The sequence below is a fragment of the Tenrec ecaudatus genome, chromosome 5 (genome assembly GCF_050624435.1).
Source record: "Tenrec ecaudatus isolate mTenEca1 chromosome 5, mTenEca1.hap1, whole genome shotgun sequence".
In the NCBI taxonomy this organism is placed as follows: domain Eukaryota; kingdom Metazoa; phylum Chordata; class Mammalia; order Afrosoricida; family Tenrecidae; genus Tenrec; species Tenrec ecaudatus.
In genome coordinates, this window is record NC_134534.1 from 87,903,931 (window position 1) to 88,192,288 (window position 288,358).

Here is a 288,358-nt window from a genome sequence, read left to right on the forward strand (position 1 = left end):
GATATCATGAAAGTTCCAACCAAGAAAAGCCCTTTAGCAGATGGTTTCAAAAGGGAATTCTACCATGTATTCAGGGAAGAGTTGTCACCAATTCTACCCAGAATATTGCAGATCATGGAAAGGGACAGCAAACTCTCAAACTTATTCTATGAAGTCAGCATAATCCTGATTCCAAACAAGGGAAAGATCTCACAAAGATAGAAAACTAAAACCCAATAGCCTTCATGAACATATGAGGGGTCCCCCCAATCCCACCAAAAAAACCACAAACAAACAGAACTGCACTGGACGGAGGGGAGCTTTCTTAGTATGCATTTTTACCACCAGGCAAGCATCAGCAACTCGCTCTGAGTTAGTGCACCTAATGGCATACCTGGGAAGGTTCTCTCTAGCCACAGTGAATTTTTTCGTGAAAGCAGGTTGCCTCAAACCTCATTTTTTTGGGTGATGGCAGATTTAAGAGAACAGCATGCCACTGTGAAATTTTGTTTCCTGCTTGAGAAAAATGATGAAGAAACTGTTGTGAGGTTGAACACAACTTTCAGGGATAGTGCTATGGGAAAAACAAAAGTATATGAGTGGTTTTCTCCTTTCAAAAGAGGTGAAATGTTGACTGATGACAATCCTTGCTCTGGACGTCTCTCAGCTTCCCAAACTGGATGAAAGTGTTGACTCTTAGTACATTTGGAGCTTATTCCAAAGGTCAGACTGTTAATAAAGCTTTGTATTTTGAGGTTCTGAAAAGATTGCAGGACAATATGTGACCAAAAAAGGGCTGGTTTTGTGGTAGACGGGGAACTGGTTTTGCCACCACAACACACCTGCTCGCACAGCCATTTCAGTGAGCCAGTTTTGAGGCAAAAACAGCATGTCTCTCTTGCCCCATGCACCTGACTCACCTAACCTCACTCCACACTACTTCTTTTGCTTTGTGAATGAAAGGGGCCATGTAAGGACAGGGATTTGATGACGTAAGAGGGCTGAAGGAAACCCGAGGGAGCTGCTGCCAGCCATGGAAACAGATGAGCTTGACAAATGTTTCCAAGAATGGCACCGCATATCTGACACAAGTGTAATGGAAAGTAATTTGAAGGTGACAAGGTTATTTTGTAAAAAAAAAAAAAAATTTAATACATAGCTTTGAAAAAGAATCCCATTTGGGGGGTGGTTATCCCCTCGTAGATGCAAAATTTCTCAACAAAATCCTGGCCAACAATATATCAAAGATATCTATACCTAAATATCTGTATCTATGTTCAGAAACTAGATGATGCTTGGCTATGAGAAATGATAGCATCTGAAGTCCTAACAGCTTGTTTTCACACAAGCAGCTAACTAATCAAGGCTTTAACTAAGTCAATATGCTGAACGCCAACCTGTGTGAACCAAGGACTGCACGCAATAAAGTCCAGATCCAAAGGAGAGAATGGTGTCAGAGTTCAAGTGGAAAAAACCTGGATTTCAGAAGGCAATGGGTAACATTGGCAGTGACTCCTCTCTGACCATAGTCAGGGGATGAGAATAGTCTTATCATCAAACAGAGAGCACTGTAAAGTCAATTATGGAAGATGTAGATAGTTAAAAATGTAATATCTCATCATTTGATAGCCCTCTTGGCCTAATTTTAAAGTTGTTTCCGTTAAAAATAAATAAAAGTGAAAAGGAAATACACACGGATTAAGCTTCCTGTGAATCGCTTTTGACCGCAAACCAGGGATGTGAAGAGCCTTGCTATCGTGCAATGCATTGGAAAACAGACTGTTTCCGATACAGATAGTTTAAGATTTAACACCTCTTGACCTCAATTTAAATTTTAAATAAAAATTTAAGTTTTTAAATTAAAAAATTTTTAAATCATAAATACGGGCTTCTTAAATTGGCTCTCCAGCCTGATTAGGTTTAACAGCTCTGATTATGCTGTCTCTGCCCCTAAGGGCGTGGATCAGTGGCCACTCTTACTAGAGCGGGTGTGTTCATGCATGGTGTGAAGCAGGACAGCTAATACCCACAGTCTCACTACCAACAGATGAAGTGCTGGTGAGAGGAGAGGCTCTGGGTGACTGTGGTCTGATATATTCCAGCAGTTTTGTCAGAATGAGAAGTATAGGGAAGCTGGCTGGCTGGTCCTCCTTACAACAGAAAATGTGATCAAGGAGAGGGATAATCTCAGACAGTCAGAAGCATGTTTCAAGTGCCGAATAACAGACCTAAAAGCTTCTGCATGTGCTACAAAGGAGAGTCTTCTCTCCCCTAGTAATCGAGCTGACATTGCTGGAAACCAAATCCAGAGTCTCATCAGACGAGTAGCTGAATTACAGTGTCAGCTGAATTGCAGATCTAGAACAGTGTCTGACATTAAAGTAAGGGCATTAATAAGAAAGAATTGGGACATGGGATGGGAACATATGATGATCCAACAGAGGAGGATATTGAGCCCCTAGAAATGATTGAGCCAACCCAGTCAATAGATCCGCCCTTCCCAGCTGAGGGGATTAATCCACTATTGGTAAAACAACCCACACCTGAGCAGATTAACCAAAGGGTTCAAGCTGAAATGCCTGGTGGGGCAGCATCGGCAGCATTGCCTGGGGGAGATGCCTTAGAAGACATTGCTTAGAGCACCCATGAAACACCCTCAGCACCCATTATTTCCTATAGAGAATGCTGTCGAAACAATTTGAAATTTTTTTTCTAGTTTATAGTATTTTCTTCTTTCCTTTGAGATTTTTCTGATTTTGTTGTTGTTGTTGTGTGTGTGTGTGTGTATGTGTATCTGTCTTTGTTTCTATAGATAAAATCCAGGACAGGAAAATATATAGAAACAGTAACTGGATTAATGGTTTCTTGGAGTTATGGTAGAGGGGTTTGGGGAGAAAAGAGGAGTATAACAATAAATACAACAAAGAAGAAAATGTTCTAAAATTAATTGTGGTGATGATCGTACCACTCATCGTAATATGATTGAATTATTGAATTGTATGATATGTTAATTATGAGCTAATAAAACTTAAAATTTTTATGCTGAAGCTTGAGTAAGAAAATGGTAAAATTATTGATGCCTTATGAAAATCATATAAAGATAATGTCCCTCGCATAAATCAGTAATTTATAAGTGGATAACTTATTTTAATGAAGGAATTGATGCAGTACATGAAGCTTCTATGAAAGATCACCCACATCAATGTGCATGGAAAAATAATGTTCATATCCTAATTGAAGAGGACAATGATCAACAGCAGAAATCATAGCTAACACCACAGATATCTCATTGGCTCAGCTTACAGGTACAATTGAAAATTAAACTTGAGGAAAAGTTATGTTTGACCGTTGCCCAAACTATTTGGCCAGTTCAGTTGCAAGCAAAACCAGAGCTTAACTTTGAATTTTTAAATAAGTGGGATCAAAGTTTTGAAGCATTCTTCAAAGAATTTTAACAGGAGATGAATCACGGCTCTACTAGTACAATCCTGAAAACTAAGTACAATCAAAAAATAAAAGCAAGAGGTGAAAGTGGTTCAGTTAAAACAAAAGTAGACTGGTCAACAGTAAAGGTAATGGTATATATGTGGGGGTACCCCCCCCAAAAGAGGATTCTTTTCAAAGCTATGTATTTAAATTATTTTACAAAACCACCTTCACTTTCAAAGTACTCTCCATTACACTTAATACATTTGTAAAATCTATGATTCCATTCATGGAAACGTTTTTTCAAACTCACCTCTTTGGATGGCTGACAGCACATCCCTCATTTTTTTCTTCATCTCTTCTATGTCATCAAATCACTGTCCTTTCATGTCCCTCTTCATTAATGAAACAAAAAGAAGTTGCACGGATCGAGTTCAGATGAAACAGATGTATGGGGCAAAAGAGGTATACTGGGTTTCTCCTGTTCTTTTTTCCCCAAGACTGGCCCACTGAAATGACTACATGAGCAGGTGCATTGTCTTGGTGGCAAAACCAGTCCTCCATCTGCCATTAATCAGGCCTTTTTGTCACACACTGTCCTACAATCTTTTCAGAACCTCTAAGTAGAAAGCTCAGTCTGACCTGGTGGAACAAACTCCAAACACACCGTCCCCCTCACATTAAAAAACAAACAAACAAACAAACAAACAAAAACAACGAATGAGCATCGAATTGATATTTGATATCCCTTGACGAGCTCTTTTTTGGTGAGGTGACAATGGCATCTTCCACTGGATTGATTGATGTTTGCTTTCACCGTCATAGAATAGCACTATGTCTCCTCACCAGTAATGACCTTGGGGGGGGCGGGGAGTCTGTGTCACTTCAGTTGTTCTTTCAAAACCTGGCATCTTTCCAGTCGAAACTCTTTTTACTAAATAGTAGGAACCCAAGGAAGAAATTTCAGTGACCCTCTCATTTCTCAATCTTCCTTTAAAAGGCTGAAAAGAGCTCCCAGATAGTCCAAATAACTTCCCCGTCTCTTCAATGGTCTGTCATCTGTCTTGAAGCACAATGCCTTAATGTTTTTGACATTTTCGTCCATTTGGGAAGTTGATGGATATCCAGAGTGAAGTTTGTCATCAATGACATTTCACATTTTTGGAAACCAGAAAACCACTTGAGATTTTCCCATAGCGCTGTCCTTATAAGCTGTGTTCAACATCACAATAGTTTCTGTGGCATTTTTCCCAAGCAGGAAACAAAATTTCATAGCTTGACTCTGTTCTCTTAAATCAGCCATCACAAAAAGCAAGGATCAAGTGAAACTGCTTTTATGAAAAAAATTCACTGTGACCAGAGAGAACCTTCCCAGGCAACGCCACTGGTGCACAAACTCAGAGTGAGTTGCTGGATGCTCGCCGAGCGGGGAAAATGCACACTACTGAAGTTCTGCCTAGCGGAGCTATTTCCATGTTGGGGGGTGGGTGGGTACACACACACATACAACTTTAGTAGTATTATATAAATATATTATATAAAATATATTTATTTATACTCAAGGCATTTTGCTTGTTGACTGTCAAAAAATCATTTATATCAGCTTATGAAGAGACTGTTTTGAGAGAGTTATCCAAAGTTTTAGCAGAAAAATACTGGGAAAGATTCACCAAAGAGTGCTTCTTCAACACAATACTCTTGCTCATGGTACTCATCAAACAAGGACAATTCTGCAAGTTACTTTTAAAAATTTTATATTTTTATGGACATCTTACTCATTCTAATATATCCATCCACATACAATTCTGTTGCTCAATCCAATCTAGGTGGGGCTTTACAATCATCACTGCTATCAACTACCCTCTCCTTGCCTCCCTCTGCCCCTCACTTTCCACATCCTCAGGGAACCACTATTCCTGTCACTGTCCTGAGAGGTCAGCTATCTTGACTATCAGATTTTGATGAGTAATCATGAGACAACCACCTTACAGTTCTGATTCACCTCCCTCTAACTTCTGTGTCCTAATCTTAAAACAAACAAACAAACAAAAAGCCCTATAATGGGTACCCTATTTTTCTTCAATTAATAATCTAAAAAAGATTGTTTTGATATAGTTAAATCTTCAGAGCCCTCACTTCCCTAGAAGGATGAACTAAATGGCTAGTATTTTCACTTTACAGGTGTCTTGACTTTAATGGAACTTACACTGAGAAATAATTTTCCCCCGGACTATAGAAATGATCCCTGAAAGTATAGTCTTAAGAAATAATTTTCCTTGTACTATTGTGTACCAAAGCCAAGTTAAGTACTATAATTACTTTATCTCATTCATCTTCACAACCACCCTCTGAGAAGATGCTATTATGGCCTTTATTTAAGTATTGGAAAAGAGCCTCAGGGCTATCAGAAGCTTTTTCAAGGTCAAAGAATGATTAGTAGTGGAGGTCTCCTGGGAGTCCAAGTCATCCCCATGGGGCTGTAGTGTCTCTTACTCACGGCAGTCCTGGTACTGGGTGTGTTCTCACTGAGACAGGGATGTGGAGGAATTTCCCTTCTTCACTTTATTTTCCATTGTGTGAAATTTTTACATTAATGTGAATTATATTTATAGAAAAGGGAACAAAGAGTAAACAGAGAGAGGAATTATAGATGGTTTTTATGCCTGATTTCAATGGATAGATGAAGAGATTTCAAAATTTTATGCCTGATTTCAATGGATAGATGAACAACAGAAACATGGATGAAGGAAGACAGCAACTGGTGTGAGATATAAAAATAATAGTAATTTAAGACGTAACAAGGGTTACTGAGGTCTGATAGAAGAGGGGATGGGGGAGAGGAGTAGATATCAAGGACTCAAATAGAAAATAAATGTTTAGAAAATGATGATGGCAACATATGTACAAATATGCTTGATAAAATTGATAGATGGATTATTATAAGAGCTGTAAGAAACACTAATAAAATTATCTTTAAAAAGTTGAGAGGAAAAAGGAGATTGGAAAGAGGTGGGAAGTATATGCATGACTGAAAAGAAATAACAAAAATATCTTAGGAAAAAATTTTCAATCAGTCACAAGAGCATAAATTAGCTAACCCCTAGGAAGGGTACCTCAATATGTAGTAAAAACTTAAAGAATGCATATCAGTTTTCCCTAGAAATCTTACTCCCAGGAGATGAGGAGACTAAGATAGAAGAGAATTTAATAAATTTTGCCCTTTAATATTCTGGAATGTAGTTTAGGAAATAGAGTCCATGGATGGAGTTAAATCTAACGGGGTTTAAATTCTTGCTTTGAACATTACTGGTTATGACCTTGGACAAGTTACTCAATCCCCTGAGTCACTTTCATTTTCTCTAAACTAGAAATAGAAATACACACTCCACAGAATTTTTGTATTAAATAAGATAAAATATAAAATTAGTCCCACCAGCAAATGAACGGATAAATAAAATGACATATATTCATACTTAAACCCAGACCGAGCTCACTGTCATTGAGTGATGCGGACTCAAAGTGACACCCTGTGGGTTTCTGAGACTGTAACTATTTAGGGGAACAGAAAGCCCTGTCTTTCTCCCAAGGAGCGGCTGGTGGTTTTGAACTGCCTATCATTTGGATAGCAGCCCAACACATAACCACTAAGCCACCAGGGCTCCAAACTAAGAAATACTCGCAGTCATAATGAGAAACGAAGTTCTGATAAACCTTGCAAATATCAGTGAAATAAATTACACAAAGAAAGACAAATATTATATTATACTTATATGAAACATATAAAATAAGTAAATGTTAGAGACTAAAGTTTACCAGGTGTTTGGAGAAAAGTAAGAGGAATAAGTTAAGGGTTAAATATTTCTGTTTGAGGTGTTGAAAAATTATGGAAATAGGTAGTAATTGTAGTTACACAACATGATAAATTTAATTCATGCCACTGAATTGTGCAGCTAAAAGTGATTACATTTTTTTTGTTTTATATGTTTTCCTACAACAAAATTTATTAAAAATCATTACCTTCTTTCTCATTACACACTAATATATATCACATAGAACAAATGTGTAAAATGGGGTCAGAACTCCAGAAGGAATCAGTTAGTCAATAATTCCTGTACTTAATAAATTATTATTTTAAAACATTAAACTTTTGAGATTGTAACATTTTTCAGAAGTCAATCTATTCTATGACACTTTGATACTTTCTCAATCTTAATTAGCACTGAGCTAATGAACTGTTTTACAAACTACGCTGAGTCACATTTTTCTTACAATTCCCCTTATCCCTGGTGTGTTGTAAGGGTGATTAAGTACCTAATTTCTTTTTAGTGAATGTACATATGACACATTTATCACTAGTTCAAGTTTAATGCTTTTAGTCCAGATACAAAAGTCAATGAAATTAATTTGGATTTAGGAGACTATTGTACTGAGAGAAAGTCTGTATTATAGCTAATTATAAGTCAATGTGGGTTTCAGCATTATTTCCTATGGAAATATTTCAGGTGCACAAATGTACTAATTTCAGTAATTAATAATGTTATTACCCTTATTTATAACTTTTTTCACATTATAGTATTTTCATTGATTGAAACCACTAAATACAATTATATTTAAAACACAGACATCATTAGAGAAAGCTGTTCCCATACTAAAATTAGAATTAACATTCATAACTGTAAAAATTAAATGAATTTTGGGAGCTGGAGGCACAGGGAATCCAGGGTGGATGATACCTTGAGGACGAGGGGTGTGAGGAGCGATATATATATATATATATATACCATAGTGAATGAAGGGGGAAGTGCAGAGTGGAGACCCAAGGCCCATTTGTCAGCCACTGGAGATCCCCTCATAGAGGGGTTTAGGAGAGAAGATGGGTTAGTCAGGGTGCGATGTAGTACCGATGAAGAACACAGCTTTCCCCAAGATCCTGGATGCTTCCTATCCCCAACTACCATGATCCGAATTCTACCTTGCAGGACTGGATAGGGCAGAGGTTGTACACTGGTGCATATGGGGGCTGGAGGCACAGGGAATCCAGGGTGGACAATACCTTCAGGACCAGGGGTGTGTGGGGCGATGCTGGGAGAGTGGAGGGTGAGTGGGTTGGAAAGGGGGAACTGATTACAAGGATCCACATGTGACTTCCTCCTCCCTGGGAGATGGATGGCAGAGAAAGGGGGAAGGGAGACTCCAGATAGGCCAAGATATGACAAAATAACAATCTATAAATAATCAAGGGCGCATAAGGGAAGGGGGAGTGGGGAGGGAGGGGGAAAAAAAAGAGGACCTGATGCAAAGGGCTTAAGTGGAGAGCAAATGCTCTGAAAATGATTAGGGCAAAGAATGTACGGATGTGCTTTATACAATTGATGTATGTATACATATGAATTGTGATAAGAGTTGTATGAGCCCCTAATAAAATGTAAAAAAGAAAATGATTAGGGCAAAGAATGTACAGATGTGCTTTATACAATTGATGTATACATATGTATGGATAGTGATAAGAGTTGTATGAGCCCCTAATAAAATGTAAAAAAGAAAATGATTAGGGCAAAGAATGTACAGATGTGCTTTATACAATTGATGTATACATATGTATGGATAGTGATAAGAGTTGTATGAGCCCCTAATAAAATGTTTTTTAAAAATTAAATGAATTTCTATGCGACATAAAAGGTAAAAGAATGCTTATATACTGCAAACAAAAACAATGCATAAAACTTGGAATACTTGATACTTGAAGTATAATAAATTACATTGATGAAAAATATTATGTACAGAAATCCATACAAATATTACTATTGAAATGGAATTCCAATTTAATTAACATTTTACAGCTAGAAGAAATGATATGATGTTTTGTCTTGCTTTTCCACTATGTAGAAATACAGAGAAAAGTTTGTTTACTTTTATTTTTTTATTCTGTTTTACTACTTGAGGAACTACTGGCAATGCATGAGAGTTTCAGCTCATCAGCAAACCTACTAATACTTGTTTGATTTTTCCCCATTTTTACTGCTACCCTAGTGGATTTGAAGTTATAAAATTTTGATTTTCATTTTTCAAATGACTATTTTTATCATCAAAACAACTTTTAGAGAGACTCTTTAATCAAAATTGAAAATACAGAAAAAAATGAAGTATGCCTCTATGCACTAACAAGAAAATATCTTACAACTTATTGGTTATAGGAAAAATTATTACATATGGTTTATTTTTGTTGATATTTAGAAAAAATTGTACTTCTAACACTAATGAGATACATGTGTCTACATTTCTCTTACATAGTTTCCCTTACTTCAATAGTGGCTTCTTTTCTTAGTAATGGGGTCAAGGTTGAATCCTTTCTACACCACCATCCCATATTGTTCTTTTCTTATTGCCAGTTCATTCCATTCTGACACATGGTATTTCAGGGGCTGCTATGTATCATGAGGATTACAATTATCACAAGAGATGATAAAAATATTAACAAAAATGTAGACTAGAGGATGTTAATAATATTTTCATAATTTCCATTTCCTTTTTTTAACATTTTATTAGGGGCTCATACAACTCTTATCACAATCCATACATATACATACATCAATTGTGTAAAGCACATCTGTACATTCTTTGCCCTAATCATTTTGAAAGCATTCGCTCTCCACTTAAGCCCTTTGCATCAGGTCCTCTTTTCCCCTCCTTCCCTGCTCCCCCCTCCCTCATAAGCCCTTGATAATTTATAAATCATTATTTTGTCATATCTTGCCCTGTCAGACGTCTACCTTCACCCCCTTTTCTGTTGCCCATCCCCCAGGGAGGAGGTCACTTGTAGATCCTTGTAATCGGTTCCCTCTTTCCAAACCCCTCTCCTTCTACCCTCCAAGTATTGCCACTCACATCCTTGGTCCTGAAGGTATCATCCACCATGGATTCCCTGTCCCTCCAGCTCTTATCTGCACCAGTGTACATCCTCTGCTCTATCCAGACGTGCAAGGTAGAATTCGGATCATGATAGTTGGGGGGATGGGGGGGGAGGGAGGAAACATTTAGGAACTGGAGGAAAGCTGTATTCTTCATTGGTGCTACATCGCACTGACTGACTCATCTCCTCCCCTAGACCCAACCTTACATGAATGATGTGGATGGAGCAAAGCTTTCAAAACCTTCATTTTTTTATGGGGCACAACTCAAAACGAGATGGAACAGCTGCAAAAGCCATGAATAATAAGAAAGAGACTATATGGAGTATGAATCTAGGAAAATTAGAAGTTGTCAAAATGAAATCAAATGAAGTGCACACCAACATCAATATCCTAGACATTCATGAGCTGAAATGAACTGGTCTTGGCCATTTTTAATTGAACAGTCAGACAGTTAACTATACCACAAATGACAAATTGAAGAGGAATGACATCCCCTTTATCATCAAAGAAAATCATCTCAAGTAAGACATGAAAAAAATATATAAATTATCAAGGGTTCATGAGGGAGGAAGGGTGGGAAAGGGAGGGAAAAGTGAGGAGCTGATACCAAGGGCTGAAGTAGAAAGAAAATGTTTTGAAAATGATGATGGCAACAAATGTACAAATTTGCTTGACACAATGGATGGATGGATAGATGGATGGATGGATTCTGATAAGAGGTATATGAGCCCCCAATAATGTGATTTAAAAAAATTCATCTTGAAGTAGAATGTTGTCTGTGATACAATATCCATTTGTCTACAAGAAAGTCCACCTAATATAACTGTTATTCAAAATTATGCACCAACCACTAAAGCCAATGATTAAGAACTTGAAGAATTCTACAAAAAAATTTTTTTCACAAAAATGTCTCACAGGCAGTGGAACTGACCCCCACTGGCAGAAGGGAAGCTCACAGGGCTCGCCTGGGAATGTGGCTCTTCTTCTCGTGCGAATCCAACAGCTGCCACCAGTGGCAGAAAGGAGCTCATTGAGAAGAGCTCTGCAAATTTTTTCTGCCTAAAACTGATCAAATATTCACTCAAGATGCATTAATAATGAATTATTATTGAAATGCAAAAGTTTGAAACAATGAGGAAAAAATTAGGAAGGAAAAAGATTGGAAAATAGCCTAGGTGATAGAAATGAAGTTGGTGATGGCATGATAGAATTTTCCAAGAATACCAACTTCTAGATGAAAGAGTCCCCAATACAAATATTTTTTAAAAGAATACCAACTTCTGCATTTCAAGTACCCTTTTTCTCAACATAAAAAATGACTATGCACATGGACCTCAGTGAATGGATTGCACCGGAATCAAACTGACTACATTTGTAGAATGAGACAATGGAGAAGCTCACTATCATGAACTGGAACAAGGCCTGGGGCTGACTTTGGGACAGCTTATCAACTTCTCATGTGTAAATTTAGGTTGAGGCTGAAAATATTAAAACAAGTTCATGGGAGTTAAAATACACGGAGTATATCCCACCTAAATGTAGAAATCCCTTCAATAACCAATTTGATGCAGTGAACCCAAGTCCCTATGGGCTTTGGGAGGACATCAAGAGTACGACAAACAAAATGTCATTAAAAATGCAGGAAAGAGAGAAAAGACGAAAGTGGATGTCAGAATAATGTCAGAATACACTCTGAAACTTGCTCTTGAATGTGGAGTAGCTAAAATGAAAGAAAGAAATGATGAAATAAACGTGCTGACAGACAAACTCAAAAGGGAGCTCAAGTAGTCAGAGTAAAGCATTATAATTAAATGTGTAAAGATCTAGGGTTATGAAACAAAATTGAGGAAATGAGTCAAGCTTTTAGTTTAAATAGTGAAGGATTCCATGGGCAAAACATTGACTCAAGAAGCATCAGAAGAAGTTGAAGGAAAAAGCAGTCATTCTACTAAAAAGAATTGGTCAACCTTCAACTATTTCTAAAGGCTGCATATAATAAAGAACAAATGGTACTAAAGGAGGAAATCCAAGCTACAAAAATGATCAGTGAAAAACAGGATTCCAAGAAAAAACTGCCAGAATAACAACTGAAATGTTTCAGCACGTTAATGAGCCCCTGGAAGCACTCACTCATGTATGCCAAGACATTTGGAAGAGAGCTCTCAGGACAACCAAATTGTGTCCACTCTGAAGATGACCCAACAGAATGTGGAAATTATCTCACAATATCATTAATATCATAGACAAATACCATTTTGCTAATGATAATTCATAACTGGTTATAGCAATGTATTCATAGGGAGCTGCCAACAATTCAGGTTAGAGGACAACATGACAGGAAGGATATCATTGCTGATTTCAGATAGAATTTGGCTGAAAGCAAATACCAGAAAAATGGTTATTTATGTTTTAACTATGCATAGGCATTCGGCTCTGTGGATCCTAATAAACTAAGGATAACATTGTAGGGAATGAGAATTTCAGAATCCTCAATTGTGCTCATGTGGAGCCTGTATACAAACCAAAAGGCGGTCATTAGAACAGAACAAGGGGTACTGCATGCTTTAAAATCAAGAAAGGTGTGTGTCACTTTATCCTTTCATAATACTACTCAATGGGCTGAACAAGTAATCTGAGAACTGGATTCAAGATGGCATCAGGATTAGAGGAAGGCTCCATGCACTGCAGATACATTAAGTAATATACTGTACCGTCAATTAAGTAACACTACCTTTGGCTCTTCTGGCTCTGGCTAGTGAATTAAGTAATTCATTATCCTTGGCTGTGGATAGGGAATTAAGTAATTGATTGCCCTTGGCTTTTCTAGCTCTGGATCCTCTAGCCGCTGTCTCTTTCATACAGGATGCATTGATTCCACCCCCTCCCAACCACCTCCTCTATCATTTTAACTGTAAGTATTCCCAAGGCCTGTAAAAACTTGTAAGTAAGCCACTCCATGTCTTCAACTTGCCGAGGTTTAGATATCATATTTCTAAATTGCCTATCTTTTTCAACCAGCACTCTGCAGAAACTAGTATATTCTTTGATCTGAAGATCCTTTTGTCCCTGTTGGAACTTTGTATATCTGAAGTCATAAGCACAGTCCAGAACTCTAATGTGGGTTTTGCCACCCCATTGGGTTTCTAATGAGAAATCTCAATAGCAGGAAAGAGGTTCTCACTTCCATCAAGAAAGAAGAGTGGGGAGTGGAAGATGTCTTCCAGACCTGAGATACCTGAGCTGAACCAGGAAGCAGAAAGTTATGACAAGAGAGAAGTGGCCAAAAAAGCAGTGACTCACCCCCTCCCCCATCCTGCATTCATTGTTTGTTCCCCAAATCCTCTCACCCTCTCCATCTCCCCGACCCCACATCTCTGAGAAACCACTGCATTATATCTGAACTGATTGTGAGTATGTATATACAGCTCATTTTAAAAGAGATTTAACTGTGGAAGTGTAGGGTATGTGAGTGAATATCATATCAAGAAAACCACAAACACACACACAAAAACAACCAATGGTTCCCATAGGTGAAGGGAAAAGAGTTGTTATGTAGGGGGCATGGAGTTGATCTCAATGGTGATAGAATGATTTGAAAAAGGATATCAAAAATGGTTGTACAACACACGAGTGTAATCAATGACACTGAATTATACAAGTAGAAGTTGTGGAATTGGACAATGTTCTGTTTTGTATATTTTTGCCAAAATTAGAAAAAAAAAATTAAATGAATAACAATGACTACAAGGAAGAAGAAAATGTTCTAGAATTGAATGTGGTGGAAATTGTACAACCCTTTTGATATGATTGAGTGATTGAATTGTGTGACATGTGGATGAAGTGCTAAAAATATAAAATATAAAAATAGTCCAAAATATTGATGGCAACATACGTACAAATATGCTTGATACAATTGATGTATGGATTGTTGTAAGAGCTGTAAAAGCCTCCCAAAATGATATTTTAATAAAATAAAAAAAAGCTGTGGCAGGAGAGGCAGCAACATTAAGAGCATGAGAGAAAACAATGGATTTCCCAGGTCAAAAAGCACAAAGGCTGAGTGCTTCTGGCTAAGAGGTTTACTTATCAAACACTGTACTTCAAAGGCAGTTAACTGAACACTTTCAGACTGAGGCTTATTGGCATTATTGGCAGAGTTACGAAAACATGTGGAAAACTTGCCGTAGTAGGGCAAGGCCAAGGGAACATGTGGCTTAGAGATGGAGGACCAGAAATAGAGTATGGCCATGGCTCAGAAGAGAAGTCCCTGACCAAAGAACTACCTCTATCTTCAATATGCCTGAGTTCAAATCTGTGAACCTCCCTAATAAGCCCTATAATCTTGGTGGGGAGATCCTAGGTATTGGTAAGCAGAAATGGACTGAAATTGGTTGTTTTCAAGCAAACATTTTTGTCCGGTTTGTAGTTGCATTTGAAGCAATTGAAAATACCATGGGTGGTGTCAGCTACACCTTAGTTCTCAACGCGACATCTTTGTTCTTTAATGCTTTAAGTAGGACTTATACAGCATATTTTCTTACTGCAATGTTATTTGATTTCTTGACTAGTGTTTCCATGAGCATTGATTGTGGATCCAAGTATAATGAAATTCTTGCCTTCAATATTTTCTCCATTAATATGATGATAATTATTAATCTAGTTGTGAGTGTTTTTGTTTTTTTTACATTGAGTTCTAATCTAATTCAGGCTTGAATTGTGGTATTGGTGAAAAATATCGAACAAATTGACCTTGGAAGAAGTAAAGTCAGTATGTTCCTTTGAACCAACGATTGTGAGCCTTAGCCTCATATACTTTAGATAAGTCACCTGGAGGGACAAGTCCTTGAAGAAGTATAAAATAAAGGATCAGCAAAGAAGAGGGAGATCCTCGTCTTAGGCGGCAATTGGGTCTAGCATAGCAACAACTGCAAAGAGCAAAGAGTGTTTGTTCTGTTGTACATGAAGTCACGCATTTATCAGTAGAAATAGACTCAGTTCCACCTATCAAAACTGACTCAGTTCCACCTAACAGGAAGAACATATCATAGGTTGACATGAGAGTCCTCTACTCTCTCTCTCTCTCTCTCTCTCTCTCTCTCTCTCTCTCTCTCTCTCTCTCTCTCTTGCTCTCTCTTGCTCTCGCTCTCTCACTCTCTGGCTGTTTCAGCTATTTATGGGTTCTTGCAATTTCATGGAAATTCTAAGATTGGCTTTTACATTTCTGCAGAGAAGACTTTGTATTTTTAATGATTATATTGAATCTATAGATTGCTGTGGGAAACATCTCTTAACAATAGTAAGTTGTCTTCCGATCCATGATTACAGAACGTCTTTCAATTTATTTAAGTTTTCTTTAAAAATTTCCCCCAGTAATTATTTATAACTTCCAGTTAACAAATGTTTCAGTCCCCTAGTTAAATTAGATTCTATTATTATTTTAGATGCCATGGTAAATGTAATGTCCACATATACATTCTTTCTTTTATTTCCTTTAGAGAATAAACTTTGCTGACATGCAGAAACATCTGTTTATGTGTTAACTTTGTATCCTATCACTTGACTGAATTCTTTTATTAGGGCTACTCCAGTTCTTTTGGATTCCTTGGGGTTTTCTCAATAGACTATCATGCCATCAGAGAAAAAAGACAGTGTTACTTTTCCCTCCCTGGTTTGGATACCTTTTAGTTCTTTTGTTGCCTAGTTGTTCTCACTAGGACTTCTACTACAATCTTGAATAGAAATGATGAGCGAGGACATCCATGTCTTCTTCTTCCTGATATTAAAGCTCTCAAATTACTCCATTGTGTAAGAGAGCTGTGGAATTTTTCACCGATTCTGTTTATCAAATTGAAGAATTCCCTTTTTATTACTAGCTTGTTTGTGACCATATTTTTCATAAAAATACATAAATAAAATAATTGCAGTTATAGTAAACACATAGGCAGTCTAATCCTATTTCAATCACAGAGGAAATAAGCCAATGTTTTAATAGTAAGGACAGTCTGGCATAAATAGGCTAACTTTCAATAAAATATATAGGCAAAAGCTCCTTTTGTAAGATTTGTATAAATATTATAAGAGGGTCAAATTAACTGGACCTAAAGCTTGGTTTCATTGCTTGTTGATTTTCACATGTCAGACAAAATTCAATGTCTGAAGAAGAATCACTAAGTATCAATTAATCCCACAAACCTGAACATGCCCTAATTAACTAGGGAACTTTCTAGTACTTCAATGCATTACATATAAAACTGTGGTTCTTCTTAAGTAGTGATTTAAAAAGTCAATGATTACTGACAGGAATAATAGTATATTTTTACCAAAGCCTACCAGAGAAGTCAGGTAAAAGAAAAAAGAATCTGCCACTTTAAGTCCAGAAACTATGTTAATTTAGCAAAACATAACCAAAAGGAACTGGAATGACCTCAAACATTTTAAAAGAATTCTGAGATGAAAAAAAATTCTGTCTTTTCAGTTTCAAAAGCTTATATGAAACATTCATGCATTAAATTCAAAGATTGTCAATTCATTCAATTTTAATAAAAATTTGAATTACTTGCCTTAGGGTATCATTAAATATTGAACAAATGCACACATTCCCACAAGTCTGATTTCTCAGTACAATCTTTTTGTAGAAGTATGAATAGATATGTACTATTCATTTTAAGATAAAAGGATTAAAATGAAAGAATGAAGTCAGAATTGGAGGTACCTTAGAAAGAATTTTTGGACCATTCTTTAGAATTCTAGGGGAAAATAACCCTTTCTATATAATCTCAGTCACCAAAACAAGAGCACAAATCCCTTTCCTTTTTATGAAACCTAAATTATGAATTCATTTAAACTTCAAAAATATGCATTATTTTTTATCATGTAAGAAATAGAAATGATCTGATATCCAGTAATATTTTCATGAGCTAAGTTTCAGACTTTGGTTCAAATGGCATGTACATTTACATGTCTGTGTGAGAAAGAAAGCAATACTATTTGGAGAGAGGCAGCTCTAGTCTCAGATCAGATACGCAGCATAAGTTTTAGGCAAAATCTATCTTCCTAAAAAGTATGATTTATAACTATTGACATGTGAAGAATACATATATACTAAGACTGTATCAGTAACAGTTGCCATGGAGTTGATGCTGAGACACGGAGAGCCCATATTGCTAGAGTACAACTATCTCTACAAGGTTTTCAATGGCTGAGTTTTCAGAAGTCGATAACTATGCCATCAAACATTGCATAGCACGGGAAGACCCGAGAACCGTAATGCTGAATGAAATTTAGTCAATCACAAAAGACCAATTCTTGTATGCGCCCACTACTACAAGGAACAACACCAAGACATAGGCCTGCTTCTCTTTCAGAACACATAAACTTCTGATCCAGCCTCCCAAACAAAGGATGAGAGAGCCTACCTAGTACCTATGGATCCATATATGCACATCTTCAGAACCACCTCAAAGGAAGAGACCTCATCTCAGCTGGGTCACTCATTCAAGTAGGGCCAAAAGGGGGAGCAGAGCACCCACTTGATGCCATGTAACACTGAAACAAGGTCAAGACAAATCAACAGACACTGGCATAGGAATGAGAAAGGAACCACAGTGGAGAGTCAGGTCAAGATCAAGGGAGGGGAGCATCCAGATTTCAGTGGAGGCATTTACCTTTCTGTTGGTGAGTAAAACGGGAAGAGCACACCTTGAAGGGATACTCAACAATATTTATATAGACCCCCAAAGAGAGATTAAGCCCAGTACTATGTTCCTGATTAGATACTTTTGAATTAGTTTCTACTGAACCCTTGGCAACCCATACCATGTGCTATGTACTAGAGTGACCTTAGACTCTGTCCTTCCAGAGTACATGGCAATCCTCACAGGCCAGACCAGAAGGATTCCATGTGGAAACCCCACTGAATGAACTGGGCTTAACCTCAAAATTACCTGTACCCCTTGGACTTAAGACCAAAATGCCCTGGTGTGAGCGAAACAAAATTATGGCCATCCCAAGGCTGTGAACTTGGTTAGCATCCCTGGCTTTGCAAGTATCAGGTGGAAGGTACTTCAGAGCCACCACATCTTTACTGTTTTAGTGCCTTCCTTGCTGTACAATACATGTATTAACCTGACAGGCAAGGTTCTGCCCTTGTCAATGAAGGTTACTGGAAAATTTCCCATGGCACCAATCCCAATGGTTGATGTAAAGAGAGCTCAATCATGAAAGAATTCAATCAACACAAATCAACAATTCATGGATTGTGGTTTGGAGCTGAGCTATACCAGCATAGCTTCCTCTGCTCAACAGCATGTTAAAGGATATGCCACTGGATAAATAAGTAATACTTGTTGCGAGCTTAGAAAAAAGAAGACCTCAACAATGTCCAATTAGAATGATTGAAGTCAATTTTTAATATCAGGCTATCCTGGGGTTCAGGGGAAATATTCAAAGGGAATCTTTATCCAGACTGCAGCCCCCTTTTCCCTGGACAATTTCTTTTATATTATTCAGGGAGGGTAGAATACAGAAAGCAGAAGAAAAGGCAAATTAAAATACATACTGTATATACTCGTGTATGAGCCAAGTTTTTCAGAACAAAAAAAATTTGCTGAAAACTGGGGTTCGGCTTATACACGGGTCAGTGGTACCCCACCCCGTCCCATCCCAGCCCGAGGTAACAGGACGAGTGCCCGTATCTCACGGGTGATTGCCGTTTCTCCACTGTTCATTCAAATCCCCGCTGACACTGCAGGGCTTTGAATGTTTGTTTACTCACATCTAACCAACCAGAGCCGTCCTATGACGTGCATCTTTGAATAAGCCTTTTAAAGACCATGTGCGAAGGATGTGGTATGAATGGATGTCATCTGGTCAAGCCTGACTAACAAAAGGAGGAAATCTCATGAAGCCTGACATAGAGTTAATAGCAAAGTGGGTTCGAGATGCTTGGGAAGACATTCCAGAAGACATGGTGCGACGTGCCTTCCAGAAATGTAGTATTAGTAATGCTATGGATGGCAGTGAAGACTGCGCTTTGTATGAAAATGACAGCAGTGATGGTGATGACGGCGATCTCTGTGAGGACAGTGTCTATGATGACCTCACACCAGCTGAAGCTCTGCATTGGGATACAGATGACGATGAGGAATCCAGTTTTAAAGAATTTTAACTCTGGACATTTTAGCTTGGTTGCTGATTGAGCTCAGGGAATAGTACTCTTAAGGTATCATTGTTGATACATACCTTATTGTTTTGTTGAACCTCTTTTCCACTTACTGTGCTGGTTTACTAATGTTAAATGACTTCTTGTCCTTTTATTTTTATTTTTTATTAAAAATAAATATTTAAATATATTCCCCCACTGATGTCTCAATTTTTAGTAATTTTATTTTCATTTGTTTTGATTATTGAAATTCACCAATAGCTTCTGCATTTTTCATCCTAGGTTTATACTCAAGTCAATCAGTTTTTCTGGTTTCCCAGGTAATAATTAGGTACCTTGATATATATTCGGGTCGGTTTATATTCGAGTATATACGCTAGGTTAAATTGTACTACCTTATTATTTGATCTCCATTTGGGCCTATATTAAAGTTGTTCCACTTTTTAAATATTTTCTGTTTTATTTTATTTCTTTTAAATTATAAAAATTAGTTTTATTTCAATTTTCCTCAATTAAAAATCTTAAATCAACTTTCAGTATGGCATTCTGAATTCCATGGACACTCTCCTCAATGAAATAATGATAAATTATGAAATTACAAAGAGCAAACCATTTAACCTTTATGAACAGCATCTTAATGACATATAGTCAACAGAAAAAATATATTCCAGGTAATCTACTACATTTCAGAAGTAACAAGAGTCCATGGTATTTGAGGTATGGCTTACACTCACCAACCCCTCAAGGTAGTATGACGGTAGCGCTAAGTGATGGAGAAGAGGTTTCGTCTTCCCCCAAGATCTCAGTGTAATGTGATAATTTGTCCCTGGGAGTGGCTGCTACTGCACTTTCATCCGTGTGACTAAATTGTAGAATTTCTATTACTCCGAGTCAGTGTAGCTGAGAGGTTTGTGACTCTTTCTTCACCGTAGGTACTGAGCTCTCGTAATCTTGTAGGGAAGAGGTTCCATGCCAGGAGAAGCAACTTGAAAAGAAAACTTGCTAGAACCCACTTTCAAAGCAAGGTTGTGACGTGAAGAGGCAGGCTGCTGTACCTGTCTCCAGCTTAAGATCCATGGAACAGAAGGAGAGGCATAGTGTAACAGTGTAACAATAGCGAACTCTCCTTTCTCCCTGAGGGGGCAGATTTTGAAACACAGAAATGAGCATGGGGAATTTCAAAGTGAACCAAACATAAAAGGAACAAGCAAATTTATTACCATGGAGTCAATTCTGATTCACAGCAAGCCTGCAGGACAGACTAGAACTGTCCCCATGGGTTTGCAATACTAGAACTCTTTCTTCAAATAAAAGAGAGTTGTTGGCATATAAGTTTTAGATCATGGAATCTAATAGTTGAATCATATTAAGAAGATTTGTATAAATCAATTTAGCACCAAGATCAATTTTAGAACTGTGTTAGTCTAGGTAGACTAGAGAAACAAATTCACAGACACTCATATGCATATAAGGAAGAGCTTTATGTTCAAGAGCAGCTGAATATTGAGAAACATTCCAGCCTAGTCCAGATCAAGTCCATTGGTCTGACATCAGATACTAATCTACAAAGTCCTCTTCAGACTCATGAAATGCATACAATGACACCAAATGCAGGAAGAACACAGGCCAGTGAGTGGAGGTCTTGCGGATCCAGTGGCAGTGGACGCATCTCAGTGCAGGCAGGGTGTCTCCACGTGGACCCTCTGGTTCCAGAGCTCTAGCGTAGCTCCATATGTCTTGCCATAGTGAGCCTGTGTCTTGCCTACAGCAAGCTAATTGTCTCCTTAGTGCCTCCAAATGAGGTCCTCGAGCTGCAACCTGATTGACAGGCTAAACTCCACCCCTTTACTCTTAATCCTCTCAAATCGACAACTTAGATATAAGATTATATAGCTACTACAAGAACATTTTCTTTTTTCTTGTACTCATTGTTATTATCTCCCTGTTTCTCCCCAACTTCCTATGACATATCCCCAAGAAACCATTAATACAACTACTATCTCTAAAGATTGACCTATCCTGGATTTCATATACCATAAAACAGGGGTCCTCCTGTGTGATCGAGTGGTCCCAAAGGAATCAGTTACCAGGCATCAAAGAACAAAAAATCATATCATTGACTGCACACCTCCATGATAGGATCGCTGAAGACAAATGGGTGCATAAGCAAATGTGGTGAAGAAAGCTGATGGTGCCCGGCTATCAAAAGAGATAGTGTCTGGGGTCTTAAAGGCTTGAAGGTGAACAAGCGGCCATCTAGCTCAGAAGCAAATAAGCCCACATGGAAGAAGCACACCGGCCAGTGCGATCACGAGGTGCCCAAGGGACCAGATTTAAGGCATCATGCAAAAAAAAAAGATATAAGTGTGTGTATGTATGTGTATATATGTGTATATGTATATATGTATGTGTATATATGTATATATATATCATATTAAATAAAGGGAGAAGTGCAGAGTGGAGACCCAAGGCCCAAGTGTCGGCCAATGGAGATCCCCTCATAGAGGGGTTTAGGAGAGGAGATGGGTTAATTAGGGTGTGAGGTAGTATCGATGAAGAACACAGCTTTCCCCCAGATCCTGGATGCTTCCTCCCCCCAACTACCATGATCAGAATTCTACCTTGCAGGGCTGGATAGGACAGAGGCTGTACACTGGTACATATGATGGTTGGAGGTACAGGGAATCCAGGGTGGATGATACCTTCAGGACCAAGGGTGTGAGGGACGATGCTGGGAGAGTGGAGGGTGAGTGGGTTGGAAAGGGGGAACTGATTACAAGGATCCACATGTGACCTCTTCCCTGGGAGAGGGACAGCAGAGAAGGGGGGAAGGGAGACCCCGGGTAGGGCAAGATATGACAAAATAACGAAGTATAAATTACCAAGGGCATATGAGGGAGGGGGGAAAGGGGAGGGAGGGGGGGAAAAAAAAGAGGACCTGATGCAAGGGGCTTAAGTGGAGAGCAAATGCCTTGAGAATGATTGGGGCAGGGAATGTATGGATGTGCTTTATACAATTGATGTATGTATATGTATGGATTGTGGTAAGAGTTGTTTGAGTACCTAATAAAATGTAAAAGAAGAAGAGAAAAAAAATGATTAGGGCAAAGACTGTACAGATGTGCTTTATACAATTGATGTATGTATATGTATGAACTGTGAAAAGAATTGTATCAGCCCCAATAAAATGTTTAAAAAAAAAAAAGAAAATGATTAGGGCAAAGAATGTACAGATGTGCTTTATACAATTGATGTATGTATATGTATGGACTGTGATAAGAGTTGTATTAGCCCCTAATAAAATGTTTTTTAAAAAGGAAAAAAAATAAAATAAATAAAGGGGGAAGTGCAGAGTGGAGACCCAAGGCCCAAGTGCTGGCCAATGGAGATCCCCTCATAGAGGTGTTTAGGAGAGGAGATGGGTTAATTAGGGTGTGAGGTAGTATCGAAGAAGAACACAGCTTTCCCCCAGATCCTGGATGCTTCCTCCCCCCAACTACCATGATCAGAATTCTACCTTGCAGGGCTGGATAGGACAGAGGCTGTACACTGGTACATATGAGGGTTGGAGGTACAGGGAATCCAGGGTGGATGATACCTTCAGGACCAAGGGTGTGAGGGACGATGCTGGGAGAGTGGAGGGTGAGTGGGTTGGAAAGGGGGAACTGATTACAAGGATCCACATGTGACCTCTTCCCTGGGAGAGGGACAGCAGAGAAGGGGGGAAGGGAGACCCCGGGTAGGGCAAGATATGACAAAATAACGAGGTATAAATTACCAAGGGCATATGAGGGAGGGGGGAAAGGGGAGGGGGGGGGAAAGAGGACCTGATGCAAGGGGCTTAAGTGGAGAGCAAATGCCTTGAGAATGATTGGGGCAGGGAATGTATGGATGTGCTTTATACAATTGATGTATGTATATGTATGGATTGTGGTAAGAGTTGTTTGAGTCCCTAATAAAATGTAAAAGAAGAAAAGAGAAAAAAAATGATTAGGGCAAAGACTGTACAGATGTGCTTTATACAATTGATGTATGTATATGTATGAACTGTGAAAAGAATTGTATCAGCCCCAATAAAATGTTAAAAAAAAAGAAAATGATTAGGGCAAAGAATGTACAGATGTGCTTTATTCAATTGATGTATGTATATGTATGGACTGTGATAAGAGTTGTATTAGCCCCTAATAAAATGTTTTTAAAAAAGGAAAAAAAAATAAATAAAGGGGGAAGTGCAGAGTGGAGACCCAAGGCCCAAGTGCCGGCCAATGGAGATCCCCTCATAGAGGGGTTTAGGAGAGGAGATGGGTTAATTAGGGTGTGAGGTAGTATCGATGAAGAACACAGCTTTCCCCCAGATCCTGGATGCTTCCTCCCCCCAACTACCATGATCCGAATTCTACCTTGCAGGGCTGCATAGGACAGAGGCTGTACACTGGTACATATGAGGGTTGGAGGTACAGGGAATCCAGGGTGGATGATACCTTCAGGACCAAGGGTGTGAGGGACGATGCTGGGAGAGTGGAGGGTGAGTGGGTTGGAAAGGGGGAACTGATTACAAGGATCCACATGTGACCTCTTCCCTGGGAGAGGGACAGCAGAGAAGGGGGGAAGGGAGACCCCGGGTAGGGCAAGATATGACAAAATAACGAGGTATAAATTACCAAGGGCATATGAGGGAGGGGGGAAAGGGGGGGGGGGGGAAAGAGGACCTGATGCAAGGGGCTTAAGTGGAGAGCAAATGCCTTGAGAATGATTGGGGCAGGGAATGTATGGATGTGCTTTATACAATTGATGTATGTATATGTATGGATTGTGGTAAGAGTTGTTTGAGTCCCTAATAAAATGTAAAAGAAGAAAAGAGAAAAAAAATGATTAGGGCAAAGACTGTACAGATGTGCTTTATACAATTGATGTATGTATATGTATGAACTGTGAAAAGAATTGTATCAGCCCCAATAAAATGTTAAAAAAAAAAAGAAAATGATTAGGGCAAAGAATGTACAGATGTGCTTTATTCAATTGATGTATGTATATGTATGGACTGTGATAAGAGTTGTATTAGCCCCTAATAAAATGTTTTTAAAAAAGGAAAAAAAAATAAATAAAGGGGGAAGTGCAGAGTGGAGACCCAAGGCCCAAGTGCCGGCCAATGGAGATCCCCTCATAGAGGGGTTTAGGAGAGGAGATGGGTTAATTAGGGTGTGAGGTAGTATCGATGAAGAACACAGCTTTCCCCCAGATCCTGGATGCTTCCTCCCCCCAACTACCATGATCCGAATTCTACCTTGCAGGGCTGGATAGGACAGAGGCTGTACACTGGTACATATGAGGGTTGGAGGTACAGGGAATCCAGGGTGGATGATACCTTCAGGACCAAGGGTGTGAGGGACGATGCTGGGAGAGTGGAGGGTGAGTGGGTTGGAAAGGGGGAACTGATTACAAGGATTCACATGTGACCTCTTCCCTGGGAGAGGGACAGCAGAGAAGGGGGGAAGGGAGACTCCGGATAGGGCAAGATATGACAAAATAACAATGTATAAATTACCAAGGGCACATGAGGGAGGGGGGAATGGGGAGGGAGGGGGGGAGGAAGAGGACCTGATGCAAGGGGCTTAAGTGGAGAGCAAATGCCTTGAGAATGATTGGGGCAGGGAATGTATGGATGTGCTTTATACAATTGATGTATGTATATGTATGGATTGTGGTAAGAGTTGTTTGAGTCCCTAATAAAATGTAAAAGAAGAAAAGAGAAAAAAATGATTAGGGCAAAGACTGTACAGACGTGCTTTATACAATTGATGTATGTATATGTATGAACTGTGAAAAGAATTGTATCAGCCCCAATAAATTGTTAAAATAAAAAAAAAAACAGGGGTCCTCAAAATATGACCCACGGGCCACATGGGGCCCACCAATGATATTTATCGGGCCCGCCGGTGTTTTTGCCCCCATTTATTTATTCACTTCAAAATAAGATGTGCAGTGTGCTAGAATTTGTTCATAGTTTTTTTAAAACTATAGTCCTCTCCAATGGGTCTGAGGGACAGTAAACTGGACCCCTGTTAAAAAAGTTTGAAGGCCCCTGCTATAAAACATACAAAAAGAGCAAAGTAAAACAGAGAAAAGCCTCGAGCGATAAGAAAACAAAATATATTAAAAATTAGAACAAGTTTAAATGGATCAAAGGGGAGATCACATGATAAAGTTTTAAATTGTAACCTAACTGCATCTGCAAAAATCCCCTTTCAATGCAATCTGTATGATAGCAACGCTGTTCATATCCCTGGTTTATGGTCACAAGGGATTCACCAGAGACTTTATCCATTGGTATTTCCTTGTTCATCCTTTTTTTCATACTGAGAGAACTTTAAAATGAGTCAATAGAGAGATGAAATGATAAGATCTTACATTTCAACCTAGCCACAGCGGCCATAGTCGAAAATGTTCTCGTGCTCACTCTTGAGGCTGTTCACGTCCCTTGACTGTGGTCACAGGGGACTCCTGGCAGACTTTATCCGTGCGTAGACCCTTCAAATGGAGTTTGGGTTTAGAGTGCAATGCATATAGAAGGAATAAAGAGGACCGAAGAAGAATCGACGCCTTTCAATGGTGGTGCTGCAGAAGAGTGTGGAAAGTACCATGGACAGCTGAAAGGACGGGTCCTTTAAGAAGCATTGGAAGAGGGAAGGCCAGAGTGCTGCTGATCGTCAAGGATGGCAAGTCTGGCATTCCCTGGACATATGGTCAAGAGAGACCAGTCCCTGAAGAAGGACATCATATTTGCTAAAGTGGATGGAAAGCAAAAAAGAGGAAGGCCTTTAAGCAGATGGATTGACACAGTGGCTGCACCAATGGGCTCAAGTATAGGCGTCATTGGGAGGATGGCCCTGAAGCAGGCACTGTTTCGTTTTCTTGTGCATTGGGTCCGGATGGGTCAGAGCCTACTGATGGGCTATCACGACAACAAGAACAACTGTGATACATTGCCTTCTGTGTACTCTGTTCTTTTGAGGTACACAGCATCCTTCATAGGCCACATCAGGACTTGATGTGGAAAACCCACTAAGTGAACTGGGGTTATCTCTGCTTTCTTTTCAATTGAAGTTTTACTATCTGTTTTCTACTCGTTGTTGGTTTATTTTTTGCTTGTTTGTTTGCTTCCTGTTTGTGTCTTGTATGATATGAGCTTATGGAATCCAGAAGAGGTAAACCTATAGAGACAGTAACCGGATTAAAAACTACCAAAGAGCCCGGGTAGCATAGTGGTTATGTTTGAATTGTAAACTGCAAGGTTAAGCATTCAAAACCACCAGCTTCTCCTCAGGAGAAAGACAAGGGTTTTATTCTCATCAAATAGCTATAGTCTTGGAACTTCACAGGGCAACTTCTATCTTGTCCTAAAGAGTTGCTGTAAATTAGCATAAACTTGATGGAAATAGGTTGATTTTGTTTTTTTTGAGGGGCAATGGGAAGCTAACAACAATGATTGTAAGAAGAAAATTCTCTGAAATTGATTTAGGTGATGATTGCACAACCCACTTAATAAGACTGAATGATTAAACTGTAAGTTCTGTGGAGCAAATGCCAATAAACTATTTTTTATTATAGAAGGAATACACAGAGTCACTATACCAAAAATAATTGCGCAACAATTACCCCACTTCAGAAAGTAGCACATGATCAAAAACCAATGGTATTAAAAGAGGTCCTTTTACTGAAGTTGTACTGAAGACATTCACTAAACAAAACAATAAAAAGAAAAAAATCACAAGACTTCAGAAATTGAAAAAATACCAATAGAAATATTTCAACAAACAGAGGCAATGGTGGAAGTACTCATTTGTAGATGCTAAGAAATGGGGAAGAAATCAACCTGACCAAGCAAGTAGAAATGACCTGTTTTTATACCTAGTCCAAAGATAGATTATCCAATTGAATGCAGAAATTATAAAACCATATATTTATATCACATGCAAGTAAAATTTTGCTGAAATAATTTTAAATGGTTGCAACATTACTTTGACAGGTAGCTGTCCGAAATTCAAGTTGGATTGAGAAGAGGACATGGGATGAGGGACACTTGCTCATCTCAGATAGACCTTGGCTCAAAGCAAAGGAACCAAGAGAGATGTTTACTTGTGGTTTAGTAAATATTCCACCATGTAGATCATAACAAAACATAAATAACATTGAGGAAAAACTAGAATTCCAGAACACTGAATTGTGCTCGTGAAGAATCTATCTGTATGTAGAACAAGAGACAGCATTCAAACCGAGCAAGGGGATACTGAGCGGTTTTAAATCAGTAAGAATGTGCATCCAGGATATTCTTTCACCATACTTGTTTAATCTATATACTGAGCAGCTGGATTATATGAAGAACGCATCAAAATTGGAGGAAGGCTCATTTTCAGTCTGGGAAACGCTTCCCGAAAGCCAAGAAGACATGAAACACGGATGAAGACCAAACAAACGAAGCTGAAAAGAAAAACTATGATAAATGGGGAAAAGACTGGAGATTTAGGATGGTGAAGAACCAGGCAGTGTTAATTTCTGTCACTATGAGTTGGAAATTACTAAGAGGGAAAAAACACAGAAAATTATCTGTGTCACCTACAGAAGAACATGTATTGTTCTTATGCTGGGTGGAAATGTTCTGTGTGTGTTCACATATTTTATTTTACCTCAGTTGTCAGTGTTTTTAGTGATTTTCTCTTTAGATATTCTGCAGTAGTTGAACGTGGTGTATTAGTCCCCCAGGGTTACTGTGGTGCTATCTATTTCTCCTTTCATATTAGTAATTGTTTCATGTACTTTGGAGCATTCTGGCTAGATGTGTATATATTGATGTTAGGTGTATTCTTATGTCTTCTTTCTGGATTGACTTTTTTACTACTATGTAATGACTTTATTTATCTTTTAGAGTATATTTTCATGTAAATTTGCGTGTAGTATATTTTCATGTAAATTTGTGATAGGGGTAAGACCACTCCTACTCTTTTTTTAAAAAACTGATTTCAAGGAATAGTCTTCTCCAGTCTTTTATTTATAGACTTTGTATTTTTATAGTTAAATGTATTTCTTATAAACAGCAAAATGAAGGACCATGGATTTTTTTTTTGTTTCCTATGTGTATTTCTTTTTAAATTCATTTTGCCACTCTTTGCTATTTGAATGGAGCACGTAGGTGATTTATATTTAAGATTATTACTTAACATAAAATACCCATTTCTCTTGTTTTTTATATCGTGTTTCGTTTCTTATTTTTGGTTTGTTTTGTTTGGCTGCTGTCCCGTTAGAAGCCTTTTTCCATTCTTCTTCTCTTAGGAGGACTTTTTTCCTTGGCGAGTTCCTAGTGGTTGCCACACATACTAATGAGCCCTGGAAGTGCTGCATGCACAAGGTTGGCCACTCAAACCCACTGGCCACTCTGCAGGAGAAAGAGGAAACTGTACATTTCCATAAAGATTTACACGCATAGTCTCAAAAAAAAAAACCAACCCATGCGCGGTCAGAATCAACCCATGGCAATGGCACCACTTACATTACATCAGACAACTGATGAGTATAACAATGTTTAACATAAATCCAATATCAAATCTATTCCTGATATGGTCCTACCTCCCACAGTTGTATGTTCCCATTAATTACCTACTTGGTAGGTGTATGGTTGGTAAATTTACTTTGTACTCATTTCTTGGTAAGTTTACTTTATACATATTTCCTACAAACTGGATGCTGTATTGCTTGCAGAGATTAACTATTGAGTTGATTCTCTTAAACTACCATACGTTTGGTCCTACTGATTGCCAATGTTGCTGGGTTTGTTTATTTTTTTTTTGAGATCGTTCTCTATTCTCCTTTCAGGATCTTTATCTAATGTCTTAAATCTGGAAGAATTATGTTTTCTCATTTGCAAGTGTAATTTTAATTTTCTTTTTTTTGCTTTCCTAATTATTGTGCCCTATTCACCTTTAAAAACTCATTTTAAAAACGCATCTCATTTCATTTTAAAAACTCATCTCACCTCTGTATACATAGAACCCACTGTACAGAAGCGGCTCAATACTGATTTAAAGCATGCTTGGGTTTTCTTAATTGTTAGACTGTATTAATAACTAAACATTTCTTCTCATTTATACAGGGGTGACTATTTGGCTTTCATCATCTCCAAAAATAAAAGAAGGGAAGGTGCCTTATACTGGCTAACCTCGAAGCTAATTATTTCAACGAGCCTGAGAAGTATGACCTGAACTCCAAGGAGCTTTTACTCTACCTGAAGACATTCAGAACACACGGGTGACAATGGGTTCAAACTAAAAGAAACAGGGTCCAATTTGTAAGGAGCTCACTATCATATCAAATAGATGCTCACGTCATGGCTAGATTTTCATGATCACCAAAAGGATCACACTGGCATGATAGCTTTGCCTGATTGCATGCCCGTTTTCTGTATTTCCTGGCACATACCCGGACGGCGCAGACGCACTCTCATCCCTTTGACTACTGAAAGGCAGCTCTGATGACTCTGTCACTAAGGGGCTGGGTGGGTCGAAAGTTGTCTCCCAAAATCCCATCACAGCCTTCCACAAGCTCTGCTCCCTTCACATGTGTCCTCAGCCTTCGAAATTCTTCTATCTGATATCAAAAACAGAACAAAGCAGATCAGTCACTTACTGGGTATTAACAAAGCTGGAGTTAGATAAATAATTTGAAGCGTTCATGAAAAAAATCAAATTGCATACTTGAAACAGAGAATGACATATGAATTCTCTTAGCTCTAAGACATTACATAAAACTTCTAAAAGGGGAATGAAGGCAACAGAAGCATAGTGATTGAGATCTCTGGAAACACAGAAAGCAACTGCTGTTATTACTAGGTTAATGAACCATATCTTGCAAGAAAGGTTTATATCTGTCTGTAACATGATCCACACTTTACATGCATAACTTTATTCAATGAATTCGGATGTTTCTCTATTTTCACTTTAATTAGCTATTGGGTTTGCTATATGACAGTTTCATCCATGACTTTCTTGGCTGGGCGTATAACCTTTTGAAGATCACAGGTCCAAAGAATACCACTGATTTCCCAAATACTTATCTAAATCATCCATGTAAATTTCTAAGTTGGTCTCCCTTTCTCAGGTGCTCTGTCTGGGCCCCATGGCTCACCTGTTGCCTACTCTAAGGTACCTGAAGGACACCTGTCACTCTGCAGCTCTTCTGAGTCACTTATCCTAAGCCCATAACCTTCCAGACATGACTTCCAGACATGAAAAGAACTCCAGCAATAAGGAAGTTCACATATTTATTAATTTACTACAGGGCTCGTGCTCTGTTATTTCATTCCAATGCTACACTGCCATATTAAACAGACCTTCTTCATTCCTTACCCAGAAGAAACTTAAACTTAGTGAAAGTAAGAGGATTTCCAAATTACATAGTCGCAAATATCTGATAATTCAAAGCCCACCTGCATCTCTCCCAACTCACAGCTACTTCTTCATAAATTCTAGTCAAATCAATATTATTTATATGTGTTTGTGACTCAGAATGTTGAGCAAATGTCATCTGAACAATGTGGTTCTACCATGTTCTCACCACACTCTTTTTATTTTTTCCAACGGTTTTATTGAGATATAACTCATATATCATACACTTCAATAGTTCAGTCACATATAAAGAGTTGTATATACATTGCCACAATCAGTTTTCATGTACCCTCCTCCCTCCTCTATTCATTATTTGCTCCCCAATACCCCTCAACCTCCTCCCACCCTCCATATCCCTATAGGCTACTACATCAATTAATGTCTCTATACTTCTGTTCCTTCTAGCCTTCATAAACTGAGAAACATACCAACAACAACAACGATGAAAAAACAATGGGTGTGTCAGTATACGCAAGAAAGAAAAGAGAAAAAAAACACTGGCACTATTAAAATAGCCCAGAGAGAAAACCTCTGTTGAGAAACAAGCAAGAAATATTTAAACCTAGAACAAAGCCAGAATGGGTCGAGGGAGGACAAATTATCAGGTAGCATATTACACTATAGCTCACCTACCTAATCAAGTTTGCAATAATCTCTGTCTGACACTGAGGCTGCTTGAGTAACCTGACGAGCCTTCATCCATACAGGTAGCCTTCAGATGAATTGCAGGCTTGTCCTCTTTTCTTTATGATCTTCATTAGGTAATTTATATAGAGAAGCCAGGTCACTGTTGAATCTGAACCCTTGTCTTCATTGGCCCTTGTTAGAGTTTCAGAAGGAATACAGGTAGTTGCTATTGTGCTTCCTTTGAAAGATTTCTATAGGTTTAGATCACATGAGAACCCCTAAAACTATTTGTGGAATGTGTTTAATCCTAAAGGCTCTAAAAGCAGCCCGATTTGTGAGAAAACGCGATGCCTTTTCTAAAGGAAGGATGCGGTGCTTAAGGTTGTGAACTCTATCAGGAGACCAGGATTGTGATCCCAAGTCTGCTACCGTGGCCAAATTGACTTCACCTCCTCAAACCCCAATTTTCACATCAGGATAATAGATACGATAACAATCTTCACAAGGATTGTGTGGGAATAAATACAGATATTTAATGAAAAACACTCAGCATAATACCCAGCACATAGGAAATGTACAATAAATAGTGGTACTCATGTAAATAATATAGAACATGATGTCGTACAAAGTCAAACAAAAATGTTAGTATCTGAGATAAAAATGCCATTATGTTTTTCTATGCAAAAATAACTGAAAGGCATAGGAGATAACATGCAATCATTTCTCCTGGCTCACATTTGTTGTGGAATCATATGTAATATTGGCAGAACTGTTCATGAGCAATATGGCTAGAAACTACTGGCTAGGTGCTGTGTAAGAAATACCCAGTATTTTGATGAATTTGGAGTTATTTTTAATGCAAGGTAAAATCTATATTTACATATTCTGAACAGAGGATAAATTACTAAGGCCCAACCTGGCATCTTTGTGAAAACAGCTTCTTCCGGAAGAGATGAGCCAGAGGACAGCTAATCACTAAGTTCTAAGAGCAACCTATTTCACAAGAAATGTTTTTCTCTGACTATAGCAATACTTTAAAGACTTCATATGTCAACAGACTGAGGGAACAGCAAGTCTTTCTGAAATGCTGATTTTTCTGAAACTACCTCTCAAAATGCTTTCATAACTTTAAGTGGTTTCAAGTGCACATGAAAAGCCCAATTCTAGCAACTGAGATCAATATTTTCAGCATGAGAGCTTCCAGCAAACTCCAGAGGTCAGGACAGTATGAGACCATCAGTGTCACACACGTCTGCACCCAAGTTGCATGGCCTTGTAATTCCGCTCTATCCACAGTAGCCTTTAAACATCTTAAAAGGGAAAACAGAGATGCAACACCTCCAGTGAGACATTCTCTGCTGCGAGGAGCGAAACTGAACAGCAGCTAATCCTCTGAACATTAGCACTCCAATTTTCATACGACATTTATTTTGATCTTCAATGATTCACAATTCTAAGTCTACTAAACATTCAGCTTGAAGACTGGTTTTCGAAGGAGTATCTTCAGAGAGCTAATTGTCAGGGTATATTATTTGGTATTAAGTGATGAATTAGTGTAACTCAAGTACTATGTGCAGTCACGTCAAAAGAGGAACATAATTCATAAAGTCAGTGCTTCCACAGGTTTATCTTCAAACAGTGACAATAAGTGAGTTAGAATAATACAATTCCTGGTGGTACGGGTGAAATAAAATAGAATCAAAAGAAGATTATACTTTAACAATCTATTTATATGCGTGTGCTTTTCTGTACCACGTGGACTTTTCATGTACTACTACAGTTTTGTTTTCCTTTCTTTGTTCATTTTCTTCTACCCCATCATCTAACTTTCCAGTTATTATAGATAGAATTACTTTTTCTCAAAGTAGATGTGTTGAAGTCTTAACACCTCAAACCTATGAACATGACCTCATACGAAAACAAGGTCTTTGAAGATGTTAGTTGAGTAATGGGAAGGGTGCCAAAATAAAGCAGGTCCTAATCCAATCAAATAGAAGAGGAGACGGGGAGACGGAAGCCAAAGAAAGACAAAGCCTGCGACCCCAACGGCGCTTCTACGAGACAGGAAATGCAAAGGGTTGTTGGTCATTTCCAGAATCTCGGAGAGAAGCACATATGTTCCCTCTGAGCCCTCAGAAGTAGTCAACTAGCCTCTGGCCTCCAGCAGACAACACCTTTCTGCTCTTTTCGGCTACCCACTTGATGGTGCTCTTATAACAACTATGGGAAATGAAAGCCATGTCCAAATTATTGCTCCCTCTTTCTAACTGATCTTTCATCCAGGCCCTGGAAGACGTCCTCGTGCTTGGTAAACCACAGTAGCTGGGGCAATGAGAAAGAGGAAGACCTTCTAAAGATAAACTGGCACAGGGGCTGCATCCAGGGGACCAAACACAAGAACAACCCGTGAGGAGGCCACAGGACGAAGCAATGCTTCATTCTGTGGCACAAAAGTCGCTCGGAGCGGGAACTGACTAGATGATGCCTAATGACAACAACATTTACAAATCTACAATTCTCCCATCAAAAAACAATTTCATCAGTTCTAAGTAGCCTTCCACATTTTATGAATCTCTGAAATTGAGATGCGTTTTGTAATTTATAATGTCAAATTTGATCCTAGAATCTCATTTCCAAACCTAACACTCCAGCTGATTTTTCTTTCTTCTTCTTTTTTAACTTGAGCTTTCTAATATTTAGGATACTGTGTTACTTAAAGTTGTTTAATGGCTATAGTTCCCAAAAAAGTGAGAAAATTACACTAGTTTCAGTTGCACAGGAGAAATAGAACAGAATAGCATTGTGGAAGAATCGCACATTGGATACATCTTATACTCTCCAGGTCTTGTCTGGTGTTAATTATTATAAAAGAAGTTATTACCACACTGTCCAGCTGATGTGATTATTTCATCCATTTAACCTACTTCTTCGACATGAAGCCAATGTACATGTCCAGCTTTCTAGTCAGGTATGTCCACAGAGCTGAATTCCAGCCAGGAGAAAGGAGGCTTAACCGATAGTCACCCTTTCTAAGACTGGTTCTTGAAAAACTACTGTGACCTTCCACGGGCCTCCACTCTCTGCTGGCTGCATGTCCACAGTCACAGAATCCCAGAACGTGATGGTGCTGACGATTGCCGAGCTTCATGCAAACTGGTTCCATGAACAGACAGCACATAGAGCAGCCGGCACCACTTACCAGAAAAAAACATATGCTAGAGTTTATGTAAGAAAGAAATTCAACTATAACTCACTTATTTTGAGGATCACTTACTAGTGTAGCTATCATCTTTTGCTGTGAAATCCCAAATGTAGATAACATTATTCAAAACCTACTCAACAGCTCCTAACAATAACACATTCTTAAATTTAGAAATTTAGATTCAAATTTCTAAATTCTCCTTCATCAAATTAACTCCTAATATGTCCCAGGAGCTATTCCATGGGCTGCCTAGATGGGGTTGGAGTCTCTATGTTTCTGGAGCACCTTACTTACTACAATGCATCATACTTGTCTGTATACTTATCTTCTTCCCCATCTCCTAAAAGAAAAATTCAAGATTGTGTTGTTATTAATCTCTGTATCTTCTCTGCCTAGTTGGCACTCAGGAATAACTCCTTATAAACACAAATGACTAAATAAATGAAGGAATGAAGACTCTTCACGTTTAAAATATAAAAGCCCAAAGACAGAATCAACATTAATGAATGTCTTAAATTTAATCCTAGAAACACAGAATTAAACACAAACTTATAAGTTGAAAGACAGAATTTTAAAATTACAAAACAAACAAAAGGAGGTTTTACTGAGCAGTTAGTCAACTTGTTGCTTCAGGAAATTATAGGCAATATAAAAGAAGTTTATAAAGAGCTCCTGAAGAACACTTAGCCTATTTCAGAGCACTGTCCAGCCCTCCGAGACTGATCATAGAGGGAAATAGACCAGTCCTCGTGCTGCTCTCACGGTGCTTCAAGGTCACCCAGGGGTGTCAGAGCACAGCAACATGCACACTTTCCAATGGCTAATATTTTGGAAGGAGATCACCACGCCTTTCTTCAAAGGTGTCTCTTGGCGGACTCAAACCACCAACGTTTCAGCGAGCTGCTGAGCATATCAACCATTTCTCTTAGGTGGCTCTTTACAAGACAAGAGACATTAGAACAGCTCTTTGAAGTAATACCAAAATCACGGTTTAAACAAATACTTAAGTAGTGTCATGTTTTATGAGCTCGTGTCCCAGTGATTATGTATCCCAGTGCCTGGCCCTTCTTGAAGCAGAGCATGTGTATGTGAAGCTGGATGTGGGAGACAGGTGGCCAAAGAGAACAGTCCAGAATTTTCTAGGGCATCAGGTCCAGATTCCTCATTGCTCTGCAAACAGCTCTTCCCTAGGCACACTGTGTAAGATCGAATACAAAGTTTGTGAATGACTGCAAAAATAACCAGCATTCTCACTTCACTTTTAAGAACTTTCTCCCCTCCATGCCTGAGGAAAGCCACATAAGGATTTGGCTCAAAGTTTAGCTATTTAGGTGGTCTTTATTTACTCTGTATAAACTAAATCTAAAAATACAGATGAAAACAATATGTGGTTTTGTTCATCCCTGACTTTCAAATTGCGTTCACTGACTCAACACATTTGACCTTCATTTGGAAAGAAGTGAGGCATCTAAAGGGAATTAAAACATTTTTTAAAAAGATAGTTCTCTTTTATAGAAACAATTGGCAACCTTTAAGTCGGAACTTCATTCCGAAAGATTTGGAGCACACTCACCTGTAGCTGGGAGATCGTTAAGGGGTATCGGAATAATACCCAGGTCACGCCTTCGCTGCAGGGTGGGATAGTGAGAGAGCCTTCATACACCCAATAATCTCGAAGCAAAGGGTCTGCATAACGAGGGGCATGTCATCAAAAGGCAAGTTAATTAATAATAACCTTGCAGACGCCAATAACAATTCTCAAAACTAAGAACTGCCCACGTGGTCCTACTCAGACTAATTTAATTTTTAAGCTAGCACCTCACTTGTGTCTTCTTACACTAATCAGAGTGTAGGCACAATTAATGAATGAAAAGCAGGATGACTTCTATTTGCATTCACAGTGATTTCTGTCAATGTTCTAAACATGGCAGAATAAAGGTAAGAATGAATAGATACATCAAGTTTAGTTATATTAGCTAAAGTATATCCAGAGTATTTTTACCCTTATTAGAGAAGTACCTGGCGGATTCATACCAAATCCATTGCTTTAAGAGTTGATTAGATTCTGTTTCCTGTTATTTATTAAATACCACACACCAGATAATTTACTAATAATTTTATATTAATTCATTTAATTCTTGCAGCAAACCAATGAGACACGTATTATTGGCATCATTTTTCACACAGGGAAACAGATCACAGAGAGGTTATGTGTCTTGACCAAACCAGTTCAAGTAATAATTGGCTGAAGCAGAATTCAACTCTAAATAGATTTCCAGGCCTATGTTTTCAATCACTATGTTCTAGCTACCTTGGTTCTTCATGAGCAAAACAGTAAAATAATATAAAACCATACTTCTACAAAATAAGATTCCTGAATTCAGTTTGCTCTATATTATGTGAATTCATAGTTAAGTATAATATTCAAAATATGGCAAAACTTGGGTTTTCTGTAGAACAATTTAAATGTAGAAGGTAGAAGATATAATGAATCCACCTATTGTCCTGTTTGAAACACTAAGAAACAACACATCATTTAGACAGTTGAAATTTTATTTTAAAAACACTGTAACTCACGTTATATTTTGATTAGTTTATGTAGAATTCTTATCTGAACAGAAATATATCGACCACAATAAATTCCAAGTAAAAATACCACTGCAAAGTGTAACCTTATAAAATTATATTAAAGTGTTTTATTTCAGGGAGGAAATTGATAAGGACTTCATTGATCAATCAAACTATGTCATAGTTGTCTTAATTTCCTGGTGATTTACACAGAGAGCAAGTTTTTACAAATGATAAATTAGGAGAGTTATTCATGGATTAGGGGCATTGGTAGCAAAGTGTTTGTTATTTCAGAAGCTTTGTTCCATATTTAGAACAACCTAAAACTGTTACTCACTAATAATAATTTTAACTATAAAGAAATTTTGTTAGCAAATAATATATGCCTGTACATAGTCTAAGAAAACAATGTGGTCATGTGCACAGATGAAGCTTATTCCATGACACCGACCGAATGCTCACCTGGTAATAAGGTGTTAGGGTTAAAGCACGGTATTATTTTGGTTTTCCCCTGAAAAAACAAAGAAAAAATTCCCTGTTATAAAATATATAAATTATTATCGTAAAAATTTTATTAGGAGTAAAAGCCGATGGAATGTTTTCTGGGTGGCATCAATCTATCTGCATAGATGTCTGGAGTGTCTCTTTGGAGGTACACTTCCAATAAGATTTTTCTATGGATTTTATTTTCCTACTAATGAAGATCTATTACCCTTATAAATTATTGATAGGAAACTGACAAATGGTGTCCACCTGTACCATGACAGTTACTTTCTCTGTCCCACCATATCCATACTTGAGACATGGGCCTCAGTATAAAAAGCTCAAACCCTGGCTCAGGGAATTATTTTGAAATGATTTTCCGGTCCTGCTTGGATCTCAGCTCCTAACCTCCTTAGCATTATAAGCTGCTTCTCAAATTCTTACTTTGCCCCAGGTGGATTTAGCTCTAGAATCTGTTCTGCTTTCCTCATCCAGGGAGCAGCATTTAATATTTGGAAGAAAATATTCAATCCCCATCAACATTTATTTAAAATGTTGATTTAAATTAGAAGAAAAATGTATCGCCTTCCAGAAATTGACACTCAAGGTTACTATTTTGAATAGTGTCACTTAGATTGCTCATGCCTTTAAAGCAGACAGAGCGACCATGTTAGGAAAACGTCTCCTATAGAAACTACTTTAATGATGCTGACACTATCAGAGACATTTTCCCATATCTCTTCCTTACCTCCAGGTTCTATTTTTGCACATTGACAAAAGCTTACTTTTCCCATAAAAACTGAAGTCCTACCAGCTGAAGAAATACAGATTTCCTTATCTTGTTCCTATTGGACTAATTAATGTTGGTCAAGATGTGCCCTTGCCCCTTTTTCATCAGCTTCTTTTGATTAGCGGGGGTTTTCCTAAGTTGCTGTGTATGATATGAACCCAAGAGATCCTCAGTGAAGGTGCTTGTCTGCCTGACTCAAGACATCCTGGGTTTGTATCTTTGTCGAGAAAATCAGACTCCAATCTCCATAATAAACTCAAAAAGAGTTTGGGGTCCTTGAATTCACTCCTATACTGTATTTTCAGTGACCACAAATTATTAATTCTCCCAAACCCACTCAAATTTAATGACAGTGTGAGATTAAGGGAACTTTTTTGGGCTGATCTGGGTTTCCGGGGATGCTGTGCTCTATCACTATAGGGTCGTTGTGATGGCAATCTTTTTTTCTGGGTTGTTATCGTATGGCTTCTTTGCATGACACCTATAGTCAGGTATCCCTTTACCGTGAGGATACTTTCTGTGAAGGGATGCACTACGTGATTTGAAAGTTGCATGGACATGCCTAAATCATGAGCAATAACATTCACTGATTTAACACCGTTACGTTTGGGTTGACTTCCAAATAAACCCTTCTCCTTCGCCTCTTACTGCTGCTACCTCTAGCATGGGCTCTGCCGTGTTTGGGAGACACGATGGACCCCAGCATAGCATTGCAAAAGAAAGTTAAATCAGACGTAATGCTACGAAGCTCACGAGACGCACAATACATGAGATTATAGGCTGCTGCCTATGAGTCAGAGCAAACTTTTTACATGTAAAAACAGAAAGTTCACTTTAAAATATCAATGGAAGGTACAGTATAACACATAAGCAAAAACTAGACACAATAAAATCATAGGCATGATAAGATAGGTGGATAAATATATATACCTATGGATATAGAAGGGCTTTAAAAATTCCCTGAAAATATAGCAGCAAATGTCTACAATTTTTTGAAGTTCCTTCATATACCATACTATTATATGCCTGACAGTGTAACTGCTTTTAAATAATGTTCTTCTAAAAACTTACTTTATACTGAATATCCTGGAGAATTTCAGTCACAGCCTTCAGGCCTGCATGTTCTTTTCCTATCTGAAATGAAACACAGACCACAACCACAAAATTTTCAAATTCTTTCACTCCGTTATAAACCAGGCAAATTTTCACCTGAAACTCCTTCATGGAAAACAAATAAATGACCTCTTTATTAAAAACAACATTTACATACACTAAAGATAGTAAAGGTCAAAATATAAATTAGTACATCAAATATTAAATATCAAACATCTCAGAATCCATTCTAAATTCATGTTGCTATTCCCCATTTGTAATCATGTATAAATCTATCATATGAAACTGTCAATAATAAATCTTTGTAATTAAATGTGCTCATTGCATGCCCTAACTTTTCCATCTATACTTATGAAATTTAAAGGTAAGTGCTACAAAGATTTTCTCATTATTGAAATATTTTTACTCAGAAAAGAGTATGTTGACAGCAACAAACTCAGGGCAGTGTGTGTGTGTGTGTGTGCGTGTGTGTGTCTGTGTGAATGTATGCCTTTTTAAACTTTTATTGTAAATTGGGTGAAAGGTGACAGATAAAATCATAAAATCAATAACTAATATCTATTTTGTGTCATGTCATTAATGTTTAAGGCCTCTACAGTGAAACATATCTTATCCCATTTCCTTTTGCGGTTGTCCATTTCCATTTCTAATCCTTTCAAATTTTATCCTTAAGTAAATACTGCCTTTTTGATACAAATGGTTGATGATTCTAGGGCTATCCACTTTCTTAGTGCTAATGTTCCCCTTACAGACACACATATGATACGGCTAAAAATTGAGCCGGGGGTAAGTCTAGTTCCAGATGAAGGGCTGTGAAGTGTCCGTGGTTCCACTCAGTCTCTAGGTGAGTAGTAAGCCTAGTTTTTTCATGTACTTGAGTTTCACCTCATATTTTTCTTCCACTCTATTTAGGGACTTTCATGACAAATGACAGTGCTAGCTGGACATCATCTAATTCTTCTGATCTCAGAGTTGAGGAGGCTGATATTTATATGGCCCTACTAATCCATAAACTAATTGTTTCAATATATCTTTGATATTCTTTATTCTTATTTTGGTGAGACAGGAGGAGACCAATGGATGCACCTTCAATGGTGACTTGCAAGCTTTCAGGAGTCCAGATGCTAAACAGTGAAGTAAGGTGTCGAACATTGCATTTATCAACTGGGCTATGTCAATTGACCTTAGAGAACAGCTTCCTTAAGAACTAGTGCACGTCATCCTCTAATGGTGCTTCTACCTTTAGATAAATAAGAAGAGGATGTCCTTTTACTCAATATCCATCAGTCAGTTTGTCATACTAAGTGGTTGCATGACATTTCATGATCAACCTATTTCAAACACCAACAGGATCACACATGGTAAAAAATATTTCAGAGGAGCTTCCAGACTACGACAGGCAATATTGAAAAATTATCCATGAAAATATTGTGAACAACATCAAAATATTGTTTGATACAGTACCAGAAGATGAGCCTCTAAAGTTAGAAGGCCCTCAACATATAATGGCATCCACGCAGCAGAGGAGTTGCCACCACAAAACAAAAACAACCTCAATGAGGTGGATGGAGCAAACGTTTCAGGATGCTAATTTGGTGATGTGGAATGTGTCAAAATGAATAGAAACAGCAGAAACATCTATTAACATCAAAGCATGGAATGTATGATGTAGGAATCAAGAAAAATGGGAAGTCAGCAAAAATGAAATGGAAGGCATAACTATAAATACTGTAGGCATTAGTTAGCTGTAACGGATTGGTACTGACCACTTTGAATGAGATAAACATATATGGTCTACTATTCAGGAATAACAAATTGAAGAGCAATGGAATCTCATTCATCATTAAAGAAATCAGTTCAAACTATGTCCTGAAGTACAATGTTTCCAATGAAGAATAATATTCATACTCTTTAAAAGAAATCCAGTTATTACAATTATTATTGCAATTTACATTAATATCAAAGGGAAAAAATTGAAGATTTTTACCAACTTCTGTAGTCTGAAATTGATCACACATGCCATCAAGATGCACTGATAATTATTGACAATTGGAAGGCAAAAGAAGGAAACAAAATTAGTGATTGGAAAATATGGCTTTGATGATAGCCTAACAGAGATCACATAATTGTGGAAGAATTATAACTTATTCATTTCAAATGGCTTTTTCAACAACATATATGGCATTTATGATCCTGGATATCATCAATGAATTACAGAAATATCAAATGGACTACATCTGTGGAAAGAGATGATGGAGAAGCTCAATATCATCTGTCAGAAATAGACAACGGGCCCACTGCAGAACAAGCAATTGCTTATATGCAAGTTCAAGTAGAAGCTAAAGAAAATCTCAAGAATACATTTACTACACTGAACATTGATGAGCAAACATTGATGACCCAAAGTTATAAAATTACATCAAAGACATATTTGAAGAACCAATAGGTCATTAAAAAGACAAGAAAGAATGAAAACTAAAATTTCATAAAGGACTCTGAAACTTGCTCTTGAATGTATGAGGGGGTATGCAAAACAAACAAATAAATAAATGGGGAAAAACTCCACTGGACAGAGCTTCTGCAGTGGACATTTTCCCCCTAGGCAAGCACCCAGCAACTCGCTCTGAGTTAGTGCACTCAGTGGCATTGCCTCGGAAGGTTCTCTCTGGTCACAGTGAATTTTTTCATAAAAGCAGTTTTGCTCAAACATTGTTTTTGGTGATGGCAGATTTAAGAGAACAGCTGCAGCTTTGAAATATTGTTTACTCCTCAGGAAAATTGCCACGTAAACTGTTGATGTTGAACACAGCTTACAAGGTGTTATAGGTAGGTTCATTGTTCCAACCTGGCTAATAGGAATATGTGGGATTAACAAGGTCACAGTTTGATTGGAGAGCAATGAAATAAATGACTCGGCAAGCCCCACCCCTCTCTCTCTTGCTCTCTGGTGATCAGAGCAACATGAAGCTGCTTTAGCTAGTTCTCTGCCTCAACTTGTGAATTACACTGCCCGTGGGACAGCCAACCCATGGATTGTGTCACTAGAGCTTGAGGTTCCTTCAAGACCTGCTTCACCACAGGTGTATACACTGCTTGAGCTTGAGGCTATCAAATCCTGTCAGCTTCCATTGCTTGAGTTCAATATCCCAGTCAGGCCTACTTCGATAAGCTCCTTAACCGCTGACTATTGGAGACCTGCCATGCTGTTTGCTGCCTGTGGTCAGACTGTCTGCATTGTCCTATGGAAGGCTCAACTGTCTGCTTCCTTGACCTTGGACCCAGCAGCCCTCATGAGTTGGACTTCCAGTATATTAACTGTGCCACAGAAGGGAGTTGAACTGAGCCCTTTGTACTGCTGTATGGACGAATTAGCTGTTCTATTCCTCTGTACTTATATCTATATCTATGTATCTATCTATATCTACATAAATCGTGTCGGGTTTTGTTTCTCTAGGGAATCCTGCCTAACACATAAGGATAGCACTGTGGGAAAAACTCGAGTGTAGGAGTGGTTTTCTCATTTCATAAAAGGTGAAATGTCAACTGATGAAAAACCTCATTCTGAACATCCATCAACTTCCCAATTGGATGAAAATGTTAACTTGTAGTGGATTTCGTTCCACCAGGCCAGACTGCTAATCGAGTTTTCTACATAGAGGTTCTGAAAAGATAGTGTAACAGTGTGCAATAAAAAAGGCCTGATTTGTGGCAGAAGAATCGTTTTGCGCCATGACAATACACGTGCTCATGCAGCCATGTCAGTGCGCTCAGGTTTGGGCAACAAACGGCATTCCTCTCTTGCCCCAGACACCTTACTCGCCTGAACTCATTCCGTGCAACTTCTTTTTGTTTCCACAAATGAAGAAGGACATGAAAGGACCGCAACTTGATGACATAGAAAAGGTGAAGAAAGAAAACGAGGGAGGTGCTGGGAGGTGCTGGCAGACATCCAAACAGATGAGTTTGAAAAACGTTTCCAAGAATGAAATCACAGATTAGACAAATGTATTCAGTGTAATGGAGAGTACTTTGAAGTTGAGACGGTTTTTTTGTAAAATAAATAGATAAATACATAGCTTTGAGAGGAAAAACTTTTGGGGGGGAGGGTACCCCCTCACATAACAGCTAATGCAAAAGGAAGAAATAAAATCAAAGACCACATGGAGGGTTTCAAAGAGTGACTATATAACACAAATGAAAGTATTATAACAAAATATGCAAATGATTTTAGTTAGTAAAACAAAAGGGAAGAACACCCTCAGCATTTCCCAAATTAAAACATAATTTTAAAATAGTTGCAGTTGTACATCAACAGAGAACTGCCAGAAACTCAAGTTGGATTCAAAAGAGTACATGAAATGTGGAATCAGAGTATCATTGCTGATATCAGATGGGTTTGGGCTAAAAGCAAAGAATACTAGAAAGATGTTTACTGGTCTTTCATTGGCTATAAAGATATTTGACCAAGTGGATCATAGGAACTACAGAGAACACTGCGAAGAATGGCGGTTCCAGAGCACGTCCCTGTATCCAAGAGCCCTGAGAGCACGGTGGGTTACATGCTGCACAGCTCACCACAAGACCAGCAGTTGGAAATCACTAGCCACTCTGTGGAAGACAGATGAGGCCTTTTACTTCCATAAAGGGAGTAGTTCTGCTCTGCCCTATAGAATCGATCTAGGGTCACTATGAGTCAGATTCAACTCAATTGCAGTAGATTTGATTTTTCATTTTAATGGCAAATGAAAAACCCAGAAATAGACCAAGGTAGTTATTCAAATGAAACAATGGCGTATTGAATGGCTTAAAATCAGGAAGGATGTGTATCAAGGTTGTATTTTTTTTTCACTCTGCTTATTCAACATGTACACTGAGCACATAATTTGATCGCAGCATCAGGTTTGGAGGAAAACTCATTGACAACCTGTGATATATAGAAGACACACGACCTTGCTTGCTGAAAGTTGAGGAGACTTGAAGCACTTACTGATGAAGACTAAAGAATGCAGCCTCCAATGTAAATTATACCTCAACATCAAGGAAACAGAAATCTTTATAACTGAAGCAATAAGCAACACCATGATAAACAAGAAAAAGTTGTAGTCAAGGATTTCATTTTACATGGATGGCCAAAAATGTCATGTAAGCAGTATTCAGAATGTTAGAGAACATATTGCATTGGGCAAATATATTGCAAAAGATCTCTTTAAAGTGATAAATAGTAAAAAATGTAAAAATATATTAAAAATTATTTTGAAGTAACTTTGAAAAAAAAGTTACTCTGAGAACTAAGGTGCATCTGGCTCAAGTCAAGGTACTTTCAACTGCCTCGTGTGCATGTGAAAGCTGAACGATGAATACGTAGGAGCTAACAATTCATTAATTTGAATTATAGTGAGGTAAAAATATTTATTATATCACAGATTGCCAGAAAAATGAACAAATTTTTCAGCGAAGAACTGTTCACAAAAGTAAGAAGATGGAAGCAACATCAAGGTCCATCAGTGGAAGAATAGATCAACTAACTTTGATGCATACACGCAATGGAATATCACACATCCCTAAAAAATGATGAAAATGTAAAGTACCTCCCCACATGGACTTGGGGAACTTTACACTGAATGAAATTTAGTCAATAAAAAATCATAAATGCTAAAGAAGATGACTTTTAGAAAAGACAAATCAAGATAAAGGTTTTCATACCCAAAGAAATAAGACTGTGATGGTTACCAGGGGAGGGAGAGAATATAGCGGAAGGTAAAGTGCCTGAGAGACATGCGAACATTTGGGTGAAGTGAAAGATAATATTCTATATTCTACAAGAGAAAGATTAGAAGAAATAATGGGTAAGGAAACAGGGCAAGTTATTTGCATGTTAGATAAGTAGTTTAAGTTATTGAATGCAAAACTGAAGATCTGAAATGCAAACCCTCACTGAGTTCACAATAAAAAGTGTTGTTGGTCCCCCCCCCTAATTTTCTGGGGATTTTAAAATGACCACAACATCATTGCCTCACTCCAACCCCGACTCCCAACCCCTACGCCCCCCCACCCCCCACCAAAGAATGAACAATCTGCCTTTGATGACGTATATCCCGAATGCTCCTTTTGAAGTCAGGAAGGCAACGCTTCATCTTGTGTATTTTACATGTTATCAGGATAAATTAATCCATGTAGAAGAACATCAGGTTTGGGAAAGTAGAGGCTCAGTCAGAAAAATCATCCTTCATGAGAGAAATTGATACCATGGCTACAATAATTGACTTTAAACAGAGGTGAATCTGAGGATGGTGCAGGACTTAATGTCTTGTTCTGTTGTACATAGGGGTCTAAGTGTATAGTGGTTATGCTTTGAGCTGCCAACCACAAGATCCCACCAGTAAGAACCTACCAGCCACTCCACAGAGAATGATGAGGCTCTAAAAACCAATTCAATAGCCCCTAGAAACAATAATGGGCTCCTGTATTAAAGCTACTACATGTTCTTAGCACATCAACATTTCCAAAGAAATTTGAGAATTAAAAACAAAGAAGCAGATGGGCAGCTGTCCTGGGCTTCAGGAACCTAGCTCCATCCTCATCTGTGATCCTCCTAATCTGTGGCTCCCGGGAAGAAGGGCGGTGAGAAGAAGGGCCGTTCGGCTATCAACAAAGTCATGACCAAGAGTACACCATCAACATTCACAAGCGCATCCATGGCGTGGGCTTCAAGAAGCGTGCCCCTCGGGCGCTCAAGGAGATGTTGAAAGTTTTCCATGAAAGAGATGGGAACACAGTATGTATGAATCGACACCAGGCTCAATAAAGCTGTCTGGGCCAGAGGATTCGGGTACGTCCCACTCTGTATCCGTGTGCGGTTCTAAATCAGCCCCCACACAAAATAATAATAAAAGAAAGACAGAAGCACTCAGTTTGAATTTTAAAAGTTGTAAATACAATCTGATATCCATATTTCAAACAACAGACAATGCTTCTGGGATCGGGGAAGAGAGTATTAGCAAAAATAGCATAACCCCCCATCATCAATCCTTGTTATCATTAACTTTTTCTCCCACACAAAACTGTTTGGAGAATGCCCTTGATAGATAGTCAATTACTTAATAGGATCTCTCTAGTAATAATCCCTTTTGTGATGTATTATAAATCATAGTCTCTGTGCCTATGGTTATAATCCCATTTTGAAGAGAGTTTTCTGTTACAGGATTAAGGTGGGATGGATTCTGAGCCTCTACCTTAGAAGAAATGTGATGACATTTTCATATTCTCTATCTCCCTCAATGTTAACCATGTAAAAAATATGCTACGCAGAAAGATATCAAAGAAAAAGATAAGAATATACACAATATAAAATAGGCTAGCCAATTCAAAATAATTTTAAGACTTTAACTATTTTCCAAATGTTTGTCATTCCTGAGATAAGCTCTCTAGAGAAAATAAATTATCTACAGTGAAAAAAAATTTTAAACAACAAAAAAGAATACACCATAGACAAATAATCTGTTGAGTTCTAAAGCTTTAAGCTGAGACCATCACAGGATCTCCATTGATTTCTCTTAGTTTTGTTGGTTTAACCAACCGGTATCTAAAATTAGGACCTTCACTTTAACTTAATGCATCACCTGTGATAGCATAACCTCTTTGATAAAATGAAGGCAGAGTTGAATGCCAGACAGCCATATAATGGATGGATCAGGAGAAAGGTCGTTCTCATTGAATCATCCAGATTCTGATTTGACTTTGCCACTCTTTAGCCTACAGTAAGTTTATTTAAGCTCTGTGCCCTTCAGCTTCCTCGTCTACATATTGAAGGTGATGAAAGTGGTCATCTGTCAGAGTTGGTGAGAGGTTTGAAGCACTTAGAACAAGGTCTGGTGCATCTTAGCTCATTGTTGTCATCAATTATTATTCTTTAGGTCTCTAGGAAGCATCAATGGCTTGGAATGAACTACTGGTCTGAAAGTTGGCAGCTCAAACCTTCCCAGCAGCACAGAGGAAGAAAGGCCAAGTGCCTCATAACTTGATTCTGCAAATATTATCCTATGGAAATATTCTACATTATAACTCATGGGGATTTTTTTCTTTTGAAGATGTATTCCCCTATAATTCCTGGTGGAAAGCTGACAAACAGTATGTATTTGTCCTATATGAGTCTTGATTAACTCCATGGCAATTGGTTTGGTTTGGGGGATATTTTATTCTTAATCTTAGTGGCCTAGAGCATGAAATAAAATATTTACATAGAATGATCAATTGATATGGAGCTGACTCAAACCATGGAGACTCCATAGTGTTGGATTCCACCGGGAATTGGTCCCATAGGGTTTTCAATGGTTGATTTTCCATAAACACATCATCTGGCTTTTCTTCCAGAGTGCCTCAGGGTACCAAGTGTTGGGTTGACAACCAACCCTGTTAACTTTTTGCAGCAGCCGGGGACTCCATATACATAATATTATAGTTATTAGGTGACATCTAGTCTTATTTCTGCTCATCTTAACCCTATTTACAAAAGAAAGAAATACTGTGCAGCCCAGAGCCATCCTCAGACTAATTCCTGTGTTTGAGCTCATTATTGCAGTCTGTGTGGTCATCAACAATTGAGGGGCTTCCTCATAACTGAGGCATTATGCTTCTCAGTCTGTCTTTTTGTTGCCCAGTTTGCCACACTGCCATGGTTTAGGTCAGGTGCCCCTTAGTCCTCGAAGTGATATATTTGCTCCCAAACACTTTAATGAGGGATTTTGAAATGTGAGTACATTTATCTATCTTAATATGTCCTTTGGTTTCTTAGCTGCTACTTCCATTGGTGTTGATTGTAGGTCCAAGTAAAATGAAATCCTTGGCATCCCCCCCACCCCCTGCCTCATTTATCAGATTATTACCTATCAGTGTACTTTGGAGGACTTTTGTATTCTTTATATTATGGTGTAATTCACCCTGAAGGCTGTATTCTCTGATCTTCATTAAAAGTGCTTCGAGTCCTCTTCACTAAGGAAGCAAGGTGCGTGCCATCTGTATATCGTGGGTTATTAATGAGTCTTCCTCCAAATGTGATGCTGCATTCTTCTTCATATATTCCATCTTGAATCACTTGCTTAGTGTTTTTATATTGAATACGTGCGTAACTGCCTCTGTTTCTATGTTCAGTTTCTGCATGAGCACACTAAAGCACTCTGGGGTTCCAATTTTTAACAACATCCATAATTTGTATGATGTATAGTCAGTCAATGGAACATAGGCAAATAGTAAAGATCCACCTGATATCAAAAATGATAACTTAATTTTTATTCTGAAACCAGCTTGAATTTCTGGCAGCTCCCTGTCAATGTACTATTCTGTTTTCAATTATTTTAATAAATCTGGATTAAATTTTGAAACATTTACAGAGTGGTACATATTGTAATGAACTGGCTCTTCTATCAATAAAAAGGAATCCTGGTGATGTAGTGGGTTACACATGGGGCTGCTAACCATCAGCAGCCCAACCAAAATCGCCAACCACTCCATAGAGAATATTGAAACTTTCTGCTCGCGTAAAGAGTTACAATCTTAGAAACCCACAGAAGCAGCTCTACCCTATGCTGCAAGGTCACTGTGAATCAGAAAGAACTCAAGTGGTAGTGAGTTTTGTTTTTATTCTAGTTTAGATTTTAATTATTTTCTATCTATAAAGGTACACTGGTTTTATTTTTTGAGAGGAAAATTAATTCTCTATGTCTTGTAATAAAACTCAGAATGGTATTTCCTTTCCTTATTTGCCAAACTTTGTTGTGAAGAGTTTACAACCAACAAAAAAACAAATAAAAATTATAAATTGCACACCTCAGCCCCTACAGCCTGGAATTCTTTCAGAAAACAAGCAAGCTGCTGCCAAAACCATTGAATTATATAATTTGCAATCCTTGGCCACAGAAGTTTGTGTGCTTCTTCCATGTGGGCTTAGTTGACATCTTGCTTAGCTGGCTGCTGGCTTGGAAACAAGCTTTTAAGACCCCAGACTCTATTCTATCTGACAGCCAGGCACCATCTAATGTCTTCACTAGCCTGCTATAGCACTATATCTTCTGTGCTTCCTTCATGAGGGTGAGTACTGGTGTAATCCCAAAATCCATTCCTGGGTCGGTGTTTTTATCTGCCTCAGAATCCAAAGCTGAAGGAGGGAATAGCATCAAAGCTTAAATTGTGAGTCTGGTTTGCAGAAGTCTATGGATGTCAATGGGAGCCCAATATACATTTGCAAGATCTGCAGAAGAAATAAGCCTCCGGTGATTTCCCTCTAACCATAAAGGAGGGATGGGAATAAACTGGTTACTCAATGGAGAGTATTGGAAAGATAACTATAGTAGGTCAAAATGATAAACCTGACTTGACTTAAAATCCTGTCCCTTGCTCTCCCATCTGATACACTTTGGGCTAGATCTGGTTTTCAATATCTTCTGTGTGTGTGTGTGTGTATATTCTTATGAGAGTTTATCATTTATTTTTTGCTATCCTCACCCAAAATGTGGTAATTTATCCTCTGCTGTAATCAAGAATTATCCTGAAGTCCTCATCCTTGTAATAGCAAATATAATCTTGTTGAAAAAAGAGGGATTTCTTTTATTATTTTAATGAGGTAATATTGGCATAAGGTAGGTCCTAAACTTAATCACTTCTCAGTAATGGTTTATAAAAACAGCAAACTAGTATTTTGAGGGATTATAGTTGCCAGGTAACAAACACAGGACAATCTTTTCTGCACCTACTGGAGAGGTCCCACCAGAAGAGAAGATCTATATTCCCTGAGAGCCAGTAAAGCAACGTACAAGCTAAGTCCCCAGCCATAGACATCAGGATCAAATGGGATCCATACCAAATATGCAAGGATGGTTTAAAAATAGAAAAACAATCAATATAATTCATCACATAAACAAAATAAAGGAGCACCAAATGGTTATACCAATTGAGAGAGAAAAGTAATTTGATAAAAATTCAATACCCATTTCTTATAAAAAGAATCAACATCGATATAGAAATTTCTCAACATAAAAGACATATATGCAAAACTAATACCCTGCATCTCAATGAACAAAGAAAAATGGAAAATTCGTCTTTGAACAGTAACTAAATGAGGATGCCATTTCTCACAACTTTTACTCAGTATAGCTCTGGAATTTTTAGCTAGAGCCATAAGACATCAAAATAATTACAGGTATTCATATAGGCATAGAAAAACTAAAATCTCTATTTTCTGATGATATAATACTATATATAGAAAATCCCAAAGATTCAATTAAACAATTACTCGGATGAATTGAAAAAATTGGCAATGTAGCAGGCTAAAAGATCTACATACAGAAATCAGTTGGATAGTTTTATATAAAAGATGATAAACTCATAAAAGATATTATTAAAAGAATAATAATATTTATAAACTACACAAAAGTTAAAATATTTTGGAATAACTCTTACCAGAGAAATAAAAGGCTAACAAAGAAAACTACAAAATACTCTGAAGAAAATGAAAAGAATGTACACAAACAGAACAAATTGCCGTGGTCTTGGATGGCAGAACAAGTATTTTGAAAAATGTCAATATTACTAAAATTACAAATTCAATGCAATTCCGATCCAATTCCCAACACAATTTTTCAAAGAAATGGGCAAACAAATTACCAACTGTGGTAATTACATAAGCTGGTGTTAATTTGGGACTTGAGAGGATTAAGGGTGAAGGAGTGGAGCCTAATCTGTCAATCAGGTCATAAGCAATGAGGCCGCTGTGTGGGGATGTCCTTCTGAGAATCCTGGGAGCTCACTCCCTTGGAGACTCTCTACTGACAAGACACATGGCGATATGCCCTGGGAGCTGGAGAAGCCAAATGAACCTACCCTGATGCAACCAGAACTCCACAGCTGGAGAAGCCACGTAGAGAGCCCTGCCAGCACTGAGATGCTTACAACACCACTGAATCCAGAAGGCTTCCAACCCACTGGCCTGTGACCCTGCAGTCAGCATCACTGCATGTGTTTTGTAAGTCTGAAGAGGACTTTATAGATTGGTATCGGACCTATGGGCTAGTATCAGACTTATGGACTTGACTTGGACTGGGCTGGGATGTTTTCTCAATATTCAATTACTCTTGAATATAAACCTTTTTCTTATACATTTGTGAGTACCTGTGCATTTGTTTCTCTACTTTACCCAGACTAACACACCAACTTTATATGGAAAAGAAAGAAACCGAGGATAAATAAAACAATATTAAAAAATAAAATCAAAGTAGGAGGCCTTTCACTCCAAGGCATTAAAACCTACTAGTATAGCCACAGGAATCAAAACAGTATGTTAATGGTACAATGAAAGAGTTATCAATGGATTAGAATTGAAAACCTAGAAATACAACCAAGTAACAATAGAAACCTGATTTTTGATAAAGAACTAAAAAACATTAAGTGGGCAAGAGACAAATGGTGCTATAAAAAACTGGGTCTTCACCTGAAAAAGAATGAATTAAGACCCAGACTTCACACCATCTAGAAAAACAAACTCAAGATGGATCAAAGACGTAAATATAAATCACACGATTATGGACACCACCATTGTAAAAGCAGGGACAATCACAGGGACCCTAATACATGGCACAAACACATACTGAACATAAAGAAATAGGGCATAGGTATATACCCTAAGGAAATTGAGAATATAACACGAAAAGACATAAGCAAAAACATGAAAACAACCAAAATTCCCAACTTTAGAGAAAGGGATAATCAAGCTCTGGTACATTCATACTATGGAATTTTATATATCAATGAAAAACAATAACTCTCTTAAACACCACAAGACATGGACAAAACTAGAGAATATTATGCTTAACAACCTCATTCAATCTTACAAAGACAAATACTTAATATCACCATTGTTATAAGCAAAAATAAAGAAGAAAATGTGATTTATACACCGAAAGACAAGAGTTTGATGACTAAGAGGACACCAGGTGGGAAAAGGGAGATGGACAGATAGGAGATGAGGGAAAAGCAACAAACCCCCCAAACCTAAGCACATCAAAGTTGCTTAAGGTTGGTGAACATCAATGCTTGGTAATTGTTACTGACTCCCCTTCCCCAATGAGCAAGGACCCACGCTGCTTCTGTTTACTGCCCCTCTGCTCTGCAAGCTGATCATTCCCTGGCCCCTTTTCAACTCACCCTAGCAAACATTTTGTTTTTGTTGGCTTCTGGGGCTTCTGTAATTCTGTGTGAATTACAGACCACAAAGGCAGGGTGGTGCATTGACAACATAACAACTGCCCCAACAATTTTCCCCTTAAAAATAAAAAAAGTTTCCTTCTTTCCTATTCCCTCTCTCTTTGGTGCCTTCTCTCGGGGGGACCACCCTCCTCCACACAGCAGACAGAGGCACATACCAACCCCACCAAAGGACCCTCTATTCAAACTCATCCTCTTTTTCCTTTATTCATTTATTTATGTTTGATCTCTTTCCCTTTATTGTTGTCATCATCTTAGTCAATAATAATACAATGGTCCAGAGACTAATTACTAAAATCATATAGCTTTCCTACAGTTCCTAAATGCCCCCCCCCCCCCAACTACCATGATCTGAATTCTACTTTGCAAGTCTGGATAGAGCAGAGGATGTACACTGGTGCAGATAGGAGCTGGAGGCACAGGAATCCATGGCGGATGATACCTTCAGGACCAGGGGTGTGAGGGGCGATACTGGGACGGTAGAGGGTGAGTGGGTTGGAAAGTGGGAACCGATTACAAGGATCTACATGTGAACTCCTCCCTGGGGGGTGAACAACAGAAAAGGGGGTGAAGGGAGATGCCGGACAGGGCAAGATATGACAAATAATAATTTATAAATTATCAAGGGCGCATGAGGGAGGGGGTAGAGGGGAGGAAGGGGGAAAAAGAGGAATTGATGCAAAGGGCTTAAATGGAGAGCAAATGCTTTGAAAATGATGAGGGCAAAGAATGGACAGATGTTCTCTATACAATTGATGTATGTATGGATTGTGATAAGACTTGTATGAGTCCCTAATAAAATGTTTAAAAAAAAGAATTGGAGACATAAGAGCAAGAAAGACAAGAACTCAAAAATATAACAAAAAACCACCGAGTCATCTAATAGAAAACTGGGCAAAAGACGCGAACAAACAGTTCACCAAATATGACACTCAGATTTCTAACAAACATAAAGAAATGTTCACTATCATTAGCTATTCCAAGATGCAAATCAACAATATTGAGGTATCACCTTATATCCACAAAAGCCCAATTCAAGAAAAGAAGAAGCAGTAAATGCTAGAGAGAATGTGGAGAAACTGGAACATTGCTAGTGGGCTTCAAAACATAAACAGCTACTGGGAAGATTGCTATGTGGTTGCTAGGTACCTCTAGTCAGTTCAGACCCACAGTGCCCTCATGAATAACACAATGAAACACGCCCCTGTAATGGGAGGTCCTCACAATTGTTCCAATGCTTGAGTCCATTGTTGAAGCCACTGTGTCAATCCATCTCTTGAGGGTCTTCTTCTATTTTGGATGCCCCTCTACTCTATCAAGCCTGCTGTCCTTCTCCAGGGATTGAGCTTGCCTGCTAACAGGCCCACAATATGTAAGATGAAATCTGACCATCCTTGCTCTACTGAGCTCTCTGGCCATATTGCTTTCAAGACGGACTTGTTGCCTTTTGGCAGTCCATAGTATGTTCCATATGTTTTGCCAGCACCACAATTAAAACACATTAACCTTCTATAGCCTTCCTTATTCAAGGCCCAACTTTCACATGCATATGAAGTAACTGAAAATACCTTGCCTTGGATCAGATATACTTTCGTCCATAAAGGAATAGCCCAGCTTTGCTACACTCTAACGGGGCCTGTGCAGCAGACTGACCTCATGCAATGTGTGATGCAATCTCCTGACTGCTGCTTTCATGAGCATTGATTGCAGACCTCAGCAAGACAAAATCCTTCGCAACTTCCATCTTTTCTCCATTTATCATGATGTTACTTATTGGTTCCGTTGTGAAAACTTTGGTTTTCATTACATTGAGTTGTGATCATACTGAAGGCTGTAATCCATTATTTTTATCAGCAAGTGCTTCAGCCCCTCCTCACTTTGAGCCAGCAAGGTTGCGCCATCTGCATATTGAAGGCTGTTAATGAGCCTTCCTCCAATCCTGTTGCTGCCTTCTTCATGTAGTCTAGCTTCTCTGATGAGTTTCTCAGCATACAGATTGAAAGAGTATGGCGAAGGGTATACAACACTGACATACACCTTTCCTGATTTTGAACTATGCAATATGCCCTTGTTCTGTTCACTAACTGCCTCTTGATTTACATACATATTCCACATGAACACAATGAAGTGTTCTAAACTAGAATCACTAACCACTGAAAAGGAAGCACTGCATTTTTTCAGAAGTGCTGCTCTATGCTAATCAAACCAGCATTGTGAGAGAAGTAATCTATAAATTTGCTGACAGGGCCGCCTCAATCCTTAAATGAGTTTAAGAAACCTGGAACATGGGGTTCCAGGTGTGGAGGTGGGCCTGCTGATTACTTCCCCTCTGTAAACCAGTACTAGATACCTGCTTTCTTTTTGTTTGGTGGCCCTTATGTCTTTAATAGTTTGGTCAAGCATATATCATCCAGATTGCAGCAGTTCCAGGTATGCACGATGGCGATGAGTGGGTACAGTCCCACCCCACTTTGCATAGTGGACAAGGCAACTCGCAGGTTAAGAGCAAGCCAAGAGAGCAGTTGCTGAAAGAATAAGCTAATGGTGTCCCATTTAAGTTGGAAGTAGCCAGATCAACCATTGCCCAATATCTTGGAAGAATTCAGAGACCTGGTCTCTTCAAGGGAGGAATATTAGGAGACTTGCATTTCATCAGAGGCCCAAATGGCTCATCTCAACATTGTCTCACATGATATTGAGGAGGAGTACAGGCCTTAGATTAGGAGATCAATCACTGCGCAGGAATTGCTGCCCTTAGGACCAATCAGGATACAAGGATAAAGGTAGATGGAAAAGCAACATAAGGACTGAGATGAGCCAGTGAAGTCCCACCACCTGACCCTATAAGATGTGATACTTGATGACAAAATAACGAGGTATAAATTACCAAGGGCATATGAGGGAGGGGGGAAAAGGGAGGGAGGGAGGGAAAAAAAGAGGACCTGATGCAAGGGGCTTAAGTGGAGAGCAAATGCCTTGAGAATGATTGGGACAGGGAATGTATGGGTGTGCTTTATACAATTGATGTATGTATATGTATGGATTGTGGTAAGAGTTGTTGGAGTCCCTAATAAAATGTAAAAGAAGAAAAGAGAAAAAAATGATTAGGGCAAAGACTGTACAGATGTGCTTTATACAATTGATGTATGTATATGTATGAACTGTGAAAAGAATTGTATCAGCCCCAATAAATTGTTAAAAAAAAAAAAAGATGTGATACTTGATGTGATACCCTAGACTGGGGTCCTCCTCAGTTCTCAAAAGGACCTGATTTGCTATTGAAATTATTGTGCTTAATAAATCTTTGCTGCCTTAGTGTCTTATAAGCGTGGCTCCCTTTGGGGCAACTACCAACTTCTCAGGAGGAACTCGCTAGTTCCTCTGAGGAAGAGCACCTGGCTTTGGTGCATGACAGTATTTACAAAATAATGTTAATATCCATAAGACTATTGAAAGACCTACCACATATACACAAATTTAGCAAGGCCAAGTATATCAATAACTGGAAGATAAATTACTAAAGTCTGTGATGCTCACATATCTCTACAGTCATAGTTTACATAAGTAGTATCCTGGAATCAGAGCTGCAGTGTTGGACATCTAGCTTCTGGTTCCGACTCCTAAGTTAAATAGCTGTGTAACCTTAAGCACGTTTTATCTCTCTAACATTGGCTTCTCTTCCATTAAAAGAAGGGGAGGGAGGGTCTCAGGGAGGAGACGAGCCAGTGAGGGTGCAATGGAGCAATGATGAAACATACGACTTTTCGTCTAGTTCCTAAATGGTTCCTCCCAATTCTACCTTACAAGTCTGGCTAGGCCAGAGGATGGACACTGGTACAGATAGGAACTGGAAACATAGGCAATCCAGGGCAGATTATCCCTTCAGGACCAGTGGTGTGAGTGGTGATACTGGGAGGGTGGGTTGGAAAGGGGGAACTGATGACAAGGATCTACATGTGACCTCCTCCCTGGGGGATGGACAACAGAAGAGTGGGTGAGGGGAGACGTCGGACAGGTCAAGTATGACAAAATAATAATTTATAAATTATCAAGGGTTCATGAGGGAGAGGGGTGCAGGGAGGGATAGAAAAAAATGAGGAGCTGATGCCAGAGGCTTAGGTGGAGAGCAAATGTTTTGAGAATGATGAGGGCAATGGATGTACAAATGTGCTTTACACAATTGATGTATGTATGGATTGTGATAAGTTATATGAGCCCCTAATAAAATGATTTTTAAAAAGGGGGAGGAACCTGAAATTCACAGGGTCTCTTTTAGTTCTAAATCTTGTATGATATCAATATATTACAAAGTTTGAAAACCTGTATAAAATTTTATATGTGTAAGCATGTGGTCTATTTTCATTTGTTTTGCTTAATTTAAGCAGTCTCTTTTGGCCTCTGTAGTGTTTAAGTATATGTAATTTTATACTGACTAATAGCTAAAGCCTTTGCCAGTCTTATTCTATCAATCTTCTCTATAAGGCACTTAAAATTATGTAAGAGTAAAAAATGATTTAAAACTAGGAGCTAAAGTAAACTACTTTATGGTTATATTATTGGTGTTCCTTAAATTTTATGGTACACCAAGTAACAAAAACAGTTTCAGAAATTCTTTGTCATAAACAAAATGAACTCTAGCTTAATTTGTTCATACACCCTGTGAAAATATTCATGGTGGGGATATACAATCTCATCTAACTTCACAAGGAGTGGGAATCTGCAGCAGCTCCAGATTAATATCCACGAGGTGGAGGTCAAACATAACTCTATTTCCCAACCTTCTTACCTGCAGTACCCACCAGCAGTACCACCTAAGACACTCTTCACTTCTCTGTTGGGTTCAATAATTTGATCATATATTTTAATGTTACACAGAACAGAGACCATGCTCATGGGAGTTTATTAAGTAAATAGTAGGCTACAATTCAGGATCAGGAACTATTTAGAATATAGTTATTCAATTAGGGCAGTTTCTCAATCATCTTCACAGGAAGAGTCTCCCTCCCACCCCACCCCCCCACCTTGGACAATGGTTAAAAACTTTTTCAATTCCATCGATAAGTGCCACCTGGGTGCATCCCACTCTACCATCAAACCTTGGGCCAAAGGCACTCGTCCCACTGACAAGTGTCCAGAGGCAGCCCACTCGGCCAGGAAACCTCTTACTTGAAGTCTCTTAGCTTTCTTCTTCAAGCTATAGCTAATTTGCCCTGTGCTATCTCATGCCAGTCTCCTGGTTCACCGCTACCATGTTTCTACCACTACTTTCTACTACTTCTACCACATTAAGCATCATCTCCTGCATCTATGAAGTTCCCAGAACAAGGACTATAGGTCCAAAATATACACTCTATTCCCATCTCTTCTTGGAATTAATGATGTTTCTACTTCTCACCACTGAGATGTGCTTGTTAGGGTTCTATGCATCTTATTTGAATAGTCCCACTACTACAAACTATGTACCATATTTGCATTATTAAAAAGCTATCCAATACACTTGGTGGGCCACAGCACCTTATATGTATAGGCCCACCTATATTTTGCAGAAGTTGCAAGATCATGGTGAGAACAACCCTATGATTCTGTTACACTGCCCCTTGAGTAATACTTGGGTGAAATTTTATAATAGAAAAGTAACTATTTCTATGAATGTGTAACACTGCACTCTCATGCTCCACAAAGACTGGTTTTCTATTTTTAAATTGTTTTTGCTATCTACTTATGTGTTAAATGAATCCTTTAAGCAATAAAAAGAGAAAGGATAAATAAAGCTATTACTGGACAAGATCCATTTAGAGCTTTAAAGAATAAGGATGTCACCCTGAGGATTAAGGTGTACCTGGTCCAAGTCATAGTATTTTTCAATCATCTTGTGTGAGTGTGAAAGCTAAATCATGAATAATTAAGACCAAAATAGAAGTGATGCATTTGAATTGTGGTGTTGGTGAAGAATACTCAAAGCACCATGAACTGCCAGAATAATCAACAAATCTCTCTTAATGCTCCTTAGAATTGAGTGTGGTGAGACGGTCTCATTTACTTTGGATATAATATCAGGACAGACCAGTTCCATAGAAAAGGACATTATGCTTGGAATATGGTCAGTGAATTAAAAAAAAAGAGGTCATCAGTGAGATGAATTGATACAGTGGCTGTAACATGAGTTCAAACATGAGAGCAATTTTGGGGATAATGGAGGACCAAGCAGTATTTCACTCTGTTGCAGAGAGGGTCACTATGAGCTAGTCAACCTCAGGGCACTAACAACAAACTGTGCAACAACCATCATAGGGGATCATTTACCTGAACAAACAAAGCAATGATGGCAATTCCATGTGGTTTTCCCACAGCCTCGTCAATACTGCCAAACAAGGTAGAGTTCCAGTGGATTAGATGGAGCTGAAAGAAAATGATGATAATATATAAAAATATCATAACATATAAAAACAAGCATGGATCTCCCAATTTCACCATAACTATAATTGTGCAGATTCAATGCTGTATAGAAGAATCACAAAAATTAGTTGTCCAGTCAAGTCTGATTTATTTTGACCCCAATGTGTCAGAGTACAACCATTCTCCATAGGGGTTTCAGTGGTTGATATTTCAGACGTAGGTGATCAGGACATTCATTCAAGACACCTCTGGGTAGATTCAAACTCCAAACTCTCCATTATCGGCCAAATGTATTAACCATTTGTAGTACCCAGGGACTCCAGGAATATCAAGTAGACAACAAATACAACTAATATCTTAACATGTTCTCTGTAGAATTCCTCCTCTTCCTCCTCCTCCTTTTTTACGAAACCCAATTCTCACCTTAATTGCCAATAAAGCTGGTGTTAAGGAATGTGACTTATACCAGGGAACAAGTGGGCCTTCTGAGTTCCAATCAATCACAGGATATGCTGGTTCTTGGGCTGACTTTCTCAAGTTGGGGGAAGACCCTGTGGAGGCTCAGACTTGAATATGTGCTCTCTGTGCTCTCCAGTTCCTCTTCTTCTTTTTCCATTCACATAAAATCTGTTGTTCAATCCCATCAAGTGGAGTTATACAATCATCAATGCTCTCTGTTCCTCATTCCCCCGTTCCCACTCACCCCGTCTTCCTGTACCCGCAGAGAAGCATTCCTGTTTCTACAGCGTTATCTATCTTGACTTTCATGTGCAGAACGATCTTAAATATACAAATGACCATAGGCAAATCTAACATGATTGCATAATGAGGTAAACAGCATTAAAAGCAAAGGGAAGAAATATTAAAGAACTAGTGCATAATTATGTGGTTATCAGTGAGATACTGTACCCTGTACTTATCATCCTTTCCATGTGGCCCTTCTGAGAGGGGCTGTGAAATTACCTTGTAGGTAAGTTTTGGGTTTCTATTGCATCCATGACCCTTCACATTGAGTTGACTGCATGTTCTTGAACTTCTGATGCCACTTCCCATCAACACCTCACGATCACACAGACTGGTGTGCTTCTTCCATGTGGACTTGGTTGCTTCCCTGCTAGATGGTTGCTTGTTTAATTACAAGCCTTAAGACCCCAGACATTATATCTTTTGATAGCCAGGTACCACCAACTTTCTTCGACACATTTGCAAATATATCCATTTATTCTTCAGCAACCGTGTCAGTAAGAGTATCATTCAATGTCACATTATTAGAACAAAACATTCTTGTACTGAGGCAGGATTTAAGCAGAAGCCCAAATGCCAACCATTTCCTTGCTGCGTGTGTGTGTGTGTAGTTTTTTTCTCTCCTACCCCACAGTTATGTTTACCCATTATTCACATTTCAGTAATTCCTCTCAGTTATAATTCATTTGCTCGAATATATCAAGAAAAGCTACCCACTTCTCGCCATTCATTTTGAACATTTACTATTCTCTCATATCCATCATTATTGGCTCCCTGTGCGCCCCCACCTCCATCCCTCAGGAACCATAAGTCCAGTCACTATCTCCATACGGTTGCCTATCCTGGATTATGTGTATCGCTAAACATAAAAATATATACACACAGTCACAAGTCTAACAAGAGTAATGGCATTGAGCAGATAAATACCTTGGTTTAAAGAAAGAAAAGAACATGTTAAAAATGATCACTTTAGTTATATCTGAAAAGAATCAATACTTAATTAAATAATTAAAAGGAAGTCCAGCTTATATCCTAGTGATGAACATAACCAGGGTGACCTGAAGATTTCAGACTATTAATTAGTTTTCCTAAAATGTCATTTCTCCCTCTATCCAAATCCTGCTCCTCATACTTCAAGGGAACAAAACAACAGGTCAAAATATATTAAGTATCTGGGGTTACAGGCATCCCTCCAACCCTCCAGGCCAGCATCACCAGTCAAGAAAGGGCCCAGCTATCCCAGCACCCAGCATGGAAAGTCCCAGGAATCCCCACGATGCAATAAAGAAGGGCCTGGCTACCCCCAAGACCCAGTGGGAAGAACTTGGGTGTCCCAGCAAGGTGGCCCTGGTCATCATTAAGGCCCAGCAAAGAAAGCCTTGCCATCCTTCCCCACAGGGAGGAAGTTCTCAGGCATCTCCACCCTGCTGGCAATGAAAAAAGGTCCCAGGTTCTCTGTCCCCTAACAAGGAAAGCCCTAACCTTCACCACATCCCAGCAAGGAGGGCCCCAACCATCCCTGAGATGTTTCAAAGAGGGGCCCAGCCATGCCTGGCCCCCATCAAGGAAGATTCTGCCTGTCCACTGAAAGTCCCAGTGATCCCTTAGACCTAGCAAGGGAGGACCCTGCTGTGCCAAGTCTGGACAAGGAAGGCCTCAGGCGTCCCTACCTTCTGACAAAGAAGGAAGGCCCTGTATCTCCATGCCTCCTCATAAATGAAGGGCCCAGCAATCCTAGAAGGAAGAATCTGGGCATCATCACATCCCAGAAAGAAGGATTTGAACCAACCAGCCATCCCTGCAACCTGAAAAGAAGGCACTGGGCATTACAACTGCCTGGCAATGTACAAAAGCTCCAGGTGTCTACATCCCCCTGCAGAGAAGGCCCTGTTCACCCCAGCAACCCATCAAGAGTCAATTACCCCCATAATACCCAGCAGCCCACCCAAGATTAATAGTTATATCACAATGCCAATGAAATAGCAGTCAATTGCAGTACACACCGACATACACACACACACACGCACACGCACACACACACACACACACACATATATATATATATGAAAAGTAGCCATTAGCCACTGAACAAAATCCAGACTCAAAGGATTACTCTGAAGAAAAGGCCCAGGAGTTATCAGAAATATAATTCGAGAAAGGTATTTAAAGACAAACAACAGATAGATGAAAGAATTATAAAATTAAAAACTTTACACCAAATAGATTTCCATAAGATAAATAATAATATAAAAGAAATGGAAAAAGAACAAAATAATTCTGGTAGCTATATAATCTGGTATCAATTTGAGGATTCAGAAGGAAGGGGTAGAGTTTATGCAGGTTGCAGCTTAATGACCTGTTTTGGAGGTGTTAAGGAGCTAAATAGCTCACTGGAGGCCGGACACAGGCTCACTCCCTGGGAGACATTGCATCTGACAAAACACATGGAACTATGCTAGTGTCCTTAGCTGGAGGAGTAACCTGAAGACCCTTTCCAGTGCTGAGATGTTTACAATGGCACTGGATCCATAAGACTTTCCACCCACTGGCCTGTGATCTTCCTACATTCAGCATCATTGCATGTGTTTGGTGAGTCTGAAGAGGACTTTATAGATTGGTATCAGACATATGGGCTAATATCAGACTTGATGTGAACTGGGCTGGGATGTTTTCTTAATGTACAATTACTCTTTATATAAAGTTCTTTCTTATGAGTGTCTATGAGTTTGTTTCTCTAGTCTACCTGGACTAACACAGTAATATAATCAAAGAAAAAGAAAACTGAATTAATGAGCTAGAAAATAATTCTTTCTAATACAATCGGCAAGAAAAACTAGCAATTAACAAAAGTAAAGGTGCTCTGGTGGCACAGTGGCTAAGCATTGGGCTGCTAACAGAAAAAGAGTAAAGGATGGTGAACAAAGCCTACAAATTCTGTGGAATGCCATTAGAGGAACAACCTACATCTCACTGGGATCCTGGATCAAGAAGACAAAAAAATCTATAGATAAAACAGTTCAAAAATCATGAAGAGAACTTCCCCAACACTATAAAGGAGAAGAAAATAACTTTTCAAAAATCGGAGAGAACTGCAACAGAATATATCCTAATAGATACACATCATTGTATATCATAGTTAAATTCTCCAAAACCAAGGAAAAGGACTCTTGAAAGCAAGCTAGGAAAAAAAATATGCAAAAAGGACACCATAAGAATATGCTTGGACTTCTCAACAGAAACCAAGCGGACAAGAACACAATAAAGTAACTTATTCAAAAATCCTGAAAGGAAAACAAAACCTGGCAACCAAGAATCTTATATCCAGCAAAACATTCCCAAATATGAGTGGGAAATAAGGTTATTTACAGATCATGAAAAGTGAAAGAATTTGAAAAAATAAACAAATAAACAGCATTACCAAAAATACCAATGGGAGATCTTGGAAGAAAGAATAAACAACAGTGGACAAACCAGAAAGCAACGAACACCACCACTCAGAAATGAATACAATGACAACAGAACTCAAACCAGCACAGAAACAGAAGAAAAACAAATGAACCAACAATGACAAAGACAAAAACAAAAAACACAATCTAAAATGACAGCAACAAACCTGTGCATACCAATAATAACACTGAATATAAATGGATTAAATGCGCCAGTCAAGAGACAGATTGGCTGACTGAATTAGAAAACAAGACCCATCTATATGATGCCTTCAGGTGATACACTTTAAACACAAGGACAAAAATAGACTAAAAATCAAAGCATGCAGAAAAATTTAGCAAACTGACCGCTGTCAAAAGAAAACAAAAAAAAAAGGAGGGGTGGCAATCTCAATCTCTAATAAAATAGATTTCAAGACAGAAAACATCATGAGATTAAAAAGTATAATATCTGTTGATAAGAGGAAAAATAAAACAAGAAGGCATAACCATATTAAATATATATGTTCAAAATTAATGACTCACAAAATATATTACTCAAATTCTCACAGAGATAAAGAAAGGAGTTAGACAGTTAGGTAACAATAGCAGGAAACTTCAATTAACTTCTATCAGGGAAAGACATAATCAGGAAAGAAGCACAATAAAGAACAGAAGAAAAAACAATACAATCAACCAACTCGTTCTAGACATATACAGAACACGCCACCAAAAACAACCCAGTCTACATGTTCTCCAGCGCACGCAGATAAATATCTAGAACAGATAAGTCACGAATGATACCTTAGTAAATTTTAAAACAGTGAGATTCTGCAGTCAATTTGCTTAAACTGCAATGTTATAACACCAGAAATAAGAAATAGAAAGAGCAAAGGCATAAATAATTTTCATGACTGAACTGCATACTAAAAAGTGACTAGGTAATATAATCAGACAAGGAATGAAGTTTTAAAAATCTGTGAAGCAAATGAGAATAAGAACACCAATATCAAAACCTTTTTGACACACCAAAAGTAGTTATCTGAAGGCAATTTATAGCAATCAACACACACAAGGAAAAGGGGGGGGAAATCCAAAATCAATGGTTTAACACAGCGTCTTCAACAAGAACAAAAGCAGCAAAATAAACTTTCAATCAACAAGATAAGAAGTTTGTTCTTTGAAAGGATTAACAAAATTGAAAGACCACTGGAAAACATAATAAAAGAGAAAATATAAATATCTAGAATTAAAAATAACAAAGGTGCCTTTATAACAAATCCAAATGAAATTAAAAGTTTAATAACACACTACTGTGAAAAATTGTACTCCAAGGAGTTGAAGACCTAAATGAAATGGACAAATTTCTAGAAACACATCTTCTACCTAAATTAATGCAAACTGGCATAGCAAATGTCAACAGACATCACAAATGAAGAAATAAAGGTCATTAAAAAATTTCTTAACAAGAAAATCCAGGACCAGATACTTCACTGAGGAATTCTACCAAGTATACACAAAAGATAACCAATTCCATGGACTATTTCAGAATATAGAAAAGCACAACAAATTCATTTATGAAGGATGCATAACTCTGATACCCACACTAGGCAAAGAAAGCACAAGGATAGGAAACTATTGACCAATATCCTTCATGGACATAGGTGCAAAAATTCTGAAAAAAAATCTTGACCAACAGACTTCAACAATGTCAGTATTACAATATACCCTGAACACGCAGGATTCATGCCAGGTACAGAAGGATGAATTCATATCAGAAAAGCAATCAACGTAATCCACTACATAAACAAAACAAAATTTAAAAGCTGAACCATATGACTATATAAATCAACACACAACAGCTGTTCCTGATAAAAACACTCAACAAAATGGGGACAGAAGGGACTTTTATCAACACATTAAAGGTCATCTATGAAATAATCAATGACCAACCTCTCACTCAAAAACGAAAAACTGAAAGCATTTCCTTTGTGAATGGGAACCACAAAAGGATGCTCCCTATCACCACTCTTGCTCAGCATCGTGTTAGAAGGCTGTTAGATAGAGAAAACCCCAAAGGATCTACAAAAGATGGTTGGAAACAATCAAAAGATTTGGCAATGTGTCAAGAAATAAGATGAACAAGCTGACATCGGGTGAGTTCCTGCATTCTCATGAAGAGAGTTCAGAAAAAGCTATCTAGAAAATGATACCATCCACAATGACCACATCAAAGATTAATTGCTTTAGGAATAAACCAAACTAGAGAAATAAATTAAAAACCTGTACAAGGCAACCTACCAAACAGTGTTACAAAAAAATCAAAAGAGACCTACATCATGTGCATGTACAGAAAAATTTAGTATTGTGAAAATGTCAATGTTGACCAAAGCAATCCATAAATACAGGCAGTTCTGATCCAAATTACAACTTAAGTTTTAAAGCAATTTACCAAATTCATATGGAGGGGGGAAAGACCTAGGAAAATCAAAGACCTCTTTCAGAAATAGAACACACTAGCAGGTTCATACGATGGTCTTTTTGGGTGCCATCGCGTCACCTCGCACTCATAAGGACCTTATACACAACAGAAGGAAACAATGCCAATCCTGGGCCGTCCTCACAATGGTTTCTATACTTCAGCCCATTCTTGCAGCCAGTGTGTTAATATATCTCCTTTAAGCCTTTCTCTCCCTTGCCCTGCCTCCATTTTACCAAAAATGGCGCCTTTCTCCAGGTCTCGGTTCTCCTGTCAGAATGTCCACAGTACGTAAGACAAAGTCTCCTCATCCTTACCTCTAACCATCACTCTGTCTGTATTTCTTCTAAGACAGATCTGTTTGTCCTTTAGCAGACCATGGTACTTTAGAAATATTCTTCCCAGGAACATAATTCAAATGCATCTACAATTCTCCAGTCTTCCTTATTCAATGTCCAACTTTCACATGCATATGAGGTGACTGCAAATACCATGGCTTGGATCAGGTGACATTAGTCCTCCAAGGGACATCTTTGTTTTTAAATACTATAAAGAGGTCCTATACAGAAGATTGACCTAATGCAACTCAAATGTTGATCTCTTGATTGCTGCTTCCACAAGCATTGCTTGTGGATCCAAGCAAGGCAAAATCCTTGAAAATGTCAACCTTTTCTCCATTTATCATGATGTTATCTACTGATTCCGTTGGGAGGATTTCTTTACATCTTTTAGCTTTCTAATTCTAGATTGTTGCACATTTCATTATATTCGGCTTCTGTTCTCAAGCTGTCTTTGAAGTTTCTATTCAATTCTTTGACTTCATCAATTCTTCATCATCTGTTTTAGCTATTCTATGATTAAGAGCAAGTTTCAGAGTCTCTGCTGGCATCCACTTTGGTCTTTTCTTTCTTTTAAATTACCTTTTGCTTTCTTCATGAATGATGTTCTTGATGTCCTCTCACAGCTCATCAGATCTTATATCATTAATGTTCAATGAGTTAACTCTGTTATTGAGATGTCCTTGAAATTCTGGTGGGACAGATTCCAGGTTATATTTTGGCTCGAGTGAACTTGTTTTCATTTCCCTCAGCTTTAACCTTAATTTACATGCAAGCAAATCATGGTCTATTCCACAGCTAGACCCTGGTCTGATTTTAGCTTTTGATACTGAGCTGCTTGATCTTCTCTTCCAACAGATGTAGTCAACTTGGTTTGTGTATTCCATGTAGAGAAGGTCATGTATATAGTTTCCTTTTGTGTTGTTTTAAAAAGGTATTTTCTAAGAATAAGTTATTGGTTTTTCAAATTATATCATGAGATCTCCAAACTTTTCTATCACCAAGTCCATATTTTCCAACTACTGTCCCTTCCTCCTTGTTTCCAACTTTAGCATTCAATCACCAATAATTATTGATCCATCTTGATAGCAAATTTGATCAGTTTCCAACAGAAATTATTGGTAGAATTCTTCAATCTATTTATTCCTAGCTTTTCTGGTTGGTGCATAAATTTGAATAATAATGTATTGATTAGATCTTCTTAAAGGCAGATACATATTATTCTATCACAAATAGCATTGTGCTTCATGATTGAAATACTACTCAACCTCAAAACCTATTACAGAGCCGCCATCATCAAAAAAGCCTGATATTTGTTCATTGATAGGCATGCAGATCAATTGAACAAAACAGAAAACCCATAAATAAATGCATCCACCTACAAGCAACTGATCTTCAACAAACTTCCAGTAAACATTAAATAAGAAAGATACAGCTTCTTCAACAAGTGGTGGCTTAGTGGATGACTGGCTGTTTAAAAATAAGACACTTTTGTGCACCAAGACTTCATCAAAAGAGGAAAAAGAAAGTCCACTGATTGGAGAAAATCTTTAGCCATGACACAATGTAAAATGGACTAATCTCTAAAATCTATAGACTACTTCGAAACCTCAAGATGAAAAATGTTAAGTCAATAAAAGAGTGGACAAACTACATGAACAGATAGCTCAACAAAAATGGCATTCAAATGGCAAACAAATACATGAAAAATTATTATGGTCACTAACTCTCTGGAAGAATCAAATTAAAATAACAATGAGATATCACCTTACAATGACAATGACAACTCAATTATATATGTGTGTATATACATATATACACACACACACACAGAAAACAACAAATGCTGGAGAGGGTGGCCCTCATACACTGTGGTTGGCCTACGATCATGTACAGCCATGGTGGAAAGAGATATGCTGTTACCTAAAATAACTGGGAATAGAAAACTCGTGCAATATAGGAATGCCTCTGCTGAGTATATACCCTAAAGAAACAAAAGGCATAATGGGAACAGACATATGCACTGTTCATGGCAGCACTGCTCACAACAGCAAGAAGATGGTAACAGCCCGGAAGCCTATCAGAAGAACTATTTATAAAGAAATTTTTAGTATATACCCACAATGGAATGCTAAGCATCATTAAAAACATCAGTGAAACTATGAAACATCTTATGACATGGACTGACCTGAAGAACACTATGTTGAGTGATGTTTGTCACAGAAGGATCTTTACCATGGAACAAACACCAAGATAAAGAAGGCATCTGCTTGCCCGCCGTGCAAACATTTAATTTGATCTCCAAAAACGATGTGGTGCTGCGCCTATCTAATGTTTAGGATTCATTAGCACACCCTTATTTGTACATGTTGGAAAGACCGAACCTCATCTGGAGTCAGAAAGGATTTAACCTCATCTCAGAAAAAGCCAAACTTCATCTGGGGTCACTTTTTTTCGGTTTTCCTTTAGGGGAAAAGGGGACAAGAATAATTAGTTCCTGCAATATATCATTGTCTCATGGTCATCCCAAATAAAAATACACTCTCAGTTAAATGATCAGTGACTTTCAATGAAAATTCATGATCACAGTAGTGGGGAAGGAAGGGTCAGGGACCAGGAATGTCTGTCAAGAAGAACGTGATTGAACTTCTCTTGGTGGGTAAAACTAAGGAGGGGCAGCTTCCTCTTGAAAATATTTAACATTACTTGTATAGATTCTCAATGAGAGAACCCATCAGTTTTTTTATGTTTAATCATTCATTTTTTACCAAGTTTTGTTGCAGCCAACAGTGACCCTGAGTACATTCTACATATTACCTGGACTTTAGATTTTTGTCTTTTTCAGAATATAGCATTCTTCATAAACCACATCATAAATATTAGATTGATAAGGATCCATCGTTACCACTTAAAGACTCAGACATTATCTTAAACACACTCAGTGCAGATTAAAGAAGCTGAAATGCCTCTTTGGACTTAAAAGATGAAGCATCCTAGTGTGAAAAGAAGCAAAGAATTGTTATCTCAAGTCTGAGGAATGTGGTTTAAATCTCTTGCTTTTGAGGTTGTCCACTCATTGGCAACTTAGAACTATCATATACTTGCTATTTTCTTACTTTTCTTTTTTGGGGACATGCCTTACTTAGTCTTCCACACATGGTTTTGCCTTAGTGAGTGAGCTTCACTGAAATTTCTGTCTATGCTTAGCCCTCATTGCCTTCTTAAACAGTGTTCAGTTAGTTTAAAACCTGTATAAGTGAACATCCCAGATATCCCAGTCTACAAATCTTTCCTGTATATGTATATTTTCCTTTCCTTGAGAGTACTTTAAATTCTCTATCATTGACTAGATTAATGATAGTGTTATTAGAATTGTCAATTATCTCATCAACATTGTTTAAATTATTTCTCAAAAGCTGATAATGACACCATTAAAGTGGACAAGGGATATATGTAAACTTTAGATGTACAAATGAATTTTGAGTTCACACTTAATCATAAATCCTAACCAAAGAACAGTTAGTTATTAATACATGGCCCTGCTTAATACGTGTCTTCAAAATGATCACTGATGATATGGGTGATATAACAAAATGTGAAGAAATCAAATGATTCCAGCTATCAGTGAAACCAGAATCTGGTGAGGAGAGTCAAGATGGCTTCCAGGTAGAATCACCCACCCGGTGCTGTTATTGTTCGATCAGAAAATTACGAGGTAAAGAGGCCAATATTGGGAGACTGGGTGCTAAAAATAGATTCCGTGTACTAGGGCTGGTTCAGAACTTCCCCTGCAATTTTTGCCCCTGGAGCAATTAGAGAACTCACTAATGCTCTAAATTTACTGTGTCTTCCCATGGGCTCCACAGGTCCAGCATAATGGTGTGTGCCATCCCTTCCTACACCCAAATCTGAGATCTGCAAAGTGCAATAATTTCCCCAGGCTGCCTCTAAAGGTAGTCATGATCCCAGGCTTGCAGAGAGCCTCTAAAAACCAGCCACAAAATCTCACACTGGCATTTCCCTCTCTGCTATCCTGCATTCTCAGGTTTTGCATCCTCCCTCCTCAGGCAGGAACAGTGACTACATCGGCCATCCCCTATCCCCCTCTCCCCAGCTCCATGCCTGCCAGTGTGGGTAACAATAGTTAATTAGACATTAATTTGAAGTAATTGAAAAGATACCGAGGTACATTTTCTCATGAGATAATGTAGATTTCCTGAGCACAGCCTGCATAGTTGTGCAGGAGAGAGTTGAGAGTAACACAGGTGTGCAGTTGGGGGAAAATGCAGATTCTCGGTCCCAAACCCACTAGGCTAATCTGGTGTCCCTTCCCTAGGCAACCTATAAGCCCATTATAAAAATAAAACAAATTTATTTAAATGCTTGCAATTCCAGTTCCATTGTGTAACTTTGAATGTAGGCCACCAGACACCTGGTCCTGGTCCATTAGCATAATATTAACATAACAAGACAGGTAAAACTCTAATTCCCAGAATACAGCCTAGGATTTTCTAGGATTTTACCAACAAAAAAGGAAAAGCCAGGGGCTGAAAGTCATGGCCCAAGCCAAACAAAAAAAAAAAAACGGGTTCTACCAGTTTTAGGCTCAACAGTCTTCAAAAGACTGCAAATTGTGGCCAGACAGTCCAGACCAGGCCCATTCCTATTCTGCTAGCATGCCCCAAACCGGCCCAGTGGCATGCCTATAGTTGCTAGCATTAGCTCAACCTGTGAAGTCCCGCACAACTACCAGCCACTGAGTCACCATAGCACCTCACCTACAAAGCAGCCCGATCCACCACCATAGTAGGCACCAAGGAGTACCTGAAACAACTCTTACCAGTCAAACAGAGAAAGAGCTCAGGGAACCATGGTTTCCTGGGAACATGGTGTCCAGTTCTTTCAAAATAATACGCAGACAGCAACATATGTCAACACCTCAACAAGAAAAAAGAAAAGGCAACAGTGGCAGAAGTCCTAAATCTAACGACACTGATAGCAAAAACAGATCTGCAACAAAAAGAAACCTTCTGAATGCTGCTTGGAGTTAATACAGGATATGAGGGAAGCAACACAGAATAAGGACACAATAGAAGGGATGAAGTCCACCCACCAAAGGGAATTATAAGAACTAATGGATGAGTTAACATAAGCAAAATACAAGATAATGGACCTCACCAACAGACTGGAAGAGGCAGTCATACCAGTGATCTTAAGGACATTCAGGCAGACTTCAATATATGGGAAAAACAGTCAAATCAGATCATCAAAGAGATGGAAGAAAGCCTAAGAGCAATGACAGATGCATGAAGAGGAACAATATTCAAATAACTGGTTTTCCAGAAGACATAATGACAAAGTCAATAGCTAAATTAGTGAGAGAATTCCTGAAAACAAACTTCCCCACCTTCATGAATGAGAATCAGACATTCATACAGGAAGCAGGGAGGACACCAATTAGACTAAACCCCAGGAAGAACTCACCAAGGTACATAATAGTTAAATTACCCAACTTCAAGGAAAAAGAGAAAAATTTAAGAGCAGCTTGAGATAAACGGTGGTCACATACAATGGTTCTTAGTCAAGACTATTCTCACACCTATCAGCAGATACCATGAAGAGGAGAAAATGGAGCAATAGTTCCCAAAGCTGAAAGAAAAAATAAATCGCCAACCCAAGAATCGTCTACCTTGGAAATCCATCTATTAAGATAGACAGTGATGTAAGTGTATTCCCAGGCAAGGAAAAACTCAGAGTACACCATAATACACACAACACTGGGGAAAATCCTTGAAAAATCCCTGTAGACAGAAGCCTAACATCCACCAAGCACAAGCAGGAAACAGTCATATACAGCAACTCCAACCAGAAATCTACATGCCGAAAACAAGTACCAAGATAACACTGCCTCAGAGGGGAAAAAAAGGCAAGAATGAAGCTCCCCAAATTAACAGCACACTGATATGAAGAGAAACAGGAAAACACCCAACTCAAAAAGTACGAGTTGACAGCAATTAATCCACAGATGGCGGTAAAAAACAGCCTGAACTCATTCATAAAAAAACAAAATGTTAGCAGACTGGCTCAGAAAACATAACTAATCAATTGGTTGCCTGCAAGGCACACATCTTAAACTCACAGACAAAAATAGATTAAAAATAAAAGGCTATTGTAAAATATAACAGTCAAACTGGAGTTCCTAGGTAAAAGTGTAAAACAGCTTGAAAAGCCAATATCCAACATCATAGTCAACAGAGAAAGACAAAAAAAAAAAAAGTCCCACTGAAAAGGGGGACGAGACAAGGATGCCCCTGGACCCCACTTCCATTCAGCATCATATTGGAGTTCCTAGGTACAAATGTAAGACAGCAGAAGGATATTAAATGTATCCATCTGGGATCAGAGGAGGTAAAACTATTGCTATTTGCAGACAACATGATTCTATACGTTGAAAACCCCAAAAGCTCTACAACAGGAGTGCTGTCAGCTATAGAGGAATATGGAAGAGTGGCAGAATACAAGATCAACAAACAAAAGTCTATTGGTTTGCTATATACTTTGGACAAGACCATGGAAGAGAAGATTAAGAAGGCAGTACCCTGCACAATAGCCAAGAACAAACTGAAATATCTAGGGATATATCTAACCAAAAAGAACCAAAAGGAATATACAAGGAAAAGTACAGACCCTGTGGCAGTTACATAATCTATTGTCAACTTGAGTAAGGGGTGGAGTCTAACCTGTCAATCAGGCCATAGACAGTGAGGTGTCTGTGTGGGCATGGCCTTCTGAGGATTCTGGAAACTCCTGTCTTCTTCCTTAGAAGTGGGACACACACTCTATTTGCTTTGTCTTCCTGTTGACAAGCCAAATGGAGCTATGCTGATGGGAGTCAGAGCCCTGGTGCTGAAGGAGCCATGTGGAGAGTCACACCAGTGCTGAGATGCTTCCACTGCCACTGGATCCACAAAACTTCCAACCTACTAGCCTGTGATATCCCTGCATTCAGAATCACTGCATGTGCTGCATAAGTCTGAAGATGAAATTGTAGACTTGTATTGGATACATGTGCTAATATAGGACATGTACTTGAGCTGGGGTGCCTGGGATGTTTTCTTAATATAAAATTACTCTTTGATATAAAGCTCTTTCTTATACATATATGAGTTTCCCTGGATTTGTTTCACTATCTCAATTCAAATACCAACAACCTTCTACAAATACTTGGAAAAACTGACCACCAATTTCATATGGAGAGGGAAGAAGCCCAGAATTAGCAGAGAACTCCTCAAGAAGAAAAACAAAGTCAGAGGGCTTGCCTTACCTGACTTTAACAACCACTACACAGCCACAGTGATCAAAACAGCATGGTACTGGAATAATGACAGATACTCAGAACAATGAAAAATATCAGAAAACTCAGAAATAAAACCATCAGCAGATCGACAAGTGATCTTCAACAAGGACCCCAAAAGCATCAAGTGGGAACTGGATGCCCTCTTAAACCAGTTGTGCTGGCAACAATGGCTATCCACTTATAGAAAAATGTAACAAGACCCTTACCTCACCCCATGCACAAGAACAAACTCAAGGTGGATCACAGACCTTGAAGTAAAACCTCGAAGTCTCAGGATCATCAACGAAGGAATCGGGACAAACCTAAGAACCTTGGTGCATAGACTAACTGTAATAGAGAGGGGTACACACACAGGTAAAGCTGAAATAGACAAATGGGGTATACTAAGGATAAAACACCAGTGTGTGCCAAAAGACTTCATCAAGAAAGTACCAAATGAACCCACAGACTGGGAGAGGATTTTTAGCAATGACACTACAAACGAAGGGCTTCTTACTAAAATCTACAATACCCTCCTAGCCTACAAAAAGAAGAAAACAGTTAATCCTTTGAGGAAGTGGGCAAAAGACCTGAACAGAAATTTCACTAATAAGGAGAAGTGAATGGCCAATAAACATATGAAGAAATGCTCCCTATCTTTAGGCATCAAAGAAATGTAAATAAAAACAAGGAGATACCACCTAACACCCTTGAGCAGCAGTTCTCAACCTGTGGGTTGAGACCCCTTTAGGGGTCAAACAACCCTTTCACAGGGGTAGCCGATTCATTACAGGAGCAAAATTACGGTTATGAAGTAGCAAAGAAAATAATTTTACGGTGGGGGGGGCCACCACGACATCGGGAACTGACATTAGGAAGGCTGAGAACCACTGCCCTTGATGATAGCCCAAATCAGAAAATCAGAGAGCAACGCATTTTGGAGGGTAGTGGCGAGATAGGATTCTTCTCCACTGTTGGTGGTAGTGCATATATGTACAGCCACTGTGGAAAGCCACCTGGTGAAATTTGAAGGGAATGGAAATTTGAGTTACCTTACAACCCAACAATCCCTCTGCTGGGCAAATACTCAGAAGAGGTAAGCAATAGACCATGATCAGTAGTCTGTATGCCAATGTTTATTGTGGCACAATTCACTATCTCAGATAATTGGAAACTATCTAAATGTCCATCGACAGTCAAGAGGAGTAGAAAACTGGCACATACAAACAATGGAGTACTATGCATCATTAAAGAGCGCCGACGATCGAATGAAGCACATCCTCTCATGGGAATAGTTAGCAAAAAATATGCTAGGTAAAGTTAGCCAATCACAAAAAAACAAGTACAACTTGAGTCCACAGAGGTAAGTATGATCAGCACAGCAGGTACAGAAGAAAAGCCACTTATCTCACACTTTACCACTTGAGTAGAGGCAAACAGGCAGGGGCCACACAAAACCCAAGAAAGTACATGTCTTTCCAACACCAAGGAAGGGAAAAGGGGTGGGAGTGAGGGTCATGGAGAAAGGGGAAAAGAGGGAGATGATGGCATTGGGGAGCAGGGCACTAATCCACCCAAGGGGAGGGTATGGTTTATGTCTGCATAGAAATGGGAATGTGAGTGTAGACACCACCAAGGTTCACCAAACCTTGAGGGCAACGTAACCACATGGAGCAACTGATGGACAGAGAGGGCTACAGGGCTAGGCCCAATCAGAGCCAAACTGACCCCACCCCCTAGAAGTATGCACTACAGAGGACACCACTAAACCAGTAAACCTACAGGTTGGAGAGAGGGGCCAGCCTGCCAAGCCCATAAAGAAGCAAAGCAAGAAGGAAAATGAGAGAGCGAGGAACCCCTGCTAGCACAGCAAGCCCTGAGATGACAGCCCTGCACAGTGCAGCTAAGGCAGAGGGGATTGTAGGGTCGACAAGGTCCAGTGGGGAGATAGTCATAAAGGTCAGAGCACAGACTTGGAATTTTGTATAGCCTGTCATTTTTTTGCTTGTTTATTTTCAGCGTGGGGGGCTGCTAGTTTTCTTTTTATTCAATCTTTTTGTTTTCTTTTTGTTTTGTCTCCATTATTGTTGTTTTGCCTACATATGTAAGATAAGCATTGGAAGCAATCCCGAGGAGAAAGCAACAGGACTGGTAGTTCTAGAGGGACTTGTAGGGAGGAGCTGGCAGGGGAAGAGAGCAGTGAGCAAACAACGCCATAGACAGGGGAACAACTAAGGACTAAAATCAGTAACGAGGAGGAGGAAGAGGCCCTGGGGGTGCTGGAGCAACGGCAATCTAGCTGAGAGGAATTACTGAGAGGCAGAAGAAGGGCAAACATGATGGTGGGGCAAGAGGAAGGTAAAAGGAAACAGAGGAAAGATCTAGGAAGCTAGGCTATACATAGAGGTATAAACATAGGTGTGCACTTATGTAAATATAACAGTCCATAAAAATAGAGGTATTGGCCTATATACATATATTTATATGGCAACACACTGAGGACAAGGACGAACTTTGGGCCTGTGCTCATGTGCTCTCTCAGTGCAAGAACACTTTGCTCTTATAATCCGGCGTCCTGTGATGCTCACACTCCTGACATAATCATTGAAGACAAAATGGATGCATATGCAAATGTGATGAGGAAAGCTGGTGGTGCCCGGCTATCAAAAGATATAGCATCTGGGGTCTTAAAGGCTTGTAATTAAACAAAGAACTGATGAAAAATGATGAACTGATGCCAAGGGCTTTAATAGAAAATAAATGTTTAGAAAATAATGATGGCAGCATATGTACAAATATACTTGATACAATAATGTATGGAATGTTATTAGAGCTGTAAGACCCCCCAATAAAATGATATTTTTAATAGTGTAAGGTTTCTTAAGAGTATATATTTTAAAAAGCAGCCATTTAAGTGAGGTGTCAGCTAAATCCACATGGAAGCACACCAGCCTGTGTGATCAAATAATTATCAATAATATAATCCATGATCAGAAAGTAAAATTGTATTCGAAATTAAATTTTGAGTACCTGGTTTGCGTAAGGCTATGGATAACAGTGAAAATAAAATCCAGCTGCAGAGTTGCCACATAGATTAAGCCTCCAGTGAATTCCTTTGGACCATTGACTAAAGATAAGAAAAGTCTTGTCCTTAGACAGAGTATACTAGGAAATGAATTACTGCAGATATCATTGCCAACAAGTAAATTTGGACTCATAGAAACCCTGTAGCACAGGTAGAACTGGCCCTGTGAGTTTCTGAGACCACGCTTCTTTGCATGAATAGAAAACATCATTTTCTCCCGCGGAGCTGTCTGGTGGTTTCGAACTACTGAACTTGCAGTTAGCAGCCCAAAGTGTAACCACAACTCACCAGGGCTTAAAATTTAACATATTTCCATTTGTTTGCCCTTTTTTCCCATTTTAATTTGTTGTAGTTTCTATTCTACTTTCTCTTGGTTTGAGGTTTTTCTTTGTTTTATTTTGTTTTTGTTGTTTATTTGCTTGCTTTTAAATGATATTCTTTATATGAAATCTAGGATTATAGACAGTAACTGGATTAGTAGTCCCTTAGAGTTGTGGTAGATGAGGGTAGAACATAATGGGGTGCTAATAATAATAAAGGGTATGAATGAAGAAAATGTTCTAAAATTGATTGCAGTGCAGTGATGATTACATAAGTGTTTTTAATATAGTTAAATTAATATATCATGTGGTACATAAATTACATGTCAATAAAACTGTGTAACAAGTAATTGAAGGTAAATGTTGGAGAGTTACTTAAAATATATGACAAAGAGTCAAAAATAAATAAATAAAAATTGTCTCACTCAGTATTTTCAACAAGATGTTTATAAAACTAGTCTCAAAGCCTGGCAAATCACTTCAACTCTGCAAAAATCCAGAGACAGTATTCTATCCTACTAACCTAAAATATTAAAGTTGCACTTTTAAATAAAACTATGATAACATAAATGCTGATGTAAATCTCTAAAATGCCATTTCCTGCACCATGTCCCCTCTACCCCCACCTACTGTGAAGAAATGGCAGACAATGCTCCAAAGAATTCCCTCACTCCAAACCTCATCACACTTTGTAACTTCCCAAGTTTATCTGGAATATGCACACACTCCTAGTGCACTGATAAAATGCTTGCACAAAGCCAAATTCAATTCTCTGGTTAAAAATCAAATAACCACTTTGGTTCTTATAATCAGAGCTATAGGAAAACCTTCCTCCTGGAATATTTTCATTACTAGAGTTAATCGAGCTATAATTGCTACATGAAACATTGTCTAATTTAAAACTTAGTTCTAATAAAAAACACATCATCAAAATTCTATCACTGTGCCATTTTATCATACTAAAATGCTTAAGAAATTTATCATAAGGATTGACAAAAACATTTTCCTTTTTCTGTTGCTGAATTTGTCCAACTAAAATTCATGACTATAAAATAGATGCCGAGCTGGAGTGGGCAGCACTCTAACTGTACTAGAGAAAGACGCAAAGGAAAAGACAGGGTCGGGCTGTGAAAAATTATCATGGCCTGTAAATGCCCAGTGAATGCCACTGTCAAAACACTGCCTCTAAGAAAGCAACACTGTACAACCATTTGATTGTAAACACATAAGAAACACATCAATTTTAATCTTTCCTTCTCTTGCTTACACCAGCACGGGAGCTCTGATGCTCTGAATAAGAACTGATTGCTTTCATTCAATCAACAATGGCAGCATTGGCCCAAGGTTGGAATGTATTTTAGTTGAAAAATTACAAAGTTCAAGTTGACATTCATCTAATTTCATATAGCAACTTTATGCCACCCCTCTTTCCCTAAAACAAAACAAAACCAAAAGAGTACAGTATTTGTTGGTCATGTCTCACAATTCAGGGATAACATAATCATTTACACAGCTCTGTGAAAGCTGCCACATATTCTTTTGTGTGACTTTTAAAGGGTGAAGATCACACTCTTTTAAGCTCATTTATATGAGCTTCATAGAGTGACTTCCTTCCAAAGAGTAAGTGTGGAAGTAAGAGGGGGAAGAGAAACTTGACAGCGGGGCTGCCAAACCCTAACTCAGTCAAGTGATCCAAGTAAACATCAACAGTGATTGTCTTATTGATGTTATGTGATGAAAAAGGGACACTTTACCACCTCCCAATACCCGCTGACCCAAGTCTAATCATGAAAACACATGAGACAAACGTCCAGTAGGGTGCAATTTACCTGACCAATATGCCTGAGACCATCAAAATGATCCAAAACAAGGAAAGTCTGGCAAACAGGAATAGCCAAGGAAACAAGACAACCAAATGTAATCTTGGATGAGATCTTGAAACAGAAAAAAACATTAATCAAAAAACTAAACAAATCTGAATGAGCATCCTTGGCAGCGCTGTGGGTATGCTTTGAGCCAGGGGTCCTCAAAGTACGGCCTGTGGGCCACATGCGGCCCACTGAGGACATCTATCTGGCACACTGGGTGTCTTTGCCCCGTTTGGTTTTTTACTTCGAAATAAGATGTGTGCAGTGTGCATAAGAATTTTTTCATAGTTTTTTAAAAAAACTATAGCCCAGCCCTGCAACGGGTCCGAGGGACAGTGAACTGGCCTGGCCCCCTGTTTACAAAGTTTGAGGACCCCCTGCTTGAGTTGTGATCTGCAAGGTCATCAGTTCAAAACTACCAGCAGTTCCAAGGGAGAAAGACGGTGCTTTCTACTCTCATAAAGAGTTACAGTCCTGGAAACCCCTTGGGGAAGTTCTGCCCAGTCCAACAGGGTCACTGTGATACAGCAACGACTCAATGGCAGTGAGTTTGGAATGTATTTGTTTGATTTGGTTTGGATTTCCATACTTTACTCAGAATGAACTACAGATTTTCGTTAATAGTGAATCCTTATTTGTTCACTAATTTTAACAAATGTATCACACTAATAACATAATAGGGAAAAACTGGCTGCCCGGTACTATCTTCACTATTTTTCTGTAAATCTAAATTCCTTTGTTTGCCATGCAGTCTACTCTGAATCACAAAGGGAGGGTTCTGTGGCTGTAAATCTTTAGGGTGCAAACAGCCTCAGCTTTCTCCCTCCGAGCTCAGGTGGGTCAGAACTGCTGACCTTTAAGATCAGTAGCATAACGTGTAACTGACAGGGGCTCCTTAAAAAAAAGCCATTAAAAAATAAGTAAAATCAAGGGAAATGCTATCACTTCAGGCAATCGGAAGATCTTTGTGATTCCAGTGTAGCTGGCAAGGTAACGTAAAACTCACTAACACACTGTCACCGAGAGCCGGCCCATAGTGACCCTATAGAATAGGGTACAAATGTCCCTCTGAGTTTCTAATACTGCAACTGTTTATAGTCGTAGAAAGCCCCAACTTTCTCCTGAGGAACAGCTGCTGGGTTTGAACTGCCAACCTTGCAGATCGTTGTTCAACTCATAACTACTATGCAAGAGAGGCTCTGCCACACATGCATTTTACTTTCTGGTTCAAAAATGGTCACCCGAGAATTGGCGGTTGAGGGGCAGAACAGATCTTCCCTCAGAGTTGACAAGTGAACTAAGTTTTGAAACAAAGCTTTACCCTAATACTAATATATCCTCTTGTCTTGTAGAGGCTTTCTCTTATTATAAGATCAAACAAAATGCAATTTAAGCTCCCTTCTCCAAAATACTATAAGACGATTACAGCAAGTACCAGGCAAATTTCCCAAACACTGCGGAATCCCACCAACCTGTTAGTTGTAAGCTAATGGTGGTAACAGTACCCCTGCAGGTATGTTCACCCTGGCTTCAGCTCCCTCTTCCTCCAACCCTTTCCCACCCTCCCCTCTTCAACTCGATCCTTTCTCCCAGCTGAATGGGATTTTCTCAAACCACCAAAGTTTGACTTATTCACATAGATGTTCGTTACCCAGAGCCCCTTCGTTATGCCTATAATCCTGTCATGACTTGCATTGTAATACTCAGCTTCTGGGGGCAGGGATGTGTATGGTTATGTGTTAATCATTGCAATCAGTTCCTTCTTCCACCCCTCCTCTACCCACCTTCCCCCTACCCTCCTGATCTGGCTACTCCTATTCCTATTCCTGAATCCTGTGTGTGTCATGGGCTCTTATCTCTTATCTGTACCTACATACATGCTCTGTCTAGTCCTCAGTGAAAGACGGGATGAGGGTCATGATAGTTGGGGGTGAGGAAGCCTTAAGGAACCAGAGGCTAATTCTTTTTTTCAATCACTTTTCTATGCTTCACGAGTTACATATGTGTACATAAAATTCAAAAATCAATAAACCCATATTAAAGAAATGATTAAAATATTTGTTCTAATAGGAGTGGTTTAACAGAAATGTTTAGAGGCAATTTGGTTTTATCAAAAGTACATGATACTGAGGAAATGGCTTAGAAAATGATGAATGCTACTACTGTCACCAACCCAAGGTACTGAATTTATGAATGTATTTAGAAATCCAAGCAGATAATCATAATTCATTGAATCCAAACATGAGCTTCACAAGTTCATATTACAGATGTGTCTTAGAGTGTACACATTCTATAAAGGAGAGGGCAGAACAGAATGGTGGAAACCTTGATACTCTGCAGCTCCATTGAGAAATACTTAGGGGCAACATGCTCATATAAAAAGATGCCCAGACATCTGCCTTCGAGTCTCAAACTGTAAATTCTAAGAACTTCAAAAGGAGCTAGCTTCTGTGATCACCCAGCTTTCTGCAGTACAATGAAAACTGCATCTCACAAGTATGAATTACGCACTCCTTCCTCTGTCTCCTATGGTCCTATATTCTTACCACATTTGTCTTCATAAGCACTACTTATACAGACAACCAAGGCATGAAAACTAGGTGTTAGTTTTTAAAAACTAATAGCATAGAACAAGTGTGTGCATGCTTTTATACAATTTTGAAGTATTATAAAAACATTTCATAGTATAATATTATACTTCAAGTCACAGGATAGCACAAATCATTGTGCATCATTTTAGGGTATAAAAAGACTTCAAAGAGCAAATATAAATTAAGGAGAACACTTATTATGTCTTAAACAAGAAAAAGGTAAATATACATCATCTACATGAGGGAGGCAATTAATAGGAGGTACTAATGTCTTCAAAGGGTTTGCTGAGATACAGAGCTGCAAGAAGGAGTTAAAAAACAAAACAGCATTCATTGTCATTGAGTTGATGGTAACTCATGGTGACCTCTCGATGGATTTCCAAAACTGTAACTTGTCTTCAGGTTTAGAAAGCACTGTCTTTCTCCCTTGGAGTGGCTACTGGTTTTGAACTGCTGATCATGTGATCAAAGTCCAACATGGAACCCCTCTTCCACCAGGGCATGGGAGGGCAAAGGAAACAGTCACAATAGCATGACAGGCAGAAAATCAATGCACCATAGTTACAGGTGCAACTACAGAAGTGGAAACTGTTCGCGTCTGTTAGACAGAAGACAGGTCTTCAAGATTGGTCCAGGACCTTCTGACCAAGGCAGTGAGGGGATGACTAATGACTATGGGACTCCCAGCACTGTGCTCTCAAGAACACACCTTGGCAAGCACCTAAGAAGCTGGATTGGCTAGACAGGTGGAGGTAACCCACTTTCCAATGCACTAGGTCTGAGGGCAAAACTGTTCTTCCCTCTAGTTAAGGGTCAGACAGAATCCAGTGAAGGCTAAATCCACATTGGGGGTTCTGCAAATGAATTCCACTTTTCTGTGATTGATAGCCTTCTGCCATGAGCTTGTCCAGAATGTAAGCCAATAACAGAAACCCAGCGTGAGGTGTCTCGATAAAAAGTCCCGCCGATCGCCTTCTGAGAGACCACGCCACTGAAAACCCGAGGGAACATAGTTCCGCTCGGACACACACGGGATTACCAGGAGTTGGAACATACTGGTTTATTTTTTTTTGTTTGCTTGCTTTTGTCTAAGCTCAGGTAGTTTCATATTGCAGTCATTATACTCATTCAGGGTCCATCTGACTAATAAGGGAACCAGGTCAAACTCTGGTCTTTAGAAGCCTAGGGCTTCCTCAGCAGCATAGATCTTTCGGCTTGCTTCATTCCCTGTAGCCTCCAAGTCACTGCATCCTGCACTGCTTCTCCCTGGCACTGTGAAGCGGTTAGTAGTGGGGCTGTTTCTTGCAGTTTGAAGCCTACTTCAAACTACTGTGACCAACTGCAGTGTGGCGTTTCGTCCTGCAAAGGAGTGCTAAGTCCTGTTGCTGGCACCGGGTCTACCTTGCGGGGGGGTTCTAGCAAAACCATCTCAAGCAACAATTGTCACAGCAACAAAGATCACACACACACACACACACACACACACACACACACTGCAACAAATTGCTAAACAAAAGTTTTATTTTAGCATAGAGCAGATAAAGTTCAAAAGCACCTCCTCATGAGTACAGCAGTGGCTCTCCACCTTCCTTTTAAAAAATGTTTTTAATCATTTTATCAGGGGCTCATACAACTCTTATCACAATCCACACATACATCAATTGTATAAAGCGCATTGTACACTCATTGCCCTCATCATTCTCAAAACATTTGCTCTCCACTTAAGCCCCTGGCACCAGCTCCTCATTTTTCCCTCCCTCCCTGCTCCCCACTTCCTCAGGAACCCTTGATAATTTATAAGTTATCATTTTGTCATATCTTACACTGTCTGACGTCTCCCTTCACCCACCTTTCTGTTGTCCATCCCCCAGGGAAAAGCTTATATGTAGATCCTTGTAATAGGTTCCCCCTTTCCAACCCACCCTCCCTCCACCCTCCCAATATCGCCATTCACACTACTGGTCCTGAAGGGATCATCTGCCCTGAATTCCCTGTGTTTCCAGTTATCTATCTGTATCAGTGTATATCCTCTTGTCCAGCCATATTTGTAAGGTAGAATTGGGATCATGATAGGGGAGGAGGGGGGAGGAAGCATTTAGGAACTAGAGGAACGTTGTATTTTTCATCTTTGCTAAATCGCGCCCTGACTGACTCGTCTCCTCCCCAAGCCCCTCTGCAAGGGGATCTCCAGTAGCCTACAAATAGGCTTTGGGTCTCCACTCCGCACTCTCCCCCCACCCCACCCCATTCACTGCGGTAAGACTTTTTGTTCTGATGATGCCTGATACTTGATCCCTTCAACTCCTTGTGATAACACAGGCTGGTGTGTTCTTCCATGTGGGCTTTGTTGCTTCTGAGCTAGATGGCCACTTGTTTACCTTCAAGCCTTTAAGACCCCAGATGCTATATCTTTTGATAGCTGGGCACCATCAGCTTTCGTCACCACTTTTGCTTATTCACCCACTTTGTCTTCAGTGGTTGTGTCGGGAAGGTGAGCATCATAGAATACCAATTTAATAGAAGAAAGTATTCTTGCATTGAGGGAGTACTTGAGTGGAAGCCCAATGTCCTTCTGCTACCTGAATACTAAACCTATAAATATAGGCACATAGATCTATTTCCCCATCCTCATATATAAATATATTTGCATATGTACATATCTTTATCTAGACCTCTATAAATGCCCTTTGCCTCCCAGCTCTTTCCTCTATTTCCCTTGACTTTCCTCCTGTCCCACTATCATACTCAGTCCCCACCAGGGTTTCAGCAATTCTTCTTTGTTACATTACCCTTGATCATGCCCTATCAGGCCTCCCACACCCTCCTCACCACCAATTAGATCACTTGTTGTTCCCTTGTCCCTGGGTTTGTTAACACTACTTCCTTTCCCCCCACCTCCCCCTCTCCCATATCCCCCGGAACTGTCAGTCCCATTGTTTTCTCCTACAGATTGTTCATCCAGCCTATCTTTTTTAGACAGACCTGCGGAGATAATAGCATGCACAAAAACAAGACAGAGCAAAACCAAGCAACAATATACAACAACAACAAACCACTGACAAAGAACAAAACACAACACAACAAGAAAGAAAAAAAAGCTTGTAGTTAGTTCAAGGATCATTTGTTGGCTTTTAGGAGTGTTTTCCAGTCCAGTCTGTTGGGGCACCACGCCCTGGCCCTAAAGTCCACCTTGAGCATTCCCTGGGGACCTTGCCACTTCATTCCCTTGCTGTTCTGTTGCACCCCCTTAGTGTTTGCCTTGGTGTCTCCACCTTTCTAATGCCACAACTATTTAATACAGTTCCTCCTGTTGTGCTGACCCCCAACCACAAAATTATTTTCATTGCTACTTCATAACTTTCATTTTGCTACTGTTGTGAATCAGGCAACCCCCGTGAAAGGGTCTTTCGACCCCAAAAGGGGTCACGACCCACAGGTCGAGGACCACTGATCTAGGTAACCTTTCTTGTTTTCCAAGGCACAGTCAAAAGGATAGAGATCACAACTCTGCAGATGGTTACATTGTTGTTGTTGTTAGATGCCATCAAGTTGGCTCTAACCCATAGCGACACAAGCACTGTGCCATCTTCACAATTGTTCCTATGCCTGAGTCCATTGATGCAGCCACTGTGCCAGTCCATCTCAATGATGGCCTTCCTCTTTTGCACTGCCCTTCCAATTACCAAACATGACGACCTTCTCCAGAGAATGTTTTCTCTGACAATATGTCCAAAGTAGATAAGAGGAAGTCTTGCCGTTCTTGCCTCTAAGGAGTACTCTGGTCTTATTCCTTCCAATGTACATGTATTTGTCCTTTTACATTCCATGTTACTTTTAATAGTCTTCTGCTACCCACAATTCAAGTGAATCAATTCTTCTATGACATCCCTTATCCAATACCCAACTTTCACATGCACGTGATGCCCTGGAGGCTCCATCACTTGGGTCAGGTGCACCTTAGTCCTCCATGTAATATCCTTGCTCCTCAGCGCTCTACAGAAGATTCACCTAATGCAATACATCTTGTGATCTCCTGACTTCTGCTTCATGGGCATTGATTATAGATCCAAGTAAGACAAAAGTCTTAACTTCAAACTTTTCTCCATTTATCATGATGTTAGCCATGGACTGGATCCAGATGGGAGGATTTGGGGCTTTCTTACATTGAGTTATAATCTATACTGAAGGCTACAATCCTTGATCATCCTCAGCAAGAGCTTCAGTTCTTCCGCACTTTCAGCAAGCAAGGTGCAGCCGGTCGTGCTGCTGTCTAAGTAGTTGAGTTACTCCGTCCTTGGCGCTGCTGCATATTACTTTTCAGTTCATCTCGGCTACCGTGTTGTGTCAGGATGCTCAGCCAGCCTGATCTCAAGGTGAGGATGTTCCCAAGGCCTGATCTCAAGGTCTATCATTCCTTTAGCAGGAAGGAATCCCTGTTCAGTCACTGTCAAGTAGCAATTGAAAAACAACGGAAATTCAGAGAATGTGTCCAAAATGAAATAATTCCTTGAACATAAGTCCTTAAAGAGGAAAAGTTTGGGCTTTTACCCAAGTTGGGTAGGTAGAAGAAAGTGGGTTTTTTTTAAGAACAAAAAAAGCCTTTGTTTCCCCTCATTCCTTACCATTTTTCTGCCTTTCTTCCCCCACCACAAAGATTTATCACTCTGTCACACTCACTCTTTCCTATTTTTTTAAAAAAAGGTATTATTTAAACAATGATAAAACTTCTGTTTGTAGATGAAAGCTTTGACTGAGTTTTGCTCAAAAATTCAAATTTCCTGCAATTGATCATTATGTGATATTATTAGTACCTGTGAAATGTTCATCATGATATACTTAACTCACAACAATACATAAATGTGTCCAAAATCATGGTAGCTTAACAGAAAGCTATCTTTAAGACAAATGAGACATATTATTAGCAAAATTGTCATTGAAATAGAAAAGAAGGAATCCTAAAGAATGAAAAAGCAGTTACTTAAAGGAAAAAAAAGAAGAAACATTAAGATTCAAAAGCAGCCCTGAGCACGCACAGTTCTGTGAAGCATGTCTTCAAACGCTGAGTTGACATTCGCTTGCCAAGACCTTTGTCCCTGTAAGTGCAGTATTTCCAGACCTGATACCAACCCCCTTCAAAGGTCCCAAAACTTCAGATCTGACCCCTGGGAGTCCTTCCCCACTATATCTCTCACCTTGCCAAGACTTCTCCTGGTCCATTTATAGTCATTTGCATTTCAAAGCCTAAACAATCTCTTTTATACAGCTTTTACTACATTTCCTATGTTCAAAAATCTCCAATTTCATAACTTCCTATTCCCCTGCTTCATCACCCCATACAAAACTGCCATTTAGTAGATTCTGACTCACAGCGACACAATACAGTCAAGGTAGAACTGCCCTAGTGGGTTTACTGAGACTTTTTCTGTTTTCTAGTTGAATGATTTTTTTCCTGAATGAATTAATACAGATGGATGGTAATCCAGCATTTACCAATCCAAGCAGAATCATTTTGATCTCTCAAGTGCTATATACATATGAAGTTAAAACATTATTTCTGCTGACCATCACTACTGGAGATTCCATGTTATGATGAATGCCACAGACACAAACTGCGGTACCTTCAGTGGAAATTGTACTTCGCAGATGTACCCACGTCTTCAGAGTGGTTTGTTTGTCCTTATCTTGCTCTTTTTGACTTCAAAGTGCAAAGGATCCCTGCACAAATGGCGTGAACTATTGCGCACTGTTGGCAATACCTGGCACAGCCATCACAGGAGCATGTGTGTCTAGACGCCAAGAGCATGCAGTTCACTTGACCATTCTGGCAAACAACACAGTCCTGACTTTTCTCAGGTGGCTCCATTTCCCTCTGTTTGTACAACTTTCTTTTCCACAAACTTTGGTCTGCGCTTTTCTCTTCCAGAGCAGTACTGCTTGCAGGAGTGGAATTATTATTTGCCGACATGTAAACTTGCTTAGTAACATAAAATTGACCTTGAGCCAGGAGTAAATATTGATACAGTATCCTGCAGGGCAGTTTGTAAGTCTTATCAGGAATATAAATTACTGCCACCATTGCAATGAATATCATAAAAGTCTTGGTTATCTTCATCAGCTAAAGTCAAGGATGCTATCAGTGGTTATCAAGATAGGACTACAGTCCCAAAGGCTTCAATTTTGATATCACTTGGTAACTGGCAATATGGTTCTTCTTTTCTGACCTTCTGAGTAAAATGCTGTTCTTGGAAGGGACACTCACTCTGCGGAGCCTCTTCTAAAGCCTGGGGCGTGCTGATTCTGAAGTAAGAGACATGCTTTGGCAGTACTTTCTGGAACTTCTGAAAACTGCACCCCCATGAAGGTGTACAGGCTACCCTGGAGGCACTCTGTTGTCAAGGTGATGCCAGTTGTGATTGTAGTTGTGAGGGCGTTGTGATCTGTAAGCTGAAGGGGTTTTTGACTTGTCTCGTATGCTTTTTGAAAACTCTTGTGCTGAATAAGGTCTCTTCTAAATCTCTTTAAATTACTGGAACCTCCCAATCAAACCATCCAAATACAAGACCAGCAGTCACAATGAAACAGGTAAAGATCGCTGCAATACAAGAGCAGGGAGTACGCATAGAGCATCACTAGGAAGACAGCAGCCACCCTGCACACCGGTAACTCTCTATTGGAATAGAAATCTTCTTCCTCCTGAAGAGCAGCTGGTGGTTTTAAACTGCTGTCCTTGTAGTTAACATCCCAAAGTGTAACCACTAAGCCGCCAGGGCTCCACCAACCACATTTAGCCCCTTACTCCTCACAACAGCCAACCTTCCTTCGGGTTTGTTGGTCAACTCACTTGGAGTGCCTTTTCCCACCTCTCCTGTCTTCTTGGGCCAAGACAGGCGTTAGAGATAGACACATAAAAGATGACAGAGATAGAAATAAGGATAAGTACAGAGATAGATAATAATTTGAGTCAATAGATGTGATGTGGGGAAAACCACCAAACCTACTGCCATCAGGTATCCAATGTGTAGCAAGCAACTCCGCAGCCTGGAGTTGAACTGCTCCCTATGGTAGTCAAGACTAAATCTGCACAGGAGCAGACTGAGTTGTTGTTCTCCCGCATAATGGCTAGTAGGTCAGAAAGGCCCACCTTGGAGTCAGCAACCTGTGATGGTTAGTGATTATGTCAACTAGACTCCTGGGGAAGGCGAGGGGTGGAGGTCAACCTACCACTGGGTCCAAGCCTGAGGAAAGCTCTTTAGGCATGTGGCTTTCTGTACCCGAGGGAGAGCCCAAGCACAGTGGCACTCCCAGTTCCAGGTCTTGCATCTCATTTCCCCATCTCCTACTGCATCACCTGCAGATCCCAAGAGCCGCCAGTGGAGTACAGACAATGGGTTTATTTCATGGACTTCTGACTCATATTACCTCTGCATAGTGGTGGGATTAAGCAGATATGCACTGGTTCACTAAAACAGGCACCTAATTTTTTGTTGAGTTCAGCAAACTGCCTGTTAAAATGGCACTTGTCATCCCGGTTCTCGCTAGGTGGGTGGCTGCGCTGCTGTCCAATGTGGAAGTCACAAATTTATATTCCTTACTTTTTCAGCATTCTTTAGTGCAACTGTAGTAATATCCATTCCGTCCATAGGTATAAATTATTAGACAGAACTATGCTTATAATATTTATTTATTTCATAAAATGTGTTATACTTTTGATGAAAAACTACATTTTTATTCCCTTGGGTTTGTTATTTCAGTAAACAAAGATATAACATAGAGAGACTAAATGCCAAACAGCCAGAGGGTGACAAGCTGCCCTTCCTGTCCTCTTTGTGTTACGCCCCCAAAGACTCGCAGAAATTGAGTGAATTATGCAAAACCTGAAAGTGTTCAAAGAGCTACAAATATTGTCAGAGAAATTTCTGTACGTTCAGCAGAAGCAGAAGGGGTTTCCTTTACTCAGAGATGAGTGCAATATGTTCAGAGAAGAGAAGCCACCTGTCTCTAATATATCAAACACAATGACCATGGTCTAACTGGCCTACTTCTAAGGGAATGGGATCCCGCTCCTACAGAGAACAAATGGTTAAGCATAAATGACACAGCCAAGGAGGCTAGGGAAAAAGCAAAGAATATTGCAAGTGAAGATGATGCTAAAATTCAAGAAGCAATATGGAACTATCTTAAATAATACTTTTATTGTTTTGTCAGTTATTATTTATTCTTTTTCATTAATATTTTAAACTTTTATAACATAATCTAGCTTGTGTGCCTCTTATTGTTCTTATTTAAATATTAAGTTATGAAATAATAAACTACCTATTATCATTTTCTGCTTACATGGTCACTAGGGCAGGGGCGAGCCAGTTATTACATTATTTTAATGCCATCCCTGCCTCTGTGTCCAACAGCCTGTGCCCCACTGTCTGTACTTCATGACTCTGCTTCCTGATCATCAGCTTCCATGAATAAGGAGAAGCCTGATTTGAATTGGACTGAACTTAACCCATTCCTACAACTGGGTAAGTCGTTTTTATTGGAATGAATCTATCTACAAATACTGTATTTTCACGGTGGTGCTGGAGAAGAATAGTGGAAACACCATGGGCTGCTAGGAGGACAAACCAGTGTATGCTGGAAGAAGTCAGGCCAGAGAGCTCGTTGGAGGCAGGGATGGCAAGATTTTGTCTTACACATTTGGGACATATTGTCAGGAGAGACCAGTCCTTGGAGAAGGACATCATGTTGAATACAGTGGAAAGGCAGTGAAAGAGGAAGGCCTCAAAGAGGTGGCTTTACACAGTGGCTCCATCGATGGGCTCAGGCACAGGAACAACTGTGAGGATGGCGCAGGACCTCAGTGCAGTGCTTCGTCGTGTGGGGCATAGGGTCGCTACTGGCCAGAGCCAACTCAATGGCACCTAACAACAACAGCAACATAGACAAACACATACAAGTTTCACGGGTCTTGCTTCTCTACAGAACCCAACCTAACATATTTGGTACCAAGAGTGGTTCTAGAGGAAAAAATCATAAAGAGGGGTTTTCTAAATGGTCCTCTCCTCATATCTAATTAGCCCTAAAGACACTGAGAACCCCACCTCTGTAAGTAAGGAGAAGTCCGCCATTATGAGTACAGAACTCACTCAGTGCCATCAAGTCAATACTGACTCATAATGACTCTATAGGACAGCCTAGAAATACCTCTGAGATTCTGAGACTGTAACTATCCATAAGAGGGGTGTCTGCTCCTGAGGAGCAGGCGGTGGCTTCAAACTGCTGACCTTGCGGACTGCAGTTCAGAGCATAAACACTACACTACCAGGGCACTGTTAATCCATGGTTTGAAGTGGAAAAGTTAGTACCTAAAATAGCACTACAAATAGATGAAGTGTTGGTGAGTAGTGGGGCTATGGGTAATCAAGTGTTTGATATCTTTGCACAATCTTATCAGGATGAGAATTATAGGGAAGTAGCTCAAATGCTTTCTAGATGGCCTGTAATTGTCTATATTTTTCCATTAAAATTTAGCTTTTCCAGCAACAGAACTGATACTCCTGCAAACCAAACCCAGAGTGCTATCATACACATAGCTAAATGACAACCCTGGCTTAATTCTCAAACCAAAAGGTATCTGATATTAAAGTTAGAGCCGTGATTAGAAAGAAATGGGATGCTCCAACTGTGGATGGGCACATATGGGCTGAAAATCCAGAAGATGGATGTGAGAAATAAGCAATAATCCCCAACTGTTCCTTCTTCAACAATTAAGGGAAAAAAGGCCAAAAAGTTACTAAATTGCCAGAGTACAAGCTGATACCTGAGGTGAGGAATGGTAACAGGTGAACTGGATATCAAGGGAGGGCCGAGGAAGGGAATCTGTCCCAGAGGTGGGAACTTTAAGGAAGTGTGGGGGAGAGTTAAGGAATATATAATGCTCATGAGACCGGTGTTTGGCATGCTGGCCCATTTTGCATTGTGTCTTCTGAGGCGTGGGTGCTCAATGTTGTAAAATGGACTCTCTCTTGCTATTATTGGTAGAGATTGGATTTCTTGAGCATTCATTGTATACACTCTTGAGTACCCATCAGAATAAGGCATTCCACCCCAATTCTCCCTCTGGAGACCCATTTGGGAATGGTTCAATTCAGGGTGTATACCCACCTGCCAAGAGGAACTGAGACCATATTAGGTTGGCATCATTTCTCACCTTGGAAACAGTGTACCCTTAAATTCCATTGAGCATCTCTAGGTATCAGCACCAACCCTCCCATTTGAAGAGATTATTCAATTCTTGGTAAGATCAGTATTCCTCTCTCCCATGCTTTCTGATGTGGCACCTGGAGCTACTGCTAGAGCATTGTCAGAAACCTTACAAGATAGTGCTTCAGTTTCCCAAGGACTCCCTTCCCACCCATTATTGCCTCTAGAACTAAAACCAGCCTTAAGACACAGAGTCCTCAGGTGGTGAGCCAGGAAGAAGTGTGCTATATGCCTAAACGACTGCTAAAGCTTTCCAATACTTACACTTAGAAGTCTGGAGAATATGTGTGCGAATGGTTACTAAGGGAGTGGGATAATGATACAAGGAACATAAACTTGGAACAGCTTGAGTTTATAGATATAGGCCCACTAAATGTAGATTCTTCATTCAATATTTTAGTTTGAGAGGTTAGGGGATAATCTAATAGTTTATTTAGTAGGTTTGTTGAAGCACAGGTTTTGAGATGGCCTACACAAAGGCAAGTTGAAGTACCAGACCTGCCTTGGTATGTCATAGAATAAGGTATTTAAAGGCTCAGAGAAATGGGCATGTAAGAGTGGGTTTATCAGGATAGACCCACAGTCGAGCGCCCTGAGAACACACCTTTAAGTAAAACAGTAATAAACAAACTGATGATGGGAGCCCTGGGAACTCTGAAGACTGGTGATTATTGTGTTATGTCAGCCAGGCTTTCCAGTGAAAACTCCCCTAAGTGACATCAGACATTTGTCCCCAATAGGGCTGACTGGAGCCTGTGGGATCAGGGGCGAAGTAGCAGCACTCAATCCACAGAAGATAAAAAGTTGGACAACAGAGTCAAAGAGTGCTCAGAATACCCTAACTCCTATAGACCCAGGACATTGGCTAGTTGGGCAAGGTATCCCTGGGAATGAAAGAGAGGAGAAGTGTACTAAATATTTACTTGTCCTATTCAAGCAGAAAATTTCTAGAACAAATGATTAATAATCTAACCAGAAACACCAGAATAGAAATTTATGACCCCTCAGTGAATTCCCAGAAGTCAATTTACAGACCCACAACCCCTTGAATTAAGCCTAAGCTCCTACTCACAACCAAAGGTTTATACTCTGAGTCCTTCTCCTATTCTTCCCCAAACAGATCTGTGGCTTTTCACACCAGTGGCTATTCATTGGGGGAAAGGAAACAATCAGACTTTTGGGGGCTTATGGGCACGGCTCTGAAATGACATTAATTTCAGAAGCCCCAAAACATTTTGAAAGCCCATCAGTCAGAGACGGAGCACATGGAGGTCTCAAATTATGAATGGAGACCTAGTTCAAGTTCATTTCACAGTGAGTTCAGTAGATCCTTAGACCCATATAGTGGTAATTTTCCAATTCTAGAATTGGTTATTGGAATAGATATATTGATAAACTGGTAGAACCTCATATTGGATCCCTGAAATGTGAAACAGAGGCTACTATGGTAGGAAAAGCCAAGTGGAAGAGAGTAGAACTGCCTCTGACTAGGAAAGTAGCAACCTAAAAGCAATATAGCATTACTGGAGAAATTGCAGAAATTAGTGCACCTTCAAAGACTTAAAGGGTACAGGGGTGGTGATTCCCACCACAAGTCAATTAAACTCGCCTTGTGGTCTGCACAAAAATCAGATGGATCTTGAAGAATAACAGCAGATTATCATAAACTTAAGCAGGTGGTGACTCCAATTGCAGCTGCTGTTGCAGATGCGGGCGGTTTGCTTGAGCAAATTAATACCTCTCTTGGTACCTGGTACACAGCTATTGATCTGGCCAAACCCTTTTCTCACTTCTAGTTTCAAAGGATCACCACAAGCAGTTTTTCTTCAGCTGGCAAGGGAAACAAGACTCTCTAAGAACACGCCCCAGGATGGTGTCAATTCTCATAGTACTACGCCATAGCTAGTTTGCAGGCACCTTGATTGCTTTGCCTTCCACAGAAGGTCACATGAATCTATTACATTGATAGCTTTATACTGATTGAACCTAGAAAAGATGAAACAAAAATGACTTTAGGCCTTTTGGTAGAATGTGTGATTAGAGGGTGGAAAATTAACCCAACAAAAACGCAGACGCCTTCTACTTCAGTGAAATTTCTAGGGGTCAGTGGTATGGGAGGATGTGAAGCTATGCCTACTAAAGTGAAGAAAGGTTATTGCCACACACAAAAAAAAAAAAACTAAAAAAGAGACACAACACCTGGTGGGCCTTTTTGGATTTGGGAGGCAATACATCCCTCATTTGGGTGTGCTACTTTATCCTATAAATCAAGAGACTCAAAAGCTACCATCCCCGAGTGGGGCCCAGAACAAGTGAAGAAACCTCACCAGGTTGAGGTTAACATCCAAGCCACTGTCTCTTGGGCCATATGATCCAGCTGATCCAATGGCGCTTGGTGTGTCAGTAGCAGATGGAGATGCAGTTTGGGGTCTTTGGCAAGCCCCTAGTAGTGAACTGCAACATAAACCTGTAGAATAACTCCCCTCGTGAAAAAACACTTTGGCCTGTTACTGGGCCTTAGAGGAGACTGAATGCTTCACCATGGGCTACCCAGTCACCCTATGGCTTGAGCTGTCCGTCCTGACCTGAGTTTTATCCGGCCCACAGAGTGTCCAAGATGAATGTGCACAGCAGTACTCCATCTTAAGGAAGTCGCATGAAGAATTGGCACAAATGCTATGGTCTCCACACTTGTCACAGTACCACCTTTCTCCCAGTCTGCACATATGGCCTCATCGGGAGTTCTTTATGATCAATTGACTGAGGAACGGAACACTGGTTCTTGCTTTACTGATGGCCTGCATGATATACTGGTACCTCTAGAAACCAGGCAGTGGCAGGACTATAACCCTTTCTGGGATCCCCCTGAATGGCAGTGGTAAAGGAAAATCCTCCTGATGGACAGATTTTCAAGCAATACACCTGGTTGTTCAGTTTGCATGGCAGAAGAAATGGCTAAATGTGCAACTGTATGATGAAAAAATGGGCTGTGGCAAATGATTAGGGACTTAGAACAACCATCATTGAAAAACCAGTGACAAGGAGGTGGCAGAAGAGGTATGTGGATAGACCTCTCTGAAAGAGCCAGAAAACGCGAAGATCCTGGTTTACCATGTGAATGCTCACCAAAAATTTACCTCTGTTGAAGAGGACTTCACAATCAGCAACATGGACTTCCACTTGCCAGGGTGACTTGGTTACTGCCACTTCTGAGTGCCCCATATGCCAGAAGGAGAGACCAACACTGAGTCCAAGGTATGGGACCGTTCCTCAGGAGGGTCAATCAGCAACCTGGTGGCAGGTTAATCACAAAGGATCACTTCCTGCAAGGATGGGCAGCATTCTCGAGGAGGCTGTTCTAAACCAGTGTACAATATATAGTGCTGTGTCTCCAGTAGCCAGAATTAATGGGTCCAGGAAGCAGGAGGTGAAAATGTAAGTGGCACCCCTCACTATTACTCCTAATGCCACACTCAGCACAGTTTGCTTCTTGTCCCTGCAACCTCTGTTCATTGAGACTGGAGGTATCAGTTCCAAAGGGAGGAATACTCCCTCCTGGAGACACAGGAATGTTTCCTTGAACTGCAAGTTCAGAATATCTCTTGGCCATTGGGGACTTCTCATGCCTCTGGACCAACAGGTAAGGAAGGGTATGACTGTTTTAAGTGGGTGATTCATCTTGATTACCAAATTGAAGCTGGACTAGTATTGCATAATGGTAGTAAAGAAGAATATGTGTGGAGTCCAGGAGATTCCTTACATGGTCTCTTAGTACTAATACGTGTAGTGGTTAAAGTCAATAGTAAACCACAACTCCCTACTTCTGACATGACTACTATAGCCTAGACTCTTCAGGCTAAGAACCACAACCAGCAGAGGTACTGGCTGAGGAAAGAAGAAATATGGAATGGGTTGTAGAAGAAGGTAGTTCTAAATGGTCTAGTTGAAGCCATGTGACCAGCTGCAGAAACTAGAACTGTAATTGTTAAGAGTAATACCTATTTGGATGTATGCACCAAATATTTTTGCTTTGTTAATTTATAAGATGAAAATGAGGTTAGTTTTTTGTTGTATGTGTTAGTTGTAGCATGTTAAGTACAGATATGATTTTATTATTCTTTCTTTAGAGACCATGTATGGGTAAAGAGTTGACAAGTGGTCTTTCTTGCTTAGACTCTATGTCAGCTAGACACCCCGAGGTGAGGGTAGGGGTTATAGCCTGATGATACCTACTTGGAGATGTAGCTTTTTGTTATGTAATTTTTATGCGTAATTCATAACATACGAATAAGCAGAACTAAATTCTCTTTAGTCCTTCATCTACTGATGGAGCAGGATCCTGGGTCTAGTTGGTCTATCTCCTTTTGCATAGCCTGCTGATCCCAGGCCCCATCAATGGACTACTGACAGGGTTCATTCAGCCAACCTCAGATTCATTTATCTCTGCATCCAACTGGGAGTCACCTCTACCTCATCATCCTGTTCAGGTTCATCAGTTTCCACAGCTACATGAATAAGGAGAAGCCTGACTTGAATCAAGGTGGGCTTGCCTACTTCTAAAATTGTGTAAGTCATTTCTCAATATAATTTTTTTCTATATGCAAACACATACCAGCATCATTGGTTGTACTTCTCTAGAGAACCCAACATAACACAGTGAGGAAATGGACGTAGGGGTAAGTGAGAAAGTTGTGTGGATCAGGGAAGAGAGTGAATAAAAGTGAAACATCAACAAAGGGTCATCTCTATGAATCTAGGTTTCTAAAACTAATGGGATAATTAAGAGGTATTGTGGAAATATATTTCCTGATGGAAAGGAGAGAGAGAAAATGGCAATGTGTGGGACAGGAAAAAAGTATAAGCAAATAATCAGACAAGAAAAAGGAAATGTATGTGTGTGAATAAATGGAAGAAAAAGTAGAATTAAAGAATAAAAGAGAAAAATCAAAAAGAGAGGAATGGAAATGATAGAAGGGGGAGAATACAAAAGAAGAATGAAAAACACAAATAAAAGAAAAAGGGGAAAGTATAAAGAGGCATAGTAGAGGACAAAAACCGTGCACTGCATAATGTCCATTTGGAAAATATCAGACAACATACATGAGAGCGCTTCAAAAATGTCATGGAAAAATTGAATGGAAAGATAACATAAATTTTACATGATATTTTAAGCCCCTCATATAACCATGCTCTCAAATCACATAAAGCCGATTAGATTAAAAATCCAATCTAAATATGGTTCATAATAACAAAAGGCATTATTTTGCAAAATGCATCAAATATTATTATTGCTATATCATTAAGTTCAAGATGTTTTAGTGTATCTGGAAGTATTTCTTTAATCTTTGTATGCATAGAAAGTGTGACAGGTAGGTTTATTGTGCCAACATGGTCAATGAACACATGTGGGATTAATTAAGGGTGGAGAGATAATTGGCTCAGTGAGCCTCGCCTTCCTTGTCTCTTGCTCTTTGGTGATCTGACCAGTGTGCGGCTACCTTAACTTCTGCCTCAATGTGCAAGCTACACTACCTGTGGGACACCTAACCATGGACTGTGTCGCTGTAGTTTGAGGTTCCTTCAAGACCTGCTTCACCATGCCACTGGAGTATACATCGCTTGAGCTGGGGATTGTCAGACCCTGTCATCTGGCTGACTGTTGGTGACCTGCCTTGCTCTTTGCTGCCTGTGGCCAGATAGCCTGAATGCTCTACAGAGAACTACCCAGCAGCCCTCAATGTATTAGCTGTCTCATGGAAGCAAGTCGCACTGAGCCATTTGTACTGCTTTATAGATTAATTGTTTATGTCTCATGTTATTTATATATATGTGTGTGTGTGTATATATATATATATATATATAATCATTAGTAACCTGGTTTTGTTTCTCTAGAGAACCCTGTCTAACATAGAAAGTTACAATATATACTATATACCAAGGCAAATATGGCTAACTGACATTAGACTGTACCTAAAAAGGGGGCCCTGGTGGTATAGTGGCTATGTTACACTGCTAACTCTAAGATCAGCAATTGGAAACCACCTGCTGCTCTTCAGGAAAAAGATGGGGATTTCTACTCCCAAAAAGAGTTACAGACCTGTGAACCCACAGAGGATTGCTGAGTCAGCATGGGCTGGCTGGCAGTGAGTTTTGCTGTGAACTCTTTCAACTTACAGGAATTTGACCTAAAGACAGATTTAGGAATAAAATTCATTTGTAATATTCCAGGAACTGCTTGTTGTCATACGATGTTCACATGCTTAAATTTTATAATATCCTATTTTGTAGATCTTATCATGAACATCAAACAACACATGAATTCATTTCAGATCTTAATTTCGATTTTAAGATTCATAAGTAGAGAAGCGCATCTTAGCCACACTGTATCAATTTCAAAGTCTCCATTCTAAGAGCACTTAGAAAGGTCCCTGAAAATAGAAAAATAATAAAGAATTAATGATTTAATTATATTTATTATACTTAAAGCCTTAGTCAGGTTCTCTAAAGGAGCAAAACCAGCGAAGTGAATACACAGAGAGAGAGATTCCTCTTCAATTCATTTTGTGCTCTCTTGCACACGTGCTCACTAGCTATCTCTTTATGTGTGTGTGTATCTATGTATCTCTATGTGTATCTATATGACTCAATTAAAATTAAACTTTATACATATCAAATCATGCAAATATAACTATACATATAAATGTACACCATTTGATATATTTGAAGTTCCTATTTAAGTGTCTCATATATGTATATGTGTGTGTACATATATAATGCTTAAGTTTAATTAACTCATGTCCCAAGAAAAGGTCAAATGAAGACTATGCAGATTCATGATTGAAAAATGGTGAGCATTATCTATGTATACACATATATTGGTATATATATTCAATGTATATGTATATATTGAATGTAGGACACAACCCTAAGAAACTTCCTTTTCAACTAATTGGCTTTTCATATCAAATCACAAGGGGAGAATCATTACATAATATCTGCCAAATCACTGAGAATCATGACCTAACCAAGTTGAAGCACAATCATCAAAGCCACACTTTGTTGATTTGACAACTGTATACACCTCCCTATGCCATACCTAATTTATCCATTAAGACAATTATTAAGTCATACTTGCACCTACCATTATGCAACTAACATGAGTATAACAAAAGACGTACAGGTCTTAGTTATACCTTATAGCTGATGATAAATTATTTGATTACTATCAACTAGTCCTCATTTATTAACTAGCTGACTGTTGCATTTACAATAACAGTAAAAAAACATTTTCTAATTTTTACTTTAATGATATCAAGAATAGCACTGACTATGATTGTTAAGATTTGCTAGGCCATAATTCTCAGTGGTTTGGCAGTTATGTATGATTTAATTTGGCAGTTACGTAATGGTAAATTCAGCAGTTATGTAATAATGTAGTTATTCTGTTTTCTTATTTGATGTGGTGGGCCTCCATTTGGGCAAAACACCAATTTTTGTATGATGACCTGGTGTTTTGAACATAGCCATATCAATAAGTGAGGAGAGAACATATATGTATATATGTGTGTCTATCTATTGTAATATAATATATCATATATATTATACATTTATTATAATATATAATAAATTGAGTGAAAAAGTAACCACAAGTGAAATTCATGGCCATTTAGTCAATACCCAATCATGGTTTTAAAAAAAAAGTACTGCTATACATTTATAGAAACTTTTATTGAACAAATTATCAAAATATGAAACTACTGTTTTTGCTTAAGCTCCAGTTAGCTCTAGGTCTATATAATTTGAGGGTGATTGTATTTTTTCCTCTCTCTAATCCTTCCCCAAAGAATTTTTTTCTTTTCACTTTATACATCAAAGCAGCTGTTTGGGCATCCTGACAATGACTGCCATCACGTTCTTGTCATATAACTTTTTGAGTTAGGGGAATAAAAAGAGTCGGGAGTGGTGATCTTAGAGCCACAGAGTGGACAGGTAGGATGAAGTCCTTGGCGGGTAGCCATGGAAGAATGAGCAGGCACACTATTGAGGAAATTCCTCAGCACAAATTTTCTGGCCTTTTCTTCCCCAAGGCAGTTTCCATTATTCCTAAAACTTGTTCCCAATAAGCGCCCATGATCACCTCTTGTCACTGATGAAAAAGCGCCAAGATTACCCCCTGGAACCTCCAAATAACAGCCAACTTTCTGCCTTGAATTTAACTGACCCTGCAGAGTCTCTCTGGATCACATGGGTAAATTCAAGATTAGTCCCCAGTTACAAGTCATTCCCTAAAGTCAGCTTCATCAATGTCAATCTTATTTAAAATATCAGTTTTCTAAAGTCAAGGGGTTAACTTAAAATTAAAAATGCTGAACTATGTGAGATCCCAACTTCAGTAGCTAATGACATTAATTTTATGGTCTTCCATTAGTCCTAGACTTCAACCAGTTTCTTCATTCATTGATTTTGACAGTTTTCCCTCTCTTGGCTCATTTTTTTAGTTCTCCTCAACCTGCCTTAAAACACTTGATCCATGTAACTAACTCTTTATGTTAGGCATCATTACATAAACTTGTTGAAAACCTTCAGTAATATCGGCAGATGTCCCCTTGAGGTTTGTTAGTAATTTGTTATTAGTCTTACCTCAAAATCATTTTTGCAAAGGAAGAAAAAGTATGCATTTTTAAAGACACCCTAATGAAATTAATCACCACTGGTTTATCAGTTTGTTGTGCTACGGTGGCTTGTGTGTTGGTCTGATGATGTAAGCTATTTCAGTGGTATTTCAAATGCTATCAGGGTCACCCAGTGAGCAGGTTTCAGTGGAGCTTCCAGAATAAGAACAGACAACAAAGAAAGAATCAGCTGCCCACTTCAGAGGAAATAGCCACTGACAACCTTACGCAAAGTTTCAACACATTGGATAATACTGAAGACCTAATGAAGAGAAGCAGAACATTGTCAGAGATGGTACCTGAGGATGGGACCCTTGAGTCAGAGAGCACTTGAAATGTCACAGAAGAGGAGGTGACATGAACAAAGTAAAGCCTGTCTGAGTGTAGCCTTTGACATTTTCATTTGCTTAGGGAGAATGACTCAAAATAAGAAGAAGCAGCTGCAAAAATCTGCTAATAATCATAATGTAGAATGTGAAAAGTATGAATCTAGGAAAATTGGAAGGCCTAAAAAATGAAACGGAGCACATATAGATCTCTATCCTAGGCATTAGTGAGCTGAAATGGACTAATATTGGCCATTTTGAATCAGAAAAATCATATAATTTACTATGCCAGGAATGACATCATAAAGAAGATGGCACAATATTCATTGTCAGAAAGAACATTTCAAAACCTATTGATGTAAAAATGCTGTCTATGATAGAATTATACTTATGCATCTTCAAGTAAACCCAATCAATAAAATTATTATTCAAATTTATGCACCAACCACAAAATCTAGTGATGAATAAAAGAATCCTACCAGTGTTTTCAGTTGGAAATTAATCAATTTTGCCATCAAGATGAGTTGATAATTATTGGTAATTTGAATGCAAAGTTGGAAACAAAGAGGAAGGAATAGTAATTGGAAAATATGAACTTGGTGATAGAAACAAAGTGGAGATTAGATGATAGACTTATTCAAGACCAATGACTTGTTCATAGCAAATATCTTTTTTCTGATCACTATACACATGGACTTCTCCAAATCAAATACACAGAAATCAAATTGACTACATTTGTTGGAAGAAGAAGATGGTGGAGTTCATTATCCATGGCTAAATTCAGACCAAGGACTGACTGTGTAACAGACCATCAATTGCTCATATGTAAGTTCAGGTTAGAGCTGCAGAAAATGAAATCAAGTCCATGAGAGCAAAAATATCTTGAGTCTATCACACCTGTATTTAGAGCACATCTCAAGAAGAGATTTGATGCACTAATGACATTAAGTCATGATGAGCTGTGGTAGTACATCAAGACCATCATTCTTGAAGAAAGCAAATGGCCATTAAAAGAAATAAGAAAGAAAATATCAAAGTGGAGTTGCAGTAAGGAAAGGGAAAATGAGGCATGAATACCAGGGGCTCAAGTAGAAAGCAAATGTTTTGAGAATGTTGAGGGAGACAAATGTATGAAAGTGCTTGACACAATGGATGTATGTGTGGATTGTACTAAGAGTTGTATAAGCCCCCAATAAATGATTTAATAAAAAAGAAGAAGATGGAAAGAACACAGTCACTGTAACAAAAAGAACTAGTCGACATCCCACCATTTCAGTAGGTAGCATGTGAACAAGAACCAATGGCACTGAAGGAAGAAGTCCAAGCTGCACTGAGAGCATTAGCCAAAATCAAAGCCCCAGGAATTGATGGACTACCAATGGAAATATTTAACAAGCTGTTGAAGTGCTGGGAGGACTCACTTCTCTGCCAGGAAATTTGGAAGACAGTTATCCCCCTTAATGGAAGAGATTCATATTTGTAACCATTCCAAAGAAAGATGGCTCCGTGCCATCAATATCAATATCAAATGCAAGAAAAATATTGCTGAAAATTATCCAACAACAGTTTCAGCAGTACATTGATAGGTAGCTACTAGAGGTTCAAAGAGTGAAACATAGTGACAGATGGGCTGACTTCATAGCCCGTCGATGCAAAGAGAGTCTCAGGACAAGAGAATATGTCTAGGCTGCTGATGGAGAAGAGGTGCTGCTGTGGACCAATGACTGTACCCTTACTTTTTGCTGATCCTGACCTGTGCGAACCTATTAACTTCCTTAATAAACCCCCTAATTGTAATTATTAGCTATGAGTTATGTGTGGCCACCACAATGATTGAGCCCAGCATAGAAAGAGAGTGCCATGGAGGAATGGATGTTATCAGAAAAGACTAAGAAGGATGGAGTCTGGAGGCATGTCTGACTCCTTCCTCATGGTTACAGAGAAGCTAGAGGCGGTCTGATATGTCCATCTCAATTGTCTTTACCACACTGTTTTCTAATTAGTTCACTTACTCCATCCTTTGGTCTCTTGCATATATGAGTTTATCTCAGGCTCCAGATTTGTGTTAGGATAATCAGCCAGCCTAATTTCAAGGTTAGAATGTTTACGAGTCCTGGTCACAAGGTGTGTCATTCCCTTAGCAGGCAGAAGTCTCTGTTCAGTCCCTATTAAGTGCTAATTGAAAAGCAGTAGGATTCAGAAAATGTGTCCCAATTTAAAACTATCCCTTGAATGTGAGTCCTTAAAGAGGGAAAAGTTTTGGCTTTTCTCAAAGTGGGCATGTTAGAGTAGGAAAATGTCATTCTCTAGAACACGTTCTCTGCAGTTCTTAGCCAGAGAGAGTGATACAAACCTTCATTGCGGAGGTTCTGGGTCATTAGTAGCTGTATCAGAATTAGGTTGCTGTAGTTTTCCCTTGCCTTTAATCGTGGGGCAGAGAACATAGATACATCCTAAAATATCTCCTATATTCCAAACATACTCTTCTTTCCCTCTGTTACATAGAAATCAATCCAATTTACCATCAGAATCAGAAACAATTCCATCAGCCAAGACAGTAACTTCCTTTTCCACCTACTGATCAGAGACATGAACAGTTCAAAATCGATTGGTGGAACTCTTAATTTCAACTTTAAGAGAATCAGTATTGTGTCTCCAGGTAAGGGTATTCCAGCTTTAGAAACTAGCACTTCCAGACTCCCAACCACAGGCTGCAGAGATAAGTGTCAAAGACTTTGTGAGTAGGTCACTATAAATGTAAAATAATTCACTGACATTCTTCAAGATCCAAAAAAAAAAGAGTTGAATGTAAATGTGGTGGGAATCACCACCCCAGAATCCTTCAGATCCCTGATCCTGTGACTAATCTCTGCAACCCCATCAGGAAGGCAGGTTTGCTTTTGGATTACTATTTTCCTGGTAGGAGTAGTTCTAAAGCTTTCCACTTGGCTTTTCCTAGTACAATGTCCTTATTTCTACATGTCAAGGATCTAGTGTGGGAGTTCTTTCATCGCTAAATATATCTATTTCAATTAAGCTTTCTGGAACTAGGAAATCACTTCAGGGGGGTTGGGGAGCCAGGGGACCACTCTGAGAGAGACATGAGTGAAGATTTCATTAGTAACCTGACCCCTATACATTCCAGCTCTGATTGGTAGGCCACAGTGATGTTTTGATTCTCCTGAAATCAGTGTCAATTCAGAAGCAATCTTCAGTAATCACCCAAAATTCTGACTACTTCATTTCTCCCACTGAACAGTTATTCTTATAAACGGTCATAGTTCCCTTTAGGAAAGGCTATGAGAAAAATTAAGAGTATAATTTCTTGGTAATAAGCTGGGAACCTGGCCTCCCCTTCACTAAAGGGGTTGTGACTCTGTAAACTGGCTCAAAGCTGGGAATTGATGGAAGGTCATGATTCTATTCTATCAATTCAAGTCAGACTACTGTTAACTTGATTGACTATAATTCTTCTTCTATTACAGCTCAAGTAAATATTAATAAATATCTCATCAATTTTACTCCTAGAAACATGATTAAGCAGCCAATCCCTTAAGCCCATATGAACAGACGATTTCAAGAGCAGCTCTGACTCCAATGCTGATTACAGTAACTATGCCCGCATTGTCTTCATCAATTATTTACTACATTTTGGTCCCAACCACCACAGAGGTACAATCAGCCTCTTTACAGTTATGTGTCTGTATTCAATCAGGAGACCTCCCACCATCAAATCTTACATAAAATAACAATCACAGAAATCTTCAAGGATTCTGGGCTCCTTTCACAAATTAGTTCCTCACCTTTGTAGTGAAAAGCGTGGCCTCTTTGCTCCCCATGGGTTTGTGGATAAAACCTGATGAAGCCACTCTACCATGTCAATTTCCCAACGCCTCTAAATACCTTCTTCGACGGGACCAAAGCAATCCAGGGTTTAGTGTAGGCCCCCTTGTAATCTAGGATTCTGTGAAATACCCAGATAAACTACTGCAGGCTTTTCCAGCCTCTCAAGGTAGGTCACTGAAGGGAGGCTCGGCGCTTAGTGGGATCATATCAATGTACGCAGACTAATATACTTTATTCTTTGCACTAATACTCCACACCCTTAAAGACATGCCCACACATATTCTACACTTTTCCTGTTTGAATATATTCTTATTAGAAAAGTCATGTTCTTTTGGAATATAGCTCAACTCCTTCTGGATTACAGTTTGTGCTTGACCTCCCAGGACTCTCTAGGGCTTAAAAGTCTTCTTACAAGTCTAGGAAGCAATGGTTTGGTGGGTGGGTTCTAAAGATTTATAGGGTTTTCTGTCTCAAGAAATGTGGTAGTTCATAATTTCAGGTCAACTTGATATATAAAAGTGTTGTGTATATATAAAACTCCAGCCTGTCAATCAGGTCACAGCCTGATGGTACCTCCTTATGGGTGTGGTCTTCTCATAAGGGGGTCAACTGAGAACCTCTCCTGCTGGTGAGCCAAACTTGGACCTACTAGATCCCTGTGAAGCAGCCACCAGCATTGGATCCACATGACTTCACCAATTGCCCTGTAAGCGTCCTAATTCTGCATCATTGCTTGTGACTGCATGAGTCTAAAGAGGGACTTACAGACAAGTATCAGATTGATGGACTTGAGTTGGACTGGGCTGGGATAGTTTCATGATAAATATTTACTTCTTGATATAAAGCTCTTTCTTACACATATATGAGTATCACTGGATTTGTTTCTCTAGTCTACCCAGCCTAACACAGGCAATGCCCCAGATGTTATCTTTGAAAAGACTCCTTTGGATCACTTGAGTTAATCTCATCAGATGGGGTTGGAAAGGATAATGGATTAACTCAAGAAGGTAGTTTATTAGCTTAAAACCAAAACCAAACTCCCTGCCCTCAAGTTGATGCGGACTCCTAGGATCCTATAGGACAGGTGAAGGAGAAGTAATTTCCTTTGAAAGGAGTAAGAGGGCTGGTCCAATGGGAAAGAGTTGTTCCATTGAGGTTCATAATATCCACCAAATCACTGAGAATCATGATCCAGCAAAGTTGACATGTAACACTCGCCATCAAATTGGGGATTAAGAAAAAGGTTATTTTTAACATTGGCATTGAGAGAAGGAGTACAGGAATTGAGAAGAAGGGACAGGAAGAAGATCCGGAGAGAATCAAGAGAGCAAGAAATGGGTAGTGATACATTTGAATCATAAGATTGAAAGCATTCCAAAAACCTCCAAACTCACTGCCATTGAGTCAATTTGGACTCACAGTGACCCATTAGGACAGAGAACTGTCCATGGAGGCTTCCAAGGCTGCATGACTTTACTGGGGTAGGAAGTCAAGCCTTTCTCCCATGGAGAGCATTAGGGAACTGAACAACTGTTTAACAGAGAACTCAAAGGCAGTTCTTCATTGTATGTAGCACTCCATTCATCTGCAGTGAGATTTAGTGTGCATTACTTTTGGTTCTGCTGCGCTTCAAGATGCCTCAGTCAATATATTAGGAATCTATTATTCAGAGAAGATTGCTTATTTCAATTTAATTATATCTTCCCACATAGTTAAAAAAGTAACAAGGGTTTTTTAGAGTTTCAAAGCAAGTTCACCCATTATCATATTCATACATTAATAAAAATGGTATTGATAGTATTTTTAGGGTTCAAAATTCTCAGTTAAAAAGCCTGCAATTTTTAAAATGAAGATCTATTTTCAAAGAACGATTTCCTTTATGAAAGTGGATTTCCTTTTGTTTACTTTGATATTGCTGCCCCCTTCAGGAACAGGATATCTCAAAACTCTTCAGGTTCTGTTCCCTGAAAATGAAGCCTCCTTCAGGAAATTCCACTACAAAATATTGGGAAATTTATTGGAGCAATCAGGTAAGGAAAAACGGCATCATTTTAAATATTTTGTATTTAAGGTAACATCAGAAGCAATTAAATCCGACTCTTTGGCATTGGCTTCATGGTGTTCCAAGGAATATCCCATGTTCGTTTTTCACTCTGAAATTTTGTGTATTACCTTTGCCATTTAATGACTACAGTTTGCATTCTCTATACCACAATGAGAAAGACCCTCAGTGACACAGTGGCTACAGCAATGGGCTGAAGCACAGAGACAACGGTGTGAATGGCACAGGATCAGGCAGCTTCACTCTGTTATGTGTAAGATCACTGTGATTGGAACTGACTCGACAGCACCTACTACACGATACTTCATTTTGTTGCTGTTCTGTAAAATCAAGTAGGCAAAATAACGAGATTTCCAAAGGGCCTGAGTACTAATCACAGCATATGAGTCATCTACAAATTAGATTTGTTCACTATGTGCAGCACATCAGTGGATAATTGCTTATCACAACCTCCTGCCTTGAATCAGCACCAGACTGGATAAGAGTTCCAAAATAATGTAATAGTCACCAAAAATTTTATTGATCACCCATAATATCTCTCATTTTAATGTTCACTGCTTTCAAAGGAGGAAATATAATTAACTAAATTCCTTTTAAAAAGGAATCCAGGTGTGAAGAAATACAAATATAAAATATATAGTCCATAGCTGAAAAAGATAAATAAAAAACGTTAGTGAGTGTGTGCTAGAGGATACTGCAAACATTTGTGTTCACTGAAAAAGCACCAATGTTACACTTTCTGCTCTGTACGTGCTTTCAAGAGCTGAGCTACAAATAGTCCTCACTGTGTGCTCAAAGCACCTTTGTGAAGTCAGAGCCAATCATTCTTATCGCCATGCCCATTTTAACAAGAAAGCATGAGAGCCAGAGGATGAATGACTTGCCCAAGATCACAGTCAACCATTGGCAAAACCAGACCATGGACCTAGCTGTTGAACTGAGCCGCTTCCATGTCATCCCAAGGGCAGAGGGTGAAAACAGGTCAGGGGAGAATTCTCAGCGTGAGTGTTTGTACAAAGCATTGAAACTGACAAGTATTATATGAGAAGTTCTTGTACGTTGGAAAGGAAGGAAAACATCAGAAAGGTGGACAGTGTAGACAGGAAGCAATCCTGTCTGTGAAAGAGAGATGCTCATTTATCTTCAACTTGCTTATTTCTCATGATGCTGTCTGAACTCAACTACTTATTTTCTTAAAGTTAAAAGGTAACTATAATGCTCTTCATTACAGAAAGATCACTTTCATAGGGTCACAAGTTCAAATTTCTTTAGGGACTCGGTTAAAGAATTAGGTAAGGAGATTATAGATGAGAGGGAGAGCTGTAAGAAATAGAAGAATCAATAATCTACCTAAACTAGCTGCGATGGAGTCAACATCAACTCATGGTCACCCTATGGGTGTCATGGTCACCCTATGGGTGTCACAACTGTGTCATGAGGCGGTCAGTGGCTGATTTTTCAAAAACAAATCTCCAGGCCTTTCTTCAGAGGTGCCTCTGGGTGGACTCAACCCTTCATCCTTTCAGTAAAGAGGCAAACAATGAACCATCTGTGCTACCCAGAGAAGTATTTAAGTTCCAAAACACAGTATCAGCCAGCTCCATCCCTAAATCCAGTCTGAAAGGTCACTAATTTGCAAATTGGTTAATAATACCACATTCTGTTCGCCTGCCACAACAAAAGACTAAAATCATTTGAAGACAGACCTCTACCTCCTGTGCCCCTTTCTCTTATCAGATTGCCATGAAATCTGTCCTTCTTGCCCAGAAGCAGGAATTGGCTCCACTCTGATCCTTCCTTCTTCTGCCCAGTCAAGGGCTTTGGTCCATAGTGACTCCCTCTTCAATACCTTTGACCTAACCACTTCAAAAAAGCTTCTTCTTACCATGATTTCAATATGCTCAAAATGTTCTCATCTTAAAACAAACAAAACTGCTCTTGAACTTCCCATGCCTTTCTAGCTACTCTGTCTTCACAGCCATGTTTTTTTTTTTCAAAACGTGTGTACATTCCAATCACCACCTCCTCCCTTCCTGATCATTTTCTCTCCAATCCACTGAAATGCTCTCCCACTCTCATCAATGTAGAGCAACTGTTCAGATCAAGTTCTCCAAGGATCTTCCTGTTACTGAATACTACACTTCCTCCTGTCCTTTAATTGGCTGCTCTGCACAATCTGATCTTTCTGCCAGCCTATTCTTCTAGAATTGCTCCCTCCCAAGAATCCTGTGTGGCTTCTTGCCTTCTTTCCCTCAGCTACCCTTCATTTCCTCCTAACATCCTTCTCTCCATGTCCTATCCTCACATCACTTATAGTTCACATTTATTCACTCCCCGTATGTCCATAATTTCAAAATAAATATTTTAACCAAAATTTCTACCCTAAATCTAGATTATTTTATTAAATTGCCTATGAAAAAATCTCTGATTGGAAATTTGGAAGTTATTATTTCAGAGGAAATACTAAATCAGGAAAGGTAAGCATCGGGGTTGTATCCTTTCACCATGGTTGGTTCCATCTGAATGCTGAGCAAATCATCAGAGAATGTTGATTCTATGAAGAGGATGTCCTGAGGATTGGAGGAAGGCTTATTAACAACCTTCAGCATGCATAGGACACCAACTTTGCTTGCTGAAAGTGAGGAGGGATGGAAGCACTTGCTGATGGAAACCAAGGATTGCAGCATTCAATTTGGATTACAACTCAATGTAAGGAAGACCAAAATCCTCACAACTGGATCAATCTATGGGTAACATCATGATAAATGGAGAAAAAGTTGAAGTTGTCAAGAATTTTCCTTACTTGGATCCACAATCAATGCTAATGGAAGCAACAGTCAAGAGACCAAAAGATGTATTGCATTTCATAAACCTGCTGTACAAGACCTCTTTAGAGCATTAAAGAGCAAGGATGTTACTTTAAGGACTGAGGTACAACTGACCCAAGCCATGGTATCCTCCATTACATCATATGCAAGTGAAAGTTGGGAATTTAATAAGGATGACCTTAGAAGAATCGATGCATTTGAATTGTGGTGCTGGAAAGAATATTGAAAGGACCGTGGACTGCTGAAAGGACAAACTGATCTATATTGTAAGAAGCAAGGTCAGAGTGCTCTATAGAGAGAAGAATGGGAATGTTTCCTCTTACATACTTTGGACATAATGTCAGGAGAGACTAGTCCCTGGAGAAGGACATCATATTTGGTAAATGGGAGGGGTGGGGAAAAAGAGGAAGGCTTTCAAGGAGATGGATTGACACAGGTACTGCATCAATGGGCTAAGGAATAGGAAAATGGAGAAGATGGCACAGGACAGTGCAGTGTTTCGTTCTGTTGTAGATAGGGTTACTATGGGTTGGAGTCAACTTGATGCCATTTAACAACAACAATTTCACAAGTCCACTGCTTGCATGTCACTTTGTCATATTATAATGGTTTATGTGTTGCTGTAACACAGGAAGCTATGTCAATGGTATTTCATATGCCACCAGGATGATCCAACTGAATAGGTTTCAGTGGAACTTCCAAACTAAAAACAGACCATGAAGAAGGATTTACCTCCCAACATAGGAGGAAGAAGCCGCTGAAAACCTTATGTGTATCTTTGAAGCATAAAAGCCAAAAAAGAGGAATCGGAACATTTTGAGTGATACTGTCAGAGGATGGATGCCTCATATCTGAGAGCACTCGAAATGTGATTGACAAGGAGTTGATATCTTGAACAGGAATCAAAAAAGGTAACATGAGTTCAGTAAAATGTATTGGTGTAGAGCTTTCAGGATCTTCAGTTGCAGATGGGGCATGACTCAAGGTAAGGAGAAACACCTACAAACATCTAATGATTGGAACTTGGAAAGTGCACAGTCCTAATTTAGGAAAATTGGAAGTGGACAAAAATATAATGGAATGCTTGAAGATCAATCTCCCATGCATTAGTGAGTGAATTTGACTGGTATTGGCCATTTTAAAATAAAAATTCATATGATTTACTATTCTGAAAATAACACAATCAACAGAAATAACACAAGCAGGAGGAATGGCATGGCATTCATTGTCAGAAAGGATCTTGCTAAATCTATCATGAAGTATGTGGGAGTTACATACTCTGGAGTCAGTTGAGAAGGTTAGGAGTGAATGGGGTGGAGTCTGGGCTAGCAATCAAGATATAGCCAATGAGGTCTCTATGTGAGCATGACCTACTTCTGATAATTCTGGGAACTCCTGTATTTCCTCCTTGGAGGCAGGAGACACTTCTCTCTCTTTGCTCATGTCCTTGGAGACTCTCTACTGACAAGGCTGACTCCCTGCAAAACATCCCTGAGAAGCTACATGGACCTACCCTGAAGCAGCCCTGGGTTCTGGAGAAGCCACGTGGAGACCTCTTCCAGCACTGAGATGCTTATACCGCCACTGGATCCAAAGACTTTCTATCCACTGCCCTGTGATCATCCTGCATTCAACATCAATGCATGTGTTTCATGAGTCTGAGGAGGACTTTATAGATTAGTATTGGATATATGGGCTAAAATAGGGCTTAGGGGTTTGGACTGGACTGGATTGGGCTGGGATGCTTTCTTAATGTACAATTACCCTTTATATAAAACTCTCATATACACATAAGAGTTTCTATGGATTTATTTCTCTAGTCTACCCAGACTAACACAAAGCATAATGCTGTCTGTGGTCAGACTGTATCTACCACCTTTAAGGATATCCATTCAATACAACTGTGCTAGTCTGGGTAGACTAGAGAAACAAATCCGTTGACACACATATGTGTATAAGAAAGAGATTTATACACAAGAGCAGTTGGTCCAGATCAGGTCCATAAATCTGATATTAGCCCATATGGCCAATACCAATCTATAAAGTCCACTTCAGAATCACAGACATGCAATGACACCGATTGCAGGAAGATCACAGGCCAGGGGGTAGAAAGTCTTTGGATCCAGTGTCATTGGAAACATCTCAACGCTGGCAGGGCTCTCTGCATTAGGGTGGGTCCATGTGTCTTGTCATCTGCTATGCCTCCCAGAATGTGTGCAGAGGGTCTCCCACCTCCAAGGAGGAAGTACCAGATTTCCCAGAATTCTCAGAAGACCATGCCCACATAGAGGCCTCATTGGCTAGGATCTGATAGACAAGCTACACTCCACTCCCTGCACTCAATCCTCAAGTTGACAAATGATTATATATCTACCACAAAAACCACTATTAAAGTTTATGCATCAACCATAAAAACTAGTGATAATAAAATTGAAGAATTCTACCAGTGACTTCAATCAGAAATTGGATCAAAGATGCAATCAAAATGCATTGATATTTATTGGTGATTGAAATTCAAAAGTTGGAAACAAAGAGCAAGGAATAATATTTGGAAAATATGGACTTGTTAATAGAAATGAAGCTGGAGATCACATGACAGATGTTTGCAAGAATAACAACTTGTTCATAGCAAATATCATTTGCAACAAGACATAAGGCAACTATACCCATGGACTCCCCTAAATGTTATATACAGGAATCAAATTGACTCTATCTGTGGGAAGACACTATGGAGAAGCTCAATATTAGTAGCTAAAACCAGACCAAGGGCTGATTGTGGAACAAATCATCAATTACTCATATGTAAGTTCAGGATGAAGCTGAAGAAAATTATAACAAGTCCACAAGAGTCAAAATACGACTGTCAGTCTTCCCACTTGAATTTAAAGAATATCTCAAAACAGATTTGACACATGAAACACTAATGACAGAAGACCTGATAAACCATGGAAGGATATCAAGACCATCATTCATGAAGAAAACAAAAGGTCACTGGAAAGAAAGAAAAAATCCAAGAGGATGTGAACAAGAAGAGACTCTGAAACTTACTCTTAATCACAGAGTAGCTAAATCAAGTGGAAGAAAGAATGAAGTCAAAGAGCTAAATAGAACATTTTAAATGGTAGCTTGAGAACACAAAGCAAAATATTTAATGTAATGTGGTGCCTGGCTATCAAAAGAGATAGCATGTTGGGTCTTAAAGGCTTGAAGGTAAACAAGTGGCCATCTAGCTCAGAAGCAACAAAGTCCATATGGTGGAAGCACACCAGCCTGTGTGATCACGAGGTGTCGAAGGGATCAATTATCAGACATCAAAGAACAAAAAATCATATCATTGTGTGCTCACCTCCTTGATAGGATCGCTGAAGACAAATGGGTGCATAAGCAAATGTGGTGAAGAAAGCTGATGGTGCCCGGCTATCAAAAGATATAGCGTCTGGGGTCTTAATGGCTTGAAGGTAAACAAGAAGCCATCTAGCTCAGAAGCATCAAAGCCCACATAGAAGAAGTACACCAGCCTGTGCAATCACGAGATGTCAAAGGGATCAGGTATCAGGCATCATCAGAGCAAAAAATCATATCATAGTGAATGAGGTGGGGAGTACAGAGTGAGGACCCAGAGTCCATTTGTAGGCCCCTGGATATCCCTTCACAGAGGGGTCTCAGGGAAGAGACGAGCCAGTCAGGGTGCAATGTAGCAATGATGAAACATACAACTTTCCTCTAGTTCTAAATGCTTCCTCCTCCCCCACTATCATGATCCCAATTCTACCTTACAAATTTGGCTAGACCAGAGGATGTACACTGGTAAGATAGAAACTGGAAACACAGGGAATTCAGGGTGGATGATCCCTTCAGAACCAGTGGTGTGATTGGCGATACTGGGAGGGTAGAGGGAAGGTGGGTTGGAAAGGGGCAACCAATGACAAGGATCTACATGTGACCTCCTCCCTGGGGATCGGATAACAGAAGAGTGGGTGAGGGGAGACGTTGGACAGAGCAAGATATGACAAAATAATAATTTATAAATTATCGAGGGTTTGTGAGGGAATGGGAGCAGGGAGGGAGGGGCAAAAATGAGGAGCTGATGCCAGAGGCTTAGGTGGAGAGCAAATGTTTTGAGAATGATGAGGGCAATGAATATACAAATGTGCTTTACACAATTGATATATGTATGAATTGTGATAAGCGTTGTCTGAGCCCCTAATAAAATGACTAAAAAATGTGCCAGACGCCAGAATTAGAAAACCAAAAGGGAAGAGCACAGTCAGCATATCTTAAACTAAAACTCAAGGGAAAACACGGGCTTTGAGTTGCAATATTGAAAGATTCTACGGGCAAAATACTGAAATGATGCAGGAAACATAAAAAAAAAAGATGAAACGACTACATAGAGACCTTGTGCCAAATAGAACTAGTTGACATTCCACCATTTCAGTAGGTAGCCTATGAGCAAAAACCAATGATGCTGAAGAAAAAAGTTGAAAATGAACTGAATGCATTAGCCAAAATTGGTGTGATACCCATTGAAATATTTCAGTAAGCTGAAGAAGCACTGAAGTACTCACTTTTCTGTTCCAGAAAATTTGGAAGACTGTTACTTCACCAACTGACTAGAACAGATCCATATTTGTGCACATTCCAGAGAATGGTGAGCTAACAGACTTCTCAAACTATAGAACAATATCATTAATATTGCATATACTAAGTAAAATTTTGCTTAAGATCATACAACAATGGTTGCAACAGCACACTGGCAGGGAACTAGAATTTCAAGTGGGATTTAGTAGAGGATGTGAACAAGAGTTATCATTGCTGATGTCACATGGATTTTGGCTGAAAGCAGATATGCCAGAAAGATCTTTACTTTGTTTCATTGACTGTGCAAAGTCATTCGACTGTGTGAATCATAATAAACTATGAATAACCTTGAGATGAATTCCAGAACACTTCACTGTGATCATTCAGAATCTGTACGTGAATCAAGAGGCAGTTGTCCAAACAGAATAAGTGAATACTGCATGGTTTAAAATCAAGAAAGATGTGTGTCAGGGTTGTATCCTCTCACCCTTACTTGATCAATCTGAATACTGAGCAAAATCATCAAAGAAGGTGGATTATGTGAAGAAGAATGTGGCATGAGGATTTATTAACAACCTGCAACATGCTGATGGCAGAGCCTTGCTTGCTGAAAGTGAGGGGCAATTGAAACTATTGCTGCTGAAGATCAAGGATTGTAGCCTTCAGTGAGTACTACAATTCAATGTATAAAGAGGATGAAAATCCTCAAAACTGGACCAATAAGTAACATCATAATAAATGGAGAAAAGGTTGAAGTTGTCAAAGATTTTGTCGTGCTTGGATCCACAATCAATGCTCATGGAAGCAGTAGTCAAGAGAAAAAAAGTGTTTTATTGCATTGTGTTAATTTGCTGCACAAGACCTCGTTAGAGTGTGGAAGAGCAAGGATGTTACTTTGAGGACTAAGGATGCCTGATTCAAGTCATGGTATTCTCCACTGCATCACATGCATGTAAGAGTTGGATATTCAATAGAGGGGAGGAGATGGGTTAATTAGGGCGTGAGGTAGTATCGATGAAGAACACAGCTTTCCCCCAGATCCTGGATGCTTCCTCCCCCCAACTACCATGATCCGAATTCTACCTTGCAGGGCTGGATAGGACAGAGGCTGTACACTGGTGCATATGAGGGTTGGAGGTACAGGGAATCCAGGGTGGATGATACCTTCAGGACCAAGGGTGTGAGGGACGATGCTGGGAGAGTGGAGGGTGAGTGGGTTGGAAAGGGGGAACTGATTACAAGGATCCACATGTGACCTCTTCCCTGGGAGAGGGACAGCAGAGAAGGGGGGAAGGGAGACTCCGGATAGGGCAAGATATGACAAAATAACGATGTATAAATTACCAAGGGCACATGAGGGAGGGGGGAATGGGGAGGGAGGGGGAAAAAAAAGAGGACCTGATGCAAGGGGCTTAAGTGGAGCGCAAATGCCTTGAGAATGATTGGGGCAGGGAATGTATGAATGTGCTTTATACAATTGATATATGTATATGTATGGATTGTGGTAAGAGTTGTATGAGTCCCTAATAAAATGTAAAAGAAGAAAAGAGAAAAAAATGATTAGGGCAAAGACTGTACAGATGTGCTTTATACAATTGATGTATGTTTATGTATGAACTGTGAAAAGAATTGTATGAGCCCCAATAAATTGTTAAAATAAATTTTTTAAAAAAAAAGAAAGACTGTAGAAGGATCTATATATTTGAATTGTGGTGCTGGAGAAAAATATTGGAAGTATCATGGATTGCTAAAAGGACATACCTGAGTGCTCCTTACAGGCAAGTATGGCAAGACTTCATCTTACATACTTTGGACATATTGCCAGGAAAGACCAGTCCCTGGAGAAAGACATCATCTTTGGTAAAATGGAAGGGCAGCAAAACAGGAGTAGGTCTTCAACAAGATGAATTAATGCAGTGGCTGGATCAATGACTCAGATAGAGGAATAATTGTGGGGATGGAGCTGCCATGTAGTTCCTTTGTGCATGGGGTCAGTGTGGGTCAGAGCTGACTCAATAACAATATTCCACAAGTGACGTTCTTCTACCAGTGCTTAGATCTGCTTTTCTCATAAAGAATTGAACATTGTTTTTTTAAACATTTCTACCTTTAGAGTAGGAGGCAAAGTGCATACGGAGAAGCCTAAATACAGACATGTACATATGTAAATATATTTATGTTTATGGGGGCAATAGATTTATATGCATATATTTATAGGTTCAGTAGTAGGGTAGCAGATGGACATTGGGCCTCCTCATGCATAATCCCCCAATACAATAGCACCTCGCCCTGCTAAGCAGCCATTGCAGGATACCCATCTTCCCGACATGATCACTGAAGACAGCCGTGTGTATAAGCAAATGTGGTGAAGAAAGCTGATGGTGCCCGGCTATCAAAAAAAGATATAGCGTCTGGGGTCTTAAAGGCTTGAAGGCAAATAAGCGGCCATCTAGCTCAGAAGCAACAAAGCCCACAGAGAAGAAGCACACGGCCTAAGCGAACACAAGGTGTTGAATGGACCATGTAGCAGATACAAAGGAACAAAAACAATCATTGTGTGATCACCTTCCTCACATAATGGCTGAAGACGAAAGTGTGCATAAGCAAGTGTGGTGAAGAAGGCGGATGGTGCCCGGCTACTGAGAGATATAGCGTCTGGGGACTTAAAGGCTTGAAAGCAAACAAGCGGCCATCTAGCCCAGAAGCAACCGAGCCCACACGGAAGCAGCACACCAACATAGGTGACCACGAAGGACAGAGGAGACCAGGTCTCCAACATCAAAGGTGGGGTGGTGGTGAGAATCACATCACCGTGAAAGAGGGGGAGTGCATGATGAGGACCCAATGCCCACCTGTAGAGAGCTGAACACCCCTTCCAGAGGGGTAGTGAGGAGGAGATGGGCCACACAGGGTTCAGTGTAACAACAATGAAACTCAAAACCTTCCTCTAGTTCCTGAATGCTTCCTCCCCTCCCAATCATCATGACCCCAATCCTACCTTGCCTTGCGGACCTGGTTGTACAAGAGGATGTACAGCGGTGCAGTGGGGATCTGGAGGCACAGGGAATCTAGGACAGACGAACCCTTCAACACCAGCGGTGGGAGAGGCGACACCAGGAGGGAAGGGCATGTAGAAAGGGAGAACCGATCTCGGAGATCTATGTGTAACCTCCTCTCTGGGAGATTGTCAAGGGGGAGGCAGGTGAGGGGAGACGCCGGGGAGTATAAGATAAGATTTAATAATTATTTATAAACTATCAAGGGACCAGGGGTGGGATCAGGGAGGGAGGGGGATGGGGGAAAAAAAGGGAAACCGAGCTGATTCCAGGAACCCAAGTGGAAGGTGAATTATGAGAGTGACGAGTGCAGCGAATGTATAAGGGTGCTTTGCTCATTTGATGTATGCACAGATTGTGATAAGAGCCTTATGAGCCCCAATAAAAAGATTAAAAAAAAAACATTTCTACCTTTATAAAACCTCCCACTACCACCCATCTCAGTCACTGTACTGTGGTGGCTTGATGATGCTGGAAACTGTACCACTGGCATTGAAATACCTCCAGAGTAATCAATAGTGGGCAGCTTTCAGTACAGTGTCCACACTTCAGTGGTGCTTCCACACCAAGACAGTCTAGAAAGAAAGGTCTGGCCATCTATTTCTGAAAATTAGCCAATGAAGACTCTATGGATTACAACAGAATACTGTCTAATAGTATGCTGCATGATGGGCACCCTTAGTTGGAAGGCATTCAAAATATACATTCTAATGTATACCAATTGGCCACGTATCCCAATGATCGTAGTGCAAGAATGGGAAACATCTGATTCTGTTATACTTGGGGCTGCCGTGAGCTGATGATAAATAACCACAAAAAGCTTCAAGTCCATCCTCTCAGCTTATGTCCATAAATACCCTAGTTGCAGTGACCTTAACCTGTCAACAGAATCATTGCCCAAGTGCCCATGCTACGATGCGGCTTCTCAAATTTATGTTCCACCTCACAGTTAGCTATACAATGCAAATCTGATGACGTCGTTCCTGTGGGAAAGCCCTCCAAAGTTTCACATGCTTACCAAGCGCAACTTTTTTTAACACAATGCACTAAAGAATGTGTCTCTGTATAATGTTTGGAACTATAGCAAATCTTATTTATGTTTTAGTTATTCTGGTATATTGGTAATAAAATATGACAGTAGTGCATGCTTTCTAAAATAAGGATACAGATAAAGTAATTTTAAAGGGATTTAAAATTCAGTACTGGTTCATTTTTTGTGAAAAACCACTGTTTTCATAATATTTTTATATAACTAATACATAACCTAATAACAAATTTCAGTAATAGTATTTTTCAAATCCAAATAATTCCAAAATACTTACAATTAGAACAATAAAAACAAAATATTTACCATAAAAGAGTAAAAACTTATAATAAAATACATTAATCTGGAAATGTCCCAAACTGTTCGTTTTAATTTTCATTACACCTCAAGAGGCACTTTTCTGTTAATGTAACAGAGGCTTTCACCTTTTATAATTATCTTTAGAAAAATAAAGAACCTTCTTTACTAAAAGTAATTATTAAATTATTATAAAACTATAATTAAGTTAAAATTATTAAAAGTAAGAAAAGGCCCAAAGTATGGAGGGGAAAGAATGGTATTTAGTTGACTCTGGTACTACTTATGTAACCTTTGGCAAATTGTTCATCATCTCTTGACTTAGCTATTCATCTGAAAAAATAAATATAACAATATCTACCTCTAAGAAATATTTTAATGATTAAGTAAATTGTTTTTTAATTTCCATAGTCTATTCTGATTCATAGTGACCCTGTGGAAGAGAATTTGAAATTTCCCCATAGGGCTGCTAAGGTCTCCATGTTAGGAGCCTTCCACCTCTTTTTTCACTGAGAAAAACAGTTGAACCCCTAAACCAGAACACTGTAAGAGGTCCGTCCTGCCTGGAACATAAGTAGTCTTACTAAGGATTAAAGTTGGTCCCACAATTCCACGTGGATTTCAGCACAATCTATCTTAAATAACTTTCATGAAGGTAATTTAAGATGATAATGTTCAAGAGGATAATGTCCTATATCTTCAAAATATTTATGGGTTAAATAGGTAAGTACATGCTTACAGATAATATATAACCCAATTTGACTAAATATTGTTCCCATGAAATGGGTATATTTTCTTCAATATAAGTGAATGAAACAGATAGCTTCCTAAGTTTTAAAGATAAAAACCCATTATGACAACAAAAAAAACTACACCTTTTCTAAGTACTTAATTACAGTTACGGTAAGTTTTGTAATTTACTTCCAAAGTCATAACTTTCAAATTACTTTTAAATTCATACTTACTTTGAAAATAATTCAACTCTCTTGTTAGAGAGTTAGTCAACTACACTATAAACTACATCACTTTTTGTCCCACTTTAAGTGTACCAGGCCTCCCTGAGGAGATTCTGACTCTCCTGCCAATACATACAGTAGCAGTAGCACAGGAAACCAAACTACTGCATATACACGAGTACCAGCCGAGCCAGCTATCAGCCGAGGCACCTAATTTTTCCACAAAAAACTGAATAAAAAATGAGCTGGAAAAACTCGGCTTATATGCACAAAAGTGGGTTTTAACTTAGAAGTGACTTAAAAGATGCAGAACCCAAGTTTTGTTTTGTTTTCCTCACAGTTGTGACAAGAATCACTGTCCTTAATTGAGTTGGAACTGGAACGTGTACTAAATCAGCCCGGGTGAACATAAAGCCAACTAGGAACAGGAAAGGCATCGATGGGTGTGAACCAGAAAAGAACACAATTCAGAAAGGAAATTTTATCTGCATACCCTTCAATTTTGAACAATTTATACGGACACAGAGGAAAAACAGTTTATAAAGCAAGATGGTTACATTTTTTGCATAATATGATGTGACTAGCAATCACAGATAAAAGCACTTTAAATATTCAAAGGGAAGACTGATAAGAGAGCCATGATTAGGAACCAAGAACTCCACTTAGGCCAGATCTTGACGGCCATTGAGCCTGCCAGTCCAAAAATGGGTACAAGTTCCTACTTTTCAGTGCTTCTCATTTCCCTGTTTCCATATTAAAAATTATCTCACTACTACATGTCCTAGCATATAAACTACTGAATATCTAGCTGATCATCCAAACATTTTCCCAAAATGTATATAAATTCAAAAAATAGAAATAAACTATTTTCTGAAAATTCTTATCATGAATAGTATATTTATTTGCTTTAGACAGTTGAAATGTAGCGAGTTTATAGGACAGGGTGGAATTGGCCCTGGTGAATTTCTGATACTATAATTCTTTAAGGATTAGAAAGCCCTATCTTTCTCATAACATTTAGCCTGACCTCCTATACTCACATCAGAATTAAGAATTATAGCCAGTATCAAAATGGCCTGAAATCTGATTATGTTCCTGGCTCAGGATACCCGTAGTAAATTTGCAAAGCCATGGTTTATACATTATAGTAAAAATTAACATTTAAACTTTACCACATTTCAAACATATCATGGTGCTTTAGCCAATAAATATTTTAAATGCCTGATTAACTATGACTCAATTGCAAATAACTTCATGTAAAATTTATTTTCTTTTTTATGTGTTGTGTGAGTCCAGGCAGACTAGAAGAACAAATCCAGGGAGACTCAAATGTGTATAAGAAAGAGGTTTATATACAAGAGCAATTGAATATTGAGAAAACATTCCAGTCCAGATCAAGTCCATAAATCCGATATTAGCCCATATGTCTGATACCCATCTGTAAAGTCCTCTTCAGACTCATGAAACCCATGCAATGACACCGAATGCAGGAAGATCACAGGCCAGTGGGTACCGTCTTGTGGATCCAGTGGTGGTAGAAGCACCTCAGTATTGGCAGGGGTCTCCAAGTGGTTCCTCTAGTTCCCAGGACATGGGGTCTATCAGCGTAGTGCCATGTGTCTTGTCAGTAGAGCATTTCTCAGGGAGTGAGCAAAAAGATAGAGTGCCTCCCACCTCCAAAGAGGAAATACATGAATTCCCAGAATTCTAAGGGGAAATCCATGCCCATACAGAAGCCTCGTTGACTATAACCTAATTGATAGACTAGACTCCACCCCTTCACTCTTAATCCTTTCAAGTCCCACTGACAGCAGATTATTTAACTACCACATGTACTATGTTTTCTAAGCATTGCAAACTTTTGTGTTTTCTAAGCATTACAGAATTAATATAATTTTTAAAGTACCAAAGTATGCTCTACCTAGTGCACTTTTCTTCCCTATCAAGATGCCAAAACTACTGAATAAAACATACTCTGTACCACATGAAAGAAGCACACCAGCCCGTGTGATCATGAGGTCTCGATAGAATCAGGCATCAAAGAACAAAAAATCATATCATTGTGAATGAGGGGGAGTGCAGAGTGGAGACCCAAAGCCCATCTGTAGGCAACTGGACATCCCCTTACAGAAGGATCGTGGGGAGGAGAAGAGTCAATTATGGTGCAGTATAGCAATTATGAAACATACAACTTTCCTCTAGTTCTTTAATGCTTCCTCCCCTCCAATATCATGATCCCAATTCTACCTTTCAAATCTGGCTAGACCAGAGGATGTACACTGGTACAGATAATAGCTGGAAACACAGGGAATCCAGGACAGATAAAAACCCCTCAGGAACAATAATAAAAGTAAAGATACCAGGAGGGTAAGGGGAAGGTAGGGGAGAAAAGGGGAACCTATCACAATGATCTACATATAACCCCCTCCCTGGGGGATGGACAACAGAAAAGTGGGTGAAGGGAGACATCGGACAGTGTAAGACATGGAAAAATAATAATAATTTATAAACTATCAAAGGGTAAGGGAGGTAAGGTGGCAGGGAGGCTAGGGGTGGGAAGGGGAAAAGTGAAGAGCTGATACCAAGGGCTCAAATTGAAAGAAAATGTTTTGAGAATGATGATGGCAACAAATGAGCTTGACACACTAGATGCATGTATGAATTGTGGTAAGAGTTGTACGAGTCCCCAATAAAATTATTTATAAAAAAATAAGAGAACATATTCTTTAGTCAACAGCTACTTGATTATTTTCCCTGAAATTATTAATATCACTACCAATATTTTCCAGGATTTTCTTATTTGGCTCCTTAAATACAGCTTTGAAGCTCAACTTATGGAGAGAAAAAGGCCTTCAGATATCTGATTTTTATGTCCTTGTTTTGGCCCTTTCATTGTCAAAGCAAATTTTAAACAAATTAGGTGTTATGTTCCCTGACCTAATTAAAAGCTACACATCCAACTTTTAAGTCAAATTTTTCAAATTTTAAAATTATACTAATCCAAGAGCTATAAATTTTGATATATCTATGTATATGTCTGTATGTGCCTTAGAACCTTTTGAATTTTTTTATACTTAAGAGATTTTAATCAATTATTCACTAGCTTCAAGCCAAGTAAGGAAAATTGTTTTGCAAAAATAAAATCACTTCCCAAGGTGCTTGACAGAAACAAGCTATTCATTTATGCTTCATTGAAAACATTACTGAAATCTGTCCAGAGGGTTGATTTCCCAGGGAGCCACTATGGATTTCTTCAGAATGTTTTAGGATTGACTGTTCCTAGGGTTCTACTTGTATTTGGACTCTACTCTGCTTCTGTGTTGGGAGGTGGTTTGGTTTTTTGCATCTTACTACAAACAGTTGCCATCTCTTTCTCTCATGAAAATTCTACTACTGCTCATATAGTTTTAATATAACCCTGACTGCATCTAAAATGTTCTCCACGTGCATAAAATCTCAGCCAACTATCGCCTGGTGTCTTTCTGCTGTACCATACAGGCTACATGTAGGCAAGCTGACACTAGCATGAAAGAGGATACAGTATGCAAAGAGCCAATGTGTAGGTGAGACAGTTAAAGTTTATTATGCCAACCTGGCCGGTAAACATATATGGGGTTGATTGAAGGGCAGAGGGATAAATGGCTTGACGACCCTCGCCTTTCTAGTTCTTGGGTCTCTCGCTTTCTGATGGCCAGACCAGGGTGCAGCTGCCTTAGCCAGTTCCCTGCTTCAGCTGACAAGGCTCACTTCCTGCAAGACATCACCAAGGAGAAGACACATGGGCCTACCCTGATGCAGCCCTGGGTGCTGGAACAGCCATGTGGAGACCCCTGCCAGTGCTGAGATGCTTACACATTCACTGACTAGGCTTTCCTCCTGCAGTCGGCATCAGTGTGTGTGTTTTGTGAGATGGAGGACGGCTTTGTGAATTGATGTCGGACATATGGGCTAATGTTGGACTTGTGGGCTTGAGCAGCACTGGGTTGGGATGTTTTCTTGATGTGCACTTACCCTTTATATAAAACTCTCTCTTATAAATATGAGTTTCGGTGGATTTGTTTCTCTGATGTACCCAGACTAACACAGTAGGTATCATTCACTTGGGGAAACAACATGTCTTCTTGGCCCATGTCCTTTACATACTGAAGCAAAGTTATTTAAGGATAATACATTATCAAGCAACAATCCATTTGTTGTACAAGATAAAATTCACATTCTAAAATATTGCTAATCCTATAAGGAAACTCCTTTGGAATGGCATATGAAAATCTAGTTTTTCATACAGAAATAGCAGCAGAAATAAACCTTGCATTTAAGACTCCTATACTACCCTCAGGACCAATAATGAGAATAGAGATACCAGGAGGATAAGGGGAAGGTGGGGGGAGGAAGGAGGAATCGATCACAAGAATCGACATATGACCCTCTCCCAGGGGGGTGAACACAGAAAAGTGGGTGAAGGGAGACAGAGGATGATATAAGATATGAAAATAATAATATATAATTTATCAAGGGTTCATGGGAGGGTGGGGGAAGAAGGGAAAAATGAGGAGCTGCTGTCAAGGGCTCAAGTAGAAAGAAAATGCTTTGAAAATGATGATGGCAACATACATACAAATGTGCTTGACACATGGATGAGTGTATGGATTATGATAAGAACTGTGAGAGCCCCCCATAAAAGTATTTTTTAAGACTACTATGAAATCCTCCAATTTGGATGCTGAAAACACATAAATTGGAGTCATTCATAAAGGATCTATACTTTTCAGAGAATACCTAGCATAAAGTCTTTTGCAATAAATCATTGCGCTGGCTGTAACTTGCTGTCTTAATTTAAGATATTCGCCTAATGTTTGGGTGATACTTGTAATAAAAGGTCATTTCCAAAACTCTTCTGAGAGAAATTTTAAATCCTTTTGGAGCTCCTTCAAAAGGTCTTGTACCAACCCCACTGTCAATGCTAGGATCTCTGCCAAACATCCCTGCCACGGCAAACACCTGGTCATGATTTTAAAGCACCAGCCCAAGGAGCAACAATAAACGCAGCCTCCCTGGTCACCGAGTTATGCAATGAGAATCAGCTCCACTCTGCAAAAAAGGAGCACAGCCCCTGTTCTACTTGATGCCGGCCAGCAGCTCTGCTGTACAAACTCCTCCTGCCTCGTAGCTTATTTTTAATAAGGCTTTGTGATAAAGACAAAAATGAAGATTGTACTGTACAGAAAATGATAATCAATAGTCAATGACAACCTAAGGAGTTTATGAAATTTTTAAATGATACACAATATATTGTAAGAAATATTTGCTGAGCACTTACTTACTGTGGATTGCTTTCCTGAAACTAATAGGCTGGGCAATTTTGAACTTCCAGAAGAATTATCTTGTGGAGTAAAATGTCACTTTTCAAATAAGCATCTAATTCGTCTAACTAAATGTTCCATCTTAAAGCTAATACTGCTGATTGTCCCCCAGCGTCCATTACCCTACCCTCTCCTCTAGGTTAACAAAACTCAGAGTCCTGTCATTTCATTCAAGATTACCATTTTAGGAATGTTCCTGTATGGATTCCTGGCCAATGATACAGGAAAGGAATTCTGCTGGAATATAAAAAGGACTTGCAAAGAAATTTCCTATAAAGGAATTCATAAAACTAGCAAGAATGTGGATTGACAAAGCCACTTTGGTTATCTGCTTGGCCAAATCACTAGAAACTGAACTATGCCACCTTTTATCATGAGTATATGCTGATTCAGGGAGATCTCAGGTGTGTCCGGGTAGAACTGGGCTCCACCGGCTTTCAGTGGTTGTGGTCTTCCAAAAACATATCTCCAAACCTTTCCTCCAAGGCGCATCTGGGTGTATTTAACCCAATAACCTTCTGACTTAGGATATTAGTTATGTCATATTTGTACCATCTGACTTAAGATATTAGTTATGTCCTATTTACTAATCTGAATGCTGTTTTTATAACTATATCTACTTTGTGGAAATGCAATGAATTAAACACTTGTAATTTGGGCACTTTTCTGCATGTAGGCTATTTTTCAATCAAACCTTTACTTTAGAAAATACAGAAGACTACCAAAAGCACAATCAGTAAAGGAAAAACTGATCAAATTAAACTTCGCAAAAATGACAAACTCTTACACCTCAAATACCGTCAAGAGAGTGAAAAGAAAACATAGAATGTGAAAAAATATTTGTAAGTCATACATTTGGTTTTTAAAAACTTGCATAAAAATAAAGAATTCTTTAAACTCAATAGTATACCAAATAATCCAATTTTCAACATGGGAAAGTATTTGCATAAAAAGGTATATTAATGTTCATATGAATGGGCAATAAGGTCATGAAAGCATAACTAATCATCAGGAAAAAATGAATTTAAAACAGCACTGATAGGCCACTTTACACCCATCAAAACCACTATGAACAAAAAGACAGATACTAATAATTACTGTCGGTGTGTAGGTGGTGGGAAAATTTGAACCTTCATATCCTGCTCATGAGATTGTGAAATGGCATAGTCCCTTTGGAAAATAGATTGGTAACTGTTCAAAATGGAAAATATAGTTACCACACAGCCCAGCGATTTCACGCATAGGAATCCCTAAGAGGGAAACAAACATAGCAAAAAAACTGATTGAAATTCTTCATAGCAGGATGATTCAAGTATCCAGAAGTGTGTGTGTATGGTGGGAGAAGGGGTGGGGTGGGGGTGGGGGTTAAGCAAAATGTCCATCAACTGCTAAATGAATAAACAAAAGATGGAATATATCCACACAACGGAATACTCGGGCCATTAGAGGGAATAAAGTGCTGACGTTTCAATCACATTGTGACTGCTATAGCACAATTAAAACACTGGCCATTTGCCGCCACAGGCAAGGTTCACACGGGCCACAGCACATTTACAACTTCTGTTAAATTTATATTTGGAAGTGAGGATTCAGGAATATGGATATGACCATTAAAATGATCTAATTGGTTTTATTTAAACATTTATTTAATGTATTCACAAAACTAAAATTAGTCTTTTTTACCCAAAATTGCCAGCGCTTTCCTCTTACTAGTTTTCCAATATCTGGATTCAAAGAGGGAGAACAGACCATCTTCATTAAGGCAGATAGATGTCTCTCAGTTGATCTTGATCTGTATGCCGTTTTATTTAATATTGTGGATGAAAATAGTTGCTCTCACAATGGCTTCCCTCTAAAATGTTCACTAGCGCTGCCGCTAGGTGTGATTCATAACAGCACAACCCAGAGTGCTCTTTTTAACCTTTCCGCTGTCGGGATCTGTTTACATGATGTGACACTGAGAGTGGCAGACACGTCGCTTCCAAACGTCTCCAGAACTGAGTCAGAGCATTTCTACACGTCCACAGGCCCCCAGGAAAGGCACTGGGCCATGTGTATACTCATCTTCAGTAGTTAAAGGGTTAACAAGGGAATTGTGTGTACAAGTATTGCCTGAATCTCCCCTAAGCACTATCTTCTTCATAACAATTTTTTCTATTTTCATTTTATTCCAGAGTCTTATGGGCCACAAAAAAATTACCTCAGGAGCCACATGTGGCCCGTGGGCCGCCAGTTTGACACCCTGCTATAGCATATTTGAAGGAACTTTGAAAATGTTATGCTAAATGTAAGAAAAGCAGTCACTAAAGAACACATGATTTCATGTATATGAAATGTTTAGAAGAAGCATTCCATACAGATACAAAGTAGGTTAGTAATTGCCTAAGGATTGGTACGAGATGGGCAAAGAAATGATTGCTAATGGACACAGATATTATTTGGGGGAAATACTGTGTTTTAGAATTACATTGTGGTAAAGTTTGGACAACTCTAAATATACCAGGCTAAGAAAATAAGTCTTGCTGTTAAATTGCAGATCATTCATGGCACGGGCTTACCCCAAGCAAAACAAGCTCAAACTTGTCCCCATGGCCAGCAGATATCTGTAGAGCCGTTCTTTCCGTGACACGTTACCCAGTTCTCTTATTGCAGTTAGCCTAATGTACACCATGCTTTCTGTGTCCCCCACTGCAGTGCCTTTGGAATTTTTATAACTTACTTCATTGCTCACAAGAAAACATGTTTCCTGAAAGAGTCTCCAGATGATTCCCAGAATCATCCCAAGAAAACCCGGTTCCTGCTATCTGGTTAGGAGATAGAGACACTTCGGCTGGCTGAAGACTTGAAGAACCTATTGTTCTCTGCTTACTCGGGGTCAAGGATGCTTCCCGCAATTATCTTGAAACCTGGCTTCATGTAAAACAGGGGTGGGAACCTTTTGGATATTTATAAACCATTTGCAGGCCAAAGGGGTTAAACATTTCACTGACTCACCCTTCCTGTGATGGCTACGTGTTGGGTAGTGAATGAGGTCAGCAGTTTGAAGCTATCAGCTGCTCCTCAGCAGAGAGATGGGGTTTTCTCCTCCCATACACAGTTACAGCCTCAGAAAGCCCCAGTGCTGCCCCAGTCTAGAAGTTCACCGTGAGCCCGCATCAACTGGCTGGCAGTGAGGTTGGGTTGATGGCTGAAATTGCTTCTTTGTTTAGGCATGCGATGTTAGCTGGCACTGATGATATCACAGACCTTATAGCGCCCTCGGTCGGACGTTCCTCAGCTCGTGCTGTGAAATATGTGACTCTCCCTGAGTATGAATTTCAAAGGAAAATCAAACAGGATTCCATTAGAACAGCCAGTCATTTCTGTTGGATTCCCCACAGCTATCAGTTGCTAATAAAATTCTCTTTCTAACTCAGAAAACAGGAGTTGGCTGTTCCAGGGCACAGATACTTATTAGCAGCAACAAATAACACTTGTCTTAGTCTAATTAGAGTGTCTTCACACACAAAAAAAGGCCCAATCATAAGAATGTCTTCCCAGGGAATCTCCTTCACCTGAAAAATTCAAGGCAGAGAGGGAAGTTCAGATGGTTATGGAGAATACTTTTTGGGGATTCCAAAGGAGGAATCTTGATATATTTTCTCAGAGGATATAGAGTAATCATAGGGGCTTATTAAGAAGTTTTAAGAAAATTGAAACTGCAATGGAGAGAAAAGAACAAGGAAAGCGACACCCTTTTTATTTCCTCTCACATATATTGCAGCACAGCTCACAGTAGCAAGAAGCTAGAAACAGCCCGAATGCCCAGCAGTAGAACAATGGCTAAAGAAACTCATAAACACGGTAATGAAGCCACCAAATGCCTCGTGAGCTTTTCTTTCAAAGCCCGGCATGTTTCCACTTGGCACGCTTTTTTTCCAGTCAGTCAGAACCCAAGACACAAATCCACAGCTACCCTTCTCATTTTCAAACCTTCGTGAAAATCCGCTGCACCAAGCTCCAAGAGAGTCCAGGTAAGTTCCCCATCTCTTCAAGTCTGTCATCTGTCTTCGAGCACAAGTGGAAGAATTTTGTCGACATTTTCATCCATTCAGGATGTTGACAGATGTCCAGAAAGAGATTTGTCATCAATCAATATTTCAGCTTTTTTGAAACAAGAAAACCACTTGTATACTTGAGTTTTTTTCCATAGTGCTGTCCTTGTAAACTGTGTTCAACATCACAACAGGTTCTGCGGCATTTTTCCCAGCAGGAAATAAAATTTCACAGCTGCATGCTGTTCTCTTAAAACGGCCATCACAAAAAAAGAGGTTTGCGTGAAACTGCCCTTACAAAAAAATTCACTGTGACCAGAAAGAACCTTCCCAGGCGACACCACTGGGTACACTATCTCAGAGGGAGTTGCTCAATGTTCCCCTAGAGGGAAAAATGCATACTACAAAAGTTCCACTCAGCAGAGTTTTTCTCCAGTTTTGGAGGGTACCCTCTCTTGATCAACCCTTTACTTGTAAACATTAAAAACCACTTTGACAAGGAACGTCTCATCTCAGCAGGAGTCAGTTTCTCGTGTTGAGGGAAGAAAGAACGAGAGGATCACTCATTACTGCTCTGCAGCATTGTTCTACAGCCCCCCCCATATCAAGGAGAACTCTTAGAAGAGTGCAATTCAAGTGCATGGGGGACATGTCTGTCTTGGAGAAGTTCATTTCACTTCTGTTGGTGAGTAAAATAGGTGGAGTGTATGGGTGTGCTTTGTACAATTGATGTATGTATATGTATGGATTGTGGTAAGAGTTGTTGGAGTCCCTAATAAAATGTAAAAGAAGAAAAAAAAAAAAAAAAAAAGAAAATGATTAGGGCAAAATATGTACAGATGTGCTTTATACAATTGATGTATGTCTATGTATGGATTGTGATAAGTGTTGTATGAGCCCCTAATAAAATGTTTAAAAAAAAAAAATAGGTGGAGTAAGCTGATATTTGGGGAAAAAAACTTTAACTTATATAGTCCTCCAACTGTAGAGTTCAGCTGATATTAAGTTCCTAATTCAGCACTTTGGACCTACTTCAAAGGATGCATGCTATAGACAACTGGGACTTTAGGCTCTGTCCTTTTGAGGTGCACAATAGCCTTCCTAGGCCACCCTAGGAGGGTCCAATTTGGAAACCCCACTAAGCAAATTGGACTTTACCTTGAACATACCTGTAACCAATTACAGGAACTGAAATACTCCCATGGATTTAAGGCTGAAATGACCTAGTGTGGAAAGAAGCTGATGACTAGTCTCCAAGAGTTATGAATTTGGAAGTCATTGGTCTTTAGTTAGAATTTCTTGCTTTGAGGTTGCCTAGGAAACGGCAACACAAAATTACCATATATACGCTAGTTCCATAATCTGTTGGGTTTTTTTAATCACATGTCTTAGTACAGCAGGCATAGTTCTGCCTTTGTGATTGAGTATTATTGCACATTTTTGTCCAGTTACTTAAGTTTTTAATCTGTACATTGCAATAATTTAGGTAATTTAGTCTAAAATGTTATCCCATAAATATAAGTTGTATAAATCTTTAAGAATTATTCTATCAGGACAATGTGGCTGCTCATTTTTTGATGGTAGCAACAAGGATTTTGCTAGGAAACCTTACCCCATTCACCAGAAAGCCCTGATAATGCCCCTTCAGACATTTTTGTTTCTAAAACTCAAAGAGCTTCTAAAAGAAACATATTTGAGTCCTTTGGGAATGCCCGAATTGCCATTCTATTACAGTAAAAATTGAAATGCACAGAATTCTTCAGGAAAGGGAGAGAGAAATGAAAGTGCTGTCTTTGATGGAGGATGTCAAGAAACAAGTTTCACATTTTGATATTTTCATTTCATAAAGGTTTCTATGATTTTGTAGAAATACTTTTTTCGTCTCATAACACCAGTGACTTGCACATCATATTCAGTAAATTCTATGATATGTAAATTCTAGCACGATAAACCTGATGTTGCTGTTTTTAATAGAGAAACAGAGGAGAATAATGCCCTTCCTCTGATGCAACCTTTACCCATCGCTGCGCGTTGATTTGGTGCTCAGAGGTAAGATAGCCATCATGCGACGATTAGTAGCAAAATCAAAAGGAAAAGACTGCATATTAAAGTGACTTCATAGAAAAACAGAAGGAAGTTAGCCCGTGAGCACCTAACAGTAACGGCCCTACTGGGAACTTCTTATAATACGGGAAAAGTATTTTCTTATTGTTCATATTTCTTGAGTTTTCTATGACTTTGCTGAAATCAGCACATTCCCACAATAGAGATGTAGGATAACGAGCAAAAGCATTCTACTCGTTACTTAAATGAACTCTCTAATATGTAGACTTGGCATATAAGATTTAATAAATAAAAGAAAAATTTTATTCCAATCCATATTAGAATTTCAAATAGATAAAATGTATTAATATTGCTACAAATGAATTGAACCTTTTGCTCTTAGAATTTTTTACAAAAATGTTCTAAGTGGTATTTGGTATATTATCACTTTCTAATACTTGGGGGGGAAAATCAAGGATAGAAACAAGCTATCAGGGAATTTGAGAGTATAACTTCAATCCCGAACTTCTGCAGTCACATTATTAGTTCTTAAAAATCAAGGAGTATATTTTATTAAGCTAATGGACCAGTTTAATAAGTCCTAGGAATTGATTAATTATTGATGTGGTCAAGAACCACATGTACTCCTGCTATAGTTACAATCATAATATATGAAGTAAAGATATAAAACAGCTATTACCTCAGGTCAAAGTACCATACTGATAGGTTTACTCAGGAAGATAAATACTCCTGTGATACCAATAAGCTTTGGATACTGAATTAAAATTACAGATGTTATCCCATGACACTGAATTAAGAAAACATATGGTATCCTTTTATTAACCCATTTATCTAAAGCTAGAATTAAATTGAGAAATAAGGAAATACTATGAGCTGTGACAGTAAGTCCTGGTCTCTGAAATTTCTTCGTAGCTGCATGTCTGCTCTTACAGGCCTTTCCTGGGCAATTCCACTTGGCTAAATGGAAACTGTCAAAGTCAAATCATGTAACATTATACACGCTACAAATTGCCAGCAAAACCATCCACTTTCTGACATGCTAACTGACCTTCTCACAGTTCTACCACTCTGTCAGTTACCAATGCTCGGGTCGTAGAGAAATCACAGACTACTCGTTTCCTCTGATCCCGAACAACCTATCAAGGCTCTCAATACAATCTGGAGAAGTCCTCCACCCAAGCACTTCTTCGAACACTCCTCTCTTTTTTGTCAAGGCGGTCATCGTGATTCCAGTCATCTACATATCACATACCTCAAAGATGATTTCCTAAAGGATATCACCATCTCCTGATCAGGGAATCTGATTACATGTCACTAGGTCAAAAGATTCATAAGAAAGGTGATTTTCAAAAAAAAAAAGAAAGAAAGGTAATTTTCTGCAAACTTTAACTGGTGTTTTTTCAATACCGCAAAGAATACCTGGATCAGAGAAGATCCTCAATAAATATTTGGAAAATTAATACAAATTCATTCATAACTGTAGAATGTCCAACAGTGATGTCACACAGTTATTTGTGAAATATCACACGTCATATGTGACCAAAGACCAACTTTTCAATAAAAACCTAATGTTCAAAACCTTTCATTCGTTGTCCTCATTCTGTCACTCTAAATGTATCGGCAACTACTTACTTTCCAGATTCAAACTCCAGGTAAAAACCATGACTACAAAATAGCGATACAGTTAGACATTGCTTACTACCCATCATACCCATACATATGAAAGAGGATGCTATATGATTTTGACATTATGCAAGCACTAAATTAGTTCAGTCTCTAAATCGGTCTTTAAGTCAAATTTGTAAGTCAGAGCAGTTAGATACGCTTCATATCTAGTATCAATGTCTTGTTGTTGTCAGGGGCCATGAAGTCACGTCCAACTCAGAGTGACCCTAGGTAGAAACGGACAAAAACGCTGCCCTGTTTGTGTTATGTTTGAGTCCATTGTTGCAGCCACTTTATGTATCCATCTCATCAGAGGTCTCCCTCTTTCACTGACCTTCTACTTTTCCCAGCATAATTCCCTTTTCAAGAGATTGGTCTCCCCTGATAATATATTCAAAGTATGTAAGACAAAGTCTCATAATACTCGCGTCTAAGGCGCGTTGTGGTTATACTGTTTACAAGACAGACTTGCTTCTTCTTTTGACAGTCCATGGTACTTCCAATATTCTTGACCAGCACCACAATTCAAATGCATCAGTTCTCTTTGGGCCCTTATTCAATGTCCTACTTTCATATGCATATGAGAACATTGAAAATGCCATAACTTGGGTCAGGTATACCTTGGCCTTCAAAGAAGTACCTTTGCTCTTCAACATGATAAAAGAGTTCTGTGTAGTAGATTTACCCTAAGGCACACTTTTATTAATTTCCTGATCCCTGTACATTTTCAGGATGAACGCAATTGTTATGGAATTCCCATTCTTCTCAAGGCTACCTATAGTTTATCATGATCCACACAGTCAAATGCCTTTGCATAGTTAATAAAACACAAGTAAACCTCTTTCTGGTATTCTCTGCTTTCAACCAAGATACATCTGATGTCAACACTGATGTCCCTTGTTAACGCTCTCTTCTGAATCTGGCCTGAATTTCTGCTAGCTCTCTGTCAATGTGCTGCCGCAATCATTGTTGAACGGTCTTCAGCAAAATTTCACTTCCATGTGATATTAATGATATTGCTCCATAATTTGTGCATTTGGTTGGGTCATCTTTCTTTAAAATGGATACAAATATGGATTTTTCCAGTCAATTGGCCGGGTAGTTGTCTTCCAAATCACTCAATATAAATGAGTATTTCCAGTGCTTTATCAACTTGTGGAACGTATCAACTGGCATTCCATGAATTCCTCAGGGCTTAATCTTCACTAAGGCCTTCATCATAGCTTAGATGTCCTTCAGTCCCTGATCACAGGCTACCTCTTGCAAGGGTCGAATATTCACTAGTCATTTTTGCTAAAATTACTCTGTGAATTCTTTTCTTCTTTTTGGAGGTTTCCTGCATGGTTCAATATTTGCCCGTAGAATCTTTTAATATTGCTCCTTAAGGCTTGAAATTTTGCCTGAATTCTTTCAGCTTCAGATACACGGAGTGTATTCTTTCTTTTTTGTTTCTAACTCTTTCTAACTCTCGGTCTTTGAACATTTATAGTATTTTACAGTGTCTTTTCAAGCTGCCCTTTGAAATATTCTTTCAGTTCTTTTGCTTCATCATTTCTTCCATTTACCTTTGTTACCGTATGGTTAAGAGGAAGTTTCAGAGTCTCTTCTGATGTCTATATTGATCTTTCCTTCTTTCCTGTCTTTTTAATGATCTTTTGCTTTCTTCGTGTATGATCTTCTTGATGGCATCCCAAAGATGATCAGATTTTCTGTTATTCGTGTTCAAGGAGTTACATCTATTGTTGAGATGATCTCAAAATTCAGGTGGGAAATACTCAGTGTTGCATTCTACTTCTTGTTGACTACTTTTAACTTCCTTCACTTTGAGCTGAAGCTTACAAGAGTAAAAACAGACTGTATCACAACCAGTCTCTGGCCTCATTTTGGTTACTGATATTGAGCTTCCCCATGATCTCTTCACACAGATAGTCAGTTTGATTTGTGTGTATTCTACCTAGAAAAATCCAATGGGTAGTCAACATTTATGCTGTTGATAAAAGGTATTTGCAAGGATAAAATCATTGGTCTGACAAAATTTTACCATAGGATCTTCAGTTTCATTTTTATAAACAAAGCCACATTATCCAACTATTGTTCCTTCCATTTTGTTTCAACTTTCAGATTACAATTGCCAATACTTATCAATGCATCTTGATTGCATGTTTGATTAATTTCAGGCTAAAGAAGTTGGTAGACTTCTCCAATTTCTTCATCGCTAGCTTTAGTGGAAGGTGCATAAATTTGGATAACAATTTTATTAAGTAGATTTACTTATAACTTACACATAATAACCTATGACAGCATTGTACTTCAAGAAAGTTTTGAATTATTTTGATGACTAAAATGCCATTACCCTTGAATTTGTCATTCCCAGAAAATTATTTTCTGATTCAAAATGACCAATACCACAACAAGCCCACATGGAAGAAGCACTCCAGCCTGTACAATCATGAGGTATCAACAGGATCAGTTAACAGGCATCAGATAACACAAAACAAAACATATCATTGAGACCAAGGGGGGTCATAGTAGAGACCCAAAACTCATCTGTAGACAATAACAGGGCATCCCCTCACAGAAGGGTCACAAGGAAGGGATGAGTCAACCAGGGTGCAGTATGGGACTAATGAAACACACAATATTCCTCTGGTTCTCTGAGGCTTCCTCACTCCCCACTATCATGACCCCAGTCTTGTCTTTCAGATCTGGCTAGACCAGAGCACATACACTGGAATCCAGAACAGATAAAACACCTCAGGAACAGAAATGAGAGTCGCGATACCAGGAGGATAGGGGGAAGGTAGGAGGAAGAGGCGAGGAGAAGGAGGAACCATAAGCATGACTGACACATAACAATGGCCACCACCTGCAGGGGATGAACAACAGAAAGGTGAGTGAAGGAAGACAGCAGTCAGTATAAGCTATGAAAATAATAATAATTTATCATTTATCAAAGGGTCACAAGGGTCCATGGAGGGGTGAGGGAAAAACAAGGAGCTGACACCAAGGGCTCAAATAGAAAGTAAATGTTTAGAAAATGATGGCAACATATGTGCACATATGCTTGATACAATTGATGTGTGGGTTCTTTTTTAAATAATTAAATCATTTTATTGGGGGCTTGTACGACTCTTATCACAATCCACACGTACATCCATTGTTTCAAGCACTTTGGTCCATTTGTTTCCCTCATAATTCTCAAAACATTTGCTTTCTACTTAAACTCTTAGTATCAGCTCCTCATTTTTACCCCTCCCTTCCTGTTTCCCCCTCCCCCATGAACCCTTGATAATTTGTAAATTATTATTATTTTGTAATAACTTACACTGTCTGATGTCTCCCTTCACTGACTTCTCCCCTGTCCATCCCAAGGGAGGAGGTTGTATGTAGATCCTTGTACTCTGTTCCCCTTTTCTCCCTCGCCTTCCCTCCATCCTACCAGTATCGCCACTCTCACCACTGGCCCTGGGGGGTTCATCTGTCCTGGATTCCCTGTGTTCCCTGTTCCTATCTGTACCAGTGTACATCCTCCAGTCCAGCTGGATTTGTAAGGTAGAATTGATAGTGGGGAGGAGAAAGCATTCAAGAACTAGAGGAAAATGTTATGTTTATGTTTATGTTTCATCATTGCTACACTGCACCCTGACTGGCTCGTCTCCTCCCCGTGAACCTTCTGCAAGGGGATGGGTCCTGGGTTCCCACAGATGGGTCCTGGGTTCCCACTCTTCCCTCCCCCTCATTCACAATGATATTTTTTGGTCTTTGATGGCTGATACCTGATCCCTTCGATGCCTCTTGATATAACAGGCTGGTGTACTTCTTCCATGTGAGCTTTGTTGTTTCTCAGTTAGATGGCCATTTGTTTACCTTCAAGCCTCTAAAACCCCAGATGCTATATCTTTTGATAGTCGGGCACCATCAGCTTTCTTCGCCACATTTGCTTATGCACCCATTTGTCTTCATCAATCGTTGTTGGGACAGGCTGGTGTGCCTCTTCCATGTGGGTTCTGTTGTTTCTCAGGCCTTTAAGACCCCAGATGCTATATCTTCAGGCCTTTAAGACCCCAGATGCTATATCTTTTGATCTGTGTATTTTATAAGAGCTCTAAGATCCCCCAACAAAATGATCTTTAAAATAAAAAAGAGACCAATGCCAGCCCATTTCAGCTTACTAATGCCTAGGAATATCCATCTTAACATATTCTATTTCATTTTTCATAACTTGCTATTTTAGATTCATATTTTGTACATACCAAGTTCCAATTATAAATCAATGTTTTGCAGTGGTTTCTGCTCATTTTGAGTCATTCTCTATCAGCAAATGAAGTTCCTGTAAGCTTTACCCCATCCATGTTATTATGAAGGACACTACTTTGAGAGAGCAGCTCTTCCTCAGTCATGTCTTGAGTGTTTTCCATTCTGAGGGGCATTTCTTGGGACAATATATCTGACAATGGTCAGCTTCTATTCATAAGTTTTCCATTGGCTAATTACTCCAAAGTGGACAGCCTATGCCTTGTATATAGTCTGTTCTTAGTCTTAAAACTCCACTGAAACATTTTCACCATGGGTGTTCCTGCTGGTATTTGAAAAACAAGTGATGGAGTTTCCAGCATCACAGCAACACAGTCTAACTGAGAATGACCAAGTGACAGAACAGTAGTGGAATATTTGTCTTCATATATAGGCTATGTCATACTTCCTGTGTATAAAAATGCTATGGAAATGCTTCTAGAGATAGTTAAACATCTTTTACAAAATAACAAGCAAAAAAAAAAAACCTCACTGTCAGTGAGTCAATTCTGATTCATAGTGCCCCTAGAGGACAGAGTCAAGCTGCCCTATGTGGAAATCTGAGACAATATATCTTTATTGGAATAGAAAGCCTCACCTTTCTCCCATAGGGCAGTTGGTGGTTCAAACTACTAGTCTTTCCATTTTTAATCTAGCACATAGCACACTTCTCCACCAGGGATCCCTTTACCAAGTAAAATATTAATGATAATGTTTCAATGCATGTTGCAAATAGGCCATTTGTTTCAATCATTGTGGTTATTAGATGCCACTGAGTTGGTTCTGAGTCTTAGCAACCCTATTTACAATAGAACAAACACTACTCGGTCCTGTTCCAACTTTACAATTGTTTGTATAACTGACCCATCATTTCAGTCACTGTGTCAATCCAGTTTGTTGAAGGTCTGCCTCTTTTTTGCTGACATTGCCAAGCAATGATGTCATTCTCCAGGGACTGGTCTCTCCTGAAAACACATCCAAAGTACATGAGGCAAAGACTCACAATCCTTGTTTCTAAAGAGCATTCTGGCTATACTTCTTCCAAGACCGGTTTTTGGTTCTTTTGGAAGTCCATGATACTTTGAATATTCTTTGCCAGCACCATAATTTAATTACATCGATTCTTCTTTGGTCTTCCTTATTCAGTTCTCAAATATCACATGCATATAAGGTGATTGAAAATATCAAGACTTGGGTCTACCATAGCTTAATCTTCAAAGTAGCATTCTTGCTTTTCAACACTTTACAGAGGTCTGTGCAGTAGATATATCCAATGTAATACATCATTTATTTTGACAGCTACTTCTATGAACATTTATAATAGATCTAAGCAAGATGAAATCCTTGACAACTTCAATAATTTATTTACCACAATGTTATCAATTGGTCCATTTGTGAGGATTTTGGTTTTCTTAACATTACATTTTAATCTACACTGAAGGTTCTGCAGTCCTTGATATTCATTACCAAGTGCTTCAAGTTCTCCTCAATTTCAGCAAGATTGTGTCACCTGCTTGTCCCAGGTTGTTAATGAGCCTTCCTCCAATTCTGATACCCCATTCTTCTTCACATAATCCAAATTTTCTGGTTATCTGTCCAGCATACTGATTGAATTAGTCTTGGAAGATGACGCAACGATGACACGCACCTTTCCTGAGTGTGAAAAACACAGTATGCCCTTGTTCTGTTGGCACAATTGCTTCTGGATCTGTGTGCACATTCTGGATGAGCACAATGTCATGTTCTGGGATTCCCCACTCCTCTCAAGGATCTCCATAGTTCGTTATTGTCTACATAATCAAATCCCTTAGCATAGCCAATAAAACACAAGCAAACATATTTCTAGTCTGTTTTCAGCCAAGATCCATCTGACATCAGCAATGAGATTGCTCGTTCCACATCCTCTTCTGAATCCAGCCTCTGGCAGTTCCCCGTAAAAGTACTGCTGCAACTGTTGTTGGATGATCTTCAGCAAAATTTTGGCTTGCATGTGATGATATTAATAATGTTCTATAATTTGAGCATTCTATTGGGTCGCCTTTCTTTGGAGTGGATACAAATATGGATCTCTTCCAGGCAGCTGACCAAGTAGCTATCTTCCAAATTTCCTGGAACAGACAAGTGAATGTTCCCAGTGCTTCATCAGCTTGCTGAAACATTTCCAATGGTATTCCATCGATTCCTGGAGCCTTGTGTTTAGCTAATGCTTTCAGTGTGGCTTGGACTTCTTCCTTCAGTAACACTGGTTCCTGATCATATGCTACCTCCTGGAGTGGTGTAATGTCAACTAGGTTTCTTAGAGACAGTAGCTGTGTGTTCTCTTCATCTTCTTTGGGTGCATCTTACATCACTCAACATTTTGCCCACAGAATCTTGTAATATTGTAACTTGAAACTTGAACATTTTTTGAGTTCTTTCAGTTGAACATATACTGAATGTTTTCTTCCCATTTGTTTTTCTGATTCTAGGCTTTTGCACATTTCATTATATTTTACCATGTCTTCTCCAGTTTCCCTTTGAAATTTTCTATCCAGCTCTTTGACTTCATCATTTCTTCCACGTGCCTTGGCTATTCTACAAATTAAGAGCAATTTCAGAGTCTCTTCCAATATCCACTTTGTTCTTTTCTTTCTTCCTGCCTTTTAAATGATCTTTTTCTTCCTTCGAGTAAATTGTTCTTGTGTCACCCCACTGCTCATCAGGGCATTGGTTATCATTTTTTATTGTTTGAAATATGTTCTTGAGATGTTCTCAAAATTCAGGTGAGGTAGTCTCAAGGCCTTATTTTTGTTTGTATGGATGTGTTTTCATTTTCATCAACTTCAATCTGAACTTATATATGAGCACGTGATGCTCTGTTCCACAATCACTCCCTGGCCTGATTTTGATCACAATTATTTAAATTGTCCATCCTCTCTTCTAACAGATGCAGTCAATTTAATTTCTGTGTATTTCATCTGGACAAGTCCATGTATACAATTGCCTGCTGTGCTGTTAAAAAAAGTTCTTTGTGATGAAACCATAGATCTTGCAAAATTCTATATTGATATCTCAGGCTTTTGTTTCTATCACCAAGGCCATGTTTTCCAACTTCTCTTCCTTCCTCTTTGTTCCAACTTGTGCATCCCAATTGTCAACAATTTTCAATTCATTTGAGTGCATAAAGACATTGGTAGTATTCTTCAACATCTGTAGCACTAGCTTTGGTAACTAGTGAATAAATCTGAATAACAGTCGTATTGATTGGATTCCTTGAATGCAGATGATAGATACTACCTTATCACAAACTGCATTATACTTTAAGCTGTATGGTGAAATGCTCTTTTGAAAATTAATGCAAAGCCATTCTTGACTGTTTCATTCCAAGTATAGTAAATAATATGATTTATTTATTGAAAATGGCCAATCCCAGTCCATTTTAGCTCATTAATTTCTAGAATGTCTATTTTTATCTGTTTTACTTCATTTTCACAGGTTCATGCTTCATGTATTCCAAGTCCCAATTGTTCATTGATGTTTTCAGAAGTTCTTCTCATTAGGAGTCATGCCCATCAGCAAATGAAGGCCTCAGAGGCTTTCCTCCCACAGGCTTTGCCCCATCCACATCATGATGGTCGAGTCTGCTTTGAGACGGCAGCTGTCCCTCCGTCCTGTTTTGAGTGCCTTCCATCCTGAGGCTCATCTTCTGGCACTGTCTCTGACAATGCTGTTTCTTTTCATAAGCTTCTCAGTATTTAACAATATTTGAATTCTGCCCATAAGGTTTTCAGTAGTGAAAACCGTATTCCCTTTTCAGAGTCCATTCTTAGGCAGGAAGCTCTGTGGAAACCTGCTCACTTTGGGAGACCCCAGCAGCATCTGAAACACCAATGACATCGCTTCCAGCATCACAGCAACACAAATCCACCACAGTGAGAACACCCACTGACAAGCACTAGTAATAAACACTCTATGTACCATACCTGGAATATTTACTATAAAAGTCTTTATGGGAGTTGAGCCCATGGATGTATATACAATTGGACATTGTCTGGGGAAATGTTGTTACATGACTGAATTTATATACTACTCAACACAGTATGTGTGAGTTACCTTTGGTTTAAGATGACACGATGCACACAAAAACAAAACGTTAGCTAATTCTTTGTCATCTTCATGAGCATTAGTTTGTTTGAGTCCATCGTTGCCGCTATTGTGCAGTGTCTTCTGACTGCCCAGCTTTCGTTGTCAGTTTCTGTTTGTTGGACTGTGGTGATTGACATGCTACCATGGTATCAGAAGGTATGCCACTCATGGGTTAGTGTGTATATGTAATAAAATCTAATAAAATTATGAAGAGGCAAAAGAAACAGAATTTAATGGCTACCAAGGGGTGAAAGGGGAAGGGAAGCAATAGGCTAGAGGGTAAACAGCTGTTAACTTGGGTTAAGTGAAAAAGAGTATTCTACAAGAGGGCCAAGAGGGATCAAAGAGCATTCAAGGCAAGCTATTGGGAGGTCTGATACATAGTTTAAGCTGTTGTATATAAAACTGATTGTCTAAATGTAAACCCCCCCCAATTCACAATAAAAATGTTTTAAATAAATGAAGGCTAATCTTGGAGAGATTATTTGATAATGTTTTTAATGAAGAAAATCAGAGAAGAAAGGCATGAATTGCAAGCATATAGGTAAAGCAAATGTATAGGAATACGCTTGTTGATGGTTACAAGGGGCTGGGAGGAGAAGGAAACTGAAGTTATTGATTAATGGATATAGAGTTTCTTTGGGGGATGATAAAGTTTGGGGAAATAACTTTAGTGCGGGTTGCACAAACACATACACACAAAAGAATAAAGTGGAGCCTAAATTTACCTAACTTTTTGTCCTTGCAACTGAACTCAAACCATCTTCTGTGATTACACCAGTCCTCTTCCCCACAGACTGCATGGAGCTTGGAATCCATTCCTGTGCTGGCTCGAGTAATTTCCCTATCCTGGAATGGTCTCCTCAGTCTGGTTTATCCAGTAAATCCTGCTCTCAATATCAAACCCTGCTGTCAATGTCAAATATTCACTCCTCTCTACAATTTTCTCTTGAGCCCCACCCAATTACACAATTATGTGGTCAATATTCTTCTTTACATTTCATCCTTTAAAACTTTTTCATAAATAAACATTTTAAAAAGTAGATCTGTCAAAAACTTAAAAAGTAATTTAAAAAAGAAGATCCATCACCCTAATTAAATACCCTAAGTTACACAAGTAGTATACTCAACTGCTAACCAAAGGCTGACAGGTTGAACTCACTCGCTGTACTGTCGACAAAGCCCTGGTGCTCAGCTTGCATAAAGACTGCAGTCAAGAAACCCTTTGGACAGTTCTGCTCGGTGACACATGACACTGCCATAAGTCAGAACCACCTTGATGTCAGCAGGCTTAGTTTAGTTACATGCCCTTTTCAAGGCCTAAAACGGTCTCTCATTTACTGTCATAATCTCAGCACAAACCCGCATCAGCTACACAGCAGCTGCTTCATAAATACGGGCTGGCTTCATCGCCTTCACCATTTAACCTTTCAATTGTTTCACACGTTTCTGTCTTAAATCCAACTTTCCACATTGTAGGATTATTAAAAAACAAATGCTATCGGAGAATATGTCTGATTCTGTAATGATTGATGCATTTGTCAAAAACCACAGACTGTACAACACAAAGTAAACTCTTTAAACTATTGACTTTAATTAATAATAATGTATCAATAATGATTCAACAATACCATGGATTGCAAGATGCAATAATAGAAATAGTGAATGGAGGACAGAGAAGAGGGTATATGGGAATTGTACTTGTTCTGTCAGCCTAAAAGAGTTTTCAAAATTATATATATAAGACTATCTCCTTACACACACTCACACACACACACACACACACACTATCCTAACATTTTGTACTAGTCGCAAGGTCTGACTTTAAACACATGCACTTAATAAACCTTTGTCAACTGCATGACATGCCATTCCACCACCTTTCCTTCCTCACAGACTCAAGTTCAATAATGCTTTCTGAATATTTCCTCATCAGGAAAAGCGCTGCTATGAGAGGAAGAACTCCAAACAGAGCAGGGCCCTGGAGCTCAGCTGAGGAGAAGATAAGAGACCGTTTCTAATGGTCAGAACTTTGTTTTACTACCCGATCCAAACTACCGCCCATAGATGGAAGCCTTACGATAGTGAGGCTCCAATCAGTTAGAAAGCAGCGAAACAAAGCTAGTCAAGGATGGCAAATTAATTAGCAACCATGCCCCCTGATAAAAATCTGTTCATATTTGTTCTCCATAATAAGGTGCATAAGTGGTGTTTGTTTGATTTTTAATTACTGAAAAACATTTCTGGTGCTCTAAATCTGAGTTGGGAAGAAGATTAATTATTTAAGCCCTAGGTTAGGGTTACAATATTTGAAAATGAGTCTCCCATAAATAATCCCTAGTCATAACCATGACTCGAGCAATGTAAGGCCCAGGCTGGGGTGCTGGTTTGGGCAAAAAGTCATCAGAGTCAATTAAGGAGAGAGAGGGGGAGAAAACAACAACCTGTGTGCTACGCATGCTTCAAAATTGCTATGTACTCCAATGTGACTCTCTCAAGTACGATGGAGAAGCAGGCCAAAAGGGTTAAAGTGAACACGCCTCCCAAAATGGAAACAGGATTTCCTTTACTCATTCCCAGATGTTTGGTCTCTCGTGCGTGTCTAGTATTAGGGAATTTTAAAGAAGAATTGAGGGAGTCCTGAGGAGTTAGGTTTCTTAACAGGAAGAGCCTCTTCCGCGATGTCAGGTTCCATGAAGAGGTTAGACTCCACCCTGCTATTGACTCCTTGCTTCCCCTCATTAAAGCTATTCTTCAGTAATAACTGCATACCTGGGACACTGGCCCTGCCTCCTCTGGCTACCGCCTCTCCCACACGCAGCTGAGAACTCAGCAGGCCCGGCCGGCTGCCCGGCGTGAGCTGCACCTTCGCTCTTGCACTGCTGTTGCCCGCAAGTCAGCTTCTAGCTGCGGGAGAGCTGGGTTTTGCTCTTCATCTGATAGCTTTAGTAATGCCTTGTTTCCTAATTCAGAACTCCAGACAGAAACGCAAAGTCTCCTCAGAGAGCTCACCAATTTACAGCTCCCCAGGAATTGATATAAAAAGCCATATGCCCAGCACTGCCGCTGGTTCCAAGTCATGCTAATCCCGTGTATTATCGGGTTTTCTTCGCTATAATCTATACAGAAGTAGACCACAAATCCTTTCCCCACACTATCGCTGTGTGGACGTGAGTTGCCAACCTCTGGCTTTGTAGGTTTCCGTACATGGTCTACACCACCCAGAGACCTACCTCAGGAAATACAGTAAGTCTAAAACCAGATAAATTGGTTATGCTGAATAAACTATCTTCCCAGAGCACTGAGGAATTTGGCAAGCTGAGTTAGAGCATTTTATCTGCTTGTGGGTTTCCCAAGTGCAGACACTAATTGATGAAAAAGGTCTGCCTTCAGTTGTCAGATCTTAGAAGAAATATCCTTCTTCTATACTTAGAAAGACATGATGGTTCGGAGGTAGAATTCTCGTCCTCCACAATGAAGTACAAATTAAATTCCTGGTCATGCTCTTCGTGAACAGCCATTGCCCATCTGTCAGTGGAGGCTGGTGTGCTGCCATATTGCTTCGGCAGATCCTCAAGTGGTCGTGGGAATGGCACAGAATCAGGCATGTTTCATTCTTTGTGGATGGGTTTCCCATGATTTGAAGACACACTTAACAGCAGCTTACAAAAATCTGGGCCTAATTTTCATGTTCAGTTATTTAAAACTTAGATTTGCTTTTTTTTCATGTCAAAACTTAAAAAGAAAACAAAACTGTATTACTCTAAGTGGCGAAATATCCCTTCAATACACCTAACTGTTGTGAATGGTCATAATTCCTTTCGGGAAGAAGTATACTTAGAATGCTCCTTAGGAGAACGCCTCTTAGAAGCGACAGTGGTGAGACTTCATCTCATGTTCTTTCACCTATTATCAGGAGATACTACTGTCCCTGGAAAAGAACATCATGCTTGGTAATTAGAGGGTCTGTGAAAAAGAAGATGGCTTTCAATGAGATGGGCTGACAATGGGGCTGCAGCAATGAGTTCAAACATAACAATTATGAGATGGCACTGAACGGGGCAGTGTTTCATGTTGCCGTGCACAACGCTGCTATAACGTGGGATCAGCTCGATGACACCAACCAACAACAACTTATCTCCTGCGAGGAACCCCGGTGGAGCCGTGCATTAAGTATTGATCTGCTAAAGGCAAGATAAATATTTCATTAGCTGCTCCACAGGAGAAAGATGAGGTGTTCAGAAGGCTGAGATGTTTAGTGTCAGAAATACATAAAGTTCTACTGCTATGATCAATATGGTTGCTACGAGTCCAAACCATGGGATTTGGTTCTTTGGGGTCATATCACATATATACAGGCATGAAGTCCTTTAATTTGGCACAAAAGTAATCAATTATATCTTTGAAAAGCTCATCGATTAAAAATAAAAAGTACGAGGAGGCAAATAACATGCACTGTGTTCAGATCAACCCCTCGCCAACCCTGCCCAAATAAAAGCTCTAAGATTTGGCTATTAGACTTATCGATGGCCCTTAGTGCTCTTCTCGGGGTCTGTGAAACACTGGCTGGCCAGCTGGACAGGTCAATGGTATATAGGAATGGCCACTGATTCTATATTCATGTCAAAGTCTATTGTTTATTATCTGAAGGTATAGATTATCTAAGAAATGTTATTTTGTTGTAGAGTTAATATGGTAGAACCCAATTTAAAAGATGTTTGATTTGTAATGAATGCCAATCAATCTATTCATTAATAACTTTTCATATTTATTTGTCCAAACCAAAATCCACCGTTATTAAGATAACTTCGTCATGGCTCTATATAGTTTCCAATACTATATATTTTGCAGGAGCAGATAACTGCATATTTCTCACTCACAGTGATTGTTGGTTTTAGGTCTCCAATCCTGTGGTTAGCAGTCAAACACTGTAAGAACGACTGTTAATTTTTCTACAAATTTGCCTCCTATCAGAATTTTGACTTCACACAAATTCTTTCAAATTTTATTTTCCAGTTTTATACATATTCAAATATTAGCAATGAGTAATCTACTGAAATAAATTTTAAATACCCTGCAAAATTAAAGGCAGTTCACAATGCCTTATTCAGAGGTCAACTTAGCCCTCTACATTTCTTTTCCTGAGTGGGAAAAGCAGATTGAAACTTAATGTGGTGCAGCTAAAAGAACATTTCTGTTTGTTTGACTTCATAATTTATTTTCTATTCAGGAAACTGCAATGTTTCTTCACTAAATATATTTAAATGAATAGGAAAATAAACAGGCTAAATCAAAACAGGAACTATAATTTTATGGAGTGAAAAACAAGTGTTCATTAAAATTCAGGAAATTCATTTTTGTAAGATTTTTGTGTGTGGTTTTTCAACCAAGATGTGAAAACACTTCTACAGTTATTCTGCAGAGACTGTGCAACAAGCTTTTAATTCTCATCTCTATGTCCACGAGGTTCAGTGGGTTAGGAATGTGGCCGATTCCAGGATACCAAATGATAATTATTATATTTAGATGTTCCATCTTTGGGTCAAAATAGTCATACTAGCAAAGATGAAATCCAGAGATGAGGAACACTCAAAATGTGCTCTTTACTCTGAGCAAAGTGGGCATTTAAATAAAAGCGCATGATGATCCTTCTAGAACAATCAGTGGAAGATCACAGGAACGGAAAGCCTGTCCCTTGGACTTGGAGCACAACTTCAAAGCGAAGTGAACCAAGGTGTCCATGTTGCAAAGGCTGTGGGCACAGGCTGAACAAAGGGAGGAAAGAGCAAAGCTGCGCATAAGGCACTCAGTGTCTCTCTCAGTTGCCCATTACTGCCACCAGATGTTCCCTTTCTGGGAGCCACCACTGCTGCTACCCCGCTGCCACTACTGAGTGCCAGCCATGGCCATCGCTGCACCCACCACCCTAGACAGTACTACCACCACTACACACTCCCAGCCCTCCAGGCTGCCACTGCCACGGCAACAACAATGCACATTCCCACCACCACAGATGTGTGCCCACTCAGCAAGCCCTGAGCCCCATGCTTTGCAAAACCCTGAGCTTGAATTCCAGAGACGTGCACCCTGCACCCACACCAGAGCCTCGTCCTTCTTCTGCCTAAAACAGCTACCAGACATCTGAGCTAAGGAAGATTCCCAACCAAACACTGGTTTCTTTATCCCCTCCTATTGACCATAATTTTTCTTTTTCAATTTTAATATTCTTTTAAAATTTCTATTACCCTTTTAAAATATATTTTTATTTTTTACTAATTTTATTATCTTTTCCCTCTTTTCTCCTTATTCCTTTTCTCTTTTCCTTTGGGCCTCGCCTTCTTTCTCATATCGATTCATGGTCTCTACTAAGGAAGCCATAACTACCCAGTAGAGCTAACTACTCCCATATGACGCAGCCTAGGCAGCATAAAATATTAATGCATATGAAAACCAACAACAAGAGACACAAGCAAGTGAACAACATCCAAGTGCAAAGGAATTTCCCAAACAAGAAAGGATCTAGAATTAATAGGGAAAGAATTCACAAAAATGATATAGAGACACGTTCAACAATTGGAAAAAGTGAACTTATAAACCAGAATGCCAAAATGTCAAAAATAATATCCGAAAATAAAAACACTGAAAGAAGTAACTTATACTGTGACCCAAGGAATTTAGATAATAAGAACCAATATCAAAGAGGGAATTGTATTACAGCTTAAATTGTGAGCACCCAGTTTGCCCCCATAGACAATGGATGACAGTGAAAGCCCAAACCCATTTCAGGAGTACCCACAGGAAATAAGCCTCCACTGAATTCCTTCAGACCACTGACAAGGGTTGTGAGTAGCTCTGGACGCAGACAGAGTGCATCAGAGAGTGAATTTATGTTCAGCTAATAAGGTTAAATTTTAACACCTTACCATGTGTTTTCCCTTTGGACTCATTTTTAATTTGTTCTATTTTTATTATTTCTGTCTTCTTTTGAATTGAGGTTTTTCTATGTTTTATTTTTATAATATTTTTGGATCAGGTTATATTATTTTCTTTATTTGAAATACAAGATAAGTAAATATATAGAGGCAGTAACTAGATTAATAGCTTTAGGGTTATTCTAGAGGAAGTTGGTATGGGTATAGAAATGAAGAAAATTAAAAAATTAAATAAATAAAAAATGAAAAAGAAATGAAGAAAATGTTCTAAAATTGATTGTGGCCATGATTGCACATATCTTTTTAATATACTCAAATCATTGATTTATATATTTTAAAAAGTAGAAATCCAAAAGATGAATATAAAAATAACAGAATTAGATAACACTTTAAACGAGCGGGAAAAAAGAATCAAATAAATAGAAGGCCAAATGAATGAGGTTGAAGGCAAAATTCTAGACTACAGCCAACCCACAGAACAATCCACAAAAAGAGTAAAGAGCCTGAAAAAGGCCTACGAATTATGCGGGGCACTGTCTAGAGGAACAGGTTACATCTCATGTGAGCACAAAGAAAGGAGAGTGAAAAGATCTAGGATAAGCAAATAACTCCTTAGAAACAAGATAGGGAGCCTGGCATTACCTGACCTCACACCTTTCAAACAGTCTAATCAGTCACAGGAGTGAAAACAGTCTGTCAGTTGTGTCGTAATGTGATAGTTTGTCATAATGTGATAGCTGTGATGCTGCAACACTGAAGTGACAACAGGGTCACCCAGAGTGAAGAGGTTTCAGCAGAGGTTCCAAACTAAGAACAGACTATACAGAAAGAATAGGCTGTCCATTTCATAAGTCGCCACAGAAAACCCTATGAATCGCATTGAAACAATGTCAGATACTGGAAACTTCATGAAAAGCATATTGTCAGAGATAGTGCCAGAAAATGAGCCTCTGAGGTTGGAAGGCACTCAAAATATGATGAAGGACTGGCTGCCTGCCTTTTCAAAGGAGAATCGACTATAATGACATGCATGGGGTAATGTGGATGGAGTAAAGCCTGTGCGAGACCTTCATTTGCTGGATGGAGCATGACTCAAAATGAGAACAGCTGCATAAATCTACTAGTAATCGGAACTTGGAATGTACAAAGCAATAATCTAGGAAAATTGGAAGTAGTCAAGAATGAACTGCAAACATAAAAATCAACCGTCTAGGCAAAAGGCTGAAATGGATTGGTATTGGCCATTTTGAATCAGAAAATCAGGGTTTACTATACTTGGAATAAAACAATCTCGAGGAATGGGATAGCATTCATAGTTAAAAAAGGATATTTCAAAATTGGATCTTGAAGTACAATGTTGTCTGTGACATGATAATATCCATCTGCCTTCAGGGAAATTCAATCAATATAATTATTATTCAAATTTATTTACCAACCACAAAAGTTAATGATGAAGAAATTCAAAGAATTCTACCAACATCTTCCATCAGAAATAGATCCAACATGCAATGAAGATGCACTGGTTGGAAATAATGAGAAAGGAACTGTAGTTGGAAAATATGGTCTTGGTTAAAGAAACAGAGCTAGAGAGCAAATGATAGATTTTTTAAGATTAATGACTTGTCAGGGTGTGATGTAGCACCAATGAAGAATACAGCTTTCCTCCAGTTCCTAAATGCTTCCTCCCCCACCAGTACCATGATCCGAATTCTACCTTGCAAGTCTCAATAGAGCAGAGGATATACACTGGTGCAGATGGGAGCTAGAGGCACAGGGAATCCAGGGTTGATGATACCCTCAGGACCAGGGGTGTGAGGGGCGATACTGGGAGGGTAGCGGGTGAGTGGGTTGGAAAGAGGGAACCGATTACAAGGATCTACATGTGACCTCCTCCCTGGGGGATACACAACAGAAAAGGGGGTGAAGGGAGACACAGGATAGGGCAAGATATGACAAAATAATAATTTATAAATTATCAAGGGCTCATGAGGGAGGGGGGAGTGGGGAGGGAGGGAAAAAGAGAGGACTTGATGCAAAGGGCTTAAGTGGAGAGCAAATGCTTTGAAAATGATTAGGGCAAAGAATGTATAGATGTGCTTTAAATAATTGATGTATGTATGGATTGTGATAAGAGTTGTATGAGTCCCTAATAAAATGTTAAAAAAAATTAATGACTTGTCATAGCAAATACCTTGTTTTCAAAACACAGAACGTAATTATACAGGTTGACTTCTCCACATGGAAGAAACAGACATAAAACTGACTACATCTATGGGAAGAGACAATGGAGAAGCTCAGTATTAGCAGCTAAGACCAGCGACTGACTGTGGAACAGATCAATTGTTCATCTGTAAGTTCAGGTTGAAGCTGAAGAAAATTAAGACACATCTACATACAACCTAAATTTCAAGAAGACAAGCCTAAATTCTGAGCACCTGGTTAGCAGAAAGCTATGGAAGATCGAAAGCCTAAAATCCATTTGCAGAGTCCCACCATATTAAGCTTCCACTGGATGCCCGTAGGCCACTGACGAGGCATGTGAATAATCTTCCCTCTGAGGGCATTGGAAAGTGCATTACTGCAGCTATGGTTAGGTTGCAATTTAACATCAATTTGTTTTCCCTTTTTACCCATTTAAATTCTAGTTGCTATCATCTTCTACTTTCTTTTGCGTTAAGATTTTTCTGCATTTTATTTTATGGTCTCTGTGGGCTTTTTGTCACATGTCCCATGAGATCCAGGATATGGAGTCCACAGAGACCGGAACTAGATTAATCACTCCTTAAAAGTATGACGGGGACGGTCGGGGGTGGGAACGAGAAGCCAATAATAACAGACACAAAAATGAACCAACAGTTCTAAAATTGATTACAGTGATGATTGTACAACTCTTTTTATTATATTTAATCCCTTGAGTTATATGGCACATTAAATATATGCCAGTAAAACGTAAAAAATAAGATGACACACTCTGTTTCTCTAATGATAAATAAAAGCAACCTATCAATTTTAAAGAGCTAAACTAGACTTCTAATCACTGTTTTTCTCCAAGTAGATGTTTATGGTTCATCATCCATTTATAATTTATAGCATCTATAAAAGTGGCCTGCTAAACCGCAGAAATTTTACAAAACAATAATTCTAAAGGAAATTTATATTTGCAGGCTACCATTATGACAAATAACTTATGTAAGACCATGCATATTCCAGTCTCATTAAAGTACACGTGAAGCTCCATGGACCACCCAAGCTCACTTTTCATGAAGCACCAACTTCTTGTTTCAATATGCCGATAACTCAGGAGCTTTGCATCTCCATTTAAGCTAAGCAATTTTCAATAAATCACTGAGCAATTATATGAACAGTAAGAGTCTTACTACAGATTCTTTATTCTTACCTCCATGGGAAAGGCTTTGAAATTAACAGTGTGCTCAGAACCACGCTGGTTTTCTCTACCCCAATGAAATCTAACTTCGTATAGTTCAAATTCATGCCCTTGAGGCAACGGTCCTCCTGATAGAACTGGAAAAAGAAAATAAATTATACTTAAATACATTGAAAACATACTTAATAAGAACAGTAGTATAACATGGAGGGTAGTTTTGTCAGATTTTCTTGAGTTGCTCAAGATTAAATTTATACTGAAAACTGTATCATGACTGTGAGGTAAGTTTAAACTGGAGTAGGCTAAAATGTGCTTTGGTGGCATTTCTGGGTAAGCATTAGACTGCTAACTGCACGTCAGAAGTTCAAGCCCATCAGCAACTCCTTGGGAGAAAGACGAGGCTATTTTCTCCTGTAATGATTTACAGCCTCAGAAACCCTCTACCAGGTTGCTAGGGGGTCAGAAGGGTGAGAAAGGTGAGGCTTTCTACTCCTGGAAAAATGAATGGTTTTGAAAACCCACAGGGGCAATTCTACTCTTCCCTATAGGGTCTCTATGACAGTGAGTGCGGAGTCAGAATGAACTCAATAGTACTGGGTAGGAACTGGCTTAAGTTCTTCTACCAGCCATTCAGATGTATTATCAAAAACTGAAATATTTAGCAATGATATATGTATTTTAACAACTTGTATAATTATATATATAAACAAGAAAAATAAATGATATAGCTATATCAACCCTTCCTGAGACTTAAAGTTAGCCCTGCCCAGACGGCACCAATATATATAGGTTTCACACTGACCCATATTGGTTCTAGACCTATTAATAAATCAAATCATGATTACAGGTCATCCATTTGTCCTACTAACTTTTCCAGTTAGAAAACAGATGTGGGCGAATAGAATTCTATAAAGAGAACTACTATTAAAGAGAAAGAGAGCACCATTATTAAAACAATCTGATTTTTCAAGAAGAAAATCATACTTAAAATTCAGACAACTACTCACCAGCAAATACAGTGCAAATGAAATAGCACTGATATAAGTCATATGTTTTTTAAAGTTGCCTTTGAATCGATTCTGACTCAGAGCAACCCCAGATGTGTCAGAGTAGTATTATTCCATAGTGTCTTCTGAGGCTGATTTTTGGAAGCAGACTACCAGGTCACCAGACCTTTCTTCTGAGGTGCCACTAGATGGACTTGAACTACAATCTCACCCAGCAACTCCCATAGACTATCGACAGAATGCTGACAGAACCTAAAGTATCCCCACAAGTAACAGTTCCGTCTTCATTCTAACTTCTAAATATGACTCAGAACCTTATTTCGAACAAGACACCTCAAAGGAGATGGAAAACATTTCTATAAGTACTTGTCACGAAACAATAAAAATTTTTCTCTAGTTAAACACTAAAAACTAAAATTGGAGGCTAATACAAATATGATGAGTTTCATGACAAAAGTTATCTCAATACAGGGCACTCTTTTCTTGCAAACTCAATTCTAAGGGATCTCCTCTAAAATTGTGTAAATGGTGTAGGAACAACCAAATTCATCCTAAGCCTCATTCCCAATCGCACCCCAGACCCTAAAACTAGGAACTCTGACGTCGATTATCATCCACCTTTGGTTGTCATTGTAGAAGCAATAGCAGGACCCAAAGCATTCTCTTCAGGAAAAACATTGTTAGCCATTCTTTCTCTGAAAGCTGTGGTATAATTTGGTTGTATCTTCTAAAAACCTGTTCCAAGCATTGTTGAAAGCTACTTACATCAAGGTACCTATATTATATATAGCAGGATCGCACAAATTACAAGGAAGGGGAAGAGTGAAACAAAGACAAAGGCAGAAAATAGGCTGAGAAATGAGGCTATTCAAATATCCATGTCAGAAAGCCCTTGATAAAGGTGCCCCACACATTTAGTTCTGAGCTTTCTAATAGCTCGACCACACACCCAAAAAAAGCATCTGTAATAAAGATTTATTTTCATTTTCTAGTGGATCAGTCTTTCATAGAAAGGGAAGATGGTGAGATGCTTGGTCTTTAAGACAGTATCACTTCACTCACCCTCAAGGTGCTTTATCATACAGCAAATATAGGGCAGATCAGTGTCATCATTTCCATTGTCCAGGGAGACTAATGCAGTTGAGAAGGCTATGAATAGCCAGGCCCTGCCCTCTAGAGCTGGCATGGAGCCAGAAATGTAAATCTTCTGATTAGAAACCCAGCTTTCCGCATCTACGAGAATAAACTACAAAATAATGAATTCTTGAAGTCTGGATCTCTAGCCTACATTTCCCCCCTCCCGTTTCCCCCACACACACACACACACGGAGTATTATATCTCATCCTTTTTCCCAAGATAATTAAATAAAAGAAAGTATAAATAAATAGATCAAGTTGTTTACAGCTATTCTATGCTTCGTCCCAGGCTTGTTTTTTCTTACTCTTCCAAAAGAATCTAGTAGGTGGATTTAAGAATGTAAAAAAAAAAGAAGTTTTTATTTCACACAGATTACCACATTCTGAGTAACCTCACATCTCATCTTTCCCTAACTTGATACTGAGAAAAAACAAAGGAGACCTTGCATTTACCCCCTGTGTACCTCATCCATCTCTTAAGCCAGGAAGGAAGGAAGGAAGGAAGGTTTCTGGTGTGCCTGATGTCACACTTCAGTTTACATCTCAGGACTGCAGAACATACCCCGCCCAGACTGTCCACACAGAGATTCGGGTATGAGTTCTCCAGCACTCGACTTTTAAAAGAACGTGATAAAATGGTCCCAGAGACGGCACCGTGACCGCATCACTCAGGGAACAGCAAACGTAACACAATAAAATAAAGCACATGTGAAATGGGAAAAAAGTTGTCTCCAAAATTCTTTCATTTTGTACACCAAGAGCACATACACACCTATACCACATTGTGAACCACATAAAACAGCTTTCGATTTTTTTTTCTCCAGGAAACAGATGATACAGCTGGTCTTGACAGAGATATCATGGGAACAAAAAGAGATCTATGCTTTAAAAACATTATCTTTCCCCCTCACAGATGCTCAATACTTCATCAACAAAAGCGAAGCCAATGCCATCAAGCCGACTCCAGCCCACAGCAATTCTATATCGGGTTCTGAGACTATGACTCTGCAGGAAAAGGTAGACTTGTCTCCATTCCTCAGAGCAGCTGGTGGGGTTGAGGCACCAGCCTGGAAGCATGCAGTCCAGCATGCGCCCAAAGCACCCCGCGGGCTCCTTTGACCAGGAATACAATGAAAAACCAAGTCCATTGTCATTGAGTTGATTCCAACTCATAGTCCCTATAAGACAAAACAGAACAACCCCTTTTGGTTTCTGAGACTTTACATAATTTTAGGAGCAGAAAATTTCATCTTTTTCATAGGCAAAACTGGTAGCTGTGAACTGCTGAGTTAGCCGCTCACAGGATAACTGGCTCTGTTTTAACAGGAATAGTCATTTAAAAATTTGTGATAAAGCATATGCTTTAAATGCCCCTGAAAATTCAAACTGAACAGACTCACATTTGGATAGTAAGAATTGCAACTCAAAACCAAACCCACTTCCAGGGAGTCAATTCAGACTCACAGAAACAGAGCGTTTCCAAGACCATAAATCTTCATCATAGTATAAAACTTCATCTTACTCCCACGGGGCAGCTGATGGAGCTGAACCATGAACTTTGTGGTTAATAGCCCAGCCTCTAACCTACAGTACCGACAGTGTCCATCTATGTATTCTCTTTTCAGCAAACATGTTCAGCACCTATATTGTACCAAGCACAATATTCAGTGCTTATAATACACTAATTTTGACCAAACAAAAACCACTGGCCTCGGGAATCTTTCATACTATCAAGCTGACAGTGAGGCATTCTGCCCAAGGCTGATCCTCCGAGAAACAAGGACAATCACGAACATGGGCGCCCTTCACTTTCGCTGCAGACGAACAGTGCAAGGTCAAACCACATGACAATCAAGTGAGTGCACACGCTACTAAATTCCGTGTTGTTTTAGGAGCACGGGCAGAGTGTTTCTGGTAAACTGTGGCTGATTTAGCCATTTGGCAACATCCAATGGCTTTGGTCTGCTTTTGTTCTATACAGGTACATTAGGAAATTATTCCTACCAGAAATCAGTCCCACTAAAAGGAGAATCCTGGTTATACATTTATGAATATCAAATTCTGCACAATGAATTTTGTTCACTACGTGAAAGGTTTATTAATTGTGATGTCATGACATTCAATAAAATGACAATTAAACTCATACTGATGACAGGGTACTTTTCCTTGAAGAAACACAATTGTAAAATAAACTGAGTTCATTTTTTAATGTTATTTAAAGAGAAATTTATAGATTAAGTGTTCCCCTTTGGAAGTGCCTGCATAATTGTGGAACCTCAAAAACACTTGATGTACATATATCAGTGACAGAACTCACCCTTCCATGCAGGAAATCAAGATTCAAATCCAACCCCGCCAATAAACCAAACTCAGATTTGAGACTCTGGTGGAATCTTATGTGGTGCTATTGTACTATACAGGCTTCAGTAAGACTCCAAGACCGAGAGAGACTAGCACGAAAGGAATAGTGACCTATTTCCAAAAATTAGTCAGTAAAAGCTCTATGGATCACAGGAGTCAGATTCACAACTAATCATGGGAATGCTGCAGGTCTGGGAAGCATTCCTTTCCATTATATATTCGGCCACCATAAGTCCGAGTCAATTCTATTGCAGCTGACAACAAAAACTTATCTAACCTATCTACAATCCTTTATTTAGGATGAAATTTGTTGTTCAAAAGGCCAACTATTTGTATCCATTTGATTCTGAAATCTAGTAAACAAGTTTCAGATCTATTCCATGCCATGCCCACCAACTATAAAAGGTGAGAAGGATAGCCCTTCTACTGCCTTGCTGGGTTCCTGAAGAATCAAACCTAGTAGACCTCTAAGCAGAGGGCTTCAGGAGCAGGAAGGGGAGCGTACACATAGGAGAGCTCATAGAAAGAGTCAAGGCCAAGACTGAGGAATCAGAGCTCAGGGAAGAATTTCCAAAGTAGATGTTAGCTCTACTGTATCACAAAGAAAATTCTAAGAAAATGTTTGATAAAAATTCATTCTAGATACAGTCTCAGAAAAAGGTGGAGGTCATCAATAACCAAATGCATGTGCAGTGCATTGAATTAGCTAATATGGCTCTTCTAGCCATCATTTTTATAATGCCCACCAAATGAGTGGAACCAAGCAGACTTGATTTATTTTCTCTTATCCTGCTCAGTCTTGGCAAGAGAAGGTGAGAGAAGATGGTGACAGAATATATGATTTCATTGTGAATAACTTATTAGGATTACTTGAGATTGTAAAACTTGGACTCTCAGGAGGGAATTGGTCAATTTTGACATCCTGCTGTGTATAAAATTAGCTATCTTGGCAGTAGAAGCAGGGTCTAACTACCATCAAGTAGGAAATGGAGTATATATTTTGAATGCCAAAATCCCTGTGCACAGAACATCCTCAATCTAGAGACAAAAAGCTGTGACACCAGAGAAGTAGAGGTGTGGCATCAGCAGAACCAAGTGCCAGAGCAGGAGACAGAGCAGTGGGCTTCCTGATTCACGGAGTGAGTAAAGTTGAGTGCCTTCAGGCAGGAGTTTGCTTGTAGAGTGGGGTTCTTCCAGGCACTTGATTTGGGGAGCTGAGTTTGCTAATCCACAGAGCTAGAACTGACTGCCTTTGGACTGAGACTTATGGTGGACTGGCTTGCTACTTCCCTTTGGACATTTATCAGCAGATTTAAAAGAGCTCTGCAGCATTGCCTAAGCAAAGCAGAGGTCAACATGGCACTTAGCTGAGAGACTGAGGACCAAAGAATGGTTTGTCTTCTGGCACGGCTATGAAGAGGCTGTCCTGACTGCAAGAATTGTGTCCTGAATATTTCTGATCCTGAATTGTATACCCTCCAGTCATGAGTATAGTCTGTGAGTTTTGGGTGGCCATTGCAATGAGTTACCATACCCAGTAGAGACATAGAAAGTGCTGTAAGATGGATTATTCATATCAGAATTAGCAAGGGAGGGAGTAGGGTGGGGGCATGCCTGACCCCTGCCTCTTGGGAATCAGCATTGGACTGATGCTGATGGCGATTCTCCTCTTCCCTGCTTATGAAGTTAGAGGTCAGATAACAACACCTGTGACTTTCAGTGTTCAAAGCCTTTAAAGAGGGGAGCGATATAATCATGGAAGTCCTTTAAACAGTTAATACACTTGATTTCTAACCAAAGAATAAGATAATGGGTCACCATAATTAAAAATCTACTTAAAGGCAACTGGATTGTTGTTGTTGTTAGATGTCACCAAATCAATGCCAAGCCATAACAACCCTATGCACAACAGAACAAAACACCGCCTGGTCCTGAGTCATCTTCACAATTATTTCTATGCTTGAGCCCATGTTCACAGCCATGGTGTCAATCCAACTCCTTGAGGGCCTTCCTCTCTTTTACTGCCCCTCTGTTTTACCAAGCATGAGGTTCTCCTCCAGGGACTCAACTGTCCACACAACATGTCCAAAGTACGTACGACGTCTCAGCATCCTTGCCTCTAAGGAGCACTATGACCACACTTCTTCCAAGACATATTTGTCTGTCCTTTTAGCAGTCTATAGTAGTGTCAGTATTCTTTGCCAGCACTACAATTCAAACGTGTTAATTCTCTTAGGTCTTCTTTAGGTCTTCAGTGTCTAACTTTCACATGCATATGAGATGGCTTAAATAACCACAGTGGAATTTTAAAATGCTACTCCACTATCTGTATAAATGGTTGTGGTAGTTACATAATTTCATGTCAATTTTAAGATATGAAAGTGTAGCGGTGGAACCTAGCCCATCAAGCAGGTGCCTGATGGTTCCCCCTTGTGCGCTTAATTTTTTCAAAAGGAGGGTCCTGGGAACCTTCCCATCTCTCTCTGCCTTCACCTTCATGCCAGTGAGCAACTCTGAGACCTGCCAGAGCCCAGGAGACATCCACCACCACTGGGCCACACGGCTTTACACTCAACAGCCTGTGATCTTCCTGCATGCTGCATCATTGCATGTCTGAAAAGGGACTCACGAACTAGGATCAGAATTGCAGGCTTGAACTGTAATGGCCTGGGATGTTTTATTGATGCATAAATACTTCTTAATATAAAGTTTTATCTTACATATATTCAGTGTCTCTGGATCTGTTACTCTAGTCATGGCCTAACACAACGGTGTACTAGGCAAGGCTATGTCTGACCAGCTAGAAAACAGCTATCATAATCCAGACAACAGATGGAGAGGCAAAAAGATTGAACCTCCCAGAGATTGCAATCCTCATAGATAAAGACCAAGGTGAATGGGGTTCTGAAATAGCTCTTGATATTTCAGAGATCCAAAATAACCCAAATAAGTCCAAAGAGTTTATAAACTCTGATTAACTTTTAAGGAATCCCAAATGGATTTATAAGACATTCTGAATTTGTAAATTATTTCTTGCTTAATATTTGAATCATTAAAGAGAAAATTGTGAGCAATATCTAAAAATTATTTTCATTGAAGAGGAAACTATTCAACGGTCTCAATTCCTACACGAAAATAAAAACCCTTGAAGACTGGCTTGGAAAACATAATCCATCAATCTGTTGCTTGCGAGAGACACATTTTAAACTCATAGACAAAAATAAACTAAGAATAAAAGGCTGGCAGAAAATATACCAGGCAAACGGCGACTTTAAAAAAGCAGGAGTGGCGATCCTAATTTCAGACAAAATTTACCTCAAGGTTGAAACCATAAAAAGAGATAAAGAGTGGCACTACATCATGCTGAAAGGATCAGTTAACCAGGAGCTAGTGAACATAACAAATATATGTACACGTAATGAGAGACCCGTGAAATTTGTCAAACTATTCAAAACATGAAAAAAAGGTATCACAGATCCAACAATTAAATTAGGAGACTTTAACACACCACTTTCAGAGAAAGATAAATCATTGGAAATGAAGCTCAGCAAAGAGGTTACAGAGCTAAATACTACAATTATACAACTGGATCTTATAGACATATATAAAGCTTTCCATCCATACGCAAAAAAAAAATCACATTCTTTTCTAGCACACATGGCTCATTCTCGAAAATAGACCAAATGTTGGAACACAAGTCAAGCCTGATAAATTCAAGCACACACAGATTACTCAGACACCTTTCTCAGATCACCAAACCATAAAGCTGGAAATCAATAAAAGGATGATCAGAAAAACAAGGGCAAACACTTGGAGGATAAATAATGAACTCCTGCGACATGAGTGGGTGCTGGCACACATTAAAGAGGAGTTGAGAAAATTTCTAAAAGCTAATGAAAATGAAAACACAATGTACCAAAACTTATGGGATAGAGCAAAAGCAGTTATCAGAGGTAGCTTGAAAGCAATAAGTACATAGATGGAAAAGGAAGAGAGACTGTGGCCAATACACTCTCACAAAACCTCCAGCAACTAGAACAGAGTCAACAGAACAGCCCCGCCAATAGCAAAAGAAGAAAAATAGCAAAAACCAGGGCAGAAGGGAACCAGTGCAAAGACAAAAGAACGATGCAAAAGATTAATGCAACAAAAAGCTGGTTCTTTGAAAGGATCAACAAAATTGACAGACTGCTGGCAAACCTAACCAAAGAAAGGAAAGAGCAAACACCAATAGCCAGGATGAGGGATGAAACAGGAAGAATCACATCAGACCCCAATGAGATTAAAAGGATAATCAGAAAGTACTATGAAAGTCTGTACTCTAATGAATTGAACAGTGTGGAAGATATGGACAAATACTTGGAAAAACATTTCCTCCCCAGACTATCCCAGGTAGAGGTCAAGAACCTAAACAAACCAATAGCAAAAGAAGAAATAGATATGGTTATCAAGAAGCTACCAATAAAAAAGCTCCTGGAGCAGACGGCTTCACAGGAGAATTGTACAAAACATTCAGGGAAGAGCTGACATTGATCCTCCACAAAGTATTCCAGAATGTAGAAAAGGATGGCAAATTCATTTTACAAAACCAATAAAACTTTGACACCCAAACAGGACAAGGATCCCACAGGAAGAGAGAACTACAGTCAAATATTTCTAATGAACAATGAAACAAAAATCCTTAACAAGATATTGGCCAATAGAATACCAAAGTATATAAAACGTATCATCCACCATGATCAGGTAGGATTCTTCCCAGGGATGCAGGGATGGTTCAACTTCCAAAAATCCATCAATATTATACACCACTTTGATAATAAAAAGTATAAGAATCACATGATAATATCAATAGATGCAGAAAAAGCATCTGACAACATCCAGCCCCATTCCTAATTAAGGCACTCAAGAAGATAGGAGTGGAAGGTCAATTCCTCAAATTAATACAAGTTCTCTATGAAAAGCTGGCAGCGAATATCATAGTCAGTGGAGAAAATATGAAATCAATCCCACTAGAAAAGGGGACCAGACAAGGATGTCCCTTGCCCCCACTTCTATTTAATATTGTACTGGAGGTCCTAGTTAACAACATAAGTCAGGAGAAGGACATCAGAGGTATCCAACTGGGAGAGGAGGAGGTGAAACTATCGCTATTTGCAGACGACATCATTCTGTACAGTGAAAATCCCAAAAGTTCCACAACCAGAGTACTAACAGCGATAGAGTAATATGGAAGAGTAGTAGGACACAAGATTAACAAACAAAAGTCAATTGGTCTGCTATATACATCAGACAAGGTCAAGGAAGAGGAGATCACGAAGGCAGTACCCTTCACAATAGCCAGGAACAAATTGAAATATCTAGGAATTTATTTGACTAAAACTACAAAAGACCAAATGAGGAAAACTATAAGACCCTACTATAGGAAACCAAAAATGACCTCCACAGATGATAGACTATCCCATGCTCATGGATTGGAAGGCTCAATATAGTAAATTTAATGCTATCCAGATTTAAATACCAATAAGCTTCTTCAAAGAATTGAAAAACTGACCACCAATTTCATATGGAGAGGGAAGAAGCCCAGCAGAAAACCCCTCAAGAAGGACACAGTCTGAGGGCTCACTTTACCTGACTTTTACACCTACTACACAGCCACAGTGTTCGAAACAATATGGTACTGGCATAATGACAGATACACAGACCAATGGAAAAGAACAGAAATAAAACCATCAACATATGCATCTGATCTTTGAAAAGAGCCCCAAGTGGGAGATGGACGCCCTTTTTAACAAGTCGTGCTGGAAACAATGGCTGTCCACATGTAAAAACTGAAACAACATGTCTACCTCACCCCATGCACAAGGACAAACTCAAAGCGGATCACAGACCTAGACGTAAAACTCCAAAACATCAGAACCATTAGTATAGTAATTGGGACAAACCTAAGAACCATGGCCCAGGGAATACATAGACTAGTTGCGATAGGGAAGGCTACACACACAGGTGAACATAAAATTGACAAGTGGGATTTACTAAGAATAAAACACCTCTGTGCTTCAAAAGACTTCGACAAGAGGGTGACAAGGCAACCCACAGACTGGGAGAGAATTTTTAGCAATGACACATCAGACAAAGGGCTTATTACTAAAATCTACAATACTGAGAAAGTGGACAAAAGAACTGAAAAGAAGTTTCACTCAGGAGGAGACCCATATGGCCAATAAACATATGAGAAAATGTTCCTGATCACTAGCCATCAGAGAAATGCAAAGCAAAACAACCATGAGATATCATCTAACACCCCTGAGGTTATCCCAAATCAGAGAATCAGAGAGCAACAAATGCTGAAGGAGATGTGGTGAGGTAGGAACGCTCCTCCACTGCTGGTGGTCTTGTGGATATGTACAGCTTATTGAACGTGATATGGCGATATTTAAAGAAAATGGAAATTTAGCTACCTTATAATCCTGCTATCCCTCTACTGGGCATATACCTAGAAGAGGTAAGAAATAAAATATGACCAGTCACCTGCCCGCCAATATTTATTGCAGCTCAATACACAATTACAAAGAGTTGGAAACCACCAAAATTCCCATTGGTAAACAAGTGGATCAGTAAACTCTGGCACATACCCACAATGGAATACTATGCATCACTAAAAAGCACTGATGATCACATGAAACACGTCATTTCATTGGAAGCGTTGGAGGAAATCATGCAAAGTGAGATCAGCCAATCACAAAAGGAGAGATATGGCATGAGTCCCCTGAGGTAAGTGTAAATAGCACAGTAGGTATAGAAGAGAAGCACCTGTATCACAATATTCAGATAGAGGTACAGGGAGTCGGGAGGAAGTTAGACCAAACCCAAGGAGCTACGTGTAGTTCCAACACCATGAAGTGGAATGTGGGGAGAGGGGAGGGAGGACAGGAGTGGGGAGAAAATGGAGATGATGACTGGGGGGGCAGGGAAGCAGGGCACTAACCCACCCAGGGAAAGAGTACTGGTTTTCTCTCCACAGGATTGGCAGTGGGCATGTAGACCCTACCACGGTGCGCCAAGCCATGAAGGTCACGTGGCTGCGTAGAGGAATGCATAAAAAGAGATGGCTACAGGGCTGACCCCAAACAGAACCAATCTGACCCCATCCCTCAAAATACGGGTGACAGAGAACATCACTAAACCTAAGGTTGGGGAGTGGGGCCAGCATGCCATGCCCACACAGAAGCAGACCAGAGAGGAAGAAGAGAAAGAGACGGCTGGTCTTGGGCCCTACGCTGCACACCAGGTCTATAGGACGACATGCCTGTGGGGAGCGGTTGGGACACAGAGGGAACTGTAGGGCCAACAATAGTTCATGCATGTTATCCCCTTCTAGAACAGACTGCAGCAAAGGACAAATCTGGGGTCACACGGCGGGCAGGTAGTGCAGTGTGACGGGGCAAATCAAGAAGGGACCATAAAAGATCAGCAACTGAAGCAAAGCAAAGCTACAAAGCCCCTGAAGAGCCCCCAGATAGACTTCAGGTTCAGATAAGGAGAGCCCCCATAACCGGTGGAGAAACAGTCATGAAGGTCAGCGAACACACCTGGAAATACGTACTTTTCTCTCCTTTTTTATCTTCTCTTTCTTTTTTCTTTTCTCTCCTTTTCTTCTTTAAATATTGTTTCTTTTTGTTTAGTCTGTCATCATTGGTTTGCCTACTTATATAAGATACCGTGTATACTCATGCATAAGCTGAATTTTTCAGCACTTTTTTAAAAAACGTTTTATTAGGGGCTCATACAACTCTTATCACAATCCATACATACATCAATTGTGTAAAGCACATCTGTACATTCTTTGCCCTCATCATTTCCAAAGCATTTGCTCTCCACTTAAGCCCTTTGCATCAGGTCCTCTTTTTCTCCCCTCCCTCCCTCCTCCCTCATTAGCCCTTGATAACTTATCAATTATTATTTTGTCATATTTTGCCCTGTCCGACATCTCCCTTCACCCATTTTTCTGTTGTCCATCCCCCAGGGAGGAGGTCACATGTAGATCCTTGTAATCGGTTCCCTCTTTCTGACCCACTCTCCCTCTACCGACCCAATATCGCCACTCATACCCCTGGTCCTGAAGGTATCATCCACCCTGGATTCCCTGTGACTCCAGCTCCTATCTGCAGCAGTGTACATCCTCTGCTCTATCCAAACTTGCAAGGTAGAATTCGCATCATGATAGTGGGGGGTGGGGGAAAGGAAGCATTTAGGAACTAGAGGAAATCTGTATTCTTCATCGGTGCTACATCGCACCCTGACTGACTCATCTCCTCCTCTAGACCCCTCTGTGAGGGGATCTCCAGTGGCTGACAAATGGCCCTTGGGTCTCCATTCTGCACTTCCCCCTTCATTCACTATGGTAAGGTTTTTTGTTCTGATGATGCCTTATACCTGATTCCTTCAACACCTCATGATCGCACAGGCTGGTGTGCTTCTTCCATGTGGGCTTTGTTATCAGCACATTTTTTATGCAGTTTTTGTGGTAAAATTAGGTGCCTCAGCTGTTATTCTGGTCAGCTTATACTTGAGTATAAACGGTAGACATGGAAAGCAAGCCCAAGGAGAACACAGAGGCTACCAATGGTCCTGGGGCTACTTAGGAGGGGAAGGGCGGCAGGGGAAGGGTGCAGGGAGCAGGCAGCGCCATAGACAGGGGAATAACTATGGAATTAGAGTCAACAATGAGGAGATAGAGATCCTGAGGGTGTCAGAGCAACAGCAAACTGCTAAGAGGAAGTTCTAAGAGGAAGAAATAGGGGGCTGGAGGTGGGTAAAAGTGATGGTGGGGCAGGAAGAAGGTAAAACAAAACAGAGGAAGGGCCTAGGATGCAAAGCAACGGATAGAGGTATAAGCATAGGTGCGTACATATATAAATACATTAATCCACAAAAAGAGAGGTATTGGTCTATGTACATATATTTATTCGGCAATACACTGTAGTAGTGGCTGGACTTCGGGCCTTTGCTCATACCTTCCCTCAATACAAGAACACTTGGTTCTAACAAATCGGCATTCTGAGATGCTCACACTCCCGACACAATTGCTGAAGACAAACGGGTGCATAAGCAAATGTGGTGAAGAATGCAGATGGTGCCCATCTATTAAAAGATATAGCAAGAGAAAAAAAAGATACAGCATCTGGGGTCTTAAAGGCTTGAAGTTAAACAAGTGACCATTCAGCAGAGAGCAACAAGCCCACATGGAAGCACACCATCGGTGCAATCATGAGGATTCTTCAGGACTGGGTAATAGGCATGAAAAGACACATAACAAACAAACAAACAAAAACATATTGTGGAGAACAGGGGGGGGGGGAGGAACGGAGGGGGCAGAGACCAAAAGCCCATGTGTAGACAATGGAACATTCCCCCACAGAGGGGCCACAGGGGAAGGGATGAGTTAACCAGGGTACACTAAAGCTTCGATGAAACACACTATTATCCTTTGGTTCCTAGAGACTTCCTCATCCCCCACTATCAGGACCCCAGTACTGCTTCTCAATGCAAACTAGATCAGAATATGTACACAGGTATAGAAAAGAGACGGGCACTCAGCACACACAGAATCCAAGAACAGGAGTGGGAACAGCGATACCGTAAGGGTAGGGATAAAGGGGGTGGAGGGGAAGGGACAAAGGGGAAATCGACCACAATGATCGACACATAACCATACAGGCCTCTCCAGGGGGAAAGAACAACAGAAAACACGGAAGTGGGGAGGGAAGGGGGAAAGTGAGGAGCTGATACCAAGGGCTCAATGGAAAGTAAATGTCTGAAAATGAATGAAGGCAACAAATGTGCAAACATGCCTGATGCAATCAATGCATGGATTGTAACAAGAGATGTAAGAGTCCCCAATAAAAAAAATTTTAAGGAAAGACTATTATTTATTAACATGACAATCCAGAGTTTAATGTCTTCATAATCCTATTTAGTATTTGCTAATATAATCATATTTATTTACTGAATTACCTGAATAGTTGCTTTAACCATCTGCTTCCTTTTGCCATATACTTCCTTTTGCTACCTGCTACCTTCTGCCATGCACACCTACCTAACCTGGCTAACTCTTTTGATGTTATCGATATCTATAAGAGCTTGAATATATGTATGCTTTAATAAGAAATAAAGCAATAGGTTAGAAGCCTCTAATGCAGATGATTAAAGCAAATGTTCAGGTAAATCGGTAAATAACAAATTAATAATATTCTATTTTAAAATTAAGAGTGAAAATTATAAAAGACCCAGAGGTAAAACTTCTAATTAGGGTTTCTATAATAAGTTTCAGGAAGGACACAAATGGCCTAACCTGATTAGAAGTCTCTCCCATCTAGTGAACCATTAATAATGTCATCACCCTGGATGTTGCTTGTAGGTGATGGAATGACCTTTGACTGCACAAACCAAGGCTTTCTGACATTGGTCACTACTGCAGTCTCAAGTCACTCAGCCTAGAAATCTAAAATTTTATTTTTCTGCTTGAATCACTCTTGTCAAATTTTTACTTGTCTGTGTGAATTAAAAATACCCACTGCAGAGGGATTTGTTCTACAAAGAAATAGAATGATACACATAGAAGCAGTAATAAACTCTCTACCCTCTGGGAGATAAAAAGGCACACAGTCTTCACCCTACTGAGGTCCTCCCTGGAGTGATATGCTTGATTCTACATCCCTGTAGGAGGGACCCAGTCACTTGGCAAGAAGCCCCGAGAAAAGGAGGAGGGGGATAATGAAATGTAAAATGCGATCTGTACAAGGGCTCGAATCTGGCAGTCCCTCTCAACAATCCTCCCTCTCGTCTGTTCCACAGAACCAATCATTTAATTACCAAGGACTCCTTTTTGTGGTCTATAATGTAAACTACTGATCTACCTTCTCTAGTAGCTTGCCCTACATACTTCCCACCTCCTTTAATCCTCTTCTCCCTCGTGTGGAATACTATCTTTGCCTGTATCCATGTTAACATCTGTCTACCCTAGCCTATGGCTTCAGCTTCCCTCCTTTGTCCTCTCAGGCTTAGGAACCGCCTGTTTCCTTTGGTATGAAAAAGCTCCTTTTGTAACCGCAGTTTCATACACTGTTTGTTCTATTATGATTGGCTACTGTCACTCAGCATAACGTTCTCCAGGTCCAGCTTACGAGGGGGTAGACACAAAACAATGAAAAGAAAGAAAAGAGCTCTGCTGGGTGGAGCTTCTGTAGCACACAATTTCCCTTTAGGGGCGCACTGGGCAGCTGGCTCTGAATTATTGCCCCAGTGGTGTTGCCTGCACAGGTTCTCATTGGTCACAGTGAATTTTTTCATAAAAAGTTTCACTCGAACCTTGTTTTTTGGTGATGGCTGAGTTAAGAGAACAGCAGGCAGCTGTGAAATGTTGCTTCCTGCTCTGGAAAAGTGCCCCAGACACTGTTGTGATGTTCAACGCAGCTTTCAAGGACAGCGCTATGGGAAAAACTCAAGTGTATGCGTGGCTTTCTCATTTCAAAAAAGGTGAAACGTCAATTGATGACAAACCTCATTCTGGAGGTCCATCAACTTCCTGAATAGACAAAAAATGTTGACGTGTAGTATATTTGGGGTTCATTCCAGCAGGTAGACTGCTAATCAACGTTCTATGTGGAGGTTCTGAAAAGATTCTGTAACCGTGTGCAACAAAAAAGGGCTGGCTTGTGGCGGACAGGGGACGAGTTTTGCCACCACAATGATGCACACAGCCAGCTCAGTGCGCCAGCTTTGGGCAAAAAACACCAAGCCTCTCTTGCCCCACTCAGCCTACTCACCTGACCTTCCTCTGGATTACTTCTTTTTGTCTCCCCAAATGAAGAGGAACATGAAAAGACGGTGATTTGACAATATAGAAGAGGTGAAGGGAAAAACTAGGGAGGTGCTGACAGCTATCCAAACAGATGAGTTTGAAAAATGTTTCCAAGAATGGAAACGCAGATTTGACAAATGTGTTCAGTATAGTGGAGAGTACTCTGAAGGTGATAAGGTTGTTCTGTAAAAAAAAAAAAAAAAAAATCTAACTACAGAGCTTTGAAAAAGGTTTTTTGAGTCCCACTCATGTACCATGAGGTGTTTCATGGTTTCACCATTATTTTTCAGTAAAGCACAGTATATACCAAAGTTTTATGATCAATTTCTCTACTACTGGAAATAAGTTGTTTCCATCGTCTTACTACTGTGATGAACATGAGTGTGCATGTCTATGTTTGTGTTACGGCTCTTACGTCTTTAGAGTCTATCCCCATCAGGTTGACTGCTGGATCATATGAAATTTCTGTTTCCACTTGTTCGAGTTAGAACCCTCTCACTTTCCACAGAGGTGACATGCTTTTACAGTCTCACCAGCAGTCTCTTCACTGCCTCTCCAGAATTTGTTCTTTTCTTTCTTTATTTTTTTTAAATTTCTTTTTAAAATTTTGTTTTCTGTTTTTAATTTTGGGGTGTTTTTGGTTGCTGTTTTCTGGCTGTTCAGGTCCTTTGCCCAATTTTTAATCAGATTATTTGTTGTTATCCTGTTGAAGCATTGCAGTTCTCCATATACTTTAGAGATTAGTCCTGTGTCACAGATATCGCTGCCAAACTTTCTTCCTACATTGTGGGTTCGCTTTATACTCTTTTGATGAGGTCTTTTGATAAACATATGCATCTTATTTTTAGTAGGCCCCAGGGATCTCTATTGTCTTCTGGTTCCCTTCATTATGTTTGATATCAGGGCCCTCAAATGTATCCTAATTTTCTCATTGATATTTTATAGAACTGGGATTTTCATTTTGGTCTTTAATCCATCTTGAGTTTTTTGTTTGTTTGTTTGTCTGAATGAGCTATAGGTCCTGTTTCATTCTTCAACCGATATACAGTTTTGCCAACACTGTTTGTTGAAGAGACTACAACATTTCCACTTAATGTTTGTTGGCCCTTTGTTGAACATCAGTTGGTTGTGGGTAGCTGGATTTAGTTCTGGATTATCTGTTCTGCTCATTTGATCCATGTAGCTATCAATATTCCTAGGCCAGGCTGTTTTGACTGCAATAGGTTTTGCTGTCAGGAAGTGAGAGCACAGTACTTTGTCCTCTGTCCTAAGTAGTCCTTGGCCTATCCTAGACCGTTCCTCTCCATATAGTACTGGTACGTTTTTGTTTTGTTTTCTTTGGGAGGGGGGTGGTGAGGGGAGTCACTTATTTAATGAATGAAGTTGGGACCTGAATTGGGATTGCATTATATTTGTAGATTGCTCTGGGTAGTATTCATATTTTCACAATATGAAGTCTTATTATCCATTACCACAAAACTGTCCTCCATTTATGCAGGTCACTTTTGGTTTCTTGCAGTAGTATTTTGCAGTTTCCTTTGTACAAGTCTTGTTTCTTGTACAAGCCAACTTAGGGTTATTCCTAGCTATTGTGTCTTTGTGTGGCTAGTGTAAATGGTATTGTTTTCTTGGTTTCTTTTTCCAATCTGTTTTCATTCGCCTATAGCAATTTGATTTGGGGGTGGTTCTTTTTTTAATATGTTGACCTTGTGTCCTGCTATGTTGCCAATTTTTCCAACTGTGTCCAATTATTCTTTTGAGTCTTTGGGGTTTGCTATGTATACAACCATATCATCTGCAAATAGAGTTTTAGTTCATCTTTGCCAAATTAGATGCCCTTGGTTTCTTTTTGTTGTCTAATGACTCTGGCTAAGATTTCCAGGACAACAGTAAATACAGAGTTGTGATAAAGGATATCCTTTTATGGTTCCCATGCATCAGGGGAACGTTTCAGCTCTGCCCCCTTGGAAATGCTGGCGGATGGTTTTGCGAATAGCCTTTAATTCGTTGAGGAATTTCTCTTCTATATCTATCTTGCTGAGTATTTATGGGTGTTGGATTTTATCACATGAATTTTCTACATCAATTAATATGTAGCTCTGATCTTTTGTTTTGTAGCTTATATGGTTGATTATATATATTTTCTATTGTTAAACCATCTTTGAATACCTGGTATGAATGTCACTTGATCATTATGTAATATAGAGAGAGTAGAATATATATTTGAATTCTATTGGCTAGGATTTTGGTAACAATGTTTGCAGAAGAGATACTGCTCTGTAGTTTTCTATTCGGATAGGGTCTTTGCCTGGGGTTGGCATCTGGGTTATGCTTACTTCGTAAAATGAATTGTGATGTTTGGTGTCCTTTTCTATATTCTAAAATAGTTTGGGGGGGCCTCAGGAGGGATTGGTTTGTTTGGTGGTTTCCCTTCAGATTTGGTGTCAGCTTTTCTCTAACTGGTGGTAGAATTCCCCAGTGAAGCAATTTGGCCCTGGACATTTTTATTGTTGTTAGAAGTTTTTAAAGATCTGATCCATTCTTCTTTTGTTATGGGTCTGTTGAAGGTTACCATATCAGTCTGAGTTAATTGGGGTGAGTGGTGAATTTCTAGAAATTTTCCAATTGCCACAAAGTTTTTTTAAGTGTGTTGGAATACAGTACCATGTTGGGGGTTTTTTATTATTTCTTTGGTCCTGTTACGAGGTCACATTTTTCATTTCTTATTCTTGATATTTGCAGCTTCTCTTTCTTTTCTTTTGCTAAATTTGCCAAGGGATTGGCAATTTTGTTACTCCTTACAAAGAACCAACTTCTTTCTTGTTGATTTTTTTTATTGCTTTTCTATTTTCCAATTAGTTTCTTTCGGTTCTAAGCTTCCTGGTTTCTTTTCTCCTGGTAATTGAAGGTTTATTTTATTGCTCTTTTTCTAGTTATTGAAGATACTGGGTTAAGGTATTGATTTTGGTTCTCTCTTCTTTTTTTCTTGTGTGCATATATTACTATTAAATGCCCTTTTAGGCTGCTTTAGCTGTACCCTCAAGGTTTTGATATGTTGGATTTTGTTTTCATTTGTTAGGAATTTATTTCACTACTTATTTCATTAATTACCCAGTAGTTTTTGTCATGAGGAATTCATTTCATTACTTATTTCATTAATTACCCAGTTTTTAAACAGTGTGTTTTTCAGTTCCTATATGGGTTTGTTTGTTAGTTTCCATTGCTCTTGCTATTGTTTATTTCAAATTTTATAGTGCTATGGTCTGAGAACATAATTATCAGCATTTTAAAATTTATTAGGGCTTACTTTGTGGCCTATCATACGCTCTCCTCTAGAAAATGTTCCATGCACACTTGAAAAAGAATGTATACTATGCTGTTTGGGGGAAGAATGTTCTAGATATGTCTGTGAGGTAAAGTAGATTAATTGTGGTTTAGTTATTCTGTGTCTTTACTAGCTTTCTTTCTTCATGATCTGTCCTTCCTTAAGAGTGGTGTGCTGAAGTCTCATACTATTTGGTTGTGGTATGTATTTCTCTCTTCAGAAATATAAGAGTTTTATTAATATGTTTTGAGGGTCGTTCACTGAGTGCACATATGTTTGTTAAGGGTATGTCTTCTTGGTCTGGAATTCCTTTAGTCATTATGTAAACACTTCTTTGTCTCTCTTGCCAAATGTTGCCTTGAAGTTTATTTTATCAAAAACTAATATAGCCATGTACAGAGGATGACATTTTGGGAAAATAGGAAACTACTTGGTGAGAAAAAAGCTGGGAAAGTTGTGCAGAGGCAGATTTTTCCACCATGAACGTGTACCTGCTCACTTACTGTTAGGGAAACAATGGCTGGCTGTCCTAAGAAAATTTCACTGGAAAACCTCCCCCATCCACCCTACAGCACTCATCTTGCCTTCCCATTAGTGCCCAGCACTAATCTTTGACTTCTGTATGTTCCCCAAACTCAAAAAATAAAGGAATACAATGTGTTTCCTTCAAGGTTGCCCAAACTGCCATTCTGACATGCTATAACACAAAACTCTTTGGGTAAGGGCGAGTGAGATGGAAATAGCTCCTTCTGCAATGTATAGTACTAGATGGGGTACTAGATGGTGGATATGTTGAGAAATGATTGCTTCATATTTTGACTTTTTGTTTAATATAAAAGGTTTTGCAGCATTTTTTAATTACTCTCATATCTTGTGGGTTATCCTTTTCTTTCCAGTGCCTTAGTTGCAGTCTTCATTGATTCCGTTTCTTGTCACAAGCATATAACTGATCTCCTACCTCTCCCAGATCTCATCTTATTCAGTGCCATCGGGCTAGCAAGGACTCGTCTTCTCTAGTATGCTCTCTGTTTCGTCCTTACAACATATCGTTTTATATGCTGCCCCTTCTTCCTCATTTCCTCTGGTCTTTCATTATGCAAATGTTACCCCCTCCTTCAAGGACCACCTCAAGTACCACTTCTACACTGATCTTTCACTGCCTACCACTTAACCTTCTGGAGTGTAGACTTGTGATATGATTTATATTTACTTTAACCCAAGCACATGGCACCTTGCAAGAAGTAAAACCAACACAGCCAACTGTATCTGTGTTTCTAATAAACTCAGTAAATATAGTATCTGTTGGATATGCAGATTCATATCTCCCGATTCTCCAGACACATTAAATATCTGGCAAAATAAATATAGCCTCCAACCAGCTGGCCATAATCTTGGCTAGTCACTATTAATTTTGAATACTACCAAAGTTGAGGATCAATAGCTATTTATGTCATCTTCTCTCCTGGTTATTCTTAATTATAGTACCCATATGGCTCAGAAACAAGCAACTCCCAACTCCTATATTACATGATCAATAAATAACTGTTGATGGATAAATGGCTATCATATGAGAAAAAAATTAAGGAATTAAATATGTCTGGTAAGAGTAATGGCAATTCTGTGACACAATAACTGTATACAATACTTTGGGAAAACATCACGTGGAAGTAGATACTGCTATATTTGTTCTATGTAGAAACGAACCCAAAATAGAAACAATGAGGGATGTAACAGAGCTTTTTGACTATTGGAATTACTCAAATGCAAAATGGATTTCTTCAAGGAGGAATGAAGTTTGGGTCCTTGCACTATTTACCTGGAGGGGGGGGGGAGTTCCCCAACCAGATGGTCACAGACATTAAGCCTAGATTAGCTGTCCTGAACAGGCCAATTCCCTCTTCCCCACACACTTTTGCAGTCTTATTGGAAACTAGAACATTGAGCCGGTTAGCATGTGTTCTGTACAGTGTGCTGCTTTCAGGGGTGCTGTACAGAAAAAGCACACATGAACAACTGGCAAGGGAAAATAGTAGACAAAGAGACCAAAGGAAGGGTCTCTCCAAAAAGTGCCATTTCAAATGCAGCAGAGTCCAATTGCTGTCCATGTTTAAGTGGCCATTGGATTTAGGGGTTGAGAAGATCAGTAGTGACCACGGCCTAAGAAGTTCCAGCAGAAGCTGGGGTGAGGAGATTTGGGAAGGGAACTCAGACATAAATGCCTCCCTCCACACATGAACTATGTTCTTAGATTATGTTATAAGCATCTATTTAATGAATGTAAGCATTGAAATTATATCATTATTGTTTTCACTCGTTTTGGATAGTCAATTTTATCCTTACGACCTTAGCGCAATTTTTTTTTAAGGTTTTCTGATGGGTCTCGCAGCTGTGAAGCACAGAAGTGGATGCATAATGAGAATAACTGATACAAGGGGCTATAGGAAATACAGGGATGGGGGTGGATAATGGGGAGGGGAAGGGAATCTCGAGAGTAAATGATGGAGTCAGGAGGGGAGGGAGCACTTGAGTGGATGGAGGTTGCATATCTCAGCTTGGAAAGGATTTAGCCAAGGGAGGGGAATATTCTAAAAATAAAACCGATGTGGGGGTGATTGTACAAATCTTCCTTGATATGACTAAACCATTTAATTATACGATATATAAATTACTTGCCAATAAAACAGTCAGAGAAAAAAACAAAATAATGATGAAACTGTAAAGCACCTCATCACATGGATGGATTTGGAGAACATTATGCTGAGTGAAGTTAGCCAAACACAAAAGGACAAATAGTGTATGAGACCACTGTTAAATAAGAAATTAAAAAGAAAGAAGTATATCAAAGATTGGGAGAAAAAATTAGGCAAGGCCATTGCCAGTGTGAAGCCAAAGATTTTAGAGGAGTGGTGGGTGAAATTCTAAAACACTGTGCTTATTCTAATTTTTTTAATTAAAATATATAGCATCCTAAATTTGAGCCTACCACTTGTTTTTTAGTTTGCCACACTATAGTGACATGCATGTTGCTGTGACGTGGGAAGATATGCCACTAGTATTTAAAATCCCAGCAGAGCTTTCAACAGAGTGTCTTGACTAAGAACAGACTACAAAAAAGAACTAGGCTGTCTACTTGAAAGGAATTAGCCACTGAAAACATTTGGATAGATTAAAAACATTGTGAGCTACTAAAGGCCTAATGAATAGAAGCGGAGGCCTAGAAGCAGAACTATGTCTGCTCAAGTCAGAAGATGCACAAAGTATGACTGAGGAAGAGTTGCCTTCTCAAATTAGCATTGGCTATCATTCCCTGATGAAGTAAAGCCTGTGGAACGTCCATTTGCTGATGGAGCACAACTCACAAAGAGAAGAAATGGTTGTAAAAAGTTACTAATCATTGGAATTTATATAAGAAAATTGGACATTGTCAAAATAAATGGAACACATCTAGATAGATATCAAAGATGTTAATAAGCTGCAATAGACTGGTTTGGGAAATGTGAATAAGAAAACCATGCGTTTTACTATGTTTGACATGAACACATTAAGAGGCATGGCATTGCATCCGTCATCAAAGAGAACATTTCAAGATTGAAGTACAGGGACGTCTGTGATACAACTTCATGAGGGAGATTTTGAAGAACTCCACCCACGTCTACAGTCTGAAATGATCCACTATGCAATCAGGATGCACTGATGATAATTGGCAACTGGAATATGAAAGTTGGAAACTAAGATGTAAACCCACTGCTACCAAGTCAAAGCTGATTCATCCTGACCCCAAATGACAGAGTAGAATTCACCATTTGGGTTTCTGAGATTTTAAATCTTTATGAAAGTAGAAAGCTTCAAGTTTCTTCTATAGAGTGACTGATGGATTGAAACCACGCAGCCACTACATCTCCTGGGTTCCTGAAGACGAGAAGGGAGCACAAGTTATGAGAACAAAAATGAGCAGGAATGGAGGTAACGGAAGCGAGACGGAGGGGGCAAATGAGGATCTGGATAGCAGAGTGAAGGCTGGTAACTGATGTGGCAAATCAGAGCAAGCCGAGAGCTAAGTGACTACAGAAAGAGGCATCCAGAAGCAACAGTTCTGTTCATTCCACAGAACCCAGAGAAGACGGGGGGTAGCTGCATCGGTATGTAGAGGTACGGAGTGGGACAATGAGAAAAGAAAACTGGCTTAAAGTTTTTCGAAAGAACAGTTATAGCTCTCAGTCTCATCACCTGCCCCAATGTTCCTGCCCTCACTTCTATAACTTCCTGCCTTACTGCCATCGACTCGACTCTGACTCCTAGTAACCCAATCTAGGGTTTCCACGGCTATGAATCTTTAAGGGAGCAGACAGCCTCATCTTTCTCCCATATAGCAGCTGGTGTGTTTGAACTGCTGAGCTTACATTTAGTAGTCCAGTGTTTACCCCACAGCACCATCAGTAACCCATGCTACCATGAGAGTAAGTGAAAGTGAATAATTCAAAGGGTGAGACTCTCCTATTTATGTCAGCAACTAAAATCTGGTAGCCAGGCATAAACCACCATGCACTGTTCACATTTCCCAGAAAAAATTAAAAGACTCTGATAAAACATACCAATGCTCTTCCAACAAAATTGCCTGCTGACATTACTGTGAAGTCCACCAGACTTCTAATCAGTTATATAGATGTTTGTGTACATACGAACAACCAGTATCACAGAACATTCAATATAACAACAGGGCATCTTCCTTCCGATAGAACAACCACTGGTGGGGAGTTCACGGGCATGGCGGCAGGAGCGTGGCTGCAGGTGATGAACTTGAGAGTTATGCCTGTTCTTTCTAAAGACTTTAAGCCGGTGTCCTTGCTCTCAATTCCACTCCGTACCTCCACATGCAGATGCATCTAGTATCGCCACCTCCTCGTCTTTCCTGAGTTCTGTGGTAACAACTGAACTCGCTGCCTTCCTCCTTCTGCAGTTACTTAGCTTTCAGCTTTCTCCAGTTTGCCAAATCAGCTACCGCTCTTCATTTTGCTTCCCAGAACCTCAAAACTTCCAAACAAACATAAGGACCTCCAGAAGAGATGCTAGAAGTAAAACAATAACCCCCCAAAAAGTAAAGAAATATACTATATTTATGAAACAAATAATGTATATAGATTTGAAGAATTTATAGTCAATAAATTAAAAATGGTAGCTACAGTAAAAAAAATCAGTAGAAAGACTGAAAGATACATGTTGCTGAAGTTTTTGAGAAAGTAGAAGGAAAAGGCAGTAAGCATTAAGACACTCCTGAAAGAGGAGAAAAAGAAAAACTGAAATCTTATCAGTAAAATCTTACAAGAAAACTTCCTAAAAATAAAAGACAATCATCCCGAGTAAGTGGGTTCACAACGTGTCAAGAGTGGGGGGGAAAAAGAACCACAATAAAGCATTTGTTGTAAAAATTCAGAGAAATGGTAAAAAGAGCTTTTGAAAAAACATCCTCACCAAGGCCATTCTGAGGCAGTGATTGTGGGATGATTTTGGACGACCAGTTCCCTGGGAGCCCAAGACCCCAAGGCAGCACAGCTGCTCCTGGCCTGCCTCACCAAACCTTCTCTCTTCGTCCTTCCCTTTGATTTTGGTATTAGGTGCTGTCGAGACCCTGGTTGCTGTCACTATGTCAATCTGTCCATCTTATTGCAGGCCTTCCTCTTCTTTTGCTGCTTCTCCACTTAACCAAGTAGGATGTCCTCCTCAAGGGACAGGTCTCTCCTGATAACATGTCCAAAGTACAGGAGACGAAGTCTTGCCATCCTTGCTTCTCAGAAGCATTCTCATTGAACATCTTCCAACAAAGATTGTTCATTCTTTGGGCATCCCTGGTACTTTCAATATTCTTAGCCAGCGCCTTAGACTGTTTAAAAACTCTTGTTGATTTCAGGGCAGTGTGAAGCAAACCCTGACCCTGTCAGCTGCCCTAGACTCACAGTGCTTTATCTCTGCAAATAGAATTCCACTAAATAACAAAATACGTGTCTCCCAATGTGACCCATAGACTGTCCTTCAGCATCCTGGCATCTGGTAAGGGCAGGCCCCATTCTGTGGTCTCCTCACACGTGAATGACCCTTCTGGTATTTGAAATAGGGGTGGCATAGTTTCCAGCATCATAGCAACATAGAGTGAAACAAATTGACAAATTAATTCTTTAAATATTGGGGGTTTTTTTTCACTAGATTATGCATCTGAAAATCATCTTATTATTTTCTGTAAAGAACACTCACCACAGAACCTGGCATAAAATGTATTTTGTTACTTTGTATTTTGTTAATATAAATAAGTATATTAACATTTATTTATAGACATACAAAAGCATGTCAACATAATAATACTCATGGATTGTCTTTAAATTCTTTTTATATGAATGTATGCATATGTACATAAAACAAAAAGTTGATCATATAAGTTCAAATTTACATCTCAGGTGATCCCACTGATCAAGTGAATATTAAACCCAGAATCTGACTCAACGACAGGGACTCTATTTGGCTATTTCATGGACTCTAATTAGGGCTCAGAGATGCTCACAATGAATAAAATATCCATAGGCAGAAATCAATACCTGTACTGCCTGCTAAGGAACCTAAAGATTTTATGTTTTAAAAATTCTGTTCTGTTGATTTAGAATTAATTTGAGCACATTTGGTCTTTGCTTAACATGCATTTCTAAAGATATCAACATGCTGAAATTTTTAATTTTTTTTTTTTTTGTTACGGGGGAGCAGCAAACCCAAAGTCATTGCTGTTAAGTTTTTCTCACTCATGATGACCCTCTAGGACGTTGTATAGGGTTTCTTTACAGAGACAGACTGCCACGTCTTTCTCCTGAGAAATGACAGGAGGAATGCCCTGGTGGTAGGCCAAGCACTTAACCACTGTTCCATTAGAACTCTTTTCAAGAGTTCATGATATGAATGGTAATTTTTCATTGTGATGTAAGATAGAAGCAGAAATTTTAAATTACCATTAATCAAAAACCTACTTCTATAATAATTACCCAGCACTTTTTCCTTCAAATATTCTAGATCAGCTCAAATGGTATCAGCAGAATTTTTTTAAAGGGTTCTTCCACTTAAATACTTGGTCAAATTAACAAAATTTTTAATTCTCCTTGTCATAATAATTTAAATGACTTAACTTGTATGTAAGACTATATCAATAAATCATAAACTATACTTATATGAAATAGTGAAATGGAAAATTGTAATAACTTAAACAACTTAAGCTAGCAAAAACTTTAGGGTAAAATTTTGGACATACCTTCTCTTAGATTCCACAAAGCATAAATTAACCAAACTAAGGTTGTTCTAGTAATGATACACCAAAAGCCAAACTGAGATCTCCGTAACTTCATAATTTTATCCTCTCAAAAATATTTCAGAAAATAATTCCAAATACACATTTTAGGATATATAAATGTTTCTATAAAATAGAGGCTACTTCTACCTTTCTGTAATAGAAGCTAAATGGGAGCCCAACATCTCCACCATGACTTCTAGTTTATAAAACAGTGAAAGAATATCTTTTCAAATACCTGATTTTGACTTGAGGATCACTTGAATAGTATGCCCATCATTGGTGACTTCACAGTCTCGACAGACCACGTAATTTGGAGTGAGGCGGACATCGAGCAGTGAGGGGTCATATCTGGCTTCTCTGGAGTTTAGGTTAATAGGAGACTGATATTCCCCATTAGCATCAGGAAAAACCAAGCCCCACTCAACACCTAAGGGTAAAATAAGTAAATAACCAATCAGCTAAACTGAAAGAAGTTATAGCAAAACTTAGCATGTAAAAACTAGGGTGTTGTCAAATAAACTCTGCTTGTCTACATAGCATGTCTATGATCTTACTAATGTGCCTTGGCCTTAGCAGTGTTACAATCCCCAGCTCTGCACAAATGAACTATAAAAGTGTGTGCACATTCACATTCATATTTTAATGCTCAAATGGTATTAAATATTGTGTGCAAAATCCTGGACTAACAAAATATCTTATTTTGTATTTGTCCACATTGCTTTAATAACTTAAGACTAGAGAAAATGTCATTTTCAAGTGATTAGAAACAAATATCCTAACAGTTTCTTCCAGTCATTAGTTCAATTATGCCTAGTGTTTGAGAAATGTCTTAAGTCTAAAGGCCTTGGGTGAGAGCCAACAACAGTAACTCAAGCTACTTAATAAATGCAAATACAAAAAATTGTCAATTGCATAAATTAAAATATATACCTAGAAACTTTGTCCATACTTTTTATAATTAAAACTGTAAGTTCTACATTTGTTTCTATGTATTTGTTTCCGTGTAGTTGACCACAGTGGTTAGCTATAGTAGAACCCCTACATCCTCCAACTAAATTGTTTAAGTCACTGGCGTTGCTAGCATCCTTAAGGAAAAGACTAGAGGCAGAAATATTGCCTCCCCACAGAAGACCCATAGCAAGCAAGTGACCGTTTCGCCTAGCACTGTACTGAGAAAAACGTTAACTCTGCTTTTCTTGGCAACTCAGGAGACTGAGCTCTGGGTGGTTCTGCTTTGAAAGGCTGGGCTTTAAGTTTCACTGCATGTCATGCAACAGGTGTGACCAAGGCGACCAGCACAGGCTCCCCGGCGGCGGGCTCTCAGGAGGGCTAGCAGCCGCACACGGTAGGGGAGTCGGAGAGCCCCGCAAACACGGCGCGGGGATGTTTGGCACGCACGAAAGGGACAGGGCGCCGAGGTCGCTGTCCCCGGGAGGCCGACATCGCGCCCAGCCTCCGGGGCTCCGGACACCGGTGGATTACCTTCCTCGTATCCCCACTCCACGCCGTCCTCCTCCTCCTCCTCATCCTCCTCCTTCTCAGGGAAGACCACCGTGTCGTCGATGAAGCTCAGGTCGGCCATGGGGAGCTCGGCGGGTCCTCCGGGCGCACTTGCCTCCAGCGGCTCCGCCGGCCGCGGGCGAGCTCCGGGGGGAGAGCTGGAGGGCAGAGGGGTGCGCAGGCCTCCCCGCGCGCAACACGGCGCTCAGCGTCTCGGACTTTCCCGGGGACGGCACAGCCCAGGTGGGCGGCGCGCGGGACGGATATACCTGGGGGGGCGTGTCCGCACGCAGAGGGCCCGCCCCCTCTGCTCGGGGCAGGAAATGACCCTCGGACTCGCCCCATCGCAGGCGATTTACCTTCCAGCTTCCAGCCGCGAAGGTCCAAGGTCAGCCCGGGACCCCCGACCCCCGGGGCCCCCGGGACCTGGGGCGGGGAAGGAGCACTTACGGAGCAGTGGCTGTGGGCGAGACTTGGGCCACGGGCTTTTCTTCTCCTAGGATTGTTCGTGCCCATGGCAGAAATTAGCAAAAGGAGAGAAAACGCAGGGCACGCGGGAGGAGCGCCTGCTAACCACAAGTCAGGTTGCGGGCGGGGGGGAGGAGAAAACAAGACCCGGAGACCCCCCCATAACAAAATAAAGAGCGTTCCCGGCTCAGAATCTTTATTGTGGATTATTGGTTTATATCGTAACTCCTCCATAGACCACCGTGCCACTGAACTAAGGAGAATTTCTCAAGAACTCCTAGTTCCTTTAAAAAAAAAAAAAAAGTCTTAAGTGAAAAAAACAAGTTTTATCTAGAGATGTAGATACACTTCAGAGAAATTTGTCTGTGGAAGAACATTTCAAAGGCATGAGTGTTGAAAGGTAATAAAGCGTGTTTAGTTTTCACTTCAGAGCCTGGGGTGGTTCTTCAGGTGAGTCGCTGTGTACACAGATCAGAATCGCCAATGAACTCGAGTAAATAATGGCATAACAAACAGAAACGTTCCTGATCCAAAGGAGCCCTTTGATGTTAACTCTTTAAAATGCTCGCAATGCCTCTTAGTAATCCATTGTTAATAGCTCTGTCTTCTCTTCCAATATCTTTTAAAATACTACCCAATAACACTAAGTGATCTTATATTTTTAAGAGGTATGCAGCATGTCAAAAAGTATTACTACAAGTCATAAAAACTTCTACTGAACAAAACTCTCAAACCATGAATATATTGTTTCTTGACATATCTTCCATCTGTGTTTATGCAGTTCCCAAGGCAGTGTTTACCCAGCTCTTCTCCAAAAAATGCTCTACTTTTTAATTTACACGACATCTGGCAGCTTGGGCATTCTTGAGGACCCCAAGTAATGTTCGTTTTCAATGTTCTTTGAGTTTGGAAGAACCAAAAGGAATCTGAAGGGGCAAGATCAAGGCTGTAGGGTGGATGGAGAAAGAGTTCTCAACAAAATCCTTCTAGGATGGCCCTGGCTGTCTTTGAAGAATGAGCAAGTGCATTTTCATTATGCAGAGACATATTTAAAGATGAATGAATACCCATACATATACAAATTGGAACCCTCGCAATAATAACTTTTACTTAGCTCACATGTGCATAATATGTGCAGGTTCTGGCCTTATGTACAATCTGTTTTGTTAAATGCTCTGGGTATAAGCCCAACTTGTGTTGAGTGTCAGTAGCGCATTCTGAAACCATACCATTTTATGCATGCTCCAGCAAAGGACTGCTAACCACTAGTCAGAAGTTCAAAACTGCCAGCTGCATCTAGGGAGTGGAGACTGTCTGCACTCATACATACATACAAAGCCTTTGGAAACCTATATAGGGTTGCTATGAGTCCGAATGGATTCCCTGCCTTTACTGCCTCTCCATTTAAAAAAAAAAAAAAAAAAAAAAGCAGCTTCACAAGCTATTGGAAATTTATCTAGCCAGTGTTGGCTTTGAGGATTATCTGTGGGTTTCAACTATTCATATCATTCCTATTTTCTCCATAGTATGGAGACCAGAAAGATGGTCACTCAACTCAGAGGAGGGAACCATACTAAGACGGACTTCGTCCTTCACTCACTGCATTCTGGGAATTCTTCAGTGCACATTCTCTCTCCTCTGTACCTTAGCCTGAGAATGTCAGAAGAAGACTAAGGTTAGAACAACCAAAAAAGGTTAAAACACTAAGGTTAGAACAACCAAAAAAGCCCAAATAAAGCAAGCCCTCCATACTGATTCACAGCAAGCAGCCGCTGTGTTCCACAGTAGAACTGCTTCATGGGATTTTCAAAGCTTCCATTTTTATGGAAGCAAGTCTCAGGGTTTTCTTCTGCAACATCACTGGGTGGCTCTGAACTGACAACCTTTAGGGTTGTAGTTTACACCAACCCAAATTTGACCCAAAGCTATAGCTGTAAAGGAAAAAAAAACACGACTCAAAACATGAATTATTTCCCACAGAAGTTTTTCTGACAGTTCTCTTTCCTTTGTCAAAACGTGTTCACACTCTTGAGAAGTTATTTTTCTAAAACTCTGCATGCAGTCCTCAGATACTACAGTTAATGTAGTCTGTATAAAACAGTGGAGGAGCTCAATAATAAAATTTCTTTGACCCTCTGAGCTCACTTCTCTGCCCCCAAAGTGTGCATAGATACTGCACTGTAGCCAATATATGAACAGCCATTGCATTTATAGTATCCTATGAAGAATAGAGATATTATTATATATAATATATTATAATAAACAGCAAAATCACCATGATAATATTTTTCTGTTGTTGTTACAGTTTTCTATAAGTATTGAACCATATTTATAGCAAAAAGAGAAATGTCTGAAAGTTTAATTAGACAACTTTGCATATATTCAGCAATGTATCATCATTCATAAATTCAGTTAATCACTAAATAAACATAATGACTCATATTTGTACTTTCTGAATTTTTTCAACATCATTTGAATAATGTGACTTCTGTATGCAAGTTCAGCATACCTTGTCTAACAACATAGGATCCATTCTAGTGTGCATCCAAATAGTCAATTAACAGACTTAATTGCTTTGAGACTATGTGCTTTGAATTTCTGCTAATTAATAGCACCTTAAGACCTTCTCTTCTTAGGCTCTTGTACTATATTATCACTAAAGATGGAATTTCTATTTCTAGTTATTATAAAGTGCCTGTCACTATGAAGCCTAAACACAAAGATAAAAATATAGGCCAATTCTTTGATTTACAAAATAGAACAAGTACATCTAAATCCAATAGAGAATCTAAAAATAGGTATCTAATCTCCAACCTTTCAATTAGCTCTATAATATAAACATAATTATATGCCCTCTAAGTAAATTTAATCCATTTCAACCCAATGTCATATTTGATTCTTTAAATTAACTTCACATTGCTTATCTATAGTGTTTGTATAAGTAATGGAGGTCAGCTACATCATTAAAACAATTTATTATAATTAACAACACTGACTGCCATCAAGTGGATTCCCATTCATAGAGACCTATAGGACAGAGTAGAACTGCCCCTGTGAGTTTCTGAAAATGAACTCTTTATGGGAGTACAAAACCTAGTCTTTCCCCCGAAGGTGCTGCTGGTGGTTACATACTACTGCCCTTGTTAGCTAGTTAGCAGAACAACATAACATACGATGCCATCAGGACTTCTTGTTAGAACTAAAACCTCTCATATAAAAAGAAAATTCCACTGCTGTTGATTCTATTCTAACTCATAGCTGCCTGATATGATACATTAGAAGTGACACACCATTCACAATGTTCTAAGTAAATCTTTGTGGATGTAAATAGCCACATCTTTCTCTCACTGAGTGGCTGGTGGATTCTAACCACTGACCTTTCAGGTAGTGGCCAAGTGCTTAATCACTATGCCACCAGGACTCTTGTGATCAACATAAAAATAAGTGAATGCTACCCACCCTTCTGCCCAGGGGCCCTGGTGGCACAGTGCACTGCAAAATATAAGGTCACTGATTCAAACCCACCAGCAGCTCCTCCAGGAAAAAGTGAAGCTTTCTATTCCCTTAAAGAGTTTGTCCCATTTTGCCTCCTCTCAAGTACTCCCTCAATGCAAGAATATTTTGTTCTATTAAACTGGCATTCCAAGATGCTCACCTTCCCTACACAATCACTGAAGACAAAGTGGGTGCATAAGCAAATGTGGTGAAGAAAGCTGATGGAGCCCGTCTATCAAAAGATATAGCATCTGGAGTCTTAAAGCCTTGAAGGTAAACAAGCGACCATCTAGCTGAGAAGCAAAAAAGTGCACATGGGAGAAGCACACCAGCCTGTGTGATCACAAGGTGTCTTAAGGGATCAGGTATCAAGCCTCAAAGAACAAAAAAAAATCATATCATTGTGTGCTCATCTTCCCGATACGATTGCTGAAGACAAATGGGTGCATAAGCAAATGTGGTGAAGAAAGCTGATGGTGCCCGGCTATCAAAAGATAAAGCATCAGGGGTCTTAAAAGCCTTGAAGGTAAACAAGCAGCCATCTAGCTGAGAAACAACAAAGTCTACATGGAAGAAGCATACCAGCCTGTGTGATGATGAGGTATTGATGGGATCAGGTATCAGGCATCAAAATACAAAAAAAAACAAATCATTGTGAATGAGGGGGAGTGCAGATTAAGCACCCAAGTCCCATCTGTAAGCAACTGGACATCCCCTTACAGAATGGTCTCAGGAAGAAGACGAGCCAGTTAGAGTGCAGTGTAGCACCGATGAAACATACCATTTGCCTCTCATTCCTAAATGCTTCCTCTCCCTCCTCACTCCCACCTATCATGATCCCAATTCTACCTTACAACTCCAGCTAGACCAGAGGATGTACACTGGTACAGATAGGAACTGGAAATACAGGGAATCCAGGACAGATGATCCCTTCAGGACCAGTGCTGAGAATGGTGATACCAGGAGGGTAGAGGGAGGGTGGGGTGGAAAGGGGGAACCAATTATAAGGATCTACATATAACCTCCTCCCTGGTGGACAGACAACAGAAAAGTGGGTGAAGCAGATGCCAGACAGTGTAAGATATGACAAAATAATAATAATTTATAAATTATCAAGGGTTCATGAGGGAGGGGGAGGGGGGAGGAAGGGGATAAATGAGGAGCTGATAGCATCCCCCACTCCACTATCATGACCCCAGTTCTACCTTACAAATCTGGCTAGACCAAAGCATGTATACAGGTACAGATAAGAGCTCTTGACACATGGAATCCAGGACAGATAAACCCCTCGGGAACAATAATGGGAGTACCAATTCCCAGTATTAGGTAGGGGGAAGATGAAGGTAGAAAGGGGGAACTGACTGCAACGATTGATGTAGAACCACCACCCCCCACACACACACACACACCCAGGGAGACAAATAACAGAATCATAAGTGAAAGGCGATAGCAGTGTAAGATATGAAAATAATAATAATTTATCATGGGTTCATGAGGATGGAGGGTGGATGAGAGAGGGAAAAACAAGGAGCTGATACTAAGAGCTTGTTAGTCTGGGTTGGTTAGAGAAACAAATTCATAGACTCTCACAAGTGTATAAGAGAGAGTTTTATATCAGAAAGTAATTGTACATTAAGAAAGCATCAAGTCCTTAAGTCTGATATGAACCTATATGACTGATAACAATCTATAAAGTCCTCTTCAGATTAATGCAATACATGCAATAACACTGATTGCAGGAAGATCATAGGCCAGTGGGTAGGAAGTCTTGTGGATTCAGTGGCCTTGTAAGCATCTCAGTGCTGCCAGGGGTCTCCAAGTGGCTTTTCCAGGTCTAGGGCTCATGCTGGCATCAGCAGCATAGATCCATGTGTCTTGTCAGTAGAGAGTCTATCAGGAAGCAGCAGAGAGAGAGCGTTTCCTGCCTCCAAGGAGGAATACTGGAGTTCCCAGAATCCTCAGGAGCAGGCCATTTCCACACAGAGGTCTCATTGGCTATGATCTGATTGACAGGCTAGACTCCACCCCTATACCTTTAATCCTCAAATTGATACCAGATTACATAACTTCCACAGGGCTGAAGTAGAAAGAAAATGTTTTGAAAAGGATGACAGCAAGATAAGTACAAATGTGATGGACACAATGGATGTATGTATGGATTGTTATATAAGAGCTGTAAGAGCCCCAATAATTTTTTTAAAGATTTTCAGCTTTGGAAGCCATAAGGAGAAGAAAGCTGATGGTTTCATCAAAAGATACAGCATCTGGAATCTTAAAGGCTTGAAGGTAAACAAGTGGCCATCTAGCTGAGAAGCAACAAAGCCCACATGGAAGAAGCACACCAGCCTGCAATCATCAGGTGTTGAAGGGATCAGATATCAGGCATCATCAGAACAAAAAATCATATCATCGTGAATGATGGGGAGAGTGCGGAGTAGAGACCCAAAGCCCATTTGTAGGCCACTGGACATCCCCTTATAAAAGGGTCTCAGGGAGGAGACAAGCCAATCAGGGTGCGATGTAGCAACAATGAAACATACAACTTTCCTCTAGTTCCTAAATGCTTCCTTCCCCCCCACCCTATCATGATCCCAGTTCTACCTTACAAATCTGGCTGGATCAGAGGATGTACACTGGTACAGATAGGAACTGGAAACACAGGGAATCCAGGGAGGATGATACCTTCAGGACCAGTGGTGTGAGTGGTGATACTGGGAGGGTGGAAGGAGGGTGGGTTGGAAAGGGGGAACCAATTACAAGGATCTACATATAACCTCTTCCCTGGGGGACGGACAACAGAAAAGTGGGTGAAGGAAGACATTGGACAGTGCAAGATATGACAAAATAATAATTTATAAATTATTAAGGGTTCATGAGGGATGGTGGAGTGGGGAGGGGGGGAAATGAGGAGCTGATGCCATGGGCTTAAGTGGAGAGCAAATGTTTTGAGGATGATGAGAGCAATGAATGCACAAATGTGCTTTAAACAATTGATGTATGTATGGATTGTGATAAGAGTTGTATGAGCCCTTTATTAAACTATTTTTTAAAAGATTTACAGCATTGGAAGCCATAAGGAGCAGTTCTACTTTGTCCAATTGGTCCTCTATGTGTCAAAACCAACTTAATTTGGAAAAATTGGTTTGGGGTTTGGGGTACTATGCTACCATTTGCATGAAATCCATCCAACTCATAGCACTCCCGTGAGTATCCAAGTAGAATTGTGCTTCCTAGGATTTTCAATAATTGGTTTTTCTGAAATAGATTCTGGATCCCAAGGGTCCTTGTGTGAACTTGAATCTCAAAATTTTCAATTCGTAGTTAGGCAGTTTTGCAACAATTAAGGCCTTATTTTTTCCCTTGTTGTGGTTGTTAGGGGAGACCAAATCAGCTCCAACTCATTGCAGCCCTATGCGTAACAGAAGGAAACACCACCCTGTCCTGGGTCTTCCTCACAACTGTCCTTATGTTCGTGCCTATTGTTACGACCATTGTGTCAGTCCGTCTCCTCGAGGAGCTTCCTCTTTACTCTGCTTCTCTACTACACTGAGCATGGAGTCTTCCTCCAGGTTCTGGTCTCTCTTGAAAACATGTTCAAGTCATGTAAGACAAATCTCACCATTCTGACATCTAAGAAGCACTCTAATTGTACTTCTTCCAAGGCAGACTTGTTTGTCCTTTTGCAAGTCCATGGTACTTTCAATATTCCTCACCACAATTCAAATGCATCTATTCTTCTACTGTCTTCCTTATTCAGTGTCCAACTTTCATATACATGTGAGACAATGGAAAATACCATGGCTTGGGTTAGGCGCACGTTAATCCTCAAAGCAACATCTTTGCTTTTCAATAGTCTAAAGAGTTCTTGTGCAGCAAATTTACCCAACACAACCCATCCTTTGATCTCTTGACTCTTGCTTCCATGAGCATTGATTATGGAACCAAGCAAGACAAAAGCTTTATTTATCATGATGTTACCTATTGGCCCAGTTGTGAGGATCTGGGTCTTCTTTACATTGAGTTGCAATCCATACTGAAGGCTACAATCTGTGATCTTCATTAGCAAGTGCTCCAAATGTCCTCACCTTCAGCAAGCAAAGTTGTGTCATCTTCATATCACAGGGTTTTTAGTAAACCTTCCTCCAATGCTGATGCCACACTCTTCTTCATATAAACCAGCTTCTGTGAGGATTTTCTCAGCATAAAGATTGAATAAGTATGATAAGAGGCTACAACCCTGACACAATCTTTTTCTGATTTTAAATCATGTAGTAGTGTTCCTTTGTGCTGTTCACAAAACTGTCCCTTGAACCATCTTGTTCTCCATGAGCACAATGTACTGTTCTGGAATTCTCATTCTTCTCAAGGTTATCAATAGTTGTTATGATCCACACAGTCAAATGCTTTTGCATGGTCAATAAAACACAAGTAAAAATCTTCCTGGTAGTGTCTGCTTTGAGCCAAGCTCTATCTGACATCAACAATGATATATACCTTGTTCCATGTGCTCTTCTGAAATTCAGCCTGAACTTGTGACAGTTCCTTGTCCATTCTTGGATTATCTTCAGCAAAATTTTACTTGCATGTGATGTAAATGCTATTCTTTAGTTTCCACATTCTGTTAGGTCGTCTTTCTTTGGATTGTGCACAAATGTGGATCTCTTCCATATTTCCTGGTATAGACAAGTTAGTGTTTCCAGTGATTTACCAGCCTGATGAAACATTTCAATTGATATTGCATCACTATCTGGATCCTTAATTTTACTAATGCTTTCAGTGAAGCTTGAACTTTTTCCTTCAGCAACATTGGCTCTTCCAACCTGTTGAAACGGTTAAATCTTGACTTATGTTTTTGGTACAGTGACTATGGATTCTTTCTATCATTTCATTCCTTTAACTTTTTTTTATGGTTCCTGCATCATTCAATATTTTGCCCACAGAATCTTGCAAGTTTGCAAGATTGCAACTGAAGGCTTGAATTTTTGCTTGAGTCCTTTCAGTTTCAGATATGATGAGTGTGTTAGTCCGGGAAACTAGGGAAACAAATTCAGGGAGACTCATACTTGTCTAAGAAAGAGGTATATACAAGAACAATTGAATATTGAGAAAACTTCCCAACCCATTCCAGATCAAGTCCATAAGCCCAATATTAGCCCATATGTCCAATTCCAATCTAAAAAGTTATCTTCAGTCTCGTGAAACACATGCAATGACACCAAGTGCAGGAAGCTCACAGGTCAGTGGGTGCAAATATTCTTATGCATCCAGTGGCTGTAGAAGAATCTCAGTGCTGCCAGGTGTCTGCAAGTAGATCCTCCAGCTCCCAGGACACAGAGTCTATCAGTATAGTGCCATGTGTCTTGTCAGTAGAGTGTCTCTCAGGGAGTGAGTCTTGTCAGTAGAGTCTCCAGTGGAGTGAGGTGAGAGAGTGTGTCTCCCACCTCCGAGGAGGAAATGCAGGAGTTTCCAGAATTCTCAGGGAAAGGCCATGCCCACACAGAGGCCTCATTAGCTACGATCTGATTGACAGACTGGACTCCACCCCTTCATTTTTAATCCTCTCAAATCCCAAATTGACTGATATTATGTAACTACCACAGATCACTTCTTGTCAACTCCTCTCCTGGTACCATAATGTATTAGTCTGGGTAGACTAGAGAAATAAATTCATGGAGATACTCATAGTTTTATAGGAAAGGGGTTTATGTACAAGAGCAGTTGAGTAGTGAGAAAACATCCCAGCCCGGTCCAGATCAAGGTCATAAGTCTGATATTAGCTTATATGTCTGATACCAATTTATAAAGTCCTCTTCACACACATGAAACATGTACAATGAAGCTGAATGCAGGAAGACCACAGCCCGATCTGTACTCCAGTGGTTGTAGAAGCATCTCAGTGCTGGCAGGGATCTCTAAGTCACTCCTCCAGTTCCCAGGTCATGGGGTCTATCATCACAGTGTTATGTGTCTTGTCAGTTCACCATCTATCAGGAAGTAAGTAGACAGAGAGAGAATGTCTCCTGCCTCCAAGGAGGAAATACAGGAGTTCCCAGAATTCTCAGGAGAAGGTCATGCCTCATTGGCTATGACCCAATTGACAGACTAGACCCCACCCCTTCACTCTTAATCCTCTCAAATCCCGAGTTGGCACTGGATTATGTAACCACCACACTGAGCATGTTCATTCTTCATGGTTTTCTAACTCTAGAACTGTGTGCATTTCATTATAATAGTTTACTTTGTCTTCTCAAACTGTCCTTTGAAATTTTCTGTCCAGCTGTTTGTCTTCATCATTTCTTCCATTTGCCTTAGTTACTCTATGATTACGAGCAAATTTTAGAATCTAATCTTTCTTCCATTTTGGTCTTTTCTTTCTTGTCTTTTAGTGACCTTTTTCTTTCTTCGTGAATGATGATCTTGAAGTCATCCCACTGCTCATCTGGTCTTCTATAATTAGTGTTCAATGCATCAAATCTGCTCTTGAGATGTTCTAGAAATTCAGTTGAGATAGACTCAAAGTCATGTTTTGGCTCAGATGGACTTGTTTGTATTTTCTTCAGCTTCAGTCTCAACTTATGTATGAACAAGTGATAGTCTGTGCCACAGTTAGCCCTGGCCTAGTTCAGCTGCTGGTATGGAGCTTCCTCCACCATCTCTGCCCACTAATGCAGTCAATTTCAATAGTGTGTGTTCCAATCTAGAGAAATGTGTGTATATAGTTACTACTGTATGAGTTGTTGAATAAAAACGTATTTGTTATGAGTAAATCACTGGTCTTGAAAAATCTTATGAGACCTCCAGCTTCGTTTCAATCACCAAGTTCATATTTTCCAACTACCATTCCTTCCTCTTTATTCCCAACTTTTGCATTCCAACAACCAATAATTATCAATGCATGTTGATTTCATGTTTCATCAATTTCTGACTCAAGACAATGGTAAAATTCTTCAATTTTTTTTCATCACTATACATGGTTGGTGCACAAATTTGAATAATAGTTGTATAGCTCTTGAAATGTCACTTGACTGTGAATACAAATCAATTTTTCTTGATTGTGATTCCCAGTATAGTGAACCATATGATTTTCTGATTCAGAGTAGCCAATACCAGACCATTTCAGCTCATTAACACCAAAGATATTGATGTTTATGCATTCCAATATTTATGTCTTCCAATTTTCCAAGATTCATACATCATACATTCCAATTTCCAATTGTTTGAATTTTGCAGCTGTTTCTTCTTACCTTGAGTTGTTCACCAGTAAATGAAAATCCCAAAGGCTCCACTCCCACAGGCTTTACTCCGCTCACATCACCACCATGGTTGACTCTACTTTGAGAAAGCAGCTCCTCCTCAGGTACTTTTCAAGTGCTTTCTGACCCAGGGGCCCATCCGCTACCACCATCTCTGCCACCATCTCTAACAATGTCTTGGGGAGAACAAAAAATTATTAGCTATAACAAAAGGCAATATGAAACATTAAAAAGTGATGCAAGTACCAATATATCTCAGAAAGATGCAATTCATTCTAATGGGAATGATTTCTTGGAACATATGGTATTTGAGCAGAAACAAAAAAAAGATGGTGGTTCTTGACTGAATGGAGAAGCCCTAGTAGTACAGTGGTTCAATGCTTAGCTCTTAGTTATAAGATCTGGATGCACCAGCCACTCCAAGGGTGAAAGATATATTACTCTGCTTTCATACCAATTGCAGCCTTGAAATCCCATGGAGTAATTCTACTCAGTCCGATATAGGGTTGCTATGAGTCTCAATCAACTCAATAGAAATGGCTTTAGGGTTTTTTGTTTTGTTATGTTATTTTTAAATGGATTTCATTATGCCCTTGAAAAAATTGTGTTGTAAATCCAAACCCCTATGCCTGTGACAATAATACCAATTAATCCTAGTTGGAAATAGAGTGCTCTTTGTTATACTGATGAGGCTATATACACGTAGGAAATGTTTTTAACTATTCACTTTGGAGATAGGGCAGATTCGACCCTGAAGCAAGCATGACAGAGCGGGGAGATAGGTGTCACACTACAGGAAGAGCCTCACGGAGCAGATTAACAGAAGCTGAAAACAGTCAATGATTCTCTCCTCAAACACACAGAGAAATCCTTCCCTTAGAACCTGGAACCTACATTTAGACTTCCAGACTCTTTAACTGGGAATAAATTCATTTCTGACATAAATATCACCTACTAGGGATATTTTTGTAATAGCAATACTAAGACAAGGAGACAAAGAGTGAGCACAAAGCATTCCAAGCAAGAGCATTTTCACCTATGTGTACCTCCTGTGACCTGCCAAAGCCAAGCCAGATTACGCTCCCAATGCGTACTTCAATAAACTCATGTGTGAAGTAAAACACGTCTCTGGTTGTATGGTTGTTATGGTCAGTGAAGACATCAATATTCTCCACATTCCATACATTTTGATATCAGACAGCTTCAAGGTTTTATTAATAAAACAAGATGTTCTGATTCTTTTTAATTTCCTTCTTTAACAGATGTAGCTTATTAGACTTATGTTTAAAACCTTCTGTTTAATTTCTCCTGAGTCTTTAATTTTCAAAACCATCAGCTTTTAGCCTTGGAGTTCAGTGTGACTGTGAGTGACTGCACTATGGTGTGTACTATTCAGTGCCCGCTCACTGTTTTGTCTCATGACTTGTTTGGACGAATGTGAGTGGAAGTGGCATGAGTCACTGAACAAGAGAAATGCAATGATTTAAAGTGTCGTTCTATCTTCACTTTTGTCCCTCTGCCCTTAACATTAGGTAGTTTAAAGAACGAAACCCCAGAGGCCAGAGCCACGGCCAACCTGCAGTTGGCCTCTATTGTCAGTGAGAAATAAATCTGTTGTATAAAGCAGTGAGATTTGAGAGTTGCTTGTTATGACAGCATAACGTAGTAACAACTGGCGGTTACAGTAACCCTTCAGGCAAAAATGAATTCCAGGGCAATTTTTATTTGATCTTTTCTTTTTTTGCACTTTTCTCTTCTGGTCTGCAAAGATACCAATGAAACCTTGTCTAAAAAGTGCTTACAATCCCCCCTTGTAAATTCCTTACAAGCCCTGACCCTAACTAGACTCCTCATACCCTGAAGACATGGTGGGAAAGCCTTTATCCAAAGAAAATTCTTGTCTCCACTAAGAAATCATGGGCCACAGATGTCTTTACTTCTCTGAGACCACATGAGTCATACCTTGTGACTTGTGCCGGCATGAATACTAAAGTGATGAGAGACAAAGCTTGGATGTTTGACATTAGTATATTGATCACTCCTAAATCTATCTTTATAGCATGCAAAATCTTCTCCAGGAAGCCTTCCCGATCTTCTGCCAAATTAAAATACATATGAAAATGATTAAAGTGCTGCTTCATTTTGCTTCCGCAGAGTCCCTGGGTAGCACAAATGTTTAAGCCCTGGACTATTAACAGAAAGTTTGGTAGTTCAAACTCACCTAGAGGCATTTAGGAAATAAGTGGGTGATTTCTTCCAATAAGTCAGCCACTGAAATGCCCTATGGAGCATGAGTACTGTCATGAATCAGAATCAAATTGACAGCAACTATCAACAACAATGATCCCAAAATACCCTATATTGACCTCTTTCCTGAACTCAAGCCTACATTTTCAGTGCATATTTTATTGTCTTCTCTAATAGACCGTAAGATCCCCAAGACCGTTTATTCATCTAAGTATCCCCATGTTGTACATGGTAGTTACTTAGACCTCCATTACCCTATGCCTTTCATATCACCCGCTGACTCACCAGCCAGCTAGCGACCCGATTAGCCATTGTAGATAGGATAGTACCATAAAATTTATGGCACATATTCGAGGTGCAGCCACAAAAGGGGGGAATGTTAATATTTACCTGGCAGCAGGTATATTAGTAATGGCTTCATGAATGAAGTGGTACATGTGCTGGGTCTTAAAAAGATAAATAATAGCTTCTTTGACTACAAGAAGCAATGAGAAGGGAAATAAGAAGACAATCCTGACAAAAGCAAAAGCGAACAACAAAAACTAGCTTATAGTAGCTTCACATTTTGATCAAGCTTGTTTTTCTTTTTCTAGGATATTAACAGCTTGATAAAGGATTAAATGATATATGTAAACTGTATGCCTATGCTTATTTAAGTGTTTTAAGCCTCCATCTTACAAAATATGATAACACACAAAACAAATTATACCAATTGGGAAAAAAACACGAAGGAAATAAAAAGCCAACCTGTTGTCCAGTCAATTCCAACTGATTGCCACTTCACAGAGTAGAAATATATTCCATAAAGTTTTGGGGGGAGTGGGAGGAGGGTAAGAAGAGGGAAAGGTCTAATCTTTATAAAAGCAAAATTCCAGACCTTTCTTCCAAGGTACTTTTGGATAGTTTTGAACCATAAACCTTTGTAGAAAGGTGCCAACTGTACTACTCAGACACCAGTTTGTTTAACAACAATACTAAAAATTTACTGAGCACCTTTGGACATTAAGAGACCATAACTTACAGCAGCGGTTCTGAACATGTGGGTTACGACCCCTTTGGGGGCAAATGATCGTTTCACAGGGGTTGCCTAAGACTATTGGAAAACACTTATCTCTGATGGTCTTAGGAACCGAGCCACTGCTCCTCTATCTATCTCCAGGCGGGTCCGCCCACATGCAGATACGCCCACATACAAGTACCCGGCATGATGACATCATCACGCCAATCCCATCACATACACACTATACAAATACAGGTGTATGTGACAGGGTTAGTGCCATAATGTACTTATGCTGACCAGTCACACATGTAGAGAGCAGCTATTATGTAGAGAGTAGCTGCTGTGTTGAAAGCAGCTACTCTGCTAAAAGCAGCTACCGTGTTGAAAGCAGCAGTATTGGAGGTAAAACAACACTTCATGAATTATAATTATATATTGTTTTGTGATTAATCCCTATGCTTTAATTATGTTCAATTTGTAACAATGAAAATACATGCTATATATCATATATTTACATTATGATTCATTACAGTAGCAAAATGACAATTATGAAGTAGCAATGAAAATAATTTTATGGTTGGGGGTCACCATAACATGAGGAACTATATTAAAGGGTCCTTCCTGGCATTAGAAAGGTTGAGAACCATTGCCTTAGAGAAACTGGGACACCTCATTTTCCCCTTTTAGGAAGTACAGCTACATTGGTTACACAAGCTAGCATACCAATTCACAGGGAAATAATAGTTTGCATGCATGGTAGCTGACAAAAATGACTGTCGCAATTCCTGCCTTCCTTGAAGACACATGCTGCTCTTCCCATCTAGATTGGAGGTCTATTTTTCCTTCCCTAGAATCACACTGGAATCAGTCTTATGCTTTACTTTGTCCAATGGACTATGAGAGAGGCATACTGTGCCAACATTGGGATAAGCCTTCAAGATTTGAGAAAAGCCTGGCAGATTCCACTTTTGATCTCAGAAACAAGTCCTCAGGTAAAAAGTCCTACCATTAAGACCACCATACTTAAATCAGTGCACACTGCCACATGGAATAAGCGAGGACAAGCACAGGAACATGGAGGACATGCATGCACATGAGACCCTGAGGTCTGGTATAGCCGACTCAGCCACTAGCTGACTGCAGCCAAGTGAATACCTCCAGCTGACACAGATACAGTGGAAAAACTACCCACCTGAGTCACCAGCATACCTGGCCCACAGCATTGTGAGAAATAATGCCATTGTTTTAAGACATTGAATTTTGGGGCAGTTTATTTTGGAGCACAGAAAAATGTAAACAATCACTGATAACATGGAAACCAGATATAGATATTTATTATAAATGTATTTCTTTAATCCTCATAAGAGCTTCAATAATCATGAAACGCCAATTTAGATTTCCATTTTCATATGACAAAAAAAAGACTAAGACTGTCAATGGTCACACATAAAGGCAGTATGGCCCAAGATCTGTTTCACTCTAGAACGTATGCTCTGAACACAAAACTTTACGTCCTTATTGCCTTCTGAGTGGGGGAACCGGAGAACATTCTACCACCAGGAGGAACATAGAATTAGGACCACCCTTGGGAACCAAGCAACAACTTAGATGTACACTCTAGCCCTACTGCAACATTACTCTGGACACACTGAGAGTCATGCTAGACCAACCTTACCCGCTGGAGTCAGATGACCAAAAAGTGAGGTAAAGCAAAGTTCCTTAGGTGGAACAATTTGGGCTTAGCTGTTCAATGAAAGATGGGTGGTTAGATTCCATCAGGCTGCCACAAAAGAAAGGTCTGATGATCAACTTCCTTAAGATCAGTTATTAAAAAACCCAATGGAACTAGTCAACAGTCAGTCACTGGCAGAGGTAGCAAATGATAAAGAGCCAATCACATTTGGTTGTCTTAAAGCTTGCGCTTCTTGTTGGTCTGGTGTCAACTTGAAGGTAGTGAGAGTGAAGGGGTAGAGTCTAGCCTGTCAATCATGTCACAGCCTGATGATGGTTGCCTCCTTGTGGGCATGACCTTTTCATGAGGATTCTGGGAACTCTCTCTCTTCATACTTGGAGCTTGGCCACACTCTCTGCTTCACCTTCCTGGTAACAAGCCACGTGGAGACTTGTTGAGACCTGCAAGAGAGACCCTCTCTCTGCTTCACCTTCCTGCTGTTGTCACTTGGAGAGCTGAAGGAGCCATGAGGAGACCTGACCCAGTGTCAAGATGATTCCACCATCACTGGATCCATAAGACTTTGCACCCACTGGCCTGTGATTTTCCTGCATTTTACAACATTGAATGTGCTGTATGAGCCTGAAGGGAGATTTATGGACTAGTATTGGGCTTATGGGCTAATATTGGACCTACGGACTTGATCTGGACTGGACTAGGATGTTTTCTTAATATACAATTACTCTTTTATATAAAGCTCTTTCTTATACATAATTGAGTGGGCTGGAATTTGTTTCTCTAGTCAACCTGGTCTAACACAGTCTCCTATCCATTATAAAGCTGTTTTTGAGGGTCTGAAGGGCTTCAATCAAGATAAAATGTCTTTATCAATACCTGTCTGCTCTGTAAATCATTGAATAATGTTAGTCATAACTTTTTCTACAGAATTGTTTCTGTAAGGAAAACTGCAGCAACTGTTGGTGTGGCTGAAACTCTCTTGCTGCAGCTGAAACTCTCTTGCTGCCATTGAGTCAATTCTTATCCATAGCAACCTCCTGTGGGTTTCAAACTGATGACCATGCAAATCACAGCCCAACACTGACCCATTACACCACCAGTGCTCCTCATGGCTAAAACTACAATGGTTAATATAAGACATGCTTCATGTATTAACGTAGAAAATATCTTACCTACTTGTGGACTATGTTGAGAGATCACATGGAGGTAGGCCAAAAATTCATTTTCAGTGAATGGATATGCCCCAACATTTGTCAGCACTGTAACCATTTGTTGATCTATTTTTTTCCGTTGTCCCCAGGTGACCCCTGTTTCTTGTTAAGTTCAAAGTAAGCGGCCTCATTCAGCCAGGCTCAAATTCCTCCTCCTCAGTACCAAGTTAGGGTCCATCATAAAACTTACCTCATTTTGCTGGTACCTACTCAGTCCTTGAGGGAAGAGAGACACAAATGGATCAAAGTTGTAATTAAATCAATAGCTTGAGTAAAAGTTTTAGATTACAAAAAACTAAAAAATAACCGCTCCAAATAGTGAAATTTGGGAGTGAATTGACCCAATAACCCAGTGGGACTGTGTGATGTATTAAAAATTATAACAGGATGATTTGAGGAAACAGTGTAATTCATGAGTCTCTAAAGATTTTTCAACTAATTGCAATTCTTGTAGGGCCTGTGGAGATAACTGTCAAGGAGACAACTGATCTTCTCCCCTTTAATGTTTGAAACAGACTGGGTAATTTTATGGTGGTGAGTCTAGCTGAAGAACAAGTCAAATGTGCATGTCCCAACAACTTCTGTAAGCGACTTAAAGTAAGCAGATCTGGGATGTCCATTTTTATGTGGGGGGCCTGAATAGAACAAGTTCCAAGGACATAACCCATATAACCCATTCAGATAAAGTTTATTGTGCCATCCTGGCCGATAAACACATGTGGGATTAATTGAAGGGCAGAGGGATAAATGGCTCGGTGAGTCTCGCCTTTCCAGTTCTTGGGCCTCTTGCTTTCTGATGGTCAGACCAGGGTGCAGCTGCCTTAGCCAATTCCCTGCTTCAGCTGGCAAGGCTCACTTCCTGAAAGACATCACCAAGGAGAAGCTGCATGCACCTACCCTGACGCAGCCCTGGGTCTGGAGCAGCCATGTGGAAACTCCTGCCAGCGCTGAGATGCTTACACATTCACTGATTCGGCTTTCCTCCTGCAGTCGGCATCATTGCATCTGTTTTGTGAGATGGAGGACTTTGTGGATTGGTGTTGGACATATGGGCTAATGTTGGACTTGTGAGCTTGGGCAGCACTGGGTTGGGATGTTTTCTTGATGTGCACTTACCCTTTATATAAAACTCTCTTATACATATGAGCTTCTGTGGATTTGTTCTCTAAAGTACCCAGACAAACACATCCATATAACCATGGTTTTTGTACTTAACCCTATAATGCCTGAATATTTAATTTCAGGAAAAAAATTTTTGTTTCTATTCTTTACTTTCATAGTTATCAATATATATTAATATTTAATTAAATGTTACGAAAATATCACACTCAGCATTATAGGGTTAAGCATTTTCAAGGGCTACTTTCAACCCATATAGTTGTCTAAACCTTAACCATGCTGGTTACGTTGGCTTTCTTCCTGCACTGCAATGACAATGTCATCCATGCAATGAAATATAACAGCATGAAGAAAAGCTTTACGAAATGGCAACAAAGTCGATGTGCATGATGTGAAACCCCTAGAGCCATGCATCACTTCCTGGGGCAAAACTTTCCATGATACCTCTGAACAGGTTTGCTGTTGTTTAGTGCAAATATGGAAAAAGCAAAACCTTCTGCAGCTTGTGGTAAAAAGGAAGGGTGGGAAACAGTCTTTTATGTCTACTACTATAAAGGGCGAATCTGTGAGTACAGCTGGAGGAGTGGGGAGACCTGGTTGTAATCATCCCATTGGTTGGATGACAGTATTAATAGCAAGAAGATCATGAAGAAGTGGCCACTTCCCAGATTTGTTAGGTATAGTAAAAATAGCCGTGCTCCAAGGACTAATTGAGGACTCTATATGCCCTAATGCTGAATGTTGCGGAACCAAGTGATGAAATTGTTTCGCTTCACCCCTTTTAGGGGCCACTGCTTAACCCAGATAGGAGTATCAGTAATCCAGGTGAACTTAAGGGGATATATTTGAGCAGGAGCCTCTTCTAAAAAATATGAAACAATTAGAGCTAATCCCTATTGCTGTAACGGATCTCTTCCCCTGGAAGGAAAAAAGGGAGAGGTGAGATAAAAGGCTGACACATTCCTATTCTGCTCTGGTTCAATACATGTTCACTTCATAGCACTCAGTTGGGGGGCAATAAGGCTGCCTACTCCCAAAACTCAGGCCTTAGCTGTCTGTGGAGACCAGTGGGGAGGCCAGTGAGAGAAGGTGATAAAAGTGAATTCAGCTCCAGTGTCCACAATTCCCGTGAAAGGAATGCCGTGAATTGTGAGCGTGAGTGGTGGTCACTAAGGAGTGATTGGGGCTGCCTAAAACACCATTATCCTGGTGGATGCACAGCCTTGATCTCCTCTCATTTGAGCTTGAGTTTTGTTTATGAAAAAGGAAAGAAGAATGATCTGAGTAAATCTAGAATCCTTGGGAACGACATGAAGGTCGTAGTCTTGCAACATGATGCTTATTTCTCCTGTATAATCGAGATCTATGACTCTAGGAAGGACTTAAAGTCCCTTGAGAGTATCACTGGAGCCACCTAATAAAAGCCCAAAGTACCTTGAGGTAAAGGGTCCTAAAGTACAGTATTTAGCAAATATATTTTAACCACTTCTTTATGTCTTCTCTCCTAGCTAGAACCTCGTGCTTCCTCATGTGCTGGAAGACAGACTGGCAATCGTGTGCTGGAAACCATAGCAGAATAGGCGTTATCTGTGGTCCCCCGTGGTGGTTTTGGTGCAGGGGGGTGGGGGTGAGGGGGTGGGGTGGGGGAGTGGCGCCTCTCCTCAGGCTTCCCTGAAGAGGTTGGCCGCCCTTGTCAAACACGACTGACGCTGATTGTCTATGTTTTCCTTTTCCACAATGGGGGGAATCTTTAGATGGTAAGTTAGAACCACTTTCCTTTCTCTTAGCCCTCGGTCCTCCTTTTCCCCTTCTCTTACATTCCCTTGATAGGTGTCCCCATTTCCCACAATTATTAAAAATGCAGCTCCTGTCCGCGTGGCAGCAATGGTTGGAGCTAAGTGGGCCATAATTCTTACATGCTGACAGTCCTTACTGTAAGCCCGTACATCCTGGCTTGTGACTTGGATTCCTGCTAAAGCTGCTTGGCAATCCTCATTTGCATTTTTATAAACCATGTCCTGGGCTTCTTTACAAGGTACTTGTCTTCCTAATGCTATTGAAGGCGGCTTATAAAATCAACACAGGATTCAGTAGAGCCTTGCCAAATGGACAAAAAGGACCCTGGAGTGGTTCCTCTGGTTGGAATTTGTCTCTAAACCTCAAGGCAACGTGCAAATGCAGAACAAACAATTTGTGGTCTGTTTAAGTGGAAGAAGCTACAAAAGTACCAACTCCTTATCACATATCTAATTCACCAGGAACTCCACTATATAAATTAAGAATATTGCCTGTCACACAGGTCCTGGAATTCCATATGCCAGACAGTATATTCCACAATGTGGAATTATTCGTAACAATTTCCTCAGGCTTCCATCATCCCTACAGTAAAGGCACTCTGCATTCCATGTTCTTAATAACCACATCAGGATCTCTAATAACCACATCAGGATCTCCCAGTTGTAAGCCTTCTGACAAATCATGTTCAACTGAAGAGGGTGGTGATGACTGCAGCAGACTCAGGGTTGGGAGGAGATGCGGGCTGGAAAGTGGAATTAAAGGAGCGATGGGTTAACTATTCTCTGAAGTGAGGCCCTTTCTGTTCCTCTAGTTCAAATTTCCTACAGGGAGTTTTCCGGGAGGCTTCTCTCGCTGATCTCCCATTTCTGAGGAGGCAGAGTGGGTAAGGGAATTAAAGCAGTTCACGCACAGCTCCAAGTAGTAAGAACTGGCACAGGAATAGATTGTCCTTAAAGACTTTACCAACTTGTTCCCGGAGTTCAACAGTTACTGTTCTTTCATCTGGGAAGTAAGGGCAATGCTGCTGCTGCACAGTCAGAAGCAGCTAATAACATTCTGTTTCATCCCTGTCAAAGGACTGCTGCAAACTTTGCTAGATGATCTTTGTTGTTGTTGTTAGATGATCTTAAGCAAAATTTTACTTGTGGGCAATATGAATTACATTGTTCTATAGTGTGAGCATTCTGCTGGGTGCTCTTTCTATAGAATGTGCCCAAATATGGATCTCTCCAGATGGCCACATTTCCTAGCATAGGCTAGCAAGTGCTTCCAATGTTTCATCAGCTTACTCCGTGGTTCTCAACCTTCCTAATGCCACACCCATTTAATGCAGCTCCTTACACTGTGGTGACCCCAACCATAACATTATTTTTGTTGCTACGTCATAATTGTAATTTTGCTACTGTTATGAATCAGGAAATTCCTGTGAAAGGGTTGTTCAACTCCCAAAGGGGTCGCGACCCACAGGTTGAGAATTGCTGAGCTTGCTGAACCATTTCAAGTGGTATTGTAAGATCTCTCTCTCCGGGCTAGATTTACACCTCGGTCCTTGGCTCTGCACGAGAGATTTCACGCCGAAGCCGGGCTCGTGATCCAAGTGTATTTAATGAGAGTTAAAAGAAGCTTCAGGTTTTATGCGGCACCCATAGGATTCCTTTCGACCATGCGGCCTGGCAGAGATTGCTCGGGGTCACGCAAAGATCGCTCTCCCAAGTTTTCCTCCGAAAAAGACCATCTTAAGTTCTTTCTCAAGTTCTCTCCCCCAAATTTTCCTCCGAAAAAGACCATCTCAAGTTCTTTCCCCAGTTCCTCTCATTTCTCTCTCCTCTCTCCCCCTGGCTCCTGCCTTTTCAAGGATTCCCGGGGGAGGCGTGGTGAACGACCCCAGGTCGATCCCATTGGCTGAATTGCAATCACCTGGCCCAGGTGGGCTGATCCAGGTTTAACGCCCATCCTTGCCCACCTGCGGGAAAACCCAGGCAGCCTTTGTTCTATGCTGGGTCTCCTGGGCATGCGTCAATGGACATCCCATCCTGCCTATCTGCCTAACAGTGTTGCGGGAAACATTCCTGGAACCTTGTTTTTGGCTAATACATTCAGTGCTATTGAATTTCTTCCTTTAACACCATTGGTTCTTGCTTATATGCTACCTCCTGAATTGGTGGAATGTTCTATTTGGTGCAGTTACTCTGTGTAACTGTTATATCTTCTCTTGATGTTTCCTTTTTCATTCACTATTTGGTCCATTGACAGGGAGCTTCCAGAAACTCAGGCCAGATTCAGAAGGGGGTATGGAACAAGAAAAATCATTGCTGATACCACATATCTACTCTGCAAAGTTATTCCACTATGTGGATCATAACAAACTATGGATAGCCTGGAGAAGAATGGGAATTTCAGAACACTTCATTGTGCTCATATAGAACCTGTATAGGCTAGGCATCTCTAAAAGGCAGTGGTGAACACATGAAGCACACTACTGCACGGGAAGAGTTGGAGGAAATTACGCTAAGCAAAGTAAACCAAGCACAAAAGTACAAGCTCAACATGAATCCAATGAGGTAAGCTTAAAATGTCCAAGGGTTGTAGGGTAAAAGCTACTAAATGCATAAATTCCTAGACAAGGTCCAGGCACTCTGGCAGAGGTCATACCCAACCCAGCCAGCCAACTACAAAGGAGGGGAAAAGAAAAACAAGAGAGGACATTGTGGGGGGAGGAGGGGAACAGGGAACTAATCCACCCATAGGGAGGGTATTGTTTATGTCTTCACAAGAAAGGGAGAGTGGGAACAGATCTGAACCTGGTGCACCAATACTTGAAAGCAACATACTAGCATGAGGCAGTGAACCAACAGAGAGGTCTATGGGGCTGGCCCCAATCCATCTCCACGGACCCCCTTCCCAGAAAAATCCCCTACAAAGGACAGCACTGAAGATTCAGCTGGGAGGGGAGGGCAGGTCTTCTCAGAACAAATGGGAGCAAACTAAGAGGGAAGAAGAGAGAGAGAGAGAGAGAGAGAGAGAGAGAGAGAGAGAGAGAGAGAGAGAGAAATGCATCCTGGTACCCCAAGCCCCAAGGACGATGTTCCTGCTCAGAACAGCCAATGCACAGAGAGGACATAGGGCTGCCCCCATGGGGAGACATGACATCCCCTCACTGACCCATCATGCTATGAGAGACAACACTAGAGATACAGTGTGGGAATGTGTCCCAGTCGCACCACCACCCCATCCCAAACCGAGCAAAACACAAAGGGAGCACACAGAGCAGCAAGAGGAACAAAGCAATGAAGTCCCCAAGGCATCCCAAAATTAGAGTTCAGGGGGCAAGGCTTAGCACCTCATCAGACTTGATCAGAAAACATTCATAAAGTTCAACAGACATACCTGGAATTATTTATAGGTTTTTCTTTTTTGCACATCTATCTATAAAAGATAGGCAGGATAAATCCTGAAGAGAAAGCAATGGGGAGGGAAGGGGAATGGAAGGGGACCCAACAAACTCAGAGACAAAGGAACAACACGTGATCTAAAATTGATGGCAAGGGGGGCATAGAATACCTAATGGGGTTTGATCAAGTGCAATATAACTAAGAAGAATTACTGAAAGACGAATGAAGGTCAAACATGATAGGGTGACAAGAAGAAAGTAAAAGGAAATAGAAGAAAGAGGAACTAGGAGGCAAAGGACATTTATAAAGGTGTAAAAACAGGCATGTGCATATGTAAATATATTGTTATATAACAATCGGGAAATAAATCTATATACATATATTTGTATATTAGGTATTAAGGTAGCAGATGGGCCTCTACTCAAGTACTCCTTCAAGCAAGAACACTTTTATTCTAATAATGTGACATTCTGTAATGCTCACCTTCCTGACACAATCGCTGAAGACAAAATGGGTGTATAAGCGAAAGCTGATGGTGCCCTGCTATTGCAAGATATAGAATCTGGGGTCTTTAAAGATTGAAGTTAAGCAAGTGGCCATCTAGCAGAGAAACAACAAAACCCACATAGAAGAAGCACACTGGCCTGTGTGATCATGAGATGTCGACAGGATCAGGTATACAGCATCAGAAGATCCAAAACAAGCAATCATATTGATGTGAATGAGGTGGGTCAGAGTGGAGACCCAAAGTCCATCTGTATGTGATTGAACATCCTCTCACAGAAGGGTAACAATTCAGCCAGGGTATTTTCTCACACCTATGAAACACACATCCCTCTACTTCTTTAATGCTTCCTCCCCACCACCACCATCCCTACATCCTACTATCATGACCCCAGTTCTACATTACAAATCCAGCTAGATGAGAGCATGCACACTGGTACAGATAAAAGCTCTCAACACACAGATAAAATCCTTGGGAATAATAATAGGAGTAATGACACCATGAGGGTAGGGAGAAGGTGGGGGATAAAGGGGGAACCAATCACAATGATGGGCATATAACCCCACCCCCATTCCCCACCTTGGGTGACGAATAACAGAAACATGGGTGAAGGGAGACAGAAATGTAATATATGAAAATAATAATTCATGATTTATCAAGGATTCATGATGTTGGGGTGGGGGGGGGGAAATGAGCATGGGGTGGGGCAAGAGGGAAAAAATGAAGAGCTGATACCAAGGGCTCAAATAGAAAGAAAATATTTTGAAAATGAGGGTGGTAACATATGTATAAGTGTGCTAGACACAATGGATGTATGAACTGTTGTAAGCACTGTGAGGGCCCCAATAAAATGATTTTATAATACATATAAAGAACCTGAACAATCAAGAGGAATCAAGAGTCAATTGTATGAATAGAACAAGGGAATACTCTATGGATCAAATCAAGAAAGGTATTCCTCAGAGTACTTGCACAGTACTTCTTTTCAGTGTGCTAACTGATAAAATTATAAGATAAGCTGGATTATATGAGAAGAATGTGGTATCAGTATTGGAAGAAGATTTATTAACAACCTGTGATATGCATGTGATAGAAACTTGCTTGCTGAAAGTGAGGAGAACTTGAAATACTTGCTGATGAAGGTCAAGGATTTCAGCCTGCAGTATGGATATGTTAGACAGGGTTCTCTAGAGAAATAAATCCAGAACACTAAGGATTTTATATATATTTAGATAGATAGATAGATTGATAGATAGATGTTAGATAGATATAACATAAGAAATTAACAATCTATAAAGCACTACAAATGGCGCAGTGCAACTCACTTCCGTGAGACAGCTAATACACTGGCAGTCCTTCAAGTCTTGAGGGGCCCAGGGTAGTCCTCTGTGGAGCAATTCAGGCAATCTGGCCACAGGCAGCAAAGAGCAAGGCAGGTCGCCAACAGTCAGCCAGCTGACAGGGTCCGACAGTTCCCAGCTCAAGCGATGTATACTCCAGTAGCACGGCAAAGCAGGTCTTGAAGGAACCTCAAACTACAGCGACACAGTTCATGGGTTAGGTGTCCCACAGGTAGTGTAGCTTGCAAATTGAAGCAAAGAACAAGCTAAGGTAGCCGCACACTGGTCAGATCATCAAAGAGAAAGAGACAAGAAAGGCGAAGTTTGCCAAGCCATTTATCTCTCTGCCCTTCAATTAATCCCACATGTGTTCATTTTGGCACACTAAATCTACCTATTACAATGGATTAAACTCAATGTACAGAGACCCCAAATCTTCACAACTGGATCAATAGGTAATGTGATAATTGGATAAATGGTTGAGGTTGTCAATGATTTTTCTTGTTTGGTTCCACAATCAATGCTCATGGAAGCAGGAGTCAGGAAATCAAATGACACACTGTTTTTGGTTAATCTGATACACAAGACTTCTTTAAAGTGTTGAAAATCAAGGATATTAATTTGAAGTCTAAAATCCACCTGACTCAAGTCATGGTTTTTTCAATTGCCTCATCTGCACATGAAATTTGGACATTGAAGAAAGAAGGTACAAAGGAAGTATTGGTGTGTTTGAATTATGGTGCTAGAAAGAAATATTTGAAGTATCATGAACTTAAAAAAAATTGTCTTGCAAGAACTACAGCCAGAATGCTCCTTGGAAGAAAGAACAGTGAAACTTCATCTCAAGTACTTTGTACATGCTATCAGGAGAGATCAGAAAAGTAAATTATGGTGGTCTCTTCTGCTCATATTTCCAAAATAAGTGAGATAAAGGTAAAGTCTCACCATCCTTGCTTCCAGGGAGCGTTCTGGCTACACTTCCTCCAGGAGAGGTGTGCTTCTTTTTTTGCCAGTCCACAGTACTTTCAAAAGTTTTCATCAGCTATAAGAGCCTCCAATAAAATAATATTTTAATAAATAAATAAATAGTGCTGGAAAAATTGGATATCCACCTGCAGATGAATGAAACAAGACCCATTATCTCAACCTATGCACAAAAACAAATTCAAGGTGGATTAAAGACTTGAATGTAAAACCCAAAGCTATCAGGATCACCAATGAGAAATTTGGGACAAAGCTAGTAGCTCGAGTGCAGAGAACACATGGGCCAGCAGCAATAACAAAAGAAACACACTCCATGGAAGATAAATGAGACCTATTAAAAACAAAACACTTGTGTACATTGAAAGACTTTATTAAAAGAGTAAAAAGAGAGACCACAGACTAGAAAAATATATTTAGTGTTAGGCAGGGTTCTCTAGAAAAAAATAAACAAACCAGGAGACACACACACACACACACACGTATATATGATGATAGGTTTTTGTTTGCTTGTTTGTTTTTTGAAAATCATTTCATTGGGGGCCTGTACAACTCCCATCCCAATCCATACATACATCCGTTGTATATGTACATGCACATTTGTACATTTGTTGCCATTATCATTCTCAAAACATTTGATTTCTCCTTAAACCCTTAGTATCAACTCCTCATTCCCCCCTCCCTCATGAACCCTTGATAATTTATAAATTATCATTATTTTGTCATATCTTATACTATCCAGTGTCTCCCTTTACCCACTTTCCTGTTGTCCGTCCCCCAGGGAGGAGGTTATATGTAGATTTTTATAATTGATTCCCCTTTCTACCCCACATTCCCACCACCCTCCAGGTATTGCCACTCTTACCACTGGTCCTGAGTGGTTCATCTGTCCTGGATTCCCTGTGTTTTTTTCTAGTTCCTGTCTGTACCAGTGTACATCCTCTGGTCTAGCCAAATTTGTAAGGTAGAATTGGGATCATGATAGGGGTGGGGAGGAAGCATTTAAGAACTAGAGGAAAGTAGTATGTTTCATTGTTGCTATACTGCACCCTGACTGACTTGCCTCCTCCCCACGACCCTTCAGTAAGGGGATGTCCAGTTGCCTACAGAGGGCTTTGGGTCTCAAATCTATACTCCCCCTCATTTACAATGATATGATTTTTTTTTTTTTGCTGCCTGATAGCTGTTCCCTTCGACACCTCATGTTCACACAGGCTGGTGTGCTTCTTCCATGTGGGCTTTATTGCTTCTGACTAGATGGCCACTTGTTTATCTGAAAGCTTTTAAGACCCCAGACATTATATCTTTGATAGCCAGGCACCATCAGCTTTCTTCACCACATTTGATTATGCACCCACTTTGTCTTCAGCGATCATGTGGGGAAAGTGTGCATCACAAATGCCAATTTAATAGAACAAAGTGTTCTTGCATTGAGGGAGTACTTGAGTGGAGGCCCATTGTCCATCTGCTGCCTTAATACTAAACCTATAAATATATACATGTAGATCTATTTCCCCATTATTACATACAAATAAATTTACATATGTACATGCCAGTATTTAGACCTCCATAAATGCCCTTTGCCTCCTAGTTCTTTTCTCTATTTCCTTTTACTTTGCTCTTGTCCCACTATCATGCTCAGCCTTCATTTGGGTTTCAGTAATTTCTCTGTTACATTGCCCTTGATCGATCCCTCGAGAAGGAATATAATAACTAATTAGTATGACCATAGTACAGAGGGCTCCGTTCAACTCATTTTCGTGGAATGGTTAATATACTGGACTTCTTCAACTCATGTGGGCTGTGGGGTCCAAGGTCAAGGAAGTAGACAGCAGAAACTTCCTTTAGGTAAGGCAGGCTACAGATAGCAGGGTGGGACAGCAACAGTCAGTAGCTCGAGAACTTAGCAATGCAGGCCCCAATGGGATTTCAAACACAAGCACAGTGACAGGATCCACTTTTTGCCTTGACCCACAGGTAGTGTAGCACCTGAGTCGAGGCAGACAACTAGTTAAAGCAGCAGCCTGCTGGTCCAATCACCAGGGAGCAAGAGAGAGAGGGGATACTGGCTATCTTTGTTTCAGTCATCTTACGACCAAGCTGCGACCTGATTAAACTCCATGTACATGTTCCTATCGGTCTAGTTGACACAATAAGCCTATCACATTTAGTAACAACATTTAAAAGACAATGGAATAATTCTAAAATCTACAGAATTTTACCATCTTAGAAGAAAAAACTAATAGTCCTCTCAGAAAGTGAGTAAAAGAGCAGAACAAATGATTCACAATGAATGACACCCAAATGACTAATAAACACATGAGGAAATGTTCCTAGACATTAACTATCCAGGAAATGCAAGTCAAACAACAATGAGAGACCACATAAGGCCCATAACTGTAGCTCAATTTTAAAAAACGGAATACAACAAATGTGGAAGAGGGTGTGGTGAGAAAGGAACTCTTATCCACTGCTGATGGTCTTGTAAATCCATACAGCCACTATGGAAGTTGATATGGTGATACCTAAAACAGATGCTAATTGAACTACCATATGACCCAATAATATCATTATTGGGCATTTGCCCAAAGAAAATAAGAAACAGAACATGAACAAACATTTTCTGCCCCGTGTTCATCACAGCACATTTCACAATAGCAAGAAGCTAGGAACAGCCTAAATTCCCATCAACAGAAGGGCGGATTAAAGAACTCTGGTACATACACACAATGGATACCACCCATCCCTAAAAAAATAGCAATGAATCCAGGAAGCACCTCAAGTCTTGAAGGGATCTGGATGACAGTGTGGTGAGTGAAGTTAGTCAAGCACAAAAGGGCAAATACTGTCTGCGTGCACTGAAGTAGAAACAAGTAGCAGAATGGGCACAAGCTCAAACTTGCAGGCCCTCCAGTCTTTTGGCTGGGACCAGTCAGCCTGGTAAAGAGCAGACCAGTTCCAGTGAACCACACGTCATCCACTCCAGGTCAGACTAGTGTAGATTACTTGGCTAGAGTGCCTCATGAGAGCTGGGATCAAAAAGATGGAGGAGGGTTGCTGTTTGCTGAGTGGAAGCCAGGTGGCCTTGTCAGAGGGATGAGGGCCTACTGATGGGAGGGGCAGCGCAGGAAAAGGAAGAAACAGTCACATTTGGGGGAAAACAGGTGCGTGTCTATTGAGGGAGGACTGACCAGGTGGGGGAGGAGATATTGAGTATACTCTTGAGAACATTAGGTTGGGAGGGTCTTTAGTGGTGTGCAAAGGGTGGGCGGAATTGACCTTGGGCGTCTGGGGTATCCTGGGAACCCAGGCCAGGTGGAATGCTGGGACACTTCCTGGATCTTCGGGGTGCATGGTATGCTCCAGAGGCTGCATCGGTGAGACCCTATACAAGAACTCCACTGGGTGAACTGGACTCTACTACAGTTGCACTTGTAACCTGAGGACTTAAGCCGGAAAATACATGATGTCCAAGGAAGCAGAGACAGTTGTACAGACAGTGGTGTACTGTTGGTTGGCGGACAAACAAGGTCTTGCTACATCAGCACCCTGTATTCTGTATTAATGTTCATATTATTCTGGCAACCCTGTGACAGTCATTCTGTTATATTTTGCTTATGCTTGATCATATTAGGGTGTATCTTAGAGGTGCATCACCATTGGGGGTCACCCTCTTGAAACTGTTATTTATTTCTCTGTTTTTCAGTAAATGAAACCCACGGAAGTTGAGCCTATAGGAAAAGCAAATATAACAAGGGTTTCAGGGGGAAAGGGGATATACAAGGGTGAAGGAAATAAGAGGGAGATTATATCAAGAAGTCTGGGAAGGAAAAGCATGTTTGGAGACTGCTTAAGAAATAAATTTTACAATTTTGTTTGCTGTAATTGAACTATGGAATGATATGACATATGTATTAACTCCTAAGTTAGAGCAAAAAAAACGGCATAGATTCAGAAATGGGTTTAGGGAACTCATTAAATCTTTGCTCCAACGTAAGAACAATTAGGTCTTACATCATGGCTCTGTTTGATACTTGTCCTCAAGAAGGGAACACAAAGGATACGGGTGCTATAGCAAAAGGTGGTGAAGAATTTTAGATGGTGCCTGGTTATCAGATAAAATAGGTCTGGGGTCTTAAAGGTTTGTCTCCAAACAAGCAGCCATCTGAATGAGATGTCAGCCAAGTCCACATGAAAGAAACCCATCATCATCAATCACTGAAGGAGGGGAATGCATATAACCCGGAGTTGAAAGAGGCATCAGAATCACAGGCTAAATTGTGAGAATCTGGTGTGAACAAAGTGGAACTACTCAGGAAATAAGCTTCCAGAGAACTCCCCTTACCTAAAATTGAGGGACGAGAGGATAGTGGTCTCTAAACAGAGTGCTTGTGAGAGAGGAAGCTAGAAATGCAAAGGCATGAACCTTCCCTGAACAGTTAAAACTCTGTCAGTAGATCCCCCCTAAGATGTGGGCTGAACCTGATCTGGTTTTCTAATTTTTCTGCATTTTGGGGTTTGTAATGTTTTCTTTGGTTGTTGTCTGTTCATTATAGAGTGTTTCTCAGAGCTGTTATCCTAATGGAGGTCACCCTCCTGAAGCTGTATTATATGCTTTTCTGGTTTTAGGTACATGAAACCTAGGGTCGATGAACCTAGAGGGACAGCAAGTAGAATAAGGGATTTGGGGGAGATGGGTACCGTGGTGTAGGTGGGGTGTGGTGGGGTAAAAGGGAGACAATGTCAAGGAGTCCACGTTGAAAAAGAATGTTTGAAAACTGATTGTGGTAACAAGTGTACATTGACTTGACATGACTGAAATTTGGATGATGTGATATATGTATTAAATCCCAACTGCTAATTGATTAATTGATTGATTATAAGTAGAAGGTCTTTCATTCCTGAACCTTAAGATATACTATATAACCACAGCAATCAAAACAGCCTGATACTGGTGCAGTGATAAATATGAAGAACAATGGATTAGAATAGTAAACACAGAAATACAATCAAGTACCTATATGTACATAATTTATGATAAAGAACTAAAACACATTAAATGTGCATGAGACAGTCTGTTGAACAAATGGTGGTGGAAAAATTGGATCTTCACCTGCAAAGGAATGAAATGAGACGAGGACCTCACACAATGTACAAATAAATTCATGATGGATCAAAGACATAAATACATATCACACAATTATCAAAACTATCAGTGCAAAACAGGAGCAAACTTAAGGACACAAGGCATAAACACACTACTGAACAAAATGAAAAATATTCACCCTATAGAAGACAAAATAAAGTACTATGTCCTTCTAAAATGTGAAATTTATGCACAGCAAAAAACTGTATTCAAAAGTATCAACCAAGAACCCATGGATTGGGACAAAATATTCAGTAATAATACATTATATAAAGGAATAACCTCCAAAATCCAAAGAAAACTATATCATCTTAACAAGAAAAATACAAATAATCTAATCAAAAAATTAACCCAAGACATGAATAGACAATTTACCAAAAGATGACATCCAGGCAACCAATAACCACATGAAGAAATGTTTAAGATAATCAACAAGTAGAGAAATAAAAATTAAAACAACAATGAGATATCACTTCTCACCAAGACAACCATTATGGAAATCAGTATGGCACTTCCTTAAACAAATGCAAATCCAAGTAATTTTTCATTACAGCAATCTTTCAACTGGGTAATTTAAGACTAAACAAGCTCTGGTACATTCATATTATGGAGTCTTATTCATAAATTTAAAAAACAATAATAACATTCTTAAACACGTCAAGACGTAGACAAAACTGGAGAACATTATTCTTAGTAAACTCAGTCTTACAAAGATAACTATGTAATAACTATGTAATATCATTGTTGCTATAGGGAAAAACAAAGAAGAAATGTGGTTCATACCTCAATAGATAAGACGTCAATGACGACAAGGAGGCCAGGGATGAAGGTAGGAAGAGTGTGAGGGGAGCGATGGGGAGGAAGGACCAAAAAAACAGAGGGTTTAACAGAGAAATAAAATACAATAAAAATTACTACATGAAAGAAAAAAAAACTCTCCAGACTCCTTACCCTTTGGATCTACATATTGATCTGAGTGGCTTAAAAGGAGAAAAAGTAAAACTGAAGTGGACTTGGAATCTTTCATGACATACAAGTTCATTTCAAATATATTAAAACTAAAAAAATTTAAATTCCCAACTTATGGTGACCCTATAGGACAGAGCAGAACTTGTGCGCATTTTGAAGAGTGTAACTCTTTATGGGAATAGAAAGTCTCATCTTTCTCCTATGAAGCATCTGCTGGTTTTGAACTATTGACTATGTGGTTAGTAGCCCAATGAGTAACCACTATGCCACCAGGGCAGTGAAGAAAAGAGGAAGATGGAATGACACAGGGGCTACACCAATGTCTTGAACATAGGAATGAGTGTGAAGATAGTGAGGATCGCCTGGTGTTTCATTGTTTTACATAGAATCTACACGAGTCTGAAGTGACTAGATGGCACCTGACAGCAACAACATGGAACATAGCTCTACTCTGACACCCATGAGCTTGGAATTAACTTCAACAGTAATAGGTTTGTAAAAGAAATAGAGTTGTGAAAAGAGCAGCACAGCATCCAATAATTTCCCCTTTACAATGTTGCTTAGATTCTAGTCACTGAATCTCATACTACAATGCTTTTGTTTGGTTATTAATAGGGCCACTATGAGTTCGAAACAACTAATAACACCTAGCACCAACATAAACCACAACTCTATAGCAATGCCTTAGGCTACCCCTGATCCATGTCTGACCTTCCCTTCTCTGTCCCTCTGACCCTTGTTTATTTCAGCCAATTCTCTATTTTCAATGCCTCACTCACCCACTTGCCAGTGTCACACTGGTGAGTGGGTTGAAATGGATTGAGTGAGCTTCAGAGTCTTTGCTTAATGGCTTGTGATGTATTAGATACCTATAATGCCAGCATATAATGTATATAACATTATTCAGCTCACTAATCCATAATAATATAACAGGTATTTTACTTTAGATGAAGCAAAAGAGACTCAGGGAATTACATGTTTGGGCCATAATCATAGTGGAGCATTTGAGATTTGATCCCAAGTCTAATTAATTCTAAAGTCAGTGTTCATTCCATTACCCTTCCCAGAGTCAGATTTTAGACACTGTTTATCCAAAAGCACATTGAGAATATCATTAGTTACTCCTCCGTCCACATTTACAAACAGCTTTCTCTATGGAATGTGAATTGGGTGCCTACTTGACGATCTAAACCACTGGTCCTCAAAACAGAAAGCATTGTTTTATATTAAATATTTCTGTTCCATAAAGAGTTTGTGTAATAAAGAAGAACTAGGGCACTAATTAAATACACAAGCTAATACGCATTTCTAATGCTAATGAAGCACAGCATGTTTATGTTAGGATTGCAATCCCATTGATTAGATGTCACACTGAATCATATATTAGCACAATTATCAATGATGGAAGAGAAAGTCTAGCTTGTACTAAGCACTAAACAAAGCCTGAGTGCACTAATTTCAACTGGACTTTAAGTATTTAAGGGGCAGAAACATAACATTATAGCCTGGTGCCCCTATTTGACGGAAGATGTTGCAGTGGTTGCTGTTAGGTGCTGTGGATGGTTTCCATTCATGGCGGCCCTGTGCACAACAGAATAAAACTGCCCAGGCCGGCATCATCCTCACACTTGTTTTTATGTTTGAGCCGTTGGTGAGCCACTGGGGCAGTGCCTTTCGTTAAAGGTCATTTTTTTCTACTGTCCCTCCACTTTACCAAGCATGATGCCTTTCTCCAGGGATTGATCATCCTCAATAACATATATAAATACTTCGTCTCCCTCTCCTGCCTCTAAGAATTCTACCTGTACTTTTTCCAAAATAGATTTGTTTGTACTTTTAGCTGTCCATGTCACTTTCAATATTCTTTGCCACACCATAATTCAAGTGTTGAGCTCTTCTTTGACCTTCCTTAGTCAATGTCTAACTTTCATATGCATATGCATATGTTGTTGTTGTTGTTTTTAGGTGCCATCAATTGGTTCTGACTCATGGCGACACTATCTACAATAGAACAAAAGACCACCTGGTGGTCCTGAGCCGTCATTACAATCCTGGTACCATATTCTTCTTTATATAATCCAGCTTCTTTGATTATTTTCTCAGTGTACAGAGTGAGTAAATATGTTAACTTGGACATACACTTTAGTCCTCAAATTAACACCTTTGCTTTTTAATACTTTAAAGATGCCTTGTTTAACAGTTCTACCCACTGAAATGTATTGCTTTTTAAAATTGATACAGTAAGAGAAAAAATAAACAATGTCAGTGTGAAACATTTAGGTGGGACACCGTAATTATAAGACATTAATAATTATTTAAAGGAATTCTGGGAAGAGAGCAGCATACACAAACCATTCCAATCTTCTCACAAATATAATAAGAGAACAACACTTGGCTTTGAGGGTCTCTAAATTAGGGAGGAGAGGGAACTCTAAATCTGAGGAAGCTCAAATAGGCAAAAATCACAAATTAACAAAGGAGTCACATGCATGGAGTAGGCAACCCCCTTCTCCCATTGTCCCTATCCATCCCCCATTGTGTCAGTCAGGGTTGGCTAGAGAAACAAATTCATAGTCACTCATGTATATAAGAAAAAGCTTTATATAAAAAAATCTATTGTATATTGAAAAACATCCCAGCCCAGTCCAAATCTAGTCCATAAGTCTGATATTAGGTCATATGTCCTATACCAATATGTCTTATACCAATAAATTCCTCTTTAGACTCATGCAATGGCGCCAAATGCAGGAAGATCACAGGTAAGTGGGTGCAAAGTTTTGTGGATTCAGTGGCAGTGGAAGTATCTCAGCACTGGCAAGTGTCTCCATGTGGTTCCTCCAGCTCCAGGACTCTAGTGTAGCTCCATGTGTCTTGTCAGTAGGATGATGAAACAGAGTCGCTCCCACCTCCGGGGAGGAATATAGGAGTTTCCAGAATCCTCAGAAGACCATGCCCACAGGGAGGCCTCGTTGACTATGGCCTGACAGGTTAGACTCCACCCCTTCACAAGTTGACAGGATATTATGCAACTGCCACACCCATCATATAAGTCTTTAATTACTTTAAACATTAACCCATATGACTGACACCAATCCAGAAAGTCCTCCTCCATCTCACAAAACACAAACTCTGGTGCCGACTGCAGGAGGAAAGCAGAATCAGTGAATGTGTAAGTATCTCAGTGCTGGCAGGATTCTCCACATGGCTGCTCCAGCACCCAGGGCTGCATTGGGATAGGCCCATGAAGCTTCTCCTTGTGGATGTCTTGCAGGAACTGAGCTTTGCCAGCTGAAGCAGGGAACCGGTTAAGGCAGCTGCACCCTGGGCCAATCATCAGAAAGCAAAAGACTCAAGAACTAGAAAGGCGAGACTCACCAAGTGATTTATCTCTCTGCCCTTCAATTAACCCCACATGTGTTTATTGGCCAGGTTGGCGCAGTAAACTATCTCAGTTCCCTACTGTGGATCCATGAGTTGGGTCACCTAAGAGGAGACCAAACCATGAGTGTTTCACTGGAACTCTGAAACCATAAAGACTTAGAGGTTCTTCTGGGAAGGGCCAGCCCCTTGTCCTCCTGAGCAGAAGAGAGTCCATTTGTGCTCTCCCTGAAAGCCTGGCCAGATAAAGGAATCCCTCACAGGGAATGAAGCCCTGCACAAAACCAGAGGACAGCACTCAACCACTAAGGGGGTTCACTGAGTGTGGGTTCTGTAACTGCAAAAATAAATTAAATTGTCATAGAAACACAGATGGGAAGAGAGTTATAACCACAGGGAGAGGACTAGGTATCCTGGTCTATATATTGAGTAGAAGAAAAAAAATTATTTTAAAACACCTCCTTTGAGTAAATGTTTTGAGAATGATGAGGACAATGAATGTACAAATGTGCTTTACACAATTGATGTGCGTAGGGATTGTGATAAGAGTTGTATGAGCCCCTGATAAAATGATTTAATAAAAATAAAACACCTCCTTCAAAATAAATACAACTTCAAAAATGTGGTGCAGCCATTGTATTGAACATGTAATGCTCATTAACAGAATATTTTCTATTTAAAGGCTTCATCGTGGGAAGTTTCTGGGAGCATGGCTGCTAGGAAACAAGCACAGGAAGATTTCCTTAACAACCAGAGAAAAGCCGCACTGAGAAGGAAGTCCTCCACTCCTGGGAAGCCAGCAAAGAAAAGTCAGTTTCTTAAATCTGGAGTTTGTGGGAACAGACGGAGCAAGAACAGGAGGCAGTGTAGTCAGTCACAAAAGATCAGTAACTTCTGCTACCTGTTACCAACTCTCATTCACCACACACCAGCAACGCAAGATGGGTCCATGCACTCCCTCTCCCTCACACAAATGCACCATGGCCACCCACTGACCCTGTTGGAGAACACATCCTTTGCTGACCTTGCTCCCAGTCACCCAGATGTACCTATTTCCTCTACAGCCTCCAATGGCCTTGCATGGATGGATAGCAGACCAGCTGCCTGCTTGCTGCAGACGTCCTCATTGACATGTGAGACCCTCCAAGCAGTGCTTTATTACCACCACTACCCTTTACTTCTTCTTCTTCTTCTTCTTCTTCTTCTTCTTCTTCTTCTTCTTCTTCTTCTTCTTCTTCTTCTTCTTCTTCTGCTTCTTCTCTCTCTCTCTCTCTCTCTCTCTCTCTCTCTCTCTCTCTCTCTCTCTCTCTCTCTCTCTATCTGTTTCTTCCTCCTCTGGAGTATTCCCATCCTATGCCCACTCTACAGAAGTGTAAATATTGCCACTATCAGGTATCTCCACCCAAATTACATTTTTATTTGGGTTTCTTTTTTTTTACCCTCCTCTTACTTTATTCTCCCATGTAGCCCCACTTCCCTACGGATATGTGCACTCCCAGGGTGAGCATAGGTCAAGAACACTACAGATCTTGGTATACCCACCCAAACCACATTTTTTGCTTTCTCCCTTTTCTGCATTTAGGTCCCTGGGGTCACAGACCCTTCTGTGTTCATGATGATGTAGAATCAGAACTCCACACCAACCCTAAGGCCACGCCCTTTTTTCTGACTTCTTAAACTTTACCCTTTTTTCTGTTTTTCCTTATTTTTCTTCTTTTTTCTTCTATATTTCTCCTTTGTTCTCTCTTTTCCTCTCTAATTTGAAAATATATATCTATATCTATCTATATATATATCTTTGTATTCTGGTGATCTGATTTTTCACATACACTTTTCCCTAATGACCCCATCTTCTCTCTCTCTCTCTCTCTCTCCCCCCCTCCCACCCTCCCTCTCGTACATTAAATATATTTCCTCTTTTCTTCATTAAATATACTTCCATGATACCAATTAGTTCCCACTATTTCTTTTAAAATATACTTCCTATCATTTCTACAAACTTCCTAGTTCATTCAGATTAGTATTACTATCTCTCTCCTTCATGCCACACCTTCATTCTTACCTATGTCTCTCCCTTTTTCTCCCTTTACCTACCACATGTTAGACAGCTCCTATGAATCCTCTCCAATGCCCTTTGACACAATGAACTACACCTACACAACCCAGGAGCCCACTCAACACTAATTACTGCACACTTAACCAGGATGCTGCAGAAACAACAGTTAGATGCAATGCACCCCCTAAGAAATAAAAATCCAAAGCAACTGAAAACTATACAAGTCCAATTGCACTCTGAAAAATAAAACCTGGAATTACCAGACATAGAATTCCGAATAATAGTGTTTAGGTGCCTTTAAAAGATATGGGAATGCTCAAGTGAACAATGACTTGGGAACTTCCGGGAAGATGGTGACGGAGTGACACATACCAGAGGGATTCCGCAGAATTCATTCCAGGAGAATTTCTTACAGGGAAATTCAACACTGCTAGAATGCAGGAGGCGCATCATAAAGATAAGAAGGCACAAGCCCACAGGGTTTTGAGGGGCTGGGGATTTTGACTTACCTCAGTGGAGGCCAATGAGGCTTTACCTTGGCCCCGCCATTGTCTCTGCCGGAGCCAGGATCATTTGGAGCCCGTAGGGCAGCTTGGTCTCAACACAGCCACAGTTTGCTGCCACCTGCTTCAGGACAGGAACTGGACCCTTGCAGCTCCATGGGCAGAGATTGGGGTTCACCTACATTGGTACTTTTGTTTCCCTCTCTTATCTCTATGCCCCACAGTTTTGAAGGGCTTACTTTTTCATTTTTCCTCCTCTTTGTCTCTTTCCTGTTCTCTAACACCCCACTGCTGGCCTCCTGACCACTCCTTTTGGCCTAGGGAATTTTTGCCTGTGCCACACCCAGCGAGGTGAGCTCACCCTGTGAAGCTAGTTGAGGTTGGGGAAAGCCCTGCTGACCTCCACCAGGGGATACTCTGCCCAACTTCTTACTGGGAAATTCCTGCCTATATGCCAGGGGGCCTAAGACAGCTCAATCAACACTCGTCAACATTCCAAGCTGCTGCAGGAACCTCTGTCCAACCGCTACAACACCAAAGCAGGAAACCCACCAGTCTTCTGGGGCACTCCCCTGAGAGGTAAGCCATAGGAGGATAAAGTGGTAGGTTATTTCCATACTGAAATTACCTGTAGACAGTTCGAACTACAAGTCTCCCAGAGAGAGTCAGTGCTATTTGACTTCCTGGAAAATGAGACCTGTCTCCTCTAAAATAATGCAACACAGACATCAGCTCCACTGACCTCAACAAAAAAACAGAAGAAACAAAATGCAATGGCAGAAGATGTCCCGAACATAATGACATGCATAGAAGAAGTATACATTCATCTGCCACAGAAATTTCCAGAATGCTTCTTGGAGTCATACAGGATATGAGGGAAACAATACAGAAAAGGATGAAATGGTAGAGGAGATAAAAGCTATGCACCACAGGGACATACAGGCACTTAGGGAGGAGATAACAAAAACCAGTAGCAGAAATACAGATATCGAGAATCGACTTGAGGAAGCAAAGAACTGAATCGGTGACTTGGAAGGCAGCCTAGCAGACTTTAACAAACGAAAACAAAAATCTAATAAGATCATCAGAGAAACTGAAGAAAACCTAAAAGCTAAGTCTGATGCTATGAAGCGGAACAACATTAGAATTATTGGTTTTCCGGAGGAAGACACAATAAAGAAGTTATGTATAACAATAGTGAGAGAATTCTTGGAGGAAAACTTCCCCAGCTTAATGAATAAAAACCAGGCAACCATTCAGGAGGCTGAAAGAACACCAGCGAGACTGAATCCCAATAAGAAGTCACCAAGGGACATAATAGTTAAATAATCCAACTTTGAGGAAAAGGAGAAAATCATGAGAACAGCTAGGAAAAAAACAAGCAATCACATATAAAGGTTCCCAAATAAGAATATGCTCGGACCTATCAGCAGAAACTATGAAAAAAAGGAGAGAGTGGCATAACATATTCCAAAAATTGAAGGAAAACAAGGCAGACCCAAAAATAATCTACCCAGGCAAACTATCGATCAAGATAGATGGAGAAGTAAGAGTCTTCCCAGAAAAGGAAATAGCCAAAGAATGCGTTGCAAAAAACCCAGTCCTACAAAAGATCCCTGCCGATCCACTCTGGACAGAAAAACAACACTCACCAAGCAGAAATAAGAGACCGCCACATAGAACAACCTCACCCAGAGGACAACAAAGAGAAAACAGACCCAAGATAGCATTAGTTTAAGGATGGAAAGAAGTCAAGAATGATACACACACAAATGTGCAACACACTCATGAGAAAGGAAAGTAGGAAAACTCCCAACCCAAAAAGTATAAGATGACATCACAGAGTCAACAGATGGAGATAATAACCCTGAATACCAATGACCTGAACTCAGGCATTAAAAGACTGAGACTAGCAGATTGGCTTAGAAAACATAACCCATCAATCTGCTACCTACAGGAGACACATCTCAATGCTACAAACAAAAATAGGCTGAGAATCAAAGGCTGGAAAAAGGCATACCAAGCAAACAGCAATTCCAAAAGCAGGGGTTGCAATTCTAATCTCGGATAAAATTGACCTCAAAGTGCAAATCATAAAACGAGATAAGGAGGGACACTATATAATGCTCAAGGGAATGGTAGACAAAGAACCACTAAGTATTATAAACATATATTCTTTGAATGAGAGATCCACTGAATACGTCAACCAAACACTCCAAAAGATGAAAAAAGAAATCACAGCCTCAAAAATTATAGTGGGTGACTTCAATACACTGCTCTCTGAGAAAGATAGATCACTGGAAAATAAACCCAAGGAGGTTAGAGATCTAAACACTACAATTAGACAATTTTACTTGATAGATATTTACAGAGCTTTTCATCCAAAAATTAATTGATATTTTCTCAAGGCAACATGGCACATATTCTGGGATAAACAACATGCTGGAGCATAAGGCGAATCTACATAAATTTAAGCACATTGATATCATACAGATCTCTCTCTCTGACCACTGTGCCATAAGGCTGGAAATCAACAAAATGAAGATGAATAACACAAGAGCAAACAATTGGAGGATGAATAACTCTACTGCAAAAGGAGTGCATACTGGCACAGAACAGAGATGAAATTAGGAAATTTCTAGAAACCATACAATGTACCAAAACTTATGGGACATAGCAAAGGTAGTAATCAGAGAAATTTTCATAGCAATACATGCACACCTAAGAAAGGAAGAGAGACTCATGATTGATATGCTGGCTCAAAATTTACAACAATCTGAGTAGAGTCAGCAGGACAATCCTACTTATATCAAAATAAAAGAAATTATAAAAATCAGGGATGAAATTCAGGAGAGGGAAAACAAGAAAACTGTGGGAAAAAATTAATGCTGCTAAAAGTTGGTCCTTTCAAAGGATAAGCAGAATCGACAGACTGCTGGCAAACCTAACCAAAGAAAGGAGGGAACAAATTTCAATAGCAAGAATAAGGAATGAAAGAGAAGACATTACAAAAGGCCCTACTGAAATCAAAAGGATAATTACACAGTACTACCAAGGATTGTACTCCAATGAATTCAAAAATTTGGAAGACATGGAAAAATTCTTGGAAAAACAATCCCTCCTAGACTATCCTCAATGGACATCAAGAATCTCAACAGATCCATAGCAATAGAATAAATAGACAAGATTATCAAGGGATTACCAACAAGAAATCCCCTGGACTAGATGGCTTCATAGGAGAATTCTACCATGCATTTAGGGAAGAATTAACAACAATCCTACACAAACTCTTCCAGAAAATTGAAAAAGATGGCAAACTCCCGAACTCCTTCTATGAAGCTAGTATAACTCTGATACCAAAGCTGGGCAGGATCCCACAAGAACTGAGAACTACAGACCAATATCCCTAATGAACATCGATGCAAAAATCCTTAACAAAATACTAGCCAACAGAACACAAAAGTATATAAAATAAATAATTCACTATGACCAAGTGGGATTCATATAAGGGATGCAGGGATAGTTCAACATACAAAAGACCGTTAGTATTAATCATCACTGTAACATGAACAACTATAAGAACCACATGATAATATCGATAGATGCAGAAAAAGCATTCGACAACATACAACACCAATTCCTGTTTAAGACACTTGAGAAGATAGGAATGGAAGGAAAACTCCTCAAGACAATACAAGCTATATATGAAAATCGCATGGTATTGGTATTATGACAGATATTCAGACCAATGGGAAAGAATCGAAAACCCAGAAATAAAATCATCAGCATACAGACAACTGATCTTGAATAAGGGCCCCAAAAATATCCAATGGGAAGCAGATGCCCTTTAAGAAGTGGTGCTGGCAGGGACAAGGGAACAACATGGGACCCAAAATGGTAGTAAGGGGGGAGTGGCAGGCCTGATGGGGAACGATCAAGGGTAAGGTTGCGTAGAGAAGAGGTATAGCTGTCACCCAGGTGGGGAAGGAGCATGGTGGTGGGGCAGGAGGAAAGTCAAGGGAGATGGAGGAAGGAGCTGGGAGTCAAGGGGCATTTATGGAGGTCTAGACAAAGACATGTACATGCAAACATATATATGAGGATGGGGAAATAGATCTAACTGTCTACATTTATAGGTTTAATATTAAGGTGGCGGAAGGACCTTGGGCCTCTACTCAAGCACTCCCTCAATGCATGAATACTTTCGTTTATTAAATTGGTACTCTATGATGCTCACTCTCCCGACACAACTGCTGAAGCCAAAGTGGGTGAACAAGTAAATGTGGTGAAGAAAGCTGATGGTACCCGGCTATCAAAAGAGATAGTGACTGGGGTCTTAAAGGCTTGAAGATAAACAAGCGGCCATCTAGCTCAGAAGCAACAAAGCCCACATGGAAGAAGCACACCAGCCTGTGCAATCAGGAGGTGTTGAAGGGATCGGGTGTCAGGCATCACAGGAACAAAATATCTTACCATAGGAAATGAAGGGGGGTGCAGGGTGGAGACCCAACGCCCATTTGTAGGCCACTGGACATCCCCTTACGGAAGGGTCTTGGGAGGAGAGGAGCCAGTCAGGGTACAATGTAGCAATGATGAAAAATATAACTTTCCGCTAGTTCCTAAGTGCTCTCCCCCACCTCCCACCCCACTATCATGATCCCAATTCTATCTTGCAAGTCTGGCTAGACTAGAGGTTGTACACTAATACATATAGGAACTGAAAACACAGGGAATCCAGGATGTATGATCCCTTCAGGATCAGTGGTGTGAGTCGCGATACTGGGAGGGTAGAGGGAGAGAGGGTTGGAAAGGCGGAACCAATTACAAGGATCTACATGTGACCTCCTCCCTGGGAGACGGACAGCAGGAAAGTGGGTGAAGGGAGACGTCGGATAGGACAAGATATGACAAAATAATAATTTATAAGTTATCAAGGGTTCATGAGGGAGGGAGAGGAAAATGAGGACCTGATGCCAGGGGCTAGTGGAGAGTAAATGTTTTGAAAATGATGAGGGCAATGAATATACAATGTGCTTTACACAATTGATGTATGTATGGATTGTGATAAGAGTTGAATGAGCCCCTAATAAAACTATTTTTTAAAAGAGAGAAAACAATGACTTGAAGAGCCAGAAACCCTATAGCAAAAGGAGTGCCAGGAGATAGACAATAACACAATTAAGCAGCATGGTAAAGACCAAAGGAATAGAATGGGGAAAAAGAAAAATCTTAATCAGTGAACTCAAAGGTAATTCTTCTCAGTACAATTCACAAGAGAAATGATCAGCTAAAAAGCAAAAGAATCCGAAGAAAGACTGAGAATCCTGTGGGACATTATAAAAAAAAACAGCCCACATTTCATCAAGACTCAAAACAACAAAGAAATAAAGGAGGAACAAAGACACCAGTAAAACTACAAAAAAGGAAAACATACACACAGAAATATGATAGCAACAAACAAACAGAAATAATGGCAATGAATATCGATGGATTAAATGTACCAATCAAGGGACAGAGGGTACAACACAGAACTTGAAAACATGTTTCAACTATATGCTGCCTTCAAGAGTTACACGTTAAAATCAAAGACAACAATATACTAAAAATCAAAGAATAAAGAAAAATTTACCAAGACAATGGCATTCATAAAAAAGCAGGAGTAGCAAAATTAATTTATGATAAAATAGACTTCAAGGCAAATAACATTAAAAGAGTCATGAGTCTCTTTTTAATAATTAATAATTTAAGAAAAAAGAGAATAAAACATAACTATTAAACACACACCCGCCAATTAAAGACACTCAAAATGTATCACTCAAACCCCCATGGAGTTGAAAAGAGAAATAGATAGCTCTGAAATAATAAAAGGAGATTTCAGTACAACAATATCAAGGAAAACATCATCAGGAGAGTAAACAAAGAAACAGAAGAGCTGAACAACACAATCAACCTGCTGATCTCCTGAACATACACAAAACATTCCACCCAAGAACAGTGCAGTATGCATTCTACTCTAATGCACATGGCACATACTATAGATCTAGGGCCAGAAAAAGGAATTAACACATTTTAAAACAGTTACATGCTACAATCTATTTTCTCAGACCTCAATGCTATAAAATTAGAAATCAACAATAGTAAGAATAAGAACATTAAGTCAAAAATATGGAGACGGCACAGCATACTACTTTAAAACTACTGGATAATAGAGTAAATAAGGGATGAAATTAAGAAATACCTCGATTCAATTGAGAATGCTAACAGAACATATCCAAATCCTTGAGACACAACAAAAACAATTATCAGAGGGAAATGTATAACAATAAATACACACATGTGAAAAGGTAGACCAGCGCGCACACGTGGTCCAGTACAGAGGGCAAACAAAGACCTTCAGCACAGACAGGCTTTGCTGCTTTCGACAATATCTCAGCTTGTTTTAGGAATAGACTGGTCCAACATCAGTTGTCACTAGGTTCTCCTTTCACAATGTGGTATATTTTCATACATCTCTGACGAATCTCCCATATTCATGTAGTCCAGAGTCATTGCAACACTGGTTTATAATTCAGGGCTAATGTCAAGTAGTAAAGGGGAACAATTTTCAATATTATATAACACCTCTGTTTCTAATATGCTTCCTCTTTTTCCTAAAAAGAAACAATATACTCTCAAACTTCACCAAAAAAAAGAAGAAGGAAGAGTGTCTAAGATCTTAAAGATTTGTCTTAAAACAAGTAGCTATGTAAGAGGCAATCAGCTAAGTTCACAATGAAGAAGTACACCTCCCGGTGTGGGCTAAGGATTGTAAGTAATAGGATCCAAACACAGAGAGAAAATTATTTCAGAGCTGAATTTTAAGCAATTGTCTTGTGTTATACTCTGGATGATAGTAGAAGCATAAAATCCATTTTCAAGGTCCCTTAGTGGATTAAGACTGCTGTGGATCCCTCTGACCACAGACCAGGAATGTGAGTGGCCTTGCTTATCAGAGAGCACTGGACAGTGGAATTTAGCACCTGTACTTAGGCTAAAATGTAACACCTTATCATCTGATCTCACTTTTGACACATGTTAAATTTATTAGTTTTTTTAAACCATTTTATTGGGAGTTAATAGAGATATCATACCATACCATAGTTCAATCACATCTAGCAGTGTTGTAAAATTGTTTCCACAATCAATTTCAAAACATTCTTAGCTCTCCTGAACTCGTTGATATCAGTTTCCTTTTACCCCACCCCACCCCCACCCTCATCACCCCTGTACCGACCGGCCCAGAAACTCTTATCCTACTTGCTGTCCCATAGATTCATCAATCCTAGGTTTCATACAATGAAACACATATAACAATAATTCAAGAGGGTCACCCCCTGTGACATAACACATCTGATATAAAACCCAATATGAACAAACAAAATCATACCAAAAATGCAGAAAACCAGATCAGACTTAACATGCATCAGAGGGGGGATCACCTCACAAGGTTTCAACCATTCAAGTCAGGTTTATTATTTTGTTCTTCTACACTCATCTTTCCAATGCACTCTGTTTAGTAACCACTCTCCTCCCATCCCTCTACTATGATGTGAGGATTATTTCCTATGTAGATCCCACAAATGTATCTTGGGCTCCCAGTTATTCATAGCCTTCTGCAAACCAGATTCTCATAATCTAGGCTCTAATACTATTCCTTCCTTTGGTTTTGGATTATATGATTTATAGTCCTTCAGTGAGTGATATTGGTGTGCTTCTTCCATATGGACTTAGTTGATGTTTCACTTAGATGACTGCTTGTTTGGAAACAAGCCTTTAAGACCCCAGATGCTGTTTTATCTGCTAGTGGGGCACCATCAAACGTCTTCACCATACTTTGCTGTAGTACCCATATGTTCCCTTCCTGAGGGTGAGCATTGAGCAGGGTCATGATGTAATAACTAATTGTTATTCAGTTACAGCTAGGATTTGTATTCGTTTTAAATTATTTTTTCTCTCCTTTCTATTTATTTTCTTATCTATTCAGAGGCTTTTCTATGCTTTATTTGGTCATTGTTGCGGGGTCCTTATTTTATTTTTGAATTCAGAATAGGTGAATCTGCACCTATAGAGACTGCAACTGGATTAATAACTTCCTAGGAGCATGAAAGGAGAGCTTAAGGAGAAATTGGGAGCTAACTAAATAAGTACGAGAAAGAAGAAAATGTTTTAAGTTTTATTATAGTGAACATTGCACAACTCTTCTTAATATGATTGACCCATTGAATTGTATATGACATGAATTATATCAGAATAAAACTCTTTTTAAAAGGATTTTCACAGATGTAGTTAGAAATTTTTTTAAAAAGCTGGTAATGGTGCCACTAAAGTGGAACGAGGATATATATAAACCTTAAATATGGGAATGGATTTTCAGCTCACACCTAAGTGTAAGCCTTAACCTAAGAACAATCAGTTCTTATGATGTAGCCCTACCCAGTAGTGACACTCATGAAAAGTCCATTGAAGATATGGGTGCTATAGCAAAGTGTAGTGAAGGAATAAGATGGTGCCAGCTATCAGACAGAATAGCATCCAGAGTATTAAAAGTTTATATTAAAACTAGCAGCCATGTAGGTGAAATGACAGCTAAGCCCACACAGAAGAAGCACACCAGCCCACGTGACCCAGGATTGTAAATAATAAAATCCAAGATCAAAGGAGGGAATTGTATTAGAGCTTAAATTCTGGGCACCTGGATGGCAGAAGGCAATGGGTGACAGTGAAAGTCTAGAATCTATTTGCAGATTTGGTACATCAATTAGACATCCAGTGAATTCCCTCTGACCATTGTCCAGGGAGATGAATAGCCTTGCTCTCAGACTATGTGCATTGGAAAGTGGATCCAAACACTGAAAACCGTGAAGATGGCGCAGGATTGGGTAGTGTTTCATTCTGTTATACACACAGTCATTATGAGTCAGAACCGATTGCAGAGCACCTAACAGCAACCCTCTTACATGACATCTCTGAGCTGGCGCACATCTGAATAATTTGGTTTTGTTTCATATTTTTTGAATCTGTCTAAATTTCATATTTATTAACCATTGCTTTTCGTTCTCTCTAATAATTGGTCAGCCTAAACAGCCTTCACGTAATAGAAGCCTTGGAACGAGAACCTTTTGATCGTGACTCACAAGCCTCTCCAAGCCCATGTTTGGATTGATGGGAAACTCCTGTCTTTACAATGACTGGGAGGAAACACCCTGCTGCGGTCTGGACCTTTCGAAGAAGGAAATGATACTTCGTTCCTTAGCTCTGTGGAAATGAAGATCTGTCTTCCTTTGGGGCTTCTGAGAAGAACCTTTTGTCTTCTTTGGCTACCAAACTGTGCAGACCTATCTTCTTTTCAGGTAGACTAAAACACAATTCCCACTCTTCTTTTTTCTTTTAATAGCTGCTCTGGTGCTCACATAAATTTTAAAAGCCAAATCAAATGAACTTTTACAAGAAATGTGTGTGCTGATGCCAAAAATTTGAAAAGAACTATTTAGCTCTAAACAAATGAACAACTGGAGTAAAGACCATTCTGATTCATGGAAGCCCATGTGTGTCAGAGGGGAAGTGTGGATTACATGTTGGGCTGTTAACTTTAAAGTCAGCTTTCCAAAACCACCATCTGCTCCTCAGGAAAAAAGAGGAGGCTTCCTACTCTCAGAAAGATAAAACCCCTTGATGGCTGGTGGGGCGCAGTGCAAACAAAACTCTGAACCTGTCAACCAACTCAGGGTGACAAGCAGTGCTACATCTCTGTAAGGAACTTCCCCCTAAAAATAAAGTCCATGTCCTCCCATGGAGGAAGTACAGTTAGAATGTTCCCTAGAGGCAGGAATGCTGAGAAAGACTTTGTATTACAAATTTTGACCATGTTGTCAGGAAAGACCAGTGCCTGGAGGACATCATGTTTGGAAAAGTAAAAGGGACTGGGAAAAAAGTGTGGTTTTCAGCAAGATGGATGGACACAGTGGCTGCAACAATGGGCTCAAGCAAAAGAACAATTGTGAGGATGGTACAGGACTGGGCAGTGTTTCCTTGAGAAACAAAACCAGGACACTCATGATTATATATCTAGATCTAGATATAGATGTAGATATAGATATCTATATATCCAGAGATCAAGAGAGAGAGGGGTCGGGCCTTGCAGAGCCATTTACCTCTTTGCTCTCCAACCAAACTGCAACCGGCTTAATCCCACATATTCCTATTGGCCAGGTTAACACAATAAACCTTTCACACTTCTGTGCATAGGGTCACTGTTCATTAGGAACCAACTAGAAGGCAACTAACAATAACCTCAACATGTCTGCCAGAGTGACTCCTGGTCTGTGTTTCAGGCTCTCCGCACCTATTAACTGGGAACGATTGTCCCTGTTCATGATGTTTCCTCTTAATCAGTTAATTATTTTCACTACTCAGTGGATCCTGACAGAGTATAAGACTCTAGTTAAAGTTCCCAAAGAAATAAATGTGCACGTTCTAGTTAGGAATTATATACATTTTCTAGAATAGTAAATTTATGAAATCATTTTTTGAAGATTCAAAAATACAATTTAATGAGATAAAAAATTACTCCCTTCACTTCTGGCCCCTTCCTTTGGAAGAGCCAAAGTTTAGAATGGATCTTGCTTAAAGTAGCAAGATTCAGTGTGAGCTGTACCACTGGTGTGGAACCTTCAGGCTACATGGTCATCATTAATAAATATCTTTGAAAAAAAATAATTTTAGGGAACATAAAATACCCTTTACAAAATTAATGTGCTTCTGAAATTTATGATGTAGTTTGAAACATTCCTATTTTCAGGAAATAATTATGTAAGTTCATGGATTTCATATCTAGCCAAAAAGAGAAAGTACACAAGAAAAAAACGTGCTCTCTCTCTGTTTGGATCTGGCTTCTGAAGTCCTTACTGAGGAGTGCATTCTTCACCAACACCACCATTTGACTGCACCAGGTCTCCATGGATCCAGCTGAAGCCATTCTTGATGACAATGGAGCCAAAGGAACAGATAAGCTGTTGGTTTCGGTCCCTGACTGTGAATTGAGCTGTTGTTCCTAACAGTTATATTTAAATTTTGCTAAGTGAAGTTAGTCAGGCACAAAAGGACAAGTACAACACGAGTCCACTGAGCTAAGTCCAAACAGCGCGATGAGCATAGAAGAAAAGTAACTTAATTTATAATTTCTGGGGCAAGGTCCAGGCACTCTGGCAGGGTTAGACCAAACCCAGCAATGTATATGGCATCCAACTAAAAAGAAGGAAGAAAAAGCAGGAGGAGGAGGAGAAGGAGAACAAAATAGTATCAGGGCTGAAAGACATCTTTCCCACCTCTCCCATCTCCTTAATGACCACAGAGGGAGGCCAGAAAGAAGAAAAAAGATGAGGGGATTGGGGGAGCAGGGCACTAATCCAACCACATGGAGGGTACTGTTTATGTCTCCACAGGAAAGGGAGAGACAGACCTCATTCCAGTGTGCCAATCCTTGAGGACAACACACCTGGATGGAGAAGCTTATTAACAGAAAGGACTGTGGAACAGGCCCCAATTAAAGTTATGTCGACCCTCACCTTCACCCCTAGAAGACTCTGTGACAGAGGACAGCACTGAAGATACAGACTGGGGAGAGTAGCTGGTCTGTCCTGTATATATGAGAACAAACTTAGAGGGAGAGAGAGTAGACCTCATCCTGGCCCACCAAGCCTCGAGGGGGACATTCCTGCAAGGATCAGCCAATGTAGAGAGGACCATAAGGCCGGCTCCAGCTCGTGACATGTTGACTCCTCACTGGCCCACAGTGCTACGAAGACAACACCAGAGACAGGGCAGGAAGTCTGATCCCCCATGGGGGGCAAATCACGAAGAGACCATAACAGATCAGCAAGGGGAGCCAGGTCACGATGTCCCTGAGCAATCCTGAAAACAGACTTCTGACACAAGGAGCAATACTTGGTTCCTCACCTCACCTGGTTGGTGGACATTCACAAAGGTCAGCAGATAGACCTGGAACTCCCTATAGGCTTTTCCTTTTTTTTTTTTTTTTCAAATCATAGGTCTATCTATATAACATAATCAGGGTAAACAATCCTGAGGATAAAACAAGGAACCAATGGGTCTGAGAGGATATGGGAGAGGAGGAGGCGGGGGGGAGGGAGTGGTGAGCCAATAAACTCAGGGGTGGAGGAATATGAAGAGATCTACAATCAATGGTGAGGAAAGTGGAAAGTGCCTAGTGGTGTTTGGTCAATTGTAGTGTAGTTGAGTGGACTTACTGAGAGCCAAATGAAGGATGAACATGATGGTGAGGCAGGAGGAAAGTAAATAGAAAGAGAGGAAAGAACTAGGAGGTAAAAGCTATATAGAGAGGTATAAATATAAACATATATGTAAATATATAAAGATATAGGTGTTGTTCTATGTATACATATATTTATATGTTAAAGCACTAAGGTAGCAGATAGACTTTGGGCCTCTACTTAAGTCTTCTCTAGACACAAGAACACTTTGTTCTAGTAAAGTGGCACTCCAGTCACTATCAATACAACTCAATTGCATTCTTTTTTTCCAACAGTTTGATTGGCACATAATTTACAGATCATATAACCAAATAGTCCAGTTGTTTAATCGTATCAAGGGGAAGTGTACAATCACCCCCACATCTATCTTAGCATATTCCCTTGCCCCATGCCCCCCACGGTTGAATCGCCTTTACAATGAGCTGTGCAATCACACTCAGTTCCAGTGTCCCTCCCCTTCCCGCTTTCATTATTTACTCCTGAACTCCCCTTTCCCTCCCTGTCACCATCCCTCATCCCCGCATTCCCTATAACACCTTGTATCGGTTATTATCATTATACATCCACTCCTCCTGTACTTCATAGCTGAGAAACTCCAGAGGAAACAATGGACATTCTGGAGGAGAAAACAATGGTACCAATGGTTCTGGGCAATGTAACTGGGAGAAATTACTGAAACTCAAATGAAGACTCAGCATGATAGTGGGACAAGAGGAAAGTAAAAGGAAATAGAGGAAAGAACTAGGTGACAAAGGCTATAGAGGTCTAAATACAAAGGGTATAGAGGTCTAAATACAGGCATGTACATATGTAAATATATTTATATATTGACATATGTAAATATATTTATATAGGTTGGTGGGGAAATAGATTTACATGCATATATTTATAGGCTTAGTATCAAGGCAGCAGATGTACATTGGACCTCCACTCAAGTACTTACTCAATGCAAGAACGTGTTGTTCTATTAAATTGGCATTCCATGATGCACACCTTCCCAACACAATCGCTGAAGACAAAAGTGTGCATAAACAAATGTGGTGAAGAAAGCTGATGGTGTCCGGCTATCAAAAGATATAACATTTGGTGTCTTAAAAGCTTGCAGATAAACAAGTGGACATCTAGCTGAGAAGGATCAAAGCCCACATGGAAGAAGTACACCAGCCTGTGTGATCACGAGGTGTAGAAGGGACCAGATATCAGACATCAAAGAACAAAAAGTCATATCAGTGGTTACCCACCTTCCCGATATGATCACTGAAGACAAATGTGTGCATAAGCAAATGTGATGAAGAAATCTGATGGTGCCTGGCTGTCAAAAGATAGAGCGTCTGGGATCTTAAAGACTTGAAGATAAACAAGAGGCCATCTAGCTCAGAAACATCAAAGGCCACATGGAAGAAACACACCAAACTGTGTGACCATGAGGTGTTGAAGGGATCAGGTATCAAACATCAAAGAACAAAATATCATATCATTGTAAATGAGGGTGAGTGCAGAGTGGAGACTTAAAACCTATCAGTAGGCAACTGGACACACACTTACTGAAGGGTTGAAGGGAGATGAGCCAGTCAGAGTGCAGGATAGCAACAATGAAACATATAACTTTCCTCTAATTCTTAAATGCTGCCCCCCACTATCATGATCCCAATTCTACCTTACAAATCTGGCTAGACTAGAGGATGTACATTGGTACAGATAGGAACTGGAAACACAGGGAATTCAGGACAGATGACCCCTTCAGGACCTGTGGTGAGAGTGGCGATTGCAGAAGGAATGAGGGGTGGAAAGGGGGAACCGATTACAAGAATCTATGTATAACTTCCTCCCTGGGGGGATGGACAACAGAGAAGTGGGCAAGGGGAGACGTCAGACAGTGTAACAAAAGACAAAATAATAACTTATGAATTATGAAAGGTTCATAAGGGAGGGATAGTGGGGAGGGAGGGGAAAAATGAGGAGTCAATATTAAGGGCTCATGTAGAAGGCAAATATTTTGAGAATGATGATGGCAACAAATGTACAAGTGTGCTTGACACAATGAATGGATGTATGGGTTGTGATAAGAGTTGCACACGCCCCCAATAAAATAATTTTAAAAATAAAATAAAATTGTAAAGTAATTTGCCATGAAAATAATAATAATGAAAAGTTTTTTACTAGATTCAGTGGATGGTACATAAATTTTGAGTGATATTTTTACTAGCTGTTCTTTCTTGCTCTCATATAGATACTATCTTATCGCAGACAGCATTGTACTTCTAGATAGATCTTAAAAATGTTCTTTTGATGATAATGCAGTACTATTCTCCTTTAATTTGTAATTTCTAGGACAGAAAGCCATATGATTGTTCAATTTAAAATGGTTAATACTAGTAAATTTGAGTTCAATAGGATATTGATCTTTATGCATTCCATTTGATTTCTGACAACTTTTCATTTAATTAGATTCATTACCTTATACATTCCACGTTTTAATTAATAACAGATGTTTGCATCTTTGTTTCTTCTCATTTTGAGTCTTGCCCCATCAAGAAATCATGATCCTCATAGGACTGGCCTACCATGAGACACGACATTCCCTCATTGATCCATAGTGCTATGCGGGACAGCACTGGAGACACTGTGTGGAAAGTGCGCCCGGTCTGCCCTGTGCACAGTGGGGTGAAACACGAAGGGAGTGCAAGAAGACAGCAAGGGGAGCAAAGTAACCAAGTCCCTGAGAAATCCTGAAAATAGATTCTGGCTAGGGGACAGGGCTTGACACTTCCATCACACTTGATCAGAAAATATACATGAGGGTCAACAGACAGACCTGGAACTATCTATTGTTTGATTTTGGGGGGGTGTTTTTTTCATTCTTTCTTTCTTTTGTTTTTGTTTCTTTGTTTTAGTTTTTCTTTTTCTTTCACCCTATGTCTATCTGTATGACAGACAAGATGAACAATCCCAAGGAGAAAATAATGGGACCAGCGGTTCTGGAGGGACATGGGGGGAGAAGGGAGCGGGGAGGGGGAGTGGGAACCCAACAAAGTCAGAGATAAGAGAACAACAAAAGATCTAAAATTGATGGCGAGGAGGGCATATAATGTCTGATGGGGGCTTAATCAAGTGCAAATTATCTGAGAGGAATTACTGAGAGCAAAATTTTTAACACGATATCTGACCTTTTTAATTGAAAAGCGATCATTTAGGTCCTCCAGGAGCAGAGTTGGCAACAGTGATTTGGTGAAGACGGTTCAGGACCAGGCATTGTGTTTCTCCATTATGCTTAGGGTCACCAGCACTGCGAGCCTGTTTGATGGCACCTCATCACAGTAACCTACCAGGAAGGCCACATGCTGGTACGACTTTATCATGTGCTGATGGGTCAGCAAAATCTAATTTCGCTCCCTCATCCTACTTATTTTTATCTTCCATTTTAACATTTTGAAACATTTTTAAATGTCGAAGGACCCTGAAAGGAGAGACAGGTTATGAAAGGGGGGAAATGTGAAGGAGTGAAGAGAGAGTCTGCCTTGGCCTCATGCAGGAGAGGAATGGAAGTTGGTGAAATATGCTTTCAGTGCATTGAATCACCACACAGGAGAACTACACCATGGGGAAAACTGCCTCCAGTGCATGTCCCACCTACTGTAACCCCGTTTATTCTTCTCAAAAGGTAACTCTCCAGGGGCTATGCAGCTTTTAAGAGTAAGAATGCAGTACAAACTTGGCTCTCTGTGCTCTTTTCCCAGGAGCTGAAGGTAGAGCATCTTCTTACTGTTATGTGATACATGCAGATGATGGTAATTATTTGTGTAGAATATAATAATAGTTACTATAGGTTTACTTAAATGATTTATAGTCTCATCACACTTGATTCATCTTATCAGTTCAGCCTGTCTTTCAAACAATTATGATTCAGGCAAGTTCAGACCCTCATCTCATATTAATTTAAGTAATCTTATATAAATCCACAAAATTATATTCGTACAGAGGTATAGTGATCCAAGAGTTTGTTCAATAATAGTAGAATTTGGAGATACTTCTCCTTTTCTCTTTTTTGAACTTTACTACTTTCAATCTGTGTATTATTAGCAGATTGCTTACACTATCTGTGCCTTAGTTTCTTTGTCTAAAATTAGGCAGAGCACACCTGCCCCTACTCCACTAGAACACTCAACCCAAGAACAGCAAAATGAACAAGCTTTTCCATGTACAGGGAATAGTCTCTAAAATAAGTCCTATGTTAGAACACAAAACATGCCTTTATAACTTCAGATATATTGATATTTTACAATCCATTTTCTAAGACCACAAGACAATAAAATTGTTTTTGTTTAATAAAATTGTTTTGTTGTTAGGTGGTATCAAGGCACCTCTGACCCATAGCAAGCCTGTGCACAACAGAATGAAACACTACATGGTTCTGTGCTGTACTCACGATTGTTCCTGTGCCTGAGCCCACTGATGCGGTCACTGTGTCAGTCCATCTCATCGAGGGGCTTCCTCCTCTTCACTGCCCCTCCACTTTACCAAACATGATGTCCTCTTCAAGGACTTGTCTCTCCTGACAGTCTGTCCAAAGTATGTAAGATGAAGTCTTGCCATACTTGTCTGTAAGGAGCTGTCTGGTCTTCCTTTTCCAATATATGTTGGTTTGTCCTTTTAGCAGTTCATTGTATTTTCAATATTCTTCTCCAACGTCACAATTAAAATGCACCTCTTCTTCATGATATTCCTTAGTCAATGTCCAACTTTCACATGCATATGATGCAATGGAGAATCCCATGGCTTGGGTCAGGTTCACCTTAGTCCTCAAAGTAACCTCCTTGCTCTTCAATATTCTAAAGAGGTCTGTGCAGCAAATTTACCTAATCCATCTTTTGACTGCAAACTTACCTATTGCAAACTGTCTTTTGACTACTGCTTCCAAGAACACTGATTATGGATCCAAGTTAGACAAAATCCTGGACAACTTCGAACTCTTACCCATTTATCATGTTACCTACTTGTCTGGTTGTGAAGAATTTGGTCTTCCTTACATTGAGTTAAATCCATACCGAAGGCTACAATCCCTGAACTTCATCAGTGAGTGCTTCAAGTCTTCCTCACTTTCAGCAAGCAGTTGTGTCATCTGCATACTGCAAATGCCTTGACACACTCAAGGAAACACAAGTAAACATCTTCCTGGTATTCGCTGCTTTGAGTCAAGATCCATCTGACATCAGCAATGACATATCCCTGTTGCACGTTCCTCTTCGGAATACAGCCTGAACTTCTGGTAGTTCCCTATCACTGTGTTGCTGCAACTACTGTTGGATGATCTCAAGCAAAATTTTTCTCGTGTGTAATATCAAATATGATTCTCTTCCAGTCAGTTGTCCAGGTAGCTGTCTTCCAAAGTTCCTAGCATAGACAAGTAAGTGTTTCCAGTGCTTCTTCGGCTTTCTGAAACCTGTCGATGATTATTCCTTCCATTCCTGGAGCATTGTTTTAGGCTAATGCATTCAGTGCAGGTTGAACTTTTTTCTTCAGCACCATTGGTTCTTGCTCATATGCTACCCCCTGAAATAGTGGGCTTATTGGCTAGTTCTTTTTGGTACAGAGCTCTGTTGTACGTTATGCTGTTTCTTGCCACCATGAGCCATGTTCAGGGTTATAGTTTTCTATATCTAGGGTGTTGTCAGCAAATGGACCCTGGATCCAAGAACATGCATAACTCCAGACCCTTTTTGATGATTGTGTGGTCACCCTTAACCCAGCTCTGGGAGGTTAGTCACTTATTTAGGCCAGGCTTGGCCCTCCCAGCAGGACCACTAATTGACTGGTCCCTGCAATTAAGTCAACCCAATTAGGTGGATTTATAACTTACTACACTTTCTCTTCACCTATTAACTCTCTCATTATCCAATATTTCACATTTATGAAAATAATAAAAATATACTACCTGACTATTTCGCTCATTAAAAGGTGGTGAGCATGACAGCAACCACTGTGGAATATCTTTTCCTTGGACATCTCCAGGAAAATCCAGGACATCTCTGGACTACACTGCCACATATTTTCTACTCCATTTTACTGGCGGGCTCACTATGTCCAGCTGCCTTATTGGCACATACAAGGGAGTTTTGTTACTCTGAGTTGACTAAAAAAACAAATTCATAGACACTCATATGTGTATAAGAAAGAGCTTTATATAAAAGAGAAATTAGATATTGTAAAAACATCCCAGTCCAGATCAAGCCAAAAGTCCAATATTAGCCCATATGTCCAATACCAACCTATAAATTCCTCTTCAGACTCATGCAAAAATGTAAATACACCGAATATAGGAAAATCAAAGGCCAGTGGTTGGAAATTCTTGTGGATCCAGTGGTAGTGGAATCATCTCAACATTGGCAGGGTTCTCCGTTGGCTCCTCCAACTCCAGGGACTCTAGCATAGCTCCATGTGTCTTGTCAGCAGGAAGACAAAGCAGAGAGCCTGTAGAAGAATTTATAGATTGGTGTTAGGCATATGGGCTAATATAGGATGTATGGCAAGCAAGGTGGGATCATTACCTATTTTAAGTTGTTAATAAGTGTGTTAGTCAGGGCAGACTAGAGAAACAAAGTTGTATTTGTTTACATAACACATAAGTGTATAAGAAAGAGATTTATGTACAAGAGCAATTGAACATTGAGAAAACATTCCAGCCCAGTCCAGATCAAGTTCATAAATCCAATATTAATCCATATGGTCCTCTTCAGATTCATGAAACACATACAATGACGCTGAATACAGGAAGATCACAGGCCAGTAGGTAGAAATTATTTGGATCCAGTGGCATTGGAAACATCTCAGCGCTGGCAGGGGTCTCTGCATGGATTCTCCAGCACCCAGGGCTGCATCACGGTGGGTCCATGTGTCTTGTTAGCTGCTATGTCTCCCAGGGTGTGAGCAGAGAGTATCCCACCTCCAAGAAGGAAATACTGGAATTCCCAGAGTCCTTAGGGGAAGGCTATGCCCACACAGAAGCCTCATTGGCTATGACCTAATTGACAGGCTAGACTCCACCCCTGCATGCTTAATCCTTAAATTGACAATTATGTAACTACCACAATAAACCTTCCTCTAATCATGATGCGTCATTCTTCTACATATAATCCAGCTTCTTTGATTATTTGATAAGCAACAGGTGAAAGTATGGTTAGTGGATACAAGCCTGATGCAACTTTTCTGAATTGAAATCATGCAGTATTCTATTGTTCTGTTTGCAAAACTGCCTCTCGACCTACATACAAGTTCCTCATGAGTACAATTAAGTATTCTTGGTATACTCAAGGTCATATTTTGGCTCTCATGGACATGTTTAAATATTCCTAAATTTCAACCAAACTTACATATGAGCAATTGATAGTCTGATCCACAGTCAGCCATTGCCCAGTTTTTAGCTGCTAACATTGAACTTCTCTGTTGTCTCTTCCCACAGATGTAGTCGGTTGCATTTCTGTGTATTCCACCTGGAGAAGTCCTTGTGTATAGTCACCATTTGTGTTGTTGAAAAATTAGAATTTTTATGAACAAGTTGTTGGTCTTAAAAAATTCTGTCATGTGATCTTCAGCTTAGTTTCTGTCACCAAGACTATTTTCCAACTACAATTCCTTCTTCTGTTTCCAACTTTTTCATTCCAGTGGCCAATAATTATCAGTGAATCTTGATTGCATGTTTGATCAATGTCTGACTGAAGACTTTGTTAGAATTCTTCAATTTTGTCATCACTAGCTTTTGTGGTTGGTACATACATTTGAATTATACTTGTATCAATTGGATTTACTTGAAGATAAGTAGATATAATTATGTCACAGGCTCTATTGTACTTCAGAATAGATCTTGAAATGCCTTTTTAACTGTAAACAGAAATCTCAATCCTCTTGATTATGTCATTCCCCGCATAGTAAACCGTATAATTTTCTGATTCAAAATGGTCAATACTAGGCCATTTCAGCTCACTAATACCTAGAATATTGATCTTTAGGCATTCCATTTCACTTTTGATGACTCTCAATTTTCCTAGATTCATACATTACAATACCTCTTGCCATGAGTGGTATCCCATCAACACAGCATCTTCTTAGTGGACAGCATAACATCTATATAGTGGGCAGCTGAATCCTTCTTCATAGTCTATTCTTAGTCTGGAAGCTCCCAAGAAACCTGCTCACACTGGGAAACTCTGCTGATATTTGAAATATCTGTGACATCATTTCCAGCATCACAGCAGTGCACACACCACCACAGTATGACAAACTGACAGAAACGTGATGGAAATGTATAATAGCATTATAACAAGTTTGAAATAGTGTGAGAATTATGACACAAAAGTACAAAGTAACCCCAGGCTGCTGGGGGGAAAAAAATGTGCCAATAGATTTCCTTGTTGCAGGGTTGCCACAAATGTTCGACTTGTTTTTAAAAAGAGAGATAAAGAGAGAAAGGAAGGAAGGAATAGCGCCCAGTATTTAAGAAGAAAATGCAGTGAAGTGCAATAAAATGAGACGTGACTGCATACACTAATGTAATCCTTAGTCAACTGAAAACATTACAATTAATAATATCTGTGAGGTCATTGTGTATATCAATGCATCATGCTTGGTACCTATTAATCCTATTTTTATAAAATACTAAAAGTTAAATTGAACTCTCCTTTAACTAAAAAACAACCAAACAAAACAAAACTGATTTTTCAGTGTTTAATTCACTTTACAAATTCCAGAGGTCAATAAATGCTTTTGTAAGGTTTTCATCTCACCTAGGAAGTAGGTCGTTTCTCTTTTCCTGGAATAATTCAAGATTTATGCTCACTTTTTTAATACAAATGATTTTTTTAATATTTTCAAAGAGAAATATTATTTTTTCAAGAAATTTGAGGCATGTACTATTCTATTCAGCCAGTATATGCCAGTAGATTAACCTACAAGTTATGACAGATTTAGACAATATATGAGAAAAAATAATCACAATTTCAGAAAGAATGTTGAGTTATAAAACAACTGTTATATGTTTGTTCCAAATTATATTATGGTAATAATATACATTATAATCTTTAAAATAATATAGTATATTATAATATAATGAGTAACAATATTATATAGCATCAAGACAATATTATATAATAATAATATAGAGTAATATATAACACTCTATGCTAGCACCACTCTAGACACTTTGCACATATTCATTTCTCTATGCCCAAGACCCTTGTTGCATGGTCCTCTGTGTACCCCTAATCGTTGTGCACATTAATATAAGTGACCATCATAAGTTCTTACAAGTAAGTATTATAAGCTCCTTGGTTTACAATAGCAGTGATTATTATATTTAATTAGAAAACTGAAGCACAGAGAGGTGAAGCCAATTGCTCAGAAATCACATGGCTAGTGATCATCAGATCAAGAATTCCTCAGATGTTGGAGTCCAGAGCCAAACCTTCAACACTGTGCTGCTGGCCTCTCAAGAGTGCGCTATGACATGAAACTGAGAAAAGAGACTTTATAAAAAAGACAAATGGCTTCCTCAGTAGGCAAATTGTACTTTAAAATAAACAAAAGTAAAATGTTAAATAAGACAGCCAAAAAAGTTCTACTAGTCAGCAACAGGAAATTGCTGTTTCTTAAGTCTAGTGACAGCAAGAACAGCACGTTCTGGCTGAGAGAACCAGGAAGGAAGCTAGCTAGCGTCTCAATAAGAAAAGCTACAGAAGGAAGAGAAGTGCTCATTTGAAGGATCTAGATCAAGTCCTTCTAGAAGCAACATATACAAAGAGAAGTGGAGAATTTAACCCCTTGAATAAAGTACGATATGGCTGGGAATAATGCCAAGATAAAGTCTCCTTTCATATAAATCTCTCACTACAGCTATGTCTCCCTTAAATTCGTTTGGATCGCTGCTCTTTTGCCCTCCTAGTCGAACAGCAGTCATTCATTTAATGTTATTCAGTGAGAGCTACTTATGGAACCTTGCTTTAGTTGGCTTTGATCAGTGCGAGTTACCTAGTAGAGCTACAACAGAACTCCCACAGGTGAATGCCTTTAAGCAATAGAAATACATTCTCTCATCGTTTAGGAGGCGACAACCCCACATTCAGGGCTTTCTCTCTCTGTTAGTTCTTGGAGGAAGGTCTTTATCTCCTTTCAACAGATGGGCCTAGTGTCCCTGGGGGCTCTCCGAGAGTCTTGGCATGAATCTTCCTCTGGGTCTAGGAGATTCTCCGTGCAAGAATCCTGGGGCCACATAACATGCTTGGCTCTTGCCTCTTCTTTCTTGGTGATTGTCATGCCTCTTTCTGTACTCACTTCTCTCTCCCTGTGACCTGAGTGACGCTGTGGCCTACTACCCTCATCTTAAAAATGATTGGCTAATCACATCAGTTCACATCATAGTGAATTACTGTATCTTACATAACTGCTAACTTATATTATTATACAGCTGTTAACTCACTGAAAATCATGTAGGGAGCAAAGTTATAATCCATGAAAAAGGATAAAGAGACCCATTTATAAATGCTAGAAGGGAACAAAAATGGTGTGGTGGTGGGCTTAGTTATCTATAGTTTCATAGTAAATTACCTAAAAGGTAGTGGATTTTAAAAACACATTATTTTTGATGGTCTGGAATCTGATCAGGGCTTAGGGGCTCTGGCCCAGACTTTCTCACAGGATGTAATCAAGTTGCCTGCTGGCATGGGGTCATATAATCCTCAACTGAAGAGAATCTGCTTCCAAGTTCATTCATGTGTCTGTTGGTAAGTGTGGTAGTTACAAACTTCGTGTCAACTTGAAGATTCATAAAAGTGTAGGTGTGGTATGCAACATGTCAATCAGGTCACAGCCTGATGGCGCCTCCTTGTGGACCTGGCCGTCTCATAAGGAGGGCCTTGGGGACCTCCCCATCTCTTTCTGCCTTTACCTTCCTGATGATTGACCCTGGCTGCTGCCAGAGCCCGGCCACAGCCAGTGGATACACACAACTCTGCACCCACCAACTGGTGATCTTCCTGCATTCTGCATCATTGCTTGTGGCTGCCAGAATCTGAAAAGGAACCTGTAGACTAGTATTGGACTTAGGGACTGGAGTTGGACCGGGCTGGGATGTTTTCTTGATATACAATTATTCCTTTATATAAAATGCTTTCTTAAACATATGCTTATTTCTGGATTTGTTTCTCTCATCAACCTGGCCTACTGTAGTGGGCCGCGGGTCCTTACTCGCTGCCAGCAAAGGCATCTCTTTCTTTCCAGGCCTCTGCATAGGGAAGCTCATAAAATGGTTGCTAGTTTCTCTGAGAGTGAGTTAGAGAACCTAGAGTCTTCCTTATAAGCTGATTTTGGAAATGGCATCCCATCACTTCTGCCCCATTCTATTCTCTACAAATGAGTAATTAAATCCAGTCCATATTCAAGAAATGGTGGAAAGAGTTCAGCTTTACTGTACCAGAAAGAACTAGTCAATAGTCCATCATTTCAGTAAGTAGCATATGAGCAAGAAACAATGTGCCAAAGAAAGATGTACAAATGGGACTGAATGCGTTAGTCTACAACAAGGCTCGTGGAATGGATGGAACACTCATTGAAATGTTTCAGAAAACTTAAGAAGCACCAGAAACACTCATCTATGCCAGGAAATGTGGAAGACAACTACCTGCCCAACTGACTGGAAGAGAACCGCATTTGTGCACATTTCAAACAAACATGACTGAAATAGTTAAGGTTTATTGTGCCAACCTGACTATTAAACACATGTGGGATTAATTGAAGGGCAGAGAGATAAATGGCTCAGTGAGCCTCCCTTTTCGAGTTCTTGAGTCTCTTGCTTTCTGATGGTCAGACCAGGGTGCAGCTGCCTTAGCCAGTTCCCTGCTTCAGCTGGCAAGGCTCACTTCCTGCAAGACATCCCCAAGGAGAAGCTGCATGAACCTACCCTGATGCAGCTGTGGGTGCTGGAGCAGCCACATGGAAACCCTGCCAGCACTGTTACTTACATATTCACTGATTCGGCTTTCTTCCTGCAGTTGGCATCATTTGTGTGTGTTTTGTGATACTGAAGAGAATGTTGTAGATCAGTGTTGGACATATGGGCTAATGTTGGATTTATGGGTTTGGGCAGCACTGGTTTGGGTAGCTTTCTTAATGTGCACTTACCCTTTATAAAAAAACTCTCTCTTATACATATGAGTTTCTGTGGATTTGTTTCCCTAGTTTACCCAGACTAACACAGTGACCCAGTACAATGCTCAAACTGTAGAATGATGTCATTGAAATCACACACAAGTAAAATTTTCCTTAAGGTCCAACAGTGGTTGCAGCAACACATTGACAAGGAACTGCCAGAAGTTCAGGCTGGATTCAAAAGAGGACATGGAAAAAGAGATATGATTGCTGATGTCAGATGGATCCTCGCTGAAACCAGAGCATACCAGAAAGATATTTGTGTTTCATTGACTCTGCCAACGCACTCGACTATGTAGACCATAATAAACGAGATGACCTTGAGAAGAATGGGAGTTCGAGAACACTTCATTGTGCTCATTCAGGACTGATGCATGGATCGAGAGGCAGTTGTGCAAACAGAACAAGGGAAGGCTACAAGGTTTAAAATCAGGAAAGGTGTGCTTCAGGGTTGTATCCTCTCACCATACTTGTTCAATTTATACGCTGAGAAAATCATCAGAGAAGCTTGATAATATGAAGAAGAATATAGCCGCAGGATTGGAGGAAGGTTTATTAACAACCTGCAGTATGCAGATGACTCAGCCTTGTTGAAAGAGAGGCAAGCATGGCGAGACTTCATTTTACATCCTTTGGACAGGAGAGACCAGTCCCTGAAGAAGGACATCATGTTTGGAAAAGTGGAGAAGCAGCAAAAAAGAGGAAGCCCCTGAATGAGATGGATTGACCCAGTGGCTGCAGAAATGGGCTCAGACATAGGGACAATTGTGAGCCATGCAGTTTTTCATTCTGTTGAGCATAGGGTCGCTATGGGTGGGAAGAGACTTGATGACATCTAACAGCAACAGGTCTGGTAAAGTCACTGAAAATATACCAGAGAAAGACAATGATCAATTTGATTAAGGAAACTTCATTGCAAACCTCAATATTATGATCCTTGATGGGAAATCACTTCTCTACCTGTCTAAGCTGCAACCAATCAATAAACCGACAGAAACAGAAATGGGAGCAATGATTCCCTGAGGGGACGGGATGAGAGAGGGGAGATGGGGGAAAGGGGAAAGTGATAGAATGATGACTGTATAAACCCACTCAAGGGGAACGAAAGGTAGGTGAATGGACACATTGGAAGATTTAAGATACAGAAAACAAAAATATACATCTATATTATATTATATTAAAATATAATATAAGGGTTCATGGGTGGTAGGGTGGGAGAGGGAGGGGATAAAGGAGAGCTGTGTGAGTCTGGGTTGACTAGGGAAAAAAAATTCACAGGCACTCCTATGTGTATAAGAAAGAACTTTATATAAAAGAACAATTGTCTATTGAGAAAACATCCCAACCCAGTCCAGATCAAGTCCATACATCTGATATTAGCCCTTACGTCCAATATCAATCTATAAATTCCTCTTCAGACACATGCAAAACATGCAGTGATGCCAAATGCAGGAAGATCACAGGCCAGTGGATGGAAAGTCTTGTGGATCCAGTGGCAGTGGAAGCTTCGCAACTCTGACAGGGGTCTCTACATGGCTCTAGCATAGCTCCACGTGTCTTGTCAGCTGGAAGACGAAGCAGTGAGTGTGTCTATATCTGGCCTCCCGTGAGCTATTTATCTCCGTGGCAGCTCCAAATGAGGTGATGAAACTGTGACCTGATTGACAGGTCATCCCCTCACATGTTGACAGGAAATTACATAACTACGAGAAGAGCTTACATCAAAGAGTTCAAGAAGAAATAAAATGTTTTGAAAATGTTGGTTGCAGTAATTGTACATTTATGCTTGATCTAATAGAACTACACATTGTTATAATATCTATAAAAGCTCCCAATATAATGGAAAAACAAAAAATTCAAACAAACAAAAAAGCAAAACAGAAAAACTCACTGCCATCAAGTTAATTCCAACTCATGACAATAAATCTATAAATATTAATATCTATATATAAGATACAAAAGAAAACCACATAAAAATAGATATAAGCTAAAAACACATTGCTATTTTGTTCCATCACATATTACCCTTTGATTGAGTAATATACAAATCCTCAAGTTTCCTTTCCCTAGCTGCATAACAAGAACTCCAGGTCGGTGTCTTATTAAATTTGAGTCACTGATGTAGAGTGACAAATTATCATCTACGTGGAACATTTTCAGAGTGAAAAGTCTCTTTCTAATTTCACCAGCAAACACGGTGTGTGCCCACCCTTCTCTTATTTCAATCAGTTCTTTAGGGTCATCTTTTCTACCCACATTCTTTCTTCTTTTAACTCCCAATTTCCTGTCTTTCCTTTTCCCCCTTTATTGATTCTGTTTCTCTGTTACCATTTTCAAAAGTGAGTTGCAGAACCAGCCTGATGATGCTCACCTGTTTTGCATCCCTATGTTCTTCCTCCTCTGTCCACGTGTCCTTTTCTATGGCTACCTGAAGATAGGCGAGAGGACACACTCTTCTCCTCTTCCATGACATATTTTCCAAATTCAACTCTCTCCCTGCATGGCTACTGTATACAAACACCCTTGCCACTGCAAGGACGTATTTATTTCTTTTCCCATTGTAATCCACAATGTGTGTGTGTGTGTGTGTGTGTGTGTTTGGCTGTCTGTCTGTGTGTGGCTGCAGATCCAGGAGATCAGAAATTGAAATAGATTAAATGCAATATGTCACTATTGGGGTGTTACATTTTCTTTCTTCAGAATGCAACATTCTTCCCTATCTTTTTTTCAAATTATTGTGAAATTCATATATTATATGATTAATCATTTAATTGTAAGGAACTGTTGTGAGGATGGCGCAGGGCCGGGCAGTGTTTCATCCTGTGGTGCACAGGCTCATGATGGGTCAGAGCAGACTCTATGGCACGCAACAGCAGCAACGATCATCTTTAAGGGAATAATATAGTGGAATTTGTTACTTTCACATTATTGTACAATCACCACTTCTATCCAGCTCCAAAACATTATCTTCACCCCTAAAGAAAACTTCATTATCTAGTAAGCAATCTCTTATTAACCCCTTCTTCTTATTCCCTCCCACTTTCAAGCCCTCCGTCAGCAACCACAAACCAGTTGTTCTGAATCTGTGGTTTACCTATTCCGAGTATTTAATATAAATTCAATTATGTACTAATAAGTGTCCTGTTTCTTTCCTTTATCGTAAGATTTCCAAAGATAATCCACTTTTCAACATGTACTTTATTCCCTTTTATGACTGAGTAATATTCCATTTGATGTATATATCACAATTTGCTTATCCATTTATCCATTCATAAAAATTGGGTTCTCCCCCGCCCTTGGGATATCATAACTAGCCCTGTTATGTATCAGTTTTCAATTCTACATATTCTGAGGGGAAAAAAGGACCGAGTAGAACTTCTCGGAGGAAGTAGATTGTTACACCTTTTGTCCATGGTGCAGCTATATGGCTCCTAAATATTTTCTCCTGCTTTGTAGGTTGTCTCTTTGCTTGGTTAAAATAAATTTTTAGTGTGAATTAGGTGGGAGTTTACATTTCAGATCATCATTTCCGCAATGTTAAGTGTTCCTAGGCATACACATGACATTTAGGTAGATAGGTCTGCTTTGGTTTCTGGTGGTAGTGTTTTGTAGATTTCTTTATACGAGTGATTTATTTCTCTGGTTAGGTTTATTCCTAAGCATTTCATCTTTTGTGTAGCTATTAAAAATAAGATTGTGTTCTTTGTTTCCTTTTCAGAGCTCTTTTCATTAGTATATAGGAATCTAATTGGCTTTTGTATTTGATCTTGTAGCCTACCCCATTGCCAAATCTTTTCATTATTGCCTACAATGCTTTTGTCAAGTCCTTGGCATGGATGGTATAACTTTATAACATATCATCTACTACCTATTACTTCTCCTTGGCTAATTTGGATGCCTTGTATTTCTTTTCGTTATCTAATTGCTTTGCGAAAGACTTTCAGCACCATATTGAATAAGCATGGTGATAAAAGGCATACTTAGTTGGTTCCCATACAAAAAGAGAGTATTTTTAGTATCTCCCCATTGAGCACGATACTGGACACTGGTTTTACATAGATGGCCTATCTAATGCTGAGAATGTCCCTTCTATTTCTATATTTGTAGAGCGCTTTTATGAGGAATGGGTTTGGGAATTTGTCAAACACCTTTTCTGTATTAATTGATATGATCATGTAGATCTTTTCCTTTGATTTATTTATAAGGTGGATTGATGGTTTGTCTAATGTTGAACCACCCTTGCATACCTGGTATTAATCCTATTTAATCAAGACTTTTTAATATTTTTGGGATTCTATTGATTAGAATGTTTACATCTATATCCATAGGGGCTATCATTTTCTATTTGGAAATATCTTTGCTGCTGTTGATCTCTGGATTGTGCTTGCTTCATGAAATGAGTTTGGCAATGTGCTCTCCTTTTTATATTCTGGAATATTTTGAGGAGAATTGGTGTTAGTTCTTTTATTAATGTTTGGCAGAATTCCACAGTGAACTCATCTGATCATCCACTTTCGTTTTCTTGGGAATTTTTTTTAACGGCCTGATTTATTTCTTTTGTTGATTCAGTCCTTTAATGCATTAACATTTTAAGTTTTGATGAAGTCTAACTTACCTGTTCATAATATTTTCAGTGGGAACTCCCTCAGAAATGGGTAGCCAATCCCTTATTTATAATCTGTTTTTAGTCTGAAAGTTCTCCGAAAACCTGCTCACCATGGGTGACCTTGCTGGTATTTGAAATACCATTGACATAGCTCCAGGGCTGATGGGCCAGGATGTGCTCCACTCTCTCTTCCTCCCCCTTCATTTGCTCCCATTTGTGCTGATCAGACATGCCCCTCTCCCCTAGCTGCAGCTTCAGTGCCATCCTCTCAAGTAAATTCTTCTGGTGTAAGGGGTGTTTGTCCACGTAGCTGGTATGGGGCAAAAAAATATATTTTCTTAAAATTAATAAATACATTTCTTGTGACCTTAATAGCAATTATTTCTTTATCCAAGGCAATCCACATCAAAAGGAGCAGTTACAGTTTTCTAATGATTTACAGAAAGGCACATGTCTTTTCAAGTGTTTAGTTATTCCAGACAGATGAGCATGAAACTGAATTTTCTCCTTTTTCTTGACTGAACCAAATTGAGTTGGCAACAAACATGAAATTCAGTTTTCAGAGCTATTACAGAGTGCATGTATAGTATTATCAAATATAGTCTGTATTGATATCAGTTTTGCAACAAAGAAATTTTTCTATCAAGCAGTCCTTATCAAGAAAATTAAATAGGAAGATTGATAATATTTCAATCTTTCAAATCTCTCAAAAGCTAGTTTTAAATGGGTCACATCATTCTCCATTTCACTGGAAACACAAATAAATGTTATATAAACAATGTTTGTGAAAAATAGCACATTACCTAGAAGTGATTGAGGAGGTGGTATTTTTCTTTATAAATTAAAGTTCTAGTAGAATAATAAAGCTTTTCTATCTGAAAAGAGCTTTATCACTGATCTTTTTCAACTCTCATTTTCTATCTAAGAAAGCAGACATTCAGAATATTATCAGACCAAAGTAAAACAACTAGCGGTATTTAGTATAAAAATTCTGATTTTACTTAAATAGAATTTGTGTGTGTGTGTGTTCCTAATATATTTATTTCAGTATATATATTCCTAAATAAAGATGAAGTAGAGATAAAACAAAATTTACTCTTAATTTCTTTTTGTGGGGGATGATGGAACTGATAGGAAATATCGCTTAAGATTCTCGGTTCCATTTTCAGCAGTTTCTAATGTTTTTCAAAGTGAAATGGAAATAACTCTTCTCCCCACTCCTCCTAGCCATTACCAGATTTCTCCAGTGTTAGGGGACATGTGTCCTCTGACTGGTCAGGACCCACACACAAAAAATATGCTTACTGGCATCCCAGATGTCAGGACAATGGCTCCTTCTGTGTGGACAAATGAAAGCTAGTTTTGGCTGCTACCACATCGGTTTACCTGTGTCAGACATCAAGAGAAAGAGAAATGTATCAACCAAGGATTTCTCTCCCTGCTCCAAAGGGACCAGTGTTAGCCAAACTGCTTTGCCTTCCTAGAACTGAGGAGAATGAGGCACACCCATTCTAAAACCAACCACAAATATGACTTTTGAAGCAGGAGCAAGTATTTCTCTAGTTCCAGATTGCCTTTGACCTCTTGGCCACACATCATTTACTAAATAAATTACAAGTTATATTGATCAATTTGGGCCTTGAAGAGAGTGAAAAGTGTGATTAATGTCCAAAACACATAAAATCACATTCTAATTTAAAACTAGGTCTTTCCTGCCTCCTGCTTACTGCTATGAACCATTTTGAAAAACAAGAACGGGAACAGCTGGAAGGCTAAGCAATTAGAAATTTTTTGTGTGTCCTTGATCTTCTACATCTCAGCTCAGCAATATACAGGGAAACTCTGGGCTTTGCTAAAATAGTAGCTAGTGGAAGTCCCTTGATAAATTAAAGGAAATAAATTAGTAGCAGCACTCAGTAAGGTGAGGCCGGAAGCAGCTCTCTGGCAGAGATGACAGGATGACATAGTTATGAGGATACTGAAGAGCTAAATTGGATAATATACCCAACAGCAATTTTAAATTAGAGGATTGTGTAGTAAAGATAATATAGGCAAAGACAACAGGAAATATTTATTGAGCACTAAATAGAAGGTGGGGTCCCTGGGTGGAATAAACAGTTAAAACTCTTGATGGTTAACAGAAAGGTTGAAGGGTCGAGTCTACTCAGTGGTACCTTGGAAGAAAGGCCTGGCCATCTGCTGTTGAAAAATCAGCCACTGAAAACTTCATAGAGCACAGTTTTGCTGTGACACATATGGGTTAATCAATTCTGACTCATAGTGACTCTCAAGGCTACAACTCTCCCCAAGGGTTTCCAAGGATAAGCTTTGTAGACGCATGCCGCCACACTGTTCCCATGAAGTAGCTGGGGTTAAAATTATACTACTTTTCAATCAGCATGCAAATGTTTAAGCACTGGGCCACCAGGAAATATATAATTAAGTTTTCCCTCAAATAAAAACACAACTTCCAAATAAAACCTAAAATTTCATGATTCATTCAATATGAGAAAAAAATCAATTCTCTTACTTCCAAAATCAGATTATCTCTCAAAGTACAATTTTTGAAAACTGTTAAAAGACATCTTATTATGTTTTATGTTATATTTGGCAATGGGCTATTTATCAGTCATTTAGAAAGGTCAGTCCTGTTCTATTCTATTTGTATGGGGTAAAAGGATATACACGCATTTACCTCATATTTAGAAACTTACAGTATTACAAAATAAAATGTTTCCTATCACAGAAAACCATTTGTCATGTTTCAGTTGCAATACATGTCTAGAGGTCTATATAAGATGCTGTCTCTCCAGAGAAAATGTATGGGGACTTTTCTTGTTGTGGGTAATTTTAATAAACTTCAGAATACAAGGCAGAGCAAAATTTATAAATCTTAAGAGCCCAAAGCAGGCTTATCCCAAGCATGCAGTTTTTATCTGAATATTGAATCTGTGGGTAATCCCCTACTTGGTTCAAGTATTACTTTTCTCACTTGAAATTACTCTGCTACCAAGAATAGGTTTCTCAAAAATGAGAGTTCTGTATATTCCTCATCTTGTCAGGTTGGTCTCCTGTTTTTCAGTTGTGACATTGGCCTTTTATATGATGAAGGGCTTTTATGTAAGATGTCTTTTTTTTTCCCTCTGACTCATGGATTTTTTCTAAGTCCCTTTTAAAAGATTTTAACCCATTCATTAAAGTGCATTTATAAAAGATATTACTGATACTTTTCTATTTTCCTACAATAATTGGAATATGTTAGATTTAAAATGTGGAGGAAATACAGTATTAAACAAAACCAAATTCTTACCCAAAGTACTTTTCCTGAGCCATCGATTCTTTCTGCTCTTCTAGGATGAGATTTCTGTGATGCTTTTATAGTGCCATTAAAACTGACCATTTCAAATAACTAATTAGTGCAAATGATTAAGGCATCATTTATTAGTAGAAAAGCGTGTAGTTTGAACCCACTGAGAGGCACTTCATAAGACAGAGGTGGTAATTTATTGAAGAATCACAATCTCAAAGCCCTGGCAGCACCGTTCTACTCTATCCACAAAGAGTAGTCGTGGTTGGAATTAACTAGACAATTAAAAACAATGGTAAAGATAATAAAAATATTTTAAATTAGCTTGTTTGTTTTCACCAATTTCACCAGCATTCAATTCACATCCCATACACATGATCTGGCTTTGGATTTTATCATTTACACTCCTTGGTTCATACATGCTGATGTGCATCTTCCATGTGAACTTAGCAGTACTTCCTTTAGTTGGCTGCTTGCTTTAAGACAAGCCTTTGGAATAGAGCAACGATGTCTCCAGGGAACACCAAAATTAGACTTTGGGGCCAAGGCATGGCACCCCATCAGACTGGACTGGAAAACACTCCTAACGGACAACAAACAGACCTTGAACTATTTACAGGCTTTTCTCTTTTTTGTCGTTGGGTTTTTGTTGGTTTTTTTGGTTTTGTTTTGTTTTCTTTTGTTGGTTTGTTTTGCTCTGTTTGTTTTATGTGCATGTTATTATCTCTGTGGGTCTATCTAGATAAGATAGGTGGGATAAACAATCTGGAGGAGAAAACAACAGACTGAAGATTCCGGGGACATAGGAGAGGGGGGGCAGGGGAAAGGAAGTGGGTGTTAACCACCCAGGGACAAGGGAACAACAAGTGATCCAAAATCAATGGTGAAGAGGGTGTAGGAGACCTAGTAGGGCTTGATCAAAGGCATTGTAACCAAGAGGCATTACTGAAACCTAACTGAAGGCTGAACATGTTAGTGGGACAAGGAAATAGGGGAAGGAACTAGGAGACAAAAGGAATTTATAGAGGTCTAAATACAGGCATGTGTATATGTAAATATATTATATATGACAATGGGGAAATAGAATTGTGTGCATATATTTATAAGTTTAGTATTAAGGTAGCAGATGGACATTGGGCCTCCACTCAGGTACTCCCTCGATGCAAGAACACTTTTTTCTATTAAACTGGCATTCCATGATGCTCACCTTCCTGATACGATCACTGAAGACAAATGTGTGCATAAGCAAATGTGGTGAAGAAAGCTGGTGGTGCCAAGCTATCAAAAGATATAGCATCTGGGGTCTTAAAAGCTTGAAGATAAACAAATGGCCGTCTATCTCAGAAGCAACAAAGCCCACATGGAAGAAGCACACCAGCCTGTGTGACCATGAGGCGTTGATAGGATCAGGTATCAGGCATCAAAGAACAAAAATCACATCATTGTGAATGAGGGGGCAAGCGGAGTGGAGACCCAAAGCCCATCTGTAGGCAACTGTACATCCACTTATGGAATGGTCTTGGGGAGGAGACGAGCCAATCAGGGTGCAATGTAGCACCAATGAAACATACAACGTTCCTCTAGTTCTTAAATGGTTCCTTCCCCCACCCACTATCATGATACCATTTCTACCCTACAAATCCTGCTAGACCAGAGGATGTACACTGGTACAGATAAGAACTGGAAACACAGGGAATCCAGGGCAAATAAACCCCTCAGGATCAATGAGAGTAGCAATATCAGGAGAGTAAGAGGAAGGTGGGGTAGAAAGGGGGAACCAATCTCAATGATCTACATACAACCCCCTCCCTGGAGGACAGACAACAGAAAAGTGGGAGAAGGGATATGTCAGACAGTGTAAGACATGACAAAATAATAATAATTTATAAATTATCAAAGGTTCATGAGGAGGAAGGTGGGGGCAGGGGGGAAATGAGGAGCTTATACCAAGAGCTCAATTAGAAGGCAAATATTTTGAGAATAAATATGGCCACAAATGTACAAATGTGCTTGACACAATGGCTGGATGGATGGATGAGTGGATGGATGGATGGATGGATGGATGAATAGATGGATGGATGGGTTGTGATAAGAATTGTACGAGCCCCCAATAAAATGATTTTTTAAAAAGAGTGGGATACAAATGAGGGCAAAAGTGTCCAATTAGGTACATGATACCAGACTTATTCTCTCATTGGTAATATATATACTTAATGTTTGACCATTTTTCCAACGGCATGCTGTCCTCTCCAAGAGGAGTTGCCTTCTCTGTGACAGACATGCTCTCCATGCTGCTGCCTTTGGACTTGGGTTTCTGGTAAGGAATCAAAATAATTTTAAGTCACCTACATTTCTACTAAAGCTAAAATTGAATTTGTCCAGCTCAACAAATGAAAAGTTCTAAGAATTCTAAATAATAAAAAGGAGAATTCTGTGTTGTAGTAATACTTATAAAACAAATAAACCTCTGATTTTTCCAGAAGCTGCTCTGAGTGGATTTGAGGTCTCTTTGGCATAGAGGTAGGATATAGGTAGATAGATAGATAGATAGATAGATAGATAGATAGATAGATAGAGAGATAGATAGAGAGATAGATAGAGAGATAGGTAGATAGATAGATAGATATTGCATATAGTATGTGTATCTATACATATGTATATATATGTAGCATATTGTATATATGTATATTGACATATATGTGTGTTCATATATATACATATCATATAAATATGTACATTTATCTGTGTGTGCATATGACCAATAAACATTTCCTTTGACCAAATAAAAACTATGGCATTATAGAGCTATATTCTTTTACCTTTGATTCTGACAGATCTGACATGCCGTTTACCTCCAGAATGACTGTTTCTCTCTATAAACACATGTATAGTGCAATGACATAGTATACCACAGAAATTAATTGTTTTTTGTTACGCATGACCTATTTCTTGTGGTTCTACTTTAAAATTAAAATATTCTTAGAAAGGGGTAGCCTACATTAATAACATGTTACTGATATTTTTTATCACTTCATTTTTCTGTGATCCAGGATGAAAGACAGGAAGTAGGAAAGTCAAGAATTGAAGAATGTGGACAAGGAAAGAAAGCAGGCACCTCAAAGATAAACAGCTGACTGCACAATTTTGTCAGCCCTGACAAGTATTTGAACTGCTTGCCAATATATAAATGAGTTTCCATGCAAGCACAGTTCCCAGAGTAAATATCATTCATTGCCACCCCCAGCTACTCAGAAGACAAAGGAAGAAACAAGCTCTTGTCCTTGTACAAAAAAACTGGGCATGCACAGACTAAACATGTACATAATCAAATTTTCTTCATAAAGGGGGAATATTATTGTTCTCTGTCACTTGATTTGTTCAGAATCTAAGAATAAATTCTGATCTGATATGGAAACCTTATGGAACATTCTATTGGATCTAATTCGTGACACACATACCGTGGGAGAAGAGGTGCTGAGTAGGGCCAGCAGTTTTTTATTGCTAGATGTAGGCAACATTTACCCCATCCTAGTAAGTGAGCATTAACTATACTAAAGCAGGGAAATTGATGTAGTTGTAATGGTGCTTATTTTATTTTGATCACCAGTTAGTCAATGATATTGTAAGGTGATTATCCTTCCAAGAGCTAAAAATAGATCTTTATAGCTGCAGGTGGAAGAGACGTGCTGTTTTAAATGACTCCAGTTTATCACTGAGAAAAACTTATCCAATGGATTTATACCCTGAAGCAACCACACCTGCAAACGTTACTTTTTCATATTTGTGCCATGAGCTCCAGGTTAGTTTCATTTAGGAATTTGGGAAAATTAGAGGAAAATGTCATGTTCTGAATAGAAAATGAGTAAAAGGTATTACCCAATTCTAGAAGTGATTCCAGGAAGCTAAAATGTAACCTAAGTCAGGATAATCTGGGACTTACTAAGAAACTTCTAGTTCTAAGTTCGCCTTGTGTTTCTGCCATCAACAATTTAGATATTTAAAAAGGTAATAACTTCTCTCCTAAAATCTTGTAAATAAGCTACAGACCTCATGCTGCTTGCCACTATCCCATTACTATGTTTGCTAGCATTCAGGAAATATAATTAAAGAATAAAAGATGCTTGAATGCTTATCAATATTTACCTTGAAACTGGACTAGAATGTGCATATTCAGTAGAAATCAGAATAGTTCTTCCTCAAAAAGTTAGGAATAAAAATTTCATTAGACCCAGTAATGCCTCCAGGTATGATCGATAAGGAAATAGGAGCCATGGCAAAAAATGAATAGATGACACCCATGTTAATTGTAATATTCACAGTAGCAAAACGATAGGAACCACCTACATGCTCATTAGTGGAAGAATGAATAAATCTAGCCTGGCACATACACAAAATGGAGCCTACACAATGTTAAAGAGTAAGGATGAATCTGCAACCCACCTCATATATGCTCTATGGAATTAATAGATCATAGAAACAAATACTTCATGGGACCACTATCATAAAACCTCAAGAAAAGGTTTTCCCATTAAAGAAACATCCTTTGATGGGCACCAGGGCTGGGAGGGATATGGAGAGAGCAGAAGTAACAGGCTAGAGATTAGACAGATGGTAATTTAGATAAAGGGGAAACCCGTATACAATAAGACAGAGGTTAGCAAACAATGACAGAGTCGGGGAAGACACTGGGAGGTTTGGAAGGGTTAAAGGCAACAGAGACAAAACTGTTCTATATATAATCCTACAAAAGTAATGATCTATGCATATGTGCCTAGATAGACACACAGGCCAAGCCGGCATGGGAGGGAGAATGGCAGAATATTCATGAATATATAAAAATTTGACCAAGGATATTTGTATTTTTGTATTTATCTTTGCTGCAAATGTATGCATGAAAGTGGTGAAGCATACAGAAGGCAAAGTTATCAATACTGCTTAGCCGCAACCAAACTCCTTGAAACATAATGAGTCATTGGGTCTGGGTGACTAGGACCATAGTCCCAGGAAACACTATTGGCCTAACAGTTCACAAAGATAATATTCTGCACATCGGTGAGTTGTGAATGGGGTCTTAAAAGCTCACGAGCAGCCATCTAAAGTGCTGCCATTGGTTTCTCCTTCTTTAGAGGAAAGCAGAGTGATAAACTAAAAGATGTGTTTTTAAAAATTATTCCAGTCGATCTTGAAAATGTGGATCATGCAAAAGTGGACTATGCAAACATCACATTGTGCAAACTCGAGACCAGAAGAACTAGATGGTGCCTGGCCACCCTTACTAACTGCACTGGAAAGAATCGCATTAGAAGATTCTGGAGAAAAATGTGGAGCAAAATTCAAAATCACAAAAGAGACCAGGCTTACTGATTGTATAGAAGCACGTAGACCCCCAACATTATGTCCCTTTGTTAGCTTCATACTTAGAACTGAACTCACCATTGTGGTCGCAAAATCAACTATTTCAGATCAAAAGGACAGCATTTACCCAGCTACAGAATCCAGAGGGTTAGGAGAGAAGGGTGCATAAAAACAAGAAGCAGAGGAAGAAAGAGTAAGTAACGGGCATTGAGGGGCACTCAGTGGATGAGCTGAAACAAAATGTGTATGAATTGTTGGAGGTAAAACTGATCATCTGCTCCACAATTACTCACTTAATTCACAATGATAAGTTAAAAATGAAAAAGAATTCATGAAATAGTCCTGTTTTTTTTAAATGGACATATTGCTAATCTGCCAATTTCATTCCTAATTTTCTCAAGGAAAATAAGCAAAAGTGTGTACAAGGATTCTTATTTTAGAGTAGTTTTATAATATCATACATGAAATGAAGAACCTGATTGTACAGCTGTATGGATTTTTTAATTAACTGAGGAATCCATGCACTAGGCTATTATGTTCAGTTGGGTTGACTAGAGAAACTAATCCAATGACACTCATATGTATAAGTTATTTCTTTATATCAAGAAGTCATTCTTTATCAAGAAAGCATCTCAACCCCGTCCAACTTAAGTCCATAAGTCTGATACTAGTCCATAAGTCCCTTCTCAGACTCATGCAGCCACATGCAATGATGCAGAATGCAGGAAGATCACAGGCTGGTGGGTGCAGAGTCCTGTGGATCCAAGGTCGGTGGAAACATGGCAGGACTCTGGAAGCTCTCAGGGTGGCCAATAAGTAGGAAGATGAAGGGGGAGAGACAGAAAGGGTGGGCCCCAGGGTCTTCTCTTAAAAGAAGACCACACCTCCAAGAACACAGCATCAGGTTTGACTTCAGCGCTAATCAGGAGTGTCTAGTTGACATAAAACCCTCTAACTACCACAGTCTTCACTTAAAACAATAGTAACTATACATAATAAAGTTGGGGAATATGTATAGTATAGCATTAATTGGAAACCCTAGAATGAAAATTACAAGTATACAAATATAAAGCACAACTATAAACTCCAGGGAGGGGAAACTAAAAGGAAGCTGACCAAAAATTGAGAATGTTTACATGTGAGACATTGGGACTAAAAACTACCTTTTATAATCTCCTATTTGTTATTCTGTATTTGCAAAACGGTCTACAATGAATATTTACTAAATGTGTATTCAGAAAAAAGAGTAATTTCTAGAAAATAAATTTTGCAATGTACATGTCAAATGCTGGAAACTTAGGACATGGGGAGAGCCAGTCTTTCAAGTTAGTGTGTGTGCCAACTTTCTAACTTGTTAAGTGAAAATGTGTGCTGTTGCTAACACATCTGTGCTGTTACCAAATTATAGTGATCAATGCCCTAAAAGAGCTTTTCCATAAATTATGAAGAATATTTAATGTTGCCAATGGATTTAACTTAAAACAAAGAGCCAAAGAATAACACATTGGCTAGGAATTCAATGTAGGCCACAACGCTAGGCTCCTGCCGGAACTGTTCTCAAACTTCCTGGGAAAAAGTAAGAGCAAAGGTTGGTGAATCCTCTAATCTGATACACAGATAGATGTTGTGTCTGATCCCTCCATCATTTTGTCCATGATTCCCGCACCCTTATCACTGACCCCAATCGCTGAAGAGAAGAGGCAACCTGGAAGCTGCCAATTCAAGACATCAGCAGGCATCTACTCGCAATGACCTGCCCCAGTGACTCAGGACGAGAGAGAAGACAGGAATGAGACATTTCACGTTTTGAAATGTTAGAAATGTTATTTGCAAAGAAATTTTCTGTAGGTAAAAATATGAACCACAGAAGACTACCAAGCAAAAGACAAATTTTAGTGGAGATTTTTATTTTTTTTTTGCATCCGCCTAGAACTGGGATAATTAGATGGAATTGGAACCTAGGATTTGCTACTTACCTCCAGAGGGCCCTTGGGCACAAGACCAAACTTCCTCCAGCCTCAGCTTCCTTTACTCTAATGTTGGTTGTTCAGTGCCATCAAGTGGTTTCTGCCATACCGACCCTATGCACAGCAGAACAAGTCATTGCCCGGTCCTCAGCCCTCTTCACAGCTGTTCCCAGGCTCGAACCCATGGTTGCAGCCACAGAGTCAATCCATCACCTTGAGGGCCTTCCTCTTTTTCATTGCCTCTTCACTTTGCCAAGCATGATGTCCTTCTCCAGGAACTTGTCTCTCCTGACACAATGTCCAAAATATGTAAGACTAAGAGTCACCATACTTGCCTCTAAGAAGCATTCTGGTCAAGTATTAAGGTGGCGGAAGGACCTTGGGCCTCTACTCAAACACTCCCTCTATGCATGAATACCTTCTTTTATTTAATTGGAACTCTATGATGCTCACTCTCCCGACACAACGGCTGGAGCCAAAGTGGGTGAACAAGTAAATGTGGTGAAGAAAGCTGATGGTGCCCGGCTATCAAAAGAGATAGTGACTGGGGTCTTAAAGGCTTGAAGATAAACAAGTGGCCATCTAGCTCAGAAGCAACAAAGTCCACATGGAAGAACACACCAGCCTGTGTGATCGAGTGGTCCCAAAGGGATCAGTTACCAGGCATCAAAGAACAAAAAATCATATCATTGACTGCACACCTCCATGATAGGATCACTGAAGAAAAGTGGGTGCACAAGCAAATGTGGTGAAGAAAGCTGATGGTGCCCGGCTATCAAAAGAGATAGTGTCTGGGGTCTTAAAGGCTTGAAGGTGAACAAGCGGCCATCTCGCTCAGAAACAAATAAGCCCACATGGAAGAAGCACACCGGCCAGTGCGATCACGAGGTGCCCAAGGGACCAGATATAAGGCATCATGCAAAAAAAAAAAAAAGATATAAGTGTGTGTATGTATGTGTATATATATGTATATGTATATATGTATGTGTATATATATATCATATTAAATGAAGGGGGAAGTGCAGAGTGGAGACCCAAGGCCCAAGTGTCGGCCAATGGAGATCCCCTCATAGAGGGGCTTAGGAGAGGAGATGGGTTAATTAGGGTGTGAGGTAGTATCGATGAAGAACACAGCTTTCCCCCAGATCCTGGATGCTTCCTCCCCCCAACTACCATGATCCGAATTCTACCTTGCAGGGCTGGATAGGACAGAGGCTGTAAACTGGTACATATGAGGGTTGGAGGTACAGGGAATCCAGGGTGGATGATACCTTCAGGACCAAGGGCGTGAGGGACGATGCTGGGAGATTGGAGGGTGAGTGGGTTGGAAAGGGGGAACTGATTACAAGGAGCCACATGTGACCTCTTCCCTGGGAGAGGGACAGCAGAGAAGGGGGGAAGGGAGACCTCGAATAGGGCAAGATATGACAAAATAACGAGGTATAAATTACCAAGGGCATATGAGGGAGGGGGGAAAGGGGAGGGAGGGGGAAAAAAAAAAGAGGACCTGATGCAAGGGGCTTAAGTGGAGAGCAAATGCCTTGAGAATGATTGGGGCAGGGAATGTATGGATGTGCTTTATACAATTGATGTATGTATATGTATGGATTGTGGTAAGAGTTGTTGGAGTCCCTAATAAAATGTAAAAGAAGAAAAGAGAAAAAAAATGATTAGGGCAAAGACTGTACAGATGTGCTTTATACAATTGATGTATGTATATGTATGAACTGTGAAAAGAATTGTATCAGCCCCAATAAATTGTTAAAAAAAAAAAAAAAAAGAAGCATTCTGGCCAAACTTCTTCCCAACCAGATCAGGTTGTCCTTTTTGCTGTCCGTGGTACTTTTGATATTCTTCTGCAGCATTATAATTCAAATGCATCGATTCTTCTTCATTCTTCCTACTTCACTATCCAACATTCACATGCATATATGAGGCCTTTGAAAATAGTATGGCGTGGGTCAGGTGCCTCTAGTCCTCTCAGTACCATCCTTGCTTTCAATACTCTAAAGAAATCTTGTGCAGCAGATTTACATAAGAAACATATTTTTTGGATCTCTTGACTGCTGCTTCCATGAACACTGATTGTGGATCAAGCAAAATGTTGACAACTTCAACCTTTGTTCCACTTATTGTGGTTACCTGTTGGTCCAGTTGTGAAGATTTAGGTCTTCTTTACATTGAGTTACAAATCATACTGAATGCTGCAATCCTTGATCTTCATCACCAAGTTCTTCAAGCCCTGTGCTCTTTCAGCAAGTAAGGCTGTCATCCGAATATTGCAGAGTGTTAACAAGCCTTCTTCCAAGGCGGATGCCACATTCTTCTTCCCACAATCCAGCTTCTCTGATGATTTCCTCAGCATGTAGATTGAGTAAGTGTGGTGAGAGGATACGACCCGATGCATGCACATCCTTCCTAATTTTAAACTATGCATTATTCCCTTATTATGTTCTCATAACTGCCTCTTGGTCCATGTACAAATTCCACATGAGCACAATGAAGTTTTCTGGAATTCCCATTGATTTTAAAATTATCCTTAGTTAGTTGTGATTCACACAATCGAATGCCTTGGCATATCAATAAAACCAAATAAATATGCCTCTAGAATTCTCTGCTTTCAACCAAGATACATCTCCAGTAATTATATCCCTTGTTCTGAGTCCTCTCCTGAATCTTGCCCATACCTCTGTCAGCTCCCTGTCTTTTTTATTCCCCCTGTCTTTATTGCTTTAACTGTTGTTGGATAATCTGCAGCAAAATGTTGCTTACATGTGATATGAATGATGTTGTTCTATAATTTGAGCATTCTATTGGGTCATCTTTCCTTGGAATGGGCACAAATATGGATCTCTTCTAGTCAGTTGTTCAAGTAGCTGCCTTCCAAATTTCCTAGTATAGACTAGTAAGTGCTTCTAATGCTTCATCTGCTTATTAAAATATTTTAATTGGCATTCCATCAATTCCTGGAGCTTTGTTTTTGACTAATGCTTTAAATACAGTTTGAACATCTTCCTTCAGCATCATTGCTCCTTGCTCATATGCTACCTCCCTGAAATGGTGGAATAGCCACTAGCTCTTTTTGGTACCATGACTCTGTGTATTCTGTCCACCTTCTTTTGATGCTTCCTCCATCATTCAATATTTTGCCCATACAATATTTCAATATTGCAACTTGAGGCTTGAAATTTTGTCTTGTGTTCTTTCAGTTTAAGATATGCTGACAGTGCTCTTCCCTTTTGGTTTTCTAACACTAGGTCTTTGCAAATTTCATTTGACTTTGTCTTTTCAAGCTACCCTTTGAAATTTTCTAGACAATTCTTTGATGTTATCATTTCTTCCATTAGTTTTAACTACTCTACAATTAAGAACAAGTTTCAGAGTCCTGACATCCATTTTGATCTTTTCTTTCTCCCATATATTTTAATGCCATTTTGCTTTCTTCATGAATGATGGTGTGTTAGTCTGGGTAGACTAGAGAAACATATTCATAGAGACACATATGTGTATAAGCGAGACTTTTATATAAAGAGTAGTTGTACATTAAGAAAAAAAACCCAACCCAGTCCAAATCAAGTCCATAAATCCACTATTAGCCCATATGTGCAATACCAATAATTAAAGTCATCTTCAGACTCATTAAACACATGCAAGAATGCAGGAAGATCACAGGCCAGTGGGTAGAAGGTCTTTGGATCCAGTGGCGTTGTAAGCATCTCAGCCCTGGCAGGGGTCTCTAAGTGGCTTCTCCAGCTTCAGAGGTCTGGTTGCATCAGGGTAGGTCCATGTGACTTCTCCAACTTAGGGCACTAGTGTAGTTCCATGTGTCTTGTCAGCTGCAATGTCGCCCAGGGAGTGAACACAGAGAGAAAATGTCTCCTATCTCCAAAGAAGAAATACCAGGAATACCTAGAATTTTCAGGAGCAGGCTATGCCCACACAGAGGCCTCATTGGCTATACAATGAATGACAGGCTAGACTCCACCCCTTCACTCGTAATCCTCTCAAGTCCCAAATTGACACCAGAATATGGAACTGCCACAGATGGTCTTTATTTCTTCCCACAGCTCGCCAGGTCTTCTGTCATTTGTGTTCAAATCTATTCTTCAGCAACAAATCTATTCCTCAGCTGTTCTCTAAATTCAGGTCTGATAGACTCAAGGTTGTGTTTTGTTTTTTGTGGACTTGCTTTAATTCTTTTCGACTGTAACCTGAACTTACATATAAACAATGATGGTCTGTTCCACTGTCAGTCCATGGCCCATTTTAGCTGCTCTTGTTGAGCTTTTCTATCTTCTCTCTCCACAAATATAGTCAAAATTATATTCTGTGTATCCTATCTGGGTAAGTCCATGCATATAGTCACCATTTGTGTTGCTGAAAAATACATTTGTTAAGAACAGGTCATTGGTCTTACAAAATTCCATCACTTAATCTCCAGATTAATTTCTAATACCAAATCCATATTTCCCAACACTTGTTCCTTCCTCTTTGTTTCCAATTTTTGAATACCAATAATAGCCAATAATTATTAATGCATCTTGACTGCATGTTTGATCAATTTCTGACTGAAGACATTGGTAGAATTCTTCAATTTCTTTATCACAAGCTTTTGTGATTTGTGCATTAATTTGAAAAATAGTTGTATTTCTTGAATGTGGATATATACAATCCTATACTTCAAGATTGATTTGGGAATATCCTTTTTGATAATGCATGCAATGGCATTCCTCTTGAATGTGCCATTTCTGACATAGTAAATCAAATGATTTTCTGAATCAAAATGGCCAATACCAGTCTATTTCAGCTCACTAGTGCTCAGGATATCAATCTTTATGTGTTCCATTTCCTTTTTGGCAACTTCCAATTTTCTGAGATTCATACTTTGCACATTCCAAATGCTGATCATTAGCTGATTTTTGTAGCTTTTTCTTCACACCTTGCATTGTGTCCCATCAACAAATGGAGATTCCAACGACTCAACTCCCACAGGCTTTACCTCACTCACATCACCATGTCTGAGAAATCTGCTCCACCTCAGTCACATTTTGAGTGCCCTGCGCCAAGGGGCGCATCCTCCAGCAGTATCTCCAACACTGTTCTGCTTCCGTTCATTAGGTCTTCAGTATCTGACAATGTTTTGCATTGTCATAAGGTTTTCAGCACCAACTCCCTCTGAAATGTGTAGCAGAGTCCTTCTTAGTTGTCTTCTTGTCCTGGAAGTGCCACTAAACCCTGTTCACTTTGGGTGACCCTGCTGCCATAGCTTCCAGCCTCCCAGCAACACACAAGCCTCCACAGTATGAAAACAGACAGACAGTGATGGTTTTCTATAATAAGGACAGAGAGCTATTATCTACCTAAATACATCATGAAAATCACATAGCACGTCATCTGATAAGTACTAAGTACTCAGTCAATAAAATTTTTTCCAAATATCTAAAGGTCTTTTAAGAGGTTACATATGTAAGTATGCATATCCCATGCAAATGCATACCCTATGTAAATGGATAGAGGAATATTAAAACCTAATGTTTGAAAAAATTTTGAGAAAATATTTTTCAAATGAACTTTAAAGACAGGAAAAATTAGGGAATCTATATATTCTCTAAAGAAGGGTTGTTGAATTACAGCTACTTATGACCTCTAAGCAATCTTGGAAGTCAGCAGAGGGAGCAAATTAATTTACTTTCAACAAAAACTGCTGCCATCCTTTGATCCCTGACAAAGACAAGTAAGTCTTACTCAGAAGTAAATGGAAATATTAATTTTCTAAAAGAGCAAAAACAAATAACAGGCTCATTGCTATTAAGTTAATTCTTAATTCAAGCAACCCTATACTATCCGACAGAGCAGATCTGCTACATAAGGTGGTCAAGACAGCCGTTTTCAAGGAGGCAGATGCCACATGCTTCTACAGAGTGACTGGAGGGTCCAAATGACCACGTTGTCTGTGAGCAGACGTCTTTAACAACTGCGCCATGAGGGAGCCTTAAAATATTAATAGGATGCGATCATGGGTGTTTCAGTGTTATGTTTTAAACATTAAAACCCACCTTTTTTGGCTTGTATTTTTATTTCTTCATGATGACATATACAAGGGATTCTCTTTTTTGGCACAGAATCTCATATCCAGAAAGTAAATATTTGATTGCTATATTGCAAGCTATATACACAATTTCTTGAGATTTTTCTGGGAGAAATTCTACCTCTAGGAGCCAAATATAGTTGGACTATTTAAAAACTAACTTCTTTCTAAATGGAACCAGGTAGGTATTTTTATAAATTATTCTTCATAATCATGGCATTTGCAACCTTCTATTTGATTTGGAAATCAAAACTTTAATGACCTGTTTCTAACCTATCTAAAATATTTTCATGGTCTACCTATATTACCTATAAAATCTTTCTCCATTGTCTGTTAACTTCCAATATATTCCTCCTGCATTGTCAATTTCTGCTATGTGAGCAGCATTCTTCCAGTTACTCAGAACTATAACATTTTATTAATATTTTTCTTCTTTCCCTTCATTGGCACATGCCAAATGAACCTACTTATTTTAACCTAGTGATTCTATATCCTTCATAGAATCTATATCCTAATGCTCTGATCAGATGTGTCCCTCTCCCTGAGCTGTAGCTTCAGTACTGTCCTTTGAAGTGAATTCTTCTGGGGGAAGGAGAGCAATCCACACAGTTAGGATTAGGGCCAGCCCTTCAGAGCTCTCTGTTGGTTCCTTGCTTCATGCCGGCATGTTGCATTCAGAACCTTTGCTCAGTGAGATAGTTAATGTTTATTTGCCAACCTGGCTGATAAACACATGTGGGGTTAATTGAAGGGCAGAGAGATAAGTGGGTCGGTGAGCCTTGCCTTTCTAGTTCTCAGATCACTTGCTTTCTAATGGTCAAACCAGGGGGCAGCTGCCTTAGCCAGTTCTCTTCTTCAGCTGGCAAGGCTCACTTCCTGCAAGACATCCCCGAGGAGAAGCTACATGGACCTACCCCGATGCAGCCCTGGGTGCTGGAGCAGCCGTGTGGAGACCCCTGCCAGCGCTGAGATGCTTACATGTTCGCTGACTCAGCTTTCCTCCTGCAGTCGGCATCATTGCATGTGTTTTGTGAGATGGAGAAGGACTTTGTAGATCAGTTTCGGACATATGGGCTAATGTTGGACTTATGGGCTTGAACAGAACCGGGTTGGGATGTTTTCTTAATATATACTTACCCTTTATATAAAATTCTCTTATATGTATATGTATATACATATACATATAGTTTCTATGGATTTGTTTCTCTAGTCTACCCAGACTAACACACACAGAATTCTTCAATGGATGCTCAGTGCCCATCGTGATAATTCTAGGTTAATACAGTGCTAATTCTCCATCACTTGGCAGTAAGAATTTTGGGGAATCTGTCCATGACCCTCCTTTATAACTACATCTCTCGCAATTGACATGTATAAAGTCTGTGCTAAGTCAAATTAATCTACGTTCCTTTTGCTAATATTTTCCTTTTCTCTGACTCTTGGTACTTAAGTGCCCAAGTTAATTTAAGGCCCAAGTTAAATGCCACCTTCCCCATGGCCTTTTCCTAATTCAGGCCATTGCAGTCAGTTTTCCTCCTGAGGTCCCTCTGAGCCATGTTTACAGTTATGCTGTGTTGATAGCTTGGATGTTTTATTACAAAATTATTCAATGCGATAAATCTATATTTTGGGCTATGTTGTGGGTGATAAATAGGAATTGAGATATTATAAGGAATGGAATTTAGATATTATATATAGATATAATAGGGAATGGAATTCAAGGTGGAGAAACATCAACTCTATCTCAAGAAGGTTATAAAGAGGAAAAACATAGGGACTTTTCTTGAATATTGACCTTCAAGTCTTTTAAAAAAAAAAATTTCAGGCAAACATTGCCCACAAGGAATTAAAGGACAATGCCTGATTCTTTTAATAGTCAGTTTTATTTTTATCTAACCATTTATATAAAATAGAAGAGTGTGTTTTATTAAAATATAAAAGGGGCAAAGATACAAAGGATTATGTATTTATTAAAGGGTTCATGTGTGAGTATGTCAGGAGGTTAAAAAGAACATCTGTGTTCCAGAAGGGCACCACATTGTGGGTGCCTAAAACACCGAATGCCATGTAATCTTGTACATATTTTGAAGAGCTGACACTAGTTACTGCCTGGGAGGCATGTATGTTCCCTAGAAAAGGAAAACTGACTGCAATGGGCTGGATTAGGAAAAGGGTCATGGTCAAGGTGGCATTTACCTTGGGCCTTAAATTAACTTTGGCACTAAGTACCCAAGAGTGAGAGGAAAGGAAGAAGTTAACACGAGGCTGTAAATTGGGAGCAATACCTCTGAGTATGTGTTTCCTATTTTTAGTTAATGACTTTCAGAAAGAATCATGTTTAGAAAATAACAAATTATTAAGAGAAACTTTTAAATGTACCATTTACGGGCTAAGAAATTAATTATTCACCTTGCTGTAAAGTATTTTTAGACTAAGATATGTTATTGCTGGGTGATGATGATTTGACTCTGGCTCACAGGTGGCCCCCTGACAGCACAGACTTCTCCGTATGTTTTCTCTCAGCTCTAATCTTGACAGAAGACACCGATGTCTTTCTCCCATGAAGCTGCTCAGTAAGTCTGAGCCATCAACCTTTCGAATAGAAACTGAAGGTATACCCATTGCACCATAAGGAATCTATAGACTTAAACCAAATCTACATATGGAAGTGGTCATGATAGCAATGGTGACTATTTTTGGATAGTGAGATCACTGGTTTTGTCTACACTTTTTAATTTCGTCATAAGAAATAATGTTCGCCTCTGGGAGAGTGGTTCTCAATCCTGGCTGCTGCGCCTGCACCAGGTACAAATTTGAAAGCTGCAGAGCAGTGGTGGTTCAGGGGTAGAACTCCTATCTGCCAAGCTGGAGAGAGACCCTGGCTGTATTTCTGGCCAGTGGACCTCAGGTGCAGCCACCACACTCAATGATGTCAAGTTGTGCCGCTGTTATGCTGAACAGGTTTCATCAAAACTTCCAGATAGATTCAAGGGAAGATCTGTTGACTTACCTCTCAGAATCAGCCACTGAGCTGCCTATCTATCGACTGCAAGCTCAGATCTGGAACAAAACACGGAGATGACACAGACTTGATAGCACTTTGCTCTGCAGGTACAAACGGAGTCAAGGGTAAAAGGGGTGATCTCAGTGCAGTTGACAAGAACATATAGACTGGAATGAGGACCTAGCTCCAGGCTCCTTTTTAGCTGCATTTCACTTTCTGTACTCTAGCCTAAACATTATGTTCTTTACATAAAATTTACATGAACTTCACTCTGTCTTTCTATTTTAAAAACCAAGCTCCCATCTCAAATAAGGTTGGCACAGTGTTTTAAAGATTAGTATGAATGCAACTTAAGAAGTATATATCCAAAGAAGAAGATCGTGCTGTCAGCCACTGTACGTCTGCATTTCAACAATGAATAATTGGATGTGAATTCAAAAGAAGTTAAGAGAAAATAGTTTTGAAATGATACAGGCAAACCCCAAAAATCTGATTCCCAAAGGACTTTCTGTCTCTTCTGATGCCAAGTTAAGAAAGGAGGAGATGAAAATCTGTATTACTGGATGGGACTCAGTCAGTTTTGTAAAACAGAATGAAGCACTCCTACTCCCATGCCATTTGTGACTGGGACACAGAAAATTATAAAAACCAGACAGATTTCTTCTTCCTTTTTCCTTTTTAACTAAAGTAATTTTTATTTGCTTTGTAAATAATACTTTGTTGTGTCTTCTTGGGTGTATATTTACTAAGCAAATTGGGTTCACATTTTGCAATTACTACACAAATTGTTCAGTGACATTCATTACATTTTGTATAATGTGTCAACATTCTCATTAATTATATTCTACATATTCCATTTACAATCACCCAGTTTCCTTAACCACTTGCGCTTCCATTTTTGCTTTTAAGATCCTTTGGTCTCATATAGCTGGTTTTCAAAAGATGCACACTACTCAGGTGGATATTCTTTATTTTATTATCCAATCTGTTATTTACTAAAAGGTAAATTGGGAGATAATTTGAGACAAAGGCTTAAAGAGTATCCCAGGGAAATAGTCTGAGAGAGTCCTTCAGTCCCAGCTGGTCCAGGAAGTCTTGACCTTTAACATTCCAGCTCCGTTGCACTAGTTCTCCTCCCTTCTATAAGATCCATTCACTGTGGTCCCGTTCAGAATCCTTATGAGTTATAATCAGGTTCCCTCTAGTTACTCTTGGCTCAGAGTGTATGAGGTCCTGACACAAGAAGAAAGGTGTGTCACGGTTCTTATAGAAAGTTATGTCAAGGTTGTTTCAGCTATATGTCAAACACATAATCTGAGAAACTGAGCTATATGAAGAACATGATATGAGGATTGGTTGAAGGTTCCTTCACAACCTGTCACATGTAGATGACACCAGCTTCCTTACTGAAAGCCAACGGGAACTGAAGCTCTGATAAAAATCAAAGACTAGAACCTTCTATATGATTCTCATTTCAATGTAAAGGAAACAGAAGTTGTCACAACTGAACCAATAGCAATATCATGACAAATGAAGAAAAGAATGAAGTTATATTTTAGTTAGATACACAATTGAGGAGCTCTCTTGGCATAGTGGATTAACGGTTGGTCTGCTAATTGCAAGGTTAAAACCGCCAGTCGCTCCATGGGAGAAAGATATGGCTTTCTACTTTGTAAGGATTTACAGTGTTGGAAACCACAGAGCAGTGCTGTCCTGTTCTGTAAGGTTGCTGTAAGTCACAATCAACTTGATGGCAGAGAGTTTGGTTTTCAGCTGGCTACGCAAGTAACACTCATTAACAGTCAAGAAAGCAAGTGACATATTGCATTGGGAAAAAATATTCTACCCAAAAAAAATCAAACAAAAACTTTTTAAATGTTCAAAAGCAAAAATGTCATTTTTAGGCAAGGGTGCACTTGACTCAAGTCATGGTATTTTCAATCACGTCATATGAATACAAATCTAGACAATCAATAAGGAAAACTGAAGAATTGGAGTCTCTGACAAAGCACAGATAATATATCATGAGCAGCCAAAAGGACAAAAATCTATCTTAGGAAAAGTACAAGTAAAGTTCTTAGAAGCAAGGATAGTGAGATTTTGTCTCACATCCTGGTGACATGTTTTCAGACCAGATAAGTCCCTAGGAAGGACATCTTGCTTGGACAAATATAGGGTCAGCAAAAAGAGAGGAAGCCTTTCAATGAGACGAACTGACCCCATGGCTGTACCAATGGGCTCAAAACTGGGCACGTTTCTGAGTATGGCACAAGCCTGCACAATGCTTGTCTTATTGTACAGGGGGTGTCTATGAGTCAGAAATGACTTCACCTACACCTAAAGAGATGGCAATTCTTCCTGCAACAGACCTGAAAGAAGGCCCTACCACTGATAATAGTCAGGCTACAACCCCAAGCCCAAGTCCAGCCCTCTAATTTTTCTTTCTTTCCCTCATCTCAGCCAATTGCCCAAGTACCACCTGTTTAGTTCTCCCACTGAGAAATTTACTTTCTCCTCTGCCTGTTATTTTCATGTCTTTGCCCATTCCATTGCTCACCTTCTGCTTAAGTGGATTTAAAAAGAATATATTGTCTAAAGGAATTCTGATTCCTGCTATGAAGAAATGAATGTTTCACCAAATTCCACCTCTTTAAGGCTCTGGACTAACAGCAACTCTATCTGACTTAGATCCGTGTCTCTGGTCATCAATCATTTCATTTAATGATGATCATCATTGCTTAAGCTTCCTAAACCATCCTTAAAAACAACAATAACACTGCTATTATTTATTCTGACTCAATATTCCTGCAGTGACTCAAGTCTGGTACAGCAATCTGAGACTCGAAAACTATACAGACTCAGACAGTCACATACTTCTCCTGTACAGTGGTTGACAGATTTGACTGCCAACATTGCAGTTTGAAGCCCAATGCTTCCCCAACAGCAGCACCAGAGCTTAGGCTTATTTGAAAGCCTGCCATTCATGCAATAAATCTTGTGCCTGAGAGTCAGTTCTTTCAATCCTGTGAATGAGGGGGTTCTCTATAAGTGCTGCCAAAGAGATTACAAATTCTCATACTTCACTTTAAATTGTGTGTAACAAATCCAGTATATCAATAACACCCAGCAAAAGTGACCCAATTTCACTATTCTTATACATATTATTTCACTCCATACCTTTTAAATGCTAAAGATACTATCCAACAATTTATCCCATATACCTGTATTCCATTACAACTCATCATATGTAAATATCTTAGTAATCATACCGCTGCAACTTGTCCGTGATCATCTATACCTTCCTGACCGACTGAGATGTCCTCGTTGCAACATATATGGGCTTACCCATTTCCAGTATCCCATTATTCTGTCCATGTCCTAGGACACTTTGGGTACCAGATGCCTTTGTTTGGCATTCCTAGAAGCAAAACCAGAAAAAAACAATTTTAGTTACATGTGATTTCATAAGGAAGTGTTCTTCAGGATAAATTTGTAGGGGTAGGCGAGATGCAAGATAGGGTTGTTGTTTCTGTTTCTGTTGGGTGCCATTAGGTCAGTTCTGATGCACGGCAGCTTTATGCACAACAGAAAAAAATGCTGCCCAGTCTTCTGCTGTCCTAACAATTGTTCCCAGGCTTGAACACATGGTATTGAATCATCTCCTTGAGGGCCTTTCTCTTTCTTTTTTTTAATCATTTTATTAGGGGCTCATACAACTCTTATCATAATCCATACATACATCAATTGTGTAAAGCACAGTTGTACATTCATTGCCCTCATCATTCTCAAAACATTTGCTCTCCATTTAAGTCCCTGGAATCAGCTCCTCATTTTCCCCTCCCTCCCTACTCCCCCTCCCTCATTAGCCCTTGATAATTTATAAATTATTATTTTGTCATATCTTGCCCTGTCCGATGTCTCCCTTCAGCCACTTTATCTGTAGTCCATCCCCCAGGAAGGAGGTCACATGTAGATCCTTGTAATCAGTTCCCCCTTTCCAACCCACCCTCCCTCTACCCTCCCAGTATCGCCACTCACACCACTGGTCCTGAAGGGATAATCCACTCTGGATTCTCTGTTTCCATTCCTATATGTACCAGTGTACTTCCTCTGGTCTAGCCAAATTTGTAAGGTAGAATTGAGATCATTATAGTGAGGGAAGAGGAAAAATCTAGGAACTAGAGGAAAGTTGTATTTTTCATCGTTGCTACATCGCGCCCTGACTGACTCATCTCCTCCCCGAGACCTTTCTGTAAGGGGATGTCCAGTGGCCTACAAATGGGCTTTGGGTCTCTAATCTGCACTCCCCCTGCCCCGCCTCATTCATTATGGTAAGATTTTTTGTTCTGATGATGACTGATACCTGATCCTTCCGACACCTCATGACCGCATAGGCTGGTGTGCTTCTTCCATGTAGGCTTTGTGGCTTCTGAACTAGATGGCTGCTTGTTTACCTTCAAGCCTTTAAGACCCCAGTTGCTATTTTTTTTATAGCTGGGCACCATCAGCTTTATTTGCGACATTTGCTTATGTACCCATTTGTCTTCAGCGATCACATCATGAAGGTGAGCACACAATTATATGATTCTTTTGTTCTTTGATGCCTGATAACTGATCCCTTTGGCACCTCATGATCACACAGGCTGGTGTGCTTCTTCCATGTGGGCTTTGTTGCTTCTCAGCTAGATGGCCGCTTGTTTACCTTCAAGCCTTTAATACCCCAGTTGCTATATCTTTTGATAGCTGGGCACCATCAGCTTTTTTCGCCACATTTGCTTATTCACCTGCTTTTTCTTCAGCAGTTGTGGTGGGAAGGTGAGCATCATAAAATGCCAATTTAATAGAAGAAAATATTCTTGCATTGAGATAGAACTTGAGTGGGCCTTCCTCTTTCTTGATGCCCTTCTACGTTATTAAACATGATGTCCTTCTCCAGGGACTGACCTCTCCTGACAACATGTCCAAAATATGATACACAAAATCTCTCCACTATTTGCTCTAAGGAGCACTTTGGTGATACATCTTCCAAGACAGGCTTGTTTGCCCTTGTGTCAGTCCACGGTACTTTCAATGTTTTTTTTTCCAGCACCACAATTCAGCTGCATCAATTCTTCTCTGGTTTTCCTTATTCAATTTCCAATTTTCACATGCATATGAGGCAACTGAAAATACCATCGCTTGGATCAGGCACACCTTAGTCCTCAAAGTAACATCCTTGTTTTTCAATACTCTAAGGTCTTGTGAAGCAAATTTACCTAAGGCAGCATATCTTTAGATTTTGACTGCCGTTTCCATTATCATTGGGTATGGATACAAGCAAGACAAAATCCTTGAAAACTTCAAACTTTTCTCCATTTAGCATGATGTTACATGTTGGTCCAGTTGTGAAAATTTTTTATTCTTCACATTGAGTTGCAATCCATACTAAAGGCTCAAATCTTAGTATTTATCAGCAAGTGCTCCACATCTTCCTCACTTTCAGCAAGCAAGGTGGTATCTTCTGCATACCACAGTTTGTTAATAAGCCTTCCTCCAATCCTGATGTCACATTCTTCTTCACACAATTCTGCTTCACTGATAATTGTTCAGCATACAAATTGAATAAGTCTGATCAGAGTACAACCCTGACACTCTTTTCCTGATTTTAAACCATGCAGTATTCCCTTGTTCTGTTTGCACAACTGCCTCTTGATCTATGTACAAGTTCCATATGAGCACTTCTTTGTGCTCCAGAGAAGAGCTCATATGGAACTTGTTCATGGAAAGGAAACTAATTATTAAATTCTACAGAATACTATAACACCTCAATAATTAAAAAAACAAATAATTCAATGATCTAAATAGACCAATCACAAAGGATGACACTCAAATGGCTAACACATGAGAAAATGTTCACATTCACTAGCCATGTGGGAAATGCAATTCAAAACAATTATAAAATATCATCTTACATCTACAATGATAGCACAATTAAAAAAATAAAACAGAGAACAACAAAGGCTGGGAAAGGTACAGAGATAGAATTTTGGAACTCTTACACAATACTTTCTGATAGGCTTAAAAATATGTACAGCCATTGTGGAAAGTGATATGATGCTACCTAGAACAACAGGGAATATAAATACCATTCAACCCAGCAATGTATTTTCTGGCCATATACCCTAAATAAATAAGAGATATGAACAGACCTATGCTCCCCCATGTTCTTCACAGCACAGTTCACAATAGCAGGAATGTGGAAACAGTCCAAGTGCCCATCAGTAGAAGAATGGATAAAGAACCTTTGGTACATACACACAATGGAATGAATCCCTGAGAAACAGCAATGAAATCATGAAACATCTCATGACATGGACAGAGCTGGAAACAGTTATACTGAGCGAAATTAGGCAAACACGGAAGCACAAATACTGTATGGGTCCACTACTATCACAATAATGAACAGACAGGCAATATAAACAGTAATAAGAAGGCAGGCTTCTTCTCTGAAGTGATGTAGTCTTCCAATCTGGCTTCCCAAGTTTAAGATAGAGAGCCTGCCTAGTGCCCATGAACCATATATCACTCCCTTTGCATGTACACCTTAAAAACCACTTCTACAAAGGAGTCCTCACTTCATCTGTGATCAGTTTTTCAAGATGGGGAAAAGGAGAGAAGATCATTCCGTTGCGGCCATACAACATTGTGCTAAGGTCACCCTAAATCAACTGACATTCCTACAACCATGATAAGAAAATCTTAATGTAAATCCAAGTCAGGATGGAGGAAGGGGCATGTATGTCTCAGAGATAGTAATTACGCTTCTGTTGGTGGATAGGCTGGGTGGAGCAACCTTTCATGGTGGCGGTGGGGGTGGGGGTTCACAATATTTTTATAGAACCCAAAGCGAGAATACATCTTGTAGTGTTTTCTTAATTGGACACTTTTGACCTTGGAGAGGCTTCATGCTATAGATTACTGGGACTTTAGACTCTGTTCTTTGAGGCACACAACCTCCATAAACCACACCAAAAGGATCCAACATAGAAACCTGACTAAGTGAACTGGGTTTTTCGGAAGCAGATTTATGAACCTGACATATTCCTTTGCACTTAAGACTGCAATGCTCAAATGTGAGAAGAAACAAATGACTGCCATCTCGAGGCTATGGTATTGGCAGTCATGGGACTTTGGTTCAGTCAGATCTCCTGCTTTGAGGATACATAATGAATGGTGGCCTGAGTCTACCAGACATTTACTATTTAAAATGCCTCCTTGCTTTCTTGCCAAAAAAAACAAACTCATTAAGTTAATGACAGTTCATAGTGACCCTATAGGACAGGACAGAACAACCCATGTGAGTTTCCAAAATGGTAACTCTTATTTTTTTTAAATCATTTCATTGGGGGCTCATACAACTCGTATCACAAGCCATACATCCATTCATTGTGTCAAGCACATTTGTACATTCGTTGCCATCATTTTCTTTTCTTTTTATAAGTTGAGAATTTTATTTATTTTTTAATCATTTTATAGGGGGTTAATACAATTCTTATCACTATCCATACATACATCCATGTGTCAAGCATATATGTACATTTGTTGCCATCATCATTCTCAAAACATTTGCCTTTTACTTGAGCCCTTAATATCGACTGCTGGTTTTCCTCCTCCCTCCCCATTCCCCCCTACCTCATGAACCCTTCATAATTCATATATTATTATTATGTTGTCCTATGTTACACTGTCCAACATCTCCACCCTTTTCTCTGCTGTCCATCCCCCAGGGAGGAGGCTATACGTAGATTCTTGTAATCAGTTTCCCCTTTCTACTCCACAATCCATACACTCCAGGCATCACCACTCTCACCACTGGTCCTGAATGGGAGTCATCTGTCCTGGATTTCCTGTGTTTCCAGTTGCTATCTGTACCAACGTACATCCTCTAGTCTAGCCAGATTTGTAAAGTAGAATTTGGATCATGATAGTGGGGGAGGAAGTATTTAAGAACTAGACGAAAGTTATATGTTTCATCATTGCTACCCTGCACCCTGACTGGCTCATCTCCTCTCCACAACCCTTCGGTAAGGGGTTATCCGGTTGGCTGCCGATGGACTTTGAGTCGCCACTCTGCACTCACCCACATTTACAATGATAAGATTGTTTTTGGCCCTTTTGGCTCTCTGCACGACGCCATGGCGGTTGGCAAGAACAAGCGCCTTACCAAAGGTGGCAAAAAAGGAGCTAAGAAGAAAGTGGTTGATCCGTTTTCTAAGAAAGATTGGTATGATGTGAAAGCACCAGCTATGTTAAATATAAGAAATATTGGGAAAACACTAGTCACCAGGACTCAAGGAACCAAAATTGCATCTGATGGCCTCAAGGGTCGAGTTTTTGAAGTGAGCCTTGCTGATCTACAGAACGACGAGGTTGCCTTTAGGACATTTAAGTTAATGACCGAGGATGTTCAGGGCAAAAACTGCCTGGCCAACTTCCATGGCATGGACCTGACGCGGGACAAGATGTGCTCCATGGTCAAGAAGTGGCAGACCATGATTGAAGCTCATGTTGATGTCAAGACTACCGATGGGTATCCACTTCGTCTGTTCTGTGTTGGTTTTACTAAAAAACGCAATAATCAGATTCGGAAGACCTCGTATGCTCAGCACCAGCAGGTCCGCCAAATCCGAAAGAAAATGATGGAAATCATGACCTGAGAGGTGCAGACGAATGACTTGAAAGAAGTGGTCAATAAATTGATTCCAGACAGCATTGGGAAAGACATAGAAAAGGCTTGCCAGTCTATTTATCCTCTCCATGATGTGTTTGTCAGAAAAGTAAAGATGCTCAAAATGCCCAAGTTTGAATTGGGAAAACTCATGGAGCTTCATGGTGAAGGTGGCTGTTCTGGAAAAACTACTGGCGATGAGACAGGTACAAAAGTGGAGCGAGCTGATGGCTATGAGCCCCCAGTTCAAGAATCTGTTTAAAATTCAGACTTAATGTTAACAAATAAAAGATCTTATTGTGAAAAAAAAAAAAAGATTGTTTTTGTTCCTTGATGCTGGATACCTGACCCCTTCGACAGCTCATGGTCACACAGGCTGGTGTGCTTCTTCCATGTGGGCTTTGTTGCTTCTGAACTAGGTGGCCAATTGTTTATCTTTGAGCCTCCAAGACCCCAGATGCTATATCTTTTGATAGTGAGGCACCATCAGCTTTCTTTACATTTGCTTATGCACACGTTTGTCTTCAGTGATCGTATCAGGAAGGTGGGCACCCACTGATATGATTTTTAGTTCTTTGATGTCTGATGACTGGTCCCTTCTACACCTCGTGGACACACAGGCTGGTGTGCTTATTCCATGTGAGCTTTGATGCTTCTGAGCTAGATGGCTGCTTGTTTATCTTCAAGCCTTTAAGACCCCAGATGCTATATCTTTTGATAGCTGGCCACCATCAGCTTTCTTCACCACATTTGCTTATGCATACATTTGTCTTCAGCGATTGTGTCTGGAAGGTGTGCATCCTGGAATGCCAATTTAATAGAACATGTTCTTGCATTGAGTAAGTACTTGAGTGGAGGCCCAATGTCCATCTGCTGCCTTAATACTAAACCTGTAAATATATGCAAATAGATCTATTTCCCCGCCATCCTATATAAATATATTTACATATATACATGCCTGTATTTAGACCTCTATAAATACCCTTTGTCACCTAGTTCTTTCCTCGATTTCCTTTTACTTTCCTCTTGGCCCACTATTATGCTCAGCCTTCATTTGGGTTTCAGTAACTTCTCTCGGTTGCCTTCCACTTGCTGAATCCCTACCAGGCCTCTGACACCCTCTTTGCCACTGATTTTGGATCACTTGCTGCTCCCTTGTCCCTGGGTTGGTCAGCACCACCTCCCTACTCCCACCTCCCCCTCTCCCATGTCCCCCAGAACCATTGGTCCCATTGTTTTGTCCTCCAGACTATTCATCCAGTCTATCTTATCTATATAGGTCTGTAGAGATAATAATATGCACCAAAAATCAAGCCATAGCAAGATAGCGATGAGTGAGAACACAGCGATGACAACAAAAAAGGAAACCAATTACCCATAGAAGAATAAATTAATTAAAAGAAAAAAATTTTTAAAGAAAGAAAAACCTGTAAATAGATTAAGGTCTGATTTTTTATCTCTAGGTATGTTCTTCTTTCAGGTCCAATGGGGTGCCATGCTCTGGCTCCAGAATCTGTCCTTTGTACTCCCTCAGGGACTCCCTGCTTGCTCCCATGGTTACTCTGCCGCACGCTTTTAGTGGTTTGCCTCGGTGTCACAGGGTCAATCTGGGCCAGTCCCGACACTGAGTCTCCAGTGTTGTCCCCATTAGGGCCCTGGGCCATCAAGGGACGGCATGTCTCATAGTGGGATCAGCCATATAGTCCATGCTGTCCATTGGCTGTTCAGAGATGGGATATCGTTCTCCAGGCCTGATGGTCCAGGATGTGCTCCACTCTCTCTTCCTCCCCCTTTATTTGCTCCCATTTGTGCTGATCAGACATGCCCCTCTCCCCTAACTGCAGTTTCAGTGCCGTCCTCTCAAGTAAATACTTCTGGGGTGAGGGGCAGTTGTCCACGTAGCTGGTATGGGGGGGGGCAAGCCCTGAGGCCCCTCCACTGGCACCCAACTCCTTGCTGGCACACTGCATTCATCTGGCACTGACTTTCTATCTGGTCCCTCTTTCCCTATGGGGACACAAACAATAGCCTCCCCTTGGGTGGGTCAGTGCCCTATTCCCCCATCACACATCTTCATTTTCTTTCCCCTTTCCTCCCTCCGCCCCCAATTTAATTGGCTACCATATGTATCCCTGGATTTGGTCCGGCCCCTGCCATACTACCTGGACCTCACCCCTGGAGTGTTTGTATACAGTAGCTTTTTCCCTGTGCCCCTTTTGAACTTACTTTCTGTTTTTTCATATAAATATAAACTTACATCAGCGGGCTCATGTTATGCTTGTCCTTTTGTGCTTGGCTTACTTCACTTAGCATTATTTTCTCCAGTTCTTAACATGCAGTGATATGCTTCATGCATTTATCACTGCTTTTTAGTGATGCCTAGTACTCCGTTGTATGTATGTACCACAGTTTTTTAAACCATTCGTCTGTTGATGGACATTTGGGTTGTTTCCAACTCCTTGGGATTATGAACTGTGCCAAAATGAACATTGGAGCACAGATGTCTGGCCGTGGGTTTTTTTCTTGCCTCTTCTGGGTATATACCCAGTAGGGGGATTGCTGGGTCGTATGGTAACTCAATTTCCATCTGTTTGAGAAATCGCCACATCGATTTCCATAGTGGCTGTACATACCTACAGGTCCACCAACAGTGGATGAGAGTTCCTATTTCACCACAGCCCCTCCAACACTTGTTGCTTTCTGATTTTTTGAATTGGGCTATCTTTGACGGTGTTAGGTGGTATATCTCATAGTTGTTTGATTTGCATTTCTCTTATGCCTAATGAATGAGAACATTTTCTCATATGTTTATTGACCGTTTAGATTTCAGATTCTGTGAAACTTCTGTACAGGTCCTTTGCCCACCTCCTCAGTGGGCAATTAGTTTTTCACTTATTGTAAACTTGCAAAGTATTGTAGATTTTAGTAATCAGGCCTTTTTCTGATGTGTCATTGCTAAAGATGTGTTCCAGTTAGTGGACTCTCTTATTACTCAGTTGGTGGACTCTCTTATTACTCACTTGGTGAATTCTTTCTATGTTCACAGTTGTCTTATCTTCAGTATATCCCATTTGTCTATTTGTGACTCCTCTGTATTTGTATCCTTCCCTATTTCTGATAGCCGATGTATTCCCTGTGCCAAGGTTCTCAGGTTTGTCCCAATTCCATCATTAATGGCCCTAATTATTTGAGGTTTCATCTCAAGGTCTTTGATCCACCTTGAGTTTATTCTTCTACATGGAGTGAGGTAAGGGTTTTGCTTCATTTTTCTGTGGGTAGATATCCATTTTTTCCAGCACCATTTATTGAAGATGGCATCTGCTTCCCATTTAATATTTTTGGGCCCTTACCAAAGATCAGTTGCCTCTATGCTGATGTTTTTATTTCTTGGGCTTCAGCACTTTTCCAGTGGTCTGAATATCTGTCATTATGCCAGTACCACACTGTTTTGACTACTGTGGCCTTATACTACGTGCTAAAATCAGGTAGAGCAAGCCATCCCACTCTGTCCTTCTTGTTGAGGAGTTCTCTGCTAATTCTGGGCTTCTTCCTGCTCTGTATGAAGTTGGTAATCTATTTTTCCAATTCTTTGAAGAAGTATGGTGATATTTGTATCGGGATAGGATTGAATTTATATAGTGCCTTGGGCAGAACTGACACCTTTACTATATTCAGTCTGCCAATCCATGAGCATGGGATATTCTTCCCTTTGTTGAGGTCACTCTTGATTTCTGGAAGTAGTGTTTTATAATTTTTCTCATATAAATCTTTCATATTTGTAGTCAGATATATCCCTAGGTATTTCAATTTGTGCTTGGCTATTTTAAAGGATACTACCATTTCACTCGTCTCATCTGTGGTCCAATAGACTTCTGTTTGTTGATTTTGTATCCTGCCACTCTGCCATATTCCTCTATTGCTTCCAACACTCCGCTTGTGGATTTTAAGGGATCTTCCAAATATACAATTATATCGTCTGCAAATAATGATAATTTCGGCTCTTCCTTGCCCAGATGAATACCTTTAATATTTTTCCTTTGTCTTATGTTGTTAACTAGGACCTCCAGCACGATGTTAAATAGGAGTGGGGACAAGGGGCATCCTTGTCTAGGCTCCTTTTTCATTGGAATTGTTTTAGTCTTTTCTCTGTTAACTACCACATTAGCTGTTGGTTTTTCATATATGGTTTGTATAATATCGAGGAATTTTCCTTCTATGCCTATCTTCTTAAGTGTCTTAAACAGGAATGTGTGTTGGATGTTGTCAAATGCTTTTTCCGCGTCTATCAATATTATCATGTGGTTCTTATCATTTTTCCTGCCAATGTGGTGAATAATGCTGATGGTCTTTCGTATGTTGAACCATCCTGCATCCCTGGTATAAATCCCACTTGGTCATGGTGAATTGTTTTTTTAATATGTTTTTGTATTCTATTGGCCAGTATTTTGTTAAAGATTTTTGCATCGATGTTCATTAGGGATATTGATATATAGTTCTTGATTCTTGTGGCATCTTTTCCCACTTTAAGTATCAAAGGTATACTGGCTTCATAGGAAGAGTTTGGGAGTTTTCTGTATTTTTCTATGTTCTGGAAGAGTATGTATAGGATTGGTGTCAGTTCTTCCCTGAATGCTTGGTAGAATTCTCCTGTGAAGCCATCTGGCCCAGGAGATTTTTTTGTTGGTACTCCCTTGATTACGTTGTCTATTTCTTCCATTGCTATGGGTCTGTTGAGGTTGTTGACATCCATCTGGGATAGTCTAGGGAGGGATCTTGTTTCCAAAGATTTGTCCATCTCTTCCAAATTATTGAATTCATTAGAATATAGACCTTCATAGTACTGTGCGATTATCCTTTTGATTTCATTGGGAACTGTTGTAATGTCCCCTGTTTCATCCTTCATCCTTGCAAATGTCATTTCTTCCTTCCTTTCTTTGGTTAGGTTTGCCAGAGGTCTATCAATTCTGTTAATTCTTTCAAAGAACCAACTTTTAGTGGCATTAATTTTTCTCATAGTTCTCTTGGTTTCCCTCTCCTGTATCTCAGCTCTGATTTTTACTATATCCATCCTCTTGCTATTAGTAGGGTTTTTCTGTTGACTGCTCTAATTGGTGTTAAGTTTCATGTAAGCATATCATCCACGAGTCTCTCTTCTGTTTTAATGTGTGCATTTATTGCTATCAGCCTTCCTCTGATAAATTCCTTTGCTGTTCCCACAGGTTTTGGTACATCGTATTTTCATGCTCATTGGTTTCTAGAAACTTCCTGATTTCATCTCTGATGTGGATAAATACCACTCCTTTTGCGATAGGAAAGTGTTTGTCCTCCAATTGTTTTCCCTTGTTTTCTTCACTGTCCTCCTGTTAATTTTAAGCTTTATGGTGCAATTATCAGAGATTGATATCTGTATAACCTCTATGTGCTTGAATTTACTCAATTTCAACTTGTGTCCCAGCATGTGGTCTATTTTCGAATATATGCCATGCGGACTTAAAAAGAAGGTGAATCTTTTTTGCATGTGGGTGGAAAGCTCTGAATATATCTATCATGTCAAGTTGTCCAATTGTGCTATTTAGATCAGTAGCCTCCCTGTTGAGTTTCTTTCCCAATGATCTGTCTTTTTCAGAGAGTGGTGTATTAAAGTCACCAACTATAATTGTTGAGCCTGTGGTCTCTTTTTTCATCTTTTGGAGTGTTTGATTTACGAATTTTGTAGGTCTCTCTTTAAGTGCATATATGTTTATTATGCTCACTGGTTCTTGGTCTAATGCTCCCTTGAGCATTATATAGTGCCCATCCTTGTCTCTTGTTATGTTCTGTATTTTGAGGTCAATTTGGTCAGATATTAAGATCACTACGCCTGCTCTTTTTTTTTGCATTACAGTTTGCTTGGTATATTTTTCTCCAGCCTTTAGTTCTCAACCTGTTTTTGACTGTAAGCTTGAGATGATCTCCTGGAGGCAGCAGATCAATGGGTTATGTTTCCTGAGCCAGTCTGTTATCCTCTGCCTTTTAATGCCTGAGTACAGGCCATTGATATTCAGTGTTATTATATCCATCTGTGGACTCTGTGATGTCATCTTGTAACTTTTGTGTTGGATATTTTCCTATCTACCTATCTTCTCCACTTGCTTTGTATATGTGGTTTATGTTTATGTTTTTATATCTTCTCCACTTGCTTTGTATATGTGGTTTATGTTTATGTTTATGGCTTCTTTCCACTATTGAGCTGATGCTATCCTGGGGCTGTTTCCTCTCTCTCGCCCTATGGGTGGAGTTGTTCTATGTGATGGTCTCTTATTTGCCCTCGGTAAGTGTTGATCTCAGCAAGGATCTTTTGGAGGGCTGAGTTTCTTTTTATGTATTCTCTGAGGCTGTCCCTGTCTGGGAAGACTCATTTCTCCATCTATCTTAATAGATAATTTGGCTGGGTAAAGTACTCTTGGGTTTGTGTTGTTTTCCTTCAATTTTTGGAATATGTTACTCAATCCCTCCTCTTCTTCATCGTTTCTGCTGATAGATTGAACGTACTCTTATTGGGGTACCTTTATACGTGACTTTTTACTTTCCCCTAGTTGCTTTTATGTACTTCTCCGTTTCCTCATAGTTGGATAATTTGACAATTATGTGTCTTGATGACTTCTTCTTGGGATTCAATCTGGCTGCTGTTCTTTCAGCCTCTAGAATGGTTGCCTAATTTTCATTTATTAAGCTCGTGAAGTTTTCCTCTAAGAATTCCTTTGCTATTTTCACTGTTGACTTCTTTGTTGTATCTTGTTCCGGTAGTCCAATTATTCTAACATTGTTCCTTTTCATAGTGTCAGTCATGGCTCTCAGGTTTTCTTCAGCTTCTTTGATTATCTTATTTGACTGCTTTTCCCATTTGCTGGGGGCTGTTTTGTTATCCTCTAGGTCTCTGATGTGATTCTCTGCCTCCTCAAGCCTATTTTCAAGGTCTGTAAATTTGTCACTGGATTTTGTTATTTCATCCCTTTAACTCTTGTATTTTCCTTTGGTGCATTGCCTTTATCCCCTCTATCATTTAATCTTTTTTCTTCATTGCTTCCCTCATATCCTTTATGACTTCAAGCAGCATTTTGAAGATTTCTTTTCATGGCACGCCAATATCTGCTTCTTATATGCCCATCATTAGGTTCATGACTTCTTCTGATATTGTCTTCTGTTTTCCTGCTTTTTCATTGAAGCTGTTAGAACTGGTTGCTGTTTACGTGTTGTTTTACAGGAGCCTGGAGCCATCTTCCTGAGTCGAAGAGCCTTGGGCTCTCTCTTGGGGGGTTCATATGAGTGCTTCTACAAACGACCTGCCAGTAGCTGTACTGAAGGGGTCAGGATATCGCTATATCTTCCTGTGGTTTCACTCTTATCCTAGCTATCCAATATTCCATTACTTGGAATGTGTGTTAGAAATTCCTCTCATGTGACACTGGTTGGGTTGTTGTAGGCCCTGACCAATCTCTAAGTAGCCTTCACAGTTCTTAGAACACCTCGGCTGGCCTGTGGTGTTTTCCTCTGCAACTGGAGTGCTGAGGAGAGTGTGCAGGTATAACCTCCTTGGTGTAGTTCTCTGTAGCTGGCAGGGAAATTAACATAGACAGAGATCACCTTGGAGGTTGGGTGGATGTTCCCGCAGTAGTGTGAAGCCCCACAAGTGGTGGTCAGTTGTTTCCACCAGTGACTTGTAGGGCCTCGGGATTTAGGATGGGGATACCCCCACTTTTTGTAGGGGAGAACACCCTGCTGCTTGGTGTGTGGGAGAAAACTGGCATGAATTCTCTAGATATTTGCCAAGCCAATAAATGGGGTGTGACATCCCCCAGTTGGGCCTTCAGAGTTTCCCTAGGTAGAGGGGAGTGGCCTGGAGGCCGCTAGTGGCTTGTGACAGGTAAGAGAGTGAACGGAGAGGAAATAGAGAGAAAGAGGAAGACACAGACTGGAGCAGTAATGCCAACCAAGCTAACACCCACTCACACACACACAACTAAATTGCACAGAGTAAGCAAAAGTGAAAACAGTAATAACAAAAAAAGAATAGAAAACAACTAAAAAGGAGAACTAAGTTTGCTGAAGCTATGGTAGGAAATAGAGAAGAGCTAGAAGAAGAGGAGAAAAGAAGAAAACATGAAAGAACACAAAGAAAGAAAAAAGAGAAGAAAACTGAAGGAGAATGAGAGAGAACAAAGACAGAAAGAGAAAAGAAAGAAAAAGAGAATAAACAGAAAGAAGGGTGGTAAAGCCCAACTTTGTTCACTAATATTGGCTGTGATGGTAATGAGGGAGGAGAGAGAGAAGGAAGAAATAAAGAATAAAGAGATTGCTGATCCCTGGTTGCTTGAATGTGGGGCCAGAGGGGCTTAGACCCTGCCCCACAATGGCATGTTGGTGTGCTGCCGGGACCCAGTGGTACTGGACAGAATTTCCCTAGTTGATGAGATCACCTTAGAGGTCTGACGGAGGTTTCCTCAGCAGCATAGAGTGGTGTAGATCTTTGTCCTAGCTGCCTTGTGTGGTGTACAGCACTCCCATAGAGGTCAGGCTGGAGTTCCTCCTGCTATTTGGGTTGATTTGCCCTCAGCGGAGGGTAGTGACCTGGAAGCCAGTAGTGGCATATGATAGGAGAGAAGGGGAGAGAATGGAGAAAGGGGGAAATAGAAGAGAGAGAAAAACAACACCAACCTGAGCTCGTAGAGACTGACTATGGTGGGAAAGATAGAAGGGCTAATGAATAAAGGGAGAAGAACTAAAGCAGTAGGTAAGGAGATAACTGAGACTTCATCACCTGTCCATGAGGCTGGAGGAGTTCCAACTCTTCCTCAAGGTAGCAGGGTGGTGTATCCATTTAATGTAGGGTTCCACAGATGCTGTGTGGGATTACTTCAAAGGCAAGATCACACCCGTGGCCAGGCATCAGTTGAGTGCTGGAGTTCACTGGTATACCTGCCTTATGCTGTATGTAGCACTTCAGCAGGGGGTGGGCTGGGGTGTTCCCACAGCCCTGTCTAGAGCACCAGGACATGCAAGGCCTCCCCAGCTATGTGTAGAATCACTGAGAAGGAAGTCTGGCTTATTGTCCTATCTAGTCTGCTGTTGCTTACTAGATCAAAGGATTTTTTTTATCCCCCTGGCCAGCTAGAATAAAATCAAATGAAATTGTCTCTCACCGTGTCTGTGCTGTAGCTCCATGCTGTTTAAAGCTGGCACTTGCTACAGTGGGTCTTTGTTATGCAAAAAGCCACCAGGCCCTGTAACTAAGTTCCAGCATTCTTCAGCTAGGTTTCTTCTTATGCTAATTTATCTTAAGGGCCTCTCACCTATATGCTCCTTGGAGCTGAGCAACCAAACTTGGGTTGGAGTTTGAAACCAATAATATATATTTCACCCTTTTTTTAATTATGCTTGTGATGTGCTCTGATTTGGGGGCTGTCAAGCTGACCCCAGAGAGGAAGATCTAACTTATTAGGGGGGTTGTTTCCTTCTCAGCCAATTGGAACTAAATTTGCTCCCTGGACTCCCGACTTTCCGCCTATTTTCTCCCACACCAAGATCTACCTGAGGTAAAAATCTACTTTTTCTTCTACTCTAAATTATGACTACCCACCACCGCCACTCCCCAGGCCATGAGCTCAAGGCAGCCAACCACGTGGAGAGCTCTGGCATGTGGGTCCCCTCGTGTCTGGGATTCTGTACCCTCTCGGGAGTCAGCCTGGATAAATTGGTGCTCCCAGCAAAGGGCACCATCGGCGCCTGCGGGCTCGCCAAAGCTAAAGCGCTTTAGAGCGTTCTTGGTTTGTTTTGTGAGTGGAAATCCCACACAAAAAGGGGTTCAGAAGAGACCCTGGTGCCCTAGTTCTAATTTCAGAATTCCACCTCCCCATTTCCTTCGCCTTACCTCCCAATTTTCTGGTCTCACAGCAGGAGCTCTGGACAGTTAAGTCCTATTGGGTCGCCATTTTCCCCTAACTCCGCCATCAACATTTTCAAAACATTTTCTTTATACTTGAGCCCTTGGTATAAGCTCCATTCCCCCCCTCCCTCCCACACCCTACCTCCGTCATGAACCCTTGTTAATTTATAAATTATTATTGTTTCATGTCTTACCCTGTCCAATGTCTCCCTTCACCCACTTTTCAATTGTCCATCCCCCAAGGAGGGGGTTACTTGTAGATCATTGTGATCGGTTCCCCCTTTCTCCTCCACCTTACCCTTACCCTCCTCGCAGCTAATCTCATTATTTTCCCTGAGGGGTTTATCTATCCTGGATTCCCTGTTTTTCCAGCTCTTATCTGTACTTGTGTACATCCTCTGGCCTAACCAGAGTTTTAAGGTAGAATTGGGGTCATGATAGAGGGAGGGAGGAAGTATTAAAAAAAAACTAGAGGAAAGTTGTATGTTTCATCAGTGCTCAACTGCACCCTGCCTGGCTCATCTCCTCCCTGAGACCCTTCTGTAAGGGGATTTCCAGTTCACTACAGATGGACTTTGGGTCTCCTCTCCATACTCTCCTTCATTCGCATTGATGATTTTTGTTCTTTGATCCTATCAACACCTTGTGAGCACACAGGCTGGTGTGCTTCTTCCATGTGGACTTTGTTGCTTCTCAGCTAGATGGTCCCTTGCTTATCTTTAAGCCTTTAAGACCCTAGATGCTATATCTTTTGATAGCCGGGCACCACCAGCTTTCTTCATCACATTTACTTATGCACCCACTTTGTCTTCAGTGATCGTGTCAGGAAGCTGAGCATGGTGGAATGCCAGGTTAATAGAACAAAGTGTTCCTGCATTGAGGGAGTACTTGAGTGGAGGCCCAATGTCCATCTGCTACCTTAATACTAAACCTATAAATATATACACATAGATATATTTCCCCATCATCATATATAAATATATTTATATATGTACACGTCTGTATTTAAACCGCTATAAATGCCCTTTGCCTCCTAGTTCTTTCCTCTATTTTCTTTTACTTCCCCCTTATCCCACTACTATATCCAGCCTTCATTTGGGTTTCAGTGATTCTTCTCGGTTACATTGCCCTTGATCAAGCTCTTCCAGGCCTCCTACACCCTCCTCACCATCAATGTTGGATCACTTGTTGTTCCCTTGTCCCTAGGTTTGTTGATAATGTGAAATATATGCCAATAAAACTGTTTTTAAAAAGAAAATATAAATTACCATGACATAAAAAATAATGTCTATTGTTAAGCATTGATAGATTTGTGCCTGAATAATCAGTCCCATATCTCAAAAGGGATTTAGTTCTAAATTAGAATCTTTAAAAAGATTAGGGCTTTTTCTTATGTTTTCTTTTGATTTATTATTACATGGTAAATCAGCTCTTGAACTGTATGATCTAATTCCTCTGATTTGCTTGAAACATGTAATAACGGCAGCCTCCACAATTATTTTTAAATTACATGGGCAGAGTGACGTTAGCCAAAATGGCAGCATAAGGACCTCTGAAACTTCTCTCCACCACGAAAGAAGAAAACACTGTCTGCATCAGCTTCTTCAGAGCTCTCTGTCAACCAAAAGCATGGCGCAATCCAGCAGCATGTATTTAAAGAACAGCTGACTCTCAGTAACAATAAGAACCTTCCTCTTACTTTAACTTACTCTGTTTCCATTTCCTCCTACTCAGCTGGCTAGCAGCCCTTCCAGCAAGGAGTTTGGCAGAAACTCAAGGTAGTAGGACATGCTGAGAGCTCCATGAGAGCCTCCTGGTGGGAAAACTGTCATTATGTAACCAGTGGGTAATTTCCTGGGAGGCTCAATTTGTAAATCAATTTCTCTCTCTCTCTCTCTCTCTCTCTCTCTCTCTCTCTCTCTCTCTCTCTCTCTCTCTCTCTCTCTCTCTCCCTCACCTGATTAATACCTGACCCATGTGAAAAGCTTTTCTGCCGTGCCATTTTTTGATAACAATTAGAGGCAACTGGGTAAGATTTCAGCTACTGAAAGTGGTAAATGATATTTTGAGTGCACAGGAGGTGAACCAAAACATTTGAAAAAGGCAAGCTGGGAAATGAGATTTCCACAGGGATGTTTCGACGCTCCAGTATAGTTGTAGGACTTGAGAGACCTGTGCATGCTCAAGAACAACCTGAGACGGTCTGAAGTTCTTGGCTCTGGCTGAAGGAAATGAGGAGTGCCTTGGCAAAGGCTTGAAGACTTATTGCTGTCAGACACTAAGTGAAATCTCTGTACAGTTATTTGCTGAACACACAGCTAAGGACAAAGGATCTCTGTTGATGCAACGATTAAGCTGCTAAACAAAAACGTGGACAGTTTGAACCCACCAGCCGCCTTGAGCAGAGAACTGCTCCTGTAAAGATCAGAGCCTCTCAAGCCCTGTAGATGGTTGGACACTGTCATGTGGAGTCGCTACGAGCTGGAATTGATTAGACAGCACAGCACAA

At 39.7% G+C, this 288,358-nt stretch overlaps 1 protein-coding gene, 1 non-coding gene and 2 pseudogenes across 3 annotated transcripts; 2 read left to right on the forward strand and 2 right to left on the reverse strand.

Annotated features, from left to right (window-relative positions):
- Positions 1–29,979: 29,979 nt before the first annotated feature.
- On the reverse strand, positions 29,980–179,904 carry CA8 (carbonic anhydrase 8). Of its 2 annotated transcripts, XM_075550690.1 has the most exons (8): positions 179,805–179,904; positions 178,558–178,749; positions 151,324–151,448; positions 59,249–59,344; positions 39,653–39,715; positions 37,771–37,819; positions 36,314–36,426; positions 29,980–30,114 (listed from the first exon to the last, which is right to left on the reverse strand). In XM_075550690.1, the coding sequence occupies exons 1-8, from the start codon at positions 179,902–179,904 to the stop codon at positions 29,980–29,982; spliced, it is 873 nt and encodes a 290-aa protein (XP_075406805.1). The 2 variants fall into 2 exon arrangements, with proteins under 2 accessions (XP_075406805.1, XP_075406806.1); XM_075550691.1 differs by lacking the exon at positions 59,249–59,344.
- On the reverse strand, positions 87,045–89,158 carry LOC142448494 (cell growth regulator with RING finger domain protein 1 pseudogene; annotated as a pseudogene).
- Positions 179,905–212,399: 32,495 nt separating the features above from the next.
- On the forward strand, positions 212,400–212,519 carry LOC142449675 (small nucleolar RNA SNORA61). The gene has a single exon (XR_012784798.1). It is a non-coding gene; the product is annotated as a small nucleolar RNA SNORA61 (small nucleolar RNA).
- Positions 212,520–275,368: 62,849 nt separating this feature from the next.
- Positions 275,369–276,242, forward strand: LOC142448838 (small ribosomal subunit protein eS1 pseudogene; annotated as a pseudogene).
- Positions 276,243–288,358: the final 12,116 nt, after the last annotated feature.

Excerpts from the sequence above, each read along its gene's own strand:
- CA8 (XM_075550690.1), bottom strand. The coding sequence starts at position 179,904 with ATGGCCGACCTGAGCTTCATCGACGACACGGTGGTCTTCCCTGAGAAG. Across the intron at positions 37,820-39,652 it reads TCCAGGATATTCAGTATAAA|GGGAAAACCAAAATAATACC; the intron begins GTAAGTTTTTAG and ends TTGTTTTTTCAG. Across the intron at positions 30,115-36,313 it reads TAACGATCTCCCAGCTACAG|ATAGAAGAATTTCGAAGGCT; the intron begins GTGAGTGTGCTC and ends TTTTGATATCAG.